General features: G+C 40.3%; 1 protein-coding gene across 1 annotated transcript; it reads right to left on the bottom strand.

Annotated features, from left to right (window-relative positions):
• Positions 1-46,098: 46,098 nt before the first annotated feature.
• Positions 46,099-214,508, bottom strand: RORB (RAR related orphan receptor B). Its single transcript, XM_088464081.1, has 10 exons — positions 214,277-214,508; positions 122,782-122,888; positions 103,168-103,309; positions 94,261-94,662; positions 70,717-70,838; positions 66,844-66,976; positions 59,586-59,693; positions 57,060-57,170; positions 52,050-52,162; positions 46,099-46,254 (listed from the first exon to the last, which is right to left on the bottom strand). Exons 1-10 carry the CDS (start codon positions 214,506-214,508, stop codon positions 46,099-46,101), a joined length of 1,626 nt encoding a protein of 541 aa, XP_088320207.1.
• Positions 214,509-288,358: the final 73,850 nt, after the last annotated feature.

Genomic DNA, 288,358 nt, shown 5'->3' with positions numbered 1-288,358 from the left:
TAGATGACGAGCTGTGTCGAGAAGATGATAAAGGTCGCAAGACCAAAACATTGAATTCTGACACAGCTTGTTGTCTATTCTTGAACATTACAAGACCTTGGAGTTCCGCCTATATTCCATTATAAACTGTAGTACTGGTTGCTTTGGAGGGCACATGGGCAAGTATTAACCTTTTATCTGTGGAGTGCCGGCTTAACTTGCGTATATACAGTGTATATATATATATATATATATATATATATATAGTTTCAGCTATCAAACCTTTGCTACTTTGCTGACCTGAAGACTCAGCTGATTCTGCCCCTCCCTCCCCTGTCCTGCCTGTCCATATGCAAGTGAGGGTAAGTATCATTCAACAATTTTACATGGGCGTGAATGTTTTCTTGTAACACACGGTATGACTTTTACTTATTTTATGTTTCACAAATTGGTTTATAGATCAGCATCATCCCCAATGTATATGTATCAGTTTCTCTGGCAGTTATTGGAAGATTGTTACATCAAGACGGCAATTTAAAAACCCTTTTGCTTAGAAGAGATAGCATTCTGAATACAGTGCACACATTATATCTAAAAAGAGTAATACCCCTTTTACACCGGAGCTAAAACCCAGGTTATTGCAGGGTTAACCCGGGTAGCTCCTTGGTGTAAAAAGGGAGAGGATTGGATTGCTGGGTCGAATCCAACCCAGGTAACTAGCATGGTTTAACACGGGAGTAACCCGTGAAACCCTGCAGTGTGAACGGCATGCTCCAGGTCACGATGACCTGGAGCACGCCGCATGCCAGACGATTGGTCCGGCTTCAGTGGAGCATGGAGATGACCTCATCTCCAAGCGTCCACTTCAACGTCGGAAAAGCCGGGTCTATGCAGACCCGACTCCGGTGTGAACGGCGCCGACTCCGGAATATCCTGGGTCGGTGCCCACTAAATTCCGGGTCTGATCCTGTTCCAACTCCGGGTCAGACCTGGAATTTAGGTTTAAAAGGGGTATAAATGATAAGTTCAATTTAAGATGTTTTACTTGTTATTCAACTGCAGAGTTTTAATGCTTATCATATTGCATGTATTTTATAACAGATGGTTCGGTTGTACTGAAAGATATTACAAATGATCTTTTTGCTGTCTGTAACGTTAATAAATGGCACCATGAGCCCATATGTCTTTGTGGTGGAGTTAATTAATAATCCTGTTTATAGCAATTTTGTATGTATTATATATTACTTAGGATGATTTAGGGAAGGTATAAAAAGGTTCCGTGATTACACATAAAATTATTCAGTTAATCTTGTTTAAACAAATAGTGACATAATGAACACATGGTAACCATTGATTTTTTTATGATTGACGAACATTTTTGTTAAAAAGGGGCATATCTAAAGTGCAGTCTCAAAACCTGTTATAACTTCACAGTGCGTGCAAAACCCCAAATTCAGATTCCAGAACAGATGCAGGTACATAAAAGGTTTATTACAGAACAGCACACGTATGGGAAACAGACAATGGCTTAAAACAACAGGTACAAAGTCCATAATATAAATAGGCAAATAGTCCCAGAACAGAACACAGGATACCCACTTGGAGTTCACAGTCACTAGGAAAATTAAGATCTACAGGAGACTCAGAACAATATTAGAATACACTTGGTAAATATCCTTGAAGAATACAGGTATGCTGGATGCTGTGTGGCAAAGCAGAGCAAGTGTCCAGCGTAGCACTGGAAGCTGGTAGCTGTGAAAAAAGCAGAGCAGGAATTCTAAGCCATGGATGGAGATAAAGTGGACAGAGATAAAGTAGCAGCCAACCAGCTTCTAATTGCCATTTTTCAAACACAGTAAAGGAAAAATGGATTCTGCGCTCAGCCTAAATGATGTACAGAATCAAATGTGTATTTTTACAAATTTTACTTATTGATGAGGTAAAAACAAAATATTGCAGGTAATCAAACAATACGGATGTCTTTGGGTATTGACTGAGCAAGTTTGGTATAACAGTATTATAAACAGACTGTCACAAGGGTATCACACTCTCCAGTATATGCTATACAGGGCTTAGTATATGGATATTATTTGTTTTGTAAATGTAACTGGATGGGCAGGTAAAGTATGCACAATGATAAAGATAGTGCACTGTAAGCAACTGTCACATGTGTATCACACTTCCCAGTATGTGGATACCATGCTCAATGTGTCAATATAGGAGCTCATTCAGACCCGATCGCTATATGTGTTCGCTTGCACCCTGCGTATGCAAATCCAGCGCATGCCCAGCAAGTCAGGCGATCGCACAGCAAAGCATTAGCATGCCCACTATGTCTTGGCGTGCGATCACTTAGTGTATGCAGATGCCCACCAGCCATTCTTAAGATGCCCACTTGCACACGTCATCTCCTAGAAGTGCATGAAAACATTGGTACATCGAACGCCATTGGATGCGATCGCAGCGCTTTAGGTTGACTATACCCTGCCGCAAGCACTGCGATCATTTCAGAGTGAAATCACACCAAGTGACGTGTACTATGACGCTGCCTTTTAATTATGCACGCCTCTGAAACAGTGTTGGAACTCCCAACCGGCTTCTCCTGTCACTTACTCTGCTGGGCAGTCTATGCATAATGAGCGAACGCAATCTGATCTTTTGCAGTGGTTTGCGTCCATGCATTGCGATGCATACAATGCGCAGACTGCAACTATCGTTCAGCTATGAGCGTTCGCATCCTAGCGAGCAGGTCTGAATCAGCTCCATAGTTCCTTTTCCTGGTAAAAAAGTCAATGGAGGTGATACATCCATATTGATGGGAGTAGTTTATCAATAGGTAGACTGCGGCATTCCGCTAATCTCGCTATCTGATAGTTTGTGGGTGGTAGGTGGTGGTGGCCCAATATTGCCCAGGTGGTCTTCTAAGGTCAGAGAGTATGGACGCTGGAGTAACACAGGGGTATGCTCTGGACTGAGCCTTCCTCTTCGGAGAACAGATACCAGTGGTGTGCCTGTCACCAGGCACCCACGGGTACTGTGCTATGGAGAGGTGAGCCACCATCTGGGGAGGGGATGTACCAGTTGTGGTTCCAAGGAACCATTCGCAGGGCCCCCCTCTGATGTAGAGACTTACCTCTGTGGGTCTCAACAGCTGAACGCTCCTTCCCTTGCCGGCTTGATGTGTGGTACGCATCTTTTCCCGCTGGCCATGAACTTCCGGCTACTGTCACGTGACCATGCTCTATATCAATGTGTCTTTGTTATAGTTGGTAGCCTTTTAAGCACTCTGTACTGTAATGAGGTGTCCTGTTCTCCAATGCATTTCAGATGTAATGGCCTTCTTCTGGGCGCAGCACCATTCCTCCTTTACTATAGTTATTGATAGTCAACTATCCAGTGCAGCAGCTCGCCTCAACCAGCAGTACCATCAAGCTAAGTGCGCAGGTCCAAACATATTTTTATCTATATTTTTCAAACACAGCCTGTGACATGGCAGTTAGGAGCTGATTGACTGGTGCTTTATCTCCATTCACTTTATCACCATCCAAGACTTAGTAAGTAGACCGCCTGCTCCCACCTTGCTCATCTTTTCAACTTATCTCTCTCCACCGGCATCTTTCCCTCCTCATTCAAACATGCTCTTGTCACACCTATTCTTAAAAAACCCAACCTCGACCCATCCTCACCCACCAATTACCACCCCATTTCTCTTCTCCCTTTTACCTCCAAACTACTTGAGCGGCTTGTCTACAGCTGCATCACCAGCTATCTCTCTGACAACTCCATCCTTGATCCTCTTCAATCTGGCTTTCGCCCACTTCACTCTACTGAAACTGCCCTGGCAAAAGTCACCAATGACCTGCTTGCAACCAAATCCAGGGGCCACTTCTCTCTGCTCATTCTTCTGGACATCTCTGCAGCCTTCGACACTGTGGATCATACTCTTCTCCTCCGCACCCTTCAGACCTTTGGCATCTCTAACACCATCCATGCCTGGTTCACCTCTTACCTCACCAACCGCTCCTTCTCTGTGTCTGCCTCTGGCTCCACCTCCCCCCCATCCACCCTTCCCATTTTTGTCCGCAGTGTTCTGTCCTGGGCCCACTGCTCTTCTCCCTGTACACCTCTACACTAGGAGAACTCATCAGCTCCTTTGGCCTCAAATACCACCTCTATGCCAATGACACGCAACTTTACCTCTACTCTCCTGAGCTCTCCACTGTCCTCTCTCAGGTATCCAGCTGCCTCTTTGCCATCTCTTCCTGGATGTCCGATCACTCTCTGAAGCTCAACATGGACAAAACCAAACTCATCATCTTTACCCCTAATAGAGTCTCAACTCCAACCAATCTCGCTACCACTGTTGACACCATCATCTCCCCTGTCCCCAACTTCGCTGTGTGGGCGTCACCCTTGACTCCACACTCACCTTCACCCCCCACATTCAATCTCTGGCACAATCCTGTCGGTTCCAGCTATGCAATATCGCTCGCATTAGGCCTTTCCTCTCCCAGAATGCTACCAAAATGATTATTCATTCATTAATCATTTCTCGGCTTGACTACTGCAACCTTCTCCTTACTGGCCTCCCACATTGCCATCTTGCCCCTCTCCAGTCTGTTCTCAATGCTGCAGCTAGACTTATCTTCCTCTCCCGCCATTCCACTTCTGCTGCTCCCCTCTGCCAAAACCTTCACTGGCTCCCATTCCCCTACAGAATCCTCTTCAAACTCCTCACCTTCACATACAAGGCTGACTCTCTAACTCTACTGCTCCCTACATCTCCAACCTCATCTCCTTACACACTCCTTCCCACTCACTCTGGTCTGCCAATGACTGTTACCTCTCCTCCACCCTGGTTACTTCATCTCATGCTCGTGTCCAAGATTTTGCCCATGCAGCCCCCCTCCACTGGAATGAGCTTCCTCGCTCAATTAGGCTCTCCCCGAACTTGCAGAGCTTCAAACGTGCACTGAAAACCCACCTGTTCATCAAAGCATACCCTTCCACCACATAACCATGTTACCAGGTCTCTGTCCCTCCTGCCTCAGCCATCTCTACCTTGCTTACTTTCTGCACTCAGGTCCCATTCTACACACTCATGCCTCATGTCATCTGTCTCCCCTCTCCCCTATATTGTAAGCTCCTAGGAGCAGGGTCCTCATCCCCACTGTCTCACAGCCTTCTTCTCTAGCACTTCTATGACAGCCTTCACCTTCAGAGCTGTACTGTGTATGGAGAATTGTGTTGCTAATTGTTACTTGTGTTCTGTTTATAATTTGGTTACTGTATTGTAATGTAATGTTCTGTGTACCCTTTGCTGTATGTACGGTGCTGCGGACCACTTGTGGCGCCCTATAAATAAAATGTAATAATAATAATAATAATAGACACCTTTAAAGTCCAGATAGCAGCCTCTACTGGTGAACAAAGGCACTACACAGGCCCTAACAAAACAGAGTCCTAACAAAACCTTATATATTTTATTTATCTGTAATTTCTGCAATGGAATAAACATGAACAGAGTTTCACAAAGCCAGATTATTGCATGTGCTTTGTCCTGATGTCCTGTGTATGTATCTGGCATTATTACCAATAATATAATTGTTAAGCTAACTACACACTATACAGTTATTGGGCCAATTTGCCAATAATTGGGTGATTGGCCTCATTTATTATATAGGGCTCTATTTATTAACATTATTTTTACTAAAATAAAGTGAAAAAGGGTGTTTTCACACCCTTTTCACATTATTTTAGTTTCACCTACAATTACTATAAGGCAATTGGAGTAGAATTCGTAAAATTCTACTCCAACCCCTAAGTATCACTTATTTTTTAGTAAACAGATCACATTTACCATAATTATAATGGGAAATGTGATCCGACCAGAGTTACTAAAAATAAACTGTAAAAAAATATCAGGGAAAGCCCTGTGATAATAACGCCACCTGGAGGTGGCGTTATCCAGGGTCTCCCCCAGTTACCAGACTCCTGCTCTGCTCTAACGGGGAGAGCAGAGCTGGGAGTCGGCCCCAGTAATCAGCTGTGAGGTCTAAACAGACCACACGCTGATAGAGTGTAAAAAAAAGAATGAAAAAAAATTTACTTACCTGACTCCATGGACCAGTGGTCAGGGCTCCAGGTGATCAGGGCTCCTCTGGTCAGCTGGTCTCCCATGCTGCATTGTGGCCCGGTCATCAGGTGATCGGGTCCCAGTGCAGTATGGGATATCACCTGACCAGAGGATAGGGAAGACATCACCGAAGCCGGATAATGCAGGTAAGTGTAATTAAGGGAGGGGGGGGTGTGGGGGTTCTGCGATCATGGGGGGCAGGGCTTAACGATGGCGGCGGGGCTTAGTGCTGGGAAAGGTAGCAGCGACTGTAGGTCGGCACGTGCGCGAGGCACTGGTCACTGTATTTTTTTGCGAAAATACTGTGACTAGTGTGCGGAGGGGATTTGCAGGGACAGAGCTTTATCGCAAGCTCTGTCCCTGCAAGGGATTTGTAGTAAATCCCTGTGATATTGCCTGAATTCGCAATGCGAATTCAGTCGGTAATATCACACTACAATCTGCATTACCAATGCGGATTGTAGTAAATAGAGCCCATAGTGTGTATGAACGATCTTTTTAGCTTTTCACCGATAAAACGGCTAGAAACCATCCACAAACACATTCCTTCCATTATCTGATCTGTTGGTCAAATCTCGCCCTCAGTTTCCCAATACCGTGCATTCTCCATAATCTGCTCATATTTCTTATGATTTTTCCTGATACCTCATCATCCTTGTAGGCGTACCTATGCAAATTCACTGTGAAATTCGCCAGGTATTTAATTTAAATTGTATACTGTGTAGCACAGATACCTGGATTGTGAGTTTGCCAAAAAATCGCCCAATTATCAGTTTGATAAAAAAATGGCATAGTGTGTACCTAGCTTTACTCATTGCTACTATTAGTCATTACTGCTATTGTTGTCGATACATCTGACCATTTTCTCCACTTGGAAACCTAGGTGGAAAAATTGTCAGATTTGGTATCAGTACCTCACCCAATTATCGAAATGCCATAGCTAAAGTCAACCACCTATCAAGTGGTGCTCTTTCCCAAAATAACACCTAACACTGCAATGTACATAAGAGTCTGGGACGGTGTTTGAGGCTGCTTAGTCCTGCAACAATAACATTGATTGTGACTGTAATTTTGACTATGCCATTGGATGCTGGTGAAGCTAAGGTCAGTTTGAACCTTTGAAAAAGTTAATTAATTCTTAGGGGAAATCACAAATGTAAATCTTTTTTTATTTTTGTTCCTGTAGCCTGGTAATTCATGTATCTAAAGTAAAAATAAAACTCTGCTTTACACTGGAAAATTAGAGATCAGAATAAACTACGTGAAACAATTTCCTAATTTGCTCTCCCTAAAGACTACAGAAGTCTAAGAAATAAAGATAAGTTGGAATGTGTCTTTTCATACAGTAATCAAATTGCAGGCATCAGAGTCACTGAGTCAGGCTTTGTAATACAAACCACCCCATGGTGTGTATGATTATCTCACAGCACTCCTTCCTCCAGCCATTGCCCCATGTCGAGAATGTGTTACCTAATTGTTCCTGAATATTGGTATAATGATTCACTGTTTCTTATGCCAATAGTAACCAGCTGCTTCTATAGTGTATGTTTTTTTTCTAGGTAGAAGCAAATTGCGCACCCAAACTTAAATAATAATAAAAACAAAACTTAAAAGAAAACGCCTCCCATAAAATCCACATTGTGCATTCCCATTAACATTCTTAATCCTGCTGAGAATAATATAACTGAAGATACGGATGCTTTATTTTGTCAAATAATTGAATGTTTATCAGTGAGCTCCTGTGGTTACATCATGGGATATGATAGAAATATATACTTTATCCTGGTATCAGTTAAATTACCTGTTATTGCTGCAAAATAAATGTACAGATATTTAAACAAACACAAGCAAATAAACAGGAAATTCAGTTTTATATAAGACATAGGTGGAAGAATTTAACATGGATAATTTGCCAAAGTATTACACTGGCCAATCAGAGGCAGAGTTTACCTACATGATTTAATGTAGAAAGGCAAGTACCAAGCCTCAAAATTCAGAAGTATAGCACTCAATGCTTTGCTGCCGTTTCAGAGACTTAAGGAAATCCAGCAACCCTTTGGACAAATTTTGTGGATGGTGGAATCCCTCTGGCACAGTTTAACTTACCTTGTGGTGAGGTTTTCAAGTGCAGGTTTGAAATTTCCCTTTCCAGAAGGAAATCATCTTTTTTACATATGCATAATATGAATGAGCTTTTCCAAAGGTTATAATTTTATATTCTCTATTATTCAGAGCATAATTATACAAAATAGTGATATGGTGAATAGAGATGTGGTTTCAATGTCACAGATGAAACCAATGTATTTTGGTAGTTAGTTTTCCTAATATTAGACAAAGGATTTCAAAAGAATATACTAATACGCGTTTCATGGCGAATCTGCCAGTTTCTTCTTCAGAGTGTCAAATATAAAGAATGTATTTATAATGTAAACCTATGGCAGGGATGTGACAATACTGGTATTGGCCTGTCAATATCTTACATGTCTTTTTCTTACAGTATGTCACAGGTGAGACCTTGGATATTCCTTGGTGATTGATAGAATGGGCTACAATGGGCAATGTCACAATATGAAACCTCTGGACCAGATAAGTATAACAAAATTCTAGGTATACATATCCATCTATTTGTATATGTGTGAGAAATGTAGACATGAAGAGGGTTTAGATACAAATATCTCAACAGAACATTTACAGTTCCAAATGAATTACATAGTACATGTTATCTCCACCAGCTAGTAAAGTAGCATGACATCTGAATTCTAGATTACACTAGAGATTACCAAAACAGTTTTGAAAATATTACATTTATAGAAATATCAGTGTTTTGTGGTGTGAAAAAGTCATATTTTATTAATGCTTTTGTATTTTTTGTTTGCCACCAGGCATACCTGGGTTTTTCACTCCCTTATTCATTTTTCAATAGCGGAGAAAGTGAGTGTATTTATTATTGAGATTTCCTTACTTCTCTGCCTTCACACTATCCCAAACTAGGTGGAACATGGAATCACTGTATGCTTATAGAGTTTTAATTTACCAGCCTTGCATCCATCAATTGTCTGAAGATTAATCTTTACATGTTAATGTTTTCTTGTTTTCAGGAAACTTGTCATATTCTTCCACATCAAACATTTGTAGGAAAGACGGTATCATGATTTTTTCAGTTTGTCCTCAACAAATGCAAGAGTTATATACAAATACAACAAATGTGTGAATTTTAGGTGCGCACAAGAATATCTGCTGCCTTAGATGTCCGGCTTCTACCAGTGTCACCTAACATTGCAAAGCCTATTCTTACAGAAAAATTGGAGAGGGGCACTGAAATCAAATAATGTGGTTATTTATATAGAAATTAGTCAAACATTCCTTTCTTTCAAAATATAATGCAAATATAAACACAGAAATGAATAAAACATTCCTTTTTTATCTTTCCAATCTTGTAATCAATGTCTTCAATTTATATTAGAATGTGATTCTCCGAAAAGGTAGAAATATACATGAAAAAAGGAAAATAACACACAAATAGTGTAATAGGTTAGGTACAAAGTTCAACTCAGTTAGTGAAACATATTGTCCACACAGTGCAGGTAATCCACACCTCAAGGTAAGTTCAATATGTTAATGAAGAATTTCACCTAATACCATGCACTTGCAATACTATTTCTTTATATAAATCATGTAGAGGGTGTCTTTATTCTCCTCTAAGATCAGATTGTATTCTCCCTTCCCAGTTGCAGTAAACATCAGATCCCACCATGTAAAAATAGGAAAAAGGACTGGATACTGTAACACTGCTTTTACTGTTTAAAAAGGAAAACTTCAGCAAACAGCCCCTGAAGAAAACTGAGTGTATCAGTTGAAACGGACATCGGGCTTCTGCTGCTGCTACATCACCTATACATAACTATTTGCTGAAGTTCATGTGAATAATATTTCACCTACTAATGCTGCCCATCCACTAGGTGATTTGACAGGCAATTGTACAATAACGACGTTGTTATCGTGCAATCGCTTGCAAATCACCCGCAAATCCGCAGTAAAATGTTAAAAACGACCAGCGATGCACGCGCCCGCTTGTCGTTTTTAACAGGCCACTTAACAGACGTTCACTGTATGCAGATCAATCATCCCCGAACATAGCAACCTGATGGCGGTTGTCAGGTTGACCATCATGTTCAGGGATGATTGATCTGCATACACTGAACGTCTGAACATTCAGTGTATGCACTTCACCCCTAGGGGACGACTGCATGATTATGATGTCGTAATTGTGCAGTCGTCCCCGCACCTAGTAGTGGATGGGTAGCTTAGGAGTGAGTTACTTTTTCAATAGAGGAGAAAGTGAGTGTATTTATTTTTGAGATTTTGGACCCTGCCTCACTGAATTTACCACGGATTGAGTGCTATCTTTTACCCAAACTCTTTATATAAGGACAAGCGCCTGATAGTGTGGTATGTTTGAAATTATGTTGGAAATGATATGTGCTCAATATATGCACCTACCGTACATATGCTTGTTCGTTAAGCGTATCAGTTGTATTAAACACCAATCTGGTCTCCCCGTCTGGTGGTTCGTTCACCAACACTCTGAGTCTCTGGATATTTTGCAGCAACCTTATCTATGCAAATACAGTGACTCCATAGTATAGTATATTGTGAATAGTAATCTAAATTAGTTACACAGTATACACATAAGATAGTTTAAAAGGTGCTTATCTCATTTCCTGTTGTGAGGTAGTGTAAAAAGTCCAAAGAGTCCTTCTGTAGGTTAAAGTGGTTCCGGATAGTGCAAGTAAGTGGCCCCTATGTGTTTCACCTGCAGTATGGCTTCATCACATATCATTTCCAGTATAAATTCAAACATACCACACTATCATGCGCTTATCTTTCTACCCCCTTTTTTCTAGAAATTAACCATCGAACCAAGCGGCTAAAGTGTAAGGACGAAGCAGCCACATTCGCATGGTGTGAACAGAATACTAATACTAAAATCAAATAATTGGACTAACTTAAGACTCACTGAACTGGTCACAAAAGGCAGCTCCATAATTCCAACATCTTTTGCATATATATATATATATATGTAGGTGAGTCAAAAATGAACGGCACTCACAAGCCACTTGCACCCCATGCCTGGGGATGGCGAGTGCAGGTCTGCACCCCAAATCTGGGAGTGGTGAATGCAGTGCATTTCTGCCTTTGTTTATTTTGTTAATTTTTAATTAACCTTTTTGTGATCACAGCTTTCTCATGCACCCCTGTGCAAGCTCATTTATAATAACCTGTGTCAGCTGCCTTTTTGGTAGTATGATAGAAGCTATGTTTGGTGACTGTCTTGCCTTTAAAAGCCATTAGTTAGTTGGCAGGTAAGCTTTAAACCAGTTAACATTATTTCAGTTTAAACTCTGTGATAGCAGCTACCAGGTTTCCATAAGTATGACAGATAGTGTAGGACCTGCAGAGAAGTGGGGTCCCGTGATGTGGGCTGCAGGCTTAAATGCATTGATCAATCCATGAACCAAAACCCCATTATTTATTTATATATTATTGTGAGTGATTTAACAATGGTGAGTGCTGAGTTTTCTGTTTTTATTTTATATATATATTTTCAAAAAGGTCCCGCACTCACATCCAATAGTGCATCTTCGGGGTGCTACCAAGGACCCACAGGTCCCACAATTATATAGAACAATCTTCAAAGAAGGGAAGCACTCGCCAATCCAAGAGGTTAATGTCCTTTAATTCATGCTTGGAATATATATCACAAAGCCACAGGTCTGGTCAAAGTTTCGGTTCAGATTTGAACCTTTATCAAGATCCAAGTTACTGGCTCACATAAATCAATTTAAACAAAAAATCACATAATCTGTAGATAGAAGAAAACATAAGGCAAAGTCTATCAGGCTCCAAAATATGACCACTAAAACACATCAAACACCATGTAAATACAGAAATACCAACACCACTGACAAAAGGTATCCTAAATTCAAACACAGTGAAAAAGATATATGGAGGCATACCACTGTAATTCAATTCATAACAAATAACCACCAAAGTGTGAAAGTTAAACCACTAACAATAGAATAATAGCCAAAATAACCACCCATGTGTGATCATCAGAAAAGGGATACCTGAATGTATGGTCACAGAAAACAATATTCACAACATGACATAATATGCCTAAAGGAGATAATAGCAATGGTGCAAATATAAATAAACATAAATCAAACACTATTGAGATAAATCACATGAGCGATCAGTGTGTCAAAGAACCATCAACACACAGCATAGCAATATGCATACCTGCAATTTCAGAGTGTCAGCGGAGTAACAACTCACCCCACAACATCAGCAAACCACTAAGGCATGAGTGACCAACAAACCAGTGTGCCGCTGACACCTTAATAAGGTGTCACATCCAGAAGCAATAATCAGTGTAAAGGGACCACCGCATGTGAAGCCCGTCACGTGTCTTCTACTGCACTTCCGCGTGTCAGCCCGGCATGCATGCTGGCTGCTATTAGCGGAAGTGATGAAAGCACCCACGGGCATATGGGAAAGACATGACCCCTAGGGTCAAATGGAGAAGCTATATTGGAGCCTGAAAGTGACAGATATAATACAATTCAACAATGAATAGGCACTAGTCATAACAGTTACAATAAAAATAACGACAACAGGAGATGAAGGGAATCACTTAAAGATACTACCGGGATAAAACAATACCTAGAGGAATTAGAAAAAAGAGTAATTGACAGTGATCAAAGAACATGAAAAGAGTATATGTAGTAAAAATGTAAATAATCAATAATAAAAAAAGATAATAAATAATAATAAAAAATAGAGAAATAGAAAGATAATACCGCTGAGATGCAGAAATATGTAGACAGAAAATTTAGAAGAAAAAAAAGAAAAAATGGTAATCAAAAGAAATTAATAGGCAGAAACAGTAATTAGAACCCAAATAGACAAGCAAGGGTATACTCCATTTCAGAGATATAGTAGGAAAAAAAGCACAAAGAGAAAAATACCCAAAAAAGAATGAAGGAAAAATGAAACTAACACCGGGATACAAAAAATATATATACAGAATATTTAGAAGAAGGAAAAAAGAAGAAAATAATCAAGGAAAATTATTAATAAGAAATAATTATTAGAACCCAGAAACGTTGGATAAGATGTACTCATTAAAAGAAATGTAGACACCAGTGTGTAAGCAAAGATGAGAGCAGTAGTAAATACCAAGGGTTAGAGAAAAATGTTAAGTGGATTATGTTCATTCAGGCCCCTCGGGGCCACTGTATCCAATTTGAATATCCAAAAACTCTCTCTCCTATTCAGGGACAGAAGTCTGTCTCCGCCTTGTCCAAGTGGAGGAATCCCATCTATCAGTTTGCACCTAAGTCCAGCTACCTGAATGTGCTTTCTTGAGAAAGTGGCTGGCCACTGGTTTATCTCTGGAGCCAGACTGCTGGGCTGCACGAATGGAGGGCCTATGATTAGCCATCCGGTCTTGGAATCTTGTGGATGTTAGACCTACATAATAGAGTCCACAAGGGCATATTAAGATGTATATAAGATGGTCTAGCCCACAATGTAATCTGTATTTAATGGAGAATTTTCATCCAGAGTGTGGATGTGGAAATGTAGGTCCCACAATCATTGATGTACAAGTAATACAGCTACCGCAAGAGTAGCTACCAGGTCTTTTGGTCATTAATTCAGGGAGACTGGTCTTGGCCCCTGGATATTGCGTGGGCCTCATGAGGAGCTGTTTCAGATTTGGTCCCCTTTGATATGCCATCATAAGAGGTTCCATGTCACAAAACGGTAATAACCTATCTGTAGTCACTATTGACTAATGTCTTTTCAAGGCTTTCTGTATGGTATTAGCCTTTCTGTCACAGGTAGTAGTGTACAACAGCCTAGATTTATTCCTCTGATTGCTGTGCGAGACCTGAGATTCAGATGAGAAGATCCGTGTTGCTTTATTAAGATACTTGGAGAGGGTGGCGGATTGATAACCCCAGTCTTGGAACCTAATACTCATCTCCTTTAATTGTGCTTCTCTAATTGTGGGTTCTGAATTGATCCGCATGACATGTAAGTACTGAGACAATTGGAGATTCTCTTTCAGAGCTGTTGGATGATGACTATTGGGTAAAAGTTCCATATTCCTATCAGTTAGTTTCCTGAACACGGCTGTAGAAAGTGCGCCATCCCGGATACTCACAGTCACATCCAGAAAATTAATAGAATTACAATCCATCTGGTACATGAATCTGACTGGACTATCAAGGTTGTTCAAAGTCATCAACATCTGTGCACATGAGTCGGACGAATCTTGCCATATCAAAAAATATCGTCTATATAGCAATGATAAAACTTGATCTTAGCCCCAAATCTGGACAGAATATCTTCCTCCTCATACTTGGCCATGTATAGGTTGGCATAGGAAGGGCTACATTTGAACCCATAGTGGTTCCAGACTTTTGCAGAAAGTACATATCCTTATACTGAAAATGGTTGTTATATAAAACCAACGTTGCCAACTCTAAAAGAAATTCTGTCGGTGTATAATTAGATGGTGCTGTCATCAGGATTTCCCGCAGTGTACTGATACCTTCCTTATGAGGAATGACTGTGTAGAGCAAACTAATGTCTATTGTGACAAGAATGTCATCCGTCCCTAGTGTGTCTATGTTCCTAATTTGCTGTAAAAAATTTCCACGAATATAAGTACCACCTCCATATACAAAAGGTTGTAGCTTACTGTCCAAAAATATAGTCAATGGTTGTAAAACCAAGCTCTGAGCTGATATTATAGGTCTACCCAGTGGTTTTATTAATGATTTATGGACCTTGTGTAAAGTATAAATAATCAGACATTCTGGTTTGTCCACAGTGAGGAACTTCAACTCATTCTCATCAATCCATCTGTGCATATGGGCATTTCTAAGGACAGTATCAACCTTAGCCTTAATTTGAGCCACAGTTTGCCTGGACTGTTTTGTGTATACACTAGTATCGGCCAATTGTCTTAGAATTTCGGTATCATAGTCACACCAGTCTTGAATGACGATGGCTCCACCCTTGTCCACAGGTCATATTACTATATCCAGATTCTCTTTAAGTGAATGGATGGCTATTTTCTCATCTAGTGACAAATTATTATACACTTTAGGTGATGTACCAGAGGACACAGCGTTATTTACTAACCTAAGATCCATTTTCAGACTTACATTTTTAGACGGTGGATCAAAATTGGATGGCCCTTTAAATGCTTTATTGTCAGGCAAAGGGTCTTTATCACAGAAAAATTATTTTAACCTCAAAGTACGGCCCAATTTATACATTTCGATGGAATGTTTGAAGTCACTGTGTCTATATGTGGGGACAAACGTTAAGCCTTTGGCTAAGACACGTAATTCAGAATCTTCTACGTGTACTTTGGAGAGATTAAAGACTGCATCTATGTCCGCCTCCTTCTGTTTCACCTTCTTGTGTCCACTCCGCTGCAGATGCGGTCTCCGAGTCTTGTGTTGCTTAGATCTGGTGGTATCAAGTCCTGATCTGTTTTTTGCTCTAAAAAATCCTATTAGGAGGTTGTGAACCCTCATTAAGATCGGTGTCTGAAGTGGAACAGGAGGACCCTGATTCCATAGGAAAAGGAGTAATTTTTCTGCATCTATATGGTCTGGTCTGTGGCTGATTTCTTGATTGGGAATTGCCCCCAATAGCCACCGATATACAGTATGGTTTTGGTAATCGGCCGTAACTGTGGCCAGTTTTTTCTTTTAAAGGAAGTAAGATCCCTTTTGTAAGATTCTAGTTGGTTTTGTAGTCTCTCCAGCCAATAAGTCCCTTTGTCCTCCCTTGGAGTAGGCAATGTCGTAATATTCAATTGTTCTATTTCAATCTTAACTCTTTGGAGTTTCTCCCAACTTCTTCAATCATGAGGACCAGCAGGTCCAATGAGCATTTATTAAGGACTCCACACCATCTACTACTGAAAACCGGGTTACTTCTTCCCAGAGTTGGTACATTGTGTATCCTAAAACCACATGGGATCTGCTTTTGACAGTGATATTCTGATAAAAACTACCCATGCAAAAGGAGATCTATTTATCTTCTCTGTAATCTCAATAGGTAATAAAACAGATCAGCAGACGTCTCAGCTGGTAGTGTGGAGAAGTCTAGTTTATCAAATAGAACTTTATTGATTTCATCATCTGTAAATGAAAGAGCACCACTTTCAGCTTGTGAAAGCAAGCCCTCATCTAATAGACTGATTTGTTCACATATACTTCTGTTATCGTTTTATTGATACTTTTTTCTTATGTTATTGTCTGAATCTCTATGTCTTACCAATCACCACTTGTTACCAAAAAAAGAATATTTTTCAAAAACTAAAACAGAATTGTACAATCTGTGCAATTTCCAATTTGATTCTTAAAATTACAGTCTAAATGGTCAATGAGATGATGGGTGTCAGGAAAGAGGAACATAGACAGAAGTCTTGTCATCCACAAGTATTCAAAAAGTTCCCACACTCACATCCAATAGTGCATCTTCGGGGTGCTACCAAGGACCCACAGGTCCCACAAATATGTAGAACAATCTTCAAATAAGGGAAGCACTCGCCAATCCAAGAGGTTAATGTCCTTTAATTAATGCTTGGAATATATATCACAAAGCCACAGGTCTGGTCAACATTTCGGTTCAGATTTGAACCTTTATCAAGATCCAAGTTACTGGCTCACACAAATCAACTTAAAGGCAAAGGGTCTTTATCACAGAAAAAATCATAATCTGTAGATAGATGAAAACATAATCTGTAGATAGATGAAAACATTAGCAAAGTCTAATAGGCTCCAAAATATGACCACTAAAACATATCACACACCATGTAAATACAGAAATACCAACACCACTGACAAAAGGTATCCTAAATTCAAACACAGTGAAAAAGATATATGGAGGCATACCACTGTAATTCAATTCATAACAAATAACCACCAAAGTGTGAAAGTTAAACCACTAACAATAGAATAATAGCCAAAATAACCACCCATGTGTGATCATCAGAAAAGGGATACCTGAATATATGGTCACAGAAAACCAGGGCCGGACTGGTAATCAGGCATTTCTGGCATTTCCCAGAAGGGACGATGGCCAAATGGGCCGGTCCGACCATCTGGAGGGCCGTCCAGCAGCAGGGCCGGCCCATAGGGGCGGTGCGTGGCCGCCACTGTCTGGACTGGAACCAGTGACGTGCTCATAGGCACCTATTGCAGCTGCACGGCCGCTGCTTGTATCAGCCATCCCCGGGCCGTGCAGCTACTACAATTAATATGCAGTGTTCACCCACCGGTGCATGCAATAAAGTAAAAAATAAAAAAAGATGTCACACTGCGCCGCTTGATCAAGGAGCCGCTTCATGTGAGCAGCAACAAGGTAAGTGTGGGGGCTGTGGCTGGGTACAAGGAGGGAGGGGCTACTGAGTACACAGGAGGGGGGCTGCTGGGTACATAGGAGGGGGCTAATGTGCACACAGAGGGGCTGCTGGATACATAGAAGCGGGGGATACATAGGCTGGGGGCTGCTGGGTACATAGGATGGGGGCTGCTGGGTACGTAGGATGGGGGCTGCTGGGCACACAGAGGGGGGCTACTGGGCCCAAAGAGAGGGGCTGCTGGGTACATAGGAGGGGGCTAATGGGCACACAGAGAGGGACAGTTGGGTACATGGGTGGGGGGGCAGCTGGGTACATAGGAGGGGAGCTGATTGTTACATATGAGGGGCAGCTGGGCACACAGAGAGGGGCTGCTGGGTACATAGGAGAGGGGGCTGCTGGATACATAGGGGGGCTGCTGGGCACACAGAGGGGCTGCTGGATACATAGAAAGGGGGTTGCTGGGCACACAGAGGCGCTGCTGGGTACATAGGAGAGGGGCTGTTGGGCACACAGGGGCTGCATACATAGAAGAGGGACTGCTGGGGCTGAGAACATAGAAAAGGGGGTCTGCAGAGGACACAGAGAGGGGCTGGTGGGGTTCAGTCCATAGAAGGAGGGCTGCTGGGGACACAGAGGGGCTGCTGGGGCTGAGTACACAGAAGGGGGGCTGCTGGGGACACAGAGGGGCTACTGGGGCTGAGTACACAGAAGGTGGGCTGCTGGGGACACAGAGCGGCTGCTGGGGCTAAGCACATAGAATGTGGGCTGCTGGGGCTGATTATATAGAAAAGGGGGGACACAGAGGGGCTCCTGCAGCTGAATTCATAGAAGAGGGGCTGCTAGGGCTGAGTACATAGAAAAGAGGGGCTGTTGGGGCTGAATACATAGAAAACAGGGTCTGTTGGGGCTGAGTACATAGAAGTGGGGTTGAGCACATAGAAGGGGGGCTGCAGGGACTGAGTACATAGAAAAGGGGGGACAGAGAGGGGCTGCTGGGGCTGAGTGCATAGAAAAGAGGAGCGGCTGGGACTGAGGGCCTGATTCAGACCCGCTCGCGAGCGCTAAGCGCTCACAAGCGGGTCGATGGTACCCTAATGCGCATGCGCACGATGGAGGGAGCTCCGTCGTGCGCATGCGCGAGACCCGCATAGCGACAGCCAAGCTGTCGCTATGGGTCTTGCACCAAAGGGGGCGTGCTGTCGATGGTGAGTGACAGCACACCCCCTTTGGTGGGCATGCCGGAGGCGTTGCTGCCCAGATGGAGGCGTTCCCATGGGAACGCCTACAACCTGGGGCCAGCCCCACTGACATCACTAGTGATGTCAGTGGGAGTGCTTTTGTCTCTGATAGAGCCAAAAGCACTCCTGGGCTTGCGGCAGCGAGACCCTACCCATCTTTTTGGCCGCTCGCATAAGCTATGGGTGGCCACCCACAGCTATGCGAGCGGCCAGGAGGCCACTCCATTTTTAGAGTGTCCGGCTCTGAATCAGGCCCTGAGTACATAGAAGGGGGGCTGCTAGGGACACAGAGGAGCTGCTGGGTACATAGAAGGGGGGGTTGATGCTAGATCCAAGTTGGCAGAAGGACCTCTGTTGTCACAACTACTACAGGGCTGGTCAGCTACAAGTTACTATACACATGGGCATAGAGGGGAAATACAAAACCTGTGAATATTGAAGAAAGGTGGGGGTGTTGTGATATGATGAAGGGGTGAGAGTGCAATGAAGTGGGGGAGTTCTGTGAGAGGAGGACATTGAAGGGAGGAAAGGGTGCTGTGCCCAGACCAGCCTACAGACTCTCATCCTGTCACACCTGCCCCACAGACACTCACCCTATCACCTACCAGGCCTGTCTCTGCACACTCACTAAATCACCTACCAGACCTGTCCCCATACACTTACCCAGTGACCTACCAGACCTTTCCCCGTACACTTACCCAGTCACCTACCAGACCTTTCCCCGCACACTTACCCAGTCACCTACCACACCTTTCTCCGCACACTTACCCAGTCACCTACCACACCTTTCCCCACACACTTACCCAGTCACCTACCAGACCTTTCCCCACACACTTACCCTGTCACCTACTGGACCACTCCCCGCATACTCACCCTGTCACCTACCATATCTGTCCCTGCATTCTGACCCTGTCATCCACCAGACCTGAACTCCCAGAGACTTTCTCATCATGCCAAACAACAGACCTGTGCCGCCCACAGCTTCTGCTACTGACAGGTCAGTCTTCTGTGAGGGGGCTGGAGCATATAATTTTTTTTCCTGTGGGGTGTAATATTATGTGGTATGGAGGTGTATTAATGTCATCTGAGGGGTGTAATATATTGTGGTATGAGGGTGTATTAACATCATCCTGGAGGTGTAATATTATGCGGTATGGGATGTAATATATTGTGGTATGGGGTGTATTAATGTCATCTGAGGGGTGTAATATTATGTTACAGTATATGGGGGTGTATTCAAGTTATAGAATTATATTAATGATATCATGGGGGAATATTGAACTTTGGGGGGGAGTGTACGCAGGTGGTGTAGCAATGTCACTTGGCAGCTCAGTGCCTTAGTGTAGTATTTTTAAAATTATGAATAATTTACTTTATCAATTGCAGGTATATCAGAGATAATAAAAGCTGGCATGTCAAGGAAATAGGCCTGTATGAAGTCAGCACCGTTTCCTGAGTCCAAGCTGAACAGATCATTTAAGCGGATCCAAGATTTGTCCCTGGTTGATGACATCACTATGTCTGCATCTCCAAAAGGAGGTTGCCATGTGGGACTCGGTTCAGGAAATGGACCGTTTGACGCTGACTTCAAACAGACCTGTTTCCCTAATATGCCATCTTTATTATCTCTGATGTACGTAAAAGTAAATCTAGAATTGTTTTAAAATTCATACACTATTTGCACTCCCTGTTCTTTATGTTTTAGACTATCCATATGCTGCCCTTGAGGGAGGGTAAAAAAGGGTGCTGCGACCGGTGTTATTACTGAGCAATTTTTTGGACTACATACTTCACTTTGCTTCAGGCACGGTGGTTCGCTTCACTTGCCACAGGTTTATATTCCTCCTCTATACCCACGTAGATAGTAACACTGGTAGCTGACCGACCCTGCTGTAGCGGTCACATGATTGTGACATCTGAGGTCCTTTCTCCAACTTGGATCTAGCAACAACAGTGACCTGACCCGTGACCTTACTAGAGTGTGCACTGTGCAGCATTTCTATCCCCCTTGGTTTGGTGGGATCCTCTGTGGTTTGTGCAAACTTGCAGTGGCTGCCATATAATAAGTCTTATTATAAATACTGTATACATATGAGGGACCGTATATTTCTGTTTTCTCACGCCCACTGTTATAAATTCTATAAATAGACAAACACCATACCAGCTGCTGAGATACCTGCCAAGCATATCTTTATGTGTAGGCATTTCTATGTGTGGCATAATGTGGAAGGGGCATTTCTATATGTGGCTTAATGTGGAAGGGGCATTTTGGTGTGTGGCATAATGTGTAAGGGGCATTACGTGTATGTGGCATAATTTGTAAAGGGCATTACGTACTACTGTGTGTGGCATAATGTGTTAGGGGCATTATTACTGTGTGCGTCATAATGTGTTATAAGGGTTACTACTGTGTTATACGGCGCTACTATTGTGTTGTGTAATGTGACTAAGGTTGAATTGGTGGTACTATTGTGTGGTCACACACCATTCCCAGTGACACCACACCCTTTTTATGGGGGCGCGCCTTCGGCGCGAACTCTCTATGCTTCTAAAATGTGCAGGGGGACACAAAAGCTCTTAATATACTTACAACTCTGCTAAGCTAGGGTTTGGTCAATTGAAAAAAGGCCTTCCGTTTTCTTTGTGTGTGACCTACATTAATGTAATGCCAGCTTTACCTAACCAACCAAATACCAAATGTCTGCCTATAGCACATGTTTGAATCCCCTGCAGGATGAGCTCTGTTGTGTGCATTTTAAAACCGAGAATGATATATACTTGTGTGTTTTAGATTGTATGTTGTTAATTATATTTGTAAAGAGCATAGACTAGGTAGGAGGAGCCAAGAATAGTAAGGGGCCAGATGCTGACGCCGAGGTGGGCCTGTGTGCTCAAAATGCCAGGGCCTAATTTTAGTCCCAGTCCGGCCCTGCAGAAAAAATATTCACAACATGACATCATATGCCTAAAGGAGATAATAGCAATGGTGCAAATATAAATAAACATAAATCAAACACTATTGAGATAAATCACATGAGCGATCAGGGTGTCAAAGAACCATCAACACACAGCACAGCAATATGCATACCTGCAATTTCAGAGTGTCAGCGGAGTAACAACTCACCCCACGACATCAGCAAACAACTAAGGCACGAATGACCAACAAACCAGTGTGCTGCTGGCGCCTTAATAAGGCGTCACATCCGGAAGCACTAATCAGTATAAAGGGACCACAGCATGTGAAGCCTGTCACGTGTCTTCTACTGCACTTCCGCGTGACAGCCTGGCACGCATGTTGGCTGCTATTAGCGGAAGTGATGAAAGCACCTACAGGCATATGGGAAAGACATAACCCCTAGGGTCAAACAGAGAATATTGGAGCCTGAAAGTGACAGACATAATACAATTCAACAATGAATAGGCACTAGTCATAGCAGTTACAATAAAAATAACTGGTGATGAAGGGAATCACTTAAAGATACCACCGCAGGCGTGTACACAGGGGGGGTTTCCGAGTACCTAGAAACCCCCCCTGTCTGCCGATCCATCACCGCGCAGCTTAATAAGGGACCTGGCGGCAAATTTGTCCACTAACTCCAGTTTGGCTCGTGGACCGGCATCCAATCAGGAGCAGCTATGTGGCCGCTCCTATTTGGCTAACGGTCCACGGGGCCAGCGCATTATTCTAAAGTGCCACCGGGGATCCTGAAGGGAAGGGTACACTCCACCACTGCAGCAAAGCGAGTGATGAGATAGCGGGGCTATGTGACGGACGCTGTGTGCAGAAAAACTGGTGAGGTGGCTGTGTGAACTGTGTGTATGCAGATGATGAAGGGGCTGTGTGTACTGTGTAAGCAGATGGTGTAGGGGCTGTATTACACAGCCCCTTCACCATCTGCATACACAGTGCACACAACCCCTCACTATCTGATCTGTGCTGTGGTGAGGGGAGGTGTGAGGAGAGGTTAGTGCTGTGGGGAGGGGAGGTGTGAGGAGAGGTGAGTGCTGTGGGGAGGGGAGGTGTGAGGAGTGGTGAGTGTGGTGAGGGGAGGTGTGAGCATGAGGAGAGGTGTGTGCTGCAGTGAGGAAAGGTATGCTGTTGCAAAGGGAGAGGAGCAGAGAGGGAGGAAGAAGACTTACAGAAGAAAAGAAGAAGGAAAAGCTGGCCAAGAATAGGAGGCGGTGCTGGCCAGGACAGACGTACAGCAAGAAGCTGAGGACCGGAGAGTGCTGCAGTGGTGGAAAGGAAAAGACCTAAATGAATCTCCCCACTGCAGCCTCTCCCAACGCCATGGTAGGTGTCTTCGCCCACTTTCACTTATTTAATCCTCCCCTAGACCACCGGGGTTGTTGGACACTAGGCCCGTGGTGGGCATATCCTGGGTGCATATCCTAAGCTCTAAGCATAGCTCAGTCTCATACAATCAGATAAAGCCAGCGTTCTTCTCGGGTACTCAATATTCCAGGCTTATTAATCCATTTCTGTGCCACGTTTCAGATGCATTTATTACATATTTTGTCAAGGCATCTGAAAGGTTGCACAGTAATGGATTAACAAGCTTGAATTATTGAGGAGGAGGAGGAGGAGGAGGAGGAGGAGTGCTGCCTGTATGTGATTAGATTTTTTGCCATTAATTTTGTAACCAAGTATTGGAAACCCCCCTTTCAAAATCCTGCATTTGCCACTGCACCGGGATACATCAATACCTAGAGGAATTAGAAAAAGGGGTAATTGACAGTGATCAAAGAACGTGAAAAGAGTTTATGTAATAAAAATTTTATGAAATAATCAATAATAGAAAATTAAAATAAATAATAAAAAAATAGAGAAATAGAAAGATAATAATGCTGAGATGCAGAAGCATGTAGACAGAAAATGTAGAAGAAATATAAGAAAAAATAATATATATATATATATATATATATATAGATGAGTCAAAATGATCAGCACTCTGGCTGTAGAATTTATTTTAATCAACTTTCAGAAAAGACAACTACATTATTTTTCAACAGTAGTGTGCAGACGTGCATTGTCATGCACCAACACAACACCCTTGGATAGCAGTCCTCTGTGTTTTGTTTGAATTTTAGGATTCAGCTCTACAGTGAGCTTCTCGCTGTAATAGCACTGTTGATTGTTGAACCTTTTTACTGATAATGTTCCAGTACTGGCCCTTGAGAATCCCAGAAAACTGTAAGCATCAATTTTCTAGCTGATTGCGGATAATTTTTGACTCATTCAAGGAATGACCTTTTCCAAGACAGTCAACCATACAACAATTGAGCAATAGCATAACTGTAGCTGGAACAGTACAGCTACTTTTGGTCCCTTGAAAAAGAGGGGACTACATTTAAACAACTGTAATCCCTAAACCCTACCTTCATTTTGGATGTGAATACCCGCAAAGTTTGAACTTTAAAATCATATTTATTATATAACTGTAACATCAATATGTTTTGGTAAATATCCAAATCTTTGATGATCCCCCGGAGCACCATCAAATCCATCATCATCAAATGGAAAGAAGATGGTACCACAACAAACCTGCCAAGAGAGGGCTGCCCACCAAAACTCACAGACCGGGCAAGGAGAGCATTAGTCAGAGAGCTAGCACAGACACCAAAGGTAACCCTGAAGGAGCTGCAGAGTTCTGGTGTATCTGTGCATGTGACCACAATAAGCCGTACACTCCATAGAGCTGGGCTTTATGGAAGAGTGGCTAGAAAAAATCCATTACTTAGTGATAAAAATAAGAGACACGATTTGAGTTTGCCAAAAGGCATGTGGGTGACTCCCCAAATGTATGGAGGAATGTGCTCTGGTCAGATGAGTCTAAAATTTAACTTTTCAGCCACCAAGTAAAGCGCTATGTCTGGCGCAAACCCAACACATCCCATCACCCCAAGAACACCATCCCCATAGTGAAACATGGTGGTGGCAGCATCATGCTGTCGGGATGTTTTTCAGCAGCAGGGACTGGGAAACCGATTAGAGTCGAGGGAAAGATGGATGGTGCTAAATACAGGGATATTCTTGAGCAAAACCTGTTTCGGTCTGCCTGTGATTTGAGACTGGAACGGAGGTTCATCTTCAAGCAGGACAATGACCCGAAGCATACTGCTAAAGCAACACTCAAGTGGTTTAAGGGGAAACATTTAAATGTGTTGGAATGGCCTAGTCAAAGCCCAGATCTCAATCCAATTGAGAATCTGTGGTCAGACTTGAAGATTGCTGTTCACAAGCGGAAACCATCCAACATGAAGGAGCTGAAGCAGCTTTGCCTTGAGGACTGAACAAAAATCCCAGGGGCAAGATGTGGAAAGCTCATAGAGACTTATCCAAAGCGACTTGCAGCTGTAATTGCCACAAAAGGTGGCTCAACAAAGTACTGTCTTTAGGGGGGTGAATAGTTATGCACGCTGAAGTTTTGTGTTATTTTGTCTTAAATATTGTTTGATTCACAATATAAAAAAAACACAACTTCACAGTTGTAGGCATTTTCTGTGAATGAAATGATGTACACCTTCAAACAATCCATTTTAATTCCAGGTTGTGAGGCAACAAAAACATGAAAAATGCAAAGGGGGGTGAATACTTTTGCAAGGCACTGTATATATACACATATATATAATTGAAATGGATCCGGCACTCACACTGTATGACCACAAAGAAGAATAGTGCCCTCACATACACTCACAGTACATGGCGCCTAAGGTGCGGCACTCGCGGCAAATAAATATTCCAGACAGCAATGAAGTTATTCTTACAATGTTTCAGTGCATCTTTAATAAGCACTGTCATCAGGAATAAATTAAAAAGCAAACTTATCCTCCTATATAGATGACATTAGTGGTCGGCTTCGCTGGCCGGTGTGCAGTCCCGCATCTGGATGCCGGAAGTCACATATTGGTGATCTATATAGGAGGGTAAGTTTGCTTTTTTATTTATTCCTGATGACAGACCTCTCTCATCAATCAAGTAGTTCAACGCAGGTGGCTGCAATCATACTTTAAGAGGGAAGTCCAGGAGCAGAGCAATTTGTACCTGTTGGAACGGGTCATGTTGGAGGGTCTGCATCTTTGAAAAACAATTGTAAGTGCAGCTCACTAGAGGGTCAAAACTAACAAGCGTATACAAGAGCCTGTGTGTTGGCACAAACCATAAGCAAAATTAATACTTGATTAACAGCAGCTTGTCCAATGCAGTGGCCTTGGTGCTGTGTTGCTCATATTGTTGGGTAGGTCAAAGATGAGGCCTAAATTAGTTTTAAAACTCCAGTGGTCAGAGTGTTAATTAAGATGGCAGTTTGGGCCTTTTCACATCAACTGTGAGTAGGTTGAAAACATGGGCTAAATTGTTACTCAGCTGGGAGAGCTGGCAACAGGTTCGATTTGAGAAGGGAGTGTGCGGGAGGAGGTATGGACAGGTAGTTGAGGATATTGGTATCAAGATAGGGGTTCATAGTAACATGTAAGGAAGAGAGAGGCTAGAGAATACAGTATACTGCTAGAGGAGTATAGACAGGTATATGGGTATATATGGGTATATCTTGATGTATCGTGTTGTAAATGGCACATTTGTTAGGTCTGTCTCCATGACATGCCATGTTCCAGACAAACATTTTGTTGTAATAATATGACTCTTTGCAACAAATATTTTTAATGGTCGATCCAAGAAGTGGGTGTGAAGGCGTCAATGTGGGGATTCATGTATATTTGTCATATACTGCACCACCGTGATTGCAGAAAAATAGCAGATTTCTTTGTGCACCGTTCTGGGACCAAACGAAAATCTGGTTCGTAGGTGTGATGTAAAATCTCCTTCTGGTACACAATTAGCACCTAATTAAGTCGAACCCTTAATGGCATTATTACAAAATGGTTCCAATTTACAGGTACATGAGTATGAAATTCAGTTCTGATTGGTAGTACAGGAACTTATTGTACAGTAATGGACAACATACACCAAAACCCCAAGCTACTGTACACAGTCAGCCATGGAGCTACTGTCATGTTTTAATATAAATCTGTAAGTTAATTATTATGAGTAAATGCAGTGTGGACCTGAGGTATACATACACACCGTAACATCCACTATAGGGATGATGTTTAACATATAATTTCAAAATGCAAAACTGTTTTTTTTTGTCTTTATATATTATTTCTTTGACACCTGTGGGTATTGCAGTTTTATTGTGTATGTTTATGACTTACTAATATAAAAAAAACAACAGGGACGTAACACAAATTCAAATAACGTTCGCTAACATCAAAGAATATGACAATAGCATTATACTGTTTTAATGTTTTAATGAACATATATTGTCTACATGACATGAAATGTTTTATCAGAATCGCATAATAATCAGGGATTATAAATCACTTGGGACTGGGTGAATTAATCAGACTGTCATTACCTGTTTCACTACAGACAGAAATTATAAACAATAATTTCATCTTAGAAAACAAAGTTCCTTTACAGTTAAATAGGATTTAGAAAGGTGTTTTTTAAAAGTTGATTGCTTTTTCTTTTTTTTTCTTTTTGCTGGAAGTTTTATGTAGATCAGTCAAAAGAACTTCAACACCAAGAAACACACAAAAATAAGATACAGGAAACATTTGCATATTCAGTAGAAACTTTATATAAGAACACTCCGGGGATCAGATCAAACAGAAAGGATATTCTTCCAACATGAATTAATTCCCAAATCTCACGTTCGGAAGTTGTTTTTCTTTTAAACAAAGATTCTCACTGTTTTTTTCCTTTTTATTAAAACTCCCTAGTATATGGCAGCTCATCAAAAAACTTCAAGCTCTTATTTAATGGATCACCGCAATATTAGTTTTGGGAATAGTTGTAAGAGTCTTACTGGATAGCATTAACATGAAGGATTATTAACAAAACATTTTAGTTATTTTTTGTATTAGTTTGCAATGGACAGTAGTGGGAATACAGATTGTACTGTAGCTTCTAGCTAGGGTCCATGTCAGTGCTAGGAAGATGGGTCATAAAGGGCAGCCATCTATGATCCTAAAGTGATTAACTTATATCTGTTGTTTTCATGTTTTTACTGACTGTAATAGGTGTTTTTAAAAATAGTGGTCCCACCTGCAGTCTTACCTATCCCATAGATTAAGTCCAGTGATTATTATATTCAATATTCACATGCTAAAGCAAAAGGCTGCTTCATGAATTATGATCCTCATCATTAACTAGCCAGGCTGTGTTACTTGCTGCTCTGGCTGTGTGGCCTGGATAAGAAGAACTGAGTAAGGAACAGGGAAATTAATTAAACCCTCAAAGCTGAGCTATTTAGAAATACAATAAACCTTAGTAAGTTAAAGGTTACCTTGTTGCTGGCCAGAGTTGGTCATGAGAGTGTCAGAAGGATAATAATAGGATTGTAGAAATGGGGTGTCTGTGCTGCTGTCCGGAGTTTGTGCCATGCACAGTGAACTAGGGGTGAGCGGTCCCTATCCAAGTCCCTAATTCCATATAAGAGAAAAATGTAAAGTGCACTGGGTGAGACTCTGAGTCCCCCGGCTGCCTGTTGCAATGGTGCAGTGCAGGGGGAGTGAGAGCACAATGCACCTGCTGAAAAGGAAAAAATACCTTAGCTGCTAAGTGCCGTGTGGTTGCTGGGGAGGGGGCGGTGGCAGTGTCTCCGATCCCTCTGGCTGCCAGACGTAGGTTTCACCACATGGGGCTTTCTCAATGGTTTACTGCAAAGAGATGTGATACCACTCATTTATGCTACTGTCATTTACATTTGTTTGTTTTGTCCTATATGTGAGATTTCGTCTCATTTTACACAAATTTTTCATTAAAAGTTAAGTTTTATATCTCAATAAACTAATTTATTTGATGGATTAGTGCCCCAAATAGGAAAGTACTGTTTCTCTTTTTTTCTACTTTTTGCATACTCCATTTTACTCTCATGTAAGCACCTTCGTGAACCATTCATAACAATTTTTCATGAATAATTTTGATCACTGTAGTATATCCATCAACATCATTCCCCCTTGTTTTATTTGAGAGGTTGTGTACCAGTGCTCAGGTCTTTCCTCTTTTTCTCCCTTCACATTACATATCAATGACTTAATTAAAACTAAGGGTCACATGTGAGGTCCTTGAAAGAGCTTGTACTGTCTACTGCTTGATTTAAGCTACACTGATTTACAGAGATGCACTGAATGATTTTGCCAAATACTAAACTTAATCCAGACCCTCATTTGCATATTAAAATTAGGCAGTAAAAGGCTTAAATGATAAAATCTTATTAGTAATTGGAATTTCTAGAATTTTGCATAACAAAACTGCTTTGAAATCCGGATTTGAGTTCAGTTTGCTAAATCTTGAGCGTCTAGTCCAAATCTTGCAAAAAAGCAACCAGAAACAAACTTTAAGATTTGGCTAAATTCTGAAAAACACCCTGGATTTTGTCTATTCCCCTGATTTACTAAATATGTTTCACATAGGATTCAAAAACTTCCAAATAAAAGTCTAGACACCTAGCTCTTTTCGTACACTATTTTTAGAAATCCTAAAATTGCACAACGTCAATTTATTATGTATGTTCCCTTTGGGAAGCCTGTAACTTTTCTAGAACTTTTAGGCTAATAGGACTGACTTAACTAAAGACTTTTGGACATAAATTGAGTAAGTTGCTTAACTGTAAGCTGCCACATATTTAAATTTCATTGTTCTGCTGTACTGCCAAACAGCCATGTCAGTGAACAGTTTGGTCACACCTTTGTGTAGCCAAGCTACAATCCTTAAATTGTTCAGGATCCTGGGACAAACTGGATTGCAGTGCAGGTCACTTGGTTTAGCACTATAGCAAAATTAATTTGATAAATTCACATCTGGTTTTGTAGTACAATGACCCTACACTGCACTACAAAGCTTGGTCAGTTTGTTCACATTAACCAAATACATTCTTAAACATAAATCTACGTAGAGCACATTTTGAGGTAAATTGAGCCAATATTATTTGTAACTATATAAGTAACTTGAAATACAGTATACAATGAATGATCAATGGCACAATGATCTTGTATTACACAGTTGTAAAATCAGTGTCATATCTATAATGGGTTTCAGGGTGTGTGGTGCACAGAGGACCCTGGGTTCAGGGGGGCTCACACAACATCCATTGCTTCACTTACCTCCTGTCCACTGCATACACAGCTCTCTGGAATTTGCTTAGGAAATTTGCTGCTGGTGCCATATTTCTAAAGCTACTGCCAGAGATCTTGCACAGTACCAGGTTCTTTCATAGTTTGTGCATGTGCCGGCATGGGAAGAGGGCCCACAGACATCCACACACGGGCCCCATTATGTCTTAATTATCGCTGTGTAAAATGTACCCATTTTTATAAGCGTTGCAATAATCACAGGCAACGTTGTCTGCTTTATATATATTTTTTTAATTTTCATCAGCATTAAAGGAAGGAACATTGATTGTCATTTACAGAAAACATTCAAAATCATGTGTGCTTTATAATGAATGCTAACAGTACAGTAAACTAATAATTTACATAACAATAGACAACATCTATTACATTCTAAATTAACCATGGATCACTCTTATTTTTGAAGTGATGCTCCATGAAAAAAAGGCTAAGAAAAAAAAGAATAGATTAAAAAAAAACCCTGCAATCTTAGTTTTACTTACAGCAGACTTTAGTACTAAGATATAAACATAAGGGTAATATGAAATAGATTTAATACATCACATTACTGTGTTTACCCATTTTAGGCAAACACAGGCAAGTAGAAAGAAATGCACTATATTACATTTATATTCTAAAAAAAAATATTTTCACTGTACATAACATACATACAGAGTCATTTTTATTATGCGGATTTAAGGTGTGTTATTTTATACAAGTGTATTCAGGAATCCGAGATACTGTAACTAAACATCTGCAATCCTGAGATGCAAGAGTTGTAGTTTCAATGTGTTTTCATCCTTTGTAAGTCATGTATTGAAGCTCATCGTGCAAAAGCATCTTGACTACAGTATAAATCCAAAGGAGAGGTTAATCACAACTATAAACTCCCTTATTAGCAGGAACGAATAGTAGTGATTGGAATTAATGGGATTAAGGTCCAATTGAAGTTCCAAGTACGTGATGTTTCCAACCTCATCACACTTAAAATAAGAAGTGGTGTACATAAATAAGCCATCAATAAACAATGCAAGTAAAATCTATATTTAGGATAGGATATAAATGTGCAGATATTTTCTAACAAAAACATAACAAAGAAGATACTGTACTTGATTCAGTTTAATGCTTTTATAGCACCAGGTTTAAATAGATAAATTAACCAACTAAGCCTTACAAAAAAGCCAAACATCAAGTTTTGTTTTTGGGCCTTGTCTTCATAAAAGTTGTATTATTATCATTATTATTATTATTATTATTATTATTATTATTATCATCTTTTATTTACGAGGTACCACAAGAGTTCCACAGCGGATGCATATTTGTGATGCCTACATTTGCATTTTCAAGCAAAAGTACTTTCTGTTATTATTATTAGCTTTCTATTCTATGTGTAGGTCACCTAAAAGTATATACAAGTATTGTGTTCATTATAGAATAAATGCTGTAGTCCTATCACTACAAATAAATATTAGTAAAAAATAATAAGGCTTTAGAACTCAGCACTTGCTAGATTTGATTGATCTAATTTGAATCAAATGTATATTAAGGTCATTCAAGGTGCAAAAAAAGTACATGCATACTGTACAATTTATACAACAACTGGCTAATTCTTGGACAACTATTTATTTTTTACATATCACAGTAGTTAGTAGATCATTTTAGATTACAAATTTTCTTGAAACATATTATCGATGCATGTATGAAAACATTTGCTCAGAAGCAAGTGTACCTTCAAATATTAACTATAGTTCAAAATATATCATCATAATTGGTGGGAGTGGTTGTAGTGCAGTTCTAATTATTAAAAAAAATATATATAAAATGATAAATTTTAAGTTAGTATTACTGGAATTAATGGCAGTAATTTAATATGGAAATTAATTTGATAAAAAATCATGAGCTTATTGTTTGTGAATATTTGTCAAATAAATTAGAAGACAAATAAATCTCAGCTTTGAACATGAATACATGGACGTAAAAATGTCTGCACCTTTATATCTTGTCTCACTACTGGAAATGTACAACAAAAAGAGAAAATGTCAGACATGAATATTAAAATATATATTCATTTATTATCATCCTTATGGGAAATACACAAAATATTAATAATAAATAAAAGCACAGCCTTGCCATAAATGTAACCATTTTCCAATGCAAGAAAAGTTAAAATTATTTTGAGAAAAATCTAATATTTGAAGGAATATTTTTTATTATTATATTCTTATTATTGTAGTGTTCTACAGGTCGACATTTGTGGTGTTTAGGGGAAATCTGATAATGCTCACTTTTCCCTTTTATTGCTGGGAATTACTTGGGTTTAACATATAACTTAGCATTACCACATGCTTTTATTTTTGTATGTTTCTGTGGGAAGCAATTCAGGTACCTCAGGTGGTATAAAATGGCTCCAACCACTGCATACTGCAAATGCGGTGTAATAGACACTGCATCATAAAACTAGGTTTTGACTTCTTCTGAAGTGCTTGTAATGTATATTTTGGGGTTAATTGTTTATATCTCACTACATGAAAAACCAAAAGTAAGACATATCTTGATATTTTTTGTGCAATCTATGATATAACTAAAATATTTATTTGAAATAACTATTTTGTATTTTATATACCAGAATGCTAGTTATAACCTATTAGGTAGAGGAGGATGAAGATGGCAGTTGTATGTTTTTTTGTTTTTTAGATGAACAATGAATTTACCTGTTCTTTTATATATACTTCTTTAATGTCATTTTATAGAGAGTGTTTTGTGAATTGGAAAAAGAACATACAATAATGATAACATTTATAATGCGGAATCAATGTGTTTATAATAGATATGTGCAGCAGTTTGATATTTGTAAGCAAATAAATTATATTATGTTAATTGATTTTACTATACAAATTTGACAAAGCTGACTTTTTATAGTTATGGTAAAAGTAGATATATTTTAATAACAATATTGCTACCCTTGTTTATATATATATATATGTGAACATTAACATAGTAATACATTTTACCTGCATTAGTCATATATATGTTTTTAACACTCTAATACCAGCTTCTAATTGAATACTATATTATCACCATCTTCATCATTATCACTGTCATTATCATTGCAATGTATCTAGCTTTATTTTGGTAAATATCAAATATGGCTTTAGGGTACAGCTATGTAAATAAGCTTACCATAATTCCCTCAGGAAAAAAAGTTAGTGCAAATATATTTGATTATTTTATGCACATAAATACATTTTAAATGAGTTAAATAACTGATCCATTTGGTAAATTATTTTAATTATTTAAATGCTGATGTTCTGACTTTTGATCCCACCATAATCTACATCAATGATGATACATTTTTAGAAAAGGAAAACATTTCAGCTAAAACACCAATGAAATAATATTGTAGTTATAAATTAGGGCACAAACAAATACATTATCTATACACCATGCACCGCAATACTGGTGAAAATATCCTGCTTTGTAATAAATGAAGAGATACACTTGTCATTGACTAGAACCGATTCATATGACAAGCAAACTCAGATTCTGCACCTGTTTTGTTAGGATTTACTGCTTACTAAGAAATTACAAAAAATTATCATGTAGGGGTTATTGCAGAGTGAGGAACACATAAAAAAAGAGTAAATAAAAAAAGGAGCAAAAAATTAGCAATTGACAACTAGGGACAAGTAGGTGCTAATAAAGAGTTAGGAACAAATCAAAAAAAGGAGTAAATGAAAGAAGGACCAAAAAAGGAGCAATTGACAACTTGGCAAAACCATGTTGCACTGCAGGTGGGAAGATTTTAAATGTGCAAACAGAATTAAGGTTTTGAAGGGTGTGTCCTATCTCATTTAAAAACAAAGCTGTCCAGTATTTGATTGTTACAGGGTACATGCAAAAGTAGCCAGTATTTTTCCAGCCTGCAGAAAAAGAAAATAAATAAATGCATTTACACCACTTCCATTGCAATATGATTTATTCTAGGAGCAAATTACTCCTCTTTTATATAATGTGCTCCTAAATCTGTAGAAACCTTACAATGTTAGCTTCTGTTGATGGAAATGTACAATGGTATGCAGTCAGAATGTCTCCAGTGACAATGTCGACAGCAGAAAGTCAACATTGATTATGTCAACATGGTTAAAATGTTGATGTCATTAATGTCTACATTGGAAATATTAACATTTCTATTAGAGTTAGGGTTAAGGTTAGGGTTAGCATTAAGGACAGAGTTAGAATTAGACTAAAAGCACAATTACAACAAGGTCGGCATCACATCAGTGTCATCGTGATGAATATTGACATGGTTAATGTTGTCATTATAAACATGTCAACATTATGACCACATGGAAATGTTGACATTTTGAACGTCAACAAAATATACCACACCCTACAGTAGCACATTATTGTTTATTGTATTGTCCTCTATACAGAGTGGAACATTGCTCCAGTCATTAGTCGGAATAATCAACAGCATTGTCACAACATTCTGTCATAGCCTTGGTGCATTGGACTAGTACTAGAAGAAAGAACATTCTGTAGATCTGTATTTTTAAACAGAGGATTATTTATTTACCACCATTAATATGACAGTTTAATTGAATTATCCATAGCTTTTCTCATTGGTGTTGGTAAAAGTCTTCATGGTTGATAATTAAAATAATTACTTTGTACAGTATTCATTTGTACAATATATGTATTAAGATGCAAAATAAAAGCTGCTATGACCCATAACATTTTAGATCTTACCATTATCCTTGTAAATATTGCTTACACCCATACTCTGTAATTGCTGGTATAATGTAGAATGGTACAATTTGTCTTGATTTATTAAAAACAGTTTTTACATTTTAAATGTTTATTTTGACAATATAAGAAGATGTAGGATGCACTATTAATGTACATTCGAGTAATCTACATTAAATAGTCATAAAACAGGACTTAACAATACCATACAAGATGAAGTAGATTAAAGTTTATAAATGTCTTCCTTTTCATAGACCAAATAGTCCCATGATGAATACCACATATTATTGCTGTAGTAAAATCTCTTTGGTGCTAGAGGCTCAGAGCCAGTGAACCTGTTTATTAATGGTTAATCCAGCACTAAAAACAGAATGGTCACTTTAATATTAATATGTAAATATTACAAAAGCCCAGAGTTCTTTTGTCAATTGCAAACACTGAGTAGTAAAAACAAGCCAGTGTTTGAAAAATGCAAATGTTTTAATCACAGGTTATGTGAAAAGGAAGCTATTGAGAATATGAGTTTATATACGTTATATAACTGTTCTGTTTTCTGAAATTCAAAATGTTCCTTTATAGTTTATAGTTACACTGTCTTAAATAGCAAAATAGAAAACATCTCACAGATTTGCAGATGTAGTGTCCATAATAATATTGTGTAAATTATTCTTTAAATCAATTGGGCTACATTTTCCCAGGACGCGGTCCTGTTGTACAAGATTCATAAATCATGTTTTGGACAACCCCGATCATTTATTTTTAATACTAAAATATAAAAATAATTACTCACAAAACATCTTTATTTAAACTTTACATCAACAAATAAGCATTTTAATTAATAAAACTTGCTGGTGGGACCATAAATACTATCAAATTTGTGCTTTCAGCAAATGCATGATCTATAAATTAATTAAAATTAATTTACATAGTATTGAATAAATGTAGTGGGAAAGGCACAACCTTCTAGTTAAACTCTTATGCCTGTATAGTAAGTTGCAAGTTGATGAAATGTCTTACAATCAGTAGGGCTTATTTATTAATTTTGCATTTAGGTACTCTTGCCATATAAATCGATCACAGACATGCTTGCTTTCATTACCTAATTTGCACTAGACAAAAACAAGCTAAATCTTTATTGGTTGTTGTGCTTGAGTGAAAATGATGCACCTGCATGCAGTGTTACTAAATGAGTCATAGTAAATGCAAACAGAAAGGAAAAGTATAAATAAACGCACAATAGCGTCGTTTTAACTTATGCGCTTAATGCATTTTTTTGCTTACAGTAACAAATTCCAAATATATGTCTCAAGTATATACTGTAGATTGGGTAATATCACAAACACAACCTTATCACCAAATGCTTTAAAAAGGGTATTCCACCTTTAGATGACTTTATTTAATTGGACTCGGCATACCATCTTTCAAATTTTACTAAGTAAAATTAGTAATTTTACAAACTGCTTTCCCAGTTATTTCTGTGTTCCTAGTAATGTTCTTAGTCATGCATTTATATAATCAGACATAGTATACTTTTGGTTTTCAAAGTTGACCTCTGAAAAACTTTTATTAAATGCAGAGGGCTACTGGAGCTGTGATATATGCCAGGGCAACAAAAATAAACATCTATATGATATTTAATAGATATTTATATCTATACTAATATAATAAGAACATTGTGTCTGTCTGTTCTTAGTTGGCGCAAAAACTACGTGAACTGATTTCCATGAAAACTGCAGTGGAAACTCCTAGAAATAAACTGCACTTTGTTTCATCTCGATCTGAAAAGGTAAAGCAGAGCAATAACAACAACAACATTTATTGACATCATCAATGCAAGGGATAGGTGTGGCTCCATGCACGGCCAGTAAGTGTGGGGGGAGATGTGTTTTGGGCCCACGTTCACTTGAATAAGATAGGCTACATAGCAGTCTGTGTACAGGGCACACAGTGACATTGGTGTGAGTTGTGGATGAAGGCACTGCTGCCACCAGTCTGTATAGCAGTGCTGGTTATGTGGGCCACTTCCGCGACAGGGCCGCTATGCAAAGCAATACAACTATAGCACCTCAAATAACAAAAAATGTTGTCAAAAGCAATTTCATTGTGGGCAAAGCCGCAGGCAGCAGCTAGTTTAGATATATAACTGGAAATCACAGTAGTAGATATAAAGGGTTATATTTAATACAAGTTGCAGTAGGACATTTATATCCCAATATTAAAGTCACCTGAAGGTGGACAATCCATTTAATATAAATATTAACTCAGATTACCTCTGTATTTCACAGTTCCATAGCACTTACAATTCCTTGCTAATAATGGTAACAACCTTTAAATACAATTGCTTTTCATATTCTTCAAAAACTAAATTATTTAATATATTGATTGGTTTAGAAAAGGAGTACATTGAATTGCATTTTATTCCCCAAAGAGGCTGACAAAATAATCCTCTGGCTTCCGATTTGCTAAGCTCAAAGTCTAATCAAGACAGATACAAGTGATTTTTATGAGCTGGGTTTTAAGGCAGAGCAGCCTTTAAGGTATCGTCTGCACTCTGTAGCCTCCCATCTGTCCTTGCTTTCTTTATAATCCATTTGAAGGTTGCTACTTCAGACAGGAGAAAACAAATAGATAGTAAAGTGGAGAAGAGGATAAATTAATTATACCGAGGCCTAAAATATGCGTATAAGTCTGACCTTAATGTGGATTTTCTGAAACAAAGGAGTTATTTTGTTAATCATTCATTTAATTAAAAAATAAAAAGCGGCAGGTATTCTTTACACAAAATTACAAAAGACAGCATACATAGCCACAATTTTAACAAGTTGGTACTGTGCATTTACAATTATTGCTGCTGTGTTTAACCATCTTAAAGCACAATTACGAGCCATTGAATTCAAACAGTGCAAACTACAGTATGTATAAATGATGCCAACCACTCTCCACCATTTTGTGTTTTCTGATACATTCACCAAGTGCATGCATTGAGTGTAATGTATGTGCAGTATTATTCAAATTGCTTTAGAAGCCTTTTATAGGATAACATGTCGCTGTAAAACAGGGCATGTATACTCTGATTAGCTTCCTTGTGTTCAGACAGGAATGCCTTTATAGGTGAGGTTCATTAAACCGTGACTCAATATCTCTAATATAGACAGGTCCAGATTAATGGTCATGGCTGAACTCCATTACAATATTGCATTAATTGGTACTTTTGGTGAGTAATGTATATGGCATTTGAGTGATAGGGTGAAAAATAAACTTCCATCGACCTATCAAAAGAAAAGGTTAATCTTATTATTTCATGGACAATTTGAGTAGTATGACAATGTACTTCAGATTTATTTAGCTAATTACAGTTTGTTATGCATAAATAGCTGATCTGTAAATGGAAGTTATATTATGTTTGCAGGTTATCTAGCATGTATGATTAATACAATTCTTATTTCCAGTGAATTTGGATAATTATTATCGAGAGGAACATGCTGAAATTCAAAACTCATCTCTTCACTAAATTCCTATATTTTTGACTTAGCACCTGTTAGATGGATCTAATTCATGATAAATGTGCTACATTTTTATTACATAGTAATTTGTTTGGAACTTTTTGAATTGACCTTGCAAGTATTGGCACACATCATAATGGTGTGTAGTTGGTTTTTGAGGAAACTATTGTATTTCTAGTCATGGTTTCTTGTCTAGCTTTTTTATCTTAGATGAGGTAGCTGTGACTTGCATTATTCTGTGAACATAGGGGGTCTATGTACTAAAGCTTGATGAGAGATAAAATTGTGAGTGAAAAAGTATTAACCAATCAGCTCCTAACTGTCATTTTTCAAACACAGCTTGTAAAATGTAAGTTAGAAGCTGATTGGTTAGTGCTTTATCTCTCACAATTTTCTCTCTCTCCAGTCTTTGATAAATACCCCCCTTAATCTTGTGCATGTCACTGACAACTGAGAATATCAATTTGGCATGCCAATTCTAGGGGGTATATTTAATAAAGGCCAATTTTGATCGATTTAACATAAATGAAAATTGATCAAAATCAATCAACATCTATGTTGTGTTTCTGGGACTAAATCATACATTTATTTTTTAAGTATTAGTACATGTGTGATTTAGCCCTGGAAACACAGCAGTGATGTGGATTGATGTTGATCGACTTTCATCAGTTTTAAATAGTATAGATACCCCTAGTACTCCAGCCAGTGACAATACTGTGGGACAGTTTTTTGAGATCTCCTACAGGTAGACTGGCTGTGTTAGTGTAGAACTATTGCATAAAATGGTCCCAAATACACGAATTAGTTGGATAGATGTAACTTACTTTGGGTGTGGTAGAATTTCTCACAGTTAAGAATGAGAACATGGACAGGAGGTCACATGGCATGTCGACATTGACAACATGACCACATTGTGAATGTGGTAAACAGGTGGCATGTCGAACATGCAGCGATCCATTCCAGAGGTGAAAAAGCCTGATAATAACTCTAACCATAACCCTAAACCTACTTCTAACCCTAAACCTAGTACATCATAATCAACATTATGAATGTATACCCTTTTTTTTAGATAAACTACTCCCTCTTTATACTATCAGCTTAAAACACAGGTAAAAACTGCCATTACGGTGGTGTAATAAGGAGGATTAATATATGTAAATGTACATTTATGCAGAGAACGCTACTGATGATCAGTAACAGTGACATTCTAAAAATGGAGTAATCAGGGGCGTAACTGTATTTAATGGCCCCATAGCAAAAGTTTGTAAGGGCCGCTATGTACCATCCGATGGTGAAAAATATATATAACACATGTAACTTTGCCAGGGAAGATGGGTTCCCCTCAGCTCAGAGCCCCAAAACAGCTGCGCCCCTTGCACCTATGGTAGTTACACCCATGGGAGTAATTTAGCAGTTTCTTTGAGTTCATTTGTGATTGAGTCTAGTCTATACCTACCCAGCACTGCAATCAAACTGCAAAGTAAGGGTTAAGAAAAGTTAAGAAAAGGAATGTAACAATGGAAGGTGCTGCATAGTTTCTTATGGATCTCTTCACAAGAAAGTACTAGCATCACATGATTTCCATTATGCTTTAGTGCATTCTAAGCAATCCATTCTGAACCAAGTTGTCACATCGCTCATTTATAAAACTTGATTCGCAGCTAATTGGTTGCTATTAGCAGCTCCTTTGATACCTAGTTACCTGAGTAACTAGACAGTTTATTACATTTTTTTAAATTTATAAGAGGTATAATGGTTGCAGGCAGTTCAATTGCTATGAGTTTCAGAACTTATTATTGGCAGTTAATTGTGAGAATGTTATTGGATGGGTACTGTATATTACAGACTGTGAAGGCAAACAAACTTAAATATGTCTATCACCTACAGTACCACATGTATATATGAATATATGCTGTATACGGTATATTTTATTTACTGCATGATATGATTATATGAAAATTGCTCCTTAGGTTTTGTTTGAGAAATTATGATGGTGCAATTTCACCAAAGACTGTAAAATATAAAACTACTTCACATGTGCCACATAGTGCAAGGTGGATTCAATACTCTAACAGTAATAAATACAAAATATAAAAGGTAGTCACAGAAAATCTAATGAAAATAAAAAGATTGTCAGTTTGTATTGAGAATCAGTATTTGTGCAAACTCAGGGATTGTATCAACCAGTGTGACCATGAGATCTGTGCAAACTCAAGCAAGTGTGACTATGAGATCTGTGCTATTTCAGGAATTGTAAAATGTGTCATTTTCCTGTTACAAAGGTCCTTAGTTCCAGTTGATATTATCTAGAAACTAACATCCCTGAGTGGTAAGCAGTACAACTTCTGCATTAAGTAGTGATTGTCATTCTGAACCTAAAATGTTACTGAGACAGAGGTGTTAACAAGAAAAAGTAGGACATCTCTCTATCTTGTCTACACACAACCATTGGGAAAATATAGTGTAAATTTGTTTAATGCGTCGTAACATTATTATAAGTATTTGACACAGTATCTATCAAAGGATTGAAACTGTTTTTTAGAATGGCGATATAGGCGTGTGAGTGAGGGGCAACATCTTTCCAGCAATCTCTGGTCTCATACAGTAACCATGCATTTCACCTTTGCATAAGTTTGTTACTATCGTTTTTGAGGCCATTATAGATCATTTAGTCTATTCCATGTGTTTAATTGTGATAAATACAAGTGAATGTAACAAAATGCTTTCATAAAAATGCACAGAGAATGGAAGTAAAAACATAATGTTTTTAAACTCAATTACATACATTGTACTAGTGTTAAAATGCTAATAACATGTATGTATTATCTCCAGTGAGTACTAATGGTGCGTATACACAGGACGATCGAAAACAATAATGATATAGTTGTTTGATCTCCCGGGTGTGCTGGACAATTGATATAGATCCCCAGTACACCATGTACTCACCAACGATTATAACGACCCTATAGTAACCTGATCGATATCGACCAGGTTGGCCTGCATGCACAGGCGATGGTCGATATCGACCATACGTGCCCGCGCATCGCAGGTCATTAGTGGCTGAAAAATGCACAATATGAACGTTAACGATATAATCTATATCGTTATCGTTCATATCATCCATTTAAGTCGTACCGTGTTAGCCTTAGTAACATGGCTGAACACAGTATTATAGTTTCTCATAGTAGAGATCACTACAATGTGTTATCTTAATTGCAACACAGTTTTTAAAAAGATAAAAATGGTGGCAAATGTTAAAAGAGGAAAATGAGATTTACACAACACAGGTCTAGATGTTCTTCAAATAAACACATTTTTTAAGAATTATATATTTTCTAGAATATGCGTTCGCAATAAAGTTTTTATTGTTGTTATTGTATTTACTCACTGTAAGTTAAAAGGTATACTTGAAGCATCAATTTTCAAAAGAGATATTTTATATTACTATGGAGACCAGTGCTGCGCTAATTCCCTTAAAAAGCATAATGAATAGATGCCATATAGTACATAATTATAGTGTCTAATAAATATATATACTGTACTGTATGTTTGGGAACTGTTAAACAACATGCTTTAATTGACCAATGTTCTATTACCCTGAGGTTCTAACAATCTGCAAAGTAATCTTCCATAAACAGGGAATATGACTCTTGGAGTTAATTTTTCAAACAAAGAGCTCACAGAAGTGACATTTACGCTTAAAAGGATTAGACCCTTGCTGTAAATGAACAAGTGGTTTACATCTGTCTATACAGTAACTGTTTAGACAATTAGCTTACTTGGAATTGTCAAAATCAATAGGCATTACACATTTTTCAACAGAACTTTAGATAGAAAAAAAAGAGCCATAATTCAAGAAACAAATACAAAGTACTTAAATGTACTTTTAAACGGCTTGTTATATTATTTGAAGATTGTATAACATGTTATCTTGTAACTAAATACGTGTCTTCTGAAATCAAAATTACTGCTTAGAATGTATCATGTCCTCATGAGTACATCCTCATGAAGGTAAATTAGTTTTAAATCTCCATAAAGCAAATTTTTAAATGTCAGTATTTTTTTTTTTTTACAAATTTATTTTACAATAGTCTTACAATGGCAGTTTAAGCTGATTACCCAGTGTCAAATACATGTTTTAACTATCAGTTTTCTGGTTCTAATGACCCCACACAGGCTAGCGTTTACACTAAAAACATTGTAGAAATGAAGTATGTCTATTGACCTCCCCACCTCAAGGGCAAGCTCTTGTTACTCCTGTATGTCAAATGTGATCATGGTTCATGTATGTGTCAAATACACCCCTGTGGCACTGCGATTGCTCAGTCCAATATTGTTACATTATAATCCCTTTATTGTTCACAAATGGAGTCAATTAGATATAGGGAATTGTGTCTACTGTAATTGTTATTTTAGGTGCAATAGCAATAACTGAGCATCTGAGACCAAGATTTACCATAGTAAATCTAGTGGACTGTCTTGGGAATACAGGATAGATATGCAGCATTTACTGGAAGCATTTGAATAGTATGTTACTTATTTATACTTCCATCTTTGTATTAAAGGCCGAATGCAAATAACCCATGGTCTATATTTTGTGGGTATATGTGTGGCTGGGTTGATCGTGGCCATTACTGGACAAATCTGGGACATGGTCTATGTGGATTTGGGTCATGGCCTATTTCCTTCTGATTTCATTGTCTTTGAATGCTGGGAAGTATGTTATTACTTGTTAGGGTGGCTGGTTGTGTAACAGAAATCATGTCACCGTGAAATAAAGGAACAGGGAAACTGGTTGTATGACAACAGGATGCACAGTGCACAATGACTCATTACTTTACATTGGCCTGGATACAGGTATATATGATAGCTAATAATTTTACTTGAATTATTTTTGAACATGATTGTATGGTATAGTGATAGTTCACATCAGGAAAGCTGCATATTCCCAGTAACTTGCATTTTTATTGCTCCTGTAGTAATATACAAAATACAGTACTGTGCAGCCTGCTGTAATGTTATGTCAGGATATTGTTTTATTTGTAAATTATCACTATTTCAGGTTATTCAAGTATAAACACTATGGGCTGAATTCAGTTATACTTGAAGAGAGGATTAGCCACGATGCATGTCCAGGGCTATTCAATTACTGTCTGTGATAGGCCCACATGCTGCACTTAACACAGATTTCTGTTCACCTCCTCCTAAGGCTCCAACAAAAATCTGCATTAAGTTGGGCTTTCTGCTGCCACAAAAGCGTTAACCCATAGCTCTGGGTACTTGTCCCAGAATCTATGGGTTAACGTGCGTTAGCCGCAGATTTACAGTGCAAGGAAAAGGGCATGTAATTAAATAGCTCCGGGTGTTAAAGCTCAAGGCTGCAATCCTTTTCCTCATGCGGTACAATATCAAAGATAATTGAATTTGATCCCATACCATAAATGACTTGTTTATTGTTTGAATACTCTTGAGCATCAACCATCACTTATTTTGTTGCAGTGTTCATTCTACATTGTCCAGAATTGCAAATGGTATACAGTTGTTCCAACACTCATCTTTGCTGCATCTGTGATTTGCTGATGTACATATGCCACGAATCATCTTGTTCTCTTCCAAGATCCGTAAGATCGAATGGTGTGAATGCTGTCGCGGCCTGGCATACTGTGACGTACGCATGCGTGGCAAGTTGTATGGCGCAATGCGTGAGCAAGCTTGATGCATCAGCGGCAAAGATGGGCGTGGACACATCTGTAGTTGCCATCTTTTATATGCTATTGAAATGTATATTTATAAAGGGAATCCAAGTAAAATGTGGTGTCAGAAAAATGTTAAGCACAAATGTAGGTAAGGGTAAAGAGAAACATTGCAATGTGCTTTGTTGTACAATAGCAATTTCTATTATATTACCGTACATTTGCTATTAAAATGAAGGTTCTTTGGACAAAATTACCTGGTAAATTTAGTAACTATTTGCATGGTTAAACCCAAATTTCTTATGATGGGGGTTTAATGATCATTCTTTTGTCTGCATTGTAGGAGAATTAAAGTTTCCATGAACTAACTAGGCATTTTTTCTGTTTATGGCAGTAAGAAGGGTTATGGGCTTATTGTACACAACTGTATCCATAATAACTGTTCTGACATTTCACAATAATGACAATTTATAAAATAACAATAGTGGATTAGAAACACATTTAGGCCACTTTTCAGGGAGATGTATCAAACTTTCTAAAGAGTGAACCAATCAGCGTCTACCTATCATTTGTACTTAATCTACTTAAATGCTAACTAGAAGCTGATTGGTTGCTATGAGCAACTTCTCCACTTATCCACTCTTTAGAGGGTTTGATACATTTCCATCTTAGGGGGGTGGGGTAATTATCAAAGTTTAGAGATACATAAAGTGGAGAGAGATAAAGTGCCAACCAATCAGCTCCTAAATGTCATTTTTCAAACAGCCTGTATTTAGAATCTATAGTGGGTATGTTAGTAGCTACATATTGCTTTGTGGTTGATGGAAAATAGCTGCTTCCTACATACTGTAGTTATTTATGCTGCCTATGATATTACTGCATTATTCATTATAAAGATTTAATAATGAGTTCTCAAAAATTGCAACAAATCTAGGGCTCCAAAGACTCTCAATTGAATTTGCAGCATCTTGCGCTACAATAATTTTGAATTATATATATACTTTGTGTTTGTTTTGTAACTTAGCCTAAACACAGCAAACTTAACTTGTGTAACATCTAATCAAGCTAAGCTAATGACAAACTACCCCCCATAAAACATTTGCCTGACTCCTACCATCAATGCAATGATTTTTGTTATTACATTATAGGGACAGCTGTATATCTGAAGTACAAAGATACATACCATGAACAATTCAATAAAAATATTTTTTTCTTTTCTTTTTCAAAAACAATATCTTATTAGTTTTCGATTTACAATAATATGTATGACATTTTAATTTCATGTAAATGGTCTTTTGTGGAAGAATATTTGTTTCTGTATGAGAGTGTTGTGTCATTCTAAACCATTACATTACACACCTGGCATGCTTTATACTGTACATAACCCAATGTGACATTATTTTTTTTTACCATTTCGTAGGTATACATTAAATTGGCAATTATTGTTCAAACAATGGCTTCGTTGGTTAAACTTGATTGCCCACACATAAATTAAATATAGAAATTCAAAGGAAAAAAACACAACATTGTCAATAAAAGACAAAAAGAAAACTAGAAAAGTTTTTGTGTAAGTATAGTATTACACCACAGCAAAGGTGCATCAGCTGACATATATATATATATAATTATATATATATATATATATATATATATCCCGTTTTCAACTAAACATGCATCTAAAACATAGAAATAAGTCAAATTCACTTAAATTGGAATAGAAACAGTAATCCAGAAAGAGTAATACTGTAGAAGTATATGCTCTTGTTGATATCTACAATAAAATTCTATAAATTGCTGTCTCTCAAATTATATATATAAAAAAAGTAAATACACCCAGTGTCCTATATATTAAGATAATGGTTCGGCTACTAGATGACTTTGCAATACCTTTAATTTTCCACAGTAGCCTCTGGCAAAAAAGTGTTAAATGGTCAGTTCCAAAGGAAAATCAAACAGTTAATAAAGAAGAAAAGAGAGCCCCACTCAGAGGTGCATATTTACATTCTTCAAACTGTAGCGGTGAAAAATATTTCTAGTAAGTGCAGGACATTCCTAGTGCTGCTGTAGTGATGTTTGTTTTTGTTCCTTTTGTGGTTTTCTTTAGTCCTTTTGAGCACATTTCTTTTGTCTAATAGTGATGCATTCCATAGCTATATTAAAAATCCCACTGTCTTCACTTGCAGCCAGTGCTTGAGTCAGGATTAAATAGCTCTTTATACAATGGAGGGAACAGTGTATTCACTATTTCTGGGTGAGATTGTTTAAATACCTGCAACTTCTCTCCATGTAAGTTGCAGAGTGCAGTTATGTTTGGTATCTTGGCTATTAACTGTAAAGAAATGAAAAAGTTGATTAAAATTACATACCATTCAGACAAAATTTTCAAGAAATTTCGAGGCTTATGTAAAACCCATAAACTCAAGAGCATATCTGATGTTCAGCCAAAGTGCAAAGCTATAGCGCCAGTTGCCCAATTTGACTTGAGCCCACAGACTGGATTTATATTAAGGTCTGTTAGTTAGTTTGCAGAAGACCAGATGAAAACAGTCAGTCTGCACATCACATTTCGATCATATATGGCCTCATTGATTTTTCATTTCTTGGCAACATGTGCGCTGCTATTGAGCCAATCCACTGATATTTGTGCGCTATTGGTGCTTATGTGACCAAAGTAAGAGGCATCTTTTGTCTTCTAATACAACCTTTTGTTGATTAGGGTCCACAATGAAGATGTCTCAAAGTGAGCAATAGTGTGCCATATAACAATTAACTTTCTAATCACAAAAATAGAAAATTGAGTCTATTGCAGCATATAATACCATACAGAGAGTCAGTGGGGTAACTAGGGTATTTGGAGCCCAGGGCAAATGTAAAAATGGACCCCCCCTACTATGTGTGCGCGCCAAGGACGCGGTCGGTGACAATGGGCGTGGTCACTTAAAAATGGGGTGTGTCAGCATGACACACCCCTTTATCATCACATTACTTTCCATATGCACCTTAACCCCAGTAGTGCCCCTTATACAGTACCCCCAGTATGCAATGTTCCCAGTTGTGGTCCCTCTTATGCAGGCCCATAGTAGTGCCCCTTATACAGTACCCCCAGTAGTGGTCCCCCTTAAGCAGGCCCCCAGCAGTGACCCCCCCATCCAGTGCCCCTTATACAGTGTCCCCTGTAGTGGTCCTCACTATTTAGTGCCCCCAGTAGTGGTTCCCCCAGTGCAGTGCCCCTAGTAGTAAACCCCTTATATAGTGCCCCAGCATTAGTCCCCCCATGCAGTGCCCCCAGTAGTGGTCCCCCTTATGCAGGCCCCCAGCAGTGATCCCCCTATTCAGGGCCCCCTGTAGTGGTCCTCCCTATTTAGTGCCCCCAGAAGTGGTCCCCTAGTAGTAATCCCCTTATATAGTGCCCCCAGCAGTAGCCCCCCATTCAGTGCACCCAGTAGTGGTCCCCCTTATGCAGGCCCCCAGCAGTGATCCCCCCTATCCAGTGCCCCCTATACAGGGCCCCCTGTAGTAGTCCTCCCTATTTAGTGCCCCCAGTAGTGGTCCCCTAGTAGTAAGTCCCTTAAATAGTGCCACCAGTAGTAGTCCCCCCCAGTTGACGTTCCCCCTCCTGATGCAGTGCCCCTAGTAGTAGCTCCCCCCAGTAATAGTGCCCCTAGTAGTAGCTCCCCCCCAAGTAAGTGTCCCCAGTAGTAGTAGCTCCCCCCAGTAATAGTGTCCCCAGTAGTAGCAGCCCTCCCAGTAATAGTGTCCCCAGTAGTGGCAGCTCCCCCAAGTGATAGTGTCCCCAGTAGTAGCAGCCCCCCCAGTAATAGTGTCCCCAGTAGTAGCAGCCCCCTCAGTAATAGTGTCCCCAGTAGTAGCAGCCCTCCCAAGTGATAGTGTCCCCAGTAGTAGCAGCCCTCCCAAGTGATAGTGTCCCAAGTAGTAGCAGCCCCCCCCAGTAATAGTGTCCCCAGTAGTAGCAGCCCCCCCCCAGTAATAGTGTCTCCAGTATTAGCAGACCTCCCAGTAATAGTGTCCCCAATAGTAGCAGCCCTCCCAGTAATAGTGTCCCCAGTAGTAGCAGCTCCCCCAAGTGATAATGCCCCCAGAAGTAGCAGCCCCCCCAAGTGATAGTGTCCCCAGTAGTAGCAGCCCCCCCCAGTAATAGTGACCACAGTAGAAGTCGCCCCCCCCCCTGTAGTGCAGACACACAAGTTACAAAAAAAAAAAAAAAAAAAGTACACTTACCTGAATCCATGCTCCTGCTCCGGACACTGCTCCCGCCACCGCACGTCAGTCCTCCCAGGCTAGCGCGCTCTGCAATATGGGAGAGACGTCATGCCATCATGACATCTCTCCCATTACCCACTGCAGGAGCCGGAAGGGAGCCGGCTCTTGCAGTGGGCACGCAGCAGTCAATGAGAGTCTATCTGACTCTCATTGGCTGCTGATTCACATACATCTCCGCCAGTGCTGGCGGAGGATGTGTGTGCAGCAGCAGCCAATGAGAGTCTGTCTGACTCTCATTGGCTGCTGAATAACACACACATCACTGCCGTGCTGGCGGCGATGTGTGTGTTAGTACAGTCTGAGTCCGCCTGCCACCCTCCTCCTGGCGCTATTGGGCAAGCACTCAGGGGGAGGGAAGGGGCTCAGCTGTGCAGCACAGGACCGGTGCTGGAAGCCTAGCACCGGTCCTGTGTAAATGTGTAGCACTGACCGCACTCGCTGCGGTCGGCGCTACACTGGCTAACTAGGGCGGGCTGGTACCATGGCCGATGGCGCCCCCCCATGCCGCCGGTCCCACGGAGCCCAGGGCACGTACCCCGCTCGCCCTGCCCTAGTTACGCCACTGCAGAGAGTATTCTAGTGACCGATATACAATACAGAGAGCAACCTCATATAATACAGACAGCATCCCAGTTATCACCATATAATACAGAGATCATCCCAGTAACCACCATGCAATACTAATATTATCACAACTACCTTCATACAATGCAAAGACCATGCTAGTAATCACTATACAATACAGACAGTCTCCTACTTCTACGTGGATTTGTGAGAGTAAGTGGCGGGCAGGTTCATAAATAATAGTGGCAACAGCTATGGAACCCTCACACTGAATGTGGCTTTTCTCTTCAATTTAAAGTTCTGTACAGAGTAGGAATACTGTATGTCTCTGCAATATGAACTGTAGCATATAAAAATAAAACCACTAATTTTCAAACTCCATATTAGAGCTGTCTATTGCTAGATGAAAGTTATACAGTTAAACTAACATTACTTCATAGCCGCATTATATATCGGAGATCTGTTCTGAGGAGTTCTCGGTATGTAGCATAATGTGATGTGTAAACAGAGAAAGTTGTGTAATCACAGAGGTTTTTTTGTGTCCACTCTCAGTGGTTCTCACTAATGGGGTACCGGAAATATACCCCATACACTTATACTATAGCTGAGGTATATAAGTATTCATGTCCCCACCAGTTATATAATAAACAGTACTCCTAAATACTGCAGTTGCCTACTGCACATCCTTACGTGTCCACACATGTCCCCTGCTTGGTGATCCCTTCTCACTGTTCAATACTTTCAGCCACTAGCAGTCAGCCTTAGTGCTATAGAGAACCCAATCAATCACCTATTACCATTCGAAGAAAACACAACTAAGTTGAGGCCATCCATTTAAAAAAACAACTGGTTGCAAAGAACCTAAGCCACACAGACCAGACAAATAAGCAGCCTACTGAGCCATCAGGCCACTGGGCAAACTCTCAGTAAAACCTATGGCCAATCTACTACTGCTGTTACATACATTTAAAAACATTTCCAGAATATCCACAAGAAACCTTAAGTTTGTCTCCTTACTGGTCTTCCACTAACCATATTTAAGCCCTTACCATCTATTTTGAACATAGCAGATAGACTAATTTTTTTTGACAAACACTTTTTTCTGCTGAATTACTCTATCAGTCCCTACAGTGGTTGCCTGTATTTTACCGTATCCAATATAAAATACTTCTACTAAAATACATTGCCATCAATTACACTATATCATACATATCTTACCTAGTCTCATCTCCCAATACCCCCTCTGCTCTGCAGCATCTCTCATTGGCACTCATTATCTGCTCCCATTTCTGATCTTTACAGATCTTTTTTGGGCTGCACCCACTCTATATAATGACCCCTCCCCCTCCAAACATTGACGCATTTCCTGAAAACTCATCTCTTCAGTTAAGTTTAGCAAATTCCTGAACCACCCTGTTAACCTCCTTAGTCTATTCTACTCAACTGCATCCTCTCTACACAGACCAGGCAAAGCTTGCATGTGTTCTCTTTCTAAAATCACACAACCCTCCCAACAATGCTGTGTGATAGAATTATATAGACATCTGGCTAGCCAAGTATCCAATTTATGGCACTTACTCTCTGTATCAAATTATGGTAAGAGTACACAAACTGCAGTGTTAAAAAGAAGGTGGCATCTACTGCCATGTGAACTTAGTGCTGCTGAAGAGGGTGAATGAAAAGTCACCCCCTCGGCAATGACAGGCAGCAGAGCAGAGACTGGACTCTCTCCCCCATAATGCTGCAGCAGTGACTTTTTTTTGTCCAAACTTTATTGAAAGTGGACAAAAGTGACAAAGCTCACTTCCTGCCTCTTCACTGCACAGGAGGCAGATAACGGCAGCAAGAGGAGGTGAAGCCGGCACTGGAGAAGACACCCAAAGGTAAGGGACCTCTTCCCTTAGTAACACCTGGGACACTTAGCACTGCCATAGGTGGCTATAGCAGCAGTAAGTTACCCAGGTGCAGCACAATATTTTAGCTTGGGCAGGCTGCAGGTAGGGAAAATCCCTTTGGTACATACTGAGATGTAGTATATACAGTGATTTTCTCTGCCTTTACCCCTTTTCTTCCCTTAGAACATAGGGCCTGATTCAGAGCCGCTCGTAAGCGGCCGCTCGTTCGTTCTGAGCGATGTTTGCACAACTGCGCATGCGTACGGATCATAATACGCATGCGCGAACCAGTCAGTGCGGCCGAAAATCGTTTGCTCGCTAAATAGCGAATGCCTGCTATTTTGAGTGACAGGAGGAGGCGTATGTGGGTGGTAACAGGGGAAGGTGCTTGAAAACGGGGAGTGGAGATCAGAACGCAGGTGTGCTTAAAGGTCAAAACGGGCGTTTTATGGGTGTGCATAATTAATACAGTAGTGTCATTGACCACGTCACTGGGTTATTTTATAGTCAGAACTGCTCGCAAGATTGCGGTATGAAAAACCAACCACAAGAATAGCGAGCAGTTCATACGCTGGTGACCGCAAATGACCGCAAGTTTTGTTCGCTCATTCAGACCTAGACTCGTGAACAGACCGCAAAGAGCGAACGGTTCATTTGAATAGCCACCCCTTTTTTCTGAACGAGCGAGCGCAAATAGCGTCCGGCTCTGAATCAGGCCCATAGACTCCTTATTGTCCTATAAATTGTAAGCTTGTGAGTGAGCCCTGTTACCCCTTTTTTAATACCGTGTCTCATTATTTTACTGTTTATTCCTAATTGTAAATCACTTCACAGTAAGCAGGCACTATATTACTAAATATTAAAAATAATAACCATGTACATATCCATACTATAAACAGTGGTACACGTAATAAAATAAAGTGGAACGTAGATACACACTTATTTTGGAAATTTTAATTCATGCCTTCCAGTTTATATAGTTTGCTATCATTCTGCACTCAGGGTTGGAAACAATACAGGAAAGTGTTCACCTTCTATGCAGCACTAATGATTAATTATTTCCCTGACAGCTAAAAATTTGTTGCCACAATCTGAGACAAAGTACAATTTTAATACCTTTCCAAACACAATTACTGCACAATACATGTGATCGTGATTTTCAGCTGACACCATTACTAAATGCTTCCTCTCCCACCAGAAAGCAGTAGCTCATGCACTTGTGGCACCTCAGCTGAAATGCAGTGCTCTATAGTCAGGTAAACTGGATACATTTGAAACATATGTGCAACCATAGCTTCCCAGCCACTTGTCACTTGCTATTACAGATCCTTATGTCTTAGCTGCAGTTCTACATGTAAATGCACTTCTTGAGGGGAGCACATACCTTTGCCAATGTCTCATCATCTAAATGGTTCTTCTGAATCACATGCTGGAGTGCAAAATAAATTTTCTCTTGAAGCTTCTGAACTTTCCTTGGCTCTATCAGCCATGGTCGTTCTAATGCAATGTAATTGAAACAAAACAAGTAAAAACAAATCAATGACTTCCAGTATTAATATAGGCATTTATAAGTGCCAAATACATAAAAATATACATATGTAGTATGGCTCATAGGGTAAAAAACAATACTATGACTGGTTAAAAATTGCTCAACAAATCTGTCATTTTATAATTCCCTACAGAGCAGGTTGTGGACAAGATGTGCATTCCACCTTTCCTGGCTACCTCCACAGTCGCCAGTATTTGTACAAACATGTAGTTATATATGCGGCCAGCTGGGCTGAAATGCTTGGTAAGCTTTGTTTTAAGTTTACATGTACCTTGGTTAAAAAAACAAACAAAAAAAAAAACAAATATACAATAGTACAGTTAGAAAGTAATGGCTATTCTTGTTATATATATACTCATGAAACTATATTAATTTATTTATTTAAAAGCTAGTGGGGTCCGTTTCCTGGTGGTCCACATAATCGAGTCCATTTATTGTTAAGCAACAAAACTAAAGATTTTCAATTGCTGGTTATCGCCGTGATTTACTAATAACATATTGCTGTGCAGGTGAGCAATTTTCAGTTCCCTGGCGATACTGGCTGGCAGAGATACCAGGGGGTATATTTACAAAAGTGAGAGTTTTTAGAAGTGGATATGTTGCCCATAGCAACCAATCAGATTCTAGCTATTATCTTCTAGAAGGTGCTAGTTAAATGTTAAGTAGAATCTGATTGGTTGCTATGGGCAACATCTCTATTTCTAAAAACTCTCACTTTAGTAAATATACCCCCAGGAGTCTTATCGCTTCACCTGCCAGTCCTGCATTAATCTATGCAAACTTGAGCTATAGACTTGACGTTCCAGTTACACTTTCAACAAAAGTAAAAAAAAGAACTTTCAAAAATAGAATCTTTTAATTTTTTTAATAAAAAAGAACGCTTTATTGAAACAACGTATTTCTTCTGTTGCAGCACCATGAACAGCGACAATGTTCCTATATAGAATTCACCATGCTTTGCATAAAGACAAATACATTCTCCTGTGGAGCCTACCACTGTCTATATTGGCAGTAACCAGTGGCGGCTCCAGAGATGGGAATGCAGCGCAGTTCAAAATTCAAATCCACACCAACTGTCAGTGTCCTGACCGGCGATGTTTGGCAGCATTTGGTGTGGCAGCTGGTGTGGCTCCTCTATTTGAATTTTGGACTGCAACCACCTCTGGAACCACCACTGGCAGTAACCATATTATAACCCCTAACTCTGATAGAATTAGAAAGGGCTTTTCTCCCTTTAATAAAGAGATCCCTTGGTCCTAAAAAGCTAAACACCCTTAGAATTTGGTTTTGTTACAATACACGTACTTGAGAATATTGCTAAAAAGTAGACTTGTTTGATATAGGATTAGGATAAATGAAAACCATTGTAATAGGCAAAACAAATACACATAGAAAAAAATGGATTAATATTCTGTCTTCACTTAGATTACAAATTCTGGTCTCTCAGAAAGAACATTTTTCAGTCACGCTAAATGAAAATGCTCCATGACAGTTTGTGGTTAAACAATTTAATCATAAGAATATCCCCAGAAGGATTATCTTTCACTGCCTGTCTCTCATGCTTTCTAGTTAGCAACAAGGAAAGAGGATTTAATGTAAGAGGACTGGAGAGTTAGAACAAATGTATTGACAAAAGGGGATGTGTTACTCTGCAGCTAGAGACACTTCTACTGTTATTAGATGGGTTTAGGATACTTTGCCAGAGAACCAGACACCAGAGATAGAAACTATAAGATTGTTCTGTCCTAACCAGGCTATTAAGAACATTTTTAAAATGAGTATAAGAGCCTATATTTAGTCATTACATATTTACGATTCTGATCTTGTTCTATTATATGGATGGTCAGTGTAAGAAACTGAAAAGCTATGCTGTGCCTGAGGGATCTGAAAGTGATAAAGAGCTATTCCAATATAGATCTGCCCCGGAGATGTATAGACTTCTGGGTTTATGACCCGGTGGTCCAAAAATGCATGCTCAGCTATCAACCTGTAGCTATCGACCTGTAGAAGCCACAAGTCACGTGGAGGGATCCTCCAGCTCCCTTTCCATGGATTTTTGTGAAAGAAGCCCATAGGCTTATATTGCCAATGCCATCTAATGATAGTGTTAGCCTCATCCCCCCACTCCATCCTGACCCAGCCACACACCCCTATTGATTCCCCATTCCCCCTTCCTCCTGCATCCATATTTACCTTGGCGACCAGTCCTCCTCTCCTAAGTCTTCTGCAATTATATATATATATATATATATATATACTCATATATCTGTTTATATACAGTATATAAAAAAAACTGTTATATGATTCATATACTGTGTACCTCTGTCCTCAAATTAACTTTGAAAGAGTATCTTAAAGTCATTGAGTTATTTACGTAGTTTTGTTAAAAATAGAGTGAATTCATTATTGTCAGACATCTACTTATAGTGAACTTATGTGTAAAAAATATTTTTAAAAGGAAAAAATATGAGGAATTAAAACATATATTAAAAACCAAAATCTTATCTGATGACAGTGTTATTTGGGTTATATATATACGTAATATATCTGCTACTTTTTCTTGATGTCAAACATAAAACAAAATTCTTCATATATTTCTCAGCGCACAATTAAATGTAGTTTCAGGCAGAGTTGTATCTAGACATTTTGGTGCCCTGTGCCATAAAGCGTATTGGTGCCCCCCTAAACTTTAAATAGGGGCAGTGGAGTGCATCCAAAAAAGGGGCATGGTCTCACTGGGCAGGGGCATGACCACACAATAGTACCCCCAATTCAAATTACACCACACAGTAGTGGCCATTATTCACATTACACCACACAGTAGTGACCCTTATTCACTGTATGTCACACAATAGTACCCTTTAAACATGTTACACCATACAGTAGAGCCCCTTATTCACATTATGCCACACAGTAGTGACCCTTATTCATGTTACACCACACAATAGTAATCCTTAAACACATTACACCACACAGTGGTGCCCTTTACACATTATGTCACACAGTAATTCCCTTGAACATTATGCCAGACATTAATGCCCTTACATATTATGCCACACAATAATTCATCTTACACTTCATGCCACACAGTAATGCCCCTTACACGTTATGCCACACAGTAATGCCCCTAACACATTATGCCACACAGTAATGCCCCTAACACATTATGCCACACAGTAATGCCCTAACATATTATGCCACACAGTAAGGCCCCTTGCAATTACAGGGAAAAGGGGTATCATATTTGCATTGGGGGTAGTTACAAGGTGCATAGGGGATAGTTTCATGGTTTCAGTTACAGGATGTGGGGGAGCAGTTGCAGGGGGGTGCGGTTACAGGGTGCAAAGGTGGAAGTTACAGGGTGTGGGGGTGTCACATGGGGAGCAGTTACAGGGTGCATGGGTGGCAGTTGGAGAGGTTACAGTTGCAATGTGTAGTGGGGTAGGTACAGAGGGCAGTTATAGGGTGTGGGGGTTTCTGTTGCAGGGGGACAGTAAAATTGTGCAATGGTGGGAGGTCCAAGGGTGGTGGTTAGGGGGTGCAAAGGTGAAAGGTGCATGTTTCAGGGGTGGAAGGAACAGGGGGGAGCCTCTTATCATTCCTAAATTACAGCACCACCACTCAGCCATGCACTACCCCCCTTCTCTGCTCTTTCTCTACCTGTTGATTCACCATATATTGACCTTGGTGACCAGGGGAGAGGGGGATGATATTGTTTCTCACCATTGCCGGTGCCGGGACTCTGCTGCCGCTGTTGTACATGGTGGAAACAGGAGAGGAGAGGCTGTACATGGAGGAGCTGCAGATGAGGCATCCAAGTGCTGAGGTGCCGGGAGTGCAGAGCTTTGTCTGGCGAGAGGTCAGTCTCCTCTCGCGAATTCAAAAAGCCCTTTGGAATGCTGACAGGCACTGGCAGGTTGCCAGTGCCTGTCATACAAGAATGGTAGGAGAGTGATGCTCGACTGAGTCCTGGCCACCTACGGCCGGCCTCTCGGTTAATTTAAAGCCCAATCCGCCCCATGTCAGTGAGAACGATCAGCCAGGCACACCGCTAGTAAAAACATAACAGCGGGCGCCCGGCAAATGGACTTTGTGGACGCAGCCCTCAGAGCATCCTGCTCTCTGTGTGGTGGCACCGACCGCACCACCCTAGTTATGGCCCTGGTTTCAGGCATTGGTTGTTGGTATATTTATTGACTTGTTCTAATGCCTTTCATCTTAAGCATTTTGATTACTCTGTTCTTAGTAACCTGCACTGTTTTTACAGCAGTCAATAAATATAATGTAAGCCACAGATATTGCAGCTACATTGTAAGATGTAAATGTTTGAATAAATAGCCCACTACACATTTTCTGGCCAACATATATACATTTATCTATATTAAGCAATAAATAATTAATAAAATAGTTAGTAAAGATTTAATTATGTCATCACAGTATCCCCTTCTTGTTCTAATAATTATATGTCTTTAGAATCATTTGAGACATTTCATAGCATTTGTAAAATGAGCTATCTAACAAGAATATAAAGGCTTAAGGGCTGTAATGTGAATCTGCAGTTCAGGGCAATCTTGCAAGACTATATTTTTTCTAAATGAGCTCAGGTTTTAACACACTAATGTTCAGATCGCTCATATTACAGGGAACAGTGGCACCTTGTGAGGCCTTTGTGAATGATGGAACCAAAATCCAAACTTTTTTAACAGTTCAACCCTATGTAATTGTTATTTCACCAGCCTGCTTTAATGAACTTATATTGTGTACTGAACACTTTCTTTAAAAAAAATAGATATTTAAAACCAGAGGCAAACAGGACATATTTGTACTTAATATCATAATTAGTACCTGGTGATATCAGTACGGCTGCAGAAAACAAGGCAATTTCCTCCTCAGTCAGCTGAAGGGAACATAAACTCTTTGCGAAGTCAAATGCTTCATTCACTAAATCATCAGAACCTGCGGGCCAAGGAAAACACAGTTAGAACTAGACGCTAATCACTGTTCAATTCTACTTGGAACTCAGCTGGCAGTCCTGTCAGGGAAACAGGTGCTAGTAGAAAATAGTATTTTGGTTAGTTAAAATCTCAGATTTTCAATCAACATCATGTGGAGAGAGAGAAAAAAAGACTAGATCTAATTATCTTTTAAAATAGATGTTTTTTTTTATGTCTATATTATACTGTTTTACCAGCGGTTATATTTTCTCATGAAAGTGCAGCACAATTTAGCACTGCTTTTATTCCAGTGTAATTGACTGAATAATTGAAATGATAATAAGTATGATTATAATGCAGATAGGACCTGCAAAGGCTTTTCACAATTAGCTAGTGAAGGCCAAAAGTGCATATACAGAATACCATTGTTGATGATGAACGAAGCCCCGAGGATGACATATAACAGCGCACAAAAAAAAGCAATATGTGGTGCTGCTGTACTCTGAAATACTATCAATAGCATCAATGTACTCAGAATTCTAATTTTATTTTTTGCTAGCTGAGGATCTATTAAAAAAATAATTGATCTTAAAATTAGAGTGTATGACAATCTAAATTATTTATATATATATATATATATATATATATATATATATTTATATAAACATTCAGTTATTTTCGTTAAATTCACTGGAGAATTGTTAGTAATTACGGAAGGATCTCCAGTAGTTTATAAGGTTAAAATATGATGAAACAGTGCATTTTAGAGTAAGGACCATCATCATTTCATTGGGTAGCTTGTTATCCCGTCATATACACAAGATTTCCAAATATATACCATAGACATCATTTATTTGCATATTTCAATATGCACTACTGTAAATTACATTATTTCAGATAATACATAAATAATATTTAGAAGAAAAAAAATTAGACCATATTAATTAAACAGGTATAAATAAACATCGGGGGGGTGGTATATTTTGTCAACATTGACCTCATTCACATTCATCATGTCGACACTGACTCATCATGAATAGAATGTCTACAAAACATTCTGGGTGGTCTACTGGTGACTTACCTGCTACAGTGGGTCCGGCAGATCCAGTAGTATCTTCCGGGTCCGGTGGTGATGTCATGATGATTTACAACTCATGCTGCAGCGGTTTCGGCAGTGAGTATTCCAAGCCCTCCCACTAGTGCCTAACCGAAGCCTCCCATCTGCAGCCTAAACTTAACATACACCCTAGAGGCTAACCCTAACCCTCCGATCCCATGGTCTAAACCTCTGCTGCCACAACCTAATCCTTACCCTCTGCTCCCTGCAGAATGTCGACATTTCACATGTTGGCATTGTGAACATGTTGCTATTCTGCAAATGTCAATATCATAACCGTCGACATGGTGGTGTCGACATTATGAATGTTGACATAAAAATAGTTGACATGACTGCATCCCACACACAGACATGCTCAAACACACACGCACATATATGGCCACAGGCTCCATTTTGCATATTTGCCTGTAGTTTACGAGTCTATTTATCAGTTTGTCATGATAGAAAAGATTTTCTGTCAATGTGTATCGCAGCAATAGAAAATCTCTGCAATTACCTAGCTCAGTTCCCCTTCGACTCTGGCTGGCAGCGGTAAGAGGTCTCTTACCACCTAGTCAACCAGTCATAGGGTATTCCGGGCTTCCAGCTCCAGTTTTGTGGAAACATAACTAATAAAATAAAAAAGGAATTTAAAAATTACTCTTCGCTTTTTTTTTTCATTAATATTATAGCATTCTTTGTTTTACTGACCCCCTGTTATTGCCATCTTGATATGGGGATATTTATAAAAGGATTATGGCAGTGTATGTACTTCTGTGATGCTTTTAAATAGGCTTGGCCATGTATTTTTGGAGTTACTGTAACTCCAAAATTACATGGGCAAGCCTATTTAAAAGCCTATTTAAATAGATCACAGAAGTACATACACTGCCAGAATCCTTATATCACTAAACCTAACCCTCCCGGGGGGGGGGGGGTGCCTGAATCTAACCCTCCCCCCTAGGGGTGCCTAACCCCAATACCCCCCCAAAACTAACTTAACCCCGCTAGACTCCATAATCCTAACCCTCCCCCCACAGCGGCTAATGCTAAGGGTTCCCTGGACTTATTTTTATTCGGGATGGCGTCCTCGGCATTTCGGCATTGGGATTATGATAGACGTCGGTATTTCGACGCCTATCATAAATCCCTGGCTGGAATTCTGCTGTTGGGATTGTGACCGGCGATGACAAGTCATATGACTACATCCCAAGGGGGCTTCTTAAACAGGAATAAGCCCTTGGCTCCGATGAAAACGGGCATTTAGCCTTTTTTCCTTATCATAAATAGACCCTTTAACTTATGATGACTTAATTACTGAATATAATAATAAATGTATACCTAGTGATTTGAACATCTGCATTCCTCCATATTTTCCTTCAAAAAGAACAGTGTTGTTTAATGGATTGAAGGCACGGCACATTCTTACTAGGACAACTTCCAAGCAGCCTGTCAAAGAAATAAAAGGAATAAGGGTGTCACGATGGATGGTTACATCACACATACAAAAGCAATACTAAATATGGAATAGTGTTTGGTTGTTACATATTAATATTTCATTAGTCATTCATTTATGATCTCCACATTCTTATTTGTCAGCTTTCCTTATTGTTGTTAGCATGAGAAACATTATCTATTTTTCTTTAAATTTTGACAATTTTGGAAAAATATTTTTCAAGAAATATAAAGAAATACAATGTAGTGAAGAGATATAACTACCTAAAATAGGTATCAACACACATGTTTGATACGACTCCATGATAATTGCAGTTTAACTTATAATTAATTACCTGGCCATGTGATTCCAACAGAGAAATTATAGAGTTATGCATATTAGTGAACAAAAGCTGGTAACACTGCAGAAAAAACAGTATTATCCATAGCCTATCCATAGCCATCATTTAGACATTCGCTTTAATTGTTTAAACAGTACTGAAAATTGAATCAGTTGGAGTTAAAATCTGATTGGTTCCTATGGACATCAAATCCTTTTTTACAGTTACTTACATTTTTAAGAAATATCTTTCAGTTGAAGATTCAGAGAAGTAACAAGCAGCCAATGGGGATACACTTTGCAAACCAATTAAAACAAATTGCATCCAAGAATGGAGCAATGACTTTATAATTTAGTACACTCAGGGGCATATCTATAATGGGTGCCTGGGTCCAGGGGTGCCCGCACCACACACCCTGCACCCATAATATTACTTAAGTCTCCGGAGTCCCACATCGGTGCTGGCGTCCGGTGCTGTAAAACGACTGGAAAATGGGCGCGGTGGCCATTTTCCAGTCATTTACGCATGCGCAGTACAGGGAAAATGGCCGTCGCTGACATTTTCCTGGTGATCTGTGCATTTACTATAGACTCTGGGCACTCTCTAGTGCCCAGAGTCTATAACTCCGGTGCTGGCCGCGCACAGCTCAGTGCGCTGCCGGGTGGAGAGGAGGGGGCCCATGTCGGAGACTGCACACGAGCCCCCTTCTCTCTAGAAACGCCCATGAGTACACTAAGGGGTATATTTACTAAAGTGAGAGTTTTTAGAAGTGGAGATGTTGCCCATAGCAACCAATCAGACCTTAGCTATTATTTTCTAGACGTTGTTAGTTAAATGTTAAGTAGAATCTGATTGGTTGCTATAGGCAACATCTCCATTTATAAAAGCTCTCACTTTAGTAAATATACCCCTAAGTCATAAATCACTTATAAAAAACAACAACATTTTTTGTTAATAATCAATCGTATTTTTTTTATACACTGTGATTTCACGCTGCATTCAAATTATTAAAATTGTTATGTAAACTGAAAACTACAGAAATAAAGTATTCCCTTACTTAGTTTTAATACAATGTAATAGAAAATGAATATATACAGTATATATACATATTTATAATTTATATATCTATACTGTCAATTGTTAATTGTACTCTGACTAGAGGACTCTTATCATATATTAGTAAATATTCAAATGTAAAATAGAATTAGGCAAATTTTTATTTTAAAGAAGCCATGCTACGTCCAGCCACAGCTGCAATAATTATGAATATGAATTACAGCCAAGTGCTGTGGAGTTTGCAATATTAGTGTCATATGCAGAAGCGCACGTTTTATTATTCCAGCATGCTGTGTTTACATCTCTGGATATAAGTAGAAGATAACCTTTTTCATAGAACCATTTAAGTTGCTATGCCCCTTTATAATTTGTTACACACAATATGCAATATTTTTGTATAATGTCAATGCATTAGCACTAACCTGTAGCCATCCATTCCCATAGTGTCACTCTATATTTTTATAATTAACTGTGAGTAGTTATATCACTATAGCAACAATCCTCCTTCAACTTGTTTTTTGTAAACGTGGGCTACATCTTAATGGCAATGTACAGTAAAGACATTTAAATGAATGAACAATACAGTTTATAGAATTATTGGTAATGTGATACAATTACATGATAACACTTGCATTATATTTGATATAATTAAAAAATGCTTTTAGGATTTGGTATAATGTATATTGCAGTATCCATGGCCATTTATGATTGCACAGCTTCTCTCTCATGCTGTAATAGCCTCTAACACCCATGGCATTTACACTGTGCTGACATTAGCCCATATCATACTTACTTACCTCCAGGAATTGGCAGCCAAGTCTGTGTGTGTATGTGGGGGGGACGCAACATAGGTGGGAGGTATGGGGGGCGTATTTGCAAGATTGCATCATTGTGGTCCCGTCCCCCTGCTATACATGCCAACCAGCATTATAAATTGGGGGATGGGGCTACAATATCAGTGGGCTAAAGTGGGCGTCACCAGGTAGCTTCAGGAGACTTAAATACTCTTCTGGGCGGCCGGGACCACCACCAAAGCTTCGTGAGCTTCACATCCGTTAAGGTAGTGTAGGCAAGTCTGGCCTAAATCATAAATTTTAACCTACATCAAGCTTTTAATAGTAAACAGAGATCTAAATCCGTTTAAATCAATGTTGTGTTTTTGGGGCTAAATAACACATTTACTAACAGACATTTTTTTATTTGCTTTTTTAAGTGTGATTTAGCCTCAGAAACACATCCATTTAGATCGATCTGAAATCAATTAAAATTGATTGAAATCGACCATTAGTAAATATTCCCCCAAGGGTCTAATTTTCTAAACAGTAGTTTGAGAAAACTGTCGGCCTTTCACCTTTTACATCCACAGTGCTTACTAATGTCAGAAATGGCAACAAACCACCAGAGTAATTTTAATGAATTGATAATTGGTGGAATTTTTTTTTTTTTATGATATTTTATGGCCCTATAAAAGGTGCCCACATCATAAAATAATAAATATTGCCACCATCACAGCAGAATAGGGTTTTGTGCCCAGCGCTAACCTAATTAATGGGTGTATGTTGTTTTAAAATTATATATGGTATAAATGGATTGTCAAAGAGAGAGTGGAAAGAACTCTGTTTGGTGAGCACTCTTTCTGTAGAAAATTATTTAATTAAATCTTAACTTTTAATAAATATATTAAAATAAAGAAGTACATCAAACATAGACAAACACAACATCGGATGAGGATCCACAATACATTTAGGTATACATATCAAACAAAGCAGATAAATATGTATAATATAAATAACAGTAACAGGAAAGTGTCACTGTGAAAGCATCATTTATGAATCCATCTAAATTGTAGTGAAATATTTAAAGAATATATACATATATAGACATATATCTAAATGTATCTACATAGACAAACACAACATCGGATGAGGATCCACAATACATTTAGGTGTACATATCAAACAAAACAGATAAATATGTACAATATAAATAACAGTAACAGGAAAGTGTCACTGTGAAAGCATCACTTATGAAACCATCTAAATTGAAGCGAAAATATTTAAAGAATATATACATATATAGACATATATCTAAATGTATCTGTCATCAGTTTTAGGAATAAGCATCCATCGTCCCGGACGGACGAGACGATGGATGCTTGTGGCTATACGGCGCAACACCCTCATTACTAGTTTGTTCCCGGTTCGGGAATCTTATGATTCACCATGATTATCTATGCTGTTGGATTGCGCGCGCCCCTGTTATGATGGACGCATACACTCTATGTCTGTCCCGATTCCAGTAACCATAGTCGGTTAAAGTTACCCTCACAGAGGCTATATTGTTAGGCCAGCAGCGGGATATTAATTCTATAGTTAATACATCTTTTCTGCCTTTAGAATCAATCATGTTTAAATTTTATCTCATGTAAATGACAGTCATGCTATGCATAACCCACTATTGTAATTTATGTTGTAATAGTCATGCTAAATACTATTGAGTCTGGACCCTCACTCAATTTATAGTCAGTTATCTGACTTATGCACTGCGGGGATTAGTATAATTTTCTATCCCCTCCCTTGTCAGGGTCTACTTTTTGTCACCTAATAACCTGTCAATATCGAATATATTTTGATGTACAAAACATGCGTCTTCAGTATTATGATCCAATTTATTTTATGATCTGTCAGTATTGAACACATTTAAGACGTATAATATATGTATATGCTTCCTCGTGAGAACACTCCTGATTTGCATCAGGGGTGTTTCCATACGTGTATAGGCGCTGAATTTATTGTAACGAGTAGATCATTTACCCATTATTAATCTGGGACTGTATATTCAGATGTTGTCTGGGAGGAGATGATTTTGGGATATATAGACCTCACTAGTATGACATTCACGTACATTTAAGGATATTTGCCACCGTTTGTATGTAGCATGACTGTTTATGATGTGATGAACGTTACATAATTGATGTTTAAATACACTAACTATTCAATTCTGAACGTGACAACAGCAGCAATAAAACACACATATTGGATCTGAATACAACTTGACCGTATTATTTTTGATACTAACTATCTGAGTGTGTTGTTTGTCTTTATCTCTATTAACTGAGGACTATCTCCAGCCAGTAATTCTCTCATTGAGTGTCCAATGCGGATAGTATGACACCCAAAAGCAGAAACGAAACCTGAGCAACGTCCAAGTTATTCTGTTGTTTCTAGGGATAAACTGCTTTCCGGTAATCTCTCACTCCTCACAAATAGCATTTTGCATAGGTGGGGAGCAGAAGAATGAGGAATAGTAGTACTATTTCCTGACTTTACTGATATTCCATGTTTGCTTTGTCCTTACTTATTTAAACAATAGAAGGTGATACTCGGCAATGGTCTATTTTATGTGTTGAAGTGGTCAGAAACTGCTATTTAGAGCGTTACAAAGAATGAAGACTCGAATTCAACACTAGATGTATCTGAATATATGACATTAAGGATACTTTGTGTATCGACATCGCTTATTTCCTAAAACTGATGACAGATACATTTAGATATATGTTTATATATGTATATATTCTTTAAATATTTTTGCTTCAATTTACATGGTTTCATAAGTGATGCTTTCACAGTGACACTTTCCTGTTACTGTTATTTATATTGTACATATTTATCAGTTTTGTTTGATATGTACACCTAAATGTATTGTGGATCCTCATCCGATGTTGTGTTTGTCTATGTAGATACATTTAGATATATGTCTATATATGTATATATTCTTTAAATATTTCGCTACAATTTAGATGGATTTATAAGTGATGATTTCACAGTGACACTTTCCTGTTACTGTTATTTATATTATACATATTTATCTGCTTTGTTTGATATGTATACCTAAATGTATTGTGGATCATCCGATGTTGTGTTTGTCTATGTTTGATGTACTTTATTTTAATATATTTATTAAAAGTTAAGATTTAATTAAATAATTTTCTACAGAAAGAGTGCTCACCAAACAGAGTTCTTTCCACTCTCTCTTTGACTAGCCTTTACCCAACTCTAGTGAGCACCACCACTACCTTTATTAATGTTTAAAAAAATTCCTTTTCCCTTGTTACATTGAGGAATAGTGGTTATATTACGTATTTTGTAAAATCATCAATCTATGATTGCCTGTGCATCTTCACCTCCTGCTTTTCCCCTTTCCTATAGCTACATGGTATAAATGGAACAAGGAGCTTCATGTTTTATAAACCATGTTTAATATTAAGTGCCTACGCCTCCCTTTTAACACTACTGTGTGACAACCTCACTGGTGTGTATGTGAGTATGAACATTGAAGCGCTTGTGTGCTGAAACCCTAGAGAATCCTAATCACCGTCACAGCAACCATACCTCCCAACAAATGGACTTTTCAAATCGGGTTCATGCTCACGCCAAAGGCATGCACATCCAAAAAGTGGGCATGGCCTCAATAGAGGGGCGTGTCCTTGCAGCACATTCCTCGTTGTTATCACTTTGTGGATGTGCCCAGCACTCCTGAGCGCCTGGGCTACACCCAGGCACTCCTCCCCGTATTGTTTAGGTGTCATGCACATGCACATGGCATCTATTCAGTATATTGACCAGTGATTTGAGCAGTTATCAAATGCTCCCTCAGCCACAGGAGACTGCAGCCCATGGGTGGAACAGTGTCTGACAAGCGGGACTGTCCCGTTGAAATCAGAATGGTTGGGAGGAATTCAGTTAACAATTAATATTGCCCCTTTAATATATTTACTAATTAACATTTTCCCTTAATACAATTACAGTAAACCTTATTTTTGACACATTAAATAGCAACAAAATAATATTGGCTCCATAAAATAATTATTAATGTTATTTGACTTCTAAATTTACATAATGCTTAAAACAGTATATGTGTACTAGTTTAATGGACCCGGCATAAGATTGGTCATCCCAGTCTCCTCCCCTGCTCAGCTCCCCCTCTCTGCAGTACACATCCTCCTCCCTCCACCGTGACTTCATCACGACACCCCCCTCCCACAGCTCCATCCTTACCCCTCTTCCTCTCATTGCGGCAATGTCCTGACCGCCCCTTCCATACTTACCCTGGCGGCTGATCCCCCTATCCAAACACAATTATTATGTAGATTGTGATTCCTCGCATTCTGATTGGCCAGATAGATATGGAGGTTTGGTTGCATTTTATTTCTGGCAGCTTTAATGGAACCTCTAGTGTAAACTTACAGGCATTGCTGGTGGCTTGAGAATCACCATCCAAACCACTGAATACTAAACCTGCAGCAGTTTCAAACACCTGTCAAAACCATATTCCCTGAATTTATCCATGACCACCAATCTAATGCATAAATCTAACTCGATCTCCTAAAATAATTTGTACCAGTGGAAATATTTCTATCCTCAAGAACACTTGCAGCTTCTTGTTTTGGACATACAATTGCAAGTTTCCCCTTGTGTTTTGCAAATGTGATTGATCTGCACTGGCCCAATCTCTACCTTTGGATAAATAATGCTTTACAACCTAAAATAGCCTAGTGACAGCATAATATTCCACATTTGAGACATTTTACCCACATATCAGCATAACAAAGCAACTAGCAGATAATAGAGCTCATGCCAGTATATATGACCCACTGCCCATTAAAAGTACTGTTCTGTTTAGCTGCAGATTACTGTACATGTGCCAGGTGAGTGTGCACAATGCATGAACAAGGCCACATTTTATCACCAACATTATCATCTACTTACCTGACTTAAGTAACAATATTTGATCATTCTGGCATAGTTCCATAAAGCCTGTTATTCGCTTTGCAAACTCCACAACATACTGTATTGCATGGGTAATCTGAATGGCACACTGCTGCCACAGAGCTTCTCTTGTCTGCAAGAAACACCAGTAAGAAAAACATCTCAATTTTCCTGAAAATAAAACAAATATCTCTTTGTGTGAAAGACAAAATTGGGCATGTAAGCATGTCTGCAGCACTAGGGGTTAACTGCTATGCAGGGAGTTGCAAAGTGATCCTAACAAATGAAGCAAATACTGTACCAGTAACTGTGCGACTGTCTGCCAAGCTTTACTGTAGTGAATGGGGAAAGCCGGGTTATGAGAGTGCTCAGACTAACAGCTTTTAAGATTTGTAAAATTGAATTGATACATATCAGCTGAATCCCCCAGTGTACAGGTATATGAGTTAAATGTAACTTTAATGTACACTTATTTTTCACCAGAACACAGCGGAGAACTTAATTACAATAAGAAGTTAGTCATCTCATTATCAACTGGGGAATGTGAATTAAACTAAATGCATGTACTTGACTATTAACAACTCTCTTCATTACTCTTTATTATTGGCCTATCTATCCTGCATTTTTATTCGGGCAGCACAGTTGGTCAGGTGTAGTATTGTGTGTCTGTAAAGTCGTTTCTGTGCAATATCGTTCAGCGAGAGAAAAAGCCTGAAGGTTCCTTTATAGCAGTGCACACCTTCTCCTATTTATACAACACTAACAAGAGACAAATATCTTGGATATTAAATAGGAGTATTGTATTTTTTTGTTTAAGGTAGAACGTAACCATCACTGGTGCAGTGATTTCAAAAAGTAACATGTAAAATGTGAAATATATACAGTATATATAATATATATAAATATATATATATATATATATATATATATATATATATATATATAAATAAGATATTGACCTTTAAGAATGAGATGCTCCACAAAATAATGCACTATGGGGCAAAAAGAGCAAGTAACTGTGAATCTTGGTAAAACCATGCTGCACTGCAGGTGGGCAAGATGTAACATGTGCAGAGAGATTAGATTTGGGAGGGGTGTGTCCAAACTCAAAAATAAAGCTGTCCAGCATTTGTGGGCTACATGCAAAAGCAGCCAGTATATACCCAGCATACAAACAATTAATGTACAGTATGCATGCCCCTTGCAGAGCAACATGGCTTGCCAAGGTGCAAAGTTACTTGCCTTTTTAATTTGCTCCAGTCCCGACATGGAATTCAGCCCCTAAGTATCTATTCAGGTGTAATACTGCAAAAGTGAATTCATGTACCCTTATACTGATGAGTTGGGTATGGAATCCCAACGGTCACAATGTCGACAGATTTTGGTAACTATTCTAAACCCAATCCTAACCCTAACCCACCCCTCTGGCACCTTATCCCTAAACGACCCCCTAGGGCCTAACCCTAACCTTAGCCCTAATACTCACTGTTGGAATCTGTCAGGATTGAGACCGCCAGGATGCCGGTGTCAGTATTGTGACCGCTGGCATTCTGACCTTCGGGACCCTGACTATATGACATGCTGATCTTATCCTGCCATCAAGTACAATAATATTGTGTTTCTTTCACTTTATTAAGACCTAGGAAAACTGCCACATTTATGGGATGGATGAAATCAATCCATCTCCCAGTACTTTTTGCGATACGTAGCATATAGGCTACAATGACTAATTCCATCTTCAGATTCTGGATCTTGGTAATTTTGATGAGAAATCAGCCTCCATAGGTTTCTATAGGGACTGCTTCTGTGAAACCATGGATCGAAGATATCTGTTGCAGTTCCCCATGTAAAACACTTACAGAAGTGATTTATTCACCGGTTCCATGGACACATAAACAAAATAAAAATGCCAATGCCTTTATTTTATTATGAATGTATTTTATAGGAAATATTAGTTATAGAAAGGCTTGTACCATAATTTTTGAGAGCTGCTAAAGTGATTTAGAAAAAATATGTCTGGTGATACTACTGATGGTCTATGGCAGGGGTTCCCAACCATGGTCCTCAAGGCACACTAACAGTCCAGGATTTAATGATAGCCATACTTGAGCACAGGTGACTTAATTAGTACCTCAGTTATTTTGATTTCTTCTTCTGTGCTCAGACATGGATAGCACTAAAACCAGGACTGTTAGTGTGCCTTGAGGACTGAGGTTGGGAATCACTGGTCTATGGTTTTGCCATCGATGGCAAAGTGGAACCCAATTTTTTTTAATTTCTTCTCCCAACATGGAGCTTATTCCCACCCCTTGGTGGCCAACTAAGCACCGCTCCCAGTTTTTGATTGGTCTGCTGCTATCCAGGCACTGGCAGTGGTGACCATCGAGAGGTGCAAACCATTGATGGTTCACCATAGATGGTTATTGTACCATTGATGGTTACCACCGATGGCACCATCAATGGTGACCATCGATTGAAAACCACCGATGCCCATCCCCACTTATAACCAATGCAGGAAAATTATACTAATGATCCATTTTAATGTATATAGCTCCATTTTTTTAATATAACAGCTTCATAATGTGTGTTTGGTGCAATCAGGGAGATTTCTAGACTCTTCAGGGAGATTGCTACTCCAGTACCTCCACACAGTGTATCTGCTCCGATGCCCTCCAAAAAGGTATGCACACCACTATACAAAACATGTTTTGTCCTGAGGAAGGGGATACAATCCCAGAAACATAGACTTCTATTAAAAAGCACCCTATGTGGTGTTTTCACTAATCCTGAATATCTGAGTGCCGCCTGCTTTGTTGTCGGTTTTATACAGGACTCCAAGATGTTGGAACAACCTCCCTGCCGAGTTCCTCAAAAACTGTGTGCAAGTGTACCTAGAAGAATTGATGCTGTTTTGAAGACAAAGGGTGGTCACACTAAATATTGATTGGATTTAGATTTCTCTTCAGTTCATTCACTTTGCATTTTGATTATTGATAAAAATAAGCTAATAACACATCTGTTTTTGAAAGCATTCTTACTATGCAGCATTTTTTACACGTGCCTAAAACTTTTGCACAGTACTATATATATATATATATATATATATATATATATATATAATAGATTTCATTTGTCAAACTTAAATAAGTATGATGAGAGAGAATGAGAAGTATGAGAAATAACATGGTTGAGCAGAAGAAACACTTCGCTAACCCCTATTTCGTATATAATTTTATTTTCTTTAAACTGGCCATGCTATTGTGTGTTATGTTACATTACAAAATCTTAGTGAAATAGTGCCAAATACACCTTCTATTGGCATGTAAATTACTTTTTAAAATGCTAATGTATGAAGCATGATGTGATAAAGGCCAAAAGAGGGCACTGCTCCACAACCATACATATAGTAGTAGGTATTGCAACACTACAAAATATTTCATGGGGTGAAAGAGAAGTATATAAATAGCAGCACCCTCTATTCTCCTGATACAGCATACATCATGTTTAACACATCATTTTGATTTTGTTATAAGTAATTCCAAAGCAAAAGAAAGTGCTAAATAATGCTGTTATTTACACATTACTTACTGCATAATATACTACGTTGTATAAACATTGTGTATTGGAATATGAAGTGCTCCTTATAAATCAAAATGATGAGTAAATGATGGTATTATTCCACATCATGATTCTGACTTAAAGCATTAATATTGAAATCTCTGCCTATTGTTAACATGAATCCAATGATTTCAACTATATTTGGATCGAACCACAGTTTGCTCAGTGGCAAAATGTTGCAAAAATGTTAAAAAACTTGAAATGTTTACAAATGTAGCAGATGTTTACTAATGATAAATTTAGCATCTACTGTACCTTGCTCTGGTATACTTTAATTTCTTCGTAAGTATGAGTCTGCCATGCTAGCTGATGTAATTCATCCAATGTGTACTGACACGTCTCCAAATGGGACTTTATGATATTTTGTGCAACTCGATCTGTTCCAAAGATATAAATCACAAAATCAATAAGAAAATACCTGTAAATATATGTATTTTGTAAATGGGGAAACATGTTAGCAGTTAAGGAATAAAACAGGGATAAGGATCATACAATATATATATAAAATAGTATGATATTCTAGTTGGATTGCTGTGTACAGGTGAGTGAAGTCCTAATACAACTGATGTGGATTCACTGCATGTAGAAGAGAATTACATGATACAGTAAATACCCTGCTGTTTTTTTAGATGCTCCCCTATCTACTGCTTTATTGTCTTCCCAATAGAATTTGTAACAGACGTATAAAATATCAACAGGTAATTTGTACATAGAGTAGTGATGCACACGCATAGAAGTGCACTGGCAAATAGCATACAGCAAAGGCAGAGATCTTTGCTTCTATCTTAGCATATGTCCAAATTAATGAGTTATGCTCAATGGCAATTTATTTTAAAAACTGGTTTGTGAATTGGCATCATGGCTCTTATGAACACTTCAACTCAGGAACTTATTTAGTTGGATACCTGCTCCGCGACCTAAGTTTGCTATGTGTAAGGGGCAATACTGTGTTGCACAATGTGTTATAAGGGCATTACTGTGTGGCACAATGTGTTATAAGGGGCATTACTTAGTGGGGCATAATTTGTAAGGGAGATAACTGTGTTACAAAACCACACACCTTTTTTGAGAGTGTGCGCAGAAAAACGTCCTCTTTGTTTTTCTTTGTTTTTTTTGGGGGGGATACTAGGCCTCTGCCGGGCCCCTCCAACAAGCCCGGGGCTCGGTAATTACTACCTGCTCCCCCCCTCTCGGTGCCCCTGTCTGTACTCAGACAACTTGAGGTCACTTCATGCCTCCCTCATACTGTCACTCCAAGCAAAAGATGGCACAAATGTCAATTACCAGACATTCTACATTCCTGAATGTGCTTTCAGAGCATGTGCACACTAATTTCAGGTAATGCAAACTGGTCTAGTACTCCAGCCACTACATGTCTGGGTAACTTCATTCACATGCGTACATGTAAAGTTAATTCTCTAACTTTGTATGGGAGTTGTCATTTTGAACCATTATAGAAAATGGTTGTATGTAAAAATATAAAATTTTCTGTCAATGTTAGACACAGAAAGATTGTAAGATGTTTCTGTCAGAAACATCTTACAATCTAATATTCACACTACTGATAGCAGGGGTGGTTTATGAGATGAGGGTGCCCATGTGCAGTCTCTGTAAGGAACATCGTCTCTAGCCAAGTAAACTCTGGAACTGTGCCATAGACTACCGAGCATGCACAAATCTTCAGGAAGATGGTGCTAGTGCCAATTTCCCAGTGATTTCTGCAGTGCCGGTGGATAGTCTATGAATTCGCCCATGACTGACAGTGATACAGGACCCAGACAACTGAACACACACTAGTCCTTCATACCTCTCTGTTTTGTAAATCTAACTACTTACAACAACACCCTATAAATTTCCCCAGTTACAGGTGTACCTATTTAAATTCAACTCCACTCGCATTTCCCTACCCATCACAATCATTACTACACAGTACTTAGCAATATTGCTAATTCTTCCCACTTCATACTCTCACATGAATACATATTTTCCTTCACCGACACAATACTATGCTTAGAATTAGGTTTTCTAATTCACAAACATCACTGCAACTTGCTGACCTAAACATCTACAAGTTACGCTCCATACAACTTCGAAATACTTCTACAATTAGGGCCTGAATCAGAGATGTATGCAATGCCGATATTTATGCAGTTTAGCAACTATCGGTAAAATGCACATGCGTCTTAGTCGCACTGCGCATGTGTCAAGGTACATTACTGTAGTTGCTCATAGCTGCTTCTTACTTGCAGGATGATTGACAGTCAAGGGAGCATTTGGTGGAGGTAATGAGGAGTGGTGGCAAAAAATGGAGCTATGTCACAAAGTGGCTCCAGTGTCTCAGTTCCTTCACCTATTCTAAGTAGTCATAGGGTTATTCGGAACTGCGATAATGGCATGTCTCTGTACGCAGATGCTTGGGTTTGCAAAGCCGCAGATGGGTGTCTCAGTACGATCCTCGGCGTATGCGATATTAGCATATTTATGCACAGCAGCTGCGTACCATATAGTAGCTATAATGGCATTAGTGTACATCTCTGAATCACACCCTCTAATTTCCCTTTCAACACCTCTAATTATCTACACCTGCAAATTCTCCTACATTGTACACAACCAAGATACCAGAGCCCTCCTAAACATATGATATCACACATAGGCATCCTAGGCAAACATATTGATACAACATGACATCTTATTATATTTCAATTTAATAATCCCAATCAATAAACAATTACTTGCAAAGCACATATAATATGCAGAGATCATAAGAATTGCATCCAGCATAATGAACAAGACAAGTAGAATTGTGCAGCAGTTTATTTTTGAAGTTTGCTCATATCTGCAAATTTGCATTAACCCCCTCTCTGCTGAGGGCTTTCACACCTTTGTGCTGAGGCCATTTTCTGACGTTAGTGCTCATCACATCCCAACATCAATATCACCGATTTTTCTGCGGTGCCCGCACAAATTATACTTTGATTTTTTTCAGAAGAGTTTGTATTTTCAAAAAATACTATTAGTCTTTTTACTTATTCTAACATTTAAAATAAAATGTAACCCAAATGGCTATAAAAAAGTGTTTGAAATTTCAAGAAAGGGGACCAAAAGCAAACATGGGGCCTGATTCAGACCCACTCGCGAGCGGCTGTCCGCTCGCAAGTGGGTCGATGTTATGGACTGAGCATGCGCACGACGGAGGGAGCTCCGTCGTGCGCATGCGCCAGACGCGACGAGCGAAGGAAAGTCCTTCGCTCGTTGTGTCCGATCAAAGGGGGCGTGCTGTCAATGTTGATTGACAGCACGCCCCCTTTGGTGGGCGTGCCAGGGGCGTGCCTCCCTGACGGGGGAACGCCTCCCGTCAAAAGCCGGCCCACTGACATCACTAATGATGTCAGTGGGAGTGATTTTGGCCAAAATCACTCCGGAGCTTGCTGTTGAAAACCTCAACCGCAGGCTCCGGCTCGCAAATTCACAATGCACGCTCGTATAGCCTGTGGGTGGTAACCCACAGCTATACGAGCGTCCAGGAGGACGCTCCATGAAAATGGAGCCCGGCCCTCATTCAGAGCGTGCGCTCTGCTCAGAGCGTACGGCTCTGAATGAGGGCCATGATTTTTAAAAAAAATTCTTATAAGTACCAGAGTGCCCCTTGGGACTCCCAACCGGTGATTAGTGCTGGTGGAAAAATGTAAGTACAGGTTGAGTCTCCCATATCCAAATATTCCGAAATACGTAATATTCCGAAATACGGAATTATTTTGGCATGACTGAAATAGTGAAACCTTTGATTTTTAATGGTTCAATGTACACAAACTTTGTCTAAGGCACAAATTCTTAAAACTATTGTATAAAATTACTTTCAGGCTGTGTGTATAAGGTGTTTATGAAACATAAATGAATTTAATTTCTGTACACAAACTTTGTTTGAGCAACAAAATTATTGAAAATATTGTATACAATTAACTGCAGGCTGTGTTTATAAGGTGTACATAACACATAAATACATTCTGTGTGTATATTTGGGTCCTATTCCCTAGATATTTCATTATGGTATGCAATTATTCCAGAATACGGAATATTCCGTTATCCAAAATACCCCTGGTCCCAAGCATTTTGGAAATGGGAGACTCAACCTGTAAGTGTTGTCATACACAGTTTTAAGGTATATGCAGATGACAAGATCCACTTGTCCTCCACTGTGAAGGGGTTAAAACCTTAGCAGCCAATAAGATATTTGATTTCATTGTCTAACTTACATTTGAGCAATAAACTGTAATTGCTGTATGGTTATTGTAGATTTAGTGCAAATTTTTATTTGGACTGTTAGTAAATAACGATTATTGTCAGGCAAAGGAATTTTTAAGTTCTCAATATATCTAGTTCCTAGCTCCACATAAACACTCCCTACATTCAATATACTTTGTGCATTATACATACATACACAAACTATACATTTAAAGTAATGATAATAGTGAGAGGTCTATTAATCATCCCTTAATTTCTACAAATGTGGGTGAAAATTTATATTTTCCTTTACTTCTGTAAAAAATAAGGTCCAGGGCCATTTATTAAGCAAGTAATGCAGGAGATATCACTGATATCTCCTGGTTACAATTCACCCCCGATAATCCCACAGTCTCCATGCTTTAGTAAATTTAGAAATTTTGTAATTCATCAAGTTCTGAAAAAGCTTTTTTTTCGGAACTTGTGAGTGTTACTGTACGCCACTCTGAGATGATGTACAGCCCCCCATAGGTTAAGAAGCTCATTGCAGCTTGTGTAGCAGAGGAATCTTTTCAGATCCCATAGCTGTGTCTCCTTACCCCATTGGCTCTGGGCTGTCACTGATTTCCTCCAGGCTCCAAAGTAGGTCCTCCAGTGCTCGCCTGCAGATCCTCATGCTGCGGCACCAGGGGGAGCTTGTTCTACAGACAGGGGCAGGGTTGGGATAGACACTGGCGGCAGGGGGGGAAGGGTGTCTGTGGTTACAGACAGTGACAGGGTAGGCGGGGGCATTAATAATACACCGGTGGCAGAATAAATGTTAAAGGCACATGTGCAGTATGAGAAAATGTTTATGGACACTTCAGATGTAAGGGTAAAAAGTAGGGATGAGCGGGTTTGGATTTCTGAAATCCGAACACCCCCAAGCCCCCCTGATCCGAGTCGTATCTGAGTCAGGCTCAACTTTTCCTGCCTGACTCAGATCTGAAATTGGGGTAAAACGTCATCATCCCGCCTTCTGGATCTCGCCTTTTGGATTCTATAAAAGGTCCCCACGTCGGCGCCGTTTCTCACTCCAGCTGTGGACAGTGAAGAGGGAGGGTGGAAGCTAGGGCTGGCTGGGCTGGGCTGTGTTGTGCTGCTGTTGTCCATAGGGGCTGGCTGGGCTGTGTTGTGCTGCTGTCATAGGGGCTGGCTGGGCTGTGTTGTGCTGCTGTCATAGGGGCTGGCTGGGCTGTGTTTTGCAGTCAGTTGCAGTCATAGGGGCTGTGTCCACTCCAAAGTCTATAGGGGCTGGCTGCACTGTGTTGTGCAGTGTCCCATAAAGGCTGTAGTCCTAGAGCGGTGCTGTAGTGTTGTTCAGGAGGTGATCTGTGCATCAGGGGTGCTCCCCCAAAGTGCATTCCAAAAAAAATTAAAGTTTTTGTGTTTGTGAATTGTGTGCACAGTAGCCGCACGTGCTTCAACAAAGTAGTGCCAAGCGTGCGCCTGTGTCATAAGTAAAGGGCCGGCTGGCTTGACCGTTAAAGGGTGCTGTAACCCCCAAAGTACACTCAAAACCAAATAAAAATATATATTTTATTGTGTTTGTGAATTGTGTGCACAGTAGCCGCAGATAGCGTCAAGCATGCGCCTGTGTCCTAAGTAAAGGACTGGCTGGCTCGTCTGTTAAAGTGTGCTGTAACACCCAGAGTGCACTCCAAACAAAATAAAAATTATTTTCTGTGGCTGCACGTGCATCAACAAAGGAGCAGCGCAAAGCATGCGCCTGTGTCCCATAAGAAAAGGGCCGGCTGGCTTGTCCGTTAAAGGGTGCTGTAACCCCCAAAGAGCACTCCAAAAAAAATAAAACATTTTCTTCTGTGTTTGTGAATTGTCTGCACTGTACGTGCATCCTCAAAGCAGCAGCACCAAGCGTGCGTCTGTCTGTTAAAGGGTGGTGTAACCCTCAAAGTGCGCTCCACAAAAAATAAAAAATTCTTCTTTTTTTCTGTCTTTGTGAATTGTGTGCACTGTAGCTGCATGTGCATCAATAAAGGAGCAGCGCCAATCGTGCGCCTGTGTCCCACAAGTAAAGAGCCGGCTGGCTCATTTCTTAAAGGGTGGTGTAACCCACAAAGTGCACTAGTCTCCAACAAAAATAAAAAAATATTTTCTGTATTTGTGTGCGCCTTAGCCGCACGTATATATCAATAACATAAATGGAGGACCAAACTTTCTCCGATAAAAATAAAATAGGGAAAGATCAAGAACCACTTCCTCCTAGTGCTGAAGCTGCTGCCACTAGTCATGACATAGACGATAACATGCCATCAACGTCGTCTGCCAAGGCCGATGCCCAATGTCATAGTAGAGGGCATATACAATCCCAAATGACAAAGTTCAGGAAAATGACCTTAAAAAAAACATCTAAATCATCTGAGGAGAAACGTACACTTGCCAATATGCCATTTACGACACGGAGTGGCAAGGAACGGCTAAGGTCTTTCCCTATGTTCATGACTAGTGGTTCAGCTTCACATGACGATGGAAGCACTCCTTCCGCTAAAAAAAACAAATGAGTTAAGCTGGCAAAAGCACAATGAAGAACTGTGCGTTCTAAAAAGATATCACAAATCCCCAAGGAGAGTCCAAGTGTGGTGGCGGTTGCGATGCCTGACCTTCCCAGCACTGGACGGGAAGAGGTGGCTCTATACACCCTTTGCACGCCCCCTGCAAGTGCTGAAAGGAGCACCCACAGTCCACTTGCTGATATGCAAATTGAAGATATCACTGTTGAAGTACAACAGGATGAGGATACTGGTGTAGCTGGTGCTGAGGAGGAAGTTGGTGAGAAGGATTCTGATGGTGATGTTGTTTGTTTAAATCAGGATCCGGGGGAGACAGTTGTTGTCCGTGGGATGAAAAAGCCCATCACGGTCATGCCTGGGCAGAAGACCAAACATTCCACCTCTTTGGTCTGGGAATATTTCTATAGAAGTCCGGACAACAACTGTCTTGCCATATGTACCATATGTAAGGGTGAAATAAGTAGGTGTAGGGATGTTAACCACCTAGGAACATCCTCCCTTATACGTCACCTGCAGCGCGTTCATAAATAGTTACTGTCAAGTTCAGAGACTTTGGATAAGACCGTAAGTAGTACAGGGAAACCTAAATCCCTTTGTCCTGTTGTATCCAAGCGCCTGCAAACCACACCGTCAACTCCCTCCTCGTCAATTTCCTCCTTAGTCAGGATCGGAAGTAGTCCTGCAGGCCATGTCACTGGCATGACTGACTCTCCTATCCGGGATTCCTCCGGAGGATCCTGCATTGCTACGCCTACTGCTGCTGCTGCTGCTGTTGCTGCTGGGAGTCGTTCATCATCCCTGCAGGAAGTAGGAACACCACTACTTTTACTAAACAATTGACCCTCCAACAGTCCTTAGCGAGCAGGATGAAGTACAACAGCAGTCATCCTGAAGCAAAACGTATAACTGAGGCCTTGACTGCTATGTTGGTGTTAGACATTTGTCCGGTATCCACCATTAGTGCAGTGGGATTTAGACAATTGATGGAGGTAGTGTGTCCCCGGTTCCAAATCCTGTCTAGATTCCACTTCACTAGGCAGGCGATACCGACACTGTACAGAAATGTCAAAAAGTGTCCTCAGTGTCCTGAAAAATGTGGTTGTACCCAATGTCCACTTAACCACGGACAAGTGGACAAGTGGAACAGGGCAGACTAAGGACTATATGACTGTGACAGCCCACTGGGTAGATGTATCACCTTACGCAGCAACAACAGCAGCGTCACCAGTAGCAGCATCTCAGAAACACCAGCTCGTTCCAAGGCAGGCTAAGCTGTGTATCACTGGTTTCAGTAAGAGGCACACCACCGACAAATCATCGCCCAGTGGCTTACCCCACTTAGACTCTCCTGGGGATTTGTGATATCTGACAACGCCACCAATATTGTGCGGGCATTACATCTAGGCAAATTCCAGCATGTCCCATGTTTTGCTCACACAATAAATTTGGTGGTGCAGAATTTTCAGAAAAGCGACAGGGGCTTGCAGGAGACGCTTTGGGTGGTCTGAAAAATATCTGGCCACTTTCGCCATTCAGCGACTGCGTGTCGAAGATTGGAGCACCAGCAAACACTCTTGAACCTGCACCGCCATCAACTGAAGCAAGAGGTTGTGACGCAGTGGAACTCAACCCTCTATATGCTTCAGAGGATGGAGGAGCAGCAAAAGGCCATTCAAGCCTATACACCCACCTATGACATAGGCAAAGGAGGGGGTATGCACCTGACTCAAGCGCAGTGGAGAATGATTTCCATGTTGTGCAAGGTTCTCCAGCCCTTCGAACTTGCCACACGTGAAGTCAGTTCAGACACTGCTAGCTTGAGTCAGGTCATTCCCCTCATCAGGCTTTTGAAGAAGCAGCTGGAGAAAGTGAAGGAGGAGCTAAGATGGAGCGATTCCGCTCTGCATGTGGGACTTGTGGATGAAGCCCTTCATTCGCTTTGCCAGGATTCCAGGGTGGTCAATCTGTTGAAATCAGACCACTACATTTTGGCCACATATAGAAACCGTTGTAATTCCTACACCGTTCACCTGATTTGGATGTAATTACTCTCAAATTAAATCTGAAAGTCTGCAGTTAAATCACATCTTGTTTGTTTCATTTCAAAGCCATTGTGGTGGTGAATAGAGGCCAAAATATGAAAATTCTGTCAATGTCCCAATATTTATGGACCTGACTGTATGTGTACTATCTTTCTTACTTGCAATACAAGTTTAATCATAAAGTGTACCTGATGTTCATGCAAAACGCCTTGGAGTTGGACCGCTGAACCTCGATGATCCACTTTGCACACTTTAAGATGCATACTGATAATCTGCTCTCAGGAGATGTCTAAGCAAAAAATAAGTGCACCTCAATGTGTAGGAAGAAGATAATTTTTTATTTTTTTAAGAAAAGCCTTCCTCTTACTACTTTAGTACCATTACATTCAATACAATCTAGTTTTGCATCCTTTACCCAAAGTGCTGCTTGGTATAACCTAATTAATGGTAAAAATTAATATTGAAAACCCTTTTACTACATTGCTCTGAGCACCCCTGCAAATGCACTTCTCTGTTGAAATGCATAGGATGAGGCCCAATCTCGTGCTTTTTGCAGACTGGTATATGGCCATATGCCTCTGCACTGAATCCAGCCCTGAAGATTCCTCCATTGCAACCTTTTATCTCATTGGAATTATTGTGACAATATTATGTCTTAAAATGGACTATTGGGTATACATCCGCTTATTACTGCTGTGTATATCAGAGACATACAGAAATCCAGCTGCTCATTAATATATGCATGTATACACACCAATTAATTGTATACACCTTCTTCTTTACACTTTTTCCCTGAACTGGTCTTTCTGTACTCTCATCAGTTCCATCTCTGGGAACTGACAGCAGAGGGAGGGAAATCTATCAATCATCTGTATTTGGAGAGGGTAACTCTCATTGACCACCTCTGCCGACGGGCATGTGCTCAAAAGCAGATTATCACTCCATAAATTCATGCAGATGCTTTTCATAAACTATTCTACTACAATTAAGGGCTACACCTATAAAGTGTGACCTATATTTATGAAGCTAAGGAGTATTTATTATACCCATGTAACCTATGTTTGCCCTTGGTGCATATACTTACAAATTTGGCCAATATAGGGAGCTTCTTTGATAATAACTTGATTTGTATTTGTTCTATTTTCTTAGAGCGATTGGAGAATTATATCCAATTCTGTCACCTTGTGTTTAATACGTTTTTATCAGACTCTTGGAAGGAGGAATGATATGCCATTTGAGAGATACACATTCCTTTCCATCTATGTTGCGTTATATGTTTGTCTCTATTTTGTATTAATGTTGTTAGTTAGATCAGATCTATAACGAGATCTCAATAAAAGTTACGTTTTAACTTATTAGAGTGCCCCCAGAAAAATAATCTTCTTTTCTCTCTTCCCCTTTGCGTTTCATATCTGACTCTAGGGGAGCACCACTGATCCTACATTTTACTATATAAACGTTTTTTTGGAGAAATGTTTATCAATAAAAACGTACTTATTTCCGGTTACACTAATATTATGTCAATATAGTGTTGTCTATACCTGTGCCCAGACCATTCCCACAATCTGTGTTCCAATTGAGTTTGTCAGCTACCCATTCGGCACTTGGAAACTGCTAACTCTTTCCATAAGCCAGTCATATTAATGATCACATACGTTTTTCTGCTTAGTTTGCAAATCTTTTCTACACTACCCAGCCTGCTCCACCACCGGTCTTAGGAGTGTACAGTACTTCAGTTCAGATCAGGAAGTACACTTAAGACCGGTACACAATAGACGATGTCTAGTGTATACCGACTTCATTTGCAATGGACCCAAGGAGGCGCCGGCATTGGTAAGTGCATACACACTTGCCGATGCTGCCAGCGAGAGCGATGGCAGGGGTAGCGGGGGCGATGCTGCATTTGGAAGCATGGAATCGCTAGCAACATCCTCAGATCTTGCTGCATGTACAAAAGATCTGAAGATGCGACGGATGACCAGTGAGAGCGCGCATTGGGATCGTGATAGTGGGTACACACTACACGTTTTGAAGAATTTGTTGTTCCGATGCATCGGAATAAGCAAAATCATTCAAAATATCATGTAGTGTGTACTACACCTACAGATTGCTAGTAATTTCCTATACTTATAACTATGCTCATGTAGAGGTGCTGTATACTTTCAGCCAGGGGACGTAACTAGGTATTTGAAGGTCTAATAGCAAAAGTTTGCAAGGGCCCCAATGTACCACCCAAATGTGAAAATGTATATAAACACATGTAACTTTGACAAGGAAGATGGGCCCCCATCCGCTATGGGTTCTATAGCAGCTTGCACCTATGGTAGTTACGCCCATGCTTGTAGGAAACATCCTGCAATAACAAATCAGAATTACCTATTTTTAAGGATAAATGTGTGTACCTACAGTAAGACAAAACTAAACTTGACAGGGGGAGCTCCCAACTTCACATGGAAAAGAACACAGTCCAGTATCACCAGTTGGAGTAATTTCCTGGATCAGTCACTCTTAATGGGATGCAAGGAAAAATCTGCAATGTTGGTGGTCATTAGGTCCCAGAGAAATAGAACCTCACAGCCATTGTCACTAAATGAATACCCATCTACAGAATGTCACCTACCCTGCGACCGTTACTTCCGGGCCTGGCGGCGGTGGTGGGCAGGAGGGCGGACAGCACGAGGTATTTAATGGTGAGTGTTTAACTAGTTGTTTGTGTATTGATAAACTGTGCCTGACGAAAGCGCCGCAACAAAGGCGCTGAAATGTTGCAAATGGTGGTAGCATTGAGGTTGAGTGCCCCTACACACTATGGCTATATATATATATATATATATATATATATATATAAAACTTGCAAAAAGAGAGTGCACTCACCAGGGACTTTTTTTTTCCAGTAAAAAGTTCTGTATTGTTCACACTTCACATAGTAATCGTCGTTTCGGCCATATGCTGGCCTTTGTCATGGACCACCACCACAAGAGTAGATGAACAGAACATATGTATATATTTCATTTTTAGGGGCTTTAGGGCCTGATTCAGAGCCACTCGTAAGCGGCAGCTCGTTCGCTCTGAGCGATGTTTGCCCAACTGCGCATGCGTACGGATCGTTATACGCATGCGCGAACCAGTCAGTGCGGCCGAAATTCATGTGCTCGCAAAATAGCGAATGCCTGCTAATTTGAGTGACAGAAAGAGGCGTATGTGGGTGGTAACAGGGGAAGGTGCTTGAAAACGGGGAGTGGAGATCCGATCGCAGGCGTGCTTAAAGGTCAAAACGGGTGTTTTATGGGTGTGCATATTTAAAACAGCAGCGTCATTGACCACGTCACTGGGTTATTTTATAGCCAGAACTGCTCGCAAAATTGTGGTAGCAAAAACCAACCACAAGAATAGCGAGCAGTTCATACCCTGTTCGATGTACTCGATTAATCTAATAAATAGCGGACATGACGTAGGATGCGAGCGGCCAGGGGGCGTAGTTTCCTAAAAAACGACCGCAAGTTTTGTACGCTCGTTCAGACCTAGAGGCGTGAACAGACCGCAAACAGCGAACGGTTCATTTGAATAGCCACCCCTATTTTCTGGACGAGCGAGCGCTAATTGCGTCCGGCTCTGAATCAGGCCCTTAATATGCTATTAGGGTTAGCCAATTGCTTGGTATAATGTATGTACAGTATGAGTAGATTTATGTAATTACACCACAATCAGACTTGGACTCAACTGCAGTTTCGGGTACTGGAGGGCTGGTGCAATGACAATGATTATCTAAAGGCCCCCATACATCAGAGATCGATTGCAGCAATCGTGCAATTTGCAATCGATTGTGTATAAAAATCTTTACCTTTTTCAATCGATTGTGGCATCTCTGCAATCAGCAATCGATTGAAAAAGGGAAAGATTTTTATACACAATCGATTGCAAATTGCACGATTGCTGCAATCAATCTCTGATGTATGGGGGCCTTTACTCAGAGGTTCCCAAACTCCACCATTACAGTCCAGGTTTTAAAGATATCTAAACTGATCCCAGATGGTGAAATCAAATTGACTGAGGTGCTAATTAAGTCACCTGTGTTCTTGCATGATATCCTTAAAACCCGGATTGTAATGGCGGAGTTTGGGAACCTCTGATCTAGCTGCTTCTGATGGTCTGAATGTGTATATTAGCAAGAGTGGGGTGGGGTTGTCATCTTCTGCTACTTGCACTGGGAGAGTGGCACTTGACTAAGGGGCCTATTCATCATCACTTAATTTCTACAAAAGCAGGTGAATATGAACACTTTCACCTGCAATTGTAGAAATTAAGTTATCAGCCCATTCATTAAGAAAGTAAAGTAGGAGATATCACAGATATCTCCTGATTACCTTCCTCTCAAGGAAAGGCCCGCTGTCCCCATATAGTAGAATGGAGAATTCTTCAAACACCGAAAATACTATATTTTCGGAGCTTGAGTGTGGTAGCATTCGCCATCTTCAGATGGTGAGTGCTCCCACTCCAGGCTCGCAATCCACTCCTTTCCTATAGGAAAGAGTCCCCGGGTTGCGTAGAGGGATCCTTTGGGATCCCTCCTTCCCTGTCCGGCTCTTTCCACCGGTCATTGGGGTTCGTGTGTGCATGCGTGACCTGTAGGAGCAGTGAAAAGATTTGGGGAGACAGCTGATTTTCGGATCAGCTATCTCAGCGCTGGAGCAATGACGACTTGCTCCGGCGCTCGCATCGAGTTAGAATGTTAATTATTGGAGACTGAACGGACCCCGATAATTAACATCATGACTAGACCCCTAAGTCATTGTAGCGAAATACTACACTCAACGATTAATGCTGACATTGAAGAGCAGCAGATGACAGCTTCACATGTAAGAGTCTACTGTTTGCTTCTCTTCTACGTGAACTTACCCTGAGTCACACTTCCATGTTACTGTATTACTAGAGGAGTACCATATTACAATCTAATAATATACAGGAGAACTCAGTGAGGAAAAAATAGAATTATAGGTAAGAAAACACAAACAACTTAACTGTTCTCAATTGTCAGTTCTGCTAGCAGACTTCCCAGCACTAACACAGAACATATACAGAGGGTATGTGGGCTGCGCTATATGTTTGTGTGTCAGCAACTCTATAGTAGAGATGAGCGGTTCGGATTCTGTGGAATCCGAACCGCTCCGAACATTGGGGATCCGAGTCCACCCGAACCCTGTTCGGGTGTTCACCGCCTGACTCGGATCCCCGTTCGGGGCCGAACGGCGGCCGCCTGATGTCGGATTCTCACTAGAGAATCCGACATCAGGTCTCCTCGCGTGTAGGGCAGAGCGCAGTGATAGCGCTCTGCCCTACACAGACACAGACACACAGCCGCCAGCGGCAGCTGTGTGTTTGTTACAGCAGCCAATGAGAGTCACACAGACTCTCATTGGCTGCTGCACGGAGGGAGCCGGCTGGAGCTCACACATGAGCTCCGTCTTCCGGCTCCCTCCTCAGCGTGTGACAGAGCGGACGGCGCGGGAGCGGGGATACAGGTAAGTTTTATTTTTTTTATTTTTTTACTTGTCAAAGGTCCGGGGGCGCTACTGGGGGGGGGGTCTGCACTACTGGGGGGGTCTGCTACTGGGGGGGGCTATACTACTGGGGGGGCCATACTACAGAGGGGCCTGCTACTGGGGGGGCTATACTACTGGGGGGGGGGTCTGCACTACTGGGGGGGGGTCTGCTACTGGGGGAGGCAATACTACTGGGGGGGCCATACTACAGAGGGGCCTGCTACTGGGGGGGGCTATACTACTGGGGGGGGGGTCTGCTACTGGGGGGGCCATACTACTGGGGGGGCCTACTACAGGGGGGGCCATACTACAGGGGGGGCCCATACTACAGGGGGGGCTACTACTGGAGCAGCCTACTACTGGGGGGGCCTGCTACTGGGGCAGCCTACTACTGGGGGAGCCATACTACTGGGGGGGCATACTACTGGGTGGCATACTACTGGGGGGGCCTGCTAATGGGGGACATACTACTGGGGGGGCCTGCTAATGGGGGGCATACTACTGGGGAGCATTCAACTGGGGGCACTGCATAGTGGACCGTACTACTAAGGGGACTGCATAGGGGGCACCACTGCTGGGGGACATTGTGTAAGGGACACCGCTACTGTGGGCATTGTGTAAAAGGGTCACTACTGTGGGCATTGTGTAAAAGGGGCACTACTGTGTGTCGTAACATAAATAAGAGACACTACTTTATGGTGTAATGTGAATCAGGCCCTATGTGCGGTGTAATGCTAATAAGATTGTGCACTGTGACTCCTAGGGCCGTAGCCCATTTTGTAAACAAGTACTGTGACTCTGCTGGCCGTACCCCACTGGGTGGGTGCACTACTTTTCATTTCTGCCACTGCTGTGTGGCAATGTGTCATAGATGTGCTTTATACTGTGGTGTCTGTGTCGTTGTGCCGCTGCTTTGTCGCTTAGTAACCAGTCAGCTCACTGCAACCTTTGGCCAATAATGTTGAAAACAATATTATAAGCTGTGATATGGTCTAAATTGACTGGAAATTAATGTTATTGAGGTTAATAATACTCTAGGAAGAAAAAAAAGACCAATTTATGTGATTTTAGCTTTTTTTGTCAATTTTTGTAAAAAAATCCAAATCCAAATCCAAATCCAAATCCAAAGCCAGTCACCGCAGTTTGGCAAATCCAAATCCAAATCCAAAGCCGGACGACGAATTAGAACCAAATCCAAATCCAAATCCGGCAAAAATGGTCCGGCGCACATCCCTACTCTATAGTTGAAAGATCAATTTAAATAATGTAGATAGAGCGCTAAGGAATATAGGTATGTAGTGAGGTGCTTTAAGTATGCAATGGTTGGTACACATAAGTAACGCTTGCATACTTAAAGCACCTCACTACATATCTAGATTCCTTAGCGCTCTATCTACATTATTTAAACTAACACAAAACATAAGTATAAAATATTTTTCTACAATCATAACAATTTTAGTTATTTAACTGGTTGTCTACATTTACTTACTAATTCCTCACTGCTGTAATGTAGAATAATAGCAAATAATAAATCTGTTGGGATGGCAGTATGTGCTAATATATTCACCTATGAGTCCTAGTTCTGGAACAATTTCTGCTAAAGAGCCAACCTATTCATTTCTTAACAAAGTGCAGACATTCAACAAGTTATCCTCTATCTCATGTTTATTGATTAGAATGAAAGATCAACCATTTGAGTGTACACTGATTTGCAGCAATGCACCTATTAAGTGAAGCTTTGTTTATACCTGTTGGATCTCATGGAGATGTTTCGAAAAAGGTTGAAGGATCAGAATCAAATTCTATCTTGTTGGCAGACACTCTGTCTACACCACCAGACTTTATTCATGAGTATACTGTACAAGAAGACTATAAACAGAGAGCATTGATATATATATAACCAGAGGATCAGATGAACATTGCTTTTTACAACATGACAGCTGTTTCTCAGCCACTGGAGCACAATATAATAGAACAAAAGAATATAATATCAGAAATTGCAAAGTAAAAATTATAATAAATATCATAAGTAAAACAAATACTACCAAATGAATATGGATACAGACTTCATTTTCTGAAATCATAATATTAATATGAGACCAAACATTATCTTCATAAAAAACATTAAATTATGTATTAATAAGGCACCTGTATCAACCTTTTCTAATTAAATAGCACTTAAATCTACCTACAGTACACCGTGCTTGCTGAAGAAATACCTCCTTTTTGATGCTATGGGGGTAATTCAATATGTGAGCGAAAAGTCCGTGCTGGACTTTTCGCTCCATATCGGAGATTTGACGGGGATAAATTATCAGGCGCGTGCCCGATTTATCCCCGTATTCAATTTGAAAGGTGCGAAAACGGGACCTGGCAGAAAGGTACTGTAAGTATCGGGAAAAATTTGTTAATTTTCGGGAAAGCATCCAGGGACCCCCCTTAATGATGTCCTGACATGGGGGATCATTATGGGTACCCCCGTTTTGGCCTGCGGAAGGTAAGTATGGTTTTTAAATAGCCGCAGCAGGTGTTTTTTTTCCGACAGGGAAGAAGGGGTGAAGAAGAGCACTTAGCTTTTTTTTTTTTTACAAAAAAAACTAGGTGCATCAAATTTGAGGTACATGAATATTTGTAAGTTTCCTAAGGTGCATTTTTAAAATTCTTAAAAAATGCACCTGCCGCTACCACTCGCATTCTTGAAAACACCTGCCGCATACTTGGGATCCCCTCCAGAATTTATTTAGTTCGTTTTAAGCTTGTTCCTCATATTTTTTTATTTTTTACTCCAAAATTTAACTTATTTTTTTGGGGTGTCCCTATTTTTTTTTTACTTTTTTTGACACAGATCATTTTTAAGGACCATTCCCAGGGGTGCAGGCTATTTTTTTAAGCCTGCACCCCTAAACCCCAATTCTGCACTTTTTTTCGCCTGCTAAAGGCTGACGAAAAATTATCCCCGTTTTTTGGCATTGACTTTTCGCACTGGCGAAATCCGGGGATAATGAAAATAGGCGAAAATGACGTCATCTGCAATAAATTACAGCCTTTTTGCTTCAAATTGAATATGGCCCTATGTTTCTTTCCAACTGTATATTCCTTAATACTATAATGTACGTATAACGGCAGCATATGTAGGCATGTGTTTTTCATTCGCTGATAGTTGGAACATGTTATCTATCAAAGTGTATTTATTAATAAGCAGGGAATCAGTAGAATATATATGTAAACATTTATTCTACAAAACTGCAGCATGATTGACATGCTGCTGGCATTTAGGGGCATCAACAAATAGTGTTCCTTTGAACGGGGGGCATGTTGGCCCTGTTTTTTGGGCATGCCGAATCCAGTGGCTGCATCCTTGGACGCTGCTTCCCTGGCCCCTTATGAAGCAGCATCTGGCCCCTTATGAAGCAGCATCCAAGGCTTGGTTTTAAAACATACAGGAAAACTCGCAGGAGTTTCTGCAGCGGCTACGGCTCGCAACCTAATACCCAAGCCCATATACAGTATATGGTCTCACTCATGAGTATGGTTTACCTTTAAACAAATAGTGGTCTATTTATTTTAATTTCATTTGCTTCCATACAACCACTGGGAAAGGGGTGCACAGAAAAGGAGCTGAAATATATGAAGAGTAAGGTCTGCTAAAATGTATGTCATGGTGCTATCATTATTATGTGAAGTGCTGCAGAATATGCTGGAGATAATAAAATGTTGTCGCTATATATAGCAATATTGCAAGATAGGATTCATGCCTTCAGCAAAACTCAAAGTAACAACTACTACAGCAAACAAAATGCTGAACACCTTCTTCCGGCTTAACCTCAGCTTGCTCTTACTATTAGGCACTGTAAAATAAAGTAGGCACTGTAAAATAAAGTAACTTAATTCTCTCCATATTATTAAAAAAATACAGTCTTATAATATAGCTGGCCAAGCATGCTTATATTGAGATGTTGGGCTTCATTGCCAAATGTCCTTATCTGTGTTCAATTGAGTTACTTAAGTGGCCAAATATGACCGATGTAGCCAGCATGTACACTGACCATGAAGCCCCAGTAACTAGATAACTTCATTTTCAACAAGTAACAATTCTCAGTCATCTTTGGAGGTTTCTGGAGCCCCACATATGTCACAGTTTGAAGTCACTTTGGACTCAATGAGCCACAATCAAATAATGTCCAATTTATGATGCTAAGATTCATATGATCAGAACTCCTTATTGTATATCTTCTTTTATATGACATTTGCAGCCTAATTCTAATTGCAACTATTTGACAATGGAAGGAAGGGGCTAGACTCAACAGTATTCCAGTATGTTATAGCGCGACTTGCCTGGCATGAGTGAGCCGCTAGGTCGCTTGCTACCCTGTTAGAGTTGGGTGTCTTTTTTTCAGAAAATGTGTCTAAGTCGCAATGTGATGCAACTAGGATGCACCAGGAGACTGTGCTGATTAATTTGATATGTGACACTTGAGTCTGTATATGAACCATGTCATATCCCTGTTTAGTTTTTCACCTATTTGCCTTGAGACTTACCCCTGCCAACTGTCCCGTGGATCTGTATGTGTAATTTGCCTGGGAGATCTGCTCTAATCATGCTGGCTGCAACACTTCTGTGTATACAATTGGACTATGCTCTCCTTTCCACAGTGATTATTCACCTGGGCCCTTTGATGCATTTTAGGCAAAAAAGTTGCAATAAAAATGCCTAGTGATAGCAGAGTCTCATGGGACCTGGTTCGCTGGGAGGGTCTTTTAGCAAGACTGCATCAAAGATGTATAAGGACACATCTGTAAAGCACATGGAAGGTTTTTCATTAGCATACAAATCACTGTGGAAGCCTTAGAGGGGGCTAATGTAGTTTAATTAAAATGTCCATCCCTTATGGTGTCCTGTGAGCAGGAAAGGCAATTACCTGGAGAGGAGATTGGTAAACAATGCCTTTCATCTATGTCTACATATATATGACTTGAGGATGATTGCCTGGCCCCCAACACAGTAGGGGGTATCCAAATCATGATGTGTGACTGACCAGAAAACAAAGACCTTATCATATGTTATCAGTTTTGGACTAAAATTTTATATTTCCACCACAGCCAGGAGTTCCCAAAATCAAATAAATATTCCTGCATTCTGTATACTGGCCTGGCGTGATTTGAAAGTCCTTAAGAGGGAGAAATGAGGCATCTCATTAATCACAAATCTCATAGCAGTCTTGTTTACAGTCATTTTATAATAGAGAACATCATGTGAACATACCCTAGTTCATATAGCAAGTACACAGTGGAAATTATGTACAGTTATTTGTACTTAGGTTAAAAGTTATGTGGGTTGTCTGGTCAGACAGTCATCAGGGACTTGGCCATGACATCACTATGGGAGAGAGGGGAACAGTTCATAAAACATATTGGAGCCTTTTGTTCTATGTCAGACTTGGGGAATCAATTCTGAGATGAAGCCTATACCTGCATTTTCCTGCCATGCCCCCAACAAGAGGCGGGCTGGGCCGGGGGGCAGGGTGCCATGTGCCCCCCGGGCCATAGCACCATGCGGGCTGTGGGCAGTCTGTGTCTCTGTGACACAGCTGCCTGCACTGCACATGTAGCGCTGACTGGACAGAGTTCGGTCAGCGTTACACAGTGACTGACACAGTGACTGACAAACACACAGCCGCTGGCACCGGCAGCTGTGTGTTTGTTTTAAGTAGCAGCCAATGAGAGTCTGTCAGACTCTCACTGACTGCTGCTGTGCCCACTGCTGGAGTCGCTCCATCTTCAGGCTCCTGCAGTGGGTAATGGGAGAGACATCATGACGTCTCTCCCATAGTGCAGAGCGGGCCGGCCTGGGAGGACACACAGAGGAGCGGATGGCGGCAGCGGGAGCGGGATCGGGGATTCAGGTAAGTGTTTATTTTTTTATTACGTGTGTCTACTGGGGGGCACTACAAGGGGGGAGACCACTACTGGGGGCCCTACAAGAGGGGAGACCACTACTGGGCAAACTACAAGGGTGGGGGACTACTACTGGGGCACTACAAGGGGGAGATCACTACTGGGGGCACTACAAGGGGGGGACTACTACTAGAGGCACTACAAGGGGGGGCTACTACTACTGGGCAATGCAAGGGGGGACTACTACTAGGGGCACTACAAGGGGGTGACTATTACTAGGGGCACTGCAAGGGGAGGGGACTACTACTAGGGGAACTGCATAGGGGGAGGGACTACTACTAGGGGCACTGCATAGGGGGAGGGGACTACCATTGGGGGCACTGCATTGGGGGACCACTGCTGGAGGCTCTATATAAAGGGCAATACTGGGGGTACTGCATAGGGGGGAGACTACAACTGGGGCCACTATTTAAGGGGCACAGCATAAGGGTTACCATTATTGGGGGCACTGCTTGGGGGGTGGACTGCTACTGGGGGCACTATATAGGAGGACTGCATAGGGGGTACCACTCCTGGGGGTGCTGCATAGGGGGTACTACTACTGGGGGAACTATATAAGGGGCTTACTACTGGGGGCACAAGGGGCACTGCACAGGGGGGACCACTACTGGGGGCACTGTATAAGGGGCACTGCATAGGGGGATCACTACTTGGGGCACTACTGGAGGCCTGCATAAGGGGGTCCTCTCCTTGGGCACAGGGGGGCACTGCATATGGGCACCACTACAGGGGACTGCCCCTCATCTTTATTTTTACTTTACATTAATCCCACATGGACCTGCCTCCTCCTGGAACACTTGAGGGGAGGGGGCGCCGTAGCACGCATGTGCTCCGGGCACCCTGGCTACACGCTGATCCTCTGCCAGGGCGGTCTGCATGCATTTGCCCCCCAGGCTAAAAGTTGCCAGCCAGCTCCTGCCCCAACCCAGAATACGCTGACTGTAAGTTTTACCTTTTTATTTGAAATGGCAGCACACATTTGTCTATGTAATCAGTAACCCTTGATTGATATAATTTATGTAATTAACCATTGTACTTCCTTTCATAAATAAAGTGTTCTTTTATTAGTCTATTTTCATACATGCTCCCAGGACCTCATTCAGAGCCGCACACAAAATGCGAGCACTCGCTCTTAATGAGGGCGGCCGCTTTTCTGTTAAGAGCCGGCCTCCTGGACGTTCGCTAAGAGTTGTGGGTGACCACCCACAGCTTTAGTGAGCAGCCAGGTTGATGGTCGCAATGGTCAAGACCATCGCGACCATCGAGGCTAGCGACGAGACCCTTGTGGTAGGGTCTCGTCTGCCGCAAGCCCCAGTAAGCTTTTGTTTCTAATAGCTGACATCACGAGTGATGTCAGTGGGGCCGCCTCCAAAGGCAGACAACGTTTATCCAGCCACCCCCCCTCCCCGTCTACAAAACAGGGCGAGCTGTCGATCACCATCGACAGCCGCCCTTTTGTAGTGAGTCCCGGAGTGAGAGAATTTTTCTCTCCCTCCGGGGCTTGCGCACGTGCAGAGCGGCCGCTGCGTGTGCGCAGGGCCTCGACATCAACCCGCTTGCGAGAGCTCAGCGCTTGCAAGCGGGTCTGAATGAGACCCCCAGTCTTAAAGAAGCTATTAGATTGCAAAGGTTATGCTATAACTGTTTTTTATTGTTAGAAGCAGGAGGTGATCAACTAACTGTGTGATAGCTTGTGTCTCCAAGCCTGTGCAATTGTGATAGTGTGTAAGTGGAACTGTGGCTCCTTTGTACTTTCCACAGTTGGTGGCAGTAAATAGCCATGTATGGTATACTAGGCAGAGTGGTAGAATATTCATTGCATTATATTAGACTCTGGGCCTGATTCAGACCCGCTCGCGAGCGCTGAGCGCTCGCAAGCGGGTCGATGTTGCCCAAGTGCGCATGCACACGACGGAGGCGGCTCCGTCGTGCGCATGCGCGAGACCCGCATAATGACGGCCAAGCCATCGTTATGGGTCTCGCACCAAAGGGTGTGTGCTGTCGATGGTGATTGACAGCACGCCCCCTTTGGTGGGCGTGCCGGGGGCGTGGCTGGCCAGACGGAGGCGTTCCCATGGGAACGCCTACCATCTGGGGCCGGCCCCACTGACATCACTAGTGGTGTCAGTGGGAGTTCATTTGTCTCTGATAGAGCCAAAAGCACTCCAGGGCTTGCGGCAGATGAGACCCTCCCGCAAGGGTCTCGTCGCAAGCCCGATGGTCGCGGTGGTCTTGACCATCGCGACCATCATATTGGCCGCTACCTATAGCTGTGGGTGGGCACCCACAGCTATGCAAGCGGCCAGGAGGCCGCTCCAAAAAGTAGGAGGGACGGCCCTGGTGCGCCCGGCTCTGAATCAGGGCCTCTGTCAACACTACACCAGATCTGCATGATCATAGTCCTGATGCTGTTGTAGTACTAGTCAGGGTGACAAAGTCATTGGCTCTGAACTAGTCAGTGCCAAATTAGGGATACCTATTGGGGTCCCTGACAATAACTATCAATTTTCTGTAGTTCCTGTTATAGCATGGTGTGGAATGCATTAGTTGCTAGCTGAAATGTTAGTATGCACAATCGCTAATGGAGATACTGTAAGGATCAAATATAATGTAAGGCATCTATTGGAAACTTTACTCTAAGGGCCTGATTCAGCAGTGCACGCCAGTGCACTGCTGAATGCAGATTCCCGTTGTCCGGGAATCTGTGCAAGAGCATGACCCGTTCTGTACATGTGCAGAATGGGTATGCGATGCCACACACAGACTGGCAGCAGACTGTCAGTGATTGACAGTCTGCTGCCATTTGTGGGCTGGGAGGGGGTGGCGATGGTTTCCTGAAATGGAGGCGTGTCGCCGCTGTTGTACGGGAGGGAAGAGGCCAGGATCTCCGTCGGCTGATGGAGATTTCCTGGCCACTTCCTCTCAACTGTGAAGGGCTGGCTGCGTAACCCAATGGGTCACCTTAGCCGGACGATGTTATGCAGATTATCCGATGCTGCGTTGGACAACGCAGCTTGGATAAGTAATGCACAGGAGAAATGATGCCTCCTGCTGCATTACCATATCTGCAAGGATCGCAATTGCAAAGCTGCCTGCGTGCATACATCATATATCTATAGCCTGCGTGCATACATCATATATCTATAGCCTGCGTGCATACATCATATATCTATAGCCTGCGTGCATACATCATATATCTATAGCCTGCGTGCATACATCATATATCTATAGCCTGCGTGCAGCTTTGCAACTGCGATTCTTTCTGAATCAGGCCCTAAGTACATTTCCTCCCATTATAACATTTGTTCCATAGCTAATGGGAACGGAGTACCATAGTGCAGGTATTTACAAAATATATATTTTCTATTACTACAATGATAGTGATTATTTTAACTTCACTAATAATAACATATATTGCTTTTACAATCATGTTTCATGCTGTTTTATGATTGCTTAGTTAAACCGACTTACCTATTTCACTTATGCTTATTCCAGGTGTGAGCTGTCCATTGTTGAAAGAGCTATACATAAATAAGTTTGGTACAGATGAAAGGTCATAAATAGGTTCTTGCTTTATCTGTTTCATTCCAGTTAAATCTATGCCTGACTGGTCCGGGGAGGGCTGTGCAGAATCTGCACTGTAATAACCCTCAGATTTGGGTAGGTCGATGACATGTCCATTAGAGTAAGTGCCTCCTGTCTCATTGTTGAGATTACTTAAACCGTTGCTGATGTTACTGCTGTACACCCTTGCTAAGGCATCGGCCTCTCCGCTTTGCTGTTGCCTCTGTTCTTGTAACCGTTGCTGGTGTTTCTGGACTTCAGCATACAGACTATCTCGCTGTTTTTTTGACATTCGTCCAAATTTTACAGCTGTTAAGAGAAAAAAATAATAATTTAACGAGAAAAATAACATTTATAAACAATATTATATATTCAGATGTTTTTAGAATATTAGACATGACTACAATTAATCCTATAACCAAAAAATGCTGTTTGACATGTTGAGAACCCCATACCTTCTATTCTTCAGTGGCTTATTTATTGGATTGTTTACAGTACAGACAAACAGAGAGCAGGATGAGAATGGGAAGGAGGTGGATTTGGGTAGTGCTTTTTTTTTTAATCAAATACAGAACGTAAATTTTTTTAAAAATTTTTTGTATTATTAGATCAATCACCAATTGCGAAACATCCACGTGTGTAGGGGTCATGGCCGAAACAGAGTTTGTCAGTGCTTGGCTGTAACCTTCTGAGGCTTCCCACATGCACCCATTGAACTTCCTGAATGCCCTTCTGAGAGATGCATGGTTTGAGAAAGAGAAGAGACCCAGGAAGCTACAGCAATATCACTGGGTGACTACGCAAGTTAGGCTATTGGACCCAGTGATGCACTGTCAGTCACGTAAGTAAAAACTACCCAAAAATAAGAGGGTGAATCGGCCAGTGAATGAACACTACCAGTGAATGATTATTTTTATGTTTAATACAGTAATCTTAAAGTTTAGTGCATACAATCTTAGATTAGATCTATTGACTCTGTTTTATTGATGTAAGTCATATTATTCCTTTACTGGACTTGTTTGTTCATTTGCTAGCATTGTGCATTCATTGACTGGCAATTTCTACACCTCTCCTGTTTTTTGGTTATAAAATTCTAACTATTCCTTCAATATGTAAACCAAAAATGTATTTTAAAAGAATACGTAGTAATAATGATTACACATATAGCAAAAGAGTTTTTATATTGTATTTTCTACATACACCATCCCCTTGAATATGAGAATTCCCTTAACCGTTCATTCACTGGACGATTCACCCTACTGACTGTCTCTAGTACTCCCTACAGAGAGAAGTACTGATGACTGATTTACCAGATGTTTTATAATCAGTTATAATCAGTGATATCTGCTGCAGACCTTTTTAATACATATTGGGATCCTTTGGGTGGGGTGTACCTAACCCTTTTTTTAAATAAGACAGCCAGATCCCACTCTGTCATATGTTCCCTGAGCATGCGGAGGCTGATGGCTGTGATGTTCATTTTAACCCCCGTGTCAGGAACCCAAAGTGAAGTCATTGCCAAGAGCACTATATATAGCGGAGCTGTCCCTACAAAGAAGCGGACGGACGATCCTGGAGGTAAGTATGCGAACATTAAATGACTACAATGTGTCTGCGCTCAGCTCAAGTGGACCCCCTTTTTTATATAAGACTTTGGGGTCTATTTACTAAGCAGTGTTAGGAGACAGAGTGAAAAGTGATAAGTCAGTGATAAGGTGCCAGCCAATCAGCTCCCAACTGTCATTTTTCAAACACAGCCTGTGAGATGGCAGTTGGGAGCTGATAGGCTGGCACCTTATCACTGACATCACTTTTCACTCTGTCTCCCAACTCTGCTTAGTAAATAGACCCCTATGTGGCAATAGTATACTATAAATAGTATGAGAATACACCTTTAATGATCTCACGCAATTCTGTATAGTTAGTAAATAATGTGTATTTATTTAAAACATTGATGGAATCGCAGTGCTCCTGAAAATTAATTAATATTCAATGGATCTCAATGGGTGCCTATCTCAATAATATAAGCACGTCCAACGCGTAGCAGCCTGCACGGCCTTTCTCAGTGATGTACCGTCCTGAGGAATGCCGTGCAGGCTGCTACGCATCGGACCTATACAATACTGATATCTGGACTCTCCACTTTAATACTCCTTATTGGGTATTATACCCTCTATCCTACCCAGACTATCGTTTTACTTGGGGTGCTTACTATCCTTTTACTGGACTTTACAGGGCAGCAGCAGTACAGCCGCGACATCACACATAAAAGTCCGACATCAGCACTGAGTGTATAACTAGGCACACGCTACAACCAACAGGGCAGAATACACACACTCCTCACCATCTGGTTGATCGGAGTGACCGGCCATGGCGATAGATGACCAGTGATCAAGTGATTGTGAGAGAGCGTGCGTATGGGGAGCGTGCATATGGGGATTAACAATGGAGATAGCTAGGAGTGTGTAACTAGGCACATACTTCCCTGCATACAGTGGACTACAGCAGCACAGGACAGCGAACCTCATTATAAAGACCCTGACACAAGCTCCTGAAGTTACAACAGGATAAGTTAATGGACCAGAGGCAGGGCCGGATTAAGGCCCACATGGGTCTGGAGCTGAAAATTTTCAAAGGCCTATACTGAGAAGGGGAAGATCTGTGATTGGTGCGCTGTGTGAGTGTGTTCAGAGTCACCTTGGTGTGTACACCCCCTGCACTATGAACACTAACTACATGTATTCTCACTGCGCATGGCGTCCCAGAGCAGTAGGTCAAGTCAGACCTATTGCAAAGGATGCTGGGAAAAGGGGGCAGAGCCAGTGCCAGCCAGCGCAAGGGGGAAGAGCCAGCAGAGGCAGAGCCAGCGAGAGTTTTTAGGAAAATTGCATTTTTCTTGGGGGGGGGGGGGTAGTGGACTAGAAAAACTATTTAAATACTTAAAATTTATGGCCAGTTAGGCAGCTGGTGATCATGCTGTCATGTTGATGGGCCTATTTTTATGTTGAGGCATGGAGCTGGAGCTCCATCCGCCCCATTGTTAATCTGGCCCTGACCAGAGGGCACGGGACGCTGCCCCTCCAGAGTGTTACACCCCACTCTTTATTTTTGAACTTTGTATTACATTTTTTTCCTTTGTTTTCTTTTTCTTTTCCCTTTTTTTAATCCTTTTTCCCTTTTTTCATAAGTGGAGTTATCTCATTACTCATCAAGTTATCCTAGACATGCTTATAGTATTAAGAAATAGGCACCCATTAAGATCCATTGAATATTAATTCATTTTCAGGAGCACTGTGACTCCATCAATGTTTTAAATAAATACACATTATTTACTAACTATACAGAATTGTGAGAGATCATTAAAAGTTGTATCCTCATACTATATATAGTATTGCCACATAGGCCCGTATTCAATTAGTTTTGCATCCGTGATAAAGTTTTGCATGCCAGACTTTTCACCTACATTGCGTATTTTAGCCGTGTAAACTTATCGTGCGCGTACCCGCGATTCGCCGTATTCAATTCCAAAAACATGCGAAAATGCAACCCGGCGAATGCAAACCAGGTGAAAAGTGCTGTCAGAATTGGGGTAATCAGCCTGACACCCCCTAAAAGATGCACTAACATTGAGGATCAATGTACATGCCCCTGAATAGCCCTAATAAAGCTATTTGGGGTACTTAAGGTGTGTCATTTTCTTCTAATTAGCGTCTTTGCACTAGTGGTGAAGAATAGCATTAAGCAGGTTTTTTTGGTGAAAATAAGTAGTCCTGTCAAATTTGGGGTACTTGAAAATGGGTACTAGCATGGTTTAAAGTTGCTAAAGTAAAGTTTTAAAAAACACACCTGAAGCAAGCACCTGCAATCAAAAAAACACCTAACCCATACTTGCAGACCCCCCAAAAATCTATTTTGCGAGTTTTTGAGTTTGTACCCCCACTTTGAACTTTTTCGCCCCCTTTTGCTTTTTTGTGGTGTTCCTCACATTTTTTAGGGGTCTTTTGATGCAGTTATCCTTTGGGGGGCTGTCCCAAGGGTGCTGAGTGGTTTCCCCACCTTTGCACCCCAAGATAGCGATTTTGCACTTGTTTTGTCCACCTATTCAGAGGCAAAACTTTTTTGCCTATTACATTGCATTGCCTTTTCGCGTACGTGAAAAGTGTTTGCAATCAAATACGGAGATAAGTTTCCGCCTGGCGAAAAGTCGCAATCGGCGAAACTTTTTTCGCGAATCTCGGCTTTTCGCTTTGAATTGAATACGGGACATAGTTTTATATGAAAAAAGGGGGTCACATTGTAACCATTTAATCCTTATTACAAGAGATTGGATCATCTCTTAGTGTCAACAGCTAGCTGTTACATATACAGGAGTAAGCGCAGGTTCCTATTTCAGATTATTAGCATTATAAGTATGCGGAGATATTTGTTAATGATCGCATTATAAATGGACATCTTATCCATAATACCATGTCTTCCCCTTTCTTAGATATTCATTCGTATTGTAATAGCCATACAAAAATGTGTTGTGAATAAATTATGTAAAATAATATCTGGCAACCACATAATCTCAAGATATTGTAGTGAATACAACTTCATAATACACATTATTTGAGCCATATTAACAACTGCAATTTCATGAGGTCTATAAAATAGCCTTTGAACTTACAGTGAGATGCCCACTGTTTTCCTATTTGTACAAATTGTTCAGAAAGCCTCAGCGATAAAACATTCAGAGACAGTGTTGTCTGTGGGTAAGAGACTAATTGTTCTGCTAATTCTTTGGCCCGAACAGGGATGTTTCAGTTCAACAAAGACCAGAAGACAGTGTAGGGCTCTGAAGAGCTTGTTAAACTCATTCATTGTTCAGCTGCCAAATTCTAACTGGTATCTGATGTAATCAATAGACCAGACATGTCAATGTAACAGTCCTTTATGAAATGCCATCCAACTGCTTTCAGTTAAAGAACACATTTACATATTTGTTGTGTTATTTAATGCGCGCTCCAAATGCATTGCCATTCTATAGCATACATATACTGTAACTGATACTTTACCTACTGAATGTGTGCACCACTCTTTTGTCCGTTCCTTTCAGATTTAATAATTATATTCTTAGAAAGTAATATAACTAAAACTTGCCTGCATAAGATCACGTTCCTCCTGTCTTTGTTATATATGGAAAGCTATTTGGAATCATAAACAAAAACTATTGGGGAGATTGCAAAGGAGATCACCCTCCTTGCTTTCTATAGGATGCACATTAAAGAAGAACTCCTCCCTTTATGAAAAAGACACCGAAATCTAGATGTTTCTTTCTTTGTGTATAGGAAATAAAATGTGATAATACTGTTTTTTTATCTTCAAACTCCAAATAAAGACATCTCTACCTATTGTAGACAGTGCCAGCAGACAGGGCAGACAGCTCCTCCTCCTTCTGCTTTCTCTCCCACAAGACTCGCCTCTACATAAATATTTAATTTCAGTTCTTCTATGGAGGAAACGTGGAACAGAAGAAAGTGGCGGTGGATATATTCAACAAGCTTGCTTTGAACGTAATTTTGACCTGCTATTTGTTTCAGGCACTGTCACAGGATGCACAGAAAGCCTTACTTCAAATACTTATATAGTAATATTTGTGTAACTCCACTATCTAAATAATATGGGAATCCTTTAGAAAATACTTGATGACTATTGGGTCTCTCCCCTCTGGGAAATCCAGGAAGAGAGGTGGTAACAAAATTTGCTTCATTATGGTTGTACCCATGTGGCATAGTGCTGTAACTCATGGTATTACCCTATAGGGGGCATGATTTACAGCAAATGATGTTGTCATTCTGTCCTGCCCACTTCCCTGGAGTCAGGGAGAACTCCCCAAAACTTGTGAGTTTCCCGGGTATTCCGGAAGAGTAAGCATATATCCTCCTACTCTAGTCTTCCCAGCTGTAGCGTTCTTCCAATTCACTGAGGCTTCTCTGAGTACATATGGGGGAAATGTATTAAGTAGTTTAAAGAGTGGAGAAGTGGACCAGTGGAGGATTTGACCATAGCAACCAATCAGATTCAAGGTAGAATTTATCAAGTACATTCTATAACATGCTCCACTTTTCCACTCTTTACACTGCTTGATACATCTCCCTCATGTCCCAGCACTTGAGCTTTGGCAAATATTCCGTGCTTTTAGACATAGTGGAGCTGTTATCTGTACTTCTTGTTAGAGCTAGATTGACGTCTACAGAAAGTCTTTGGCTGAGTACATCAAACCCAGGCACTGGAGCAAAGCATAATGGGAAATGCAAATATCTGACAGAGAGAAGCCTGCAGAGCTCAGTGATGAAAGCAGCTTGAATGCCACACAGCCTTAAAATGGAATCCAGAGCGCTAGAAAAGACAACTTGCAAGGACCAAGATAAGAGATAAATCCCTCCAAAATATAAATATTTATTTTGATTTGAGTCTTCCTTAATTTATATTAAAGTGAAAATTAATATAAAAACAAATATAGTGTACTATTTCTCAAAAATGTTCAAAAAGTGACCATGTGATCAGGTCTAATAAAGGCAAAACTTTTGGTGTCGATAACAGGAATCTACATATGTCAACTATATATGTGTGGCAAGTGCTGATTAAATTGTACTTCACAGAATAAAACTGAAACTGTAATACAAAATATCTGATCATTTTGATGGGTGTGGTATAATAGATAGACAGTTAAAAGGTTGACAGTGTCTAGATAGACACCAGAAGTTAGACAATAGGTCAACAGGTACAAACGGTCGACACACTAAAGGTTGACATGGAAGAAGGTCGACATGTACAAATGGTCGCCGGTTTCAAAATGTTGACACTGTTGACCTGTTTTAACTATCTATCTATAGTCCAGATACCAATTTTGACATAGAAACAATAAAACAATAATTTGGAGTGATTAGGTAACTATAACCAAATAGTTATTTTTTCCTATTACAGTACATAGGAAAGATGTATCAAAGCTTGGAGAGAGATAAAGTGGAGAGAGATAAAGTACAAACAAATCAGTTCCTAACTGTAATTTTTCAGACACAGCCTGCAAGGTGACAGTTAGAAGCTGATAGGATAGTACTTTATCTATCTCCACTGTATCTACCTCCAAGCTTTGATAAATCCCCTCCAATGTTTGTTATTAGTACCACTAAGGTTTTGTTTAAGCCAAGAGAATTTTGGAGGAGATGTGTCAAACCTTCTAAAGAGGACATGTGATGTTGCCCATAGCAACCAATTAGATTGTACATATAATTTTTAAGAATGTACTAGATAAATGATAGCTAGAAGCTGATTGGTGGCTATGGATAGCTTCTCCAATTGTCCCGTTTAGAAGGTGTGATACATCTCCCCTGTGGACTTACGAAAGAGCATTAATGATATGAAGGACTGAGATGACATGTAAGAGAATTGTTAGATCTCGCTTTTGGCCAGATTCTAAGTCACACGCAATTCGGACTCATTCAGACTCATCTGCAGCTGCATTGTATGCTTAGAAATAAATGTGGAACTCATCATGTATTCAGAATTGGCTACATCTATGCCTGTGAAAGTAGCTGTCAACACTATCTGTGCGGACTTGCATCAGTCCTAGGCTTGGTCCAAGAAATCTGTCTGAGCTCAGTGTGCGCCCACTTCTAATTTGCCTGCAATTCTGTCTTCAACCCACGGAATACTTATTCTACCTGTGAACATCAAGTTTCCATCAAGTTACAGCCACTAAGCCACAAGTGCAGTTACAAATGAGATGCATGTGACACAGCCGCTGGCACATGCACAGTTGCTAAAAATGGCAACATCAGTCAGCAAAGAGGACTTGCTTGTAACTGTTTCAAAGAATGATCATTGGATATGATAGAGAGCAGGAGGGAAACGGCTCAAGTTAGTTCTGCAAGACCTTGTGTGCAGTGGCGGCTCCAGAAGTGGGGCTGAAGCGCAGTTCAAAATTCAAAAAGGGGAGTCACACCAACTGTCATTTCAAACAAAGCCAAAATTGCTGGCTGGGACTCACTGGCAGTTGGTGTGACTCCCCTATTTGAATTTTGAACTGTGCTGCAGCCCCCTCACCCCCCTCCTCTGGAGTCTCCACTGCTTGCGTATGTTTGGGAATCTAGGTAGTTCCAATGAGGTAGTGACTCATGTGGATGATTATGTATTCTCTGTACAGTGCAGAGTAAAGTAATCAGCGTTTTTCTAAATAACAATATAAGGTGCGCTGTTTCATAATATTTTCTAAATTTCATAGGATACTTTCTGTCTTTCGCATCTGTATGTGGAGCACTGTAATGGGATGATATGAAATGATAACTGCATATGAAACTACACCCAGTGTCAAATTGACCAGCAGGTGGCAATTTTGAAGAGGTGACAAATACATATTTCAGTAAGACTATTTTACAATAAATTGAAATAGAATATAATTCATAAATCATTCTTAAACAACAAGATTAAAAATATCATGGTCTCAAATTGAAAATGCCAAGTTTTCTTTTTTTTTTAATTATTATTATTATTATTATTACTATTATTATTTATTGTGTTCGCTATCCTATCTGGGGTATTTTCTTAATAAAACTTTTCATTCATTGAAAATGATTTGTCTGTAAAAGTAACACACTAATTTGGGAAGTTTCCCGGCTACTTTATTTCATCTACCTGCATAGAGGTTATGTAACCTTCTCAGACTTGGTAATTCCAATTCCTTGCTTCATAGAAGAATTGTTGCTCTTTTCGTGATCCTTCTACATTAGATGAGATTTTCAGAAGCATACAATTTTACAAGGGAAGCTGACTTACCATCTCTAGACATTCCCAGGGCAAGACACTTTTGCAGTCTACAGTGTTGGCAGCGATTTCTATTTGTTCTGTCAATTAAGCAGTTCCTCTGCCTTGGGCATGAGTAAGAGGCATTATTTTGTTGACTCCTTCTGAAGAATCCCTGAAACAGTAAGAGATAATAAGGAATGAGAATACTATTCATATTAATTAAAAGTACAGTAATGAAAAAGATGCCTCATTATTAAAGAAAATCAGAAATCTTGGGGCCATTCATTTGTATTTAAAATCTAGCCGCGCAGAATGACATTCGGTTTTATGAGACTCACTGTGGGATGTCTCTTAGCCTGCAGACTAATCTCAGTTCATTGTTTAGTGTGCTCCTTATAGGTCAGCAGGGTGAAAGATATACAGAATCAGACTTTATTTATTTAACCTTAGCAAATTCAATCAACAGCTTTTCTACCAATATAGCCTTTCATACTGTGTATGGTGTGAGTGACAAGATACATCTCTAGTCCTAATAATAAACAATAATCACTTGCCTGTCCTATATCAGATATTCAGTATATTATGTCAGGCTTGCCTAACCTCCCGATTTGGCCAGGAGCTTCCCGATTTTCGGGTGCCGCTCCCAGCCCCCCAGAAAGGCAGGCAAGCCTCCCGGAAGTCTCTGACCCTCCCTACCTCCCCCCTGAAACAACTAGAAATCCCTGCAGCAGGGGGGGCCGTTGACGCGATTCGCGCTGAATCGCGTCATCGTGGCCCTGCCCCCTGCTTCACAACACCAAAAATAATGGCATTGTGAAGAGGGGGCGGAGCCACGATGACGCGATCATGCGGCCCCGTCCCCGGCTCCACCCCCAATGAGAAACAACCTGACCTCCCTCGCCCCCAATGGCCGGCCCCGCCCACCGCTGTTAGCCGACAATCAGCTCCCTCCCGGAAGGCTGGAGCTGATTGTCGGCAAGTATGTATTATGTTGACAGTGACCACGTTGACATTCATAATGTCAACATAAGAATTGTCGACTTGGTGATAATGTTGCCATGTTCACCATGTCGATAATAAGTATGTTGACAGTTGACACTGATGAAATGCAACATGCTCATAATGTGAACAATGCTTTTGTAAGTTATCCCTAACCCCTGACCCTAACGCTAACTATGGCCCCTAAACCTAGTGCGAATGTCGACAGTTTCACATGTCATAAGTCAACATTTTGTCCATGTTGATATGTCCCAGATCACGACATGATAGAGGTCGACATTTTAACCTTTACAAGTATTATAGTAGCCAGAAATACATACAGTACCATTACCACATAATTTATATTATACATTTAAACATACTCTTTCTAGTAAAATAATTGTTTGTCTTATATTGTACTACGTGTTAGTGGCAAATTTCTCATTAGGCACGTGAGGCATGTACCTAGTGGCATCACATGCTGGGGGCGGCACTCGGATTCTAGCATTATTACTGTAAGTCCGAAATCCCCAGTAACAACAAAATATTTCCCCTGTACCATATCGTATGCCATTTTGAGTGGAGTGTGGACGGGAAGGACATACGCAGGCTGCCCCTGTAAACTGTCCTGCTTAGTTACTATGAGCCAATCAGTGGTGAGGGGGGTTACTACTCTAGGGGCAGTGGTGGACTGGGCCGGGGGGCAGGGTGCCATCTGCCCCCCGGGCTGGTACAATTGTGCAGCACTGGGACCGCTGCTGCGCTCTAGAGGCAGTGGCGTAACACACAGCTGCAAGCGCTGGCAGCTGTGTGTTTGTTTTAATTAACAGTCAATGAGAGTCAGACGGGCTGGAGCTCACTGGGGGCACTGCATATTTGGGGACTACTATTGGGGGCACTGCATTGGGGGGGACTACTACTGGGGGCACTGCATCGGAGGGGGGACTACTACTGGGGGGAAGACTACTACTGGGGGCACTAGATAAATAGCACTACTGGGGGTACTGCATGGTGGGGACTATTGGGGTCTACTACTGGGGGAGGACTACTACTGGAGGAACTGCATGGGGGGACTACTACAGGGGGCACTATATAAAGGGCACTACTAGGGGTACTGCATAGGGGGACTACTACTGGGGGCACTCTATAAAGGGCACTGCATAGGGGGGACTACTACTGGGGGCACTATAGAAGGAGCTTACTACTGGGCACTGCACAGGGGGAACCATTGCTGATCCTGGGGCACTGCATAGGGGGATCACTACTGGGAACCTGCATAAGGGGGACAACTACTGGGGCCACTGTAAAAGGGGCTCTACTGGGGGCCTGCATAGGGGGGACCACTACAAGGGGCACTGTATAAGGGGCACTGCATAGGGGGATCATTACTGGGGGTCTGCATAAGAAGGGGCACTACTGCGGGCCTGCATAAAGGGGACCACTACAGGGGATACTGTATAAGAAGCACTGCATAGGGGGATCACTACTGGGTGCCCGCATAAGAAGGGGCACCACGGGGGGCACTGTATAAGGGGCACTGCATAGGGGGATCACTACTGTAGGCACTGTATAAGGGGCACTGCATAGGGGGATCACTACTGGGGTCCTGCATAAGAAAGGGCACTACTGGGGGGCTGCATAGGGGGAACCACTACAAGGGGCACTGCATAGGGGCAGGGGCGTAGAGACGCCACCAGGCCCAGGTAAAGAGTGGCATGGCCTAATCATGGGAGGCGAGGCCACTCCCCCTTGAGCAAGAAAACAACCAAAAAACATACTGCGCGCCGGGGAGGGGGCGCTGTGAGCCCCTGAGCCCGGCGCAAAGCCAGGGGGGGCGTGATCAGTGTGATCACTCCCCCCCTCAGGCATAGGAGATTGCTGTGGCTGCTGCTTAGCAGCCACAAGCAATCTCCCACTGCATCAGCTGCTGCGAGGGAAGGAAGAGGGAGGGGGGGGGTGGCCAGACCTGGGCCCCCACCGAGCCCCTCTGGACGCTCGGGCCCGGGTAAATTGTACCCGCTCCCCCCCCTCTCTGCACCCCTGCATAGGGGGATCACTAATGGGGGTCTGTATAAGAATGGGCACTACGGGGGCCCACTACAGGGGACACTGTATAAGGGGCACTACATAGGGGGGGATCACTACTGGGTGCCTGCATAAGAAGGGTCTCTACTGGGGGGCCTGCATATGGGGGACCACTACAGGGGGCACTGTATAAGGGACACTGCAAAGGGGGGATCACTACTGGGGGCCTGCATAAGATGAACCACTACTGGGGGCACTGTATAAGGAGAACTAATGGGGGACCACTACTGGGGGTGTTGTACAAGGGGCACTGCATTAAGGCGCATATGGAAAGGAATGTTCCCAGAGTAACGTGTGTGTATATATATTATATATAAAAATTAAATATTGGTGTGCATCTACAGTCTCCCTAAATGTTTTACCTGCTTCATTTCTTCCTTTCCTTCCTCTATGTGCTCCCCAGATCCTATTTTGCTATTTGGAGTTCTGGCCTTTGATTGCCAATTAGGTGCAGCCAAATAGAGGAAGCAAGGTTGAAATAAATTTAGTGTAAGGATATACATGTGTACTGTGTGCCCTTAACTAAACTGAATCTGGAGATGGCATTACCCTATCGGGCCAAGCTCCTAAATGATGGTATTAAAGCTGGGGCCACTTTCTTGTGTTTGCCCCCCTGGCTGAAAGTTGCCAGCCAGCCCCTGTCTAGGGGTGCCTAGGGGCACCATGACCCCTAAATCCACCCTGTAAAGCATGGGTCTTCAACCTTTGGCCTTCCAGCTGCTGTGGAACTACAGATCCCAGGATGCCCTGCCACATTTTTAACATGATGTTATATCAAAACGGTGGCAGGGCATGCTGGGATGTGTAGTTCCACAGCAGCTGGAGGGCCAAAGGTTGAAGACTCCCGCTGTAAAGTGTATTTCCTTATACTACACATAATATGTTTCCAGAAAGGAATGCAGCTTTGATCTTCATTTTGAACAACAAATATGTACTCAAGTATGAAAAACATAATACTATAATGCTAAAAAATATGGAATAAGTCATCTAAAGGTAGAGAAAATAGATGCTCAGTGAAAATAACCTACAGTACTTCCTTTCTTTGGCCATCCTACCATAAAGCACCCACTAAAGTAGCAGTAGTAGTATACGTTTACAAAAAAAATATATCTATATTATAGTACTCTACTTATTTCAGTAAGTCATTTGAGTTTTTATTGTATAGTCAATACAAAGTGTACTATTTATTTTAAACTATTATAGGGGGGAATTCAATTTGTTTGCACTCATGGATGCTACTAATGGGCACTTGATGGAGTAATTCAATTACTGCTCCAATCGGGTGCGGATGCCGTGGGCGCAAAGATTTCTGCTTGGTTGTTAGCTGTGGTTCACATACTTGAATGATAGTTAACCAGTACAGTGCCATTGCATAGAAAGCATGCACTCACTTCAAACTACTGTAGTGATCAGGTGTATCCCCCTTTACGCAGCGTTACCCTCAGAAGTTTTTTTATGCTCCTACACCTGAATATGTACTCCTACACCTGAATATGTAAATATTAAAGCAGCGATTCCCAACCTCGGTCCTCAAGGCACACTAACAGTCCTGGTTTTAGTGATTTTCATGATTGAGCACATATGGTTAATTCAAAATAACTAAGGTACTAATTAAGTCACTTGTGCTCAAGTATGGCTATCCCTAAAACCTGGACTGTTAGTGTGCCTTGAGGACCGTGGTTGCGAACCCCTGTATTAGAGATTGGTCACTAATTCTCTTTTTTGTACTTTGCCCATTATTCATTCTTATGCCTTTCACCCTCCCCCTATCATCCCATTCACTGCTATGATCTAGTGAATAGTTCTATTTCATACTGAACAATCTCTTGGGACTCCAAAAAAGCCTCAAAGCTCTGTAAAGATAGAAGCACAAACATTGGTGCAGCATGACACAACGGAGAGAATAAATCTGACATTGCTTTGTAGTAAATGACCCCTCTGTCTTATTCACAATAATACACATATTTGAAAGTATTCCCCAGAATTTCTTCCTATATAGTTCTTATTTATCTTCTCCAGTAATACAATAAGGGGTCAATACAATTAGGTGCGCATTGCGAGTAGCGAGTTTGTTTCATGAAATGTGCGCACCTGAGAATTCTCCAATCCAATTAAAAATGCCTACTCGCGGTACTCGCAGCAGAGGTTTGCGAATTGACTGCCAAATGCGAAGTGAGAGAAGTGCATGAAAAAGTGGGGAGACCCTCTTGGACCCCCAAAAATTGATCATTTTGTTAGCAGGGCCGTATAGAAGGCTGTTTATCGACATTAGTAAAGTACTAGAAAAATAATAAAGACACCCAGCGCTTAACCAAAGTGGGAAAACAGGCACTACTGCAACAGTAATTAAATAATACCTCTTTTCCACCAAAAACCCAGGTCCGACCTGGGTTTTTGAACATGGTTCCAACCCTGGTCAGACCCATTTACACTGCACCTTTGATCTGGGTTACTCCCAGGTCAGCGCTGTTCACACTGAACTCAGGTCTGCCCTGCTAAACCTGTGAGGTCATAAAAAGTGGTGAATGCTCCACAACCACCAATCAGCTAATTTTAGGCATGACCCAGGTCAGATAACCCGGGTTGCACCGTTTACACTGCACCATTACCCGGGTCCATCCTGGGTCCAACCCTGGTAGCTACCTGGGTTGGATTGCTGGGTCACTTGACCTGGGTTATTTTTCAGGGACCCTTTTACACTGAGCTACGACCTGGGTAGACCCAGCAAAAACCCAGGTTTTTGCTCTGGTGTAAAAGGGGTATAAGAGGTCATTGCCAACCTCATTTGGAACAAAACTTCAGAAAGCTTACTGCGCTGATGCACCTTTGCAGCGATAATGGATTGTACCAATAATATTATATACACTTTGTTTTTACTAAGTATTGCACATAAAAATCCCTAAATAAATATAAAGTAATTATAGAAATTATCTAATAATAAAATTAAAATAACAATTTATACAAATACAGATAAATAATCACAGTGATCATTAAATTCATACAACAAAAAAAAATCAATAATACAGTAAAAGCACATGAAAATTATCATAATCCTTCAATCATAAATTGGTTGTATTAGATTGTACTATTAAAAAGTCAATATATATAAATGGTTAACTAGTTTAATATAGAATTGTCAACAAATCTCCTTATGCAATAGAAGGATACTTTGTTGCCGTGATCACAAATAGGCTGAGAAGTGAGCCGAGGCTCTAGGTTCACATACGCAGCCGATACAAAGCAATGGGTAAAAGTATCAAGATGCAAAGACTTTTTGTATCCTGGGAATCCCCTTTTGCACACAAGGACACAGTGCATAATAAGTGGGGCCTCCACTGGAAAGTTATATGTATAGTGTTGTCAGCAGCACATACTGTATTCAATTATCAGGAGAGCCGCTTACAGCCAAAGCAGACACAGTGTAATTTTCACACTGGATCTCTGACCATTCTAGTCAGATCAGGTCTATTGGTTACGTCACCTTAATAGATGCTAGTCCTGTACAGACCAAATTTGTCAGCCCATAATTGACTACAATCATTACAGGTGACTTGGCTGATGGAGGTGGCCTGTACAGGACCAGATGCTCTTAAGGTGACATAACCAATAGACCTGATCTTACTAGAACGATCAGAGATCCAGTGTGCAAATTACATTTGTGCAAATTCAAAGAGAAAACATCAACTCGCACCTCACAATTCACACCTAATTGGATTGACCCCTATGTCTTAGAAATATCCATAACTCCTCCCTCTGTAACTGGAAGTACTAATCCTTGTACACATCTAACGGCAAGAATAGTTGCCACCATTTTCATACAACTCCCAGGGACAACTTGCTGTTGGGCAGTTATGTCTGTGTTTATGAGAATGATGCATATGATCTTTAGTCATTACAAATTAAGTAATCATTGTCCTTCTGGAACATTGTCAGCGCTGTCAGCTGTCCTTAATTTTCAATATTTAGATGATGGAAAGGGCCACCAATGTAATACTGTCACATGTGAAGTGCTTAGATGCACCAACTCAGCAGTGAAGTGTCCCCGGGGAAACATTTCAGAAATGTTGGCAACTATACATTAACGTAATAGTTTTTACATTTATTTTGCACCAATCACAGAAGAGCTACTGTCTGTCAAATTTCCTAAAGCACATATGTGTTGTTCACTTTCTTTCTACCAGTTTTATTATTGTTACACATTTCTGTTTTATGTATACTGTATCATAACAGCATGACTATAACAATCAATTATATTGCTAAAAACTAAAACATACACAACTATTTTATAACATAGCTATCTTTTTTCCTTATATTACCTAGTGTATGCAAATTAGGAAATTTATCAAAAGAAGCCTCAGAGTAAAGTAAAAAGTTATAACGACAAAAAGGATGTGCTAAAGAAATGTGCAAAGTATTGGTGTGTTGGTATGAAATATATACCTCACATTTGCTTTGTAAAAACACACTACTACACCTGATTTAACTGAGCAAAACAACAAGGGGTATAATTGGTTAAGACAAGGGACATGCAGTCAGGGTAGGCTGTCATACTCCTGAGATTTGATAGAAAAGTGATTAGAATAATACAAAGAAGATATTTATAACTTATAAACATCTACTTTGTTTATTGTAATCATTTTCATAGTTAACACTCACCAGCTTTGTGGTGCTCCCTGGGACTGCAGGGTGATGAGAGAAGAGGAAGAAACAGCCCAGCCTCGTTTCTGTATAGTCAGATACTGTTTGCAGAGCTGGGGGCGGGGCCACACCATGGGCAGCAAGCTGCACAGAAAGAGAACCAATAGAGGTATGCCTCTGGGTATAGGGGCATGCCTTGAGCAATGATGGACACCTTTGATGTGTCATGTGTCCAGGAAGTGCACTTCAGTGTTTAGAGATCGGAGCTCAGTCAGCAGTAACAATAGAAGACACAGTGATGCAGGTAGAAAAATCAATGGAATGCTGAAGCTTAGTGTAGTGAGGGGAGAGTTACAGTGAGTAGGGGGTGAGACAGGTTCCCAGCACTCAAACCCATCTCCATGTTTGCCTTCACAGCTAATGACCTCACTGCACGTCACTGGTTAAGAGTATATATTATACAATGTAATATTTTAACTGGCAAGACTAAAATAGATGATCACCACCGGTAACATAGCATTATTAAGTAAGGATTTCTTGTTTTGTTTTTTCAAAAACCTTCTTAAATTATTGCATCTCTTTCATTTTAAACAAATAGATTATTCTGTATGAAAATCATGCAGTCTAGATCCCCAAGACAAGAAAAAAAACAGAATTCCCTAGCAGACTGCAAAGGACCAGGAAATTAGATTCTCATCCTACTTAATAATAGCAATGCAGATATTTCACTTACATATATTTGCAAGCATGGCAAGCCACCAAGCTACACCAATGTTCCTTTCAAGCACCTGTGATGGACCAATAAATTGATTTGAGCAACTGCTATTCTGTGGATTACTAATGTGAGAGGCAAGTATGGGATCAGTAGTTTGAGGGTATACTAATCCTTTTAGTGCCATGTGGAGGATCCTGGGGTGCATCTAGATGGGTTAGCTCTCAATATAGAAATATATAAATGTATGTGCTATTATCAGGTAGCATAAGAAAGTGCATAAATGCATGACCCAAAGTAGTTGCTATTATCATGTAGCGTTAGGGCCACCAAAACATAGATACCTTGGTGTTGCTTGGTGGCATACCATATGTTTGCAAATATATGAAAGTGAGATCTCTGCATTGCTATTATTATGTAGGTAGAGAATATTATTTGCTGGTCCTTTGTAGTGTGCTGGGGAATTATTTTTTGTCTAGATTAGCCCCTTCCCCAAAAGTACCTGTGATGGACCAATAAATTGATGTGAACAACTGCCATTCTGTGTATTACTATGTCTCCATAGAGCCTACCTCTTTGGCCAGATCTGTACTCATTTCAAGTACTCTTCCCATAGAAAATGCATAGCAGTCCTTGGTGCCATGAGCCAGGTTCCATATGTAATGTACATGGCTGCACCCAATACAAAACTTTGTGCATGTAACTAAGCTCTGCGCACTCCCCACTGAGTGATCACAACCAAGGTGATGACCTCACCTGCCTTCACCTCTGTTGATTTATCAGGATTACAGAGAGCAGATTTTATTCATTATGCCTCCAGTATATATAGGATCCTATGGGCTCTATTTACTACAAACAGCATTGGTAATGCAGATTGTAGTGTGATATTACCGAGTGAATTCGCATTGCGAATTCAGGCAATATCACAGGGATTTACTACAAATCCCTTGCAGGGACAGAGCTTGCGATAAAGCTCTGTCCCTGCTAATCCCCTTCGGAGCCTTATCACGGTATTTTCGCAAAAAATACCGTGATTAAGTGCCCGCGCATGCACCGACCGTTCGCAGCAGCTACACCCCCTCCGGCGCTAAGCCCCACCCCGGCGCTAAGCCCCGCCCCCACGATCGAGGAGCCCCGCGACCCCCCTCCCCACCCGCAAGCCCCCCTCCCTTACTTACACTTACCTGCATGCTCCAGGCCTCCGGTGATGTTCTCCATTCCTACGGTCAGGTGATCTCCCATACTGCACTGGGGCCCGATCACCTGATGACCGGGCAGCAGTGCACTGTGGGAGACCAGCTGACCGGAGGGGAGTCATCACCGGAGGCCCGATCACCGGTCCCTGGAGTCAGGTAAGTAATTTTTTTTTTTACTATTGTTTTTTTCTTTTTGTTTACAGTAATCAGCTTGCGGTCTGTTTAGACCACACAGCTGATTACAGGGACCAACTCCCGGCTCTACTCTCCCCGTTAGAGCAGGGCAGGAGGCCGGTAACCGGGGGAGACCCTGGATAACGCCACCTCCAGGTGGCGTTATTATCACAGGGCTTTCCCCGGTATTTTTTTCACATTTATTTTTAGTAACTATGGTCAGATCACATTTCCCATTACAGTTATGGGAAATGCAATCTGCTTACTAAAAATAAGTGATACTTAGGGGTTGGAGTAGAATTTTACAAATTCTACTCCAATTGCCCTGTAATAACTATAGGTGATACTAAAATAATGTGAAAAGGGTGTGAAAACACCCTTTCTCACATTATTTTAGTAAAAATAATGTTGATAAATAGAGCCCTATGTCATTCAGAGTTATGAATAGTCATGATTTGTTTTATTATTATAATTTTTATTGTTGTTTATTTGCAAGATGCCATAATGCAGAACAGCACTATGCAGTGGAAAAAAAGAGATCATACATAAAACACAGAATGGGCATACAAGCAGGGCCGGTGCTAGGGTGTTCTGCCGCCTGCAAACTATAAATTTGCACCCTCCTACAAATGTGTCCTCTTTACATATCTCTTTACAATGTTTCATATTTTGAAATGTAATGTACAATATGTTTTAAAATAAGTGATTTGACTCCTGTATCTGTACTCACCTTGTTTATTGCTCCAATAAAAATATATAAAAAAATAAATAAGTTACACCCCCCCTGTTTTAAAGGTTACCATTTTATACACTTTATGTTTGTATGCAATTGATAAATTAGTTTAACTTAGAGCTTACATTTGTGGCACACACACACACTTGTACACAAACAAACTCTCACACAATTTAATTCATAAAATGGTCATAACCTGTCCCTGACTGGACCCCTCTCTGTGAGGGACCGATAACTGCCAGCTGTCTCTCTCTGTCTCTATCTCTCCCTCTCTCTCTCTTTCTCACTCACTGTATGGCGGGTCTTCCTCCTGGCCTTGCAGTGTACTGCTGAGGCAGTGCCTCTATTGCTCCTCTTCTTGGGCACAGCACACCAAACACAGACAGAGCAGGTGTGCACATGCGGCTTGACATCATCGTGTTTGTCACGCATGTAAACTGCCAACCTACATGCTATTGCTGGCAGCGGTGCTGCTTATAACAACTAGACAAGGCAGGACTCGCACAGTCTTGGGTGAGCAATAGCAGGCTCTGAAATCAGCTCTTGACCAGGCAGCTGGGGACATAAATGACTTAAATTCAGGTGTCCGGGCCTCCCATTAGCCAGATCGCCGATCTGCCTGAATTTAAATGTAATTTATGTCTGCGTCTGTCCGATCCACCCCTCAATCTTGCCCTGCCAGGTCCGCCCATGACACTGCTGCAGTAGCTGCCTCAGCCTGCCTGTCACAGGTGCAGTAGCGCCATAAGTGCAGCTGAGATGGTGTTCTGTAAGCAAGCAGTGGGGATGGCGTAACTCCAACCCCGTACCCCCCTGCAATGCTTACTCTACGGACTGCATTGCGCCAGCCCTGCATACAATGCATACAATATATAAGCAGGTTGGGTATGGGTTGCCGACAGTCGGGATCCTGGCAGTCAAAATCCTGATGCAGGGATCTGACAGGGTTAACATACCGACACTTGTTCGTATGCTAACCCTCCCCCTCTCCCTACTCTAACCCTCCCTTTTTGGTGCCTAACCTCCCCCCCAGTGCCTAAACCTAACCTCCCCCTCCCCACACCCTAAACCTAAGCCATCCCCCCTTAGTGCCTAACCCCTAACCCTACACCTAACCCTCCCCTAATCCCTGATATTTACCTGTGGGATGTCGGCGGTTGGGATTTTGGAGACTGTATTTCTACCGTCGGCATCCCGCACGCCAGGATGCTGACTACATCCCATATAAGAAAACATAGAAACAAAGAGTGTGGATGGACCTGCTCACGACAGAGCTTTAACTTTATTGATCTATACCCTGGGAATTCTTTAAATCACCTGTTCTTCAGGTCTTAGGTATGTGCCAGGGAAGTGGTACTGAGGAGGCGAGTGACTGGTAAGGGGAGACACCTCTATGTAATATATAACTAGCAACTTGGGAGGGTCTCTGTGGAATATATGGCTGTAAAGTAGTCAGTGTTATACCCACTTTTACCCGGGAGAGACCCCGTTCACATTGCGCCTCCGTCCCCAGTTATTCCCGGGTCGGCCCGTTTACACTTTTGCTGGCACTTGGGCATGACATGATCTCCAAGTGCCAGTGAGCCCACTGTTCCTATTCTGTAAATATGGCACTGGTCGAGTGACCCGGGTCACCCTTTTCCACTGACCCATAACCCGGGTCTGTCCCATATACAACCTTGCTCGCTACCCAGGTTGGATTGCTGGGTCACTGCCGCCTTCTCATCTGTGTCCGACGTTGCGTTCCAGTTTAAATATCAGTAACATCACTGCACATCACAGCAATGCAGAACTTGCGGCAGGTCTAACCTGTCTCAAATATAGCAGTTCTCCTGACATGCAGAGAATGCTATATATACTGTATGTAAATGTTAGAAAACTATATTTAATGCAGTCAACATTTTTATTTGTATGCAGTATTATTGTAATTAGTATTATTTTACTTTTCACACTACAGAAATATTTAATAGTCAGTTTATTTATTTCTGCTTGATAAAGCTTTAGTGTTGTATAATTTCCTTGCATTTGTGGCACACACACACTTCTACACACACAAATTCTCACACAATTAAATGAATAAAATGGTCATAACCAACCTGCAAGCACAATAAAACAATCGCTATACCTGTATCATTATCGCCTAGGCAAATTTCATATGTTTAAAATATGGAAATAAACAAGTAATTGCTATTTTCTTGTGTTTCGGGTACCACAACTTTACACCCTACTGTTAATAGTGATAATATATACACATACATAATTTTCTTGGAATGTGTTATATTCACAGGTGTATTTTTAATCAAGTTCTGTAATTTTCTTAGTAAGATATGCAGTGAATATACATTGCACCTTTAACACCAACATCATCAATTTAAATGACATTAAATCACATCATATTTAGTTACAGCAAGAGAAGAATCTATAAATCTACCTCTATATTAGTATAGTAGATACACACTAAATAGTTAAAAAAACTATTTAATTAAAAATGATTTATGTAGAAAATCCTTTTCTAAACTTAAAATTCCTTATTATGTTCAATATGAATATACATATATCTAGTAAATCATTATCATTATTTTTAATAATGATAAATGATTTATCATAAACAATAAAAAAAAATACAAAGCACTGTTTCATTATAACATTACGAGACCCTTTAAAGTTTGGCATCAACCAGTGAACTGACCCCTGGTAGCTTCAATGACCAGTAAAGTTTGCCTGATCATTAAAGGTTAATTTATGTACATTAGATGTAATTGAACCTTGCAAATTTTATGGAGAAAATCACGATTGGTACAAGTTGAAAACCATAACATTACATGTGATTCTTATTGCACTTTGCAATATACTGTACATGGACCATGAACAATGACTCCATGACCTAGCAGATAAAGCATGCAACTACTGCCTCTTTTAGTCTAGCAACAATCATATAAAAGTAGCCACTCATATCAAACTGAATACTAGTATGGAAACTCTTTTTTTTGTCCGGGAGCCCATTATCAAAATAATTCATAAAAGCAGTAACATAAGGAAACTATTGCTGCTGCATGAAAATAATGACTCCCACACAGATGTGATCACTAAGTCCCTTCTTCTTCCTTGATAAGGAGTGTATTGCTGGCGGCAGAAAACACGGTGTAAAGGTGGGCACACACCTAAACAACCGGCAATCGTTCCGATGTTCAGGGCGATATATCTTCACCCTGGATATCGCATGTTTGCAGGAACACACTTAAAAGATGTAATGAAAGATGGAACAATCGCTGTTCCGTCCTTCATTAACTTGTACAGGCTCACATGTGATATCATGTGATTGACTGTGCAGCATAGCCAATTGCACGATATCACATGAAACCGTGGGAACGCGCAAATTGGGCATACACACTGCACGATATGCCCGATTTGTCGTTCCGATCTGGCTAATCGTCCATATTGTATAGGTGTGTATGCACCCTTAGTGTGTCACGTTTAGAGTTTTTAGATCCGAGTCAGGACCTGTGGACTGGGCTGATGTGCTGTAGCATAATACTGGTGGCATAATCAGAGGTCTACTCATGGGTGAGACCCATGTGGTAAATGAACAATGAAAGAAGAAAAGGCGCTCTCCTACTTAAACCAATTAATAATACAGTAAATAAATAAATTAGTAAATAAATATTAGTAAACAAATATACTAATTCCCTATAGCCAGCAGCTGTCAAATATAGGTCAATGCTCAATCCTATAGTGGATCAGATTTTATATCAATATATTATTATTTTTCATTACTATAATATTACATTTACTATTAACTAGCGCTGTCTATTGTCTCTTTGTGCCATGTGGTAAATACCTGGGGCCTTCAGAAAGGTCAGTGACAGCTGCAAAGCTCCCTGTCTAGCCCTGGAACCAATTGATTGGAACTCAACCCTTACCCTGGGCATAGGGATAAGGGCCTGGAACCAGTGTTTGACAACTCAGGATTCAGCACAGCAAGTAATTCAGTTGATTGGTAGCTCATCTGGAATCTGCTAATGGATGCTGCAGAATGATTATCAGAGCCAAAATCCTCAAAGATAAACTTATATCCAGCACCCAGTCACTGACAACTGGAATGAACGTTTGTACCAGAGACTCATCATGAACCTCAACACTCTAGGAGAGCACTCACAGGTCAACAACCACCATCGATAGAGGTACCGATGGTATGGTGAGTAGTGAGTCCTAGAGTAGGGCAGGAGCTATAATGCTGAGTAAAAAAAATATGATACAAGAGCAGACTGGGACCAGAGGTAATTGCAGAATAGCCGTAGTGAAATTGGAGTCTTGAACGGATTGGAACTGGAGGTAGAGCAGCAGAATAACCGGAATGGACCCAGAGTCTTGAACCAGATTGGACCCTGAGATAGCAGCAGCCAGCTGGAATGGAACCTCAGATGGACTGGAGAGAGCAGCATCCAGCCTGAGTGGAACCGCAGACTTGAACTGGAATAGGATCAGAGATAGCAGCAGCCAGCTGGAGTGAGACCCCAGCCATCCGTCGGGAAAGGATCACTAGTAAAGCCGGACTGGAACACAGGCTGGTAGGTGCAGGTTTGGGAGCAGCAAACAGCACAGGACTGCAGAGTTAACTTAGCAATTCAGAAGCAGCAGCTTGTAGGAGTCCAGCAGCGCAGGTTCAGGCAGTGGAATGCAGGTATCAATTATTCACTAGTGTGTGAGATCCCAGTGAGATCACTGGGAAGAAAAGAACCACATTGTTCCGACAAGGTGCTTGTGTCAAGTGCAGGCTTAAATAGGGCACTCTTATCAGAGATAGGATGAAGTGGTCATGTGAGCGCAGGAGACAGGTAGAGACTGGATACTAGTGATCACCTGATCAGAGACAACATGGCTGCACCCATGAACCTCAGGAAATCGATTGACAGTGGTCTGGGACAGAATAGCCTATAGACTGACATTGTAAGAGTGACTAAGTCCCGTTTTTTTGTGACAAAGTGTTGACTATTATTTTAGCTAGACACAATTCTACATAGATGGGAGAAAAGTTGGTGTGTGAATTCCTTTGTAGGATGACTGCTCTTTCTAACCTTTGCTGTGAGGATCAATACTTCTAATTCAGCTCCAAATCAGAAGATTTTCTTCAGGGAAAATGAAATCCTTCATTTAAGCAAATGCTTAGTTCTACTATCATTCCTATTGGTCTGGACTTCCAAGTGGTGACCAGGTTTAGGATGTACTATACTAGAAAATGCAGTGAAACCTTATAAAACATAGTTTTGTGGAGGTTTGACCGCATCTCCCATATGCACCACGCTCCTCAAACTGAAACTTTCTGGAGCTTGGTTCCGATAGGCAACCCCATCTTTATATGGAGTTGCCTAATAGAAGCTTTGGGCTTCTTTTCTGAGTTTTCCCCGAGAGGTATTCAAAAGTATCCCTCCCAGTGTCCCCAGTGGCTCACGCTCATCGCTCTTTTTGGAAGAGCTGTACATTGCATTCATTAATTTTATGTGTGTGGCAGTGGAGGTCTGAGTTCTACATAACCACAAATTCTTACATTTAACTGCTCTCAGGTAAACGCAGCTAATGTGTAATTTTTCATTATAACATTCACAAACCTTTCAGAAACTTGTGAGAACTAAATATAATGCTGATTACGTGTTTGTTGGAGGGTTGTTGGAGGATGGAGCTGCTTTCTATGCACACTACAAATATATGAAACACCTCAGCTAACTAATTAAATTCTTTGTATCACAATTTCATGCATGTTAGTTTCTTCTATGATATGCAACCTTTATATACATATTGTAACTGATAAAGTTTGCCTTTTCATACTGGATCAGAACTATGTTAAGGCTTTTCAACAGGTAGCCAATATTGGTCACATGTGACCCTCCAGGGTTTTTCAGGTTCCCAGTAAGCCTTAAATCTACATAATGTTTGATATATGATCATCTTTTTCTTACAAGATATCACTCATGACTAAGCTGGGCTGCATCCAACATATGACTAAGGTGCAATACAGTAATTATCTAATTTTTTACTTCTGTAACTTTAGTTTCTTATTTTGCTATTTGTGTTAGCTAGTTACCCATGTATACAGTCATAACAATAATGTGGGGGCTGTTTCACCATAGCCTAGTGCAGTAAAACTCTTATACAACATTTCGGTTCACCTCATAAGCTACAGGAACAACACTTTGATAAAATGTTCTGAATCTGTAATAAACCAGAAAACTGGGAGACAATTTAACTTTGACATGACCTTATCATGTATTAACATTTGTTACATCTCCCTCTATAGTAACCTGATGATCAACCATCATCCATTTTATAACAGTTCTACATTTCCTCTAGCTTTTTCTTGTTTATAAAGCCATTTTACAGATTGCTCTTTAATACGCCATCGGTTTAAGTGGTACTACTTGTTTTCCCTCTCTCCCAATTACATGGTTTTGCTTGTTAGCTTTAATACTTTATGTTGCCGTCATTGAGTTTACTCCGGAAAAGTGTGTCATTGACTTTTATTGTGATACTTCCAAGGCTCTGCTGGAGGAGCCTACAGCACATAGCTTTGTGAAGGGTAAATAAGGCTATGTTTTGTACTACACTATTATTGCATGATTTAGGCAATTAGGTAGTGATGCAAAAAGAGCACACAGAGAACACACAGAGGAAGTAACTCTTACAAGAGTTCAAATTAGTCGGAACCAAGTGAAGAGAAAACTGACCTAGATTCTATGATAAGTGGGTAACAGGTGCTAAACTACAAACTTTACCCTGTATATGATGCTGCACTACCAAAACTAGAGTCTAAGCACAAGAGATATACAAAATTAAAGCACAATACCAATTTTGAAAGTGATAATGTAATGGTACTATACAGCTTAATGACTTAAGGACTGATTCAGCAGAGGACAGCTGCTAACATGGTAGCAGCTGTGATAGCACTAATATGGTAATACAGCAGGAGGCTTCATGCCTGCTGCATGCATTACTGATCTGAGCTGCATCCTAGGACGCAGCATCGTATCATCTGCGATACCATTGGCCGGCTGAGTGACCCATGGGGTTACGCAAGCTGGCCGCCGCAGATGCACAAAAAAGGCCTGTAAGTCTCTGTCAGCTGACGGAGATCCTTGCCTCTTCACTCCCCCCCAACGGTGGCGGCACTGCTCAGTTATGTTAACGGAGGACAATGCCGCTCTGTCTTCAGCCAGAAATGGCAGAAGACTGTCAATTACTGACAGTCTGCTGCTGGACTGCGTGCGGGATCGTAGACACGTACTGCACTTGCACAGTATGAGTTCTACGCATGCACAGATTCCTGATAATTGGAAATCTGTCATCAACAGTGCATGCTACTGAATCAGGCCCTAAGATTGCAGCGTTTGATGATTTGGAATGGCCACATGTGGTGCTATTTGGGTTTATAATACAATTCCATGATAATGACAATACTCAGCAGTGCTGGATCATAATTTTGCTGCACCTGTTAAACAGGAGCCTGACATCACTAGTTGGGGTGTGGTGGAACCCTTTATTCTCCTCTATACAATGCCCAGTTTGTGGCTTGTTGTTTGTCATCACTAACCTTTTTACATCATGACATTGCCCATGTCATATAAAGCACTGTAGTCACATACATAATCCTAAAAGTGGAAAAGTCAAAAAATCCCAAAAGATCAGCACACATCCCTTGCAGCAGTGACGAACACATGGATGTGCAGGAGAGACATATACAGAGGCAGCTGAGACATGTTGCGAGCTTCGGTGCTAGTTGTGGCCAATGCCAAGCATGAAGACTTGGCTAAACACACTTTATAAAGTATTCCTTGCAAACATGGGCGCACACAAAAAGTTGTCTAAATCTTCTCCATTGAAAGTTTACATTGGGCAGGGCATAGCGTGTTAGGGATGGACAGGCATAAAAATATAGACATATGTGCACTACTAATATATTATTCATGTATTATAAACCTTTATCAATGGGTTATCAATGGGTTGGATTATTTCTATTTGTTCATATTCTACTGATGGAATGCTCTGGAGCTTGGGACCAGATAATGCCGATGGTATACAAAGAGGTTTAGGGATACAAAACTGTAAATAAGTGAAAGTTTTGCACATTCTTTTTAAACATATACAATATGTAAGGGTACAAAGTGCCTATGGGACATTTGCCTTATTTATATGGCCTCACAAGAGTTCCGCAGCACCTTACAAAGTACATATACAAATAATTTGACAAGAGACTTACAGTACAATACAATATAGGACAAGGACATGGATAGTATACATTGCTACATAAGTGACCATAACACCTAGATATGCAACAGAGCATAAGCAACCAAGTGTTAGGTGCCCTGGTGGGGGGTAAGAAGTAGATGAAAGTAAAGTAAGGAGAAGTTATAAACAGTATAACAGTAATTGTGCTCGATAAGGAACATTTCAGTCCGCACCTGGACAAGGAAATGTGTTACTTTACAGATTTGTCCATATACATCTATCCTCCGTGCGCTACAAGCTGCATTACACATGAGCGCTGTGCGGCTCAGTAGCGCTGAGTGTCTTTTTGTGCAACTTTTTTCCTCACAGTACATCTTATTTGCAAAGTGACGCGAATAGTAGGCACAAACAGCTTCTGTATATATACAGTATGTATATATATATATATATATCTTGTATAGAAATGGCGGCACTGGAAGTCTTTCAGTGTATCCACTGGTCACCACGGAGACCAGACACTGATTGGAACCAATTGCTCCTTAGTGGCAGCAATTGATAAAAGGTCTTTATTGCCCTGAAACGTTGGAATTAAACTAATTTGGATATACTGACAGACTTCCAGTGCTGCCGTTACTTTCTACACAAGCTGCATTCATCTTTGCGGAGGGCACGGGAGCATCTTGCTTATGTTAAAGGGAGTGCCGGACCACTAGTGCCAGAATATACAGTGCGTATATGTGTGTATATATATATATATATATATATACATTTACATCTCTTCCACATAATGAAGAAAGCAAACATGAAGGTGTGTGTGTGTGTGTGTGTGTGTGTGTGTGTGTGTGTGTGTGTGTGTGTGTGTACTTTTCATCTATCGTCTTTCATTCTGACTCCCATCACCTTTGTCTTACCTTGCAGCCTTCGCAAGTGATGACACCGTAGTGGATTCCTGAAGATTTATCTCCACAAATTTTGCATGGTATCACTTCAATTTGTGCTGAAAAAAAGAGAACGACAGCTCAGCTGACATAGCATTTTTATTTAGCTTCTTCTATTTTGGGTCAATGACTAAAACATCATTTTGAGGTTATTAAAAGGAAACAAAATGTAACACTGAGTATTTTCAAGTAAAAATAAGAGATCTTAGATTTAAGCTTCTCTACAAATACATAATTTAATAGCAATATCCAATATTTGCCTGCTCTAAAACCCAGCACAAACATTTCCCTAATCCCTCTGCAGTTAAAATAAACATTTTAAAGCAACTTGATTTGTATTTTATATTAATATTTCACTTTTTTTGTCTGATGTTTATATTACTAAAGTGGTTTACTCTGTAATTTACTTGTTTGTTAAAATAACAGCAATTGAAGAAAACAAATGTTTAAACAAACAGTGCTTAATATAATGCAATTACTGTCATATTCAGCTGCAGTGTATTATCCTGCGAGATGCTTACAATCAAGAGGGATTATGTAAAAATGAACAATGTAATGATGTACTACACAATTGTGTCTCACTACAACCGTCTATAATTTTATTCCTGAACTGCACAGGACATGAATACTTAAACGTATTGACTTGTGTTTTTACCTGAGCGGCATTTATCCTATGTGTCAAAGAAGGACAATTGGAGGGGTGTGTAACTGAAAACGCCTGTTATTAATTGTACAAGCAAGGTGAAGAGAAGCTATTGCTTTCCTAGAATCCTCTTGAATTACTGTAACTGAAACTCGGTTGGCTATTGGACTTCACTGGTAAAGGAAAAACCTGAGCAGAACCAATGAGAGCGCACAGTCTTTTTAATAACACATAGAGTGCCTGAACCTGATCACAAAGTGGAGATGCCAGAGGGCATCTAGGTTAGACTTAGATATCACTTTAGGACAACTCTACCCATTCTAACCAAAGCTTTTCTAAACTAATACTTCCACTCCACAATAAATTCTGGCTACAACTGATATGTTCTTCAAAATATATCAGTTTGTATCTGCAAAAACTGTATGTTCTGCAGCAGACAGAAAAGCAATTCCTCTGAAGAAGTATTACCACTGATCTTAGAAAGCAAAAGTCATCTATACATGTTAATTGTTGTGCAAGGTACAACATATCATCAGCTCGTCGAAGTTACTACTAGAAGTATGGCAAAATCTTTTTCGCAGAGTTCCTTTCTATTCAAAGTTTAATGACTTTATAAAAAAATTTAAAATAATATGTAACTCCTCCACCACCTGCATTTGTTTCCTGGTGTACATTATAATAATAATTTATTTTGTGCATTAGTGGTGTTTTCTTTGAGTTTTTGTATAAATACAGAATAATAATACAAGAATAAAATAGGAGATATCTCTTAGTCTACCTAGGTGAACCATCGGGTTTTGCACTGTGTCCAGATTATAATTTCATGCGTTTGGTACCTTTAATGAGGGCACAGTCAGATACATGTTTCAGTACAATGCGATTTTCTGACCTGGAACCAATGGCATTCTAAAGTGATGGCCTACTCAGTCAGCATATCATAAAGTCAATGGGATATGCTATACCCCTCTGAAATAAAAGCCATTATGCAATCTGAATGCTGCATGCAAAGCTTTGACAGCAGATTGACCTTTGCATATCGGGGTAACATCATCCCCAATTCACTTTCATTGTACAGAGACTAAATTTAACAGAATTTAAGAATGCTGCAGCTTCTTGGAAGAAGTAGATATTTTAAAATTCCTATCTGACACTGCGGTTTATGTACTAAACCTTGAAGAGAGATTAAGTGGACGGAGATAAAGTACCAACCAGTCAGCTCCCAGCTGTCATTTTTCAAACACAGCCTGTAACATGGCAGTTAAATGCTGATCGGTGGCACTTTGGGGTCTATTTACTAAGCCTTAGATGGAGATAAAGTGAACAGAGATAAAGTACCAGCTAACCAGCTCCTAACTATCATTTTTCAAACACAGCCTGTGACATGCCAGTTAGGAGCTGATTGGCTGGGACTTTATCTCTGTTCACTTTATCTCCATCCAAGGCCTAGTAAATAGACCCCTTTATCTCCATCCACTTTATCTCTCTCCAATGCTTAGTACATAGACCCCACTGGGAGACTAAGAGCTCCTCTTCTCTGAAACTCTTGGACTGATTTAGGGATAGTTGGTAATACAGCCGCAGCAGCTCTCTCAATAACAGTTGCGGGAATATGTAAATGCTGATCTCAGTCTTCCCTTTGTGCTGCATGATGCGATGGAGTGAGCGAGTGGTGAGACTCTCACTTTCAGGCTGCGTGGTCTGTGCTCCCAGCATGGACACGCCCCACTTCCGAGTGCGCAGTGGGAGTACAGGGCAGTGCCGCCACTGGACCCCATACCTTAAAAGAAATGTGCACCAAGTTTTTTTTCCCTCTTAACATTTCAAGTGGTAGAAATTTGATTAAATAAGGAATTGATCTGATGCTAGATGCCGGGATAAAGTTAACAGACAATTCATATTTAGGGCTTCAGTAATTCTCAGGGGAATAAAAACATTTGGATTAATACTATTAAGGTTACAAATGTTTAAAGAGAAAATGTAACTCTTTAAAGCACTGGACCTTTATGGCCTGGTAATAAGCTTATTTATTTTAGTCCTTTCTGTTTACTTATTAAAATGGCATTCTAATAATGGTGTAATAACTTCATTAATTCCTTACTATCTATAAACTTAATGATGAATTAAAGTATACTTTTATTGATCAGTGGTATTATTACATTATTATATTATACATAGCTTATGTTACAGTATGGCCATAAGAGCCATGTGTCTACATATGTAGTGTAATGATGCAAGAAATGTGATACGGTGGATGTATGTCATAGTGATGACAAAGACATGCAAATTAATTGTGAATCTTTTACTGTCTTACACATCAGAAAATGTTCTGATTCTGTTCCTTTCGAGCGTACTTAGTCTCTATCACTAGGCAGGAAGAGCAGCTGCCAAGATAACAAGTCCACATGTACTGCCAGGAGGGACATGGTCATATTGTGCTAGGGGCCTCCATTGCATGTTAATCTTTCATGCCAAAAGCAGAATAAAGAGCAATCCACCACTCAAGGGAGGCAGGTAGCAAAGGGAAGAACACATCATGCCTGACTAGGCATAATCCTTACAATGGTCTCTGAAGGAAATTTATAACATTTTTGTCAATATAACTACAGCACACTGAATGTAATAATACAAGGCAACTTGAGCTTTAAGCTACAAAAAAAAATCTCATAATTTTCATTGTTGGTAAGACCCATCTTCTATCATAAAATAAATATATGCTATAGTAATCAACAAGAACTTGAGTTACCAACCTCAGCAGGAATGTAAGCAAAACAAATAAACACACGCACACACACACACACACACACACACACACACACACACACACACACACACACACACACACACACAACCATACACACACACACACATACATACACACACAAACACACACACACACATACACACACATACTCACACACATACACACACACACACACATACACACACACACACACATACACACACACACATACACACACACACACATACACACACACACACACACACACACCAATCAGAGTTTTAAGATTAAACATTTAGCATTTTTCAAATTTGACCAAAAATGTGATTACTTAGATTTAACACAAAATAGATATTAATATATGTTTTAACATTGGTTGGAAAGAAATAACTTGACCAGAGTTTTTCTGCATAGAACTGTATGTTTGTTCTGCTGATACTGCACTCTTTCCCTAAAGAGATTAGGATTCTAATCCCAAATATTATACTGCACAGCCTATCTTATATTTGAGCTCATCAGATCCAGCATTCTGCATGTAATCTCCAGCAGTATTACCTAGTGTTTATATAAGCTGCTGCTGCTGTCTGAGCAATGATGACTGAGCTCTGTCAATACACCTGGATAAAAAGAAATGACATGCTTACATGATATAGCAGTAATGTATTTATAGCAGCATGTGCCCCAAGGTGGGACATTAAAAGTTAAAATAAAAAAAAGTTTAATAGAATTATTAAAAACTTTAATGAAAGAGAAATTGCTATGTTCTTAATGAATTGGTCAAACTAGCAACATACGTATTATTAATGCAATGTTATTTTGTTCTCTATATAAACTAGAAACATTTTATGTGCACTGGTAAATGGTATTGACAGTGCCACATGTTATTGAGAGTTGTGATATTAGACAAGTAATAATTGGAAACTCAGAAAACAATGGACAGGATTTTGTATTGCTCTTGGTCAGATGCATCCAGAGCTGTTTAGAGATCTGTGGCACTGATGTAATGACATGTGGCACCAACATTATAGCTAGTTCAAAAGTCAGTGTCTGTGTCATACACTGGTGCACTGCGTCATATGTAGGTTTGACTGGTAAAGGAAAAACAAAATACAGTTTATAAGAGACAGATGCCAGAGGATCCAGGTACAAAACAGACAATGAGATAGGCAAAGGGTAACCAGAACAGACAGCCAAACAAGAGCTGAGATTGTGAATCTAAAGTGCATAATCAATTGAGAACTAAGATTTGGAATCATAAATGCATACTCAGATGAGCCAGAAGTCTTGGGCAGAGAAAGCAAACAAACACTATCTCTAACAAACAAACTAAAATTAATGTGGATGACACAGTAGCAGATTACAGGTAACAAAATCAAGAACATGACATAATTCTCACTAGTGATGATTATGTTTTAAACTCGCTGCAAGTTAAAAGATGTTTTGGAGGCATTCATCATGCCTCATTAAGAAAAGTATCACTTCCGAAATTGTGATCTTTTCCTTATGTAGCTGAGGTAAGGTATCCATAAGGATTTCCTCACTGCTGCTCTATTACCCGCTGTGTCTCAGCTCCTCCCCCCGCTTTCTCCGGTGTCCCATTTGTCCGATCCACCTCCCCCCCGCAGGTGTCACCTGACTTTGTAAAAAATAAGTGATGATGAATAGGCCCCATATAGTCCTATTCATGAATATAAATTATAAATGTAGAAACAGCAGTTTCCGTATGTTCTTAGTATTGGATCCAATTAGCATTGCTGCACAGCATAGTCCCAATTTAGCCCACTGTCCCCATACACTACTAGTAGGGGACCTACAGCCATGGCCAAAAGTTTTGAGAATGAAACAAGTATTGGTTTTCACAAAGTTTTCTGCTTCAGTGTTTTTAGACCTTTTTGTCAGATGTTTCTATGGTATACTGAAGTAAAATTACAAGCATTTCATAAGTGTTAAAGGCTTTTATTGACAATTACATTAAGTTTTTGCAAAGAGTCAATATTTGCAGTGTTGGCCCTTCTTTTTTAAGACCTCTGCAATTCACCCTGACATGCTGTCAATAAACTTCTGGGCCACATATTGAATGATGGCCGCCCATTCTTGTCTAATCAAGGCTTGGAGTTTGTCAGAATTTGTGGGTTTTTGTTTGTCCACCTGCCTCTTGAGGATTTACTACAAGTTCTCAGTAGGATTAAGGTCTGGGAAGTTTTGTGACCCTGGACCCAATAGTTTGATGTTTTGTTCCCCGAGCCACTTAGTTATCACTTTTGCCTTATGGTAAGGTGCTCCATCTTGCTTGAAAAGGCATTATTTGTCACCAAACTGTTCTTGGATGGTTGGGAGAAGTTGCTTTTGGAGGATGTTTTTGTACCATTATTTATTCATGGCTGTGTTCTTAGGCAAAATTGTGAGTGAGCCCACTCACTTGGCTGAGAAGCAACCCCACCCATGAATGGTCTCAGGATGCTTTACTGTTGTAATTGTCAATAAAAACCTTTGACACTTATGAAATGCTTGTAATTTTACTTCAGTACACCATAGTAACATCTGACAAAAAGGTCTAAAAACACTGAAGCCGCAAACTTTGTGAAAACCAATACTTGTGTCATTCTCAAAACTTTTGGCCATGGCTGTACATTCATCTTAAGGTGTCAGTAGTTCCCAGAACCCCAATGCTTCCTTTGGGAAGGAGGTCAGGTTACAAAAAGGGATTCCTCTGACCTCTCCGTGCTCATGTGTGAACTAATTTAATGTATGCAATGTAACAAGTTAAACGCTGCAATATAAGATTTTGCCACTACCAATTAGGATTGAAAAGAGCCGTGGTATGACTGCTTTCGAATCTGTCCCTGTACCAGAGCAATACTGAATTGCTCCGATTGTTGTAGTTAGGCATCCAACACTACAACTTGAGGCAGTTGTGATACCTAATTAATGGGGGCTTGGTGATGACTATGCCCTATAGAGATATATCTGACATATGTCTGACATCAAAATTATTAGCTGACCATCAGTGTCCTCAACATAGGAAAAATCTTGTGGTAATAAAGCGCTACTAAAAAACTGTCTATGGATCTATGGAACTTCACTAGGGTACCTACCAAGGTAGCATTACATACACAAGGAGACTGGCAAAGGTGAATTACAGATTATTATTATTATTATTACTATTATTCATCATCATTATCATCAATAGTATAGAGCTCCAGCATACTATGCAGGGATTTACATAGAATGTTAGTCATTCATTAGTTTTTGCCCCTGTGGATCTTACAATAACAATTCTGTACCACACAGACACACATTAAAATTAATCTGGAGAAAACCCTACAAACACATCACATAAATGTATGTTACCAATAACAGTCCAAATATATATAAACTTTAACAGTCCAAAATAATAAAAAGAGATAATTGATTTTTGGACTGCTGACAAATTTAAATTATAACCATATAAAACACAGATGTATATTCAGACAGATTCAGGGATAAGAACAAAACTATAAAACCCATACAGTGCAGGCATAGTTTACACAATAGGAACTGAAGCTGAAGGTCATACAAGATCAGCCAGGTATAGGGAGCAGAAGGCCAGCCAACAGAGAAGTCACAGCATGGAGAAGGGTGTGCACTAGAAGCGTATTCAAAATGATCCTGGAGCTATGAATGCTTATTATAGGGCACACGTGTGACCACAGGTAAATTATCAAAAATTATCAAAAATAGATTTTTCAAACATACTCTTGATAACACAAAAAGAATGTTGAAAATAACAAATCGTAAGACGTATTTCCCATATACAGATCAGAATGGTATAATTTACAAATTCTTTCATCAATTTTACACTGTAAATAGTTGGTTACTGTTACTAGGTCTTACTCTTGATATTATCTGCAGTATAACAAAATACATAGATTTACGGATAATAGGATGATGACACTAGTGACAGGGCTAGTTGCAGCATCGCACTAAATTACAGTAAAAGTAAACTGATCCACTCATCTTCTAAACTAGGTAGTTTGGAAGATACATTCTTAGTGCATTCTTGTTCATTTTCTGAAATATACCTTCCCCACATCAATCCTGACACTATTTATAGAATAAAAGTTAAAATTCGGAATTCTATATTTGTTTTAAGCAAACTATTTTTTTGCAACTGAAAATATCAGCCTGCCCAGCATTTATAAAGTAGATTGTTGCATAAAAGCTAAAGCCACAAGAGAAGCAATTACTTCAGTGTGTAGAAGCAGAGCCTCAAGACCACATGGGGATACATGTATCCAGGTGCAGATTTGTTATCATCAGTATGGGGACAATATTATTTATTTTCATTATTATGGTTGCAATATTATTTATTATCAATTAGGTATCATAATACATTATTAACTACAATATGGGTCCACTTGTTAATAACTTCAATAAGGAACACAACTGTTTAATAACTTCAATAAGGGGGCACAATTATAAAAATAATTAAAGGTGCACTATTAGTCAATAAAATAAAAGGGCCTTTTTATTCAATAAAAGAGGGGGCACTATTTCTATATATCTGTTTTAATGGTACCCTGGTACCCATAGTCCAGGGGTACCAGGATGGGTCAAATGCTATTTAGCATTAGACGGGCCCGACATCACCTAAAGGACCAGGAACAATGTGAAATAATATGCTTAATTTTGGGAGGGTTTTCTATTTTGAAACATTCTTTTTTTTAATTTTAAGTTAGTTAAAACTATCTGCTGTTAGAGCTATCTCATCTGTCTCATCTGGCTCTTTAAACTGCAGTTTATTATACCTTGTGGTTACCATTCTTTACATGTTAAAAATCAGGATGGTGATGTAGACGTTGGAAAATGGCATTTTTGCTGCAATTTTTATTAGTTTTGCTTTATTAAAATTCTGTGGTTTGTTGCCCCCCTCCAAAACATGACAAAAGCTAAATTTACCACTTGATTTCATACACAATGACATGCGTGGTCCTTGAAATTGCTCACAACAGGAGAAAACATATACTGTACATAGAGACTCTTCAGGAAACGCAATCACTTATCTAAAGAAGAACAAAGATGAAGTATTGGACAAATTACAGGACACGTTTCAGTGAAATCCACTCATATTTCAAAGTGACAATGGAGGTGAATTTAGAGGACATTAAATGGAGAACTTTTTATAATAACATGACATAGAGCATCAAAAGTTGGGTCTGTATACACCAATGCCAAGTTAGATGGAGGAAAAGGATGAACAAAACCCTGACTGAAATTATCAGATGCTTGCTAACAGTTTGGAATAGCTGAAAAATACTGACTTTTGTTGAAAGCATAAGGGTAGATGGGGTGACCTTTGTAGACCTATGTATAGAGGAGAAACACTGAACAGAAGACCAATAAAAATGAGTGAGTTCAGTGTAGCATCAGACTGACATTGATGGGGTGCCAGAGAAAAAGGCCTGCTTCTGAGTCAGACGTTGCAGCCTCCACATGTGCATCCTTTGCAGGCATTGCTTCTGCGAGTTTATGCAAATTGTGCTACAAACCCTTCCCTGACATCTGCATGTGCAAGGACTGACACGCCCACTTTGACCATCATTAGAAACTCAAATACCACTTGGTGTGTCTTTAGATGTAACCTTCGGTGGAACCACTGAAAACTTTTACCAGCCCTATGCTATAATACAATTCTATATAATTAGCGAGAAAGTGTGTGTGTGTGTCTGTCTGTCTGTCTGTCCTTTATGAATGGCCAGAATTTTGTACCTAGCCCACTAAATTTGGCATGGTGGTTTAGTTTGACAAGGATTAGGTTTTTGGCCAGGGGCGTCAGAAAGAATTTATGTTGGAGGGCAACATTAAAATCATTCCAGTACCCGCCCCCACCTCTGCCCTACTCCCTCTCTCTTACTTGATTGACGGGCGTGGATGGTCAGAGGCTGTGCTCTATAGCAATAGGCTGCATGTCCCCTGCACCGCACAGAGGAGAAGGTGTAATGTGCATTGTTTTAACTTAATGACCGCACCTTACATCTCCCCTTCCATGTGGTGCAGAAGCCATACAGCCTATTGCTATAAAACACAGCCCCAGACCATCTGCGGCCGCCGCTCCTTTGAAATATTTAGGGGGGACGATGGACCTCTTGCACCCCCTCCCTGTTCTGATGCCAATGTTTTTGGCTATGTTTTAGGTTCGTCAGGACATAGTGCCCACCAAGTAGACTGTGAAGTCTCTGATTTGAAATTTTGGTTTAAGCAAGTTTGCTCAGGATGTCTTCCAGTGCTTAAAACTGCCCTGATCTGAAGGCACAGGCTGATATTTACCCGTGGGGGGCAGGCAGAGCTCCAACAGAAGAGCAGTGAGTCAGAGGATCAACTGTCACACTGCACTTGCACTGACAGTTACTCATTTCCTCCAAGCACATTTTTCATATACCTTGCTCTCCTATGTTGTTCTACTGTACAATGTAAAAAATGAAGGCTGCAGATATACTTCTAGGTCCATTCTTCAACCCGGGCAAAACCGGGTATCCCAGCTAGTACAGAATAAGAAGAAACAATACTATTTGTATTTATTTGTGCGCTACAAGTCGAGTTACACATAACGCGAAAGCACTTCTGACTCGGTAGTACTGACTGTATTTTTGTGCAACTTTGTATCTTCAAATGCATCTTATTCACAGAGTGATGTGAATAGAATGCACAAGCAGCTTCTGCTGATTAAAATGATATGCGGCATGCCTATGTTCAGTGTACGACTGCGGGTGTATCCATGCGAAATACTACGTTACAGTGTCAGCAACTGTAAATTACATTAAATAAATGAGAGCAATAATAGCAACAGCAAAAATATCAGAGTAAAATGATTCAGTGTAAACATGGATATAATAGTGTCATGTCGTTTTAAAATATAGTATAAATTCTAGTCATATAAATACTTTAATATGGAGCTGTAATATATATTTTTATTTTTCCCATAACTAGTTAAGATATTGTTTTGTGATGTCTAGTTTAGACATAATTGCCTACTGTCCTGGAGACTCCTAAATTTTGCAAAGTGGCCACGCCGACTCTGTGATGCGAAGATTTACTGTGATTTGTGTCCTTAGGCCCAACCCATGCTGTGCATTGATGCTGTCCAAAAAAGCAGGCAAGTAGGATTTTAAGATATTTATAATCTATGTTAGAGAATGGCATACATACACATACCAACCCTGAACCTGTCCCCTTTGTAAATGCTCCTAAGATAACAGCTTGTCACACACAAAAAAAACAATGTTACAAATATACCTTCATGTGAACATTTCTTGTTTGTATAACAGCTCTTTCATTCAGTGTTCCCCCTTTTATCTCACCGCCTTCATTCCTCCACCCTCATTTATCACCTGTTGTATTATCATTGTCAAATATATATATATATATAAAAGCATATAATCATAGTGTAGCTATCATGTGTTAAAATGCTGCCATAAACAAAAAACAGTATACACAGAGGTTTCTGCCCCTTCTGCCACCAGAGCAATTGAGGCGGTGGGTATGTTGCTGCGTCTAGGAAGGTGCTACCTGAGAAAAGGTTCCCTCCTCACCTCATGGGAGTAATGATCCTTGGTATACCAAAACTATTTTGTAAATTAGTCAGATAAATATTAGCATGTTTAGTTTGTCAAAAACGACAATTGTTCTCTATTATATAACGTCATCCTTGCTATAACACTATGACATGGTGGTCGGTGAGGAAGATGGCGCTAATGCCAGGTGAAAAAAGTGAGTGGTAAAAGCAAGGTACACTTATCCGAAAAAGGTTGATCAATTGGAAGTTTTATTCTCATTGCTCAGGTGTTAGAGCACCCCATAGGAATGTAGAGGATTCCATGAATATGTGGAAAAAAGGGTTGATAAAACCAATGTATTTTAACAAAGTCCTCATAAGGGGACAGAATATTATTCAACTTCTCAGTAAGGAGAGGGGATGTCGATGACTATTGTTATATATATATATATATATATATATATATATATATTCCAATATTGGATTATTTATTGGCCTTGGAAGCACAGTTTATTGATATATATATATATAGATTGAAAAAATTGTATCTTTAAAATATAGCTTGAACAGTTATGTTAATCCTTTTTTGAGATATTCCTTTAAAGGTGGTATTGGTATTCGTACCTCACTTACACTGTGATTGTGTAGAAAACATACATAAAGGAGTCTTTTATCTGCAACTCAATATGATTTTTCAAAGATAATCCTAGAAAAGTTTCCTTTAAAAGTGTGGTACCATACTTACAATGGGAGTGAACACACCCCACTTGTTGTGAGTATAGGTACCTTGCTTTTACCACTCACTTTTTTCACCTGACATTAGCGCCATCTACCTCACCGACCACCATTTCTACATAGTCACCCTTGGATCATTTTTGGGATAGATCCTTAGGTGCTGGCCGAGAGGCAGCTTTGTCTTTTTTTAGTGAAGCACCACTGTTTTTTTCCCTTAACTCCAGTTTTGTACACTTGCTATAACACTAGTTATGGCCTTTATGAACTGTAGAAAAACACTCAGACCAGTCCTTACCCTTTTTCATGGACACAGAACTCCTCTATGACCTCTAATATATGCACATTTACTAATATGGTGCATATTATCCCATATTTCTGAGCCTACCTGGAATAACGGTGAACGGTGATAATATCACAATATGTCCCATCTGTGCTTAGTGAATTTATCCTACCAAGCCAGAGCTCCCAATAGAAGTAAATGCCAATCAGAATTTTTGCCATGTGACGTTTGTGTACAGTGATGAAAAAGACTTAATAGGATTCAGATTGACTTTTCTACCTGCTCTGACGGTACACATTGAGTCACTGTGATCATCTGATGTTAAGTGAAAAAATATTAGGCACTTCTAAACACTTGTCCCATATGTTAATCCACAATAAACCTTATGACTACTTTAAAGTAAGAATCATTATTAAACCAGTGTATAAGGTTACAAAATATAAATGGACCATCTATATGTCTTCGATAATAGCTTTGTCCATCTATTACATTACACTAACTGAAGTATAAAACCTAACTTCTAACTATACACTCTGTAATGTTACTAATCTGTTAGTAAGATATGACATTTATTCAGGTAACAACATCAAACTCCTGCAGCAGTGGCCGGATTTGTCAATGAGAGCACAAAGACAAGATAATCTGTACCATAACATTATATACATTGATAAGTAACATAAAACAACAGTTGCTACAACACTTGCACTCACCAATAATGTCAGATTTCAGCCTGCGATAGTTCTCGCACATTTTGTGATGGTGATAACCTGAAAGGGAACTCTATTCCCTTAACCACGCAATCTACACAATGCTATTTCTCTAAGAGTCTATTAGACTGCATTAATGAGATTAAAGGAAAGGGATGTTAAAGACAAGACTGTTCCATTCCATTACGTAAGGATGAGTGACAGCAGAGGTAAAGGGAAATCATAGGATTATTTCTCCAGGTAAAGATCCTGAGTCTCCTTCTATTCACTTTCAATTTTGCAATAATGATTTAAAAAGAAAAAAAATACTATTACTGATAACAATAGTATTCATATAAATCCTTAAAGACACAATTGTAAAGATAAATAGGTGCATTTCCTACATCTTAAAGGCAAACATTTCTTATATAGGATTTGGAAACAGTTAAACACTGTATTACATTTATGTTCAACCTGACTAACATACAGGGATATCTGTTTTCCAAAGCAAACACTGTGCAAAATTCCTTGTTTCATTTTATGGTTATTTCAATACTTGGTTTTACAGCTATACAAGTCATCCAGTTCTAGGACACATAGAATACATGCATATTCATTCTACAATACCTTGGCTTACACTGTTTCATTGTTACCCAGGGTTGGACTGGCCCACAGGGGTACAGGGGAAACCACTTGCTCTATTGTCGGGTTCCAGACTGTGCACTGGAATTCTACATTGTTATTAGAGGGTCAGTTACATGGTCTCTAATGTCTATCCAAGCCTATAAAGGGGCTGGTCTCATTCCCTGTGATAACTGACCATACCCAAAAGCATGGGCCCCTACCACTTCATTACCCTGGTGGGCCTTTCATGCTCCATTCTGACACTGTTGTTACCCATCAAGTTTATATATAAAATTGCAAGTGGTAAATTCAATCTCTTATCACCTCAAGTAGATAATTATAATGATTATAACAATAACCATGTCAGATATTCCAGTTATTAGGATAGGTAAAAGAAATAGTAAAAATTATATTTTCTGCACAAAGAATTTATATTTTATATATTGTAACAGGTTGCAAAAGTAATGGTTTTGTGAGAAGTAGGCATTAGTAGCTTAGCATTTTTCCTTTTACTGGTGCTACAGTACTTAAATTTGAAAAAGGCACACCATATGATGAAATAGTCTGCTTGATGTATAAATAACAGGGTACTTGACATGTTCCTGTAGATCAGATGTGTCAGACTTTGAGAATGAAAGTTTAGCCCACTGGACACTCCCTTCCGCTTATTTTAATAGTATGTATACCAGTGGTTCCCAAACTTTTTTGAATCATGGCGCCCTGGAGTATCAGCAATGTTTTCACGGCTCCCCTAGCCAAAAGTTTATTATTGAGAAATTCAGAAAAAAATGTAGTAAAATAGTAAAGTGAAGTAAATTGTAATTACTTATCATCCTTAGGTTTAGTTATGTGGTGGTGGACAGGTTTGCGCTTCTGTTTGCCCACATATTTACATTACATTGACCATAAATAATTTAATTTGGTGCCAGATCACTAACCTGGGACACCCCTGCAAGTGTCCCGAGGCACTCCAGGGTGCCACGGAGCACAGTTTGGGAACCACTAGTGTATACAATTATAGCTGTTATGCTAAGGATTGTGTTAGTGTACTGTAACCTGTAATAGATTGTATATATTATTATTAAATGTTGCCAGATAGGTGACCCACACTGCTATTGCAATGTTATTTTTCACTGTAGGAGATGTGTCCAATCTGGGTCAGACGTGGTGACTATGATAAGGTAAAGTCTATGGTAGGTTCCAGGGCCAACCCAGGTGAAGAGCATAGGCATATTTATAATGGGTGCAGGGTGTGAGGTGCACACCCTGCACACATAGTATACTTACCTTGTGCCAGCAAACGGGTCCCTCCTCCTCCAGGGGAAGATGGAGCTGCACAGTGAAAGCAAAGACTCTGCCACTGTGCCAAAGCCTTTGGTCTCTTGTGCATATGCACCATCTTTTCAAATATTACTAAGAAGAAGGCACCTCGGAGGAGAAGGGACCAACTTGTGGGCACAAAGTAAGATGTGGGGCTTGGGGGGGTTGCTGCCCAGAAGAGGGAGACTGCTGCACGCGAGCCTCCTCAGGTGTTAATATGACCCTGGTGAAATGAGTCTCTGTAAGATTAGGATGATTTGAGATAACCTGGTCAGCTTATCATAAGGTTAGGGTTTTGGTTGCACCAGATGCAAGCCTATGTTGATCGGGCACAAAGAAGTCACACAGTGGCAAAGTGCAGTAACATACTGACCCGGACTTTACTACTTTGAGAACCCGCCAAAATCAGGAAAACATTGAGGTTAGTCCATATTATGGGGCTAAACTAGTGAAGTGCAATAAGAACACTGGTGAGAGATAGGAGAGGAGGTCATTTGCAGAGTGATGAGTCCCCTGGTATTGTCTCATTTATGTTACTGTTTTGTGTTTTGTGTTTTATACACAAGAAGGAAGCGTCTTTCATAAAATATTTTCATAGGTTATTTATTGAAGTACTGTGATGACCAAGGGAGACAATTAAGGTCTGACCAACAGGCAGACCAGTTAGCTGGTAAGGGCAAAATATCTAAACATCATTCCAGTATCATCACATCATTTTCCATACAATTAGAAGCTATAAAACATTTTGGCAATCATAAACATAGTAATATGTATTACCTTTTCTAGAGGTTTTGGGAAGCTGCATGTCACCAAGTGCAAATATTGCGAGTAACGCACTGTAATAATATGCACAGTGCGTTACTCGCAATATTTGCATGAGGCACATCAACCCTTTCTCCTTATATTCAAGAGCTGTAAAATATTAAAATTAAAACACAAGCTGCATAGCACGTTCATGGTGTCTTATAAAGTTAGTGGAAAATTGACATAATTAGGCAATGCTTAAATATGCCTTTGTTTGAGTGCATTAATGTTGTGCATGTTAAATTTTAAAGTGAAAATTAATTAGTATCATCATCACCATCAGCTAAATTTATGGTCTTGCATATAAATAAGCACTTGGACAACAGTGTCATACTCCCTTGGTGTAATAAAAATGTGTATCATTCACACAGAACATAAAAGGATTAAACATACCAATTACTGTGTAAAAAAAACAAGACTGACAGGAAAAGGATTGTATGGAGTCTTATTGCTAAACACTATTTGGTTTGTAATATTAACATGTTCTCATACACTATAGCTTCAGTCTCTCCAAACAACTCCTCCTGGCGCACGGGTCCTGGTCTTTTTCTCCCAAAATGTACATCTTATTCATACAAATAAAACAACTCAAACTAACAAAAATACTTAGCTAGACTGCACTGATCAATCTGTGTGCGAATGAGTCTGAATCTGTTTATGAAGTGCTATCATGCAGTCGATGCGGCTTTTTCTCACTCCAAGTTCCTTTGTGCTTTATCTGCGACTTTGTGGTTAAAGTCACAGCCCAGCATCTCTAGTACACTGAGTGGTGTTTCACTGCATCTGCAATGCGAATAAGACGCAAAATTGAAAGAAAAAATTGCTACGCTACACCGCTTGTTGCTAAGTCACACTCCGTATGGTGTATTGAGGCTAGGTGTGTGAGCACACTTCAGCATATTGCTCATATAAAAGATTTAGGGGTCTATGTACTAAGTAGTGATAAGAGACAGAGTGAAAAGTGATAAGTAAGTGATAAGGTGCCAGCCAATCAGCTCCCAACTGCCATCTCACAGGCTGTGTTTGAAAAATGACAGTTGGGAGCTGATTGGCTGGCACCTTATCACAGACTTATCACTTTTCACTCTGTCTCCTATCACTGCTTAGTACATAGACCCTTGAATCATGTAGACTTAGTAAGCCTATGGATGTTGCCTTTCTTAATCTCACAATTAGTATACTGTATTACAACAAAAAAAGCCTGCAAATGGAGATCAGTGAATATTCAATGTATTCTACACTTTATTGCAGAATGTTGCATGTTTCAAAGGCAGAATTTCACCTTAAATGTTCCCAGTCCTCCCCCAAAACCACCAGAAGGTTGTATAAATTGACCACAAATATCCCAGATCTATAGACTTCGAACTCCCAAATACAGTGTGGAATAGTTTTCTGCAGACTGGCAAAGCAAAAGTGGAAATCAAGAAAAATATCATAGGAACTTTGCAACTCTGCGAAACGGCTCGTTCCACCATGAAATTCAATTTGCCTAATATTTTTATATGCTCCTGTTTCATCTCTAAAAAACTGCATAATTCTGCTAGTCTCTCTATGTATGTAATTCCCAGCATCTATTGTTATCCTGCATGCATGTATTGTCAATAAATGAGATTGGATAAAAAATAGATGTTTGGCAGAAATTAACATGAAAATTAGATATAACAATTAAACCATTGCAACCAGTTGAAAAAGTTATGTGCATTATCAACATATAGAAAGAGAGAAATCTAGTCTCCATTGCTATTGCTTTCTGACTAGTGCAATGTATTTTCATGGCCTGCTCATAGGCAAAATTAAGAAGAAAATTTCAAATAAAGCATCAGAGTAGTTTGTTAATAATTTATTGTGCCTGCTGTTAACAGGAACTAGATAGTGAAACTGAAGTGAAGAGAACTGTACAGGCTTCATATATATTTTAAGCACAGAGCACTCTCACCAAAGTAAAATGCAGAAGATGGATTTGGTGGGATGCATACTTCAATATGTGAAGTTGTTAACAAAAGTGAGATGCCACAATAAATAACGCCTTTATGGATGACGTGTAACCCTTTCACCTCTGAAGGACTCGGTAATGCATTGCACGTAAATCCATGGCATGGCAAAAGATGTCCTGCCACTACATGCTTTATAAATGTGTTCCTGTTCCTTTGTTACAATCCTCTCTTTTAGTAATTTTTTAATTCAGAATTCTCATATTTATAATCATATGCTGATATTTTTTATTCTGTAATGGTCTCTATGATTACACTGGATTATGTAAATGTAAAGCCAAATGGAGCTAACTGTAAATGTCCAAGCATTGCGTGATTTTGGTTTGTCAACATGCTTCAATTTGACCAACTATTATGGGTATCATCATATATAAAAAACGTATCTGATAGGCAGTGCGTAAGATACCTATCGGATCAGACATTGTTTGACTTTTAACTGCAAGAGTCTATAGTTTATTTCCAGTCTGGTTATTTGGTTTTTGATCCTGAACACATGTGGCCAAAGTGCTGACTATTGTGTTTTGTCTGTGTTCATGCTGAACAACCAGATTACTGTGTTATTATGCTGTCTATTCACTAGAGTATTTAGAAGCTATCTCAGCCCAATAAATAAATAAATAAACAATATTCCACAAATTTACATAGCCAGACATTGGGGTCTATTTACTAAACCTTGGATGGAGATAAAGTAAATAGAGATAAAGTACCAGCCAACCAGTTCCTGTCATTTTGCAAACACAGCCTGTGATTGGCTGGTACTTTATCTCCGTTCACTTTATCTCCATCCAAGGCTTAGTAAATAGACCCCATAATCTTGCATCATATGTGACACCATTTATATTTAGCCACCATGTAGGTCTTATAGAACGTCAGCATCTCACAATTCAGAAAACATCTATGCATTAAAATCATACATAAACAGACTACACATTAAACTACAAAGTTCATTTTTGTTTTCTAAAATAAATTAATATTTTCAATGTGTTAGAAAGTCAACAGAATAATATGGAGCAGAAGACATGTTTTGGAATTCTCCAAAAAGACGTGGGCCACTCGCAATGCGGTCGCCCTGCCAGCGGACGATATTTTGTACCGTATATAACAGTTATGCCTTTTCAATGTTCAATTTTAGATGTGCATGTAGCATGCACACTGCAAGCAAAAAAAAGGTGAAAATGATTAAAACAAATGTTAAAAATATTTTCAAAACCCTTATAAGACTGAGTACTCACACTGTACCTTTAATATTTGATGCTAAGCAGGAGAGCACATATAAAATATCCTTGGTTTTGGTGCGCCTTTGAAGACTGGCTTTTTAAAAAAAAGAAAGCTGCACACTATTTAGCCCTTTTACTCTACTTTTCTTCTGTGCTTTGTAGATCATACCATTGCACAGACTTCCAACCCTTTAGAATGACAGCCGTTTTTCATAAGCGTACACTGCACAGGGAAGAAAAGAGGTTGGTGTCAGAGAATAAAAAAGACTAAGGTCCTTTGGCCTGATGTTCATGTTACCCAAAATAACAGTGGATAACAGAGGAGGAAGCTCAAATATTGTTTGAGGTGGGCAAAGTGTATTCACTGCTTTTATGCTTTCTGTGGCTTCATATCTTTCATTTGTGTGGTTTTATAACTAAAATCACTTTTTTTAAAGTAGGAAAAACTGTAGGAGAGCAAAGTACTATTTTAAAAGCTTGTGCTAGCATACATCCATCCTGTGTTATACATTCATCTGAACGATTTGTGTTATTGAAAGAATATGTCAACTTTAATGCCCTTGATGACCTTTGTTGGTGATCTTATATTTCAGGTCATTATACAATATACTATATATATAATATAAGAATCCCACATTATGCAACATTTTATAATCACTTATAATTGCAAAATATCAATCTATATTAATATCATTAATAGATAGTAAATATATAATAGATCATTGGTAATTGGTTAAAGATAAATGATTGTATTCTAATAACAAATATGATAAATAAATCACATCTAGATTGATTGGAAGGAAGTGATCTGCAGCCTCTTATTGGGGAAACCAAATGAACCAATTGTTGGTGTTCGCTGCCTTAAAGGGATAAAGAGGGATTCTGAACCACTTTGAGAGTCCAAATAGAAAAGTTCCTTTTGGTGCAGGTTCTAGCAATTGAGGAGTCAACACCACTTCAATGAAATACATTTTTAGGTTTAATGAAAATTCATCAATCTAATCTCACAAAACAATGGATATGAATTGTTTTGTGACATCAGATTTATGCATCTCCATTTGTGATGAATTTTCAATGTAGTGGTATCGACTCCTTAATTGGTAGAACCTGCACAAAAGGGAACTTTTCTGTTTGGACATTTAGAATGATGCCATTTGAGTCATTTGTTTGGGGAAATATTGAAGGGTAATTCCTCTTTTCACCATTTTTGTAAGACCTCCTGCTCTGTATTCTCTCTAACTTGAATTATGGGGTCCCACCCATGTACATCTTCCTGTACAGTGTTGGAATCACTGATGAATTCAGATGAAGGTCCCAATTCCCATGTACACTGTAGTACAACCTTTCCCAGCCCTCTCTCTTGCTTTATCCTCACGCAGCTGTAAGCCACCAATGCAACTAGATTATGACATCCCAGTGCAATAACATTTGGAGCTGGAACTTTGCTAGTGGGCAAAATCTTTTTTTTCTTTATCAGGGACTGAAAAATTGCATGAGAAGATGATCTCAGGGTTGGGACCCAGAAATGAATTTAGAGATTGGGGCTGGGAACTAACCTTTAAAGGGAACATAAAGCCTTGATTGGTATATTCTGCCAATAGCCAGCATAATACTGAACATTAAAACTGTTTAAACTATACATATCCAGTGTTCTATATTTTATATTATTTTTCTGAAAACAAACACTGAGGAAGTAGTGAAAGTTTCTTCTCCATGCATTCTATCAGAGAAAGAATAGAATGAATAAAAGGGAGATGTAATGGTAATGGAAAAGTTCTGAACAGAATGTGTATTAAAGTTGCATGTCCATTTATTTAACTTTACATTTGCATTTTGCATTAATAATGGATTCCTACCATGGATGTACTGTAAGTATGCAGAGTACAACCTGACCATGAAAAATCTGTTAATTGCATGGCAATAATATTGTCTATTGATACTTTTATTAATTTTTTTCTTTACCCTTTGTGTTAGATTTATACAAATTAATGACAAGAACATAACTCACTTACTTGTCCCAAAAAAGTGGGGCTATAAGCGTTTTAGGTGCAAAATAGTGTCCTTAATATGAAACATTTTGTGTTTTGAGTACAATTTAAAGGATTGGTCAAAATTTGATTAGTGATGAAATAACTGAATATAGATTTGATAAAAACACTTGTATTAAAATGTTTAATTAAAAATGACTCTTGCTAAAATATTGTACAATAATGTTCGCTCTCATTTTGCAATTAATAGTGAAAAGTCACTTACAGTATAACTCCAGACACTTCTACACCTCATCAAGCTAAACTTTTAATTGACGATTTGTAACGACTAACGGGAAAATAATAGCTCCTTAAATACCATCAAGAGAAGAGCAAATTAACTTAACATAGAACAATGAATAGGTAATTACAAAATGTCAATTCTTGTTTACTTAATGGACTCCAGGCAGAAAATAAAGTGAAGTGTATTTAAAATAGAACATGGTATTGTGATGTTTAGATACAGTTACAAAAAAAAAATACTGTTAAGAATGTTATGCACAATGCATTCCTGACTGATGTCAGAGAGATACAATGGATATAGATTTTAGAAGTCAACAATGTTAAAGATTTGTCTCCCATTATATTATTATTATTGTTTAATTATATGGTGCTACCAATTTCTACAGCACTATACAGAGAATTTGTCATTCATATCAGTCCTTACCTCATTGGGGCTTAGTCTAAATACCCTAACATACCAGTGTTAATTTTCCCAGAATGCAATTAACAGTATCATTTTGGAGTTTGGTAGGTAACCAGAGCACCTGGATAAAACCCATGCAAACACATAGAACATACAAACTACACACAAATTGGCCATGTTCAGGAACTACACTTATTAACACTATTAGGCAGGATGCATCTCAATAATGCTTTGTACCTGGCCAAAAAAGAGGATAACATGAGAACAGCTCATGTACACTTGTGTGACACCTTTCTTCAACCATATGCACCACATTACTTATAAGCCCCCAGCTGATAATGATAAAGACACTTTAAACAGCTTTCTTGCACATAGACAATGCACTTGTAAACTAGCTATAATTATTATAACTTTGCTGTATCCAACTTTGTAGTTACTGGTTAATAACAAATATAGAAAAAAATGTTGTGAGCGAAAGTCTGCACCTTATTTGTACACCCCTGATGTGCCAGTAATATTTTTTATGTTTAATTTGCACTTCTGTGAGTGTTATGTTTTTATGTTTAATTGTGCATATGTCATTTAGACCACTTATACGTATTTGAATGATTTGTACTTACATTATTTATTATTGTGTTTCATTTGTATGCATATGATCTGTATGCTGTGGTGCTGAGGAACTTGTTGGGCCTTACAAATAAAGGGGTTGTGTATGGATTGCCGATGGTCGCATGCCGCTGGTCAGAATATCGACAGCGGCATCCCAACAGTCAGAATCCCAACACCCATAGGTAATTATGCTAGCACTTACCCTGACCCCTACCCTAACCCTTCCTCCCGATGCCTAAACCTAACCTCCCCCCTAGTGCCTAAGCCTAACCTGCCCCTCCCCGCACCCTAAACCTAACACTCCCTCCCCAGTGCCTAACCCCTACCCTCCCCCTAATGCATAACCCTAACCCCGCACCCTAACCCTCCCCTAATTGCCGATACTTACCTCCAAGATGCCTATCCACCCCCACCCTGCACCCTACACCTAACCCTCCCTCCCCAGTGCCTAACCCTCGCCCTAGTGCCTAACCCTAACCCTGCACCCTATCCCACCCTTAACTGCCGATACTTACCTCCGAGATGCCGGCAGTCGGGATACTGGTGCCGGGATCTCGACGCTGTCGGGATTTCAGCACCGGTATTTAGACCATCGGCATCCCGCACGCCGGGGTGCCGACTACATCCCCAAATAAACAATGATAATGATGATGATATGCATTTAATCTGATTTTCTGATCCCAGTTTGTTTAGGGGGAGCAGGTTCATAGACTGTGTTTTTTTATTAATACTGCTAGACAGTAGGCATTCGTTGTGCACATCAGGTCTGATGTTTTATGGAATTTAAGCACCTCTGACTATTTAGTAAGTGCATACAATCTTTGGTTGGTACCGTCAATATCTGCTGTCCACAGGTGTTTGTACTATACATGAATCAAAAAACATGTTTTAAAACTCTGGCCATCAATCCTTGGTCAGGGAGGGAGTGTACAATTCAACATCTTAGCAGGTTTTACCTAAGATTGCATAGGAATTTAGTAAAAAAAATACTTTATTATATAGAAAGAGCATCTTTGCAAATGAGAATTATTCTAAAATCTTTATATTTTTATTCTATTTGCAAAACATTTTCAACAAGTGTAACTAAAAGCCCAAGCCTGGACTTTCATTTCCACTGTGCATGCATGAACCATATGATTTTCGCTGCTTGCCTGGACCCATTAATCTACACATAGGGCCTGGTTCAGAGATTTACGTAATGCCGATATTTAATGCCGAGTGTACTCTCTGGTGTGTGTACGAGAGTAGATTGAGGTGTGTTATCTTGTTGATGTGTACTCGTGAGAAAAAAAGAAATTTGAAAAATGACGGACATCAAAAGTTGGAGGCCAAACCGTTTTATTGTGTAGTCACAGTGCTGCTCTGGGATGGTCTCGGGTGATGGGTATGGATGGGATTATGGGGGTTGATGGCAGTGGGGTGTTGGCTGGAGCCTGGTCTGGGGAATCTGCTCAGGGATGGGAGTGTAGGTAGACCCTTTCAGGGGGCTCCTTACCGTACGGTTCTTGACTGGCACGTATTACCGGCTGGACCTATGGTCAACACTGCTGTTTGGAATGTCACTGGTTGGAGTGGGTGTAAATGGCAGCATCCTGCTTTGATGGAGGCAACAAGTCTTACCTACTGGTAGGAATGTAAGTTGATGCAATGCGGCTGGTAAGTCCTTTGAGCTGTATCAGGTGCTGCTGTGTCCTGGCGTGGACATGTGTGTTTTGGCGGGTTGTGCAGGTGAGTTGCTGAACTCCACAGGCCTGTGGGGTTTGAGGGTGCTTCTCACCTTGATTCCTGCAGTGCTGCATGGAGGTGGGTTCCACTCACCCTGTGTCAGGCGCGAGATGCCGCTCACTGGAAGTACTTATGGCTGGCCTGGGGTGCTAGGGACACTCTCCTGAATGCAGGTGACTGAAGGGTGTGTTTAACGTCAGCCGGTGATTGGTGCCTACTTGATGTAGGAGTGTTTTCATTGTTCCCGGGCTAGACTGCCAGTAGCTGATGGTGTACGTGGCCCTGCCGGGACCAGTGGGTGCTTCGTTGGAAGAAGGTAGTGACGTTGCCGTTCGCCAGAAGCTGGGCAGGCTAAAAGCTGTGGCTGGATAGGGGTATGTGAAATCTGCGGTTACTTGTGGCCCCAACGCATTTCGGCTTTAGAGCTTTCTTCAAGGAGTCTCCTCCTAAAGCCAAAATGCATTGGTGACACAAGTAACCGCAGACTCTACATACCCCTACCCAGCCACAGCTTTTAGACCACCCAGCTTCCAGTGACCGGCAACGTCACTACCTCCTTCCAGCACAGACCGCAGACCACAAACATCTACAGTCCCCACATGCAGAGCCATGCACACCATCAGCTACTGGCAGTCTACCCCAGGACCAGTGAGACTAACCCGGAACAGCACTGTGACTACTCAATAAACAGTTTGGCCTCCAACTTTTGGTGGTCTGTCACTTTTTATTTTCTCACGAGTACACATCACCAAAGTAACACACCTCAATCTACAGTCCTGCACACACCAGGGAGCACACCCGACCCTCCAATTCAGCCTAACTCTACATAGGATCTGGTGTGGATGGTGCAGCACTCTACCTCCCTCCCACCCCACCCCCGACCATACACGCGACCATCCAGATCACCACCCCCAAACCATTTTCCTTATACCTCCTCCCCACACCCTAGCTTACCCCTGCATCCACCCCACCCCACCCCCTCCACCCTTTTACCCCCCTAACCCCCACAGTCCAATCAGCGCAGTCTGACCCATTCTCTCTTTTCTAATGCCAATATTTACACAGATCAAGCGATTATTAGCCATTGCGCATGATGAATGCCGCATGAGCAATTGTATTGCGATCATGCTTGCACAGAGGATTCAATCGCAAAGTGAGTGACAGGTAGCCAGCGTTTGGGGAAGGTAACAAGGGGTGTCTAAGCAAACGCAGGCATGTCTGACCATTTAAATGCCATTTCATGGGCGTTCATAATTTAGCCATTGTAATCTCCTTCACAGCATGAGAGCTCTCTGCGTGTCATAAGAGCGGCAGTGTTCAAGGCAGGTCAGACTTGACGTACAAACTGCATGGTTGCCCGATCTTCGTTGATGTTACCGATGTTTATGCTGTTGCACGTCATTGGACGGATATGAGAAGGCAGCAGAGGGAGTCCCTATGCTGGGGTAAGCTTTGGAAGGCATTGGCATATTTTAGCAACTGCGATCCCTAAGAGATCACAGTTGCGATTACATTAGTGTATATCTCGGAATTGGGCCCATAGTCCACTATGTCACCTGGTCCCATAGCAGTGGCTGCTATTACTATTGTTTTGTACTTTTGCCTTATGAGGCTTTGTAAATAATAAAGTAAATAGCAAGTAAATTAACTAATAGATAAAGCCATGTACAATAAACAAGTTAAATAACATTTACGCTAATAACAAAATAAATAATAAAAATAATAATAATAGTACTTCATAACTTATAAGAATATTAGGGTTATTGAAACATTCAACAGGTCCAATTGTAGATAATAACCCTCATTCCAGGCAATTGCAATACTACTACTACAAATATAATATAAAATCATCATCTTAATTTTTGTTGGATAGTAGATAGTAGATGAATTTTAAACCATGAGCAGATACTGATAGTAGATGAATTTTAAACTTTGGGCAAGATTGCGTTTGTAATTGTATATGAACATTTTATTTATTAACATTTACTTATATATCACCAGTATAGATTTTTGTGCTCTACAATTATTTCAATATCACATGAATAGGTATTATTAATTACCAATAGGTGTGCTTTGTTTGCTACCATATTACAACAGACATTCAGGAGGTGGATTGGGTATTAATTTAACATATACTATTTTTTTTATCTGTATATAGCAATAAATCTTTATTTGTGACCATATGTGCTTGTAGAAGTATATCTATTTAATAATTATATCTCAGCTTCCCTAAGGCAATATCTCTGATGGAAATTAAGTATAAAATATCCACCATTACGCTGCAGTAGTTATGTAACTTGACAGGCTGTCTGAATGTACTTACTTTTCTCTTTATCTACACAAGGGATCATCAATAATAGATAGAAATACAAATTGATTGGATTGTACTGGGAAAAGGTTTAAGTGAAATCTGAGTCAAATGCATAAATAGTGTAACACAGTTGTAACAGTTACACAATACATAGTCGGGATAGCTCACTAATATCTGCTTCTTACAGTACTCTTCAATGTAAAATAATTTGTAAAATAAATATAGATGATGAAATACAGTATAAATACAAGGAATGTACATATGTGTTGCATTTATAATGGGCAGTGCACTGCAAGAGTAGCTATTGCCAGTTTTTATGTAATTACTCCGACATTTACATATTTTCACAAGTTATGTACCAAAAAGAGCTGCTACGTTACAGCCGCAAAGAAAACAACACTTTACAGAGGGTTGTTGCGATCAGTCAATAGGTGTTACTGCCTATGTATATATATTCCCTGCAAAAGCAAATGCAAGATTTGATTGTCTGCTTAATTGATTTAATAATAGAGTTAAGGTGCCTATCCACTATAAGACAGGCAAAAGACTTCAAGATTACGACATTGTAATCGTGCAGTCTTTTGTCAGTCTGTGATGTGCCTACACTCAACGAGCAGTTGTTCAGTGTAGACACAATCAATCATTTGCAAACATGCTGAACTTGACATTACCGTCAGGTTGATCAGCATGTTTGCACGATGATAGATGTCTGAAAGACCAATTATCTTGTGTGGGTAGTCCTGTGAATCGCATATATTTGAATAGGGGAGTGGACAAATAACTGATTCATTTAATTGGGTCATTAGGCCCCGCCCCCTCTGCACGGAACGCAGATTGCTTGTAAGATTCTCTCCATTCTGCCCACTTCACTAGGAATACCCCTACATCGTCATAAATGGGCTATATCACGGAACTCAGAGCTAACTGACAGTTTTAAATGTCATATTCATTCTTTGCATGCTGAAATCAATTAGAAGTAACTATTTTCACATCGGAAACATTTTCATTGTTGTGAGTGTTATCAGCCATTGGATACCGCTTTCCAATGCCCATCCAATGGCTGACAGGCTTGCATGCAGCTGCGGAAATGGTGTCAGCAGCTCATTTATCTGCGCATTCACAAAGCTCTGACTGCTTCTGTGCACATAGTAACCATCAATGGTTATACCATCAAATGCTTTTGATGCGATGACTAGTAGCAATCATTCAACGCTGGGATTCCGATGGCCATCCCTACCACCTACCCAGAATCCAGAAACGGCAAATCAACTCTATTCACAACTCTTGATTGGTTCTTTCTCTCACAACCCCATGTGCACGGAATCTATTCTCCCGGTGCAAGAGGTATGATTTAGCTGAGCTGTGGACACCACATCCAGGTGTTTGCAGCTGAAAAAACAACCAGCCATTGTATTAGCATCCGATGGCTGCCAACCATCGAATTCCTGCTATTCAATGGAAAAAGTACTTCCATGGAATCGGACACATCGATGGTTGCTAACCATCGACTTCTGATGTTATCCCTAACCTAAGAGTCCTGACTCTGGCATGCCACGTTCCTCGACTAATGCATATCAGTGTGGGCCAGCTATTTTGGTGGCCAACCCCTCCTCAGGAGGACTAGCCACACGATCAGCCCATGGGACTGTTCTGTTCATTGTCCATTCCACTCCAGCCTCCACTCATCCCATCCCGCCCACCCCATACTGGAATGTGCACTGTACATTGCCGCAGATCACTAAAAGTGATTCTGGCTATCTCAGACTCCAAAACTCTGCTCCTCCCTGTCAGGACTTCTGAGCTGGGTCAGAGTCTAGCCCATAAGGTACCATCATGCACCAGCTATTACGATCCATCATATGGGACCAAGTCGAGGAGACGTTCCAGATTTCAGCCAGCACCCAGCATAGACTCAGGGGAGCCCCACATGATGAAGGTATACAGGGCCGGCCCAGGCTCAGGCCCAATGTTTTAGGTATGCAAAATAATTTTTTGGTGTCCCCACGGGTACTGTTGCGTGCAGCGATGGTGTACATCCGAAAAAATTAAGGGGGCGTATAAATATGGTGTATACAGCAGTCTACAGAGAAAGGCTTTGAGGAGTGTGCTGCTGGTGTGTGAATGACCACCAGGCAGTGCAGTAGCCAGGACCCAGGAGAGACTCAGTTATTTAGTAACAGATGTTTTTGCTGCCTCTGCCAGCCTTTTTTTTTTTGGACCCCACATCTGCATCCTTAATTTCAGAGTGACTCTCACTCAAAAGTCAGGACGTACTATATATATATATATATATATATATATATTAGGGGTGAGCGGGTTCGGATTTCTGAAATATGAACCCCCCCGAGCCCCCCCGATCCAAGGCCGATCCGAGTAAGGCTCGACTTTTCCCGCCTGACTTGGATCTGAAATCGAGGCAAAACGTCATCATCCCACCTTCTGGGTCTCGCGGGTTTTGGATTCTATATAAGGCACCTGCGTCAGCGCCATTTTCTCACTCGGCTGTGGACAGTGAAGAGGGAGGGTGGGATTTAGGGATGGCTGGGCTGTATAGTTTAGTGTAGTGCAGTGCAGTGCAGTGTAGTGTTGTGCTGTGCTGCGTTGTGCTGCTGTTGTCCATAGGGGCTGTGTCCACTCCTCCAAAGTCCATAGGGGCTGGCTGTGTTGTGCTGTGCTGCTGTTGTCCATAGGGGATGTGTCCATTCCTCCAAAGTCCATAGGGGCTGGCTGTGTTGGGCTGCTATTGTCCAAAGGGGCTGTGTCCACTCCTCCAAAGTCCATAGGGACTGGCTGGACTGTGTTGTGCAGTCAGTTGTCCATAGGGGCTGTGTCCACTCCAAAGTCCTGTGCAGTGTCCCAGTCCTAAAGGGGTGCTGTAGTGTTGTCCAGGGGGTGCTCTGTCCATCAGGGGTGCTCCCCCCAAGTGCAAAAAAAATATATTTTTTCTGTGTTTGTGAACTGTGTGCGCAGTAGCCGCATGTGCATCAACAAAGTAGCGCCAAGTGTGCGACTGTGTCATAAGTAAAGGGCTGGCTGGCTTGACTGTTAAAGGGTGCTGTAACCCCCAAAGTGCACTCCAAAGGAAATAAAAAAATATATTCTGTGTTTGTGAATTGTGTGCACTGTGGCTGCACGTGTATCAACAAAGGAGCAACGCCAAGCGTGCACCTGTGTCCCATAAGTAAAGGGCCGGCTGGCTTGTCCATTAAAGGGTGTTGTAACCCCCAAATTGCACTCCAAAAAAAAATATATATATTTTTGTGTTTGTGAATTGTGTGCGCAGTAGCCGCACGTGCATCAACAAAGTAGCGCCAAGCGTGCGCCTGTGTCATAAGTAAAGGGCCGGCTGGCTTGACCGTTAAAGGGTGCTGTAACCCCCAAAGTGCACTCCAAACCAAATAAAAAATATTTTCTGTGTTTGTGAATTGTGTGCAGTGTGGCTGCACGTGCATCAACAAAGGAGCAGCGCCAAGCGTGCGTCTGTGTCCCATAAGTAAAGAGCTGGCTGGCTTGTCCGTTAAAGGGTGCTGTAAACCCCAAAGTGCACTCCAAAAATAATAAAAAAATATATATTTTTGTGTTTGTGAACTGTGTGCGCAGTAGCCGCACGTGCATCAACAAAGTAGTGCCAAGCGTGCGCCTGTGTCATAAGTAAAGGGCCGGCTGGCTTGTCCGTTAAAGGGTGCTGTAACCCCCAAAGTGCACTCCAAACCAAATAAAAAATATTTTCTGTGTTTGTGAATTGTGTGCAGTGTGGCTGCACGTGCATCAACAAAGGAGCAGCGCCAAGCGTGCGTCTGTGTCCCATAAGTAAAGAGCTGGCTGGCTTGTCCGTTAAAGGGTGCTGTAAACCCCAAAGTGCACTCCAAAAATAATAAAAAAATATATATTTTTGTGTTTGTGAACTGTGTGCGCAGTAGCCGCACGTGCATCAACAAAGTAGTGCCAAGCGTGCGCCTGTGTCATAAGTAAAGGGCCGGCTGGCTTGTCCGTTAAAGGGTGCTGTAACCCCCAAAGTGCACTCCAAACAAAATAAAAAATTATTTTTTTTTCTGTCTTTGTGAAATGTGTGCATCCTCAAAGCAGCAGCGACAAGCATGCGTCTGTCTGTTAAAGGGTGGTGTAACCCTCAAAGTTCGCTCCACAAACAATAAAAAAATGCGTCTTTTTTTTTCTGTCTTTGTGAAATGTGTGGGCTATAGCTGCACCTGCATCCTCAAAGCAGCAGCGACAAGCGTGCGTCTGTCTGTTAAAGGATTACATCGGTGACAGCATCCAAGTAGGCATGTCAGTCAGTCCGTACCTGTACTGGCAGGAAAAAGAGGCAATTTGGAGGCCCCTGTACAAACTGGCTCTATTTTACCTGAGTTGCCCCCCCTCCAGTGTGTACTTTGAAAGATTGTTTAGTGCAGCCGGGAATCTTGTCAGCGAAAGGCGTAGGAGGTTGCTTCCACAAAATGTGGAGAAGATGATGTTCATAAAAATGAATTATCAACTCTTTCAGGGAGACCAGCCTCCAGAACGTACAGAGGAACCTGTGGTGGTGGATTCCAGCGGGAACGAATTAATACTCTGTGAGGATGAGGATGTACACAACACTGAAGAGGGTGAGGAATCGGTGAATGAGGAGAGCCAGTTTGTGCAGGGACAAATTATTTGCCAGCTTGTTTTGTGGGGGCCCAAACGAACCAATCATTTCAGGCACAGTCGTATGGCAGACCCTGGCACTGAAATGATTGGTTTGTTAAAGTGTGCATGTCCTGTTTATACAACATAAGGGTGGGTGGGAGGGCCCAAGGACAATTCCATCTTGCACCTCTTTTTTTTCTTTGCATTATGTACTCTTTGCGGCCTAGTTTTTCAAACTGCCATCCTGTCTGCCACTGCAGTGTCACTCCTAGATGGGCCACGTGTTTGTGCCGCCAACTCGTGTTGCTTAGCATAGTCATCTATCTACCTCGGTGCAACCTTTTGGACATAAAAACACTATTGTGAGGTGTGAGGTGTTCAGAATAGACTGGACCTGAGTGGAAATTAAGGTTTTTGAGGTTAATAATAGCATAGGAGCAGAAAAATCAACACATTCTGTGATTTTAGCTGTTTTTAAAAAAAATACAGATCCAAAACACAAAACCCAGAACCCAAAACACTGAAGGGTGGTTCTGGCAAAAACAATCCAGATCCAAAACACGAAGAAAGATCCAGATCCATTCCAAAACCAAAACACAAAACATGAAAAGTGGCCGGTCCACACCCCTAATATATTTTTATATACATATACATAATTTTCTTATGTACGGAGAGCATTAACTAAAATATAAATCTAAAACAATTAAGTAATAAGTATAATGCACTAGTGCATTGCTAATGTAATGCATTTAACATAACATTTAAATGTAATTAATAATAATTATTAATCTGCAAATAGGTAGGAATGAACAATTATGTACCATTTGTAAGGCAGCAGAAAATGTGATAATTTCTGCTCAGTAAAATATGCAGTGCAATGATTTGCATAGGCAAGGCAAGGGATGTAATGGAATGAATGATGTGAGACAGATATATTTTTAGAGCTGGGTACACACTAAACGATATATGTACCCAGTGATGGGACCCACGACCCCATTACCGACGGGCCAACATATCGGGCAGTCCGTACACACTTGGTGATCCAGTGCCTGACCACCCTATATGCTGGCCACCGCAACATGGGATCTTCAGCCGCATCGCCTGATTTGACTACATGTAGAAAAGATCAGGCGATGTGGCTGATGACCCCACGGGAGCGAACACTACACAATGTAGTGCATACACACTCGAAAATTTTTACGATATGTAGTTCCGATGCGTCGGAATCTGACAAATTATTAATACAATTGTCTAGTGTGTAGGGGCCTTAAGAAACGTGGTATTTTCCCAATGTGGAATGTTTCTTATGTATCTTCTGAGGCTTTATTCTTTCAGTAGTGAGTTATTTAAGATGAGTGATAGAAGCTTCACACAATTCAAACCACTTCCTTTCTTCACTGTGTATTGTGTGTGGGAAGAAACCCAGAATACATGCATTTAGCACAGGTGAGAAAGTTCATATTTGAACTTTGATCTCACAAATTACCAACATAATCCTTTGTTATTGAGATCACAAACCTTCAATTCCTTTTAATTGTTGCTTTACCTACTGCGGGGAGTAACAAACAAACAAAACAAAAAGGCCTCAACCCGCTCTATAGACTTGTATAAACATTGATAACCTGATGATAATTTCACAATTTATTTACTGCATTTCCTGTCTGTGTTGCCGTTGTCTCGGCCGACTGTAAGAGCAGTCTCTTTGGCGATGTATGTGTTAAAATGCTTTGCAACAGTTTTTACTCCAAGAGCACTCAAGGACAAAGAAACAGCTTCTTCTTTCATTTCTGGTTTTATCCCAGGCCCCTCCCGACTGTTACATTGGTGAAGGGATTAGCCTGTAAAGCATTAATTCTCTTCTCATGAAAATAATAATAAGAAAAACAACTATTGACATTTGTATCACATCAGGCTTATCACGTTACCTCTAACACTAGTGGGATCCTGTAAAGTACAGTATATATGAGATGAGGCAGCTAAAGAGTTACAGTCACCATTAGTGGAAGCCCAGGTTTTTTTTTTATTTATTTTTTCCTTAAAACACTGTAGTGAGCGGCAAAGCAGCATATAACTCATTAGCACAATCTTGCTAATTGAATTTGATTTAGTGTCAACACTGTCACGGTCACATAACAGCACACCAATAAAATTTCAGTCTGGCTTGCTGTGATCATTAAACCCAGTTATCTAACAACAGGAGCTTGGCCTCTGTGCTGTAGGTTGTCAGATCAAACTTGCCTGAACATTGGATTTTTACCCGGAGGCACATTGGGGAGAGGGAAGCTATTATTGCTTTGGGTTCCCTGGAAATTATTAGGACGTTTGAAAAATTCTAGATAAAGAGCTGAGCTTATTGCTACTTTTTGCTGTGATCCCTGTTATTATCAAAGGCATTCACTATAGATAAGACCTCAAAGGGCACTATCGTTATGGTAAAATAATAAAAAAAAAAGAAATGATAAAGCCAAACTGGTGAAATTTCAGGTCTCCTTTGTACTTTATCTTTGAGCACCTTTTATTTCTCTTGCTCTATCAATTTCTTAGATCATCTTTACTAACTATAGCTCTCCATATTATGTTTCATTTAAGACCCAGTTCTTAATTTAATCTAGGTGCTGCTATGGTCAGAATCTCACAGTAAATGGCAATTTTAGAAAGTGGGATGCAAAATTGCAGAGCTTCTCAAGAAGACAAATGTCCTCCCTTTCCTAATATGCCAAGCCTGGAAATTGTTACTGAATCAAAAATAGGTTATGATCACATTGGCATTGGGTAACTCAGTCTCTCCTTTGTTCCATTTCTTCCAAAAGCAGATGACGGAACCAGGTCAGGGGTAAGTTGAACTTACTTCCTTTTTCTTCATCCCTGCTCAATTATCTGTCTTGCAAAGACAGCCACGTACACCTCAATGATCTCTATGTGAGATTTTGTCTCCCATCCATTCAGCTGTCAAAGTGGAAGAGAGGGGGAGACAGAATCATCAAATGTCCGTCTGCACCAGTCCTCAATCAGAATTGTAGTTGTATGTTAAATTTTACTGTTGATAAATACAGCAGAACCTCACACAGTATGCTTTACTTCAAGTTAGAGATGTGAATAATATTTAAAGAGGACTCCATCAGTAGGCAAGTTCCACTAAATCAGTATTTAGCATATTTTTGTTTCCTTTATTCCCTTATTCTAATTTGAATTTGATAGTCTACAAACTTCTGTATATGGAGATTAATTTATTTCACGATTTAACAAAAGATGACATAGATAGGAAGTAGATTTGTTTTTATATTTAGAATAACTTGCATATCATACATTGGATCATACTTGCCGACATTTGAATTCTATTCTCCGAAGAAGCCGAGGATAGGAGATTCAGCTGACCACTTACTCTTTACCGGCCCATAGGGAGAGGGTGGTGCTGAAATGACTAGATTTGTCATTTTAACACTGCCTCCTCCCTGCAGACCAGCGATTCCTGGCATTTATTTCCCCATCGTGCCCACTTCATTAGGTAGTGGGCAGGATGTGGGAGATCCACCCACTCATCTCGGGGTGCGGGGGACTACTCGAAAAATTGTGAGTCTCTCGGGACTTTCAGTAGAGTGGGTAAGTATACATTGGATGCAATTAAACAGGAGGGCCAAATCCTAACTTCCATTAAAAAATACTACAATCCATTTTACACATATAAAAAGATACATAGAGATGCTACACACTATTAGAAGATCACTCAAACAGCCTTCCTCCTTAAAAGATTATAAAAAATAGAATAAAAAGCTATTTTTGATAGATGCTTTGGTATAATACAAATCTGATTTGTTGTGGCTGCATTTTGATTGGCCAGATCTAAAAAGTTGGGCAGCAAATAACTGCAATCTACAATTTGTTTTGACTATATTGCCTAGACGAGAGGTTCCCAAACTCGATCTTCGTCATCCGAACAGTCTAGGTTTTAAGGATATCCATGTGTGACCACAGGTACCTCAGTCAATTTGATTTAAATAACTGTGCTTAACATTGGATATATCTATAACCTGAACTGTTGGGGTGCCTTGAGGACTGCGATATGGAACCTCTGGCCTAGACTCGTCATAATCTGGTCATTCATGTTCATATAATAATGCATATAGGCAATATGCCATTTTCCCCCAATAAAACACAGGATCATTTGGAATATACCTGTAAACTCTTGCAGCGAGTTCTATGACTAGCTTGTTTGGCTATAATGGAAAATTCCTCAAATTGCACTTTTCCCATTCATTTGAATGTACCCATTTTTTTCAACAGGTTCTCTATTTGTACTGCACATGATGTTAACAAATGTAAAATTAATTAACACACTGATATGAATGGTAAAAATGTCCAGAGATTGTTAAACATTCAATTCACATTCACCTTTAATTCAATTGACAAAAATCGCTAAAAAAAAATCACTGTGTATTAGATTAGATCCACACAAAGTATACTGCTACAGAGGAATGGAAGAGGATGTCAAGTAAATAGTAGATATGTTAATTCAGTATAAATTCAGTAGAAAAATTCCAATTGTTTATCTCAGTAATACACATGTTAAATAGTTATATATACTTTAATCATTGGAACGATGATTAACAAGTAGCTATATACATTATTCTGTTTAAAATTAGCTACATAAATAATAAAGTGTATGACTATCACAACATTGATTGAGTCCCCATAAGATATCTCAAAATGTTGATAACATCTTTCATCATGATCTTTTGTGAATGTAAAAAAAGCATTTCAGCAATTACAAGTGATGCTACGATTATCCCTCTGCTTTTTTGATACATTCAACCCTGGCACTGACAGCCTTCTGGGACCTTTAGCATAGTCTGTGGACTGCAGCTGCAAGAAAATTTAGCAAACATGTAGGAGTTACTGGTTATTTTTATCTACTGTGATTGTCTGATGTGCCCTTGCAGTGCATTAATTCAGCAGCTCAACCTCAGTACACCTTTCCAATGTTTTGTAGCCTCCTTAGCAGTAAAAGGGATAACGTACAGCCCGTTAGTAGCGCACACAAAACTTGAGATGCCAACACTAGGTTTAGAAATAAGACAGAAAAACAGCAGCTTTATCATACCACCTGAAATACAGGACAGAATATATATAAAGATCTGAAATTCTGTATACTATATTTAGTCTATTTTAAAACATATATCTAAAAACAGACAATGCCTACTACTGTATATAAAATTATAATTCAAAAAACACAAGGTATTTTCAGAACTGAATACAGCAATTATGTTTTAAAATTTTTAGTACAGCACATACTCCTTAACAATCTTTTTATAATATTATAATATACTAGTAATATGGACTTGGCATATGCCGGGTCACCCCAGCCACCACACTACAGTATACTTACCTTGTGCTATTTTAATACAAAGACAACCATAGAGAGAGAAAATATTGATAAAAATTAAACATATTAAACATAAAATAATAAAAAGAAGGTAGCCCAAAAGTCACTAGAATGTATTGTGAAAGAGCCTTGGGATGTTGCATATGTCCAATGCGTGACACTCAATCAATATTCCTTTGCAATGAAAGAAGTAAGAAAGTCTTTTGTAAATGGCATGTCAAATCACAACCCTTGAGATAGTAAAAGGTGCTCTGTTGGACGAACTGAAACTCAACAAGACCAGCGTGGAGTTAATGACAGGTAAGTCTGGTGTTTCTCCTCTTCTGTACGGTCCCATCTATGTCTCTGCATTGAAGCTATTGCGGTGAGGGGTGCACATGACCTAGATGGGACCTACCACGGTCAATTATTATATGGATTAGAGTTTTGTAACAAATTAAAGTTTTATGAAACCATGAGAAAAACATATGGATAAAACTGCAGCATTTAGCCCATCCTTATAACAAACTAAGGGCCTGATTCAGAGTTGGGAATAGAGAGAGAGATCTCTCTCTACTGATCATCTTGGTGAAACCATGCTGCACTGCAGGTGGGGCAGATTTAAAATGTTAAGAGAGATTTAGATTTGGGAGGGAGGTGTCCAAACCGACATCTAAATTATAGAGCAATAATAAAGCTGTGCAGTGGGCAACATGTAAAAGCAGCCAGTATTTACCCTGCATGCAAATTTTTTTTTATGTATTTACACCCCTTGCATTGCAACATGGTTTGTTCAGGTACACAGTTAAGTGCTATCTCTCTCTCTATTCCCAACTCTGAATCAGGCCCTAAATATCTTAATATATATTGTACACCACTGCTTACTCTCCCAGAATGTCCAGTAATGGGAAACCCTTTGGATTCTAAAGAGGGGATGTAGTTTAAATCCGGGTGGTCGGGATGCTGGCACTCAAAATGCCCCAGTACGAATGAATGATGCTATATGTAGAGTGTGCATAGCATCATTAATTAATACTCCCCTTTTCTTTTCACATTGTGTCTCATGGGAGGACATGTATGAAATTTAGGCATTTTGATATAATGTACTTTTCAAGTGATGGTAAGTAGACCAGTCTTTCTATGCAGAAGTGGATTAAGATTATACTTCACTATAAACAGAATATCGGTTTGGGCAATCTTCTGTTCTGAAGGTCAATTACATACAGCTCCTTCCCTCTATCAAAGGCATCAAACTATACCACTATTTACTGACCCTATATCATTATGTACAACATTGCAACATTCTCTGATCTGGAGACAACAAGGTGGTGTAGTGGTGAAGTAGGCATCCAACTTCTTCATGCTGCACTTAATACCTTAATACCTCCATATCCTCCCTTCTCCTTCTCTGTCTTTGAAGTCCACACCATTTGCCTATTCTCTCTTCACCTGATCTTGTAAATATTACAGAGGTGGAATTGGCAGAGGGACTGTATGTAGGTGGATAAAGGGAGGGCAGCGTCAAAGTAGACACCTAGACAGTGAGCTTGGGTGACAGAGGAGAGGGAGATGTTTTTGAAAAATAGTGAGAGGGGTGATCATGAAGAGATATGTAAAGTGGAGAAGGAAAGGATAAATGGTGAGAGTTTGATGGAGAAGACTGGGATATAGCTTGTGAGAATGGTTATGGTGCAAATGTTTAATAGTGCCAAAATGACAAAGTAAGTAATTAATTATAATGGCAAAATGATAAAGACAGAGAAAAGACAGCACCAAATCTAAGAGGCAGTGGGTGGGATGCACTGTACTGAAAAATGCAGTCAAACCTCAGAAAATGACGAAAATCAAAACTTTCCGGAGCTTGTTCCCAATAAGCGACACCATTTATAGATAGCGTTGCCTAATAGAAGATTACAGACTTCTTATCGGAGACTTACCTGAGCAGGATCCAATAGAATCCCACACTGCAAAGGACAGCTCTTATTGGAAGAGCTGTCCTTTGCTTAAAACTACATGCATATGGCATTACCAAATGGCGCCATGCATGAGATCAGTGGTGTGATGCATTTGCATCCAAAATGCGATGCTTGATGCATCACACCCAGTATGTTTTCACGCTGCGCATGCTCTGAAACTGTTTGCTGCTGGAATCATATGCATTTTGGTCACATATATACTTACAGCTGAATAGGTGTAACTGGGCTGTAGCGTGGCTTTCAGATGTAGACAAAGGTCAGTGAGGGAGTGGCAGAGAATCTGCGAGCTATGCAGACTGGATGTAAACATAAATAAACCTCTTTCCAGGTCTATCCGATGCAATTAGTACTGTATATGGCTGGGGAAAGTGTACACTCACAATGATTACTAGTACAAAACCAAGCATACAGGGCAGGTGGACCACAATATATGTATCACTCTGCATAGGGTGAATATACACATTATTATTCTGTTTGCAATATTCCCCCAACCCATGCTAACAGAAATCATTTCCTGAAGGGCATTACACATTGATCATCTCTTTATGCACTATTTATATATTCAGTCATGCAAACTGTATTTGAAAGTGAAACATTTCCTACTAATATCAGGAGTGTATCTAGGAGTCCAAGCGCAAAGTAAGAGACTGGTGCCTCCCCATATAGTATCTAGGGACAGCACGTTCTGTAAAAGGGACATGGTCTCATGGGGAAGGGACGTGGCCACACAATAATACCCCCAATTCAAATTATGCCACAGAGTACTGCCCCTTACTCACATTACACTGCATAGTAGTGTCCCTTATTCACATTAGGCAACACAGTAGTACGCCGTATACACATAATGCCACACAGTAGTACCCCTTATACATGTTATGCCACATGCTAGAGCCCCTTGTTCACATTACACAATACAGTAGTACCCATTTTATACATTATGCCACACAAAGAGAAGAATAAAGCCCCCCAGGGGTTGGGTATGGAATGCCGGCGCTCAGGATCCTGGTATTCAGAATTCTGATGCTAATATCCTGACAGGGTTAGGATACCGACACCTGTTAAGTATCCTAAACCTACTTCTCCCTCCCTGAAGCCTAATCCTAACCCTCTCCCCCACAGCCTAATCCTAACCCTCCCTCTAGTGCCTAAACTCCTAACTGTCCCCCTAACCCCAATACTTACCGTTGGGATGCCAGCAGTCGGGGTGCCGATGCCAGGATTCTGACAGGTTCAGGATTCTGGTGCTGGCATCCTGAGCACCCGCATCCCAACAATACTTAAACTGCATATACCCCCTCCCAGGAGGCAACAGCCAGTGAGGAGGAGGAGTATAATACATACATGGGGAGGAATAAATCTGCGGGGAGCAAACAGCAGCCGGAGGGGGGTATAGTACCTGCATGGGGAGGAAAAAAGCCCCCCAGGAAGGAGCGGCAATCAGTGATTAGGGTGGAAGGTATAGTACATACATGGGGATGAATAAAGCTCCCCAGGAGGGAGCAGCAGTCAGTGAGGAGGGAAGGTATAATACATAGATGAGATAGCCGCAGACACTAACCCCCAAATCCCATCAATCCCCATCATCCCCTTACATCATGCCTCAGGGCCGTTACCTGGAAGTCACCCTTGTTCCCTTTCTTCTCTGAGACCCCAGAGTGTCCTCCTCCTTCTCCTGCAGCCTCCGGTCTCTCCGGTATGAGGAGTGGAGCTGGAGACCCTACCAGACAGCCCCTGCAAACTGGCCCTGCTTCAAGATCAGACAGCAGCCAGCTGCGCCACCCAGATGCCCCTGACTAAATGTTAAATGCTCAGAACATTTTTTAATAACACATAACATTGTGGAAGAGTGGGAATGCTATTTCATCTTATGTTAACTTGCCCTTGTATACCAAACTTGGCAGTGGCAAATGAGCACATAGCTATCTTAATTATACCTTTGTGCATAAGATAGTGTTAATGTATATTATTACATTTGTATCCAATACAAGCTGTACATAGTGCTCTATAAGTTAGTTACCATCTACATTACATTAATGTAATTCATATTGAGATATATACTTGGAATCAGTACCAGAGTAACCTCTAAGCAACATTAGTCGCCATATTTGTAAATGACAGGCTTGCTCACATTTTCTACCCCACCGTCAGACACTTACTAAATAGAGATATAGAGGTATATTTATCAAAGTTCGATATTACATTGGATTTGATGTTCAATTTAGCTCACCTCAAATTGAACCAAATCGAATGTACGGAATCGGTATGGCATACCGCTGTACCTAAGCCCGGCGGATGAAATACCTATGCCGGAAGTCCGGCATATGAAGATTCCGACGGCATCTGGTAATTATCCTAACCCTCCCTTAGGGGTGCCTAACCCTAACCTCCCCTAGTGCCTAACTCCTGTTCCTAAACCTAACTCCCCCTCTCTGCACCCTAAACCTTACCCTCCCGGGGGGGTGCCTAACCCTAACCTCTCCCCGAGGGTGCCTGACCCTAATCCCCCTTCCCCTAGCCTAATCCTAACCCTCCATATAACTACCCTTCCCCATATATGTGCCCCCATATAATGCCCCAGTAGTAGTGCCCCCATATAATGCCCCTGTAGTAGTGCCCCCATATAATGCCCCTGTAGTGCTGCTTGTACAAAAAAACCCACTTGCCTTAATCCCGCTCCTGCATCTGCCGCCGTCCTGTCTGCCCGGCTGCTCCTCGGAACTATGTGAGAGATGTCATGACGTCTCTCCCATTGTGCGCATGGAGAGAGGCAGAAGCTGGAGTTCTAAAGAGAACGCCAGCCTCCGGCTAATGCGGCGCTGCAGGGAAGGAGCCGGGCGCCCGCTGGTAATAACATCTCAGCGGGCGTCCGGCTTAGAGCCTCCCTGCGGCACAGCCGGGCATGCATATGAATCATTCTATATTGTAGAATAATTCATATGCATGCCCGGCTGTCCGTCCATTACCCCCAGGAATTTCATTTTTACCCCATGTGGGGTAATTTACTCCTGTTCCCTGACCACTGGCCTACATGGAGAAGAGGACCGGTCCAGGTAATGTAGATCAGTATGAGTGAGTGTGTATGTATGTAATAAACTTATATTGTCACGGTGTGTGTGTCATGTCTTTATTTTAATATTTCATTACAGGTGAACTAGATGTACCAATGGGCCCTTAATGCCCCACATGCTGGTACTTGTGGTTCTCCAAGTACTGTCATGCGGGGGAGGTTTGCTGGGACCTGTAGTTCAACTGTTAAAGGCAATGTTTTTACATCTATTTTTACACTACACTTTACACTATTAACCTGGGGATAGCCCTGGGCTATCAGCCCAGGCCTGGGGTGCCCTGGGCCGACTAGCGGCCAGGCGTAATGCTTTGGCCGGGGGACACAGTGAAAGGGTACCACTGGCTGTTGAATTACACCCTCGCTAGAAAGAGTCTGGTGCCCTACTCATTTTGTCCCTTGTATTTCCAAAACCAGGACCCGCTTAGCCCAGTGCTGGTTGTGCGAAATACAGGGGACCCCTATGTTTTTTGTCCCCTGTGTTTTCCTAACCAGGACTGAAAATCGAATGTCAAATCACACTAAAATCAAATTTGAACTTTAGTAAACATACCCCATAGACTCATGAGGTCAGATTTCTCTTTTTACTACAGACTCACTTCAACATTGCTGCTGCATTGGCTCCTATAAGACCCCCTATTATAAATTAAGAGCCAGACAAGGGATACACATGTGAATAGAGGACATTGCATTAGACCTACACATTGTAAGCAGAGGTACATAGAATGATGGAGGATGAGAGGAAAATGTACTAAAGATAACTGAATGATAGGACTAGCTCACATTATACATATGGATTCATTCTCATAATATGCTACTGTGAAAGAATGTTTGGAGATAGTGTACTGCGCTGGCTATAATATGACAAATGGAAGTAATTTGAATAGGAAATCATGGACAGGACAAAATTAGATATAATGACACTAAGATGACTTTACCTTTTGTCAGGCATCAGCTGCTCATCAAAAACAAACCTGAATTTTTTGTGCAACAGCCACATATGTAGACATAGAGTAATAACTACACAATAACCCTGTGTATGGTACATCTCCGCCAATGATTTCAAGAGAAATCATATTTTTAATAGTAAAAAACTGTATGGTTTATTGCATATGAATGTACAGCAGGAGATGCATATGTGGAAAGAAGAGTGGAACTGTTTTACTCAATTAAGTCATTTGTGGAGTTCCAGCATAGGTCAGGAAAACAGATCATTGAGGGGAAGTGATTAGCATACTGATGTGTAGTAACATGTTTGGTTGTCTAGTAGTGCAATGTATCATAGAATGTATTGTCTATCACTGCTTACCAGAGCAATGAAATATCTGTAATGCCTGCAGATTACTTCATTCAGAGACACTGGCTGGCAGTAGCAAGTATAGTCTTACTGATTCATCAGGCTTTTTAGTTGCATCTGGGCATGTGTGACGACATGGCTTTGCCGGCTCACATAGGCACAGTGCAACTAGTAGCCCTGACTTCCCATTCAAACTAGAAAGAAAATAAAAAATAAAAATATGGAAATATATTTATTTAAAATAATAATTTTAGTAAAGAGATCTGTATAAATAAAGCATTATTTAAATCGATTATATACCTTATCGATAACCAAAAGAGGTTTGTGGTGGGGGAATGTAGTGATTAGATCACCTCTGGCCCACCAGGGCTGATACAGTGTATTGATATTCTAACATGTCGACATTTCATCAGTGTCTATATAACGAATGATAGATAAATGGATGGATCGATCAGAGGTTACAATAAACGTCTCGTACGTCTCCAGATTAATCTTGTGCATAAATGTACACATGAGACTATATAGAAGCCACAGTGCATCTGTTGCTGGCCCTACTGACAATTGTAGCTTACCATAACATGGGAGTTCAGGCTTAGTTAGCCTATTGTGCTGCCCATCATTCTGTTTTAGCGTTACAGTTTGTACTTAATTTCTCAATATAATTATTATCTAAAATATATTATTATTGCTAGGATCCTAGTTGACTTCTACTTTAGCTTACAGTATTTGCTATTATATGTCCCTATATACTGAAATACCAATATCTCCCATACTCCTCCTTGGATAAAAACGTACCTTAAAAAATAAATAAATAAATGTAGCATAAATAATAAATATTAATTTGAAATTGTAACACATTATTGATTAGCAATTTTTGCTTGTCATATACCAAATTTACTTTTCATTTTTGTTTATTTCTTATGCAGAGCTTAAAATGTATAAAAAATTAAAATAACATGTAAAGGGCAGTGTCGTCATATAATCACAGTCAGGGGCATAACTAGAACTTTGTGGGCCCCATAGCAAAATTTTATATATAATACTAAATCTATTCACATATATACACACATTTATTTATTCAAATTTTTTTCAATGCTGATCAGCAGCAGACAGCAGGACTGAGCCTGCCTGACACCTCTCTGGAGGATGGATCAGTCACTCACCCGGCCTTCACGGAACTCAGCTCACTGGTCGCTTTGGAGTTTGGACAAGGCTGCTTCTTGGTGCGGACCGGACCGGTAAAGGGGTAGTACCTATGTGACGTCAACCTTTGTGACATCACGTGGCATGGAGTAAGCGCAGACACTGTACATCCGTAAGCGACGCAGGGAAGAGTAGAGATTCTTGTAAAGATGCCTTCCACTGCACCGTCAGTGTCATAGTAATAGATGCTGGTGTTTGATTCCCCATGGCTGAGAAGTGGACGGGAAGGGGGGGGGGGGGGTCGCAGGAAAAGTAAATCCTGCCTACAGCAGCAGAGTACATGCTTAATCCGGTCCTGGGTGCAGGGAGTTGCTTGCTGGGCCCCCTAAGTTGCCGGGCCCCATAGCAAGCGCACCCCCTGCACCCTCTACAGTTATGTCACTGATCACAATCCTATATGTAGTACTGTAGTCACAGCATAGCATACTACCAGCACTTCCATAGATGTGGGATCATTTAATTTCCTGTACGGGTCCTGTAACCTAAGTTCTTCTTTAAAATCTGCCTGTCTGCTGTATTGTCATTTTACAGCTGATACACATATTTGATGCTACAACTTGTGTGTTAGTCTCCACTGTTTTAGAGCATCAGACAGGAGTATACATTTAACTTCAATGAGCAGTGATCACCAGAATGCAAATAAAGATCAAACCTGTGACTTAGGAGATAAATAGGCAAAAGCAGATTGCCTACTAAGTCATTAATATTCCCACACAGCTCATAGTTTACTTTAAATGCATTTATATAATACAACTAGATAACTGTTATGTTATCATTTTCTTTTGCAACAAGCCTACAGAATTGAATACATTAATTGAATGTACAAATCAAGGTAACACAGAATTCTTCAAGCATAAGGAGCTGACACAATGATGCAAGCATGAGTTTTGTATTGTACTAAAGAGGGCTGCAGATCTGCTTGTTAACCACATGATGTCACTGAAATCTACAATGTGCCTAATGCGAAAACTTGCTGGATGACAAATTTGCAAATCGAAAAAATAGCTCTAGAGATTAACTGGAGGCTTTCTCATTACGTTTAAATTGAAATACTGGCTTACTGTAAGGATAGTACATTTGTTACTGGGCTAAATAATGTAGCTGACAATGGATATGATCAGTGTTTATCTTTCTGCTTTTAGGATTCATGAAGAAGTTATTGGTACAATTAGAGTAATGTATCAATACTGCCCCGTCTGAGATTGTGCATGCCACAGACTGTACATGACACTTCTAGTAGAAAAATGGGAATTTATTAATACAAAGTAACATACAAAGAACACTAAGTATAATATGTAATATTAGCATATATATTGGTTAAATGCCTGTTTAAACAGTGCTGCTTTAGACAAGGTGCATGTTGGCCTGTATGAAAAACACTGTTTTAGCTGTAATATATATAATTTAGCAATTAGAACTACCTAATATACTATAAATGTCAGTATCATATAGGCCCAGAAACTATAGGTCCAGAAAGGCACTCGATTTAAACAGACCTTCTGGTTACTTTGTATACAGCATATGCTATTGTTATTCCCATTTGTCAGTACAAGACTAGTGAGTAGAGGATCCCGGGCAGAATGGCATAGTGATATTTCACTGCTTTTTATTCCATGACTGCCTAGGTCAGTACAAATGTTTTTTAGTACAGTCCTGAGAAAAGGCACCCAACCCAAATCAACCAATCAGATGTCAGATTTAATTTTCTAAACTTACACTAAAAAAATATATATTTTCTGATTGGTTCTTCGAAAGTTATGTCTCTTTTGCACAATGTGGTTAAATGAGAAAATTAATATTTTTATGATTGAGTCAGTAAAACGTTTTTGAGGTCAGATATGTTAAGCTAAATGTGGAAATTGCCATTGGCTAACAATAACGGCTATTTAATCAATGCAACTCTTTCTCATAACGCAGGTTTTGCTGATGAACATGCATGTACATCTACAAGGCCAATGGCATGTTTTGGTACTGGAAATTGAGGTTTTTTATCTGAGAGACACAATCCAGAGGCAGAGGAGAACAGTATAGGAAAAGAGATAGAAGATATTTATTAAGCATTCATCACTTCTTTAATAATATGTATAGAGAAATAAGATGTCACAGCACATTTTATTTGTATCTTGCATACATACTTAATACAGTGGGTTAATAAATAAATTGGAGTAGAAAATGTGCTTAGATTAAAGGATATAGAAAAATGCAATGATAGGTGCTCAAATTTAGGGACTGATTTATCAAAGGGAGAAGATCCCTAAATCCTGTCAAAACTGCATTTCCTAGTTACCATTACTTGCAGCCTGCATCGATAATTGCAGTGTATCATTGCCAGTGGTGGCCATCGCAGAGGATCTCCTGCTAAGCATGCAGAAGCTACTTATGCTGGATAGTACCTGTGCCCTACCTTGTACTGCAGTGAGACTTCAAATACTATTGCCATTTCAATGCAGTGGGTTAGGTATATTGACATACACACAGTGGACATAGTGAGTGTCAACCTCTTGACCGCATCCCCAGGGTAGCAACAGCTGGGTGCGATACAGAAAAAGTGCTTTATTTAGTTAATTTTTTATTTAAACTTCTTTAATTATTTTTTACAATTTTTTATTACTATTTTAACCTTGTTGGAGAATCTGTACAGGAAACCCAAGACCAGGCTTCCAGAGAACAGGTCACACATGCGCAGAAGTTGGCTGGTGACATTTTAATGATAAAAAGCAGTGATAGAAGATTCTCTATTGCTGTGTTTGTTATATAAATAGACCCCTTATTGATTAAAATATGAAGCTCAGCCATTTCTAGCATATCAAAGCCTGTGTACTTTTTGGATTTAAATGTATCACAATAGCAGGACCGATGTCTCATATACATATATATATAGTGGCAGTGTCGGACTGGAGCATGAAGGGCCCACCAGGGAAATGCAGTGGAAGGGGCCCATGGTTAAGGGGTGTGGCCAGCCACCACAAATGCTTGGTTAACCAATAAGCAAATCTTGGTGTAGTATCTATAGAAAAGAAAGAATCACCCATGATCGGTGGTACTACTCCACAAGGTAACTGACCATCTAATAGAGTAACAATGTATGATTTGAGGTCTGGAACCTGTCGCCCAGAGGAGTGGATGGGTCCTCAGGCAGTGGAGCCCACCGGGGATTTCCCCTGTACCCCTGTGGGCCAGTCCAACCCTGTATAGTGGATGTATATACAAAGAGTATTTATGTTATTGAGAGACAAATTGCAATCCTCTCAGTCAAAACCCTACACTAACCTCCAACTATTGAGTAACAACAAGTTCCAGCATGCCCTGCCAGCCATATATGTTGATAAGAGATTCTGAGAACTGTACACCCTAGCATTTTTCAATATTAGATCCCATTCCAAATTATTTTCTTGAGACTAAAAGCAATTTCCTCCTCACCCAGATACAGTTGGGTTAGTGGTATACTACATATACGCAGAAAGAGTAAGTGATAATTTCTCTTCTTCCTGGAATGTCAAAAAATTATCCAGATTCTGTATTTCACCTCCATGAATAGAGCTAGGCAGACAACTGTAACCAGACTTTAACATTTTCTTTTACTAAGAATTTTAATTGCACTGGACTGGATATTGCTGGAAATGTATCAGAAATGATTTGTAGTCACATAAACAAAACATCACATTAATAATATTTTATGGTTCAAACGTGCAAAATGGTGCTTCCAAACTGGAATGGTAGAAAAGCCTGCAGAGGATTTCACCTGATTCATCTATTGAACCAGGGGCATCTTTAGAGAGGAGGAGTGCATCCCCCGAAACGGGTACCCTCCTCTCACTCCGGTAGCCGGCAGCCCACTAATGCGGCTGGCCGTCCACCGCAGAACAATAGACTCAGGGCACTACAGTGTGCCCAGGGTCGATAGCGCATGCGCAGATCACTGGGGAAATGGCGCGGCCGCCATTTTCCCGGCGATCTCCTCACAGCGCATGTGCAAAACGCCGGAAAAATTGCAGTGGCGGCCATTTTCCAGAATTTGAACAGCGCTGGGAGAGCCGACGCGGGACTTTGGAGAGGTAAGTAGTACAAAGTATGGGTGCAGACTGTGCGGGGACCCAGGGGCCCATGTGCACCGCACACCCTGCACCCATTATAGATACGCCCCTGTATTGAACAATGGATATAAAGTATACATACAAGGTAAAAACGAGTTTCCTATGGTTTTGTTTAGATGGGTTATATTTCATGTTTCAACCATATAATCAGGGGCGTATTTATAATGGATGCAGGGTATGCGGCGCACAACGGCCCCTGGCTCTGGGGTGGGTCCACACCGCACACCCTGCACCATATGTTTTAACACCCCTCAAAATTCCCGCGTCAGGCTGTAGCGCTGGACAAAACACCTGAAAATTGTCCGCCACGCCATTTTCCTGGTGACCTGCACACACTCTAGTGCCCAGACTCTACAGGTGTAGCGCTGTGCGCTGTTGGAGAGAGAGAAGGGGGCCTGGACAGAGACTGCACATGGGCCCCCTCCTCTCTAGAAGCGCCCTTGCATATAATATTATTATTGTTTGTCTTAAAATGTAGTTTTTCCTGCATGCAGGCAGCATTGCATTTGGTGCTTCATCACAGAACTTTCCAACTATTTGTATATAAAATCACATTTATACCACAGGATTGAAGTTCCGGGAATTTCTATCTGGGTTGACCCTTTCACACAGAAAAAGGATCCGTGTTGATCTGGAAATTACCGGGTAGAAATGCTTTACCCAGTAATTTACTTTTCTTTCTGAAAGGGGTATAAGTCCTCTGTTTCATTATTTTAATGATAGTTAGAACACAATGATACTTTTATTGAATAAAAACTTTGTTTATGTATAAAGCTGCATACACACACAACGATTTTGTTACCAACGATTTTATAAACAATTTTATGAACAATTATCTGTCAGATTACCTGTCAGATTTTTTAAAGTGTAATGAACAATTTTTTTGAACTACAAACGATTTTTGCATATTAACTTAATGAAAATCGTTGAGTTGACAAGTCTGACTGAACTACAAACTACAAACGTGAACGCGCATGAATGATAATCGTTCATCGTTTGACTCAGAAAGTGAACGATTTTTTCAAACGATTATCGTTAAACGATATAGTTTAACGATAATTGTTCACAAAATCATTGTGTGTGTATGCACCTTAAGAGTTTAGTATGTGTATCTTTAAAATATCCTTTAATATATCTAACAAACCGGGACAGATTCTATTATCAGCAAGATTTTAAAACAATATACAGCTGTGCCCATTTCCAGGTATTATGATGTCAGGTAAACCCCTGCATTTTTTTAATTGTACCTCTATGAAGATTATGCAAAGGTAGACAAAATTTTCCAAATCTAACATCCTACGGAGTGTCATCACACAAAGTGTCATCGAAACCTTGCAGCCACATGAATCTGCCCCATACAGTGACTATATATCAAACACAGAAGTTATGTCATTTTGTCATGTGATACTAATACAGTCCAAATCAGTACTATTGCATCTAAGGAGCTTTTAAATTAGTATGTTATACAATACTTACTTCTGAACCAAGAAAATTAAATATTCACTGTAACATACCAATTACAATGCAGAAACAAGACATTACTAAGATATAAAAAGCTAGAGGCCCATTCAATGATGCACATTCATTATTACGAGTCTATACATTGTATCACTCAGAATTTCCCAATAAGCACACAGGAAATTGTCCGGACTTGGTGTTACTTGGTGATACAGTACATACTGTATGTATGATCTTCAGTTCTTTATACCACAGATAGCAGTGATTTGTATAGAAATGTCTCTTTTATCTAACTTTATTGAATGATACTTATGCACAATGGCCCTCATTCAGAGCCGCTCGTTAGCGGCAGTACGCTCGTTCCGAGCGATGTTCGCACATCTGCGCATGCGTACGCTTTTTAGTACGCATGCGCGAACCAGTCAGTGCGGCCGAAAATCCTTTGTACGCTATATAGCGAGTGCCTGCTATTTTGAGTGACAGAATGAGGCGTATGTGGGTGGTAACAGGGGAAGGTGCTTGAAAATGGGGAGTGGAGATCCGAACGCAGGCGTGCTTAAAGGTCAAAACGGGCGTTTTAGGGGTGTGTATATTTAAATCAGCAGCGTCATTGACCATGTCACTGGGTTATTTTATAGCCAGAACTGCTCGCAAATTTGTGGTAGCAAACACCAACCACAAGAATAGCGAGCAGTTCATACGCTGGTCGATGTACTCGATTAATCTAATAAATAGCGGACATGACGTAGGATGCGTGCGGCCAGGGGGCGTTTTTAACAAATAAACGAGCGTATGTTTTGCTCGTTCGTTCAGACTTAGAGGTGTGAACAGACTGCAATGTGCGTACGGATCATTTGAATAGCCACCCCTTGTTTTTAAACGAACGACCGCAAATAGCGAACGGCTCTGAATGAGGGCCAATGACTGTACAAGAGAAAGTTCAGTTACGTCCTGCTATGCAGAGCTTGAAGTGCACATATATGGTTATTAAGTGAAATGTTTATTGATGTCACAGTACTATTTCTTGAACAATCAGCAGCCTGTCTAAGCCACTAATTAGAAAAGTGAATATTGAGCACAGAGGACCATGCCCTATTAAAATCTGTGTACTTTGTATTTTCCCACTCCTTTACAGACAGTAACAGCTTATCTCTCATTGCCAGCTAACAATGTGCTGGCAAGAGATTGCAATCATTAGCAAAATGTCCATTTTGCTAAATACCAGACAAACTTAACGAGAATGACACTTTGGATAGGTAGTTATATTGGTGGAGGTAATTTAAACACCAACTTTGATTTGTAAAGCACAGATTGCATTTGTGTGTAGCTAATAACATTGCAAAAAATATATTAAACTATAGAACACCTTTGGAAAGGGGGGAAGTGATATACTGTTGCTATCCCCCTAACTTTGAATAGCCAAATACACAGATTGAGTGATGGCTCTACCATTTGGTAGCTTTAGACAGCTTCATAGGGCGCTGGGATTTAGGGGGAGCCACTGAGTCACAGTTGTACTCAATGCAGGCGGTGGCTATGGAACCTATAAGACTCCACATCCCCGAGGAGATGGGAAGTGGGTACTGGTGGTGGTGGGGGGCAGTCGGCTGAAGTGTTGCCTAGGGTGCTGAGAAACCTTGCACTGCCCTATGATGAGGGCACCTGCTGGGAAATATGCAGTACCCCAAAGATACCGTGACAAGATGACTTATTCCTTTTAATATTCTCCGGGTACTGATGCCCGCAGAATGAAGTTCTAAGGTGTCTGCATTCTACTGGTCGCACTGGTCTACTGGGGGTAAATGGTCTTCTGCTAGTCAGTGGGAATGAGTTTGTGTAAAAATACCCCAAACATGGATATTATCATTAAGATATGTTGATTGCTACTGAATAATATAATAATATGAGTGGCATAATGTCTTAGTAAGTAAAATACATTATTAGGGTTATATCCAATTACCAGCGATGTACTCATGGGAGCAGCGCACTTTATGGCAGCCTGAACCTGCTCAAAAGCCCTATAGGGCTGCAAGTTAAACTGAGCTAATTTGGGCTGAGAGAGGGCCAGGAGCGGTCCGAGTATAGGTGCCGTTGCAACAAAGAGTGCAACGGCAACTCGCACACTTCACGGCTAATTGGAACACTTAATATGTACATTCATCTAAATTTAGTATACTGTATATCAGCAACACTACAGGCTGTGAAAATCAGAAGACAAACAATGCAATATTACAATACAAATGCAATACAATACAGAAGAAAAACTGTTTTATTTTATTCTGCATTTATAATTTGTGAGACATGAATTTGCTACTTCTACTAATGACACTGAACATATTTTAATTCAATAGTTGCCATGTACACATATTTTGTACTACAAAGACACATTAAAACTATACTTAACCTATTTTATACCAAACATCATACAACGATCATAATTGTCATATTTATCTGTTTATATTAATCTGCGCCATTACTGAAATTTGTGAAATAACCTATTTTATGTGCATGATTTATAATATACAGTACAGTTATTTTACAATTGCAGGGTTCATTCCTCCATGTTAAGTTATTGTTAAAATAATATAGTTCCATGGCTATTTTCCTATGGGAAATAATAATAGTCCTATTTATAGCTGAAATCCTATGCCATTTACTGCACTGGTGTTACTAGGCAAAAGTGGAAAAAAATGAAGGATTCCTATTCCTTTTCTACAGAATTAATGGAAATGAATGCTCTAGGCAAGACAAGAATAGTACACTTTGCACCTGAATATAAAGCCCTCTGAAAAGGACTGTCCAATGTTTGACTTTGAAAGCACACTGATTCTTCCATGTAATACCTGTACTAACCTATAATTTACACACAAGGGCATTAGTACTGTAGGTTCTTGACTAGTAATAAAAAGAAGTATTCATCTTTCCTAGAGCAATAAAGTTTACTGAAATAACGATACATTACGCAGTTTACTGAAATAACGATGCATTACGTTGTCTCAAAACTATTTTATTTATTTGAGTGACTTAATTTACCAATGCTAGACTAAATTTAGGCTTCATATTGCATCAATGCCTTACCCAACAGTGATCCTACTGTGTGCAAATTGGTCCATGTTATTGTATTACAATTTTCACTTTACTGTATATTCGGTGAAGGCAGCAGTATTATAGTTAGAAATATGTTTTATTCAGAAGTAATTTCTTCATGGTGCCAAACAAATGTTATACTATTTTCAGAATAATTTGACAACTGGGTGGCACCTTTGCTTTATGCGACAACTATGTCACAGGCTCCCAGTGAACTAATAGACCACATTCTCAGATATTGAGCCATACAGTATGCTGACCTTTGCGGAGTATTTACACTTATCCCTTTCACCTCTGCAGCAGGTTGTCATGTTATCAGGGAGGTGTTTCTCTAAGTAAACTACAGTGGCACACAGTGACTGACAGCTTTGTAGACTTACTGCACAAATGCACAGTGTGGATTGGCTGATTCATACAGAGTGTCACATCAAATTCAGCTTTTTGATCTGTATAAGTTGCCATTAGGATGTTACTTATTAACAGAGCTGCAGTAAAATAACACTCAACAGTGCATCGTACCTTCATTGTTCATATCTGAAAATACATACATTTTGGTGTTTATTAGACCTTTACAAAAAAAAAACAACCTGTCTTGCTGTCAAAAAGGTAAAGTATTTAAAAGTGGTAACATGCAGATTAGCACGCCAAGATAATTTTTCAACCCCCATCACTGTACATTTTACTATTGATAAGTTAAGAGAAATACTACTAGATGTCATAGCTCACAACAATAGTAAATGCCATACTGAGACTTAAGCCGCATACACAGACTAGACGATAAATTGGACGATATGGACGATAACAATCGTTATCGTTTATCGCTTTCAATATCGTCCAGTGTGTATGCTAGATATCAATTACGATGCACGCTCCCGCGAATCGATAACGGGCGATGTCTATCATCGCCCGTACTTGCAAGGAACCTGATGATATCGTCAGGTTGTGCAAGTTCGGGGAAGAGGGAGGGTGCCGTCACTGAACGATATCGTTAATGATATCGTTCAGTGTGTATGTTCAATGTCGGGAACGACATTGAGCCCGGCAGTGCAGGGGAAACACTTAATGATATCGCTCATATCGATAGGAGCTCGTCCCTGCAATGTGCTCAGAGTAAAGTGACCACATCAGCAGTCTCTTGTGGGGTCCTGTGCATGTGCAGTCTACACGCATGCCATTGCAGGGTTCCAGAGAATTTGCAAAGTGTAGCCCATAAGTTACAGATGGCATTAGCTGCGGGGGCCAAACTCTGGAATGTGAAACTTGGCAAACCTGATAGCTTCGCAGCCTCCATAGAAACCTATGGGGGTTGAGGCCGCTGGCGTACATGGAGAGACCACTGAAGCACATTGTGAAGGAGAACAGCTTGACAGCTGTGGTTGCAACCTACTACAGCAGAGATGTGATATAGAAGGGGCAATTATTTGTTCCTGACACTATGCACTGGTGGGAGGTCACCTATTTATTCCTCAAAAGAACTATAAACAATTACATTTTATTTTGTCTATTTTCTGATGCCATTGTTTTACAAGTAGTTTGGGTGCCACCAGATTTATTCCTTAAAGTACTGTAGTGCCAACACTCTGAAATAATCTATTCACATTGTTCCCCCATCTATTCCCCCGTATACTACTCAATAGTCATATGCTCCCATTTCTCTATTAGAACTTCTCCTTCTCTCAACATTCCTAGCAATACCGGATCCTGACCAATAGATCAGGAGACAACACTCTAGCCCCTAATTCCTCTCACAAACGTCCAACCAAAGTCTCACAATATGCACAGTTTCCACCCAGGGCACCACTACAACATGCTAAATAAGCTAATTATCACGGTTTAGTGATACTGCTGAAGGGCCTCTGGGTTTCTAAGTTCATACCACATGGTCCACATTACAATAGCAAAAGTACAAAGGTAACTGCTGTAATTTTGCATTTGCTGAACACAGGAAGATTATACTCAAAATATGTTGTATTCAAAAGTAATTTCTTAATAAACACAAACAAAATGATATACTAGTCAGTTAATAAACACATCTCATTTGTATTAGTTGGACCACTTGTTTCTTAGGAATCCTGATGTACTCATGAATATTTATTCTTCTAGAAAAATTGCTGCTTCCGCTGTACCCCATTTAAGAAGCACAATATGGCTGAAGCGCTCTTTAAGTCTTCACATGTTTAAGTGCCTCTAGAATTCCACTGAAACACATAGGTTAAACGCTTATCAAACAAAATGGTGGTTGTTTGTAGAGAAGTTTGCACCAGTTTATTGGAGGAATTTATACAAAGTAAGGAGTAGATCATATTTTTAAACCTGCCCTCCAAGTGATCCTGGTGGGGAGGTCCAAGTGAGAGCTTCAAGGAGAACCCTGCTGCACAATACTATGATTTGTGCCATGGTGTAGGACAACAATGAAACGATTTACTGTGAGTTTCCTTATCAAGGCCCTGGACCACCTACTGCACTGGGGATCCAGGTGGATGGTCTACTCTTATTGGTATCCAAGAGAATTATGTGAAATTTGGAAGCCTCCTGGGAATTCCAGGACAGTAGACAAATAAGATGCACGTGCCCCTTGGCACAATGACCAGCACAGAAATGTTTTAATTTGCAGAGTGGAATTATCAAAATTAAATACTGTGGTGGAGAGGTCTAATTTAGGGGCGTTCTTGCTAAGCAGTAGGGTGCATGGCTATTTTATCCCTGACTTCAGTTGTGCACTAGCTCTGAGCTGACAGAGATTGCTTTTTGACTTATATACTTTTAATGAGGCACATTTTGCACCTTTCAGCAGCATTTCAGTTGAAAATCGCATTTCTAGGCAAACTTGTTAATGTAAACAAAAGGGTCTTATCTGATGTATCAATGTCCATTCATTCTCGCATTTACTTTAAGCCATAATTGAATTTAAACAGAGCAGTGTAAGGAGAAAAATTTAAAAGTTGAAATCAATGAAAGGGGGTAGTTTTGCAAAGTGCACCCTTCTCATATAGGGGGTCTCCCGCGAGACGAGACCAGGCATGCACCACAGTGTACCATCTAGGTACATGGGAACATAGAGTGTGCTTTATAAATATCTCCATTGTGTGCAGGTGCCAAGTGCACTTTAAAAATAGGCGACGGAGTGATTTTCCTGTGAACGTTCTTTACTCTCGCACACGGGTCATATTGCTTGTATCTATGCAAATTTGTGTTTGTTTAATAAATGCAGGATTAGAGCAAAACAAATGCATACTAACACAATGTTAGCAATTTTAAGTCATTTGCCATGGATTTAGGTGGTGATGGATTAAATAACACATTTCCTTGCTTCTAAGAGTTTAAGATTTGGTTGGGAGGGAGCCCTAAATAGCACATAAATAGGATAGCTAAAGTCATTTACAGAGTGGAGGTTTTGTTGGCTGTGGAAATAATCTCATATATCATTTAAAATCGTGTGATGAGGGATTTCAGCAATTGCTGTTCTAACAACAACCTCGGGGCATTTGTCTTTTCCCGTCTCACTCCACTTCAGTATTTTTCTCTTTCATTTTAATAATACCCGTGAGGCTGCGTTATTGTAAAATAAGTAGATTTTTAGATACAGTCTGCTGCTAACACAGTTACATTCATATAACGCTGTAAGGAACAGCTTGGGTATAATAAAACCTTTAAAAAAAAGAATACATTGGCAATAAATATGTCAAAATTAACACACATTAAACATTAATTTTTTAAGTATATCTTACACGGGATTACACTTTATGTGAGGTGGGAAAAACATTCGCTTTGATGTTGCATTACATTGCATTACATATAAATATGTATATATGTATATATATATATATATATATATATATATATATACAGTCAGGTGCATAAATATTGGGACATTGACAGAATTTTCATATTTTGACCTGTATTCACCACCACAATGGCTTTGAAATGAAAAAACAAGATGTGATTTAACTGCAGACTTTCAGATTTAATTTGAGGTTAATTACATCCAAATCAGGTGAACGGTGTAGGAATTACAATGGTTTCTATATGTGCCTCCCACTTTTTAAGGGGCCAAAAGTAATGTGACAAACTAAACAATCCTAAATCTAACTTTCACTTTTTAATACTTTGTTGCAAATCCTTTGCAGGCAATTACAGCCTGAAGTCTGGAATGCATAGACATCACCAGACGCTGGGTTTCATCCCTGGTGATGCTCTGCCAGGCCTCTACTGCAAATGTCTTTAGTTCCTGCTTGTTCTTGGGGCATTTTCCCTTCAGTTTTGTCTTCATCAAGTGAAATGCATGCTCAATCAGATTCAGGTTAGGGGATTGACTTAGCCATTGCATAACATTCCACTTTTTAGCCTTAAAAAACTCTTTGGTTGCTTTTGCAGTATGCTTCGGGTCATTGTCCATCTGCACTGTGAAGCGCCGTCCAATGAGTTCTGAAGCATTTGACTGAATATGAGCATATAATATTGCCCGAAAAACACTTCAGAATTCATTCTGCTGCTTTTGTCAGTAGACACATCATCAATAAATACAAGGGAACCAGTTCCATTGGCAGCCATACATGCCCACGCCATGACACTACCACCACCATGCTTCACTGATGAGGTGGTATGTTTTGGATCATGAGCAGTTCATTTCCTTCTCCATACTCTTCTCTTCCCATCACTCTGGTACAAGTTGATCTTTGTCTCATCTGTCCATAGGATGTTGTTCCAGAACTGTAATGGCTCTTTTAGATTTTGTTTGGCAAACTCTAATCTGGTCTTCCTGTTTTTGAGGCTCACCAATGGTTTACATCTTGTGGTGAACCCTCTATAGTCACTCTTGTGAAGTCTTCTCTTGATTGTTGACTTTGACACATATACAACTACCTCCTGGAGAGTGTTCTTGATTTGTCCAACTGTTGTGAAGGAGTTTTTCTTCACCAGGGAAATAATTCTTCTGTCATCCACCGCAGTTGTTTTCCGTGGTCTTCCGGGTCTTTTGGTGTTGCTGAGCTCTCCGGTGCGTTCTTTCTTTTTAAGAATGTTCCAAACAGTTGATTTGGCCACACCTAATGTTTTTGCTATCTCTCTGATGGGTTTGTTTTGATTTTTCAGCCTAATGATGGCTTGCTTCACTGATAGTGACAGCTCTTTGGATCTCATATTGAGAGTCGACAGCAACTGATTCCAAATGAAAATGTCACACCTAGAATCAACTCCAGACCTTTTACCTGCTTAATTGATAATGAAATAACGAGGGAATAGCCCACACCTGTCCATGAAATAGCTTTTGAGTTGATAGTCCCATTACTTTCGGCCCCTTAAAAAGTGGGAGGCACATATAGAAACCATTGTAATTCCTACACCGTTCACCTGATTTGGATGTAACTACCCTCACATTAAATCTGAAAGTCTGCAGTTAAAGCACATCTTGTTTGTTTAATTTCAAAGCCATTGTGGTGGTGAATAGAGGCCAAAATATGAAAATTCTGTCAATGTCCCAATATTTATGCACGTGACTGTATATATATATATATATATATATATATAGCAGCATGTGGTAGGGCACTCAAGGAAAAATGGTTCAACTGCCTGGGTGACTTCCGAAAAATCAACATAAACATATCCAATTTCTCCCATAAGAAGCAGGTGGCACTCCTTCGGTCTTAGTTAAATCAATAGTGCATTGTTTATTCAGCCGACGTTTCAAAGCCTAAACAGCCTTGTCTTCACACCCTGATGACAAGGCCATTTAGGCTTTGAAACATTGGCTGAATAAACAATGCACTATTTATTTAAGCAAGAGCGATGGAGTGCCGCCTGCTTCTTATCGGAGAAGTTGGATATGTATATATATATATATATATATAAGTAATTTTATCTCTCCCCCCTTACCATAGACGGCATTATGCTGTGAGGGGTTAGGGTCCAGGGCCATAGAGAGCCGGCCTGGGTCCAGCAGAATGGGGTAAGACCTATTCGCGGTAGACGTGGCCACACCCCCTTAGTAAAAACAACTTTTTTACAGCACTGCAAAGTGGTGGCGAGCAGCAGGGAGGGGGCTGCTGTGAACCCCCTGATCCAGGGGGGCGCTATCAGTGTGATCACTTTCCCCCACAGACAGAGGAGACTGCTGCTGTGAGCAGTCTCCTACTGCAGCCCAGCACACAGCAACATGTGTTTGGCTGCTGACAGGTAGGAGGAAGGGTGGGCTCCCGCCGGGCCACTCCAGCAAGCCTGGGCCGGAGTAATTAGTACCCGCCCCCCCTCTAGGCACCCCTGGTAAGGCCTACTGATTTGAAGTACCCAGTCATGCTCTCAACAAGATTTTCACAATGTCTACATTAATTATGTCAACATGGATATGTCGACATGGTTGTAATGTCAACATTGAACAAATCAAATGTTCATAATGTCAACATTCATCATGATGTGAAAGTCGCTGAAATGTCAACAATGTTCTATTAGTCTAATTCTATCCCTAACACTAATAGGATTGTCAACATTATGTCAATGTCGACATTAATTATATCTGCTGTTAACTTTGGCAATATTGACATTGTAGCTGGAGATATTATGACTACATACAGCAGAGATACTATAAATTGTTTTTTTGGTGCTGTTCTCAATCTTATCTCTTTACAGGCAACTTCAAATTTTATTAAAATGTATTTACTCTAATGCACAGAATCAGTAGAATACATATATTTTAATTTTGCAAAGAACAGAGCAACTCTGCTAACAGCAGCCATCTCTTTTCGTCTTCAGGACCTACTAATCCTTTCTCTGTTCCTAAAGTAATGGGCTCCATTGCAACTTGAAATGGCAACAGCTTTCTTGTCTACATTTCCTGAGTCTCCTTGACCTTGCATCACTCTCACTGACATATATGTATTTTTCTAAAATAACTTTACCTAGTCAACAATATAACCAGTATTTTTCTAAAATTATTATTTAAAGTATTTTAAAAGTGCAGTACATTACTGTATTGACAGACCTTAATGGTCACAGCTAGTGGAGACTCCGTTCTTGGGGGAAATTCACAAAGTTGTCGCCAGATCGATGGGTGTCGCTGATCAGTCTTTCGTGGGTAACTAATTATGTACTCAAAGTACCACTCTAACCAACGATATGAGTTTAATTAGGCTGCGTCTCAGTCCCTGTGATGGGAATAGAGATGTTGTGTATCAGTTGCAGACGCAGGAGAACAGTGATCTATTCAAAGTTGGACCAATTAGGAATTGGCTCGTCTGTATTGCGGGTTCAGCCACTGCACTGAAGCTATCCCTACACAGTGCCTGCGGCTAAATTACCTTGTTGTTAGATGGAGATCAGGGTGCTGTCTGAGAGCTTCATCCGCCAGATAAGTGATTCAGATGCAAACCTATGGCAGGATGCATTGAGGATTAGTTTCCATGTGTTGCAACACCCAGTGCGGCAAGTAAATCCCCTGTGTGCACCAAATTTATGGGTGGCCATAAAGGGGACATGTGGCCTATTCAATTAAGTCCAGCTTGCAGAAAAATTGAATAGCATTGGGTGTTAAACCCTGAGCTTTACCACGTGGTTCAAATCTTCGACCAGTGTAGTGCCAGTGATAAGTATAATGATGGTTCTATGTCCAACCACAATTGCAAGATGGGTTAACCCTTTACTCATTATACAAATGATCTGTAAGAGCAATATGTTTTCAAACTCTAATGTCATTTATTGAATCCATAATACAAATATATAAAATCAGAAGTTCAAGTCTGCAGGAGTAGATGAATGAATAAATTACTTGTCCTGGAGTGGTCTTCGAAAATAGATTGAGTAGCATAGATAGTACAACAGATAAAAGTAAAAAAAAATTAAAAATTAAAATAATTTATTAAAAATGTCACTTCAGTTGCATTGCTGCACATTTCACAGAAACCATCCTATTTCTCAGGAATGGCCTTTTTTATTTTTAAAATTACATTTTCATTAAAAATGTTTGTTACTTGTATCTGTTCTATCCATGCTATTGAATTATTTTAGTTTGATACTGTGAAGGAGGCTTGCTACATTGTACTATTGATAGAAGCCAAGAGTTCTCCTTAATTTAGTTATTCTGACAACAGTTACTGAGAGTTACGAGTTATGCGCCACTGGTGCACATGAGGTGTTCAAGGTCGGATTAAGGGGGGGGGGGCGACAGGGGCGGTCAGACAGACTCTCATTGGCTGCTTCCTCAACTGAGGGAGCCGGCCGGAGCTCATGAGCTCCGACTGCCGGCTCCCCCCTACAGCTGGTGGTGATGGGAGAGACGTCATGATGCTGACGTCTCTCCCAACTGTGCAGTGGAAGAGCCGGAACTTAGGAGAGGGCAGCGGCGCCCGCGTCAGGAGCGGGGATTCAGGTAAGTTGTCAATTATTTTTTTTGTGTGTGTCTCTTTGCATAGGGGAGGGGGTACGCTACAGAGGTCACTGCATAAGGGGGGCAGCTACAGAGGACACTGCATGGGGGGCAGCTACAGGGGACACTGCATAGGGGAAGGGGACAGCTACAGAGGACACTGCATGGGGGGGCAGCTACAGGGGACACTGCAAAGGGGAGGGGGCCGCTACAGAGGTCACTGCATAGGGGGGGGGCAGCTACAGGGGACACTGCATAGGGGCGGCAGCTACAGGGGACACTGCAAAGGGGAGGGGGCCACTACAGAGGTCACTGCATGGGGGGGCAGCTACAGGGGACACTGCATAGGGGGGGCAGCTACAGGGGACACATGGCATAGGGGAGGGGGCCGCTTCAGAGGTCACTGCATAGGGGGGGCAGCTACAGGGGACACTGAATAGGGGAGGGGGCCACTACAGAGGGCACTGCATGGGGGGGAGCTACAGGGGACACTGCATAGGGGAGGGGGCCGCTACAGAGGGCACTGCATAGGGTGGGCCACTATTGGGGTCACTGTTTAGGGGGGGCCGCTTCATGGGGGCACTGGGGGGGTGTTTTCTAGGGTCAATGCATAGTGGGGACAACTACTGGCCCCACTGTATAGGGGGGGACAACTACTGGCCAAGCTGTATAGGGGGACTACTACTGGGGGCAATGCATAGGGGGGCTACTACTGGCGGCAATAGGGGGGACCACTACTGGGTCTGGGGGCAATATATAAGGGGCACTACTGGGGGCACTGTATAGGGGGACCACTACTGGGGGCATTATATAAGGGTCACTGCATAGCAGGACCACTACTGGGGCACTGCATAAGGGGCATTACTACAGTGGGCACTGAATAGGGGGCACCATTACTGGGGGCACTGCATAGGGGGGACCACTACTTTGTCTGGGGGCACTGTTTAGGGGGACCACTACTGGGTGCATTATATAAGGGGCACTGCATAAGGGGACCACTACTGGGGGCACTGCATAGGGGGGACCACTACTGGGTCTGGGGGCACTATATTAGGGGCACTGTGTAGGGGGACCACTACTGGGGGCATTATATAATGGGCACTGCATAAGAGGCATTACTACAGTGGGCACTGCATAGGGGGGTACCATTACTGGGGGCACTGAATAAGGGGCACTGCTACTGGGGACATTGCATAGGGACCCCCAGAAGTTTGTTGCCCAGGGGCATCCACAGACCTTAATCCGGCCATGGAGGTGCTAATCACAACATGCCAGTGTGATTATCTGCTTATATGAATCTGCCCATCCCTATAATTTTGCCAACATAACTGGAAATGTCGTGTCAGTCAGAAGCCCTTCCAATTTAGCACTTCAACTATAGCCTCCCCTTCTACTCATAACAGGGCTGGATTAAGACTTCAGGGTTAAGACATGGAGGCCTGCCCCCACTCCAACAGCCCTCCCCCTCTTGTTAGCATCTGGTGATGGCACAGTGAATATTGTAGACATGGCAGGGTCATATATTTTATAGCTGAGTTCTCCTCCACTAGCTCTGCTAACCTTCTAGTTGCTGGATCCCATTCAGAGGCAGGAGTGGAGCATAAACAAAAGGCGGGAAAGCAGACTCTCCTTCTCCACGTTCCCTGATTGGATGAGCTGTCTCTGTGACATCCTGCAGGGACCTTCCCAGGTAGTCTCTGGGTGTGAGGCAGCATGTCAGTCACTGCTCAGACTTCAAAGTCTGACTTTGATGCCACTGGCTAATTCCCCCCCAGCATCTGAGCGATGATCATACCACACTTCTTGATATGGTCCTGGGTCTAATCGCCAGGAGGCAGGCAGTGGATCCATCCTGGGCCATCATGGGGCTCTGCATCATAAGCAAACAAATAAAAGTACTGTATATCAGTGTTCCATTTAAGGTCCAGGAATACTTATAAGCCTATACTCTCTCAGCACAACTTATAGTACCAAAACATACAACTTTAGACAAATATTCTTATTTGAAATCTCTCTTCTCCCATTTTCAGGAACAGAAGTGATCACAAACACCTAAGCTATGTTTATACTCAGGGCTATTTACTGCTGCTCCTTGTATGTGAGAACAAGGCACCAATGATGTCTGGCTATTACTTGCTACTAAAGGGGGCCATTTACTAAAAGTAGCTCAGCTGTGAACTGGGTAGGATCCATTTAATGAAAACTGTATCAGAGTTATGGGTTTCAAAGGAACACGGCTTATTAATGTTCTGGATTTTACAGTTACAGTGTTTATGAAGATGGGAAAACAGTACATGTTCATTATGTTAAGTCTATAAAGCCTTTTCTCCATTGGTTCTTTTGACTAGAGAATTGAACCAAATCTATATTGTGTATAGCGTTATCTATCACAGCCAGAGCTATTTGTGGCAATGCACGTCACTCACACTATAGGTATTGCAGAGCTTGTATAATAAACAGCCTAATTATATTTCACAATTACGCTTTATTTTGTTTATTGGATATTTAGAATATCTCAAAGGTGGCGATATTTACTATATTTTTTTAAGCCTGATTTACTCACTAAAGCAACAGAACGAGTTAGGAAGGTTTTTTATATACACTCCTGAGGGACAATATGCAAATACTCCACTTCATTTCAGGAGAATAGCCTTATGGGTAATGTCATTTACATAGCAGACCTTTGAGTCAGTGGTTTGTCCATTGGCGTTTTAGAGCTCACAGAGAATCCACCTGTGGCATTGCCACAAGTCTATTCTCCTAAAATGAAGTGACTTGGTAGCCTTCAGTATGAAGCAACGTAGCTACTGCGTAGAAATGTGGAGATAAATATTTAGACATTCCCAGTTTTGTGTAAAAAAATAATTTTTTTTAAAATGGGCTGCAGTATTCTCTCCTACAGTAGTGAAGAGAATTTTTTTTCTTGTTTATGAGCCCTTGCTGGTCTGGTGTTTGACGTTAACTTAAAAATCCATTTACTCTAGGAACTGTTTAGCTATCAGAGCCTCCTGGACAGAAAATAACTGATTTCACAAAGTATCAAATGTATGAAACGTATACAATGCCGAAAACTTTTAATATACTAAATTGTAAAATACATAAAGAGTGAGTTACATAAAAACCAAATAAGCTGACCTTGTATGTCCATGTATATTAAGGGTTTTGGGGAGATTCTGAAGAGTAGTCAACTTTTCAGTTTTGATAAATCCTTGGTGTACGTGCATATAAATTAGGTATTGCTGAGTTTTACAAACCCAAAACTAGATATAGAGATATACAGTTCAAAAAACATATATTTGTATAACCTGCATATAGCTACTGAGTTATTTTACTTCTACATTTTTTCATCACAATCAAACAAACAAACCAACAAACAAACAAAAAAGCATTGCTCTGCCCCCTGTTCCCTCTTAAGCTGCTAAATGATTGCTCACACAAAGGTCTCCACTGTACTTTCTGAAAGAGAAGATTTGCAGTCATATGCCATGTGAAGCAGTTTTGGTGAATGAAATTTACTGCAGTAGTGACAGGCTGAAACCAACCACATACCAGATCTGATTACAGACTTACATAAAAGACAAGCAATGTTAGATCCACATTTCTCAGAGAAACTCCTGAATCTGATACTGAATATAAAAAAAACACTTCTTGGAATTATTTTGTTTCTGTTTGTGACAGATATTCCTGACACTCTAGTCTTAATCATATGTTTTAGATACGAAATAAAAAGTAGCTAACAAACCAAATGAAAGGGTTTGATGCAGCCTAATGATTTATTCATTGCTTTAACATGATGCTTTTCCCAAATTCTTCATTGTAAAAATGTTAAATATCTTATTCTCTACTATTAGGAAATGCTACATTGTCTAATTGCAAATTATACATTTGAGCCTCATTTAATAATTAAGCACCTGTGTTCCATCCATCCACACACACTAGCGATCTGCTCTGGCTTTGCACATAAGCAATTTTTAAATTACAGCAATAACCAAGGTCTTATAAGATTGCCTTGTAGGAGAAATTAGTTGTTTTTCCTCATGACGTCAACACGAAAAGATTTAGTTTTGATGTAGCACACAAAAGGGCCACGTAACGTTGTCCATGAGAAAAACTCCAGCCAGTGAAAACTGCATCAATATCTGTACAGTGATTCTCGAGATTAGCCAGAACAAACAGACAGACGCCTACCACGGACCATTTTTTCATTGACTCGCTTCACTAAAATTGGCACTGCTCAGCTCAATTTTGCCATGCATCAATGTTTCAAACACCTAAACCTTTCTCGACAAATGCTCTATAGAATAGTGAACACTGCATCAAAATCCATCCACTGGTTCTCGAGATCAGCCAGAACAAACATACAGATGCCTGCTAGGGACTTTATTTTATACTATGTATGTATGTATGTATATATATATATAGAAATATATATGTATATAGGCAAACACAGGGGTGGGTTCTGGTTTCCTTGAAACCCTCCTCCACAGCCCACTGCATGGCCACAATAGGAATAGTAATATAATAGAATTTTACTAGTACTGCATGTTCTTCTCAGTATCACAAATTAAATAATCAGCAACACCATGTGTCACCCAGTAATAAATACACCTGTACACAGTGGTGTAACTAGGGGTGTCGAGTGGGACACGTGCCCTGGGCGCTGTGAGACCTGATGGCAGGAAGGGGGGGATGCCACCTTCCAGGTCTGCCGCACTACACAGTAAAACAAACACACCGCCACCGACACAGGTTTAGTACATTCACTGACAGTGAGTGTACTACCTAGCAGTGGTGTGTTTGTTTTAGCAGCAAATAAGAGTCAGACAGATTGGCAGTGGGCTGGAGTTCACTCATGAGCTCCACCTTCCGGCTCCCGCAGTGGGTGTAGCCTCTCCCATAGCGTCTCTCCCATAGTGCCGAGCTGGAGGAGCAGATGGTGGCAGGTGCAGGAGCGGGGATTTGAGTAAGTTTAGTTTTGTGTTTTATATGCAAGTGGCACTATTGTAAAAGGGACACTGCTGGGGGCACTGCATAAGGTGCACCGCTGGGGGCACTGTATAAGGGGCCCTACTGGGGGCACTGTATAAGGGGCACTAATGGGGGCACTGTATAAGGGGCACTACTGGGGGCACTGCATAAGGGGCAATACAGGTGGCACTGCATAAAGGGCACTACCACTTGCACACACAGTTGGCAGGGGGCCCTAGTTATGCCACTGCCTGTGCACAAACTAGGAGGAAAACATGCACTGTTAGGGGTGCACTGCTAAAGTCCATCAATAGTGTATTAATACTGTATAATAATACACTATCCAGTGCATAAGGAGACCAATATGTACACATATGTCCAGGGCAGTGCTAGGTTCTTAGCTTTACTGCCACATTTAATGGCTTACTGTGATTGCTGGTCCTGAAATTATGACTCACAATACATTTTGTATGACGCATATTAAAGCAAGTTAAGTGCTAATTATGCCCTCTTCATGGACTGGCCAAACATTCTAAAATCAAGCATTTGGAACACCCTCCCCCCATAGAAATTCTGCATTTGCCACTGATATATATATATATATATCTATTAGCTGAAGTACCCTGCCAGGATCCAACTGGACTACCTCACATTAGTTTCATCCCAATCAGTGCAGGGGTGTATCTTCACGTTACTAAGTTTTATTGTGTGATGTCGTCCAAATCCATCCAGTGGACAGCCCAGAACAGGCTCCCTGGGTCAAACCAACCAAGACCCCAACTACTCCATTAGGCATCCCAGACTAATTGCCATCCCTCTGTGAAGTATTCATCAGAATCCATCCAGTGGCAGACCCAGAACATGCACCCCGGGTCAAAGTTCTGCCCAGTGTACACCAATGGAAGGTCCAATTGGGACCTCAACCCCCTTCTGGGATCCAATGTTGCCACTTTGTAAAGTTTTTGTCCAAATCCATCCAGTGGAAGGCTCAGAACAGGCTCCCCGGGTCAAAGTTCTGCCCGGCACGCTCCATCATGAGGTCTGACCAGGACCCCAACCACTCTATTATGCATCCCATACCAATTACCACCCCTCTGTGAAGTTTTAATCTAAATCCATTCAGTGGAAGGCCCAGGACAGGCTCCCCGGGTCAAAGTTCTGCCCAGCGTACACCAATGGGAGGTCCAACCGGGACCTCAACCCCCTAGTATATCTTCTGGGATCCAAACTTTGAAGTTTTCATCCAAATCCATCCAGTGGAAGGCTCAGATTAGGCTCCCAAGGTCAAAGTTCTGCCCACCGTACACCCATGGGAGTTCCGACCAGGACTCTAAGCCCCCTAAAACCTGGCCAGTATCCAACTGGATCACCTCATATTAGTTTCATCTCAATCGGTGCAGGAGTGTCGAATGCATAAATGGACAAACAAACAAATAGATCAATTAATTTTATATAAGATTTGTCACTCTGTCACTTTGTCACATTGTCGCGTTATTTTTTTATACTGCATAACTATGTAAGATTTGGCAGCTTTACTTTGAGAGCTATGGAAGATATTCGCCAACAAAAAAACTTCTTTTCTATATATAGTAGATGTGTATATATATATATATATATATATATATATATATACACACATATACAGTATTTACATACCCACACATTAATGAAAGCATATATACATTTTAAAACAAATTCTGAATTACAATTTTTAAGGAAAGCCCATTGTATTGTGCTTGCAATTACCATCTGCTTCAATTAGCAACTGCTTGACAAGGTAGCACTGTACATGCGATAATCAACTGCTTGTAGCCAGGAGTCAGCACAGTATATGTGCTTACTGAGATGTAGTTATTATCAAGGCTATCGGCATGGCGGCGCCCAGAATGGTAGCGCCAGAATCCCTACACTAGTCAGAATCCCGGCACTGGCATCTCGACAGTAAGTTTTGGGATTAGGGGGAAGGGTTAGGGTTAGGCTACAGGGGGGAGGGTTAGGTTTAGGCTAGGGGGAAGGGTTACATTTAGGCTGAGGGGATTGAAGGTTAGGGTTAGAGGTAGGGTTAGGGGAAAGGTAATATATTTACCTCCACCTGTTGGGATTCTAACCCAGTCGGAATGCCGGCGTCGAGAATGATAAAGTGGAGAGAGATAAAGTACCAGCCAATCAGCTCCTAACTGCCATTTTCAAACACAGCCTGTCAAATTACAGTTAGAAGCTGATTGGTTGGTACTTTATCTCACTCCACTTTATCTCTCTCCAAGGCTTAGTACATCTCCCCCTTAGAGATCTAAAGGATACCTCTTAACACTCCAATAGTTCTTTCTATTGGAAAGAGCCTGCTTGAATGGCTTTAGTTATTGGAGACAAACTCAGAAAAGCTAAGCTTTTTAAACATTGTTAAATTGGGCCGGCCATCATTCCATTAATTGACTATGCCGGATTTCATCAGTACATGGGACTTACATTGGAGATATTGCATATATGTCCTGTGTTAAATACTCCCCCTACTTAAATGTGAGTTATTTACGTAGAAACGGCTGTTTATCAATGATTATTGGGGAAAAGGGCTTGGTATAGGTCTTGTAAAGAGTTCTGAGTTAAAGATTTGCCGAGGTCTTCTACATTGCACATAGATAGACTTTACATGAAAGGTGCAGGAATTCACAGAAAGGAACTACTGTATCTGCCTATGAACTGAGGGCCTGATTCAGAGCCGGACGCTCTGACCAGAGTGCTCGCTCTGAATCAGGGCCCTCCTACTTAAAAATGGAGCGGCCTCTTGGACGCTCGCATAGCTGTGGGTGACCACCCACAACTTATGCGAGCGTCCATGATGATGGTCGCGATGGTCTAGACCATCGCGACTATCGGTCTTGTGACGAGACCCTGCGGTAGGGTCTCGGTGACCGCAAGCCCTGGAGTGATTTTGGCTCTATCAGAGCCAAAATCACTCCCACTGACATCACTAGTGATGTCAGTGGGGCCGGACCCAGACGGTAGGCGTTCCCATGAGAACGCCTCCATCTGGCAGCCACGCCCCCGGGACGCCCACCAATGGGAGCGTGCTTTCACTCACCATCGACAGCACGCCCCCTTTGGTGTGAGACCCGGAGCAACAGCTTGACTGTCGCTATCTGGGTCTCGCGCATGCGCACGATGGAGCTCCCTCCATCGTGCGCATGCGCATTTGGGTACCATCGACCCGCTTGCGAGCTTCCTGCAATCGCGAGCGGGTCTGAATGAGACCCTGAGTCGTAAAATCTGACTGAAAACTGCATATCTCATAGGAAACTGAGATTTATGCACTGGACACATCTAATATTTTATTATTTCTCATTAAATATGCCCTTAGGTAGTCACAAAACTGCAGCAGTTGTGATAGTGCCTTGCAATAAGCTTTTGGGCAAATTTTTCATAGCTTGAGAGATCAAACAAATATAATACACAGTAACATATTATGCTGTCAAATCTTGTTTTTACATTTTGTCACAACATAACAATTACATTATTATGATTATTAATCATTCAGTTGTATAATTCCTGCTATCCCATTTTATTAATAAAGTATTTGCTGTCAAGCATAGGCGCATAGCCAACAATAACACAAATATTGTTTAGTATAATATCCTACTCTCTTTCATTAAACACAGAAGTAAGATAAATGTTATAATTTGAGAAGACATTTAAGTGTTAAGGTTTTTGTATTTTTTGTTTTGCTTACATTCAATACTGTAATGTCCTCAAATGTCCATAAATCTACTTCAAGCCCAGATTTCTGGAAAATGCTGAAGGCCTAACCCTAAGGTATAGAACTGCTGGGGCGACAAGCTTATCACATTATTACTTATGTATGTCTGACAGCATAACAAAATACAGTGTATGGTCACTGGTAACATTTGCTAGAATGCATTCATTTGTATTGTGGCGGAGGTTGTGGCAATGGATTTCAGCAATGAGTGTGAGGAATAACAAAGCAACAAATAGGGTGATAAAAAATGTGAAGTAGTTATGGGCCTCATTTATTAACAAGTTGTATCACCAAAATGAGTGATAACTTTCACTGTGTATGATAAATGGTGCTCCAGCCAATCAGCTCCCAACTGTCAACTGTTAGTAAAATGACAGTTGGGAGCTGATTGGCTGGAGCACCATTTATCATACACATTGAAATGTATAACTCGTTTTGGTGATAAAACTTGTTAATAAATGGGGGCATGTATATGACTGTTATTAACATTTTTCCTTTTCACATGCTAACAGCAAAAACAACCTGTATACTAACAATCATTCCAACATTAGGACATATATGCGGACATCTAAAAGTGACATAAGATTAGGAAGTGATTTTGCCACCACCCAATTCATACTTGGACGCCCCCCACATGATGCATTTTCATGGTCTGTGTCAGGAGTTGGAAATAGGCTAAACTGTGCCTACTGATGACTTAATGACCATGTTAATTTAGGCCACCTTCACCTTAAGGGCAACTTAACTCTTGCAATTACTGAGTTAAAAATGTTATACCTGCACTAGAGGCGAGAAGGTTAATGTACATATTCAGTATCCTTATTTAACTTACCTTCAGATGACATTCATTTTTAATTTACTAAAAGCTTACTAGTGACAGTCTTTATGCCATGAACTGCTGGAAATATTAGAAAAGCCTGCAACTAAAATAGCACGGTAGAAATTAACAAAAGAAAATGTTTCTAATTGATGTAGAGTAAGTCTATCATATACAAATTTGGTATTTTAAACTATAAAAGCACATGGGAAATGAGGTAGTAAAATTGTATTAAATCAAATGTCCTTTGTTCCAGAATACTGAAGCACAGCCTGTTTAGAAGACCTTCGGGGAATTGGTCCATTAGTTTGGAGTCATGTATTTATCTAGTCATTCTCCTTTAGGATTTTAATGGTATAGTAAGTTCCTCCATTCTCTTTACTAGCAGTAAGCACACTTTTCCAGCAATAACTGTACCTCTTCAGAGAAGAACAAGTTCAATCACACACTAATAGGAGTCATAAGTTGCTAAAATATTTGTTATACATTCTGCCAGCTACATACGTTTTCAGAAACAGCAGTTGTCAATATATGCTAAAATATTTTTTTCCATATGTCATTTTCCTATTATATTTCCTTATCAACACACCAGAAAATAGGCTTGCAAAACAGATGCACATGTATTTAGCATAACATGAAAGTTTTTAAAAAACAGGATCCCCACTGGTGAAAATTTATGAAGTGTAAAATATGTGCTGTGCTTGTTTATACATACATACGTACATTATATATATATATATATATATATTATATATATATATATATATATATATATATATATATGCTCACACATATATACGTATATACATTCACACACATATATTTATATACATATACACACACATATCTATCTATCTATCTATCTATCTATCTATCTATCTATCTATCTATCTATCTATCTATCTATCTACCTACCTATCTATCTATCTATCTATCTATCTATCTATCTATCTATCTATCTATCTATCTACTGTATCTATGTGTGTGCGTATATATACTTTCATTTTATGAAACAAGATATTTCCATTTTGGAGTTATTATCATTGAGCATTTAACATAACATTGTAATTTTTTTTTTCATTTGATGGAATATACAATTAATTGGCAAATTAGTATGTGATCTATAATATATGTATTAATGTTATTAAATACATCTAAGTATAAGTTCAGGATTTTATTTTTGAACTAAAAATAAAATGCATTTATAATGAGTGTAGTGTAGAAGATAGATTTCTTAACTTTAGTTATTTCGGGCCGTATTCAATTTGGAGACAAAAGCCATTTGCCGGACTTTTCGCCATCATCGCTGATTTTGGGTGCGAAAAAGTATCGCACTCGTCCCGGCTTATCCCCGTATTCAATTTGAAATTGTCGAAAACAGGACCCGGCGAAAGTGAAATCGGCAAAAATTCTGTCACCCCCAAAAGATGCACTGATATGGGGGATCACTATGGTACCCCTGAATAGCCCTGCTAAAGGTATCTGGGGTCTTTAAATGGTCTGAATAGGTGCTGTTTTGCATTTTTAAGAAGGTGGTGAAGAATAGCATTTAGGAGGTTTTTTTTTTGCAAAATAAGTATTCCTATCAAATTTGGGGCATATGAAAATGGGTGCTAGCATATTTTGAAGGTGCTTATGTGAAGTTTTAAAAAACATCAAAAAATCCACCTACTGCAAACACCTGCAATAAAAAAAACACCTGGGGCATACTTGGGGACCCCCCTGGAGTCTATTTCGCTAGTTTTTAAGTTTGTCCCCCAAATTTGTTTTTTTTTCGCCCCAAAACGAAAGTTCTTTTTTGGGGTGTCCAAAGATATTTTTAAAAATTGTTTTAACACAGATTACCTTTAGGGAACTGTCCAAGGGGTGCTGGGTGGTTTTGGGAAGTCTGCACCCCAAAACCCCAATTCTGCACTTTTTCTCGCCACCTATTCAATGGGCTCAGCGCTCGCGAGCGGGTCTGAACCAGGCCCTGAGTTTGCAGAGCTGGGACCCACTTATGAATACATATTACACCTCAATGGAGAATATAATTTCTAGTTGCCACTGGGCCGTAACAGGGCTTAATCATACTGGCCAACTCTCCATGAAATAATAGCAATCTCCCTGACTCCCCGAAGAGTCTAATAATCTCCCTGATTTAATTTTACCCCATGATGAAGCTTTTATATATATATATATATATATATATATATATATATATACATTAAAAACAGAAATACTGTGGGATCATTAGTATAATTTCCCTGTATTGGATATAAGGCACAATGATCCCTATGGCTACATGCATTTTCTGAAAAATATCAATGTGTTTTCATCAACAAATAGATCTTACTAACTGCTTTGGGGCTCATTTACATATGGATGTAAGTAAATTTTATGACACGTCTCTCAGATGTAGCAGTACACGTCCACTTTATCTCCGCGCTCATACAAATGTGCCCAGCTATCACGTGGCATCACAGCGTTATCTCTCATGCCACACGTGGCGTGCCACACACCACGCCATGAGTTGCGCCACAAAGAAAGTTTAGTAATGAAAAAAGTCATTACGTGTAATACAACTTTTTGCCCACCAGATGTCACTTTTCCTAAACTACATAGCGCATGCGTCTGATTTCATTACGTGTATTACAACATTTTGCCCACCAGGTGTCACTTTTCCTAAACTACATAGCGCATGCGTGTGATTTCCAATGTACCGCACGGTATGTTCTGTATCACCGCCCGATGATTGGTTGACAGAAGCGGTGATTCGGTACACTATACAGTATTACAGCATTTTCCACATGGAATCAGGAATGTACGGTATAATAAAGCGGTAGAAGAATGTCTAATAAAGTTTGAAATCATTAAGCTCTGTATTACCCACTGACTGTGCGGTTGAAATCATACAGTACTTGCGCAAATGTAAATACTGTCGGCACTGTCCCAGACTTAGACATTGTAGTGGTTTCATTACTTTACAAACTACAGAACTCTAGTAGTGGGTGAAGCGTGTGGCCTAGCGGTCTAATGCCTAGTGTCACTGCTTCTCCCCTCTTCTTGTTCCGTGGGTTCGAGACCTTGAAAATATGTTTTTTTTTATTATCTTTAAAATCTTCACTTAAAATATTCAGTATTCAATACAGTACATGTGGAGCGCATGCTCAGTGCTTCGGGAGTCAAACAGTGAAATTTGGATTTTTATTACTGTACATATAGTACTTTACCTTAGAACGCAAACTTGCGTCAATGCCGGCGCTGACCCAGACTTGGACATTATAGTGATTTTTTATGACCATCAACTGGTAGTGGTCTCTGTTAAAGAGAGTGGGCTCTGTATTACAAACTGACTCTGCGTTTAAACAGCAAAATTGCGTCAATGTCAGCGCATGCCCAGTGGAGGGGTTACAATGACAATGGAATGTGTGCCGCATGCCCAGTGGAGCCAAGCCATAAACCAAGTAGCGCTATGCCATAGCCCATGCCCAGTTGTCTGTATTGCTACAGTACTGTTGAATTTTCACACTTGTACCATTCTGCACTGTCCGAGACTTACAGTATACACAATACTCATTTCATGACTTCAGAAAGTGCTATAGTAGTGGGCTTTGTTTGGGAGGGAAGTCTCTGTATTACAAACTAACTGTGCTCTAGAGCGCAAACTTGCATCAATGTCGATGCTGTCCCAGACTTGGAAACTTTAGTGATTCAATGAGTTCAGTAACTGATAGTTGACTCTGTTTGAGAGTGGGGTCTCTACATTACAAACTGACTCTGCGTTTAAACCGCAAAATTGTATCAATGTCTTCACAGTTGGCGCTGTGGTGACTTATAGCCAGTTCTGAGGGGTTACGGTACAAATAGGATCTCTGGCGCGTGGCCAGTGGTGGGGTTGCAATGCATTGCCAGTGGTGCTGCGCCATAGCCATACCCTTGTAGCGCTATGCCATGGCGTACAGTATGGAAGATCATACAGTAGCGGGTCATGATTCACACACAGTGAAAGTGGGATCTCCGTATTACACACTGCCTATGTAATAATAATATTAAAAATAAAAAGTGTAACCTTGACTGTCTAATAATAATAAAAAAAAGTTTAACCTTCCAGGTTTCGAATCCGGAACCGTGTTGTACAGACGTCTGCAATGTAGAAGTTCAATTTCTTACCTCTACGCTACAGACGCCTGAGTACTTCATTGTAGGGTACTGTAGATGTCACATAAAGTACTGTAGAGGACAGATGCAATTCTTACTAGGAGAGACTTGTGAGCAAGGGGTTAGGTGATCCGTCTTGCTTACACTTCTCTCCTTCTGTTCGAGACCTTGATAATTTATTTATTTTTTTAAATGTTCACTATAGTACTTTAGTTCAGTATTGTTATCCAACCCTTACAAAACTCAATATATTATACTGTATGTACTGTAGATGTGCCCAGCTACAGTACTGTAGTTTGTTGCTCCATACGGTACGCCATACTGTATACCGCATTGCTACTGTAGTTGTGTGCTACACTGTGGCGTATTGAGTCTCATAGCACTGTGCATGCCCAGTTGTCTGTATTATAGTAAGTACAATACTGTCGACCCTGTCCCGGACTTATGGTAGACATTGTAGAGATTCCATGACTCTAGGAACAACCGTACAGTACAATAGATGCAGTAGTCTAGGGGGCTAATGCCTAGCCCTACTGCATCTACCATTTTCTTGTCCAGCTGGATCGAGACCTTTAAAATATATATCGTATACGGTAATTTTATTTTGTTTTAAATCTTCACTAATACATTATCCAGAAATTCTGGTATTTCTCATGCAGATCCCACTACTACCGTACTTACTGGACATGAGAAATCACTATAGTGTGCAAGGTTGGAACAGCATCACCATTGTCACAAGTTTGCGATGAAACGCTATTTTGCGATTCAAACGCACACTCAGCTTTGAACACAGAGAGCTCTCTCACAGATAGAAACCACTCTCAGACACAGTCCAAGAGACGTCACTATAGTGTCTAAGGCTGAGACCGCATCTACATTGTCGCATGTTTGCGTTTTGCGTTTTAGGCGCACAGTTTGAAATGCAGAGCCCTCTCTTGACGCTACAGATCCCATTGTAACCCCTCCACTGGGCATGCACATGAAATCCCATTGCAACCCCTCGAAGCAGACAGCCACCACAGTGCAGACATTGACGAAAGTTTTGCACTATTTAAACACACAATCAGTTTGTAATGTCTTACTTTTAAGCAGCCTTTTAAACAACAACACTACAGTATTACAGTACAATACTACTAAAGTAGTTTCACTATAGTGTCCAGAGCAGACAGTGCCAATAAAAAAAATATACAGTATACGGTACGGTATATTCTTTTCCAGGGATCGAACCCAGGACCATAATTCTTCCAAAGTGATCACCTAACCACTAGCCCACACGACAGCTACAGTGAACCGCACAGAGCGGCCTCATCCTTGTGCACTCCTCCCGCTGCTGTTTTTAATAAAAAAAAAATTGTCATACTGTAATTCATCCCATCTCAGTGAAAGCTGTGAGTGCATCTCATTAATCTACAGTATCGGTTATACCATGATAACAACTCGGGCAACTTCTCTACTGTTCAGTTACTGCACCGTATGTACAATACTGTATGTGCAGTGATTTGCATCCTGTTATAAGATCTTACTGTACGGTACAGTACTGTACTGTAGGTACACTATGCACTGCGCACACCATCCAGGGCACATGCTATGCACTGTGCACACCGTCCAGGGCACATGCTATGCACTGCGCACACCATCCATGGCACATGCTATGTACTGCGCACACCATCCAGGGGTACATGCTATGCACTGCGCACACCATCCATGGCACATGCTATGCACTGCGCACACCATCCAAGGGTACATGCTATGCACTGCGCACACCATCCAGGGCACATGCTATGCACTGCGCACACCATCCAGGGGTACATGCTATGCACTGCGCACACCATCCAGGGCACATGCTATGCACTGCGCACACCTTCCAGGACACCTGCTATGCACTGCGCACACCATCCAGGACACCTGCTATGCACTGTGCACACCATCCAGGGCACATGCTATGCACTGCGCACACCGTCCCGGGCACATGCTATGCACTGCACACACCATCTAGGGCACATGCTATGTACTGCGCACACCATCCAGGGCACATGCTATGTACTGCGCACACCATCCAGGGTACATGCTATGTACTGCGCACACCATCCAGGGTACATGCTATGTACTGCGCACACCATCCAGGGGCAACAGTTAAAAGGCATATTTATGGTACACAGGTGAGCTACGTAAATTATGTACAGAGACTGCTCCCTTACTGTAGCACTATTATAAACTCAGTACACTACAAAGTAACTTTTGGTATAGAACATTTTGTATGTGTTAGGGTTCAGAATAACAGTGTTGTACAGGGCAAATTATGCAATCTACAGGTAAAGAGTAAACATTAATTTTAGTGACTTATGTACCCATACAGTAAAACCAATAGTATGCTAGACTGCAAAACACACAAGAGATGTGATTAATGCTCATGCATATTTTCTTTTCTCTCTCCAACATATAATTCTGTCGGATAAGGGATGGATGAATTCATTTTCATGGCTACACTGACATTCACCATTACCTATACACATATATCTGTTCTTTTGCACTAATGGTCTTGCTTTTGAATTAAGGCTTTTTATCAAAGCTTTTGTTATGAGAAGAGGTTACCTAAGGTTACAAGTACATCATAATCAAAAGATACCCCAGTTATAATTACTCTTTATAAGGCAAGCATTTTAAGAGCTGGGATCACAGTTCCTTACAAATTTCCATTACCTTCTAACACCTCTAAACCCATTGAAACTGTACCTAATTTATCTTTTGGCAATTAAAATATTCAATGGTAAAGGAGTGAATGTATAATAAATGTGCTGTTGTGCTTAAATACACTAATTATGTCATCTACAAAATGATCAAAAAAGCAAACGTATAATAAGTTAAATTGGTATAATTTTGGTTAATTTCTGAAATGTATCACAAGTGTGCAGTTCTGAAAATAAACAATATATAATGGCACCAACATGATGGACAGGGAATGTTTTCAGTTGCTGTTGGCGAATGGATCATAATTGATAGTAATTGCTGTATTAGTGTACCTCACACATATAGGATGATGACAATCTCTGAATCTTATTATTGATTGGAATTAATGTTAGCTGGTATATAAACCAGCCAGTAATAAGAACATAATAATAAATGCATAGCAACATTACTACCCAGGAATACAATACAAGCATGTCAATAAAGTCATATATGGAGCCGGATACAATAGCTGTGGTTAACGAGCATTAACCCATAGATTCCGGGATAAGTGCCCAGATTTATGGGTTAAAGTGTTCCCGGCACGTGCGATAAGGGCACTTACCACGGATTTCTGATTGAGCTTCCCTCAGGCTCAAATAGAAATCTGTGTTAAGTGCAGCCTGTGGGCTTAACGCAGACTGCCACGGGCTACAATTGAATAGCTCCGGCCACTGCATTAGCCCGCAATTAATTACTGCAGCTAATTGAATCCAGCCCATAGCAGTTTTCCTTTTAGGAATCATTTGCAGTAGAAGGGGAAGATTGACACGTAATGTATTCCAAGGGTATATTTGATTTTAAAAAGATTCTTAAAATGCATTGGACACAGTGACAAAAGAAGAGGTCGAAAAATAAGAGTATAACCCTGTAGGATATGGGGTGGGATGCAACAATGCATTTTTTTGCGGTCAAACCTCTGAAAATTAAATTTTCGGAGGTTTGACAACTCACCGCATATGCACCAAGCCCTGGAATGCATCACTTGGATGCGGTGGGCATGCGAAGGAAGAAGCCAAAGGGACTTCTGGGTCATAGACCCAGAAATCCCTCCATCAGAAAGGACAGTTCTTACTGAGAGCTGTTCTTTGTAATTTTATTCATGCATACTGGCGTTATTTACACCAGCATGTATGCGATAAGTGGTGGAATGCATCGCATGCAAAAGGTGATGCTTGATGCAACCCGTGCATGGAGTACAAAGAGGGACAAACTTAAAGACAAGGCAACATATAATGTAATTTCAACTCTTTTATACATTGCACCCTTTAGAGAAGTGTTTCCCAAATTCATTCCTCAGGGAGCACTAACAGTGCATGTTTTCCATGTCTCCTCACAGAATCACAAGTGAAATAATTACCTCGACCTATGGATCTTTTAAAATGTGTCAGCCAGTAATGACCACACCTGTGAACCAACTAAGAAAAATGGAGACCATGCACTGTTAGCGCTCCCTGAGGAATGAGATTTGGAAACACTGGTTTAGAGCATACTATTGTTTAAAGTAGTAAAAACAAGTTTTTTTTCTAAATAACTGTTGGAGAATAATTTACTTACCTGGACACATCTATTACTGTAGTTACCGTCCCTGTGCTACGGTCAATCCAATCACAGTTTCTGCTGTAGCTTTAACAAATGGCAGGTGGAGTACACATTGAAGGCTATGGGCCATATTCAATTTGAGGCAAATAGTCAGAGGTCGGACATTTTTCGCCATCATCGCCATTTTTAGCTGGGATAAAGTATCGGGAGCGTATCCTGCTTATCCCCGTATTCAATTAGGTATCAGCATAAACGGGACCCGGCTGAAAGGTATCGTAAAGTCCTGTCACTTTTGGGGAAATCAGCCTGTCACTCCCTAGAAGATGGTCTGTCATGGGGGATCACTATGGGTACCCTCGATTTGGCCAGCTGAAGGTAATTGGGGTTTTTAAACAGCGGCAGCAGGTGCATAAATGCGCCTGTGAAGAAGTGGTGAAGAATAGCACTTAGCTTTTTTTTGAGGAAAAAGTAACTAGTCCCATCAAATTTGAGGTACATGACAACGGGTGCAAGCATATTTTTAAGTCCCTAAAGTGATTTTTTAAAATTCCACCTGCCGCTACCAGCCGCATTCTAGAAAACACCTGCCGCATACTTGGGAACCCCTCCAGATTCGATTTCGCTAGTTCAGAAGTTTGTCCCCAATATTTTTTTTTGTGCCCCCAAAATGAAAGTACCTTTTTTGGGGTGTCCTGAGGAATTGTTTTAATTTTTTTTAAACCACAGATTACTTTAAGGGGACATACCAAAGGCTGCAGGCTATTTTTTTTTATTCTGCACCCCAATACCCCAATTCTGCATTTTTTCGCCACCTAAACAGTGGTGAAAACTTATCCCCCTTTTTTTACAAAGCTTTTCGCACCTACAAAAAGTCTTTGAAGTTGAATATGGGTATAAGTGAAACTGGCAAAAATGATGCCCCATATTGAAAATGGCCCTAAGATAGAAATGTAAAAGGAGACAGTGACCAAACGTATATGTCTGGAGGCTGTAATCAGGCTTTATGAATATTTAGCACACCCGTATGCCAATTTAGTTGTGGACACTAAAATCTTTTGTAGATTTCAAATGTCATTGTGAAGATTGAGGTACATGTGTCTGCAAGGTTGGGCTGGAAAATGTCAAGGTTTGTAAAGGACATTGGATGGAGTAAGGAGAGAAGAAAGCAAATAGTAAGGAGAAAACAAAGTTTTGAGGAAAACTATTAACATGGGTATGACTGAAAGGCAGAGGTCATGTGTTACTACATTATTTTACAGAGCCCTGTTATAGTCATATAACATATACTGTATATAGTTATTACTTCTGTATGTTTTTAAATAATATCTGTGTATTATTACTTATATGTAGAAAAAAAACATTATTCATGCAACCATGACACTTTAACTCTCAGGCTTATTGACAGAAGACTACACAATAGCCTAACCTGCATAGCATTTAGTCAATACTGCAATGAGTGATGTCACTTATTGTAATGTCATCATTTTAGCAATTGTGATATCATCAGTGATACAATGGTGGTTCTCTGGTGTTAACTAAGATAATCTTTGCACATAAGCACTTTGTGTAATCTGGGTAGAATTTTTGGAGGAGATGTATCAAGCCTTGGAGAGAGACAAAGTGGAGACACTGTACAAAGCAACCAATCAGCTTCCAACTGATATCATTTTATAGACTGTGCTAGATAAATGAGTTAAAGCTGATTTGTTGCTATTGGCAATTTCTCCACATAATGGGGCAGATATACTAAGCTCTGGAAAGTGATAACTTGGAGAGTGATAAACTGCCAACCAATCAGCAACTTGTAACATGACAGTTAGGAACTGATTGGTTAGCAGTTTATCACGTTCCAATTTATCACTTTTCTGAGCTTAGTACATTGCTCTTATAGGTTTGACACATCTCCCCTCTTGTACCAAGTGACACTTGCACAAACCAGTGATGAAATGTAACAGATAGGTGTTGTTGATGGACTAACTCCTTACTCACTGTCTGTGACCTTTGCATATGAAAATTAAAGAAGTATGTTTTTATTTATTGTGATGTCACTCATCATGATATCATCAGTAATGCCACATTTTGTAATGTTACTTATATCTATCATTGTTATAGTATCTATTGTTATGCCAAATTTTGTGATACCATTGCTGTACCAAATATAATGTCACAGGTAATCAATACTGTAACCATTTGGTTATCATGGATATCACCCAGTTTGATGGTATTGGTATTGACCTATTGTAATGTGGCCTTTTACATAATGCCATTTATAAAATCACAATTAGTGGCGTGAATAAACATTTTATCTCTGATTATGTTAGTCACTGTGATGTCAACAGTAATCTCACATACTTTAATTTTAACAGGTATGCTATATTACTTATTATAGGGATGATGTATCAAGGCTTCTAAAAAGTGGAAAAGGGGACATGTGGAGAAGTTGCACAAGGCAACCAATCAGCTACTTACTGTCATTAATCTACAAGCTGATTGGTTGCTATGGGAAACTTCTCTACCTGTCCACCTCTCCACTCTTTAGAAGTCTTGATACATCTCCCCCTTAGTCTCCAGCTGGAAGGCCTTCAATAATGTTATCCATGATTATGTCATCAAGAATGCCATCCATTGTATTGTCACAGTAGGTATACCATTTGAATGTAAAAGCATTAGTTATATACAATGAGTCTTATGTCCCAGGCATGAACCATGACATTAAGCATCATTCTTCAAATGAAAACTGTTAATCAGCTGATGACACAAATTAAGATATTGTACAGTGTTACTAATGCCATCGTTAGTAAAGCCATCAGCAAGGTCTCACTGTGATATCAATCTATAATAATATAATTTTGTGATGAAAAATGTCACCTTCCATGACATCAATATTATATAAGAATTTATTATATCATTAAATCTAGCATGCGAAATGAACAGCACAATAGAAAAAAACAATATTACAAACACAAATATTATTATGCCAACACCACATTGCCGATTTCCATTGCATCCACAGTTGTGTTGGAATACAGGGTGCGCTACTGCACCTCCCTCCATATTGCTTCACATCTGAAACATTTGCCCAATATGGCCACCATAACTTAGTCTGCGCATAAGCAGCGCCATCTTGGCTCCTTACTGTGTTTAAGTGTCGATTTACTACTTAGCTCTGTGGGGGGTCTACATGGGATGGGTAGGAGATGCCGGCATTCAGGATCCTGGCATTCAAAATCCAGACGCCGGCATCCCGACGTGGTTAGAATACCAGGCTTAGGAGACCAGTGCTGACTCCTCCCCCATTGTGCATGATATCATGATGTCACACATAGGGGGTGGGGCAGGCTGCACAGAGAAGTAAAGTAGTGTCAAGAGCATCTTCAACATGCTCCAGACAGCTGTACACAAAGCAGGGTGCCTGTCTGTAGTGTCCACATGACACTATGGGAAACACTGCTGCAGCGATACTGGCTGCAGGGTGACATTGCGCTCTGTGAGTTGGCACTGGTCACACACCCCTGGTTACGGCCATTTTTCCATCTAACTCTGCCAACAATGTAATTATGTAGATATGTCCTCAATGAACTTTAAATACATGAGAAGATGACATTACAGCACATGTATGCCTCTTCAGTTGCAAATGGAGATGCAATAAATTTATATGAGTCTGCATTGCATGCACTTTTGTACTTCTGGTTCTGGAGCATGTGCAGGGCGAAAACACAAAGCTATTGTACACTCCACAAACAGGCATACATTCAACTCAGCATCAGTCTCATTATGTATGATTATGTCGCCATATAACGGCTATACCAGCACTATGCCCATACATATTATACTGTGACCACGCACATTAAAATTGCCAGCACTGTGCCCATCAATTCATTAAGCCATCAGTGTTCTCCTACACATTAACTGTGCCAGCGCTTTGTTGTAAATAATGAGTATCAGCTATGTAACCCCAAGCATAGATTATGCCAGTTCTATTCCCCACACATTGGTAATGTCAGCTCTGTGCTTTCACACATTCATCATGCCAGCTGTGTACTACCACAAATAGATTATGCAAACACTGTACTCCTACAAATTTTACTTTACCTTCATACTTTGATTACACCAGATATACTGTATACCCCCAGCTGTATGCCCACACATAAGAATTATGGTAGTTCTGTTTCCCCACATACTGATTACTCCTGCTCTGTGTTCCCACACATCAATTATGCCAGCTTTGTGTACCACACAGTGATTATGTTAACACTATGTTTGTTAGTTATGCCCTCACATATTGATTTTGCCAACTATTGTCTCCAACTGCCAGCTGGATGCACTAACATAACACATGCATTATGGCTGCTTTGTGTCCTCACCAATTGATTATGCCAGTTCCATGACCACATACGTTTAGTCAGTTCTATTGGGTCACTGCTACACAAAGATATATGAAGAGTGAACCAAGCACCTAAAATAGCCTACTGCTATATACTGCTATATACTGCTATATTGACACCTTACAGGGAACCAGGATATTTATTATTTATAAAGTATACTTTTATTGATATACACCCTAGAGTAGGATAAACATAAAGTTAATTAACAGACACTGCTTTTATGATCAAACATGTGTAAGAAACCTGAAGTTCACCCGGTCAAAAAATATAGAAATGACTTCCATATTTGCAAATAATAAATATCCCCCAAATGTATGAAGGAGAGACCACAGCAGATATTGGAGATATCGGCTGCGGCCCCTCCATTTCTGACAGCAGCCGCAGCCTACATGGGGGCTGTGAAGCTGTCAGATTTACCAAAATCCAGAGCTTGGCCCTGATTGGATATTGCCATCTCCAGACGGCATTATCCTATAATAGCCTATGGGCTACTATTTTCCAAAAATTACCAGGAGAGGGTTCCTCCAACTCCCTCCCCGGTAATTGCCACTGCACAAGAATGGTCAGGGCGCAGAGAGTGGGGGCACGGGTACTAATTACCCGGGCCCGGGCTTGCTAGAGAGGCCCGGCGGGGATCCAGGTCCAGCACCACCCTACTCCCTCTTATTTCACAGCAGCCCAGCACACGCTGCTGTGTACTGGGCTGCAGGTAGTGGGAGACTGCCTGTGGATCACACTAATCGCATCCCCCTGGCTTTGCACCTGGCTGAGAGGCCCAAGCGTCCCCCACCCCAGCACGCAGCGCTGCAAAAAATATTATTATTTTTTTTAGTCTGCGGGGGCGTGGTTACGCCTCCCGTGATTAGGTCACACCCCCTTTACCCGGGCCTGGCGCGGCTCTATAGATGCCCCTGAGCATGGTCACTTGCGCAGATGGCCCCGACTCCCGTTATAGAAGGAAATGATTCATTTTGCAATCAAATCACATCTGTACACATGGCAGGGACGAGCTTCTGTTGGAGCCCCTTTGGCCCTGCATGTGATTTCTAGTAAATTCAGGCAAATGTGAGTTCCTTTAATGCAAATAATTTAGTAACTATTCCCCTCAATGCATAGCTCATTTGACCATCATAAAATATATAGCCCCTATTCACCACTAATTACCACTACTAGGGTTGCATAACCCATAAGTACATTGATGGACAGCACCCAATGCAGTCATTAATAGAGCTGATCATTTTCTACAGGCTTCTGGAGTTCGATAAACTTAAGTGAATGCCTACTGACTTTTAGACCCGAAGTTACCAAAGTCGACCGTCATGTTTTGTCATATTTGCATAAAAAATTCTAAAAGTGCCAGGGGCCACAGCAAAGCTTTATTTGGCTGTTGTCTGCATGCTGAGAAAATGTCAGCACCTGAGAATTTCTGTTCTGGATAAGAATTCACTTTTATTTAGCTATGTACTTTATTTAGAAAATTTATAAAACAGAATAAAACCAGTCTTTAGAAAATTATTTATAAGAAGTGTGAAAACATTATCAATTTATTTCAATTACATCAGAGGTGCTGATATATGCTAGCTGCTGCAGCACTTCTCATTGTTACCAAGTGGTTTTGTCTTGTTCTGAATAATAAGCAAGTGACGCATTTTACAAGCAATTATTCATGAAATACACAATTACTATTCAAGTAAGCCATCAGTTTGTGAAGACTAATCTACATGTTCACATTTTTAAACACACAGAAGTCTGGGTAGACAGAGATATTTTAAGTTATAGGAGTAAACTCTTTTCACCATACTGTATTTTCAACATCCTCAAGGGGGTATATTTACTAAAGAGCGGATTTTTAGAAGTGGAGATCTTGCCCATAGCAACCAATCAGATTCTAGCTATTATCTTCTAGTAGGTGCTAGATAATTAAGTAGAATCTGATTGGTTGCTATGGGCAACATCTCCACTTCTAAAAACACGCACTTTAGTAAATATAGCTCAAAGTTTAAAGAGTAAAGAGCTATAAAAGCAAAACATAAACTTTGAAGATAAAGCTTGTGAATTGCTATGGCCCAGAATACATTGCAAATAAAAATAAATAAATGAATAACACTACAAAATATGTTGTGTGAACACACAAATATGACAATGATCAACGTTCATCACATGTAGATAACATACAGAACCTTACAAACCACTACTGGCATTAGGAATTTACTCCTTCACAGAACTTCCCAGGATACGCATATATCAGCAGTATGATACAGTACATAATACTGTTGTGTGCATTAACAATGGATGAGGGTTGAGATTTGTGGCTGATAGGAAACTAAAACCTACAGTTAACTTTCCTTATCTTTAAGGTGAGGCGCGTCTGGCATTACCTACAGTAACAAAGTTACAGTCTATAACCAGCATACCCTTAATAGGTGTAAAAATACTCGAATTACAAGGTTATAGGAGAAACTGCAGAAAATACAAAACTCCTTCCTTTTGATCTTAGAATTCGAGTCACAGACACCTATCCTCAACACTATTTTAAATGCAACATGTGGTCCTGAAACTAAGCAACTGTACTGAATGTTAAGCAGTTTGTGTAGACCAGTTTTCTTTTCAATCCAATAACTCTTTGTAGTTCAGTTTGTTCTGATAATCTTGATATAGTCAGAAAAAGATTTTTACTTTCCAAGGAAATCTAACTTCTCAAGTTTGAAAATGATGTTGAACAAAGAAAATTTAAAATTTATACAGAAAAAACCATGTAAAGTGATATACTGTAGGTTCTATATTGTTTATACTCATTTGCTGTCTATGGTTATAGCAATTTAATGAAACATACTAAATAGAACTCACTTATAAATTACATCCAAGTTGCACCACAAAATGCATTGCTTGTACAGAGATATGTGCCATGATGGTGTGCCCAGAGCATATCATGGTATACATCTCCTCTCAGCACAGTGTGCCTTGATGAATGAGGGGCAGAACAATTTTAAGGGGTGGACTATGCAATAGTAAAAACATCACAGTAAAGTCCAACTTCCTAAACATTAACCCTTTAATGAAATGAACTTTCCATTTTTCTCATAAAATACAGTTCTGTTTAGCTCTACTTAATTGTGAGAGTGAGAACTGTTCATCATTAGGATTGTTTTTTTATTACATGTGTCTCTTTTATGTCAGATAATCTTTTTATTACATTGCAGATATGAGCTTCTACATTGAAGTCTGGTGGACATCAGGGGAAATATCTACTAACATTCATTTTTTCAAAGATGGTAAATTTATGAGACTTTGAGGGCTGGATTTAAAGAGGTAGTAGTAATAAATGCCGATTAGGCTTGTTTTGTGTGTATTTGTGCCCTCTTAAATCCAGCCCTCATAACCAATCCTTAGTACATAACTCCTATGTCTTATTCTACACTTTTATTTGAGCCCGTTTGCTAGAAAAGTGCATCTGAGTAATGTCACTTCACACACAATATCAACACTAATAATAAAACATTCCTCATACACTGTGCATTATTAAAAAAAAATCAGCAGCATGCCTGTACCCAAACCTTCCATTAGCTCTAGTGCTATGCAGATTGTCACACTGGGGCATGAAGGGTCCACCAGGGAAAGCAGTAGCAGGGGCCTAACCTTAAGGGGTGTGGCTAGCCACCAGATGGGGTGTGTCCAACCACCACAGAGGAACTTGGCCAACCATTAGAGAGGACATGCAAAGAACAGGGCTCTTTTATAAAGGAGGGGACAGGGGTGTGTCAGGACCACTTACTTTGATGGGCAAGATGGCCAATGTTGGTGTAGTTTCCATAGAAACAAACCAAGCACCCAAGTTCATCCATGAACCTGCACCACCAAGTTGCTGAACCCTAGAAGAGGGGAGGGGGGCTCAGTCAATTGGACCCACCTGGGATATCTGCTGTAGACCTATGAGCAGTCAGACTCTCACTGTGCAGACTAGGCAGGTTTCTGCAATAACAGGGAGACCACTGCCATAGTGGAATAAAGCCATGGTTGTCTAGTAGTGGGACTGTTTGAGGATTTATGTAGAAGGGCAAGCAGTCTGCTATTATTATTACTATTATTATTATTATTATTATAACTAATAATGTTTATTATTATTTTATAAAAATTGCACTGTACATGGGAACTGTTTTGTCTAATTGAAAGTATTGAGTGAGATACAATTTACACCAACAATGACCTGGGGTAGAATTCAAGTCCTTTGAATTTTAAGGGAAATAACTGCTGTTGTATAGGCAGACTACCTTATACTTTCAAAGTATGAATATTTGTCATATGCCAACTTATCTTTTGTATTATGAGCATGTTTGTTCAAACTACATACATCACAATTGGTAATGATGATAAAGGCTCATTCATCACTGCAAAGAGGCCAGTGGTGAATCGTGTAAAGTGAGGCCAATGTAAGAATGGGGCTCTGCCAGGTACATGCAGTCAGGGTAGACAGGGAAGTTAGAGTCTCCCCTGTCATACTCCTAAGATGTGATATAAAAATGATTAGAATAATACAAAGAAGATATTTATAACTTATAAACATCTTCTTTGTTTATTGCAATCATTTTTATAGTTAACACTCACCAGCTTTGTGGAGATCCATGGGACTGCAGAGAGATGAGAGATGAGACAGCAACAGCTCAGCCTCGCTTCTGCATATTCAGACAGTGTTTGTAGAGCTGGGGACTGGGTCACACCATGGGCAGTAAGCTGCACAGAAAGAGAGCTAATAGGGGCATGCCTCTGAGAATGGGGGGCGTGCCTTGAGCACTGATGGACACCTTGGATGTGTCATGTGACCAGGAAGTGCACTGCATGTGACCATGCAGTGTCTATTGCAAGTTCAATTGAGATAGCAGCAAACTATGCCTCACAATTTCAGCAAAATGAACTTGAATATGACATACAAAATGTCTTTTAAACAGGGAAAGTCTTGTTTTCTATATGGGCAGACTGCACATGATGCCCACCAATGTTGGTATAAAGATAAAAAATGGAACAAAGGAGTATGTATGTCAAGAATATACATTAAAGTACTGTAATCAGACAGCAAACTCATCAAAGATCAAACAAAACTGAACAGGTACACAAAGTGACAACAAAATGAGTCTGACAATCAAGAAATGGAAAAATATTTATCCTTCCTTAATGTCGATCACCCCAGAAGTTACAAGAGTTAAGCTGAAATTAAAGTTTATGTGAAATACAAACAGTTCAAACAGATATTACATTTATATGTAGTACAAAAATTTGGACCTACATTACTTGGTCAATAAAACTAATAATGACTGATATTCAGGTTCAGTATGACTTGTCAACATTAACAGTTTTGACAGTCATTATCTAGATACATAATGTGGAAAGGCATTCCATGTCGACAGAAAACATTTCAACATGTTCATAGTGTCAACAAGCACAATATCGACTTGCATCATACCAATACTGACAAAAAGTTTACATGTTCACACCCAATTTTAATCCATAACCCTAACAATAGACCTAATGCAAACCATAACCTTAACCCCAACACTAACCCTACCATTTCTATTGCAGACATATTGACTATGTAGACATGTTATATGTCAACATTTTAAGTGTTTTGATAGTTTGCAGGTATCGACATGTTGGATGTCGACATTTAAACCATGTCAACATGATGAAATCCGACATTATGGTGTTGACCTTTTGAATGTCTACATTATAATTGTAGGTATGTTGACTCCATCTTATACTATGAAATAAAATCAATTGTTATCTGATGCACAATTGAAAATTTGATAGGAACATTCAAAGGAATTAAGGACAACTTTGTGCTAAATGAAAAAGCTACTCAAAAATGTTCACAAAACTCATTCTGTACCATATGCTTGAGACCAAAGGTTTAGACAGAGCTGCTGAATCTAAGGTTCAGGAATTTTGGCACCTGTATAATGGCGTGAATGGGTCACCTCAATAGTTCCAGCATTGAAGAAAGCTAAACTAGGAAACATTCACAAACAGTACAATACCTGTTTCCAAAAATTGAGAACACCTCTGCAGCTTTGTCCGTATAAGACAGTTTTAGATTTAGCACAAACTTTATAACAAATGAAGAGTGTCGATGTATCAAGGAAATACTCAACAACCAACATACTCAAAGGTTTATATCAGTACAACCATCTCAGCTTTGGAATAGTTTCAACTTCTGCAATTTGGCAAAGAGCCATGGATTAAATGGTAAAGGGATTACCTAGTATTTAGTGTTACCTCAAGTATAATATTATTACAAGACAAGATGATAAAGATCATTTAAATCTTAAAAGTGTACTCACAAGATTACTTGAATATGGCCTGAGATACATGTGATACTATAAAGAAAAAAATTCTAATTATTTACACTGTAAAAGTAATGCGAGCACCAAACCCTCAATCCATGGCTCAAGTTTAAATGTTATCTGGGGCTAATAAATTATTATTACAAATTTCTGACTCAAATATCAATAGCATTGGATGCACACTTTGAAAGGACTACCATGTAAATGCATGGCTTTTCAAGAAACCTAAAAGAGGATTACATCGGACAAGGTTCTAATGCATTTAGAACCACCTCTACCTCTCAAATTGGCATGTGATGTCTCACTTTACAGAACTGGCTGCCTGACTTTTCTCATAGTATGATGGATTACAGTGAAAGGCTAGCTGCATTTGCATTTGGATCCTTAGCAGTGGCAGAACGCAATTAGGTACACATTGATCATGAAGCTTTAAGTCTTGTTTGGGGGGGTGAATGAATTGTGTGCAAATAAAAATGTGCATCATGTGCTACCACGCCATCCCTGTACATATGCTTTGTTTTCTAGCTGTCATCATTATCAGCACACATTATAATGACTCTATCCTTGGTGCAAGATGTCCATCTGAAAACAAGCATATATTTCTGTATGCACCAGCCTTTGTAGCCTGCAGTTCCATCGACACACCCTTACTAAACATTGCTTACATGCAAACAACTCATTAACACCCAGTTATGCCCCTTCAGCCGCAAGTGGAGATGTGACTGAATTGCATATAACTCTAAATTGGCCATAGATCCATGTGCTCAGCTACAGAGCATTTGTACTGTGAATAAACACAATATCTATATGCAAAACTGACTTGTGTTTAACTCTGCCTCTTTGTGTCTATCTTCAAATCAGTCTATAAATGATAATAAAATATTTACTGCAACAACATCTGCGAATTTACAAAGATCGTCATTAGTCTTGCGATATTGATGGTGTGGGGTCAAAACCATCAGGTGTGGTTCAAGGAGTGGGCTGGCAGGGCTATTGCATGGGGCATTGCAGGTGCTCTGACCCCGCCAACACCATCTCTAATACCTACTGGATGAGGATCTACAATACAGCTTAGTCTAAGCTTGAGATGTGATTGGCTGATTGTTGCTTCTACACTGCAGCCACAAAGAGCTCTGGGAATCTGTGTGCATTACCCTTGTCTGTTCATTAGCCGAGCGCAAACCACAGCTCTGAGTTCATATGCCAGTAGCTTCTGAGCGGCTTATCCAATGGGGAATCAGTCTGACATGACTGTATATATGCAGCTCGCTTATATATATATATATATCTATATATATATATTAACCACTACCAGCTGGCGGCACTCGGTGCAGACTAAAGAAGTATATGCAGTGTATACTAGTGTTTCAATGTCTGTACAGTATCAAAAATATGTTGTTTAATAAACTTTGGATAAATGTTTTTTTTTATTTCTGTTACTTTTTTAATCCTTACAATTGTTTTTACAAAACAGAAAGACTTTCGTTATTGGCGCTAGCAAAAATATACTGCAAATCTGTGTGTATCTAGGAAATAAAAGCATGCAAATATTTAAATTGGGGAGGAATGGAATTAAATTCTTGCCCTGAGCTCCAATTGGACTAGAACTGGCCCTGAAAACCACAGCAGCACTGACAAATTGTTGTGATCCCTTCTAAATCAAGCTGATGAGTATATCTAAACAGAACAAAATGATATGTATCACTCAATATTAGTAGAGCAATCTCCAATAACTAATGCTGTCATCAAAAGAGAAAACAGAAATTATCCGCTGTTATTTAAAGTCTATGATATTAACATTTTGGTTGTTCAAAACATGGCAGTTCATCATATCTCGGATTCTCAGCAAGTAGAGCAGTGGTTCCCAAACTTTCTTGAATCTTGCCGCCCTACAGTATCAGTATATTTTTTCATGGTACACCTAAACTAAAAGTTTTTTATTGAGGAATACAGAAAAAAATATAAAAGTTAAGCAAATTGTGCTTACCTGTCACCCCTAGGTTCATTTATGTTGTGGTGGACAGGGTTCCGCCTCTGTTTGTCACATATTTTATGACTGGCAGCCACCAGCTCTGATTTTTCCTGTCACATTGACCATAAATAATTTGATTTGGTCCAGGACCTACAAACCGTGGCACCACTGCAAGTGCCCTGCAGCACCCAGTTTGGGAACCACTGGTCTAGAGCAATAATGCTTTCCAAATGTCAACTTGCTTCATGGGAACGTGCAGATATTTGAAATGCCACAAACATTGCATTCCTCTCAAACAACACAAAGCGGCACACGCAAGATACATATGCCCTGCCCCCTGATGGCCCAGGATGGATCCACTGCCTAGCACCGTGGATCTTGGAGATGCAGCAGGGTCACATACCGTGTCTGGTCTCTCCTCCACTAACCTGTTGCTGCTGGATCCCATTCAGAGGCAGAGCAGAAATAGAAAGTGGGAGAACAGAGTCTTCTCCTCCACCTTCCCTGATTGGATGAGCTGCCTCTGCGGTAGCCTTTTAGGACCTCCTCAGCTAGTTCCACTGTGAAAGGCAGCATGTCAGTCACTGCCCTCGACTTCACTGTCTGATTGCGATTCCACCAGCTAATCCCACGGGGAGTGCCATCTCGACAAAGGGCCATATCAAGGAGGGTGGTATGATCACCGCCCAGATTTCACCCCGCAGACACCTCTCCCCATTAGGGGCGGGATTAGGCAGCCACTGTGCCACCACCATATGGGGTAGTGTTGACAAAAGGGGGAGGGCTGGAGGAGTGGATGCAGGTCCCCCTGTCTTAAGTGCCCCAAGCCCCCCCCCCAAAGGCTTAATCCAACCCTGTGCTGACCACAAGAAAGATCCATAAATTTCCATTTGGATAAATAGAAATATATTGGGTAGCATTTAGTAATTTACAAAAATGCACCTCTATATTTTGCATTGAATTATATTTTCTGCTTTATTTATCCAATTCTTGCTAGTACTAGTACTATGAGATGACATACATTCAATGAATGGCACAAACTATTAGATTTCTTAGTTAATATGCCTGTTATTGCACACATACTTACAAAAATTATCCACATGAATGACATAATCAAAGGGAAATTAGTCACAAAGCATAATTGTAAAATTGCTATCTTGTACACAATAAACTATAAAATACTGTATGCAACATTATTTTATAAGATATTTAACAGTGGTTCCCAAATTGGTGTTGCGGCACCCTGGGGTGCCTCGGGACTCTTGAAGGGGTGCTTCAAGTTGGTGGTCCAGCACCAAATCAAATTATTTATGGTTAATGTAATGTAAATATGTGGACAAATAGAGGCACAAACTTGTCCAACACCACATAACTGACCCTAAGGATGACAGGTCAGCACAATTTACTTAATAATTTAATTCTGAATTTCTCAATAACAAACCTTTGCCCTAGGGGTGCCTTGAAAAGAATGCTGATACCCTAGGGCACCGTGATTCCAAACAGTTTGGAAACCACTGATATATAAGTAATGCATATCTAACTATCTATCTATCTATCTATCTATCTATCTATCTATCTATCTATCTATCTATCTATCTATCTATCTATCATCAATTCATGAATTGTTCCTTTAAGTGTGCTTGAATATAAATTGTAGCCAAGCAAGAAATATCTGATTTTTAAGCACTTTTATAACAATGTCACATCATACTTGGTCACAGTTCTATTTCTCAGATCTTATGTGTCACATAACCAGCTGAAGATACTGCTGTGCTGCATCTGTTTTAAATCTGCTACTCCTAAAAATAAGCACTTTGTTACACTAACTTGCCTGAGATCCTACTGCACATCTAACAGTATGGCTTCTGGTTTTAACAAGCTTGCAATTGTATCATTTCCAAGGGCTCAGTAACATTTGTAACTGATTGAGATTCTGATATTTTGTTATGTTTCAAAACTCTGTAGAGCCACAAATGTTTGACAGTCTGATATACTGAAGCTGCTGCTCAAACACATATTAATAGCTAATGTAGCAGCCTTTTTATCGTTTCTCCATAACACAAGTTTTATATTTAACAGTAGGCATAGAAGTGACAAGTTATGGGTGGCAACAGTGCTTTTATGTATTATGTAAGCGAATATGTATAATGTGAAAATGGCTTGTGGATTTGATCAGAGGCTAATACCTTTCCTCAACAATTTAGTAAATAAGAGTTTTAAAAATACTTTATTTTCGACCCTAATTTACTTTTCCAGTGATGATCATATATTTCTCCTATAGTCTTAATATTGGCAAAAGTAGAATAATGTAACTGTCTGTTTTGCTTTGTACTTCATTGTTTAGCCCTTTGCAAGCAACCTACAGTATATATAAGTATTCTTTAAAAAACTGAACAACATACAGTATATGTAACTAGATTACTAGAGCCTTGTTCTCGCTGTTCTCCTGAGTACTTCACAAGTTCTTCAACTCCAACCTCATTATAACAATGTGCACGATAATGTTATCATAATGCCTAACAGGTCTGAATTATGCTGTAGCTGCACCATACAGTAGCTGAACAAGGTATTTCCCCTGTTCAAGTGTTTTCCGTGTACTGAGAATTGTTATTTCATCTTCAATACTGAATTTCTTCCTAGGGTATAAAAAACAACTATGGGTGTTCTCTGTGTTTTCTGACACTGTATCTGATTTTTAATCATTTTATTTAATTACTATGTTTTCAAATTAGGAACTATGTCATCACATACTTTCAGATATGAACAATGAAGATCTAATACACAGCAACTCTGTTAACAGATAAAATATCTCCCTCCTCCATAACAGACCGCTGAAGATCCCACTTCAGTAAGACATTGCCTTCATGGGATCTGATACAACCTGACCACAAAGCTGAGGATGCAAGGATCTAAAAAACTGTGACACAACATATTGCACAGAACAATTTGGCAAAGTATAATTTCCAAACTCTCATAAAGTCCCTGTCCTTGTTAGAACTGTGCCTCACCTCTAACACAGCAATCTATTACAGAATACAGTATATAGAAAATGGGTATATTTAGCTTACATAAAGAATCCGGTTATTTCATGTATACTATTCAACTCAGTAATATACAACCTGATAGTCTCAAATAATAGTTTAAAGAAGACCTGTGCCCACTATTATATTTCCCTTGGATCACAACCCCCTCCCATCTTCCCTCAATGTAGTGGGACAGAAGATATTCTGATCCCCTCCAGCACACAAACAACATGAAATATCAGTCAACAAAACCATTTTTGCAGTCAGATTTGTATTATTTGTATTGCCTTTATATATGAAAATAGATGTCCTGTGGAGGAAAAAACTAAGATAATCTGTTAGTTTGTAAACAAAATCTTTAAAGTGTATCTATTAACTATACACAGAGGAGCAGAAAATGTATGGGCTGAACCAATATTCATGAGAAAACCTACTGATTCATTATGTAATATGAATGTTATTAGTGACATCACTGAGACATGAGACACAAAGTGCCTCATCCCTCAGTTATAACATTACTTCACTGTGAATGAATAAGCTTTACATTGGTTTAAAAGTATTGCCTCCATTGTGAACAAATAAGAATGTACATACATTTCCCTGTAGTGGATTATACTATGTTACAATGGTTTGCAGTCAGTTTGAGCAAGGAAAGTGTCAGGAAAATTAAGGATTAGCTTATGTCAGCCCAGTTCAACAAACACAATGAATGGAGGTAACATTACTTTTTCTGAGAATCATTGTAGGCACCACAGTAAGTCAGCAAGCTTTGCCTTTTATACTTTCCGCTCATTATGACATTACAGAACCAGTATTTTGGCTTGTCTTCTAAGATAAATATTTGCATTACATGCAATGAAAACATCACTAGCTTTAATTTTACAATGCTACTATTGCTATTTTAATCCTTTTTTCACTTTACCCATATTCGGAATGATTTATATCTTCTGAAACTTGACAAACTTTTCTCTACAATGATATACAGATATACAATTAGTAATTAAAGGTGTATGTATTGGGAGTTTGCCCCAGGCATTGCTGTGAGTGCCTGAATAAATTTCAAGCAATAATACAAAATATATCCTTCACAATGGTGTAAATTCTATATTAAGAGTGATTTAAAACAATTTGCTATGTTGCTGAGAGCTTCTTTAGTGTATATAGCTACTTGTCCATGTTTAAAAATAGTAAAAATACCTATTTGTTGTGAGGGAGTTGTGTATTGTAGGGTAAACTTATGGCACATAATGGTAAGCCTGCTTACATCACCATGGTGTAACCAATTTAGTAATGTCCGCACCGTGAGTGTGAGATGTGTGAGATGAGTGTGAGTTATGCTGGCCATACACGGTAAGATTTTCTGTCCAACCATCCAACTAGTTGGTTGGTTTGAATGAAAATCTGGTAAGGTATGAAAGCAAATGACAATCAGCAATTTGCTCCCAAATGCAGGAAAATGGACAAAAACTGTTTGAACAAATTGTTTAGAGCAAACATTTAACAAACTTGTCTGAACGACCATTTTTATCTATTTTATGGAATTTAGGAGCAAATTGCTGATTATCATTTACTCCCATATGTTACCAGATTTTCTTTCCAACCAATCAACTAGTTGGATGGTTGGACAGAAAATCTTACCGTGTATGGCCAGCATTAGTCACTGACACTGTAATGTAGCATTTTACATGCAGATATAACCGCAGTCACACACAGAATATAGCCATGCCGCATTTTAATCAGCATTAGCTGCTTGTACATCCTAATTGCACCACTTTGTGAATAATATGCATTGTAAGGGAAAAAGTCGCAAGATACTTGGCACTACTGAGTCGTACGATGCTCACATGTCATGTGTAACGCAACTTGTAGCACACGGAGGATAGATGTGTGTCGGCACATCTATACCTTAAATTGGTTACATCATGATGATGTAAGCAGGCTTCACATTATGTGCCATAAGTTATCCTTGTAGTACACAGCTCTCTCTTTTTCCCTCACAACAAATGGGTATTTTAACTAGTAATTTTGTTAAATGTCGACATGCAGATTTTCTTATACTTGTGACCCTAATAGCAACCCTAGCACTAAAGGCAGCCCTAGCTCAAACCCTGACCCTATAAGTAACCCTAACAGTAACCTTAACACCAATCCTAACCTTAACAGAAACCCTAACGCTAACCCTAACAGCAGCCCTAACCCTAATGGCAGCCCTAACCCAACCATTAATTAACCCTAACAGCAACCCTATAGTTAACCATAACCCTAACACTCACCTTAATCCTAAAGGCAACCCTAACGTTAGGCCTCCTGGATATGTTGACATTTTGACAATGTTGAAATTGTTTGCTGGGCAAAATGTTATAGCTCATTCTTCATGTTCCCGTAACAGTCTAATGAAGCCTGCCTTGCTATATGTGCACTGAACCGGAGCTGAATGCTTATGCCCCTACAGCTGCTTCCAGGTTCCACTCTGGCCAGTAGGCAGCTAGCGGGAGAGGTTTCAAAGCCAAGTTTAATTATATATATATATATCTGTTGCCAAAACTGATACACAGCACCATATCTAGTTCCTAAAAGAGTCATATGTGTTGCCAGAGCTAATATGCATCACCATAGCTACTGCAAAGTTTAATATGAAAAGCTATATGTGGGTATGTGTGGTGTCAATATATTGTGAAGAGCCATATCTGGTGCCAATACTAATATACAAAGCTGGCAAGACTAATGTACAGAGCAATATCTGGTGCCAAGATTAATCTGCAGAGATATATTTGGTGCCAAAACAAATGTGCAGAGCCACATCAGGTGCTAATACTAATGTGCACAGTCATACTGTTCCAGAAAGTAAATTCACTAAGGATGCACTATAATTTGCAAGTAATTGACTTGAGCGATATTTTGCTAGTGTGCATGAACGTTTTAGGGTGTAGACTGAGAGATGACCTAAAGTGATCTCATAAAGGGCACTTTCATGTGCATGTAAGGAGAGTGTCAAGGGGGTGTCTGAGAACACTGCTGCATTCCCAATCACATATCCAGTACTTCAGAGGCCATATTATAGTTTAGTTGGATTTGAGGAAAGTAGATAGAGCACACCATACACTGCAGCAAATGTCGATGGTGCGATCGATGTTGTGTTGATGTTGGTTTGTTAAAAACTCAATCACAAATGCACAGACTACACAGCCAGAAAGTGCAAGTCTCACCGCTCGTACACTCCATCGCATGGTGGAGCACAAAGGGAAGGCTGAGATTAGCATTTGCAGATTCCCTAATTCCCTATGCGCCCTCATTAGCAACCTTCTCTGAATTGGGCCCAGTGCTTGGAGTTACAGTTAATTGCTGTTATGATTGTAAAATAATTAAAAAGCATTTTGCCAATTTTTATTTAAACTGCGAAAACTACATTGTTTGAAGTTAGTTGTTCATGTTCGAGTTTCACTGTTCACTATTTAAAACAGGTAATGTAAAAAAATCTGTCAAAACTTCAGGAATATCTGGCAACTTTATACATTTTAGAAACAACACGATTGGTTTCAGCATCCCTGTTTGTAAGTGTCATGCTCTCAAATCCAAGAATCTTCATCATCATTTCATTTAGTATTTATAAAGGAAGAAGTCTCCCACCCACAACTCTTAGCTGACAGTGGAGCTACACAGAGATAAAAGTTCCTGTGCGTGACAGCTGTCATCTCTCATAAAACCCGCTGGTCACTTTGACTCTGAAATTTTGGTGAGTGTAACTGCATATCTCCCATGGCTCAGCAGATAATTTAATGAATTATTTATTACAGATGTGTCCTCATACAGCTATCATTTTTTGTGCCATATGCCGCGAGAGGCATGGCACAACTTAGACACTCCACCACAGGTAGCAATTCCCTTACTTTCGTACTTTTTCCTAAATTTTGCACCTTATTCGCATCATAGCCGCATACAAATTTGTTTAATGTTGGATGTAGCTAGTCTTTCTGACATCCAGGGCAAACACTCAGCTTGGCATGCCTTCAGTCTCAGAATTCAAAGGTAAGTAACCTTGCTGGTACTATAGTACCTTACCAACCACAGAGCATCCCAGTGCCAGCCATACAATACAGAGTGCATTACAGTGGCTGCCATACAGTTTATAGAGCATCACAATCACTGCCATATTACAGAGAACATCAGTGACCACCATATAATACAGAGGACATCACAGTGACCGCTATATAATATAGTAAACATCACAGCCACGCAGCACAGCCACTGGAATGGTATTAGTCAGATATTTGTTTATGCAGCTGCATAGTTACTTTAAAGCTTATTATATGTGGAATGAAGAAGCAGTTCCTGACTGCAGAAGTTTTGAGGAGGAAAATTTATCAAAGGAGGCAGGGGCTATGCAGCCTATAACTGCAGTGCAAAACCCCTGTAAAGGGATACATTTGATATGCCCCTAACAGTCCAGTCCCAAGCTCCCCCACACCACTCCCTGGTAATATGTGTTGTTGCAGTAAGAAAAAAATCAAAACAAAGGATGTCAATAATAATCAAACTTATTTTAATTTAACATGTTGGTCAATGAAGTTCTGGCTCAGCTTACACTACACACATGGCACCACATCCCTTCTCTTATCTGTCATTCGGTCTCCTCCTGGTCCACCTGTGTTCTCCTAGCTCTGCCTCCCTTCTCCTCCTGGACCTCCTGTCTCTTCTTCCAGACCCGTAGCCATACTCCACCTGATTTCACCTCCTCCTCCTCCCGCCCCACCTACCTGCACTTTGATCCTGTGCAAGGACTCATGCAGATCATTTGACCTGATCAAGGTGCAGTGGTTTCCCATGCTTGTGTCCCCCTTCCTCCTTCACCTGGGGAACGAGGAAGTCACTCATATCTGAACTCTGTCTTTTGCCTAGTCTCAAAGTCAGTGAGGATAGGTGTATGTGGACACATCTGTACTGTGGTCCAGCGATTACATTTTAAGAAGTGCTGTGCTCCACATCACTGGATGGGTCATCACATTACAAGTTGGTGTAGGGCACTTCACAGTTAGTCTAACTTGGCATAATGCAGTTTTAAATAATTGAACGGTTTAAAGGGTTAACGATGTGACAGAGTGGGTATGTCATAGAGTGGTATCTAATGATTTGTGAATGGTATTAATGGTTTAGGGCAGTGTTACCCAAGCATACTGTAGCTATCCTTAAAACCTGTACTGTTAGTGTGCTTGAGGACTGAGCTTGTGATACCCTAGGTTAGGGACTTTCTTACATTACTATAGTAATGCATGTGAAATTAACATATATGAGTTGTATTAAAATGCAGACTGCTTCTATTTAACTGGAAGGAAGAAAACTTATTTTATACTTTGCATGGAATTGTGATATCCCAGTTGGGTCAAAAAGTGTTGGACAAGAATGCCAGTTTTCACATGTAACAGCAATGATACTGGAACACATTTTCTAAGATCAATTTTCTGCATGTAAACTTCCATCTCTATTAGTTAAGTAAAACATGTAGGATACACAGCTCCACAATGATACATTGCAAGTTTGCAACAAAGCATGCATTAACTGGATAACCAATATAAATATTTGATGGTAAAATTGGAAGCATTAAGTAGGATTAATGGAAATAAGTAAAGTTACTATAACAGTTTCTTAAACTTGACACCAAAAAGTCTGCATTAAATATAAGGGTTATATATTTTTAATCTAAATCTAAAATATTTGTTTGGATAAACATTATAGAATTCTATAGTACAAAGGGATGTGATACTTTGTGATCAGCTGTCACAATGTACGTATGACTGAATAGTTACATGTCCTGCTGAGCTATACACAGAAGGGGAATTTGTCACTCTCACACAGTGATCTATTTTTTTCCTACTGATTCATTTGCTCTTATTTTTCTATGTCTCAGCAGCTGCCAAACCAAATATGTGGTTGTGTTGTGAAAATATATGGCAGAAAGCAGTGATGTCTTAAATTGCCTATTTAGCAGTGCACTTCTATTTAACAATATTACACTAAAGTTCTTGTACCCATATTATACGATGCAGAGCGTCTATATTTTTTTTCTATCTCTCCAATGTGCTGTACAGGATGTTATGAATTGTGTTAAACACTGCATTAGCTAGCCTTGGTTTTAATACACTATTCTCTGTGAGTTACAGTATCTGAACGTAAATGAATAGTTTTACTTTGTATATTATCTATAAAACACAGGTGTTTTTCTGTTTCACAAACAAAGATAAATTGAACACGTGGCGCTCTCAGCCAGCACAGCAGATAACATAATGCCACTTATGTGCTCCTTACACCTTTCACAGCTAACCTCTCATTTCTGCTTGCGCTAGATGTCAACAAGAAAGGGCTTATCCTTTCTACAGCTCCTAACAATGGCCTCACCAATCAAAACCATTCTGTATCACAGTACTGACAGTTACCACAGAAAACCGAGGGAGACAGGCTATTCCTTATTTGTTGTAACACTAAAAGCAGCAGTGTCAGCATCACACACTGTATTAAAAGAACGCATTATTTTCTGAGCATAACACATAGTGAATATATGTGAAATCTTTGAGTTAATTCACAGTGCAATCATGATAGCAAAAGAAATACTATTGTATAATGAATGACTGCCATATGACGTGTTGTTTGAGTTGTATGCCATTTGTTGTCAGGTATACAGGGATAGCAGATCACACTGGGTATCTATCTATTTATCTATCTATCTATCTATCTATCTATCTATCTATCTATCTATCTATCTATCTATCTATGATAATGTGGAGGAGTACCAGATTAATATAGTGATTTACCAGCTGGAGAGCAAATATCAGTGGGATGATAGTATGCATGTATATGTCTATGTAATGTAATGATTTTTCTGAGTTACTAAACTGCAATTTTATTATTATTGGAGTCAATTATTTTATTGTTCACAGAGTCTACCTCTTAGATGTACATCACTTCTAATATATTTTTATCTAGGCTAACCCTAGAAGCAATTAATGCAGGCCATACATCTGTGGCCCCAATTCACTGTTCTGCTGATCCGACCCAATCCAAAAAACTAATCCACACATGGAGGAAACTCAACACGACTTGCCGAAAAATATATATGTTTTGTATATTTATAGGTAATGTGTAAATTGGGATACTCTGTAAATTTATGTATTGCATACGCTGTAATCACAGGTATAGTATCTGCAGCAGTTTACTTGTGTTACACTTTTGGTCATACATGTATAAAATGAGAGGTAGGTTTTATATGGTATCAGTAATTTCAGACCAAGGTGCCTATTTATCATTCAACGTTTGCAGGATATTCATCAAAATCAGCTGCTTTCCGGGGATATCCCACAAATATTAAGGCTCCTCCATGTGTACCATCTAAAGATAACAGCAGATATTTTCAATATCTGCCACAGTCTCTCCATTTCTGACACCAAATGGAGGGGGGGGGGGCTGCTATGCAGTCAGTTTTACCATGCTCCAAAATACAAATCATTCCAGAGCTTGGCCCCGATAACTAACAACATCTACAGATAACAATGGTCTATAGTAGCCTACTGCTTCTATACTGCTAAATGTTAATGGATGGGTTTTTCAGTGGGATGGGTTCTTACTGGAGCCCGTTGCCGGCAAGAGCAGAATGATACATATGCATGAAAATATTCATTTTCACGATGTGAATTTGCACTAAATTTTTTTGTTACATCTATATAAAATTAATTGGTCTGTTTGTTTGTTTAATTGTCTGTCTGTCCGGTTATACATTCGGACACCCCAGCACCGATTGGGATTAAACCAAGACAAGGTGGTCCAGTTGGATCCTGGCCAGATTTTAGGGGGGTTAGGGTCCCAGTTCGACCTCCCGTTGGTGTACACTGGCCAGGGGGAGAAGTCAGACCTCATGTTGGTGTACACTGGGCAGAACTTTGCAGAACTTTGACCTGGGAAGCCTGTTCTGGGTATTCCACTGGATGGATTTGGATGAAACTTCACAAAGAGGTAACAATTTGTCTGGGATGCCTAATGGAGTGGTTGGGATACCAAAACTGGATGGATTTGGATGACATCACATAATTTGGACAAAAACTTCACAGAGTGATAACATTGGATCCCAGAAGACATACTAGGGGGTTGAGGTCCTGGTCAGACCTCCCGTTGGTGTACACTGGGCAGAACTTTGACCCGGGGATGCTGGACAGAACTTTGACCCAGGGAGCCTATTCTGGGCCTTCCACTTGCTGGATTTGGATTAAAACTTCACAGAAGAGGTGGCAATTGGGATGCCTCATGGAGTGGTTGGAGTCCTGGTCGGACCTCACGGCAGAGTGTGCTGAGCACAACTTTGACCTGGAGAGCCTATTCTGGCCTTTCCACTGGATGGATTTGGATGGAAACTTCACAGAGGAGTGACAATTGGTCTGGGAAGCCTAACGGATTGGTTGGGGTCCCAGTGGAACCTCATGGCAGAGTGCACTGAGAAGAACTTTGACCCAGGGAGCCTGTTCTGGGCCTTCCACTGGATCGATTTGGGCGACATCACATAATACAACTTAATAACTTGAAGATTTAAACCCAGCCTTCAGATAGTATACAATAAAAATGCAGATTGGAATAAATATGCCCCCGAAGAGAGACTTACGCAGTGCCTTTCAATAAGCTTACAGACATGAGGTCTGCTATGCGTAGTTAAAACACTTTCTATTTTTATATTTCTATCTAAAATTATTCATTTCTGAAACTCCTAAAATTTTAATACAATAGGAGTCCTGCTAATATCCCTTTTCCACCAAAAACCTGGCTCCAATGCGGGACAATGATAATGGAGTGAGCAAGGATCAGAGCCGGGTTTTACCTCTTTTACACCAGCGGTTGGACCCAGGTTATTTCCCAGGTACAGCCATTCACACCGGACCCACGACTTCTGTGACCTGGATCTGCCTGCATTATAGTGGACTGACGGGCATATTAAGAGAGGAGGGGGCCCGTGTGCATTCTCCATCTGGGTCACCCTACTCTCTACCTGGCAGCGCACTGAGACTCTAGGCACTAGTCTGTTAGTCTGTGTCAGAGTCTACTGTGCATGCGCAGCATAGAAGCCATTTTCCCCGTGATTTCCCTACTGCGCATGCACAAAACGCCTGGAATATGGCCGCATATGCCATTTTCCAGGCGATTTGTGTAGCAATGCTACCTCCAACGCAGAACTCCAGAGAGGTAAGTAGTGAATAAATGGGTGGAGGGTGCATAGTGTGGCCCGCACCCCCTGCACCCATTATAGATGTGCCCCTGAGTGGATACTCTGAGATGAAGCCAACTCCAAGCACTAATGAAGCCAGTCAATCCTGCTGGTTTGAGGCATGACCTGGGTCATCTTGACCCGGGTCCTCCCTGGGTTCAACCACAAGGGCCGCTACCTGGGTAGACCTGGCAATGGCCCAGGTTATCGCAGCAGTGGAAAAGAGGTATTAATTGGTCAGAAGCAAGTACAATCAATTATTATGTTATTTGTAAATTATTATTCTTTTTGTTTAAATTAGCAGAATTTGTAGAGACCGAAACAAATAAAATGCTTCAATACATATTACCATTCAGTAGTATATATATTAACGCTTCCATATACCTTCTTGACCTACTTGTTTGTCATCATTTCTCAACAAATGATTTCCCTAAAAACTGTCCATACACTGAAAGGTAATTCAGCCAATCTGGTGATTAATGACCATTCTGATCTGTTACAGTTTAGACTGTGTACATGATAATCGGCAAACGCTCAGAAATGCCAAAAATACTATTGTGATCTTTTAAATTGACTTTGAAGCATGATCAATCTGTCCTACATTAAGTCCTGCTTTACTTTATTTCCTGATTCCACATAACTGTGTTCCACTAATGACATAGGTTGTATTTCTGTTTTTCTGTGTAACTTTTAAATAAATTCTGATATATTTTACATAGATCCTGCATTTGCCATGACCAAAATAATATACAGTATGGTGTAAGGCTTGGGTAAAGGACTTAAGGACATTGCCACTAGATTGTTGTATCGATTGGAAAAATGTTTAAGATTCTAATTTAAAGCAAAAAAATGGTCAGTTATATATACAGTATATATATATATATATATATATATACATACTCACCAAGTACAAAGTAATGTGCTCAAATACAATAGCAATTTTTTGCTGTCGTGAACCATTTACCTGTGCGGAAGATCAATAATAGTTTTCCCACTTTTGTTAATACACCACTAAGGTTACCCACTGAAACTGTCAAATAGCGAAAACTAATCTATGTTGTTTTTCTTTCATTGTACAATAAACCAGTGCAGATAGTTACCACTATATGTTACGATGGGTAAAGAATGTGAATTGGCTCAGAAGTAGATTTGCACACTATAGATGGGGCTGCCTTTGTTGAAAATGAAGTCTACCTGCTGTGAGCCTATAAACACTTCTTAATACCTGAAGTTTAAGGGTGGGTTTCGTTCCCCATAAGTACTCTACACATCCCACAACTATCAGTGAAGGATTATAACCTTGTAACCTTCACTCAGACTCCGTAATTTCTTCATCAATTTATTACAAGGGCTACACACAAGCAGCAGAAAGCAGACAAGTTGAACATTACTGTCATGTTATAGAGATCTTATACTTTAAAGATCAACAAAATTAACATGGCTAAAAAGACACTATTCACATGTACTTAGCCTGCAAAGCATAGTTAATTGAAATTCACTATGGTACAAAAGTTAACGAGACAGTTTTTGAGATTATAATTAGTAGAAGCAGCTTCAATTTCAAAGGGCAGAATAATAAGTTATATTTGAAATGGCAAGTATGAGCATGGCAGGAGCTGTTGTGCCTGGACTCATCATGGAGATTTGGGTCCATTATGAGCTCAAGTTACATGTATTCTTAGTGTCTCTAACATACAATACATGCACTGTTGCTGAAATCAACACTTACTGCAATGCCACCATTTAGACACATTGCTCATCTATTTGAGCGTTATTAGACTCTAAACAATTTATTGTACGTTCTACAATTGGAAGTATATTGCACATACTCATCTGTGCTTCAAGCATTGTGAGATGTACATCTGAAAAAATAGATGTGTGATTATGATTAGTAGTGCATCTTATAGATATATACTGGTATTCCACCTGCTTAGCTCTGGAACCTGTGTGAATTTGCAGACAAGGACCTTTTTGTTCCATGGTTCTTTGAAAACTCACTCACTAAATTCCCCAGCACTCACTCCCACTTTGTTGCAGGCTGCAGGTAGATATCAGCATGCTTGAGAGATACCAGAGCCCAAACAGCCTAACCGCACAGTGTGAAGATAAAAAGTGCTCACTGCATATTTATCCTTTAGACCAGTGGTTCCCAAACTTTTTTGAATCATGGCACCCTAGAGTATAAGCATTGTTTTCATGGCACTCTTAAGTTTAAGGGCCTGATTCAGAGCCGTTCGCTATTTGTGGTCGTTCGTTTAAAAACAAGGGGTGGCTATTCAAATGATCCGTACGCACATTGCAGTCTGTTCACACCTCTAAGTCTGAACGAGCGAGCAAAACATACGCTCGTTTATTTGTTAAAAACGCCCCCTGGCCGCTCGCATCCTACGTCATGTCCGCTATTTATTAGATTAATCGAGTACATCGACCAGCGTATGAACTGCTCGCTATTCTTGTGGTTGGTGTTTGCTACCACAAATTTGCGAGCAGTTCTGGCTATAAAATAACCCAGTGACGTGGTCAATGACGCTGCTGTTTTAAATATGCACACCCATAAAACGCCCGTTTTGACCTTTAAGCACGCCTGCGTTCGGATCTCCACTCCCCATTTTCAAGCACCTTCCCCTGTTACCACCCACATACGCCTCATTCTGTCACTCAAAATAGCAGGCCCTCGCTATATTGCGTACCAACGATTTTCGGCCGCACTGACTGGTTCGCGCATGCGTACTAAAAACCGTACGCATGCGCAGATGTGCAAACATCGCTCGGAACGAGCGTACTGCCGCTAACGAGCGGCTCTGAATGAGGGCCTAAGTTTGTTATTGAGAGATTCAGATAAAAATGTAGTAAAGTGAAGTAAATTGTGCTGACCCGTCATCCTTAGGGTCATCCTTAGGGTCAGTTATGTGTTGGTGGACAGGTTTGCGCTTCTGTTTGTCTACATATTTACATTACATTGACCATAAATAATTTGATTTGGTGCTGGACCACCAACCTGAGGCAACCTGCAAGTGTCCCGAGGCACCCCAGGGTGCCACGGCGCACAGTTTGGGAACCACTGCTTTAGACATAAAACTAATAACACACCTGACCTGTGCAAAATATAATTAAAGGAAAGAAACAAATTGAGCTCACTATAGGGGTCCTATCATCATGTTAATTATCGGGGGTCGATAATAAAGTGTCCAACTTTGAGTAGCAGCGGTGGATACATATTCAGTGGAGCAATTCAACATTGCACCAGTGCGGAGGCAGCTGATCCGAAAATCAGTTGTTTTCAAGATACCCTTTACTTCTAATTTCAGAGCAGTGAAACTTAGCACTGCCGAGTCTGACTAGCAGTGCTTGTGCTAGAGGTCAGGCAGGCGCACAAAGTCCCAGCATCCAGCAGAAGGAACCGGAAAGGGCCTGATCCCTCTCCGCAACCCGGGACAACTTCCCATAGGTGCGGGTGTGCAGAGCAAACGCCATCTAAAGATGGGAATGCTTCCGCAGTCATGCTCCGGAAATATTATATTTTCAGAGCTTGATGAATATAGGTCCCTACATTAGTGTATGGGGACAGCGGGACAGATCGGGGCTGAAAAGTAAGCAGGAGATATCAGTGATATCTCCAGCATCACCTTTATAATGAATAGCCCTGTATCATAATTTCTACAAAAGTAGGTGAAAATTTTAATTTTCACCTGCTTTTGGAAAAATTAAGTGATGAGTGGACCCCAGTGTCTTTGATACTAATGCATGTGATGCCATGTTAAATATCACATAAATTCTTAAATGTTAAATGTTACAATTTCACAAATTTAGCATTATAAGAATTAATAATTATTTCCAAATTCTGAAAACATAACCTTCTATTTAATGCTTAGTGAATATATTATACACCATAAGCTTCTGTGTATAAAACGATGACATAAATATATAATTGTACATTAATATTAATGACAAATCCAGAAAGAAATGTAGGAGAATAACAGGGCCTTAGGCCTTCTGAGATAGTTGTCATTTAGTAGGAAGAATTTTACATACACATCTACTACTATTAGTGCAGAGTCTCACTAGCCAAACTAATGAGTGGGTTTTAGGGACTTGACTCTGTATGCAGCAAGTCTGAAAAGTATATTAATTTGATGCATTTGCAGTCACTTTCAGTAACTCTCAGAGCAGCCACATTATTATTTTGTGTCTGTCTCTATATCGATTGGCTATCTTACTAGGGTGAACCAATAAAGGTGACACTTACACTTACACCTTACAAAAATTAGGGATACACCATGTCCTAGTAATAAAGACTCTAATCCAAAATTAAATCGAAACCAATATTTGCATATTAAAAGAAGTTGTAGGGGACTAAAAGAAACAACTGTATATTTATTTTTTGGAGCCGTTATTTCTGTGTCTTTACAATTGCAAACAAAAAAGATTTTGCTGGTCTAATTTTAAACATTTTAACTTGAATTTGTGCGCCTGTATCAAGTGATGAAAACATATATAAATGTACTAAAAAATAAAAATAATTAGAAATTTGTTTAATATTTATTTGTATTTTGTGACCGCTGCACAGTGAATGAAGACATTTATTTTTATCCTGGTTCTCAGCAGGAAAAATGGGAAAAACACGGGCTTGTGTTACAGCTTGATTTTTAGCTAGACTGACATTATGTCATACAGCTATTCCTTCAAGCACAGAGGAAACCAAAAAAAAAAAACTTTCACTACTACAACCAATGTGACCTCCGAACTTGAACATCAGCAGCTTCAATGGCCTGGGGATAGGACATTACTATATCTGAAATCAGGCAGTATGACACATTATTCCTTTTTGCATGATATTGCTGTTAGTTTTTGTTGCTTGGTGTTGATTGAGATACACTATCTGTTGATTATTATAGCTACCTGTATCTCATTACCTTGTTCAATTCTACATCAACCTGATATTTGTGAAAGACGTTCTTGCACTTTTACAATATTAAACACTTTCATTGCAAATTGATGAAGTAATGGAAACAAGTCCAGCATCTTATGTACAGCAGCTTCAGGGACATTTCAACAGATGTTACCTTCTGAATTACCTTAATTCTATATTAACTTAAATTCCAAAGCTTCAATGGCTATTGTTATATGCAAACTAAAATTTGCAAGCAAGATAGAATACCTATGGTATAGTGATATAATTGTCTCCAAAGCGGGTAAGTAGGGGGAATCACACTTATGTATAATTACAATTACCTAAGATGCTAGGCGTTCATTGCACTATTAAATTCTAATAATTCCAGCGGAGGGAGTTTATTAATTGTTATCTCCTCCTTGTTATTGCTTTGTCCTTCTAGCACACATGCTAACCCTAATAGCTAATAATCAGTGGTGGTCTACCAGGTAACACCAGGGATGGTACTGTAGGTGTATGTATCTCTATACAGAAACATGGGTATACATAGCATGATCTTCATAGTGACATTACGTCATACATGGCATCTGGAAATGGTAGTACTGTAAAACCCTGTCAGACTAATTAAAGAATGGAGCATCATCCAGCACAAGGATTGGGAGTCAGTACAAACGTAGAAGGAACAATAACACATATTTCTGTCTTTATGGTGAAATGTGTTGAAATGACAATGCAATCCTAAGCTATAGCTGCAGCGCATTTGCTGTATACATGAATGCTGTAACGTATAGTAGGTGATATACACTTGGCTTGGGAACAATGTCTTTGCTAAGAAATGTTAACAGAGAATTTGTTGCATTTTCATAGAAGAAATACATTCTAAAGCAATGGAAGTAGTTAAGCTCTGAGAAAGGTATACCCTACCATCATTACTGCCAGTGTCAACTATATCTCCTGCTTTACCCATATTTCTCATGTGATGAGTGGTCACAAATGGACTGTAAAGTACCAGTAAGAAACCATAACAGTGTACACAATGCTGAAATGATAGTGAATATCAGGTAATTACCACTTACGCTGGAGCCAGAGTGAGAAAGCTTGTTTGGGATTGGGGACTGCAGGCAATATTTACAATGCAGTATTGCGCCCTAGAGCAACTTCCTGAGCTGGAGTATGCCTTAGAGTCCATTTAAGTCAAGGCTGGAAGGCATGTTGGTAAATAAAGATGTGTGTTCTACAGTCTATATTCTCAGCTGCTGAATTTGTTTTATTTAGTAATACTTTTGATATGCAGCTGTGCTTATTAGAAAAAGCAATCTACTTTATATTTGCTTGTGTACCTGGTCTGGTAAAATGACTTTACAGTCTGTAGCTAAGTGCATTATCTAAAGTATATCTGATGATTGTGGCTGCTTAGTGTATTCATTATAATTGTAAAATTTAAAATAATTATAGGAAAGCCAATACAAAAACAGTCACAAGACAGACAAGAAATTATAAAGAAAGAGGCTTTCATTGAAGCCTGCCCATCGCCCCCATATTCCGGCAGTCTCCCTAACGACAAAAATAAGTAATGAGTCACTGAGAGCTGCTGGGATGGCTCTCTTTGATGCCTATAGCGATGTGTGTAGGCAAATACTATTGCCAGGACAGCATATAATATGTATTGATGGCTGCGAATGTGGTTTACATTGTAGCAGACAGTGGAGTACAGTGGTTAGATGGGTGTCTATTAAAGGCCACTGGTATCTGCAGGGATAAATATACTGATCTACAACAACTGCTAGGCAAAAGTTGTGATCTCAATAGTTGTTGTCCCAATGTGAAGTTAAGAAGCATAATCATAGGAGTTTTCTGTTATAAGGCCTGGATGTCCATATCTCTAGTAAGCCTCTCTTGTGTATAAAGATTTTTTATGTAATACATAATTAAAGTTCTCTTCTATTGTGTTTGAGTCATGCTGGAGTAATTAATACATTTTGGCTGATTGGAACAAAAATTCTGTTATTACATTAAGAGAAGTGTTGGTCTTGTGTTTTATTGTATGTATTTTCTATTGCTGGTAGGTTGGTGACTCTACCACAAGTCATAGCTGCATCTCTGTATCAACATATGCAGTGGTAAATGATTGTTTTATGAAGCATTATATAATATAGACTGGATGTGGGCAACTAAGAACCGTTCTGAGTCTAGTCTATGTGCGGCTGCTAGCTCCCTCTGTGAGGCCGCCGTTGCTGCTTTGCGGCATCTGGAAAACTAATTTTTATACATTTTTGAGGGGTTGTGGCTATGCCTCCCCAGCTGTGGTCACTTTCCCCTCAGTACTCAGACCCGTGCCCACACTAGGTGGCCCTGCACAAGTCAGATGGTGAGACATCTAGAGAGGATATCGAGGGGTAGAGAATCTAGGGCCGAGAATTGTGGTACGACAACTGATAGAGAAGAGGAGGTGGATCCAAAGAAATAATCACTGCATTAGCAATTTTTGTAAGATGATTAAATCCTGAAGACCTAGAAAATATAGCATTTGTATGAGAAGTGAATGGACAATAGCGAGAGAAATGCAGACAAGATATTCATTAGAATGCAGTCCTTGTGGAGCATTGGGAATTAAAGCCTGACTGTAGAAGATCCCGTAGACTGTGTGTGAGCCTACAGTAGTTGTGTCAAAATGTTTGGAGGGGCATGAGTTGAGAGAGACGGAACAGTTCAATTTCAAGCCAGATCTTGTAATCCTTGTTCTTAAATTGGAAGCAAGTTCTTGGACACTGATGGCAGTTAGAGAATTTTAAATAGTAGATAGTAATTAAGAAAGTCATTAGAAGCATTAGATTTTCACCAAATGTTGTTCTTATAAGTTCCATCTCCAAGTACGCCCTCCCCTCATGCGGGTACATATCCAGTGTATTCTCTGACTACTGCACATGGTCATATCTTCATAAAAATGGCTCTATTTGCCCAGGGATTTCTCTATTATATTATATATGGCAATGGTGTTATATATATGCCAATGGTTCTATATGAAGGAAAGTATTTGAAAGCATCACATTTCTTTAATGTGTCATGGATGAGATTATGATTGATGCTCAGAGGAATTAGCAATTTAAGCCATTTGATCAAGGACCACTTCTAGAGTTTGGTTAAGATGTGGAGCTGTCATATCAGCAGAGGAGAATTTAGAAAATAGTGGGAGGGGTTCATGTTGCAGATATCTGAAAAGTTGTTGAAAATTAATACATTTTAGTGAGAGTGTTTGGTAGAGTTTGACAGAAGAGGGGTTAAAGAGGTAGAGAAGAGTTCACAAGTGATAGGGTGATGATCACAGTCACCCCATGGGGAGGGTCCAAACTGGCAATTAAAGAGAGTAGTTTGAAAATAATGTGGATAACAAACAGGGATGTTGGTATCAACCAAAATGATGATAAGGATGTAAAATAATAAGAAATAAGGTAGCCAAAGAGAAGAAATTCTCAGATTGGTGTAGTACAATGGGTGATAGACCACAGCAACATGCAGCGAGAATGTGTTCAAAATCGATGTACTTTAAGAGATGGGAACATTAATGTTGGGACATTTGGTAGAAAGCTAATTGTGCATCAAGGGCTAAGAAGGAATCCAACTGTGGTTTTCTCCCAGACTTGGAGGTGTGGATAATGTGGAATCCACCTTCTGAAAGGGCTGCAGGTTAGGCAGTGTCTTATTGTGTAACCCATCTTTAGTTATTTATATAAGGCTGAGGTTATTTGAGAGGAACTGATTATGGATGCAGGTTAGCTTGTTACAAGTGTGTGTGTATGCAATAGGGCAGCTTTAGAAGATTTTGAAAAAGATGCAGTACAGACTAAGGGGTATATTTACTAAAGTGAGAGTTTTGAGAAGTGAAGATGTTGCCCATAGCAACCAATCCAATTCTAGCTATTATCTTCTAGAAGGTGCTAGTTAAATGTTCAGTAGAATCTGATTGGTTGCTATGGGCAACATCTCCACTTCTAAAAACTCTCACTTTAGTAAATATACCCCTTTGTGTTTGATGTTTGCTGACTTTGTAGAGCAATTTGTAATATGCAGAAACAGGTTGAAATGTAAGGAAGAACTAATTTATAGTTTTCCCTCATACAATGCAAATATAAATTTGAGTAGGGACATTGACCATTGGTACACATTTAATTTATTATGAAGTAGAAATGAAGGAATATTGTAGAGTTTAGTAGTAAAAATAACTATTTCTAGAAAGATTCTGTCTATCACTGAAATGACTGAAAATAGACATCCACCACCTCCTAGCTAAATTCTTTACAAAAATAAAATTTTAAGATACAGCGAAGCAAGGTATTCAGCTTATTTAGTCAGAGTAAGTCTGTAGTATAAACCTCGCTGTTAAAACTATTTTGCTTGTGTATATTATTTGCTCTTTTGTTTATTTTCTGTTAGATGAATGTTTACACTTATCATTAGAACTGTAGAAATAACACTTTTAATGCTAGTTTCTTTTGAAACTGTTAAGTATGCTGAAATAACTGATAATATGCCAGCCAAAAAACTGCTTTCTGGCAAAGCTGAAACAGAAAAACTGGAGTTATGTTAAAAACTGAAAACACATGCTGTATAAGCTTGGGCTCAACAAAAATCACTTCAGACGTCTAATTAATCCATTAAATAACTATAACTAAATACATTTGCGGCATATGGCAGTGCTGTGACAGTGGCATGCTACAAGAACTGCTTCAGATGTCGATATCTCATTAGATGGTTGAAGAGTGTAAACATGGTATATATTACAAGGAAAAATAATGATAAAAATTGATAAATAAGTTAAAGGCACAGTAATAAAAAAATTACTATAGAGATAAAAAATAAAAAATCATATACATTTAATTTATGCTCCACTATGATGTTCTCTCAATCTTGTATTTACAAGGTAATCTGAAATGTCCAGATCAATAATTTTATATCCATAATCATAGCAAAATGTTTGTATCTGTAAATGTGCAAAAAGACAGGAACAAATGATTTATTCAGTGCTCACTGTTATGACGACAAATCCTTGGGACTGATGTTAGGTTAATCATACATCTGTTTGCGGAGCTTATCTTGTGTGTTTCCATACAGTGCATGTACCAGAATTGATGATGATGATGATGATAAGCACCAGTCCCCTATCTGTACCAAGCAAACAGATAGGGGGCAGATGCACAGAAAGATGTTTACAACTCTTCATACGGCCGGATATACACATTTTCTTCTGTAGACGCAATGAAGTAGTACATGCACTTGATATCTATCCAACTCCTTGTACCTATTTTTACTATAGCGTCATGTTTCTTGAGCAACTATTTCTCCTTATATTTGGTGGGATCTTGCCATAGACCAATAGGCTCATTTTCTTGCAGATATTAAAAAAAAACAGCAATATTTTAAGAATTTTCAAGTAGTCCTGATGTTGATTGGACTTAATTATCTTATTAGGTCAGCAAGTACAGTGCAGTAGATCAGAAATTGACATGAAACTAGTAAGGCTTTAATTCGTTATATAAAGCATGTGCATTAGCATGCTCAAATAGACCAATACAGATTTTTGGAATGGGTATGATATACCAGCGACTCAATAGCCGCCGGTTAAAATCCTGAGGTCGGAAGCCCAAACTGTGAAGATTCCGATAGAGGAGGAAAGTACCCTAACCCTCCCCCTCTCCCTACCCTACTACCCTAAACCTCCCTTAGTGGTGCCTAACCCTAACCTCCCCCCGGTGGTGCCTTACCCTAACCACCCTCAGTGGTGCCTAAACCTAAGTCTTCCGGGGGGTGCCTTACGCTAACCTCCCCCCCACTGGTGCCTAACCCTAACCCTCCCTCTTCGCAGTCTAACCCTAACCCTCCCTGGGGGGTGCCTAACCCTAAGTCCCACGAGGGTGCCTGATCCTAACCCCCTCATCCCTGGTAACTACCATACTTACCGGCATCTGGACATTTGGGATCCCTGATGCCTTTCGGGATTGTGGTGTCAGCATTTTGCCGGCGGTCAGGATTCTGGCTGTGGTATTTCGGCGGCCGGAATCCCATCCGCCGGTATTTTAACTACATCCCTAGATTTTCCATTTCAAAGTATGCATACATAGAAAAGCTGACCATATGGATTTCAAGAAAATACATAACTTTCAAATGCGATGAATGGATCTAGACTGATGGTTCATAAAATTGCTGAATTAAGGTGTGATCTACTGATCTGTTCTCTTGTATCTTTACAGCTGATGCGGCAAATGGCGCCACATATGGCATGAGTCATGTGGCCTCGACCGGGTACACTTGCTGCGATGGCACCCGCAATCCATACGATTGCATGGTGTGAATGCTGCAGCGGCCCGGGCGAACTGTGGCTCCTGCGCGCACGGCAAGTCGCATAACACGATGTGTGCCCACGTTTGCCCTCAAAGATGGAAGAAGATACATCTGTACTGTGGGCCTGATTCAGAGCCGGACGCTCTGACCAGAGCGCTCGCTCTGAATCAGGGCCCTCCTACCTCAACTTGGAGCGGCCTTATGGATGCTCGCATAGCTGTGGGTTACCACCCACAGCTTATGCGAGCGTCCATGATGATGGTCGCGATGGTCAAGTTTAAAAAGTGTGAGAGTTTTACTGCTAAACTGTCACATTTTCTTAACTCTCACCCTATTACATTTGGTCCAATGTATCTTGCAAGTTTACTGCTTTGAAAATGATCCTCATATGTAGCAATTTAAGCTATTTCCCCCCCATATATGTTTGTGCAAATTCCATTTAATGTGTAAGTAGTGCCTAAAACATGACACCAGGTAGGAATTTTTTAAAAGGTTATATGCAAAAATGCAAGGCTGTAGTAAAGAGTTTTATTTTAATGTTTTTAATGTTTATTGTTTATGCATATACAATTATATGCAAAATGTTGTACACCCTTCATCAAATTGCATGCGTTACTGGATCTATGAGTGATAAGGCAAAAAGACAACCTCTGCTCTCTTAAGGACCTATTTGTCATTAAATAATTGCGGCATATTCCCTAAAAATACTCGGGGGATACCCAATAATATTAAGTACTGTATCTCTTGTATGTACCATGGATACAGAGATATCTGCTGCGGTACCTCCATTTCTGACAACAACTGCACCCCTGATAGGTTTCTATGGGGGTTTGGATGCTGTCATATTTACCAAGCTCCAGAGTTTGGCCCCCGCAGTTAATTCTTTCTGTAGATGGCTTTAGCCGCTGTAGCCTATAGTCAGTAGGAGTCCCAATAGAGGAGTAAATAGACCACTGATGTGGTTACTTCACTCATTGCAGAGATGAGCTCCTTTTGAAGCCCCTGTCCCTGTATGTGATATAAGATACATTCTAGTGATAAAATTACATACTGTAATGTGATTTTGGGTGCTAAATTGCTCCCAGAACACATTGAGAGCCTGATTCAGAGATGGACGGTTTTGCAGAGCCCCACAGAAGCAGCTGTGCAATTCCATCCATCTTAATTCAAATGCAGAAGGAGGTGTCAGACACCTCCTTGCTGCACTTGTGATCCCAGCACTGCGACTGACATCGCAGGCTGGGATTCCCCTTGTTACTATAGCGACTGATGGTTGCGATGGTTGTTCCATTGGTCAGGCTGCGAGAGTGAAGCTTCCTGCAGCATGACCAGGTACTGGTCACTTCAGAGGCCAGGATTCTGCATCAGCTGACGCAGACCTTAGCCTCATCCCTCCCAGAAAACAGAGGTGACAAGCCCCTGTTTCCAGGAATGTTGGCCAGCCACGCCCCACTCCATCCCCCAAACGCAATAGCATGTCAATCATGCTTTGGGGGTTCTGCGAGCATAATGCGCAGAACGGAACCTGCGCAGGCATAGACCCCTAACCATCAGAGATGTATATTCAACATCGGATGAATGTGCATCTCTGAATCAGGCCCTGGGTATGTGATTATTGATAAATGGGTCCCTTAATCATTTTATATTTCTGCACAATTGAATGAATACTTAAGGGTAAATTTACTACAGTGCAGCTTTTTAGAAGTGAAGATGTTGCCCCTAGCAACCAATCAGATTCTACTTAACAGCTATCTAGCACCTTCTAGAAGATAATAGCTTGAATGTTATTGGTTGCTATGGGCAACATCTCCACTTCTAAAAACCTGCAATTTAGTAAATATACCCTTTACTGTTTATCCACTGAACTTAAAAATAGCCAATATGGCATGTACCATCAGGGCCGGATTATAGGCGGAGCGAACGGGGCTGTCGTCCAGAGACCCCCACACATTTGGGGCCCCCACACATTACCCCTACCTGGCCCACTCTGCTACTTCCCTTGCCCACCCAGTGGCCGCAAGCATAGCTGACTCACACGCTGCAAAGTTGGACCCTTTCCCTACACACCTTCCAGTCCAGGGTCCACTCCGGCTTTCCCTCAGGCAGCGGAGATGTGCTCCTCGGTGCTCTGCTCGCTTGACTGGCTCCCTGCTCTACCAGCCCAGGCTGCTGCTCCTCTGTGAAAGCCGGGCCAGTGACAGCACCTCCAGCAGAATGAAGATGGCAGCCGATGACGTGAGGCGCACCACTCGCGGCCACTGCTGTCCTGACAGGTAATGCACCGGGTCCTGGCCCCCTCCTTGTATGTGTGTGTATGTGCATTCTGCCCTCCGCTGCCCATTGCGGCTGTGATGAGGGGCTCCAGCCGGCAACCTTGCATTGCAAGATTATACCTGGCTGCCCAGAGACCACCTTCCTGCTGGCTCTACTGCCCCCAATGCTCCTTACTGCCATGTGTCTTACTATCATGCAGGGGCATAGAAGAGGCCACAGGCAGTTAGCGTCTATTTGGTTGGGCCCCCCACAACTTAGTTGCCCTGGGACCCCCACAAGTCTTAATTCGGCCCTGTGTACCATAGATGGGCACCCTGTCAGTCGGTACAAAGGAAAACTTAATTTGGCTTCCAAATGTTTCTTAGGTGTAAATTTACTAAAGTGAGAGTTTGTAGAAGCAGAGATATTGCCCTTAGCAACCAATCAGATTCTAGCTATTATCTTCTAGAAGATGCTAGATAACTGTTAACTAGAATCTGATAGGTTCCTATGGGCAACATCTCCACTTCTAAAAACTCTGACATTAGTACATTTACACCTTATAGTCAACTAAGAGTCTTTCTATTCATGCTTTATCAATGTTTTCTTCCCCTTCCTTGCAGAGGTTCTCTCCATGCACTGCATATTTAGGCTCTCACCAGCAATATTCTAGTCTATAAACTATGGAGACCATTCCATCCCTTGATCTTTCATTCATATAACTAATTCATAGTGGATATGAAAGTCATAGTTAATATGAGGACTTTTTTGAATTGTCCACTCTATTTTCAGCACCAATGTCTTCCTTACTTAGGGACATTATATTATAGGATTTGTTAATATTTAGTTGAATTAATTATTCCTTCCTTTTGGACAATATTTCCAGGCCACCACATAACAACAAACTATAATAGGCAGGCTTTTATGTATATTTTATGTATGTGGCCAAAGAGTCCACAGTACTTTGTTCCAAAATGTCTTATCTAAGTATTGCTTTGAACACTTCCAACATTATCGTTCGTGGTCATACAGTAAGAGAGGGTACAAGTGCCAACTCTTATGCAGATCATTTTTGTGTAAGCAGTGATCTACTACTCAGACACCAACGAAACCTGTCTGCAAAAACACTGCAGTGGATTCTGCTTTTCATATCTGAACTGAACAGTTCTATCAGAGATTTATCTGGGTATTTTATAGCTTGCTTTGACTTCAACAGTTTCCCTTACATTTCTTAATGTTGTTTCCAGCAGAGGGCCATCCATTTAGACATTTGCAACTTTTTCTTTGTGCAAAATCTTAATCACAACAATGAATACTGTTTCTTGTTTAATCCTTAGTCAGTGGCTTTGGAGAACCAATGCTTGTTGAGAATAGGGACAAACATTCTTCAGAGGTTAGAAGGGTCAGATTATTCAAGTCCTAAATTAAGGCATAAAAAAATTAGTATGGAAACTTTAAAAAATTGGAATGGAAAGGTGCCTAACCAGTTCACATTCAAAACGTCATTTTTTTATATCAAATTCAACAAATATATAATAATAGTGTACTACATTGTGCAGCAATATGTCATGTTTTAGTTGAAACATTGTAGAAGTAGTGTTAAATTCTTTTTAATTAAATACTTAGTGACAAATGCAATATGACCCAGACTGCCAAGAGTTGTGCATTATAATTGCATGAATGATAATCATACTGTGAGTCATACAGCATAGTATGTAATGCGACTTTCTTTTAGCTATTCAGGAACCATGTTGCTTGAAACAAAATTAACACATACAGTCGGCATAGGTTTTGGTTAATATATATGCAAGGTGCCTGCAAATATGAATATGTCTATAGTTTATGATGCCTTCCCAGGGATGGCCAATAAGCAGCCCTCCAGATGTTGTTAAACTACAAATCCCAGCATGCCTTGCAACAGATCTAGCATGGCAAAATAGCAAAACTGTAGCAGGGCATGCTGGGATTTGTAGTTCTAAAACCGCTGGAGGACCGCTTATTGCCCACCCCTACCTTAGACCGTAATGTTTGAACACACTGCAGAATCAAAACACTTCATTGTGAATCTATGAATGGATGAATGGTACAGGCTGAGTACTACAAAAACAGCACGACATAAAAAAATTAGACAGCAAAATAAAATAGAATGTTATGCAGGTAAGGGGGTAAAGAAGATACAGTTTGTAACAAAATAGATTGTTTATGGACTAACAGCAGCTGTCTGCGTTAGCAAGTGCTTTGAGTTCTCTATTGGTTCCCTGTTGGCATGTCACTCTGCTCCATTGTGAGTAATGCTTTGCTAAGTCATAGAAAAACTATTTCCTGCATCATCAATATGTCTTATTTATAAACAACATTTACAATATTTCTTCACATGTCCTCGCTATACATCACAACGTAGGTTTTGTCACTATACTAAAATGCTCCTCTACCAAACAAGTAAAATAGGAGAGTAATGAATGTGCTAGTGAAAAGAATTAACTCATAAAATAAAAAATATTTTTATAAATATGTAACTCATATGAACTTTGGACACTTGTCATTTAAATATACCATACAAATCATGCTGTCTACTTTTACAACCTCCCATCCTGTAAGTTTAACTTATAAGAGGTCAGCGGACCTCATTCAGAGTCGGTCGTAAGCGGCCGCTCAGTCGTACGCCTAACGATCGAGAATCAGAAAAAAAAACAATTGCACGGCTGGGCGATCGCAACCAAAGTGACGCCCATACATGATCAAAGCACCTCCTCTAGCTAACGAGTGATAGCAGCTAGCGATCGAGTCAATCGTTGTCAGTCTCTGTATGTTAATTTTCTTCTAATGGTTGCGGCCACTTGTTTTGTGTGCAAATGACATAAAAAATTAACAAAAAAACGCATATAATAAGCCATCCCCATGAAATGTATTTATTCTTATTATTCGCTAATGCTAACGCAACTGAATCAATGACAAGCCAATTAGCAGTGTTATTAGCTTCAACAGAAACATCAAACATAACATCAGTCACATTCGATAGTATCGATTGTACTCTGGGGCTTGAGAGAGCACATACCCAACCTCAAGCTGTAACGATCAGCCAGGGTTCTAACCTGCTCGCAGAGTGACGTTTTACTACTTCCGGCCTTCTATGTCGGTCGTAGCAGTACATTTATGTACGCCCCTGAAACGCACTGAAAACAGTGAGAAACGCCTGTGTTTTTAGACCAACACCCCTGTCAACACCCACAAACGGCCTTTCATGTCAATCAACTCTCGGAAGCCACTTCCTGCTCGTAAGCCGTACGATTGACAGCATTTTGGAACGCAAGGTCTTGTACGCACATGCGCACAACTAACCGTACGCATGCGTGGTTTGGAAACATCGGATGCGTACGACCGAGCGGCCGCTTACGACCGACTCTGAATGAGGTCCAGTGTGTGGAACATGAGAGTAGGGAGGTTGACCTACTCTTGTGTGAGTTCGGGAAAATACATAAAAAATTTAGGAGTCTCCCAGGCATGGGAGAGCAGACAAGCATGTTACATATATAGAAATTTTTATAATATTTATCGAAAATTTGATTGATGTTTTTGCCACTTATCATTGTAAACTCAATGAGCAATGTAAACTAAAATGATGCTGCGACAGAGAGGTGTAAACTTTCATAGGATTCTATTTCTAAATATTTCCTTGAAAAGTAGAGCAAATTAATATATAACAAAGCAACATAATCTTAAACATGAAATTAAACTTCATCAAGTAAAACTGATGTGCAATAACTCTATGTACAGTTATTTCAATATTAATGGAGATGACTGGAGAAACATAATAATTACAATTGTAAGACAAAAATGAAAAAATATCAGTAGATAAATAAATCTATAAGTATAGTAAAGTAAATAACCAATTAACATTATTAAACTAAATAAAGTCTTGAAATTAATGTGCAAGCATCTTACCTTTTTTGGTTCACATTCTCAGACTTCAAAGGAGGCGGTGCTTGCATGAAAAGGATGGGGGTTTATGAATAAAAGTCTGCATTTCTGGCACGGTTTTGATGGATCATGGGTGTGGCTTATTTTGTTCACATTTGACAAGTCTAAATATTTGAAGATATGGGCACATTGTATGGTTTACTACTAAATATAGTTAGCCCTTATGATGAAAAATCCCAGGGTCTCTTCATATTCATTTAGGGGTTGGGTACAGGATGCCGGCATTTGGGATAAGAATCCCGATGGTGGCATCCTGTCTAGGTTACCATCCTGACAGCTGTAAGTATCCTAACCCCTAACCCTACCGCTACCCCTCCCTCCCCCGTGCCTAAACCTAACCTCCCCCCTAGGTTATAAACCTACCCTCCCCCACCCTAAACCTAACCCTCCCCCATTAGTGTATAACCCTAACCCTCCTCCTAGTGGCAAACCCTAACCCATAACCAACCCTCCATCCCTGCTACTTACTATAGGGATTCTAGTGGTCAGGATGCTGGCGCCGGTATTCCGATAAGTGTTGTGATTCTAACGTCGGCATTCTGATTGCTGGAATCTCCACTGTTAGGATAATGAACGTATCCCTTAATTTAGGTATCAGTGAAAAATTACTGTCAAAAGGGGTGTAGTATCAAAAATCGACATTCAGAATGTCGACACCAGCATGTCTACAGGTTCTGAATATAGACAGTTAGAATATCAACATGGACATTAGGTCGACAAGCAATACGTCGACATTCACAAATGTTGACGTGGTTAATATGTCGACATGTTCATCCTAATATGTTGAATTGCACCTTATTCAAAGTAACCAAATAGAGAAGGGAGGAATTGTAAAAGTTGTTATGTGGAATATTTGCTACACAGGTAGCTGAGAAATGTCATTAGGTAGTAAGTGGCCTTAAGTGTTCCCAATTCTACCCATTCTAATCACACAGCAAAATGAATTGGCCACCAATGTCTCAGCTTTATTTATAGGCTATAAATTCCATAAAGTGTTTGTGTGTTTTGTTTTGTTTTTTAAATACATTGTGAAATAGCTATTCTACAGAATGGCCAGCAAAAGTGGAACTAGTAGATTGTATTACTGTTTCTTCATACAACTGTGAACGGCCTGTTTTCTTGTATCTAATCTATTGGTAAAAACCTAGATCCCAGTACTGGATGATTGTTGATAGGTTCTTTATGTTTATGTGAAAGGTTCATAGGTTTTTATATATTTATTTGCATTTCTTTATTTTTACTCTTTGCTGCTTTTTAATTCTATGCTAGTATGCCACCTCAGTGAACCCTACAACAAGATACAATGTTTGTTTTTTTCCATAGAAATATGTTGTGCAGTGCACTTTGGTTCTGGTGACTTCAAGCCCAATATGCAGTATATGAGTCTCTGAATATGAGGTTTCAACAACCACTTAAAAGCTGAAACTGTGTATGAGGGAGAGAAGTGAGAGCTCTGCATGTCCAGCCAAGATGTGTTCTACAGATGTATGGGATAGAAGCTGACAACAACGGTGTTAAGTTGTGGGATGAGCATATTGGGCACGATTCTATTCAGTGCGATGTAAATAGCTCCGGGAGATAGCTCCCCGAGCTATTCAATTCATCGCGATGTTAGGTCAGGGAAGGCTCGTTCTCGCGCCTTAAACAGGGTGTTTAGGAGCGATAACGTGCATTCCCCGACCTAACTTCCCGGCACGAGGCTGTTTTCCAGGCGCGAAGGGCAGAAAACAGCCTCGCGCCGGGACTTTTGTCGGATTTCTTCTCTCATCCCCGGAGGGATGAGAGAAGAAATCATTAGTCGGACTTGGCAGCGCGGTGTATTGAACAGCTCCGGGAGCTCACTCCCGGAGCTATTTACATCGCGCTGAATAGAATCGTGCCCCTTGTGCATACAATACTTGGATATGGTGTTACACAGGTGGTATGGGGCAGACTTGCGGATGGTGTACATATTAATGCTAGATTTTTTAATGTATCCTAAATCATACTTACCTACAATTGAAAAAGCATTTCAGGGAGATTGTGAAAGCAACACCTATGACTGTATCAGTAAAGTGGACGTGTACTGCTACATCTGAGAGGCGTGCCATATAATTTACTTACATACAAATGTAAATGAGTCCCAAAGCAGTTAATAAGGTCTATTTGTTGATGAAAACACACTGATAATTTTCAGAAAATACATGTAGCCATAGGGATCATTGTGCCAATGCAGGGAAATGGCACTGTTTTTTCCATTCAAATGTATATATCTCTGATTTTTCAGTTTTCCAAGTAAGCAAATATGTCCTAAATAGTGAATGTAGTAATGGAAGGGCAGGAAAGTGAGGCAAGATAGAGGGGATGTGCAAGTTTAATAAGTTAGGCTAATGATTGTGATGGCAGCAGTATTTATAACTGAATGTAGAGGGGCGAGTTTGTGGGGGACAATGTCATTTAGAAATCAGTTGTTATAGTGAATTTATTATATGTTATGAAAAGAGTTTATTTGCAGCACCAGTTGTAAGAGATGATTATAGAGATGTTTTGCAGGTAAGAACAAAAAGATGGAGAAAACTATTTTGAGTGTATTATTACCAATGATATTAAAATGTTTAGAAATGAAACAAAACCAATGTTGTGTTTACAGTTGTAAATGTTCTCCTTTTAAATATATTATCTGCTTCCATGAGAAAGTATACATTGCACTGTTTAAGCTACAGTATCTGAAAATAAAATATTCAAGACACACTTGTCCTTATGACTAACTTCCTGGAATCACCCAGCTGCATACAAATCGCTAAGGTCAGTCTCCAACCTTCTTCTACATGTCAGTTTTGTGACCTAACATATTTATAAGAAGTAGTGATTTTCCCAGTGGAAAATAAAACAAATTCCGATTTCAATAGGACTGAGCCCTTGGCCAAGATGCTGTGGGCCTAATTTCACACAGATTCAGTGCTAGCAGTCTGTAAGTTATCCCTTATCATTGGTGGCACGACATAGTTTCACTGAGATAAATTGGCCCTGCTACATACTGAACACAGTAAGTGCAATAAGGGATATAATTACTCTTTTCCATTTGCAGTCTAGATTAAATTAAGCCATTTGAATAGAAAAGAAAAAAGAAACAAATATTATCAGTTCTTCTGATGTTTTAATAGGACAGACTTGTCCTAGAACCAAATTAGTAAAGTAATGTTAAAACTTGACTGTTTGCAAATAATCATGTGATTCCTTTGTTGTTATGTAACAGCCATAAACAGAGACCTTACACCCAAGCTTGTTGTATTTTTTTTTTTTTATCAAATCGTTTTACTGCATATGAATATCTGATGGCTGATTCTGAGATGCACACACAGTTGTGGCAAATGCAGGCAGCCGCGAAAGCCAGATTTACTCTCTTATTCTAAAAGAGATTCCTTTTAAATTCAGCTAAAGCGTTGGCCTGCCACCAATTGATTTTGTACCAGTCGCTGCAACCGTCATCAATAGTATTGGCACTTGCATCAGCCCATACTAGGTGTAAGAGATCTGTCAGATACAGACTATGCATGACTCAGAACCACACGGAGCTTTTGATAGACACCCTCAACACTGACATGACACTCCCACAAGGGGTTGGGTATGGGATGCCGGTGCTCGAGGTCACAGCGGTCAAAATCCTGATGCCGTCATCCCGACAGTGTTAGGATACGACACTTGTAGGTCGGTATCCTAAACCTCTCGCTCTCCCTACCCCTAACCCTCCCTCCCCAGTGCCTAAACTTAACCTCCCCACCCTAGTACTTAGGTACTTACCTACACTAAACCTAACTCTACCCCCTTAGTGCCTAACCCTAACCCTACCCCTAGTGCCTAACCTAACCCCTAACCCTCCCGTAACCACGCAACTTACCTTTGGGATGCAGATTCTGACAGGAGTCTGGATTCCGGCGCCGGTATTCTAAGTGCCGGTATCCTATACACCGGGATACTGATCACATTCTTCCACAAGTCAAGGCAGTTATATGCAATCGCATTGTTGCCACACAGGTCCTGCCCTAAATGACCAATTTCACAGAAAGACAGATCTGGCCAAGTACCATCTGACTCAGAGTTGGATGGACACATGTAAAGATGCGTACATTCTCATCTGTGCATCATGCGCTTTATGCAAAAACTCATCTTTTGCGTCCAAGATCCATCCGACTCAGAATCAGCCCATGGAGCATTGTCCATGAATGTAAAAATAAGTAGTGATCTTATTCATTAGCCATATGCATTTAATATTTGGCATATGTTTAAGGAGCATTTGAGTTCATTCTTAGAATCTAATTGTAGTCAACCTTAATTTAGTGTTTGTCCATGCGCCACCTTAAAGATTATTGTAATGGTTGGAGTAGCAAGAGATGACATTGCTGATCTGGTGGAAGACAGTGACCTATCTAATCATATGTTTATGGGAATGAGGTAACAGGGACAGTGTCATGTTGTGAGGAGGGGACAGGCAATAGGCAAGAACCCAATGCTGAAGAGTTAGATAGTGATGCAGGGTTCCCAAAGGTTCAGAGTAAGGGCGCCAAGGGGGGGTGGTACTGATACTAAGGGGGGCAAATGTCCATTTTTGCAGCACACTGAGCCACATCCACCATAGTACGGTCAGCTGCTAAGGGGAACAATTTCCCTCTCTGCAGTGTGGAAGCGGCACCGCACATAGTATTGTTTTTGGGTGGGAGGAGTATGGCCACACCTTCCAGATTTAACCATGTCGCCCCTGGACCTGTTCAAAGCATACTTAGAGGCTTTTTTTTCTCTCCCATCTTTAAGGAAGGTGCAGATAACCATTGTGGGGTGCAAGGCAGGTTGGGGCAGGGTAGCAAGCTCAATCGCATCATTATGGCCGTGTTCCTGAGGCAAAGTGTTTTGCGAATCTCAACATCATGTCATGATTCACTGAGAATCTGCTCAGTTCACTATGAAGTGGGTAGGATGTGGCAGAATGGCCTGTCCTACCAGGAGTCTGTATGGTTTTCCAGGAATTTGGAAATCTCTGGACGTTCCAGGCGAGTAGCCTTCTGAGCAGGAAGATTGTGGTAACAAATGTACCTCTGTATGAAACTTTAAATAAAGTGGGAAATTTAATACTTTTAGTTTCCCTGGAAGTGTAATTATTCTTCTTTCAAAATGTGTCACCTTTAAGGAGCTCCCATAATCTTTTTTTAGTTTAAATCAATGTGCTGACTTGGTCACACTGTAAAAAACACATTTGCAGCTGTGCAAATCATGCTGCAATGCAAAGTGTGCAAACATAAACCAAAACTTGCATGCTGCACACATAGAGGCCAGTTCTGTTTGGGCACTACATTCTACAGCTGGGCTATGCACAACCCACCTCACAACTCCAAATCAGCTGTACAGTTTGTATTTCCCACAGTTTTGCAGTCAGTTACTCATACTTGCCTACATTTTCAGTCTCTCCTCTGGGAGCAGACCGGAGGAGAGATGCAACTGACTCGATGTAGGGGAGAAGCCTGGCGCTACGCATCACTGAGCCCCGCGGGTTCATCGAGAGCAGATGGGGCCAATATGATGTAATATTCTTAGAAATACGTCATTATGGCCCCGCCCCCTCACTGGTAAACCGTGGTTCGCGGGATTATCCTCCCTATAGTGCCCACTTCACTAGGAAGTGGGCAAGATGTGGAATGGCTTCCTACTCTTCCGGGGGTGTGGGGGAATGCCCACAAATTCGGGAGACTCCTGCCACTTCCGGGAGAGTGGGCAGGTATGCATTTACTGGATTTGTTCCTGACTCTAAATCAGCCTATCTGTACAAAATACCAGTAAGGAGTACTGGGATTGTTGCTCACAAAGGGGAAAGGGAAATTTATTAATAAAATTGAGAGAGATACAGAAAGGAACCAATCAACTTCTAACTGTCATTTTACAGTCTGTGCTAAAATAAATGACAGAAGCTGATTGGCTGGCACTTTATCTCTCTCCAATTTATCTCCAAGATTTGATAAATCTCCCTCAAAGAGACAATAGTACAGTATGTAGGGCTGGTGTGATACGGTCAGCTGGCTCTGCACAGCAGGGAGGCGCCGGGCTGGAGAGACACTGCCGCCTTCTCCATTTACCAGGTGCCCGATGAGATTTTGTTACCAGCGGGCACCCAGCGACTCCTTCCCTGCAGCGGCAGCCAGAGGCTGGAGCTCGCTTCTGAGCTCTGCCTTCTGGCTCCCACAGTGTGTGTAGGGAGAGACATCATTACGTCACACACATAGTACAGAGCGCAAGGAGCTGTCCGATGTCATTGGACGCAGCAGCGAGGCTTCAGGTAAGTACAGTGCTGTGTGTCATTGTGACATTATGTGGAAGGGGTATTTGGCCAATTGGATATGCTCTATAAAATGATTAGATCTCATTTAAAGTGCCTGGAACATGCAGAATAAATTGTAATTTTTGCAGTAAAAATGGATTTTATTGCTTAACTCAATTTTCAAACTCAAAATCAGGCTATCACAGTGGTCTTTTCATCCAGTATAGTCTGGAAATCATAATGGGTTGCTGTTGAGATTGAAAGAAATACAGTTACACCTGAATTCAAAGAATTTGTTCTTTATAGTTAGACAAAAGATTTCTGGATGTTGTACTAATCAGACTGTGCACAGGGGTTTAGTTCATAAAAACACACTGAATTGTTGCACGCTGGCCTATAATGAATATATGGAGCATTTTGGATGAACGTTACTTCTCCGTAAGTATCTAATGTGGAATGAGTGCTTTGTGTACTGTATGTTTCTAAAAGGTTGTTTGATAGTACAGTGATTGTAAAGCATTTTTTCTTTTAATTGATTTTATATTTATATTGCAGCATAAGATAGCTTTTGATATTGTATAAATAGCTTTCATTCTTTGACTAATTTCTTACTCTAATACGGGATGTGTGGTTATTGCCAGAGGCAGGGGCGGATTGGGATAGAAAACCAGCCCGGGAAATTTCTGGAAGCAGCCCTAATGAAGGCAGGGTCTGTTGATGGGGGCGGGATCTCCATTCTCATTGGACCTGATTCTGAGTTAGATGCTGTTGCAGCCTTCCTTGGCTGCAGTTGCGTCTGCAACTTTATGCTAATGCCGCTACAAAGCCTTCCCGTTGTACATCCATGCATCCAAATGTGCAAGAACTGAGAAGCCCACTTTCAGTGTCTACAGGCACTGCAACCATGCTTTGTGCCTCTTTAGACACCACCAATGGCTGCATCATTGAAACTTGCACCAGCCCTATGCTAGGTGCAGACCATCAGTCCAATGTGACCAATTCAGTGTCTTTGTACGCAATCACTCACAGCAACACACCGTGTCACTCCAATAACATGCCCATACTACATTACATCTGCATCTGATTAGCCAACCCCATGTAACCACCCAGGAATGCCCAAAACATTCTAATACACTTGGGTGTACTGTACATCTGAATCTATACTGAACCTCTGTATGAATGCCATTGGGAAGCATAAGCGGTGCAACTCAAATGCATGCGCAGAGGAAAAACTTGCACAAGAAAAAAATAAAACACATTGGCCACCACATTAGCGCCCATTTGTATCAGTAATAAGTTTTCTTTAGGGTAAGTGTCTTCAGAAAGATTACTCTGCCCTAGCCAAATACTTCTAAATCTACCTGTTATGAATAGTCTCCAGTCTCAAACCCTATGTCTCTCCAGCCTCATCCCCTTCTGCATCTCTACACCCTCATCCTCTCTGTCTCTCCAGCGCTATCCTCTCTGCAATTCTCCAGTGCTATCCTACCTGCATTCTCCAGTGCTATCCTACCTGCGTTCTCCAGCGGTATCATACCTGCGTTCTCCAGCGGTATCCTACCTGCATTCTCCAGTGCTATCCTACCTGCATTCTCCAGCGCTATCCTACCTGCATTCTCCAGTGCTATCCTACCTGCATTCTCCAGTGCTATCCTACCTGTGTTCTCCAGCGGTATCCTACCTGCGTCTCTCCATCAATATCCTACCTGCGTCTCTCCAGTGTTATCCTACCTGCGTCTCTCCAGCGCCATTCCCGTGTCTCTCTCTTTCTATTAAAAATATTATCCAAATATATATTTCTAACACTGCATACAGTATATATATTATATATATATATATATATATATATATACCTCACTCCATCTCATCAATGTACATGTAATTTATACTGTTGCACTGTACATATTAAAAAAATCACAAAGCTACATATATACTGTATATATAATTTCACAGTGTACCTCTGACTCATATACTGTATACCAGGGATGGAGAACCTCAGGCCCGTGACCGTATAAGGCCCTCGGAATCACTTGGTCTGGCCCTCTAAGCGTTTTTCTGCTAACCTCATCTGGATAGCAGGATGCTTAGACTGGCACCCTGTAGCCAGAATCTATGCACATTGCCACCTGGAGAGTCCTTAGGATGCTTCATACGGTCACACTGCTGCCCTTACAGCTCCCCGGAGCATCCTCTGGATGCTCCGGACATTGCTGTAATCACCAGCTTTTGTGGCCCCGCCCCCATGTGACATCACACAGAGGCGTGGCCTGCATCAGGCCCGCAAATAATGTTATATATATCAAAATGACCCTCGGCAGATAAAAGATTCCCCACCCCTGCTGTATACAGTGACAGTCAGTAAAGTTAGATGCACATTGTGAGAATATTTATATATATATATATATCTTTGTGATTTTATATATATATATATATATATATACTGTAATATACAGTGTAAAGTTACAAGTTACACGTACATTTATGAGTGGATGATCTAAATGAGATGGTATATATATATATATATATATATATATAAAATATCTTCTCACTTAGATCATCTCATCAATGTACATGTAACTTGTAATGTACATGTAATTTTTACTTTTACATATAATCATCTCACAATATATATACTATCTAACTTTTACTGTCAGACACTGTGCCTGTGTGACCCAGTCAGTTTTTATTACTACCAGTGACAGTCTAGAGTCGTCTCTTACCTCCTTCTCCTCCCCTGTTGCTGAAGTGCTGAGTGTTGACCCTGAGATAGGGGAGGGGCGGCGCCGAGCTGTCAGCAAGACTCGGAGCCATGAGGAAGCTCCACAATGTGGCCGGGAATACACAGCAGCTTCACCTCGCCATTTACCTCCTCTTCATAGAGAGCTTCTGCACATGCGCAGAAGCTGCTGCTGGAACCCGAACGGGGGATGCTGCTGATTGGAGCAGAGCTCCGATCACACGGCAGCCAGCCCCGCAACAAAGTCAACCAGCCCGGCAGCAAGCCACATAAGGGAGGATGGAGCCGGCCCAGCGGGAACTCTCCCGAGTTCCCGGCAGCCCAATCCGCCCCTGGCCAGGGGAAACTGCTGGACACTTGAAATATAATGGAATGCAATTATGCTTATTTCAATATGTTTAAGGCCCATTTAAGATTATCTTTGGAAATCATTGCATCCTATGAATTCTGTGTATGATATTATTATTACAAGCATTATTATTGTTATTATTCTTTTTTATATGGCGCCAAAAAGGGACCACAGCATCTTATAGAATACATGAGCAGAGACAGTGCTACCACAAGCAAAAGAGTGCAAATATCTTACAGTACAAAGCCATGCAGTACATGGAAGACAGGCTATATAAATATTGCTGCATATGCAGTAATAAAAACACCCACAAAAGTAACACCGGCCGAACCCATAAGTTGTATTTTGTACAGGATATAGGACTTTAAGGTCAGTGAAAAGAAATAGTAACAGATATATAGAATAAGTTTAATTGAAAAAATGTGACAATACAGCCCCAATCACATGACCTTCTGTTCTCAGAGGCCATGGAGATGTGCTGCACTCATAAGCCGTTACCACTGGGTGACATCAAGCTATTTGCTGTAGTTAAGCTCATTCCATTTATACTATTTAGTAGCAAAACAGGACTGACCAAGTTAGAGTTCCTAACTTTTGTTTAGTTTTTGTACCTGACAATATCCCTGTTCTATAAACTGATTAGCCATGTATATGATCATCTGTCTGCAGGGTGCTATTATGTGCTGTATGAGGCAAAATTCTTTGTAAGGAAGTATTTAAAAAAATTATTAGGAAACTATACGATGCCCTGTGATTACGTTTTGGCATGTAGAGACTCAAAGGACGCCCAAAATAACAACATTTTGATTTTCCGTTATGAACCAAGAAGGTGAAATACATTATCCAGTGTTAACCACACATTCCCCAACAAATAAAATATTAACTCTCCACCTAATTACACATAGCTGAAGCCCCTCACCTGCATATTACAAATCTTGGACTGCAGTAATTTCAGTTAATGTTGTCTGGGCCACCATCAGGAGGGGACATCCAGTACTCCTCTACCGGGCCCGGGCAAGTGAGAGGACCCAGCCGCCGGCAGAGTTAATTGCTAATTCATCACCCTCACACAGGACAGCTGGAGCTGCTAGATTTATATGAATGAGTAATCACACAGCTAAGCTGTGTGTGATGGGTCATTTATGAATTAACTCTCCAGCCAGCGCTAGCATCGGTTTAAGTGGTGTCACGTCCATGTCGAATAGTGCTGCCTATTCTACATTTGTAGATGGACTCTTTGTTTTTTTTTATATATATATATATATATATATATATATATATATATATGTGTGTCAGCCCCGGCACTTCAGCATCACAATCATGGAGAAACTTGCTCCGGTGCCCTCCTCGGGTGTGTGCACCCCAAATACACTCCAACCATACAAGAGGCAGCATTCAGAGGCTTGCAAGCAGTAAACCCTTTCTTAGGGTATTTATATATAAACTGAAATGTTAACTAGAGTAGAATGTTGCAGCTCAGTGTAAAAGGGTCCCTGAAAAATAACCCGGGTCAAGAGACTCAGCAATCCAGCCCAGGTAGCTACCATGTTCGGACCTAGGGTGGACCCAGGTAATGGTGCAGTGTAAACGGCGTGACCCGGGTTATCCAACCTGGGTCATGCCTAAAATGAGCTGATTAGTGGTTGTGGAGAAGTCACCTCCCACATTTTATGACCTCACAAGTTTAGCAGGGTTCAGTGTGAACGGGGCTGACTTGCGAAAAACCCAGATCAATGGTGCGGTGTAAATGGTGTCTGACCTGGGTAGGAACCATGACTGAATACCCAGGTTGGACCCGGGTTTTTGGTGGAAAAGAGGTATAAGTTGGAAAGGGAGTCAGTGGCAGTTTTTCTTGTTTTGTGTGTGTGTGTGTATCTGAAGGGCATGTGTGGCACATCAGTACCATGGTGGGAGCTCATTGCATGCACTTGCTCCAGGTACCAGAGCTCAACACCACACCTCTGCGTCCACCAGGCCTTTGAGTGGAGGATCAAAGGAGGTGGGGGCCCTGCTTTTTTCATTTGTACAGGGCCCCACGATTTCTGATGGCAGCCTGAATGTTGCTATAACCCTGTTTATGACTATGAATAAACCAATACACAAAGTGCATTTCTGTCTAGCAAGTCTACCAAGATGTCACTAATACTTCCCCTGCTATGTTACAGAAGCACCTCCATTCCTGACATACTGCATCTTGCTATGGCATTAAGAGTGGATGATCAGCATATTAAGTATAGATATTTCAATTATATTATTCTTCAGGTCAGCATTATACATTCTGTACAACAGACTAATGTCAAATAGTTGCTTTAGTTATTCTTTTAAATAGTGGCTTTAGTTATTCTTTCATATAGTGGCATTAGTTATTCTTTACGTCTTCATAGAAATAACTACATATGATTCATATACAAATTCACCTGTCCAGCACTACAGCATCCCTGGCGATTGCATACAAATGTTGGCACCCATGACTGTAATATAGTGATATACAGTATTTACTGTATGTCCCAGGGACTGGAGATAAAGAACTTTCGGAGTGATGAAATAATTTGAGAAGGTTTTTTTTTACATTATAACATTGTACAAGAGTTCTGGGAAGACATTTGCTATCACTAAGACTGCAATAACGACATTTTCAGTGTGTTTTCAAACCCCACAGCACCTGTAAATCTTATAGCCAGTGCAAATTGGCTTACACTTCTAGGCCATCTACAGCAAAATGTCCCCAGTGCAAGATTCACACTTTGAAAAGCAGAGAAGCAGATGCAGGGAAATGGTCTGTATTTTAGGGTTATCTACAGAAATACAAAATCTAAATTATAATACTGCTGCCGAAAATTGATGACACATTTAAACAACTGTGAAATATAGTGTCTTTGTCTTTCACTGACATCACTAGTCATTAAACAATGTAATTCATTAACGTGTCTATTAAGGTCCTACCTTATCGATATCATAACAATGTCACATTAGTTCATACAGTACACTGTGCTTTACTACTGCTACTTTTATCTCAGTTCTCTCACACCGAGTATACACTGGTCACATTAGCATCACCCCTACACACAACCCTATAGTAGTTCCTCCCCCATGGGATCGTTCCTCATCTCACAAAACAGCTGATTACAATAAAGTGTGTATGCCTTTTTCAATATGCTGTCATATTTTAGTATATTTATGTTGCTGATATGGACCGGTTCTCATTGGGTGCTGCGGAGATGACACTCAAGAAAGTTTCTTTTCCCCAGGCTTTGTGCACAGCTTTTGCATAGTAGTTGCAAAAACTGGCACTGTTAAGCATCCTAGTGGGCATCCATCCTCCCTTAAATTGTGTGCAAAGCTACGGCAAAATCTGGTGTTGTGTATATAGCCTAGGAGGGTTATATGATTACTGTAGGGTGATATTGGGTCATTCCAGCACCCAAATCCAGTTGAGATGAGGCCCCACTTTAGGCTACATGCACAACAATAATAAAAGCTGGTGCTATGCATGGAGCATATGAGGAGAGTGACTTGGAAACTACTGGTCAATGCTGCCACTTTTCTCTGCATATAATCCAGTTCAGATGAGATTGTGGACGCCCCTGCTCCTGCTATAAACCGTTTAGATGTTTCAGCTGTAACCTAATCTTTAGCTGTCTCCTCCCTCTTCCCTTTTTTCCGAATTGGCCCTCATAAGTAAATTACTGTAGAGCGAATAAGTTCACTGTTTCCCCTATAGCCAATAAAACACAACCAGTAACAGTTTTAATACAATAATCCTAAAAGAACAAAACTATGTGAGGGGCTAACACTGTACAACAAATTAAAACTTTTAATTTGTTTCCTTTCTAAAAATAGTCATACATTACTAATTTGAGGTCAAGAAAAACTAAAATGATTTCAGAATGTTTTTACTAGCTCTATTTTTTGAGCTACGCTACTTGCACTATACTGTATGTACATTAGTAATATAGTCATAGTGAAAAGCTATTTTAAAATAATCTGATATTTTCTTGATAGAAAATAAATAACAGTTATTTTAATTCAATCACAAATAAGAACACAAAACGAAACAGACATACAGCATACGAAACAAACATACAGCATAAGAAAGTACTATCTAATATAGTGACCTATTCATGGGGGTGCTTTCTCTTTGCTTGTCGCTTGTACTCCTCTTCTGGGGCATCTCTTGTCACTGCCCAACAGTAGTGAATCACCTACCCTGATATCTTTGGTCCATTGCTGAAATGTCTTGGTGGAATCGCTCACTATGCTTGTCACTCAGGGCACCACATTTATCTTGTGTGGGTAATCCAGTGAATCGCATATATTTGAATAGGGGAGGGGACAAATAACTGATTCAGTTAATTGGGTCATTAGGCCCCGCCCCCTATGCGCGGAACGCAGATTGCTGGTAAGATTCTCTCCATTCCGCCCACTTCACTAGGAATACCCCTACATTGTCATAAATGGGCTATATCTCGGAACTCAGAGCTAACTGAGAGTTTTAAATGTCATATTCTTTCTTTGCATGCTGAAATCAATTAGAAGTAACTATTTTCACATCGGAAACATTTTCATTGTTGTGCAGTGTTATTATGATTTAGCATTCCATATTGCGGTGATTTAGAATGTACTTTGGGGCTATTTAAGATTTTTGGGGCTATTTTCTTATTCTGAAGATGCTGAATCCTGGTCAAGGCCAAAAAGACAAGTGATCGCATACTTGACCACCAAAGTTTCAAGTTTAGACTTTTAATACAGAAGAGCAAACACTGGGCCTTGTATGTACAAAAACCTATGTTTTCTATAAAACATTTTTTTTTTTAATTTTCATTAAATTACCTACAATAGTCTGGTTATTGGCCAGATTTGTTTTCTACTATTTTAAAAGCTCTTCAGGTTTCATTTTACTAAAGTAGCTCACACCTCAATTAAGGTTGGTGACCACTGAGTTATAGATTCAAAAACAAGAAAGAACACATACACATTTTGTAAACAGATGTAAAACCATGTACGAGAATGCAATGCTGCTTATAGGTGTGTCTTATATGTATATTAGAATGTACAGTATTATATGTAACACCTGGAAATAATACTTCATATTAACCTCCCTGTGATTATTTTACTTTGGTAATCATACAAGTTTATGTACTTTTAGTTTTATTGTGTTTGGCTTAAAAATATTGTGTGCAAAAAAAGTGTTACTGTTTCATAATTACAAATTACAGGAAAAAAGTAGAAAAAGCAGAAACCTTACTAAATGCTAAAGCGGAAACCTTATTAAATGTTGGTTTTTTTTTACCATAGCTTGTTTGCCCAATTTATATATCTATTACATACTGTAAGTAATGTTTTTTCCCTCTGCTGTTTTGCATGTGATAGAAAACCTGTATAGAAAGAATTTAGATATTTAGATGTTCCAAGAGCACTCATGCCAGTTGGCAGTTTCTCAGGGTGGGTCATTAGTAGGAGAAGCTGCTCTTTACCACTAATGATGCGCACTAGATACCCCTCTCACCAGTCGCATACACATTACTGTGCTGGGACAAAAGTGCAGAGCCTTCCTTTACTGTATACATAAAAATCTAAACAAGGAGATCCGGAAAACCATTCAGCCCGGAAGCATATATATTTTTGTGTAGTGCAGAGTAAGTTAGAAATATGCTGTATGGCATGAGAGCTTTACTACATTTCGGTAAAAAATGGGTGGTCACATATATATATATATATATATATATATATATATATATATATATATATATATATATTGTGATGCTTCTAAATACTGTCCTTACACGGTAATATGCTATTTCCTGGGGAAGGCATTGTAATTGCTGCCCATGATGCTTTATCACCTTTGATTTATATTTACTCCACTGACTTTGGCAAATATACATAGCAGCCTTTAAAAACAGTGGTTTACCCACTGGACATTTAGAGCATCACACATGTTGGTGTTTACACATTAACTCAACTACCTGTTTGCCCTTGTTAGTGCTCGTCAGTACAAGTAAAAATTCATACTCAGTGATTAGGCAGCATCCTTGACACAAACAATGTATAAGTAAGGGAGGATTGAGGACTATTTATTATTTTTATTACTGACCAGTACAGGATTGATATTTTTGTTCACCATGTAAAGTGATACAGAGGTGATACAGAGGTTGTCTCTGTAAAACCAATAAGACATCCATTGGTTTATTGCTAATTAACCCTCTAAAACACCTTATAGTACTTAACACTAAACTTAAACTAATAAATACATGGACATAAAACAGCTTGGCTAAAAGGTTACAGCTTTTATTTTTAATTAATTAATTAACCTAACTTAAGTGGCCAGGAGATGCTGCAATCTCAGTTCTAGCTTTCTATATCTGAAACACTGGGTGACGACTGAAAAGTCCCCCCATAGACGCACTTACGATGCAAATTACTTGCTTCCCTCAAGGCATAGTCCGAACGCTTCCGCACAAGAAGCGCCTGGGTCCCCCCGCATTGAGTAGGACAAACCTGCCATGTAAGTAGAGGGCAAGCACCCTCACAACGCTTTCTTGCACCACATTAAGCCACTGAGATGCAGCGTTCTCCCACCAATGCTGCGCCTCCCCTAAATGGAGAAAGAAAAGTTAAAGACAAAACACAAGTCAGCAAAGGTTTTGGGCAGGAAGGTGGGCTCCAAAATGGAAAAGAGGCTGTCCTAAGGAAAAACACAATTTATATACTAATACCAATAAACACACCATTGGCTGAACCATAAACCAGGTGACCCAAAAATTTAACTAACCTGTCTAGCAACAAGGCTGTTATGCCAGCCAATCAGCAAAAAACCTAGGATTCTTACCTATTCTCAAGCCTAATCAGCTTTCGTTTACCATAATTGAGAAAGTTTGAGGTAACTCCTGCACATTCCATCATATATAGTCATATTTCATTTTCCACTAGAGTAAATGCATTTACAATTTTATTAAAACAGATGGACCCTGTTCAGAACATGGGAACTGAGTGCAATAGAGGTAACTTTTCCTGTTAGCTAAACAACTCTAAAAAGATGAAAACTTTTCACTAAGCCCAAGCCAGCACATTTAGGGACTAATTGCAGTAGTTTTGCTTTCAGAGTAATACAATCTTCCTTTTATACACATCTCTCCTTATCTCGTGATAAACTTCAGTACCCTTTGATGTATCATTATTCTTAGAACTTCAATTAGTAACTAGCCAGACATCAAGAAAACCTTGTGCCACATTGCATACAATAATTGATCTGGTAATCTAACACAGCATACTGTAATTTATTTGGTCCTCACAGTGATAGTGCTACAACTCATAGATGTTCGTTAAAAATGGCATAAGAAAAGTAGGGGAATTAAATGAGCAAGAAGAATGAGATGAATATGTTTTCTCCAAAGGTTAAAATGTAATTTGTACTTTGACAAAATATATATATTTTTTTCAGTGTAAGCCCTGGACTGTCCCATGGCATAGGCAGGGGGCCCAAGCACTGCAAACATGGGACCTGCAGGCCACACTGCTGCCTTTGCGGAGCCTACAGACACACTGCCAAACATTGACATTCGAAGTGAAACTTGTTTGCGATTTCTCAAAAAAAGTTTAACTTTAAAGTTTTAAAAATATATAAATTGGCAATTAATTAGGTCAAAATAATACTCAACAGTTTGGAACTTACACAGGACTGCATTTTGTACACTTACACTCAGGGCTGTCTTAGCTGCAGTGTGGGCCCTGGGCAAAGCAATGCATTGGGGCCCTTACCCACCCATTCACGGGAAAAAAATGTACAGTAAATGGTCAATAAAATTAAACCTTTAGATTTAGAATTACTTTCAACAAAATCAGTTTAAATATAAAAAAAATGTTAAATAATTGGCAAACCAATAATTATTTAATATTAATCAACACAAATGTTCTTAAAACAAGTACCATAAGACACAGGACATTGCTGGGCTACAGCACTGCTCATATACACAGCTAGAAAACTGCAGACTACAATGCTATTCTGTAATAGTAATATTCCTGGACAGTGAAACATTTTTTCAGTTGTGCTTGTTTTACATATAATCACGGTGAGGGATTGGTCTATTATTTCCAAATCCCAACCTTAATGAAAGACACAATAATGCCCATTGCCCAGTCAGACCCTGTCATGGTAAACAGGGCCAGGGGGCTTTTACCTAAGATAGCCCTGGCCGAGTCACCCGGTCGGGACGCGGTGGTGGCTCACCTAGCAGAGGAGAGGAGTCTCTTGTCCTGATTCCTGAGGAGCTGAGAGAGACCGGGACGGACGACGACGGACCCTCGCCTGACCAGTCTGGCAGCGGCTCCAGTCTCCAGACACTGCGCGGCAGGTGGTGGGCAGAAGTGGCACACTAGGAGCCAGCGGGCCTGGGCAGAGCTGCTGTGGCTCGCGCATCAAAGCAGCCAGTCAGCAGTCGCCACTCATAGAGACTCTGTCTGACTGGCGCAGGTGGACAACGGCGGCGGCGGGTCGTTGGTGAGTACTAGTCAAGCGTGGACACACACACACAGTGGTGCTTAAAAAACAACCAACTGGCTGCGGCTGCAGTGGGGCTGGTTGGCCCCTTCATGTTTCGGGCCCTTGGGCAACTGCCGAAAAGGCCCAATGGTAGAGACGGCCCTGCTTACACTGGTACAATAACTAACAGATCCATTTTAAAGTGGAATAGAAAAATAAAAATATGTATTTATGCAAATAATTAAAAACATCTTTTAACATAGCTTCAATGTTTAGCTTGCAGCTGCCAATGGAACTGTAAATACCATGCTGTTGATGAAATCACTAGTACAGCAAAATACCATCATTCATGAGAAAGTACCTGTTTGCTGGGGGGGGGGGTAACTAGGTATTTCAAGGCCCCATAGCAAAAGTTGGTAAGGGCCCCTATGTACCACCCATTGGTGAGAAATGTATGTAACTTTGTAACTTTGACAAGGAAGATAGGCCCCCCTCAGCCCCTTGCACCTATGGTAGTTATGCCCATGCTGTTTGTGCTGTGTGTAATGTGTTGAGTACATGTGTTAGAGGATTTTGAAGGATTGGGGGATACGCCTAAAAAAAAATGTAAAAAAATTAAACAGTTAAAACTGGCTTGCAAAAATATATTTTGTCATATGTCAGCATCTTGATTATATTAAAACACTGAATGTACACATAAAAATTCTGTTGCTATAAAAAGTGTACATATGTATTTTGAGTCATATGTATCTCAATCTCAACATATATTCAATACCAGGTATAATTTTTATGTCAGACATACAAGTATAGGCTTACGTGCTACAATAGCATAGGTTATGCGGTTTGACCGTGTTAGTGGTAAAAGTCTAAGCTGCATTACCCTATTTGTAAGCAGTATAATGTAATGATGTTTATATACTCAAAAGAGTATAGCTACTTGACAATTATTAGTACATGCAAGTCACATTTTCCATATCATATGTAAATAGATACAAACACTCACCGAATATTGCTGTTCACCACATTGTAAACCAAATAAAGATATGCTCATACTTAGATACCAATAAATTTAGCAAAATGTGTATACTTAAATGACAAAAATTTACTTATACCCAACTGTAAATGAGTGCCCTCTTCCTAATATTTAAAAAAATAATAACAATATATATATATATATATATATATGCATATATATATTATTAGAGATGATTGACAATACTGATGATAATAATAGTAATGCTGTATTAATAAATTATTAATATATTATGATTATTAACAATAATAATAACAACATTATACTGTGTTAAAACTAGCTCTTAAGCTGTGTTAAAATAATAATAATAATAATAATAATAATAATAATAATAATAATATATTAAAACTGTAGCTCTTAATCTGTTTTGTTTTTGGAACATATGGATAAATAGCCCCCGTTGGCTCTGTTGTGAAAACAATTTTGTTCCATTATTTTATTATAGACATATGCAGCGCAATCATCTGTAATTGGTGTTTAGTCTTCTATGACTCCCTGAATCAGCGATTTCTTAGAGCATTTTACAGAAAGGTATGAAGAATTAGCACTGTAAGCATTGATACTGAACAAACCTTTGCCATTCCTATGTCCTTTTCTTTCTAAACCTACAATAGTTTAATGGCTAAATTAGGTCCCTAGAGGAAATGAACCACTAAACAAGGGTCACTTCTTCTTTGTTCAGATTGATATAAAAAATGCTGAGGATGGAGCAGTAGATAGTATGATAGAGAGGCCAAACTTTCATCACCTACAGCTATCTATTGATATAAATCACTATAATCTTACACCTATACTGATGCTAATACTAAACACACAGACACACACATAAGTACACGCACATACACACACACAAACACAACTGTAGGCTTGTAAACACTTTCTATAAAATTCCTACCAATTTTTATATTTAACAATTCTGTGTTTTAACTCCTATTTAGGCTGTTAAAGTTCCAACATCAATATGCATACAAATTTATATCATAGGCACACAAATAATACATTGTTTTTATTTCCATTTCTTGCTTATTTTTTTGTTTAGAATACTTTACATTTCCTGAAAATAACATATGTTAGCACATTTCTACTCAAAAGTCAAATATCAAACAAGTATGCCTAAAAAGGTCATTTTTTTATTGTAATGGTAAGAAAATGAACTAAAAGCAAGCGTGTTATTTTTTTATTCTATAACCACCGCCAAGAAATACATTGTGGTTCTTGCTTTGCCATTAATCCACCTTTCCAAAACAGTAAAAAGACAGTAACAGTAAAAAGATCAAGAAAACATATTATTTGTACTCTCTTTTTTCAAACGAGGCTGCACCCAACTTTGTAGGTGCCAGAATTCGGGAAATGGTGCAAGTTAAGCATACTTACCGACATTTTTGCATCCCCATCCGAGAGGGGGCTGCCAGGTCAGTGCAGCAGAAGGTGTGGGGTTGGCTTAAGTGGGCAGTGCGTGGGTGTGCTGGCGTAACCACGGTCCCGCCCCCTGCTTTATAATGGTGATATTACCGGCATTGTAAAGCATTGTAAAGTATACATGTGTATGTTCAGTCATATGTATCTCAATCTCAACATATAGATGACTCAACATATAGATTACGATGATGCAATTCAGCATGAATCGCATCATCAAACAACCGAACCACCCACTTTCGCGTGCGGGCACTGGGGGGTTGTGGACATTCCAGGGGACTTGCCTACTCTTGCTGGGGACCGGGAGCGGCAACCAATTTTCGGGAGGCTTCCAGCAGTCCCGGGAGAGTAGGCAAGTATGAAGTTAAGTGCCCTCCCCCATCTGCAAGATCTACTAGTATTTCTGTGCAGGTTGACACAAGTAATTACCAGACAAAAGTCACATATGGCCACAACATTTGAAAAAGTTGACTCTCCTCTTTCAAATGAGCCTGCCCTGAGTTTATTGAAGCCAGGATGTGAGAAATATTCCCCTATGCCTGAACTTCATAATGATTCTGCAGTGCACGGGTGTTCTTCTCATACTTGATCACCAGAGAATAACTTGTATGGGGACACAGGATGGGGGTGCAACTGTTAGTGCTTTTTCAACATTTCCTGAAGTTTTGCAGTGGTCAAAAAAGTTTATCATTAAAGGCGAGGTGCTTAATGATGTCCAGTAAGTTATCTCTGTAATGGCTTCCTTATGAGGAGAAAGGATTGGTGTGTGTATGTGTGTGTGTGTGAGAGTGTGTATAGGCTAAGTTACTCAAAGAATCGTAAGGAACAATTTCAATCAAAATCGGTTCAGTAGTTCTGGAGTTTATCGCAAACATACATATATAATACAGGGGCATTTTTATAATGGGTGCAGGGTGTCTGGTGCACACGGGCCCTTGCACCTATACTTTCTTTTTTCATACTTACCTCTCCGATGTCTCACAGAGTAGCGCAACATTTTCCCAGCGTTTTGCGCATGCTCAGTAGGAAATCATTGAGAAAAGGGCTGCCACACCATTTTCCCGGTGAACTCCACATGCGCAGTAGACTCCAGGTACACTCTAGTGACCAGAGTCTACTGCTGCTCTCAGTTCGCTGATGGAAGCCGGGGAGAGAGGAGGGGGCCCTGGATGGAGTTTGAACACGGGCCCCCTCCTCTCGTTAATTAAGATACACATTGGTATGCAATTATTATTTCCACATTCAGAATGTCGACATGGTCTGAATGTCGAAATTCAAAATGTGATATGATAATATGTTGACAGTAAAAATTTCAACATTCACAGTGTTGATATGGGCTTAGTGTCGACATTGTCACAATGTTAACATTGTGAATGTCAACAGGCACAAAGTCGACAGTCCATGTTAGTGTTATGTTTAGGGATAGGCTGCAGTTTGGCCTCAAAGATGCTAAAAATGATATGTCTACATGCTGACTGTTGACATTCACATTGTCAACATTTTGTACCATACCCAACACAGGCTTTGACATAATAATACCCAATAGTGAATTTACTTGCTATTTAATTTACAAATAATGCAGTTACTTTGGGGGTATATATTACAGCACTGTATGACAGCTACTGGAGGAGTATATTGCAGAATCTCAGATATAAAAATAATCCAAAAATATACACAAGTAATTTAAACAATTGCACAATATTTAAAAGGCAGCAGACATACAGACAATAAAAAGAGCTTTCACGTTTTCCATTAATGTTAAGATAAATATGGATTGGAATAATTTCATCTATTGGCGCTTTCCCTGATTACATACCCTCAAAAACTCTGGTTTGGCCTAATACTATTCTGATCAGCTGGTAGGCGTCTTTGTACTTCCACCATCCAAGGGAATTTCCATCGATTTTGGATGATATGCTTGTTATTCATTTAAAATGTGAGAGTTCTGTAATATAATTTTTTTTTCATATTGCCAGAAGGTGTTGCACTAATGTTTGTCCTTTCTCTCTATTTTTTTGGTGACCTAGAGGTCTATTCATCATTGGGGGCTGTAAGGCCTCTTATGATTAAGTATCCATCTTGCCGTGGTGGATACTTATCACCAGAGATATTCAGCATTGCTCCGATGCGGGACAGCTGCTCTGAAAAGCAGCTGTACCAGCAATCAGAAATACCCCTTTCACATTGGAATGCCTAGTCACCCAGAATTTTGTTCATAGGTCGATCCCAGGTGTGACCCGGCTGAGACCCCTTTCAGACTGGCAGCCCGACATGACTTATTCACAGGTCGATTATGTCACCACGATCACGTGCTGAGCCGGGGTTTGGAGATGAGATTATCTCCAAGCATCAGCTCTTCCTATGCTGTGAACGGGACCCAGGTCACATCGACCCGCGTTACCTGTTCACACTGTATCGTGAGCTGGGTTGAACATGGGTTCAACCCTGCTCTTTACCTTGGTTGAAATGCTGGGTCGCTCGACCCAGGTTATTTCAACCTGGCCTTTAACCCGGGTTGCTGCGCATTCACGTGCAATAACCGGGTTATTGCTGGCAGTGTGAAATAGGTATAACGCTGCCATTTCTGCGGTCACACATTTGCAGAGCTGCTGGTCACGAAGTGAGGAGGCGACGGAGGGATTCGCATCCCCGGAACTCCTTCCCATAGGAAGGAGAGGCGCTCCAACAACAAGCTCCATCTGAAGATGACGTTTGTTCACGCAGGCAGACTCCGAAAAACTTTCTGTTTTCAGAGCTTGCTGAATATCAGGTGGTCCTTTCGGACCCGATGATGAGTGGCCCGTTACCTAAAATATGCTAGTGTTTTTGCATATGTAACATACTATTAAGTGATGATGAATGGACCCTGTAATGAGAAGAGGGTCATACATCATAGTGTCATAAAGAAATTGAGTGAAAACAACATCCCACACCTGTGGTTTACTTCTGGTCTTTTAAGCAGCAAAGAAAAAGCAAAGAATGAATAACTTTGTGGTGAACTCAGACAAACATTTATCATATAAACACCAAAAAAGGTTATTGAACTTTTTCTACAGGATGTGGTACTGTCACAACCTTTACTGTGTCTTCACTTTGGGTGTATAAGCATTTGAGAATATGTAGTCAGAGAAAGCGCCAATAGCTGACAGGGTCACTGTCCTTCCTGCTTTAGCCATTTCTACCTTTCCTACTTCTTGCACTCAGGTACCCATCTACACACTCATGCCTCATGTCATCTGTGTGTCTCCCCTCTTCCCTAGATTGTCAGCTCCTAGAAGCAGGGACCTCCTCCCTACTGTCTCATAGCCCTCTTCTCTAGCACTTCTATGACAGCCTTCAGCTTCCCAGCTGTATTGTGTATGGAGAATTGTGTTGCTAATTGTTACTTGTGCTCTGTATATGTTTTGGTTACTGTATTGTAATGTAATTTTCCTGTACTGTATGTACGGCGTAGTGGACCACTTGTGGCGCCCTATAAATAACATGTAATAATAATGTAATAATATTTTAATACATATTTAGTTAAAAACAATGACATAAGAGCTGAAAAATTTAACATCTGTGATAAACTGAATACAGATTATATTCCATAATTGAAACATCACTAAAAAGATCACATTAAACCCTAATCAGGCCCGTAACTATGGGTGTGCGAGTCCCGGTGTTTGTGGCCCCGCCCGTCCGTGTGACATCACACAGAGGGTGAGTGGCCTGCACCGGGCGCCAGCACATTCGCCAGACTTTAATATTAAGCCACAACCTCAGCTTAAAAGACAGAAATAAATGTTATGGTCTATAAAGTTTGGGTTGTGTTTAATTATATAGCACATTATAAAGTGATGGAGTTGGGTCTGGGCTCAGAACAACCTAGAGCTACCATATAAACACTAACACAACATATTGGTTTAATAATGATTTATGTTGCTTTGCACAAGCAGTAATTGCAATTCCTAAGGTTTTAACTACCGATCTGTGTACCATAATGCAGATTATAGGCCATATGGTCGCATTGTCTTAATCACTTACTCACTTTTTCTTTTAACATCTTGAATTTTATTTGCTAGTTGTCACAATAAGATGTTAGCTGTTGCAGCATATATAATTAATGTTTATTGCAAAAATATATTTCCTATTCAGCAATATCTAGTTAGAACATTTAGCTACAGTTCATTTGATTTAATCACCAAACTACTAAGATCCCTTCCACGCAGTCCTTTTAACTACCATAAATCAGTATAATTGAAAGCTTTCCATAAACAAACAAGTGCAAGTGAAAAACAGTAATAAAGACATCTACCTATAATGTGGCATTAGTCTGCATTTTAAGCTCTACCAGTTTTTATGCGGATTGCATGTAATGGACTTTTCCATCTGACATGCAAGCCAAGAAATATTGTCTGGGATGTTTACAATACCCAGCACAGCTGTTGCTTAATAATTTGAGATTATTACATGGCCACAAAGCGTCTCTATTTATTGGCTTTTATGCTATATCAGGAAAGTATTTATCTGCAATATAAAATAAATATGAACCACAGAGTAAAATATGATGTATGTACAGTGTATAGTTAAACAGAAAAAATATTTGGTTTGTATGGTCAGTGTTTGCTATATAATTGTGAAGAAAGAAAAGTATGGAATAAAAGAAAAACATATTACAAAATGATAGAAAGGACATAGGTCACATGATGAACTCAGGTTTTGTGTGAATTGGAGATAAGTAGAGACTTTCGCTCTGTTTTGGCTGATTGTGCGCAGGATTTTTACTACTAGCAGCTCCCCCCTGCTGATATTAATAATCCACAGAGAACCACCCATCTGCTGCCAAATTACTGTTTATGTGCTATGGATTAAATGGGCGTTTAGCTTCATAATACTCAGACTGTCTACTATAAAATATCATGTGGAACACCAGTATATATAAAGGCAAAGTATTAGCTATTTCAGACTCACATGATAGCTAATCTGTAAAGGTTTCCCTCTAGTTTACAGAATGTTATTATGCAAACCTATTTCATAGACCTGGAATATCACAGAAGAAAATATAATTAATTACAGTAAAAAAAATGTTGTTGCTTAAATCACTTACTTTAATCAGGATAACAAATCGGTTCTTGAGTTGTTTAATACTATAAAGATGAGGGACACTTGTATTATATCAATACATACTTGCAAGAAGTATTCAAATAATAGTATGACATAGAATAACTGATCCATATATTTCAAAAGCCACCAAAATTATAACATGCATAATATTTGTCTAATTTTAGAAATATATTTAGACTTTATTTATTGCCAATATTTTACAATTATATTTAAATATTCACTATTAAGTCTAAGCATTTATAACCTGTTAACAGGAATGTGAGATCTATATTAGATCAAACATAACCTCATATGGTGTATTTTCAGGGACATTCTTCCATGCATGCCCTCATCACCACAGGTAGCACTAAATATAACCATATCTTTAGTTTGGAATCATTGCACACTGTGCATCATACCATTGATAAAACAGCTTTATATCTGTCCCCATCAAACAATATATAAATATATAATCAAACAGCAAGTCAGATAATTACCAAGGCTATAACTGTAACTAGGGATATTTATTTTGTATAATCCTTATTTTGAGAATTACAGTAGATGCAACTTTGATTGGCACATGCAGACATCATGCAGCTCTATGAGGCAGCTGAGATGTACAGATACTGCATTATTTGACTGGACTAAAGGCGTAACCTGGCAAAGACCACAGTACCATAAGCTGGATAGTGCTGTAATATCCCAGTTCCTTCCATTCTACATCACTGGCCATATCAGTAGAAATGGAGTGATTAGCTGTGGGACCAGCGAACAGAATTTTGATGGTATTGCCTCTGTAGCACTTTTACATGTTACTAATGATTACTTTATGTATTTGTTACATTTATAAAACATCTAGACATATTATAGGTAGATTGCGACTGTGGTTTATGTTTTTACATTTTTATACAAATTGTGTGATTGGCTTGAGATACGGCTTTGGATTATTTTAATCTTGTCATACCCTAAATTTTACCATGAATACAAATTCTCATGAAACAGCCTTGTTTCTTATAGAGTTTGTTACTGTTCTTTAGTCACACAAAATTCATTTGTGTAAGTTTAACCATGAATAAAACAGGACACTGTAATCTATAAAAAAACAACCAAAGAATTATAATCATTTGAGCAGCCAAGTCACAGCTTTTTACATTGTCTAAAATTAGTAATTGTTAATATTGAATCGTATTCCTTTATTATATCCACATAGTACCCTAAGTCTCTGCGACAAAACTGATATGTTACACTACTGAAGCCTCCTTTTTATCTTCTCTTTGTACACAGTCACCAAGGGTGATTAATCAAACTCCGCCACAGCTTAACACAGGACTTCCTGCTGCAGCTCCAATTCAAGTATCTGGCCGCATGAACCAGTAACATTATTTGATAAATCATCCCTAGAGAGATCATTATTTCAGTTCTACTTTTACCAGTGAAGTTTAACATTTCTAGTAAATTTCACAATTGCTTCGTGGTTTTACTTGTCTTTATGGGTCTTAAAGGTCTGAAATATCTTCACTACACAACGTAGGCAAGAAACAATTTAAATTTAAATAATTTAATCTTGAATAGTGAAGTAGAAAACGCGTCATGAGAGCAACTATGTTAAGAAAAGTGATCCTGATACAATTGGTAAAATAGAGATATAACCAGAACTACAGTAACTAATATAAGTACAGAATATGAAAATAAAGAAAAAAAAATATCAACTGTTCACAGGAGAAACATAATATAGATATTGGGTAGCAGGGCTTGTTAGTGAGAAAAGTGCAATGTCACTCATGGCAAGTATTTGTCATTGCAGCGCGGCAGCTTGTACATAGCATGTGAAATGCGTTGTGAGACAAATGCTGGGTTGTACCTTTCTAGTACCAAATACTTCTTCATCAGTATTATCGTCATAGTCATCATGATCCCCATCATCATCAGATGTTCACTAAATGTCCTTAGCCAAGGGGTTGCCAAGCCTTTCTGTTGGCAGAGACTGCAACTAAGGAAACTCTGAAGTGATGTGACAGTCTCTTGTGCACTCCTCCTCTGGCCGGGAGGTGCACGTAGCTGATTGGAGGACTGAAAGGAAGCTGCAAGTTCTGCTGTTGCTCAGTGCACTCTTCTGCCTACATTTTGTTTACCTCTGTTCAACACAATGCAGCCCACCTGAGACTGCTCACCTGGATTCCTGAGGACCTTAGATTATCAAAAGGAACAAACCTGCCACTTTAGGGTCAAAAGTAGAAGACGGGGCAGATGATGACCTCTTGTGTCATCTGCCTCAGTATGTGCCTAACTTATTCGAGGTGTCTCCACTCATACTCGTCAATGTGTACACTGACCACCAACACCCCCATCCCAAGGATTAACAGCCCTGCTCCCAAAGCAGGAGCTAGAGAAGGATTACTATTTTCTGGATTCCGTAGTGTACTTAGCCTCAATACATTTAAAAGTCAATTTCCAGCCTCTTAGCTTATTACTATTTGCAGTTAAAAGTCTCACTTATGAAGTCTTATGTCTAAGTGCATGTGCCATCTAAATTAACTTTGAGGTCCTTCCGCAAGCTTTAAACAGAGCTTCGCAATAGTAAGGAGATATTGGGGGAGATTTATCAGAGCTTGGAGATAGATAAAGTGGAGAGCAATGAAGTACCAACTAATCAGCTCCTGTCATTTTTCCAACACAGCCTGTAAAATTATAGTTAAAAGCTGATTTTTTAGTACTTTATCTTTTAACTTTATATCTCTCTTTGAATCACATAAAAAAGACACAATACTGTATCACACGTATGATACTGTGTAATATAATCTTTAACAGTCACAACTAATTATTCTTTATCAATAGATTTCTCAGTGAAGTGGAATATTTTCTCAGTCAGGAGAAAAAAAATCTGTATCATGTGTCTTATACATTTGGGAGAAGACTGCGAATTACATTTGAGAGTTATAAGGAAGTGCTTAGATATAGCCACAGCAGCTTACAGATATGTCCACATACACCTTTGTACAAATTGTGCCAAATAGCCATGTTTGGAGCGCCGTGGACTTTGCACCTTCGCTATTTCCTGCAAGAGATTTTTTCTTTAAATTTGTGTCTTATTGGCATCACTAATGTGACAAAAGTACATTGCAAGGTGAATCATGATGCTGGCATTTCATGTACTTCTGTATGCAACTCTGTAGCACGTCGTCATGTTTAATTATGTTTCATCTGCAACTTTATACCAATTTCTTTGCAATAAAAGTGTGTAAGTGACTTTGTATGCAGCTACAATGTGAATAAGACCACAAATGCAGGAAAAGGTAGGAATCGCTACCCGTAGAAGAGCATCTAAGCTGTGCCAAGTATCTTGTGCCATATGACACATGTGAATGAGGACATATCTGTATACAACTCTTTTGGAATTCTGTCATAGAGGAAAACATTTACCTTCAAGTACAAAGTTTATATGACTTCATCATTTATTTGGTCATTTTTAAATGATTTGTATAATGAAGATAAAGAGCCTGACTCTGAATCAGATGCACTGCTGCTGTCACAAGATGGTGTGTGCGTAAAGCAGACACAGGATCGATTGAAATGCACAAACTATGAAATGTGTTGCAATTGTATTGGGCGTTCCTTAGTGGGGACTGGTAGGTGGATATTTAAGCTCACAGAGATGGTCCGTGTTATGGGCATGTGATGGGCGTGTGGCGGTTGTGTCTCAGAAGTGGTATCAGATGCACAGTCTCTCACACTGCAGGCCCAGCTCTGATGAAGAATCAGCTCCTAGTATGGGGCTGTTGCAAGATTCAATGGTGCATCTGATGTTTGGTGTAAAGAGGCTGAAAGTGGGCACCTTGCAAACTCAGACGCACGGCTGTACTCCAGGAGTAGGGCTTGTAGCGGCATTAGCATTAAGTCACCGGCAAGCGACCGGCAAAAGACGCAAAAACAGAAAGGTAAAAAATGACTGTATATAAAATTCATATTAATTTGCCAAATTGTTACTAATGCATTCATACTCTGCCCTATCAGATACTGGCTGTGGATGGAGCATGCACTGAGTTGGGTATGAGTGAGGGCTCTAAGTGGCACATCATTTTGCTATGGGACCCAGATATTTGTAGTTATAGCCCTGGTTATAGTAAAAGTAATTAAAAAAGGGCAAACATATTTTTTTATATAAGGTGCACAATCAGTACATAAATATAAATCAGATCTTCTAATAATGGTAATGTATACCTGCCTACTCCCTGAATGTCTGGGAGACTTCATATTTTGGGGAGCTTTTCCGACACCCCAGGAAAAAGATCAGCTTCCAGCAGCCCACCCACTTCCCCAATGATTGGCCAGTATGGGGACTTGTTGCCATGATTCATGGTGAATTGCATTATTGTGGCCCTGCCTCCTGCTGCATAATGTCATAAATCATTGCATTGTGGCCACAATCATACAGTTCACAGCTCACACACATCTCATCTGGAAGCCCCCTCTGAAACCACTCCCAGATCGGATGGTGTAATGTCAGCATAACTAGAAAACCAAAGTTATTAAACAATATATAAAAATAACCAGAAAAATAACCTGCTTCTGCTGAAAAATAAAACATTTGTTTATGTACAGTCAGCAGGGATAGTCCATATGTCAGTGCTTTCAAAGATAATTCAAAAAGATTTAAACAAGTATTAAAATACAATAAAATGCAGCAATGTTGCCGCTAACTCACAATCCACACTGCTTTAATTTATCTCTTTATTGATCATATGCTTATGGTAGTGAACCCACTCTATACTTTAACTATGACCTTTCTATTGACTAAATGATAAGGTAGAGTATGATAGAATATCCCAGGGAAATTACATGATTTCTGAATTGCTTCAAGAAATATTACAATTTATTGCTTACTTTACAATGTGTAGGGAGCTGCCATACGCTAACGTTTCTAAGTGATTGTTAAATGGTAACTGTGTATCTAAGTGGGAATGTTATGATTAACTTGAATACCTTGAAAACATCAGGTACTGTATGTACAGATATATTTAGCAAATTAATTAGATTAATATGCTATTTCCAGGCAGCATTTATAGCATCCCTTCCACTTACCACAAGCGGTCAGGGAACAAAACCAGTGATCTGGAAAATATGTTTTATGGGACATGTCTCCAAGGGGCAGAATAATGAAATACATAATTTATATATTTTTTTTTCTAGTTGCTTAAACCAAAAGAAATATTGGGACGTGTCTGCTTGTGAAAATTAATGATGCGCTTTTACGTATGGAGATAACTAAACATATTCATGATAACTATAAAGAACATAGGAATGTAAAATTCACTACCTAAAATACGTATGGAAAATCTTTTACTCTCCAATTATTGCTGATCTATACATCACATGATGACTCAACATCCAAACTCCATGATCTATACAGTATATCATGAGATGTTTCTGACAACCAAACTCCAGTTATTGTTCATCTACTATATGTATCGTGATGTTTCTGACAACTTTAATCCAGTTGTTGCTGATCTATACATCACATTATGATGATGACAATCAAACTCCAGTTGTTGTGGATCTATATATCATATGATGTTTCTGACAACTAAAATCCAGTTGCTGTGGATCTATACATCACATGATGATTCTGACAAACTCCAGTTGTTGCTGATCTATATATCATGTGATGTTTGTGACAACCAAACTCCAGCTGTTGCTGATATATACATCATATGATAATTCAGACATCCAAACTCCAGTTGTTGTTGATCTATATATCATGTGAAAGTTCCATAACATGATATATAGATCTGTAGCTGATCTATACATCACATGATTCTGACAACCAAACTCCAGTTGTTGCTGATCTATACATTAAATGATGATTCTATATATCATGTGATGTTTCTGACAACTTAAATCCAGTTGTTGCTGATCTATACATCACAGGATGATTCTAACAAACAAACTCCAGTTGTTTCTGATCTTTATATCATGTGAAGTTTCTGACAACCAAATCCATCTGTAGCTGATCTATACATCACATGATTCTGACAACCAAACTCCAGTTGTTGCTGATCTATATATCATGTAATGTTTCTGACAACCAAACTCCAGCTGTTGCTGATATATACATCACACAATGATTCAGACCTCCAAACTCTAGTTGTTGTGGATCTATATATCATGAGATGTTTCTGCGAACTAAATCCAGCTGTTGCTGAGCTATACATTAAATGATGATTCTGACAACCAATATCCAGTTGTTGCTGATCTATACATTAAATTATGATTCTGAAAACTGATAACCAGTTGTTGCAGATCTATATATCATGTGATATTTCTGACAACCAAACTCCAGTAGTTGCTGATCTATACAACACATTATATTTCTGACAACCAACCTCCAGCTGTTGCTGATTAACACATTTCATGATGTTTCTGATGGTGGAGCATTGTGGTAAATGTAATATGGCAACAGCTGGCATGGTGAACATTTAACTTACTTTGTTACTATTTATTCTAAAAAAGGCAATTAAGATCCATTCCTTTCATGGACCAAACTCTGGCTGTGCACATGGATCTATAGTACTGCTATTACTAGCTGTACCCAATCAACCTACTCTCTTCTCCTAATACAGTTTATAAACATACATTCATATTAATGCCACAAGCTGCCTATAATGCATATATTACTGTTTTAACAACCACACACTCTGCCGCTAATCCCATTCACCAATCTGCCCACCACATGCAGTCCCCTGCTCCAGTGGAATACATCCCCTCTGCTCTGACTGCACAGGGTAAAAGCTGTGCAAAGGCAGTGCTCAAATCATCAATTACAGAAAAAATCCTCACTACTACTGAAAGTCCATACAGCACACTGTTGCTGCCAGCCATTGCTCCCTCTGGTCCTGAGTATTGTTATTACTCTATTAGGTTCTACCAATCATTGTTAACCCTCTTTCTCATCCATCCTTGCATGCAACTGCAAATATCCACAGAGAAGAAAGAACATAAACTCATTTATCCTGCCCAGAAGCTGCTATGAACTGAATGCAGTGATCATAATGCACCTTTCTCACACAGCACTCTCATGCTCAATGTACAGTATAGCTGTGGGAGCAGCAAACAGAAACATTCCATTTATTTCAAAAACACTTAGAACTATGACAAAAAAATTAATAGAGTGTCTTCCTGTTCGAGATAGTACATGCAAGCATTCTGCAGGGTGTAGGGAGTTCACTGCGTTCATAATATCAATAATATTTATGTGTCCCATTGTAAATCTGCTTTCAGCTGAATGCCGTGACCGGAGTCTCTCTGCTCTCCATTTTCACAGCTGATCAATGAAGGGGCAGAGTGGTAGTAGACTTCATATACGAAACATGTTGATGGTTTTGCATGCGTGCCTAAATGGCCCGCTCTACGTGGGTGACCCCAAACTAAATATGTGCCTAGGTATGTGGACAGGCAGAGAAATTGGAAAAGGTGCTCAGTGTAAAAATTTAAAGATTCCATCACAAAACGCTCACCTCTTTAAATAAAATTATACTGTTTGTTTAGTTTCAATTGTGGCATAAATTAATCATGTCAGAAGAAAAGAGACACAAGAATTATCTTTATTATATATAAAATCTTTGTGTGCTTGAAACTATATTTTACATTCAGTTAAGTGCGTCTAAAAATTAATTTCTCTACTGAAGTGCAATTGGAATTTAAAATTGGAGTCCAAAGATTCACCAGCTCAGGGTCCATTTGTACAGTGAACATGACTAAGCACCATCGGTGTAGTAAGGAATGCCTCTATAAATGTGTTTTCACTACCCCTCTAACTCATTTCAATAATCTCTGTCCGCAAATTGAACTTTATTTTCTTTATGTTTTATCAGCAAAACTAGGCATGCGCACCCATGTGCTTATCCCATATCATGCTGTGTATGCAATCATTCTACCCTTCTCTTCAGGGCCAGATTAACAATGGGGTGGACGGAGCTACAGCTCCAGGCCTCTACATAAAAATAGGCCCATGTGGCCATCATTCTACCCTTCTCTTCCCATTGGCTGTGCAAATATTTTATTTGTAATTTTCCCTTTTGGACAGTGCCTCCTGTATATGTTACACATGTTGCTTTGTGATCTCTGGCTGTGCTGAAACCTGTGTTACAGTGCTGCCCAGTATATCCCCCAATTGCCTACTCGTGAGATGCTCCTCCAGCAACTGTCACTGGCGGCATTGTCCTGCTCCACCTCCTCTAGTGACAGACAGTCTGACTTTTCCCACTAGGGCCGGCCGCGCTTCGGGGATATTGCGCATGTGGGAATTCGCATAACTGTGCATGCATGAACCATTACAATGGATTTACCATCTAATGGTTTTGATGCGATGGTTAGCTACCATCACATTGCAACATTCAATGTTGGAAGTCCATCCCACCATCGATGACAGGTATCTGATGTCCATCTCTAGTATACAGACAGATGCACATTTGCTCATCTCTACACCGGACTTCCCACTTTTTCTTATTCTCAAAACACAAGAGCATTGGATACTTGTGGAAACTGTTGTTAAAAGACATTTTAGCATGAAGGAATGACTTCACACCAAAAACAAGGCTGTTTTAGGATCTACTAAAATACCATCTCCATTCAGCTGCTGGACCCACTGAGCCCAACTGACAACATCCTTTACTTTGTGTCAGAGCTGCAAAGACGGCCTAATATTATCCCCAGTCAGGAGGCTATAAAATTGACTTCTCCACCTCAATTTCCATGCACAACTTGGTTTAACTATCCCTCTACACTCTCTTATTACCTACCCTTGCTAATCCATATTCACCCACCTCACACACATTCTTCTACCATGAATCTTTTCAATTCACCTCCTCTTTCTCCTATAGAGTTTCACCACACTTCTCTCTAAGCTGATGTTCTCTTTGCAGCTCATATGCTTATTTCTCCTTCACTACTTCCCTCCTCACCAATCTGCATCCATAAACTGTTTTCTTTTCTGCACTCGATGTTTTTACCTGCCTGCATAATCAGAAACAAACGTCACACCAATAAATCATCCCAGCATATCTTCTTTTTCACCCTAATCTTTCTCATGGCTGCTGGCGACATTCACCAAACCCTGGGCCCAAACCACTTCTTATATCAGCTAAAATTACTGTATGTTTTAAGCTGCCTCTTTCACAACAAAAACACTAATGTCAGTCCTACACAAAGAGCTACAGCTACACATTAAGAGCCATATTTATTAATTATCAGGTCTTAGATTATTTTCGGCAATAAGAAATTAAGATCAAGGATGAATTAAAATATACATGAAGGGACAGAAGTTCTGAAAGGAGACCGTTCCTGCAATTTGTTAGAAGTACAGTGACTGTATTAGTGATCACTTTTCTTCTCTATTGGGACCCTGCAGCACTACTACGCATGCGTGTTCCACTGACCACTTATGTGCGGCACCCACTGTCCATAGGCTACAGCAGCTAACTCCATCTGAAGACAGCCTAGCAGTACCCATAGAATCGTATGGGGGTACTTCTGCTGTCAGAAATAGGGATGGTCCTCCTTCTTACACCCTGGGGATATAAGAATAATATATGTGGGTACTACTACTCCCTGAAAGTGTTTGTTTTTGGAGGTGTTTTGGGTATGTCCTGTAAATATTATTTGATAAATAGGTCCCATAGTCTCAGACATTGGATACACTAAAGAGACCCTTTACCTTCAAAATTGTTCCCTCACTGATGAGTGCCACTAGAGAGAACTTTGCTCCTGTGCTGACTTCTTCCATTCATATTTTCATATTACTGCACTGCCCTTTCATATTTCCAAGCTACACACTTCACCATCTTCTACTTTTTTCCTGCCCACTACCCCTTCCTCCCCCATAGCCATGATTTTTCCACTTACTTGAAATACAAAATTTACAGCGTTTGACGAAATATTTCCTCCTGCCAAATCCTTCACCTTTTTTGTACAGTTCACTCTCAGCACATTCTTTGCAGTATCCAAAAACAAAACCTCTGTACTCATCGTCACCCTACAAAATGATCCCTCTACCCTACTCTCTCCCAACTTCTCTGCTCCCTATCCCTCGTTGCATAACCACCTCTAGATCACCTCTTCAAACAGTCTCTCTCCAATGACATTTTCTTCTTCCCTTAAACTGGCACTCAGCTTACCAGTTCTAAAAAAACATCATTTGACTTTGTATGTTTACTGTGACTATTTTTAGCAAAGTTTAAAGGTTATCTCTCTATGTACATCCAATGGACCTTTCTGTTGCTTCAAACAATGTGGATGACCCTCTTTTCCTGCACACTCTTCATTCCATTGGCCTTTATGAAACAATTATTTCCTGGTTTACATCCTATCATACCTGTCATTTAGTGTCTCTATCTCTGGCACTTCCTCCCCTCCATTCCCACTATCCTATCGCACCCTCCCCTTTTCTCACTGTATATCTCTTCTCTTAGAAAACAAATTCACTCATTCAGCCTCCAGTATCTCCTATGTACTGACACCAAAATCTACATCTCCTGCCCTGATCTCACTTCTGTAATCTCTTCTGTAGCAAACTGTTTTTCTGCTACCTCAAAGTTACCCTAAGCTCAAAATGTCCAAACCAGAACTTATAGGGGCATATCCAATTGAAAGCGAATGTTTGAAAAACCCTGTGGCACTGGGTTTTTCCTAACCAATTGTGGAGAGAAAATTAGCAGCGTTAATTTCAATAGGAATACACATCTTTTTTTCTTGTAGCCTCAGAGCAGGTGCAAAATTTGGGAAATTCGGCTCAATCCTCCCACTGACTACACCTGATTGCTCCTGATGTCTCCCTCTCTGGGTATCCCTGCTCTCCCTCTCCCCTGCCTGGCAATCTCTGTCCTCCTCCTTCAATGGGAAGGTATGAGCTGCACTTCTCCTGGCAATAAAAAGGCAGAAGATGATGTCCGTGGGTCACGTCCAGCAAATGAGGAGAGTTAGACGGCCCGGGCAGGCTGCATCTTGTGCAGGCAGGCAGAGGAGCTGTTAGTGACCCGCAGCAGAAGACTTGGGACACCGCAGGGATTGCCTGTCTGGGGGAGCAGATGCTGCTGGTCCCACTTGTCCCTCACTAGTTTGCACCTGATTGAAAGTGACACTCAGTGAGTTTGTGTCTCCCAGAGACCCATGATCCTGTCTGCGGTTAATTTGAGCTTCAAGACCAGTGAGCTGGTGTCTTCTCCACCTCCTCCTCCGCCACCACCCTCTCCTATACCCCTGGCCTCTGGTATCCATCCTCCTGAAACCTGTCACCACAGCCGGCCTCATTCCTCTCCAGCACTGCCCTGTAAGTGATCATCTCTGTTTACTCCTTTACTTTCTGATCAAACGACTTGGAGAAAAAGGCAGTAAGTTCTTCCATCGCTGTGCATAGTAATAACCTGGCAAATCTTTCTTCCGGATCCGGAAACCTCAATAATAAGACATCAAGGGGCTGTGCAGGCAAAAAAACGCACTCACTTTCCCTTGTTAGAAATCTCTGTCAATTCTTTCTGCTAAGTGTCACTGCTAACTTTAGGCACTATGGCAGAAGGGATGTACTTAGCAGACCAGCGGACGGCATGCCGCCGGTTTAAATCCCAACAGTGGATCCCGACACGGGACTTAAGATAGGTGTCGAAATACTGATACCTATCTTAATCCCGACGCCAGCATATAGACAGATGCCAGCCCAAACGAGGTAAGCCGGGGCCATCTTAGCAGTTACCCGTGGGGGGTAGTGTTAGGTTTCGGCAACATAGCGGGGTTAGGGTTAGGTTTTGGGGGGGAGGTTGGGGTTATGCACACCTAGGGGAGGTTAGGGTTAGGCACCACTGGGGGGGGGGGTTGGATTAGGCACAGACTTAGGTTTAGGCACAAATGAGGAGGGTTAGGGTACGGGGTGGGGAGGGTTAGGGTTAGACTACGAGAAGGGAGGGTTAGGGGTAGAAGGGGGAGAGTAAGTATACTTACCCAAACCCTGTCGAGATACCGACCATCGGGATTCCGCTGTCTGGATTTTGAGAGGAGGCATCCCGACTGCCAGTATTACATACCCTCTGCATGGCAGACTACTGTAAACCAAGTTATACACAGTTTTTTAGGGGGTACAGACTGCTCAAATTTTTTTTTTCTAAATCATCTGTGGGTTTTTGTGGCAAAAATGATCGCATCAATTTTTTAATAATTGAATAGCATGGATAGTGGGGGCTCGCATACACGCGGATAGCCACAGTATTTGTACAGCAAAAATCACGCACCTTATTCTATATATGCCATAATTTCCAAAATCACCAGCTGCCCTCAAATCTTCATCACATCTAAAACACAACAATTTCCTCATTCTCTCAACCCCGCTGCTTTGCTCTCATACTTCACTCTGCCCTGATTAATTCCTCACATGTAGTTTCTCTCCCAGTACTGTTGCCTCCACTTTAGAAATATAAACAGAATACACCATTTTCTTACATAAGGTGCAACCAAATCTATTATTCACTCTCTCATTATCTCCTGCTATGATATTAAAACCTCCTGCTATTTGGCATTCCCCTCACCCATCTATCCCTATTTTAATCCATCTTAAATGCAGCAGCAAGACTAATCTTCCTCTCTCACTGCTCCACATCTGCTGCACCACATTTCATATATCTACATTGGCTCCCTGTGTCCTCCAGAATTCAGTTCAAATTACTCACCTTCTCAAACACCATCCCTTCTCATCACAAAATACTCTCCCTCGTGACCCCTTTAGGTCCCCTTTAGTCTCCACTTTTGAGCCTCACTTGCTCCTCTTGTTTCAGTTGTGTTCTCTTCCAGTAAGAATTTCAGCTAATTGCTTTCATGTCTGCATTTATTTGGTCTACCTTGCATGTTCGTTTTAAGTATGTCCTGCTTTTCCCTACTGTACGGTACTTCGGGCACTGTGGCACATTTCTAATCTATGATAATAATAATAATATAATCCCACATATATATTAGTCAAAAAAAAACTAACTATCAATATATAATCTCATAACACAGAAAAACTAAATACTAAACAAATACCTATTGAATAAAATAATCTGCAACGCATCATAAATTACACTATTACAACATGTGTACATTTGCCACCCAACATCATACAAAGCCTGGTTCACTTTGTGCAATAAAAAAAAAGCCATGGGTTATATTAATTATATAGGCATTTGTTTAATATATACGCTCACATAATTTTTTTGGAATGTGAGATCTGAGACTCTGGGGCCTATTCATCATCGAAGGCCATATGGCTTCCGATGATGAAGTATTGGACTCTCTGCAAGGAATACTTAAGTATCCAACTCTCAGCGGGGGGAAAAGTGACACAAGAGCAATTCATCATTGCTCTGGTGATGGGACAACTGCTCCGAAAAGCAGTTGTCCCCATAGTTAGTATCGCAGCTACAGAAGTAGCTGGGTTACTTATGTGCTTCCCGACGTCCCGGCTATGCATGCGTGACCTCGGGTCACGCATGCGCAAAGCCACCGGGGAGCTGGTGAGGAGGCGGCGGAGGGATCTGCTTGGATCCCTCTTCGCATCCCCGGAACTCCGTCCCATAGGAAGGAGCAGGGATCCGAGAACAAGCGTTGTCTGAAGATCGTGCTTGTTCTCGGCAGCAAACTCCGAAAACGTTCAGTTTTCAGAGTTTGCTGAATACCAAAGGGGTCCTATTGGACCCCTCATGATGAATGGCCCGGTAACTTAAATATGTAGAAACTAGCGTTTCCGCATGGTTACCGGGCCATTTATCATTTAATGAATAGGCTCCTCTAAATGCCAAGTAAAATAATGCATTACAGATTAAGGCCCTGGTTGAGAGTTGTACGCTATTGCCCCGCAGCTGCGATCCCGCATGAAGCTGCTGTGCAATTATATGCAAATACCACAGCCGCAGGGATATGTATTGAGATGCCCGCATACATCTTTGTAAATCCAAGCATCTGCGTACAAAGATACAGCATCGTTACCAGATAAATCGATGGTTGTGGGAACCGAGATGCCGGAGCCATATTTCTTGCATACGGCATTGCAAATGCAGGATGTGACATGCCCCAAAACAGTCACAACCTGCTACTGTTACCTTACCTCCCCCAAATGCTCCCTGACTGTCAATCACGCTGAGAATAAGTAGTCGCTGCAAGCAACTACGGTAATGGACCTCAGATGAGTGCGCAGAATACCGATAATCACTCAACTGCGAATACCCCGGCATAGTGTAAAACTCAAATCAAGCCCTATATTCTTACCCAACCATGATAATTACAGGCCTGAAATAGTGGGAGCACTAAAAAGACTTACTACTATTTATCTTACACTGCACAGAACTTACTGTAATATTCTTACTCTGATTAGTTTGGGTTTGCTCAGTTTGGAGTTGATGTTGGCCATCATTTGATTTAGAATTATTGCAGCATATATAGGACCTCATTCAGAGCTGGACGCTATTTGCGCTCGCTCGTTCACAAAAAAGGGGTGGCTATTCAAATGAACCGCTCGCTCTTTGCGGTCTGTTCACGCCTCTAGGTCTGAACGAGCGTATAAAACATGCAGTCGTTTTTTGGAAAACTACACCCCCTGGCCGCTCGCATCCTACGTCATGTCCGCTATTTATTAGATTAATCGAGTACATCGACCAGCGTATGAACTGCTCGCTATTCTTGTGGTTGGCTTTTCCTACCGCAATCTTGCGAGCAGTTCTGACTATAAAATAACCCAGTGACGTGGTCAATGACGCTGCTGTATTAATTATGCACACCCATAAAACGCCCGTTTTGACCTTTAAGCACGCCTGCGTTCGCATCTCCACTCCCCGTTTTCAAGCACCTTCCCCTGTTACCACCCACATATGCCTCCTCCTGTCACTCAAAATAGCAGGCATTCGCTATTTAGCGAACAAACGATTTTCGGCAGCACTGACTGGTTCGCGCATGCGTATTACGATCCATACGCATGCGCAGTTGTGCAAACATCGCTCGGAACGAACGAGCGGCCGCTTACGAGCGGCTCTGAATCAGGCCCATAGTTCATTATCAATCCAATATTTTGCATTATTGAAGCTAACTTTCTCAGCGTTCAGTGTGCCTGGTAATGATTTCCATTCAATTACTATTGTCTTCTACTGATAATGTGAGCTACATTTATTGGCTTACATTAATTCCCCCCACAAACCACAAAGCCTGTTACTTGGGAAATGAGAATTTTTAGACGCCTTTGTGATTTAACAGCTCTTCCCATGAAGGGGAGAAACAAATGGCACGCATTAAGGACCCCTGATGCTTTATGTTTTTATGATACACAGCTCTATTCTTTTCGTAATGCTGGACAGAAAGTACATTTCAGTAATTACATCAGCTGAGAATTACACTCTATTTGTGCAGAATACAAGGTTTCACAGCACTTCGTACATAGAGAAAATATTCATGTTTCCGGCATGGATCCTGATTTGGGTCGTCTATCTGATCGAAGATTGACTTTTACCATCTTATTGTAATTTTCTGACACTACTGTCTATTAAAATAAATGCAACCATCTCCTCCATTATAACATGACATCTACAGTTGTCAGACTATTAACTTGTAGGAATTGTATGGCTTGAAATCTCAGTGTGTGATCGCTCAAACAGAGGGCCTGATTCAGAGCCAGACGCTCTGACAGAGTGCTCACTCTGAATCAGGGCCGGGCATGTTTTTTTTCAGAACGGGCTCCTGGCTGCTCGCATAGCTATGGGTGACCACCCACAGCTATAGCGAGCGGCCATTATGAGAGTCGCGATGGTCAAGACCATCGCGACCATCGGGCTTGCGAAGAGACCCTTGTGGTAGGGTCTCGTTAGCCGCAAGCCCCAGAGAGTTTTCGGCCGGCCCCAGACGGTAGGCTTTCCCGTGGGAGTGCCTCCATCTGAGCAGCCACGCTCCCGGCCTGCCCACCAAAGGGGGCGTGCTGTCACTCAACATCGACAGCACACCCCCTTTGGTACGAGACCTGGAGCGACGGATTGCCCGTTGCTATCTGGGTCTCGCGCATGCATACGATGGAGCCGGCTCCGTCTTGCACATGCGCACTGGCCTACCATCAACCCGGTTGCGAGTGCACAGCGCTTGCGACCGGGTCTGAATTAGGCCCAGAGGCCAGATCTCATTCCTATATTCCAAAACTCGACTGCTGACACAAGAAATATTAGATAGGAGGATTCAGGGATCTCCAGGATCACAAATGTACCACTTCTATTACATTCACTAATCTGATCACAACTGAGGTAAAAATCAGAGCCAAGTGTGATTGATCAACTTCGACCTGCCATACATAGGCACATCCTGACTCTTCACCTAATTGCCCACCAGTTTGATATTTGTCTACCACTTTGGGTGAACACAGGATATACTGCACCCTCCCCCACATGCTACTCCATCTCCCAAGAGGAGTTTCCACATGAACACTGGCAGTGTAATAATAACCGAGTAAGAAGATAGAGGTGGAGAGAGTGGGTGGAGTTCCAGCCAACTGTAGGAACTGATTGGACGAGATCCCTCTGTCCCTGCAGTATTTGGCTATAAGGATTTTTCTTCATATAAAGCTTTCAAGCATTCTTTTTATTATTTTCCTACTACCTGAATAGCAGACCATGTTAAAGTGCTGTAGAGACCAATGGCTTTTGCTCTCTACAATGTGATATTGTAGGAGCAGGGTATTAACAGAGAAGATACCTACGGTATGTTCTTTGTTAACCCCTTGCTAAATAGCGGGACTACTTAAATTATGCGGAAACGCTAATTTCCACATGATTGCAGTAGAAATTTGCTTGATGAATAGACTCCAAAGTGTGAAAAAAATGCAAATAAAAGCCAGCTCACAAACATACATGCAGAGATATAAGTAACACGTGAATCCGTTCGCCATAAGGAATTGTGGACAATGACGTAAAAAAATAACACATTTCTGCCACTGCATGTGATACTGCTGCATGCAAAGCAACTAACTCATCATAATCTAATGTGATCAGATACAGGCAAAGTCAGAGGGAGAGACAAAATTATAGCTTCTACACAATAGGCAACATGAAATCTGGCTACTGCGCGGTCTCAATAAGATTTGTGGAAACACTTTTCATTTTAAAGGAAAAGTATTCTTATTATTTGAAATCACATAAAAAACACTTTTATGTTATAATACCCTCTCTTTAACATTGCACCTCAGGAAGCCTGTATTTTCACCAAATAGGAAATGGTAGATCATAAGAAGCCAATGTGCCAAGAGTCAGTTGCGGCTCACTGTTAGAGGGAACACTCCTTCTTAGCTTTTGCAATACAAAGAAACATGTTTTTCTATTGGTTGCCTGACCTAAATAAGGAAGTGTTGGTGTACCCAATATTGCAGGTTTGTAGTGACAGTTCTCCCAAGTGAATGAGAATTGTCACTTGGCTCTCTTAGGAGCTACTGTAGGTACAACAAGTTACTAGTTCAGAGGTTCCCAAACGTGGTCCTCTAGGCTCCCCAACAGTTCATGCTTTAGAGATATCCATGGCTGAGCACAGGTGGTTAAATCAAATTGACTCATGTACTAATTAAGTCACCTGTGCTCAACCACGGATATCTCTAAAAGCTGAACTGTTGGGGAGCCTTGATGACAATGTTTGGGAACCTCTGTACTAGTTATCAAGTTAAGTAAAGTAAATTAAAGGGGTATTATTATTATCTTTTAACATTAAGGGCCCTGCGTAGTGCAGGGAAAATACATAAACTACCATGCAATACAGTGTAAAGAGCAGATTAACATGTATGATGAGGGAGAGTGTAGGAGAGATGGGGGGGGGGGAGGTTTGGGGGGTGAGGCAGTTCAGCATTTTTTGAGACTGTGCTCAGTGAAGAGTGAGCCCACAGATTCAAATTCACTGAAAAGGTTGGGGACTATATTTATGAAGCAGGCTTCTCGGCGGGTTGGAGCTGAAAATTTAAAGTGACACTAACATTCAGTGTAAAGCATGAGGGCTTTGAAAATATAGCCCTAGGAGACAAGGATAGTGCTTGGAGTGAAACATTAGGAAGGATGGCCTTAGCTGCGAGAGCTTCCATACTATTATTAATTAAATATCTATGTGCAACTATTGTATAAGTAATCCTAGGTTCTGTTTGGCAGCCAGTGACAAATAGCAAACTGTTTTTTAAGGATGTAGGGATTTTTGGGGCTTCATACAGTGCATCCAGAAAGGATTCATGGCGCTTCACTTTTTCCACATTTTGCTGTTACAGCCTTATTCCAAAATTGAATGAATTAGTTTTTGTCCTCAAAATTCTACACACAATACCCCATAATGACATTGGGTAAAAAGTTTTTTTCAGATTTTTGCAAATTTAATTAAAAAAAAACGATGAAATCACATGTACATAAGTTATCACAGCCTTTGCACAATACTTTGTTGATGCACCTTTGGCAGCAATTACAGCCTCAAGTCTTTTTGAATATGATGCCACACGCTTGGCGCGCCTATCTTTGGGCAGTTTCGCCCATTCCTCTTTGCAGCACCTCTCAAGCTCTATCAGGTTGGATGGGAAGTGTCGGTGCACAGCCATTTTCAGATCTCAGAGATGTTCAATTGGATTCAAGCCTGGGCTCTGGCTGGGCCACTCAAGGACATTCACAGAGTTGTCCTGAAGCCACTCCTTTGATATCTTGGCTGTGTGCTTAGGGTCGTTGTCCTGCTGAAAGATGAACCGTCGCCCTAGTCTGAGATCAAGAGTGCTATAGAGCAGGTTTTAATCCAGGATGTCTCTGTACATTGCTGCATTCATCTTTCCCTCTATCCTGACTAGTCTCCAAGTTCCTGCCACTGAAAAACATCCCCACAGCATGATGCTTCCACCACCATGCTTCAGTGTAGGGATGGTATTGGCCTGGTAATGAGTGGTGCCTGGTTTCCTCCAAACATAACGCCTGGTATTCACCTGCAAATAGTTCAATCTTTGTCTCATCAGACCACAGAATTTTGTTTCTCATGGTCTGAGAGTCCTTCAGGTGCATTTTGGCAAACTCCAGGTGGGATGCCATGAGCTTTTTACTAAGGAGTGGCTTCCGTCTGGCCACTCTACCATACATGCCTGATTGGTGGATTGCTGTAGAGATGGTTGTCCTTCTGGAAGGTTCTCCTCTCTCCACAGAGGAATGCTGTAGCTCTGACAAAGTGACCATCGGGTTCTTGGTCACCTCCCTGACTAGGGCCCTTCTCCCCCAATCGCTTAGATCAGATTAGATGGCTGGCCAACTCTAGGAAGAGTCCTGGTGGTTCCGAACTTCTTCCATTTACGGATGATGGAGGCCACTGTGCTCACTGGGAACTTCGAAGCAGCAGATATTTTTCTGTACCCTTCCCCAGATTTCTGCCTCGAG

Source organism: Taudactylus pleione, unplaced genomic scaffold, assembly GCF_031769625.1.
Source record: "Taudactylus pleione unplaced genomic scaffold, aTauple2 ptg001573l, whole genome shotgun sequence".
NCBI classification, from domain to species: Eukaryota; Metazoa; Chordata; class Amphibia; order Anura; family Myobatrachidae; genus Taudactylus; species Taudactylus pleione.
The sequence above is the reverse complement of the archived record's forward strand: the minus strand, read 5'-3'. Positions and strand labels throughout refer to the sequence as shown.

Coding starts and splice junctions, on each gene's coding strand:
- RORB (XM_088464081.1), bottom strand. CDS start 214,508: ATGGCCCTTTGTCGAGATGGCACTCCCCGTGGGATTAGCTGGTGGAAT. Junction 70,839..94,260: donor AATAAGCATAAGTGAAATAG/GTAAGTCGGTTT, acceptor TCTTTGGAACAG/ATCGAGTTGCACAAAATATC. Junction 46,255..52,049: donor ATGATGAGACATTGGCAAAG/GTATGTGCTCCC, acceptor ATTTCTTTACAG/TTAATAGCCAAGATACCAAA.